General features: G+C 47.1%; 2 protein-coding genes across 8 annotated transcripts; one reads left to right on the top strand and one right to left on the bottom strand.

Annotated features, from left to right (window-relative positions):
- Positions 1-99,594: 99,594 nt before the first annotated feature.
- Positions 99,595-170,269, top strand: SYT13 (synaptotagmin 13). Of its 2 annotated transcripts, none has more exons than XM_049890948.1 (6): positions 99,595-99,881; positions 146,802-147,027; positions 149,333-149,467; positions 152,121-152,422; positions 161,981-162,110; positions 165,564-170,266. In XM_049890948.1, exons 1-6 carry the CDS (start codon positions 99,699-99,701, stop codon positions 165,866-165,868), a joined length of 1,281 nt encoding a protein of 426 aa, XP_049746905.1. In that variant the 5' UTR covers positions 99,595-99,698; the 3' UTR covers positions 165,869-170,266. The 2 variants fall into 2 exon arrangements, with proteins under 2 accessions (XP_049746905.1, XP_049746906.1); XM_049890949.1 differs by lacking the exon at positions 99,595-99,881 and adding an exon at positions 123,954-124,018 and having other exon boundaries at positions 165,564-170,269.
- Positions 170,270-182,508: 12,239 nt separating this feature from the next.
- On the bottom strand, positions 182,509-275,849 carry PRDM11 (PR/SET domain 11). 6 transcript variants are annotated; one of them, XM_049890940.1, is made up of 8 exons: positions 275,796-275,849; positions 236,251-236,375; positions 235,784-235,887; positions 234,990-235,252; positions 206,865-206,932; positions 191,355-191,542; positions 186,206-186,832; positions 182,509-185,042 (listed from the first exon to the last, which is right to left on the bottom strand). In XM_049890940.1, the coding sequence occupies exons 2-8, from the start codon at positions 236,367-236,369 to the stop codon at positions 182,878-182,880; spliced, it is 3,534 nt and encodes a 1,177-aa protein (XP_049746897.1). In that variant the 5' UTR covers positions 236,370-236,375; positions 275,796-275,849; the 3' UTR covers positions 182,509-182,877. The 6 variants fall into 6 exon arrangements, with proteins under 6 accessions (XP_049746897.1, XP_049746896.1, XP_049746898.1 ...); XM_049890939.1 differs by lacking the exon at positions 275,796-275,849 and adding an exon at positions 236,981-237,509; XM_049890941.1 differs by lacking the exon at positions 275,796-275,849 and adding an exon at positions 236,703-236,974.
- Positions 275,850-288,358: the final 12,509 nt, after the last annotated feature.

Genomic DNA, 288,358 nt, shown 5'->3' with positions numbered 1-288,358 from the left:
GTCCACAGAGCGTTGCTCATAAAAATAAAAACCTGGAAACAACCCAAATGTCTGGGAACCAGTGAACTGCAGTTGAGTCATGTGACGCAGTATTATACAACAGGCGAAAGGGTCCAACTGCAGCTTCACACATCGACAGGGATAGATCTCAAAGACGTAATGTGACACTAAAGAAGCAAGTCAGAAGGATATTTACAGTATAACCAGTTGCCATTGGGTTGATTCTGACTCATGAGGACCATATGTGTGTCTGAGTAGAACTTTGCTCCATAGAGTTTGTCATGGATTGATTTATGTCCCCCCCTCAAAAACGTGTGTATCAACTTGGTTAGGCCATGATTCCCAGTATGGTATGGTTGTCCTCCATTTTGTGATTGTAATTGTATGTTGAGAGGATTAGGGTGCGATTGTAACACCACCCTTACTCAGGTCACCTCCCGATCCAAGGTAAAGAGCGTTTCCCTGGGGTGTAGCCTGCACCACCTTTTATCTCTCAAGAGATAAAAGGAAAGGGAAGCAAGCAGAGAGTTGGGGACGTCATACCACCAAGAAAGCAGCACCGGGAGCAGACTGCGTCCTTTGGACACGGGGTCCCTGAGCCTGAGAAGCTCCTTGAGCAGGGGAAGATCGAGGGCAAGGATCTTCCTCCAGAGCCGATGGAGAGAGAAAGCCTTTACCTGGAGCTGACACCCTGAATTTGGACTTGTAACCTACCAGACTGTGAGAAAATAAATTTCCCTTTGTTAAAGCCATCGTCTTGTGGTATTTCTGTTATAGCAGCACTAGGTGACTAAGACAGGGTTTTCAATGACTGTGATCTTTTGGAAGTAGACTGCCAACCCTCTCTTCAGAGGTGCCTCTGGGTGAATTCAAACCATCAATCTTTTGGTTAGTAGTCAAGTCTTTACCATTTGTGGGACTCAAGGACTTCTGTTACAGTATAAAGCCCACTAAAAAGGTAAGAAAACTATAAAGGAAGCAAGAAAATAATCTATTTTTTAAAAATTAGGACAATAATTACCTCTGAGGGGATGAGGGAGATTCAAAGATATTGACAAGTGTTCTATTTCTCCATCTAGATGGTGGATACACAGGTATTTGTTTCATTATTCTTTACATTGTACCTATGCATTGTAATCTATATGTATGTTCATAGTGAAAGAAACCCATATGTATATGTATATACATATACCAACATGTATACATATACATATATGAATATACTTATACCAATATGTATATTTATCACGAAAGAAACCAATCTTGCTTCTTTCTCCAATTAAAAAAAAAAAAAAAAACCTGATAAAATCCATGGACCCTCTTCCAAGAACAATTAAAAAATGTGCAAGTATTCCAAATAAATGCAGGGGCTTTGTAAATCCCTTAAATATCTACATATGGTCCCCACTGCCAACCTCAGCACCCTTCCCCACCCCCCTTCCTGCCACATTTCCAGCCCCTCCTCCCCTCAGCTCCCAGGATCCCAGCACCCTCATATTCTGTTCCAGGGCAACAACTTCAGCCTGCACCCTGAATTTCTGGGCCCTTGGGAACAAAAAAAAAAAAAGTCCTTTGGGGAAGAGGGAAGTAAGAAAATACCAGAAGGTAGCTAATTGCTGTGTTACAAATAGTAATTTTGCTTTTTAAACCTTAGGAAGATAATGATCTGGTTTTTTTTTTTTTTTTTTTTTTGGTGTATTAAAGCCTAATTGTTTAAGTGGGGTAATAAAAATCAACTCCAAAAGAGAGGGAGAGAAACAGCAGAAATAAGCATCCTTGAGAAGCCATGTTGAGAGGAAGAATAAGAAAATTTGCCATGCAGCCTTGGGGAAGCCACTTCCTCTCTCTGGGCATCAGTTCCCCATCTGTTCAATGGAGGAGCCGGGCTTCTAAATGAGACCTAAGTCATCTTCAGCCCTGACACCCCAGGGTTCTGATCACCAGCTTCATTCCACTCTGTTCTAGAATTGTTGGCTTGTCTCCTGGGTTTTCTGTGTGAAGAGGGCAACAAGGATGGAGTCTCCCTCGTAATTTAGCCCAGTGCCTGGCACACAGTAGATGCCCAATAAATAAAGTTGTTGATGTGAACTATTCCCTATTGCTTACAGCACCTATCACGGATATGAGTTCTTAGCTGGTCCTCAATACTGTTTTCATCATCTACAAAATGGGGAGAATATGTACCATGTAAGGGCTGATGGGGGAGTCCCTGGATTGTGAAAATGGTTAACATACTTGGCTCCTAACCAAAAGGTTGGAGGTTCAAGTCCACCCAAAGTCGTTTCGGAAGAAAGACCTGGAGAACTACTTCTGAAAAATCAGTCATCAAAAAGCCCATAGAACACAGTCCTATCCTGACACATGTGAGGTCACCATGAGTTGGAGTCAGCTTGACAGCAACTGGTAGTCACAGGAAGGCCAATGTGAGAATTAGACAAAATACGTGAAAGCACCTTGCCCAGTGCCCAAAACACACGAGGTTCGACTTAGTTGGTCCCCATCTTTCTTTGTCCTTCTTCAGTGATCACCTGAAATACTGCTTCTGTTCTGGCTGAATTTTCTCCCCTCCGTTCTCCCTCTTTCTCCACACACACAGGGAGCGCTGCTTTGTCCTCGGGGTTGACCACCATCCCACAGGGCGGCCCAGACAGTCTGGGGCTGGCAGGCACTGATCCTGGCCTGTTACTCTGGATGGCCAAGAGTTCCAGGTGGAAATGGAAAGCTAAGCCCCTTCCCCTCCCGGGAGCTACAGCCACCAGGATTGAGGTTTCCCACACCTACACAACCACCCCACACTCCCTCCCTCCAGCCAAAGTCCACAAAGCCAAAAAGTCAAAAAGTGAGAGCAATTCTGGCTGGAAGGCAGCTCTTTTAGTCAGGGATACCAGTGTTAGCTGTTAAGGAAGGTCAGAAGTGGGGGACAGGGAGCGAAAAGAGGATGGGGGATGAGGGGGAAGGGAAGGGGGAAAAGGAAGTAAAGTTAAAGGGAAGAAAAGAAGGGGGTGGGAAGAGAGGGGGCATAGAAGGAGGAAAAGATTATTTAAGGCCCTGCTGGTGAGAGCTCTAGTCCCTGGGTGGCACAAATGATTAAGCGCTCAGCAACTAACTGAAAGGCTGGTGGTTCAAATCCACGAGAGGCACCTCGAAAGAAAGGCCTGGTGATCTACTTTGAAAGACTACAGCCATTAAAAACGCTATGGAGAGAAGTTCTACTCTGAAACATACGGGGTCGCCATAAGTTGAAACTGACTCGTTGGACTCGTTTGGCTTGTTGTTGTTTCTTTGACATTTGGTGACAGCTCTGGGTAAATCTGAATTCCGGGTCAGCAGCTTGCTAGGCCTCTCCCTTCCGATGTGGTCTGGGTTAAGGAAGGCTGGGGTCAAGGATGTAAAGTCCGTGCTGGCTCCACATTAGGCCCACTGTTATCAGGGCTGCCTGCTGCTGCTTTTCTCACCTCCTGGGGTGTTTTTTTTTTTTTTTTTTTTAGGGGTGTAGGCTGCCGAGGACCCAGGGGACCAGGCTCAGGACTTGAACCACAAGGGGTCACAGCTCTTGCCAGGTGGCCCTCCCCACACAGGCCTCAGGTGGTAATTCCACCCAGTGTCACCAGTCCTGGGGCACTGCACTGTCCCTTGAGATTTCCCTACATCCTACCTACATCCTTCTCAACAGTCCCTTTATTAAACTCTCCTCAAATTACCAATTCGAGTGAGCTATTTGTTTCCTGGGGGACTCAGCTGAAACAAACCCAGAGTTTGTGATCCTCAAGACAGCCCTGCCTCCAGATTACCTCATTTCCAGATGACGAAACTGAACTCTGAGCTAAGAGTAGGGAAGCGACTTATCTGAGGCTGCACAGTGGAGGAGCTGGGGTTAGAACCTGCAACTGCTTGACACTCATATCTGTGATCTCTACGTTACTCTGGTTTTCTAGTAAGAGAGACAGTGTGGTTCAGCAATGGTGGGCCAGGCCAGAGGTCAGGAAGCTCAAAGGTTAATATCGTCACTGTCTGAGTTCTCCCTAAGCTGGGAATCTGAGGCAGCTGGGAAACTCACCTTCCTCACTGCTCCCCACTCCCATCCACAGGACCAACAAGTCTTGTCAATTCCTTCCTTTGAAATGTCTCTATGAAACCTTCCCTCCATCGTCTGTCCCCACTGCCAGTGCCCTGGATCAGGTCCTCGCTTACTCCTTCCTGCCTGGGCCATTGCCTTCTGGCTGGCCTCCTGCCTCCATCCGCCTCACTCCAGTGGCAGAGATCTTTCTAGAACGCCCACCTCACTTTGACACTCCCCTTAGAATCTGCCTTGCCTCCCCACTGCCTCAGGGATAAAGTCCAAACTCCTTGGCATTAAAAAACCCTGCCCAGTCTGGTGTCCCCTGACATCCCCTAGCTGCCATTCTCACGGCCTGCCCCCTGTATGGTAGCCACAGCAAACGTTTGCAGTTAAGCCTGTACTATGCTCTTTCCCACCTCCGTGCATTGCGCAGCCTTTCTCCACCACCTGGGACACCCTCTGAGCCCTTGTCTCCAGGCAAGCTCCCACTCCTCTTTCAAGACCAAGCTGACTGAAGCATGAATCAGGGAAGGTCTTCTTAGTCTCGCCTCCACCCCTACCTCCCCTGCCCTTGGCCCACACAGACACCATCTCTCCCACTACTGCCCCCTCAAAATCTTTGTTCTTGCCTCTGGTACAGCATTATTTTCTGCTGCCTCAACTCTTTCAGGGAATAAACCCACAGCAATAAATCTAAACTACGCCATGGCTCTCCTTACCTGTGTCCTGATTGCTTTCGTGCCCTTCTCCCTTGCCCTCCCATGAGGATTCAGGGCAGGGGTGTATCTTGATCCTCTTCATTGCCAGCCCCCAGCTCAGGCCTGGTCCCCACCAGTGCTCAGCACACCCTCTGACTGAGCCACTGAGGATGAACGACCCCGGACTGCATGAACCAGGAGTCTCTGCCCCTGGTTGGCAATGAGCTGCTGTGTGGCCTTTGGCAAGTCCCTGAACCTCTCTGGGCTCATTTCTCATTCCTTAAGTCTGAGTAGTAAGATCTGCCACTTGCTGATAAACATTTAACTCTCCCTTTCCTCCCCTTCCTCATAGCCCGGCCCCTCTCCCAAGTGCTCGAGCACTTGATATTTTATGTTTACCCAAAGTCCTCTTTTTAATCCTCCTCCTTGGGTTTTCTGAAGTCCTTCCACAGCTGATTTACTTACATCTGGAGGAGTGCTGGTGGGATCACAGAGCCTGGAAGCCCCTAGCCCATGCCCCTGTGAGCTCCGCCATCCATAAAAGATTCTGGCTTCTAAGCAAGTGCAATGGGTCATGGGAGCCCACAACCTGCAGCACTGCCGCAGCCAAGCACTCAGCACCCTCCAGAGACCCAGCTGGGGGCCCCTGGACAGCACTCCACCTCTTCGTAGAAACACCAGCCAGGATTTGGGGCAACAAACGTCATTCTCCTCTCTCCATGAGCTTTTCCCTGGTGGGTTCCCCCCACCCCGCTCCCCCAGCCTCCTAATAAATAGGCTGCCCCTCTCTGAGGCAGAAGCCTTCCAGGAGCCAGGCTGAGATAGTGGGCTGGGAAGACCTAGCCTCCCCCGTGGCCTCATTATAGCAAGCTTTCCCACACACTGCCCCCGATTCATAGATCCCAGGAAGCCATCGCTTATAATAACGTGACTTATAATTTATGGTTATGATTACGATTTCTGTTTTTTGGGTTTATTTATTTTTTGTTTTTTGCAAAACATCTGATTTAACAGGGAAAATGCTATCCAGAGGCGCTGTGGGCCATAAAAATGCAAGAGCAGGAAAAAAATGCTGTTAACGGCCTCTTCTGGTAACATCCTCAGAGATGGGCTCTCAGAGCTGTAATGGAGGCTTCACAGAAGCTGGCCTGTGATCTTCTCCCCAGTACCCGAGAGAGGCCCAGGCCCAGGCCCAGGCCCAGCCTGGGGAGGTGGCCCCACTAGTCTCAGAAGTGTCTCTGCCTTCCAGAAAAGGGCTCTGAGAGCTGAGAGGTGGCTTTCACCCCCTTGTATGCCTTCCATTACCCCCAGGTTCCATCTAGCCTCATGTCAGGGATGGAGGGAGGTGGAGAGCCTAGACTTGGGGGCCAACAGCCTCCTGCCCAGCTCCTTGGCTGGAGGAGGTACCCAGCAGCTGCGTCCAGAGCTTTCAAATCGGCCTCTTTCTCCAAATTACAAAATTGACAATCCTGACACAGAGGCGCTTTTACCTCCTTTAACTTCTTTGAGCAGCCTTGGGTAACGGAAGACCTACAGGTAGGAGCCAGGATACCTGGGTTCAGGTCCTGACTTTGCTACTTACTTGCTATGTGACTGTGGGCAAGTCCTTTCTCCTTCTGGGTTTCCTTCTTTGGAAAATGGGGGGGGGGGGGCTAGATGAGATGGCCATCTCAGGGGCTTCCAGGTGAGCAGGGAAGAAAGTATTACACCTGGTAGCCCTTCTTTGGAATATAAGCTCCAAGACTGTGGGCCTGTGTTCCTGCTATGTTCCTGTGCCCAATACCCAGGATAGTGTCCGTCACCTAGAGGTCACTTAAAAAATATCTGATGTATGAGTTCAGCAGAGCAGCAAGCTGATACTCTGAAGGTTAAGAGGCAGAGGTTCCAGAAGGAACTCAGAGCAACTCTGAGACAGAAGAGCTATCCAGGGCTCCTCTGTGCACCAGCCTTCTGCCCCTGGTACCAAACACACATACAGTAAGCTCCTTCCTCCTCTTGCTGGCAGGAAATGCACTTTCCTGGGGCTGACTGCTCCCACCTTCAGGCCAGCCAGTGAGGCTAAGTGTCCCCAAGATCCTACATCATGTCAGGAGAAGCAGGTCTGGACCATGGGCCTGGGTCTCAGGCCCCAGGAGCTGCTGCCTCCTTTCCGAGAAGCTCAGTCCTCAGACTTCAGGGGCTAATTGCTCCAAGCCCACATCTGGATGGGCCACTCTAAGCTCTGGCTGCAGGAGAAGCAGAAAAACAAATGGGCAGTTCTCCAAAAACCAAATATTTTGCCTTTGATGGGTTGAAGGTCAGAACGGGTAAACATGCTAAAGAGGCTCTGGCCGAAACAGGTTACAAGGGACCTGGATGGGACAGTCATTAAGCATCCAGCTGGCCCACCTGAACCAGCCCCCAGGGAGCTGCCGTGACCAGATGGTCTAAAGGAGAGAACAGAGGGCCCAAAAGAGCTCTCCAGACCAACCCACTCTTCTCCTCCACCCCACACCCACCCCGCAACGGCCTCGCCACTCCCCAGGGTCCAGTCCATCACTTGGCAGAGGACGTTAAAGCCCTCTCTTCAGCCCAGGCCTCTCTCCTGAGCTCCAGGCTGGTTAATTAGACACCACCCTTCCCCCATTCCTGCAACGTCAGAAATCAAACTCATCATCTTCACTCAAACCTGGTTCTCCCAGGGCTCAAGGCCCAGCTTTGAGGGAGTATCATTGCCCCCATCCCCTGCCTCCAATATGCGTGAAGCCATCTGGATTTTGTCTCCTAAAAAACCGATTGCCATGGAGTCAATTCCACCTCATGGCCCCCCTGTGTGTGTCAGAGTAGATCTGTGCTCCATAGGATTTTCAGTGGCTGATTTTTTGGAGGTAGGTTGCCAGGCCTTTCTTTCAAAGTGCCTCTGGGTAGACTTGAGCCTCCAAACTTTCAGTTAGCAGCTGAGCATGTTAACCGTTTGCACCACCCAGGAACCTCCTGGAATCAGTCCCCTCCTCTCTCACACACAACTATCACCCCTCTCCTGGCCTCCAGTATTTCTCTCCCAGAGAGCTTCCTGTCAAGGCCTCCTGAGAGGTCTCCCTGCCTTCAGTCTTGCTCTCTCAGCAATGAAGGGCTGAGGGCAGAACTGAGAGCCTGTTTTGAGGAGGATAAGAACGTCGGGTGGAGAGGCTATTGAGGTAGGTGAACAGTACCCAGAGTATGGATGTGAGGCAGGAAGGTGGGCTTGTTCTTCACAGCTGTGCTGGATCTAGCCTGAAGCTAGGGAAGAGGAAGTAGAGGATGGCGGGGAGGGAGAGCCTCTCAGAGGCCAACTCTGACAGCCACCAGTGATCTGCTCACCAACTACAAGTTGCTCTTGAGTGACTCAGCCTGAGCTCCTTCCCACCCAGAACCCCAACAGCTCCTTCGTCTGAGCACTTGTTTTCTCACGGCATGCGAGAAAGGGTGAGTGATTAACATTTATGTGGGGGACAGGGGCTGTAAGGGCATGGAGGCTCAGAGAGGTGGCAAAAACTTGCCAAGGCAGACAGTAGCTGGTAGAGGCAGGATCTGAACCAGGTTTCTCTAACTCTCACATTTATCATACCCCATTTGAAGCAGCTATTTAACCTGTGCCTCAGTTTCTTCAACTTCAAAAACAGGAAAGATGAAAAAACACGACCCAATTATATGCTGTCTACAAGAGACATACCTTAGGCAGAAAGACACAAAGAGGTTGAAAGTGAAAGGATGGAAAATAATAATCCATGCAAATAGTAATCGAAAGAGAGCTGGCATGGTGATTTAAATATCAGACGAAATTAACTTCAAGTCAAAATCTATTATAAGAGATAAAGAAGGACATTACAAAATGGTGGCTGTTGTTGTTGTTAGGTGCCATCGAGTCGGTTCTGATTCATAGCGATCCCTGCACAACAGAACGAAACACTACCCACTCCTGCGCCATGCTCACAACTGTCATTAAGCTTGAGCCCACTGTTGCAGCCACTGTGTCAATCCACCTCGTTGAAGGCCTTCCTCTTTTCCACTGACCCTGTACTTTGCCAAGCATGGTGTCCTTCTCCAGGGACTGATCCCTCCTGACAACATGCCCAAAGTATGTGAAACACAGTCTCACCATCCTTGCTTCTAAGGAGCACTCTGGTTGTACTTCTTCCAAGACAGATTTGTTTGTTCTTTTGGCAGTTCATGGTATATTCAATATTCTTCACCAACACCACAAATTATAAAATGGTAGAAGGGTCAATTCATCAAGAATATATAACAATTATAAATATATATCCACTTAACTTTTTATAGCCCCCAAATATATAAAGCAAAAATAACGAAGATGATGATAATTCTACCATCTTAAGGCAGTTATGGGGACTAAACGAGATGACAAATGACTTGTGGAAGGAAGGTGGGCTTGTTCTCCACAGCTGTGCTAGAACTAGATTGAAGCTAGGGAAGAGGAAGTGGAGGATGGTAGAAGACCCTCAATGAGATGGATTGATACAATGGCTGCAACAATGGGCTCAAGCATAACAACGATTGTGAGGATGGTGCAGGACTGGGCCATGTTTCTTTCTGTTGTACACAGGGTTGCTATGAGTCGGAACCGACTCCACGGCACCTAACAGCAACAACGATACGTGCAAGTCAATATCAAGAGCACAAAGCAAGATGGTTGGTGAGGGACCTGGGATTCTAACCCCAGTCTGGGGCCTCAAAGTGCTTTGTTGTTGTTGTTAGTTGCTGTCAAGTTGACACTAACTCATGGCAACCCTAGGTATGCAGAGTAGAACTGCAATCCATACAGTTTCCAAGACTATAACGTTTCGAAAGCAGATAGGCAGGCCTGTCTTCCAAGGTGCCTTTGGGTGGATTCGAGCCAACAACATTTTGGCTAGTAGTCAAGCACTTAACTGCGCCACCCAGAGACGTCAAAGTGCTTTACCCGACACTTAACTTCCTCCTACAATCTTCACCATCACCACCATACCATCTTTTCTGCAAACCACACTGTGGGAGGAAAATGGGAAAGTCTGGGGAATTGAGATTCCTGCCCCTCAGGCCTACCTGGTCTAGAAGAGTGACAGCCCAGAAATAAAACCTGGAAGCAGCACCAACCTGAAAAATGGTGTGAAACAGGGCTGGGCATTGGGCCTTTCCTGAGACTGGGGCAGGCTGCACCCTCGCCCGTGGCTGGGACTCTCCTCACCGCTTAGCTCAGCCCGGTTTGACTGTACCAACCCCTGGTCTTGGACAGAGAGCTCCAGGGTACATCTGAGGCCTGGGAGCCAGTTTGCCGTTTTCACAAACCACAGAATGAGAAAGAGCACTGCCTCATCAGGAAGGTGCAGTCCAAGGAACAATCTGGTCTTTGTAATAATCATTGTTTTTTTCATACTTGTCTAAAATTCTTCTGGTGCGTACACCATAATTTAAAGTGCTGCCATAAAAAAATGCTTATGATAGGACTGTCCGGGCGCACAGCAGACAGCAAAATGGTGCACTCACTCTGGCTGCTCCTGCCTCATAGTCTGCCCACTGCTGGGGGAGGGCCCCGGCCAACATAAAAGGCATTTCACAGGGTGCCTCTTTCCCACAACGCTCTTCAACGTTGTTGCTGTACTGTGGTTTTGTCTTTCAAGTTGTGTTTTGGTCCATCCTGACCATAACAAGCTTCCAGCCTCCTTTGCAAACTCTGAAAGTAACTTTTATGAAGAAGTGAAAAGAGGGCAGGAGTTGGGTTTCAGCAGAGAAGCAACCAAGCAAACGAGTGAATAACTCGGGGAGAACTCCTCCACCTCCCCCTGGCACCTGGGGAACTGGTGGAGGGAGGTTAAGACCCTGAAGGAGAGAGGCAGGGAGAGGTTGGCTACAGCCCTAATCAGGCTCTGCCAGCGATGTGATATGGAGACCGCTGGGGCAGGAGTCTCTGGGGTCCCGGCCTTGTTACTGATGGCGTGCCAGGGTCACCATCAGTGCGACCGGAGGGCCCCGCCTAACTGCTTTTATTTTTTAAAAACCCCAATTTCACCAAATGCTTAAGGAATCTCCCACAACTCCCACACTATTCCAATGGCTCAGAGACAAGAAGGACCACCTCTCCCTCAGGAATAAAATCGTATCCCTACAGAGGTACCTCAGGACTCTGGAAGGCGAGCGTGTAGTCCCTCACTCAGGGATTCCAGAGCTCTGTCCAGCATCTCTGAGTCCCTGAGTGGAGTAAACAGTTAATGCGCTTGGCTGCTAACTGAAAGGTTGGAGGTTTCAGTCCACCCAGAGGTGCCTTGGAAGGAAGGCCTGGTGATCTACTTCTGGAAAATTAGCCATTGAAAACTCTATAAAGCATAGCTCTACTCTGACACAATCGGGGTTGCCATGAGTCCAAATTGACTCCAGGGCAACTGGTTAGTGCAGCATCCTGCAGGTGGGACCAGCCCCGGGACGGGGAGGGACTGAGTGGTCCAGGAAAGGAAGCAGGTGTCCTCTGCGTCCAGCCTACCTGGGCCACATCCTACTTCCTGCAAGTCAGGGCACCTCTCTGAGGCTCGGGGACCTCATCTGTAAGATGGGGCTGCTAGTCCCTGCCCTGCCCGCCTCCCAGGATCCTTGTGAGGCTATCAAATACCAGCCTGGATGTGAAAGTGCTTTGGGGGAGGTTAAAACTGGCATTTTGGCAGGAGGGCTCGTTCCTTTGCAACTGGCAGATTCTGCCTGCCAAATATCCCAAAGTTTGTGAAGGCTGCACCAGCCAAATGCACGTGGCTACCGATCTGAGCTTGTCTCTCTCTGCCGAAGAGGTGTCCTGGCAGAGGCTGCAGGCAATCTGGGCTGAGAGAGATAAACAGAGGGTTTTTTGGGAAAGATTGAACATCACCCACCACAAATCAACAATAACAACGAAAATGTCATTTACAGGACTTCTCCGCCAAGCACTTTACAGCCAATGTCTTTTCTAATCCTCACCACAGCCCTACGGCATGGAAACCGTGCCTTTTGCAGATGAGGACAGTGAAGCACAGAGCAGTTAAGTAACTAACTGTAGGTCATGCAGCTAGGATGAGATCACAGGACTGTCTGACTCTGGAGGTCACACCCTCCACCACTAGGCAACCTGCCTGTTAGAGCAACAGCTCTGGTGGCCCCTAGAGGAGAGGACACCAAGGGTTGCTCTGTCTTTCTATCAGATTACGAAGATCAAGAAGGCTATGGGGTGATGTGATGGTTGAGGTTGTGTGTCAGCCTGGCTGGGCCATGATTTTCAGTGGTTTGGCAGTTGTATGATGTGGTGATCACTTCCATGATGAGATGTGATATAATGTGGTCACCTCCATGATGAGATCTGCTGTGAGTAGCCAATCATACGAAAGGGAGTTTCCTTGGGTGTGTGGCCTGCATCGAATATAAGTGGACACTCTGGCAAGGCTCGTGGGCTTTTGTTCACTCTGGATCCTGCAGGTGGCTCCTGTTCACCTGACCTCCAGCTCTTCAGACATGAGCTAGCAGCTTATCTGTGGTTTTGCCTGCTGATCTTGGGATTTATCAATCTTTGAAGCCTGTGAGCAAGAGCCCTGCTCTCTGACCGGCTGATCTTGGGTTCACCAGCCCCTGTGGGTACGTGAATCAGAAGGAGCTTCCACATAACCCACGGACTTGGGACATTCCAGCCTCTACAATCCCGTGAGCCATTTCCTTGATATCAACGGCAATGGGTTTGATTTTTTGGTTATATATATATATATATATATATAAAAGACAGGTGGGTACCATCACTGTATCATTTAGCTACTGCTGCATAACAAAGCATCCCAAAACGTAGCGACTTAAAACAATAACATTTATTATTGATCACAATCTGCAGGCTGGTCAGGTGATCCTCCCAGTCTCAGTTGGGCTCAGTCATAGAGCTGTGGTAGAGATGGCTCAGCCGATCCTGGCTGGGGTTCCACCTGGCTGTGAGTTGGCTTGGGATGCCTTAGCTCTTCTCCACATGTCTCTTGTGTCCTTCCAGCAAGCTAGCCTGGGCACACTGTCATGACACAGACAGAGGAGCAAGAGGTATGTGGAAATGTACAGGTGCTTTTTCAACCTCTGCTTGCATCATTTGCTGCTGCTCCATTGGCCAAAGCAAGTCAAAGGTGAAGCCCAGAGCCAATATGAGACGGCAGTAGCCATGGGCCGGATACAGGAGACATGAGAGACTGTGTCCATTATTACTGTCCACCCACCACAACCACTTCTGATAGAACTCTGTCTTTTTAAGAGTGTCCAGGGGAGTATCCCGAGGGGACTTGCCCAGCCCCTTATAGGGAGGGAAGTCTTTCTGCTTCACAAAGAACCAGTGTCTTAATTCATCCCTAGTACAACCGTGAGAGATTGGAACCATGAGCCTTTGCTACAGGGGAAGAGACTGAAGCTGGCAGACATTAACCTAAGTCACAAAGCTAGAAAGTGGTCCAGTCTGGTCACTCATTCATTCAACAAGCATATGATCAATGCTCCCTTGGTGCCAAACTCAGGGCAAGGTGCTAGAGCTACAGAGCTGATCGATACCCCACCCCTGGTAGCTGAAGATCGCAACCAAGACTCTGCTTCCGGAGTAAAGCCCCTTCACAGACAACCTCGCCTACGGGCAGCGCTGAGTCCTTTACAAAGGCCTCCCCCCCATTTAATTCCTACCACATCCCTGGGAGTTTCTTCCCTGCTACCAGTGAGAACGCTAAGGCCCAGAGAGGCCAACTTGAGACCACACGACAAGTGCACAGCAGTCTCAACTAAAACCTGAGTCTTCTGAAACCCTTATAAGCTTTTTCCAGAACATCAGCCTCCTGATTAGTCTAATGCTACAGATTCTTTTTTTTAAGAGCTTCAAAAAAGTACCACCTCCCCCGGCACCCACTCCTAGGTTTTCCCCGTCCCTGCCCCATCCTCCTCCTCCTCACTGCAGGATTCTGCACACCTCTGTGCCACTCCCCTCACCCTTTGCTAGCTCTTGCTCCACTGGTGAAGAGGAGTCCTGCCAGGGAGGGGAGGCCCTGTCCTGAAAGGGTTAAAATTCCCAGAGTCTCTTATACATATTTCATGAAAAATATCTGCCGAGATAACCCCAGACTGTTGGAGTTGACATTATTGCACCTGCACGTTTTAATTGGTCCAAGAGAGCTGGCCCATAATTGGTGCCTGGAAATCGGCACAAACCTGACTGGGTTGTAAAATGGAAGATGGGGCTCTCCAGAGAATTTGGCATTTTAACTCTGACATGGCCGGGAGATGGGAAAGGTTGGGTGGGAGTCAGAGGGGGGAGAGGGACACACCCCACCCGAATGTACCAAGTCCCCAGAGGCTAGTCCAAGCTTCCATTAACTCAGAAGGGGGAATGTGGCAAACAGGCTGAACCATGGGAGCCTGGTGAGCACAGTAGTTAGGAGCACAGGCCTAAGAGCAGGGCATCTTAACCTTTTCTACGCCACGGACCCTTTACTGTCTGGTAAAGACCATATCTCTTTTCTCAGACCCATGTTTTTAAATGCGTTAAACATGCATAATTACAAAACAAGTCAATCACATTTTAAACAGTTACAAAAAAATTTTAAATTGGGGTACAGCAATATATGTGCTTCTTTATTAATGCATTAAATTACAAGAACTAACTTCAGGTCTAATGACTACTGTACTTGCAAAGTAGAGATGAGCATAAACAACATCTCAGGATATCTGCCACAACTGCGGTGTGACGTGAAAATATCTGTGATTTCTACTGGTGACAAAGTCACCGGCACTGCTCGTGTAACTGTGGTGTGTTGCCTACATTCACACTGGAAGGAAATGCTCAATTTCTGATAGAGGTGAGCGAACATAAAGTTGTACTTTTTCCCATCCAAGTTCAAAGACCCCAGGTTAAGGACCCCGGCCTCAGAGACTGACAGCTCTGATATTTACTAGTTGGGTAGCCTTGGCCTTCCCCAGCCTCAGTTTCTTCATCTGCAAAATGGGCTTTGGAGGCAGGCTGAGCTGGCTTTGAAAACTGCTCTACTGGTTGGCATGTCCTTGGAAAAGTGAGCTGACCTCACTAAGCCTCAGTTTATTGGCTGGAGAATGAGGACCCCAACCACCAAAACCAGTGGTCGTTGAGTTGATTCCAACTCATGCCCAATGCATTTCAGAGTAAACTGCTCCATAGGGTTTTCAGTGGCTGAATTTTCAGCAGTAGATCACCAGGCCTTTCTTCTGAGGTACCTCTGGGTGGACTCGAGCCACCAACCTTTCGGTTAGCAGCCGACTGCATTAAGCATTTGCACTACCAAAACCCATTGCTGTCATTTCATAACATGGAGGAATCTGGAAGGCATTATGCTGAGTGAAATTAGTCAGTTGCAAAAGGACAAATATTGTATAAGACCACTGTTATAAGAACTCGAGAAATAGTTTAAACAGAGAAGAAAATATTCTTTGATGGTTATGAGAGGAAGGAGGGCGGGCGGGAGGGAGGGAGCATTCACTAATTAGATAAAAAATAGTAGATAAGAACTACTTTAGGTGAAGAGAAAAACAACACACAATACAGGAGAGGTCAGCACAACTGGACTAAACCAAGAGCAAAGAAGTTTCCTGAATAAACTGAATGCTTCAAAGGCTAGCATAGCAAGGGCAGGGGTTTGGGGACCATGGTTTCAGGGGACTCTAAGTCAATTGGCATAATAAAATCTATTTAGAAAACATTCTGCATCTCACTTTGGAGAGTGGCATCCGAGGTCTTAAACACTAGCAAACAGCCATCTAAGATGCATCAATTGGTCTCAACCTACCTGGAGCAAAGGAGAATGAAGAACACCAGGTACACAAGGTAATTATGAGCCCAAGAGAAGAAAGGGCCATATAAACCAGAGATAACATCAGCCTGAGACCAGGAGAACTAGATGGTGCCCAGCTACAACCAATGACTGCCCTGACAGGGAGTACAACAGAGAACGCCTGAAGGAGCAGGAGAGCGGTGGGATGCAGACCCCAAATTCTCTTAAAAAGACCAGACTTAATGGTGTGACTGAGACTAGAAGGACCCCGATGGTCATGGCCCCCAGACCTTCTGTTGGTCCAGGACGGGAACCATTCCCAAAGCCAGCTCTTCAGGCAGAGATTGGACTGCACAATGGGATAGAAAAAGATGCTGGTGAAGAATGAGCTTCTTGGATCAAGTAGACACTTGAGACTATGTTGGCATCTCCTATCTGGATGGGAGATGAGATGGCAGAGGGGGTTAGAAGCTGGTGGAATGGACACGAATGAGGGGAAGGAGCGGGCTGTCTCATTAAGGGGAGAGCAACTAGGAGTATATAGTAAGGTGTATATAAATTTTTGTATGAGAGACTGACTTGATTTGTAAACTTTCACTTAAAGCACAATAATAATAATAATACAAAAAAAAAACCATTGCCGTTGAGTCAATTCTGACCTTCCTTTTACACTGCTCTGAGGCTTAGATAAGATCAAACCCTTTTGCAGTGCAGGCAAAATACCTAGCAGAATGTCTAGGAGACTCAGTCAATGAGTGCTAACCCACTGCTACCTCCAGGAGAAATCCAACCCAGTCTGTCCAGTGGGACAGGCAGATGTGATGCCCGCAGTCTCCCCCACCAGAACGCTCAGTGTGTCCCCGTCTTCTGCGCTGGCCTCAGGCTTCCTGCTGCCTCCCAGACAAAGAGTGCCCGACCTCTGCAACACGTTGACCTCCAGCCTGGGTCTGCCCCGGGACACTTCACGTCCACACCTGCCAAGCTGCTGCGATGGGGAAGCCAGACATAGGCCCATGTGGTAACTGGCATGTCTCTGCCTCGGGGGGAAGTGCCACCTTCGGGATTATAAATACATTTCTGACTCTCACAGGGTCTGCAGTGGCCCCACCTCCCCTCCCAGCCCCATGTCTGCTGAGGGTCTCGCGCACAGGCATCAGGTCTCTGGGTTCCAGCGGGCTCAGAGAGCCCGCCACACCCCAGTGCTGTGGTGGGGGAAGAAGGGCCAGGACAGTCCTCAAAGGCAACAGTCTCATCAGGCAAGAGAGGCCTGGTGCAGTGGATTGGGGGCCTTGGCCCATAACCCTCTGGGTGACCTTGGCCTTGTGGGCCCTCTCTGGGCCTTTTCTAGACTCAGAAGGCAGAGAAGCATCTCCCATTTTGGAATGGCAGGAAAAGTTGCCATGGCTACCTCCTTCCTCTGATTCCCACCCCCACCCAACCCCACCCTGTCCCTGACAGGCAGCCACAGTCACCAGAGCAGCCCTTCCTGGCCCCTCTCTGCCCATAGGTGCCCAAAGGTGCAAAGGCACCCATAGCTCTCACTGGAATCCTGAGGAGCCCTGCCTATCCAGTGCTTCCCAGGATGCTCTCTTCCCACCCCTACTTCCTGTAGTCCCTGGAGGGGAACCATTACCTCTTTTCAGCGGCCTGTAGGGCCCATTAGTGCCTAAGTGAGCAGAGAGATGGGGTCTTGGGGGAGCTGAGGCTGGGCGGGACGGACTTCAGGGGCTGGCAGGGAGGAAGGTAGGAACACCCTCAAGGAGCATTCCCTGCAGGCCCAGGCTGGGTGATGAGGAGAAAGAGGATAGATGGCCCTACCCACCCCACCTCAGGACCCTGGGGTTTGCAGGCTCCTGCTGCTCGGCTCCCCAAGCCCCTTGGGAAGGAGGGAAAGGAGGAACTACTAAGCCCTGGAGGCCTACTATACGCCAAGTACTGGGCCTTGCTTTATAGACACAACCCCACACTACGTCACGATGACTCTTTGAGGTGGTAGTGGGGGGGGGGGGGGGTCGGAGAGTTGGTCCCATTTTACAAACATGAAACTGAGGCTCAGAAAGATTAAGCAATTTACTTAAGGTCCCAGAGCTAGGAAGTGGCAGCACTGGAATCCAAACCCAGGCCTGCCCAACAGTTGAGGTCTCCTCCACTGACCCCATGTCACATCTGACCATCAGAAACCTTCCTACCAGTCATTTAGATGCCTCTTTGAGTTGGGCGCTGTTTTGGGGCTACATGGGCATCACCCTCATTAGATATCCATGGATTCTCACTTTACAGAAGTGGAAACTGAGGCTCAGAGATGTTAAGCCACAGGCCCAAAGTCACACAGCCAGTAAGGAGTAGAGATTTAACCAAGTTCTGTCTAATGAGCTTAGTCCAATTCATTTAACAAGTATTAACTGAGCATCTACTATGTTCCCAGCCTTGATCAAGGTAACGTAGCTACAGCAGTGAATGAAGCTAAGGCCCTTCCTTCATAGAGCTTACCTTCCACTTGGGAGGTGGGAGGGCTTACCTTCCAGTTGGGGGAAGAAAGACAAAAATAATAGACAAGTAATGAATCACCTAGTTTTTTAGAAGGTGATAAGTGCTATGGAAAAAGAACAAGTAGAACAGGGTAAGGGAGGCTGAGTGAGCCGGGGGGCAGGCAGGTATCAAACAGGGCGGACAGCGGAGACTCCAGTGAGAAGGTGACGTTTTTGCCAAGACTTGAAGGAGGTGAGGGAGTGAGCCAGGTGAACAGCAGTGCCTGGTATGCAATAGGTGCTCAATAGTGTTTGCTGAAAGAATGGCCTGATGATCTGACCCAGCTGGTGGGTGGTAGTGGGACGTTGTCCCTCAACAACAGCCACCACGTATGAGCACTAATCTACGCCAATGCTCCACTTGGCATTTCACATACTTTGTCCACATGGCTTTACTCTGCCTTTATGGTGTGTGGGGGGCTCGATACTAGGTGCTCAGTAGCCGTGCGTGGACTTAACGATGGAAGGAATGCAGGCCTGAAAGGGAATGCCTAGTTCAGTGCCTGGCAGGAGGGATACACAAGTGCCTGCCCCAGTGGCTCCGTTCTGCTCTCCAAGACGTCTCAAAACTGCCAGCCTCAGCTACCTGCGCTGGGCCAAGGCCTGTGGGCAGGCCAGACAGTCTGGGGGGTACTGTGGCTTTGTGGCTGGGAGCTAATCAAGGGCTGGGCCTCTGGCTCTGGAAGGAAAACCCGGGTACCAGGTTCCTACAGAGCCTGCCCGGGGCATTTCAGCATAGCCTGGATCACTGTTTACTGGAGATCAGCAGAGATAGCATTTTTGAGATTACTGCCCAGTGAGATCTGGGGGAGACTGGAACATTATCTTGGATTCAGCTTGCAGGGGAAATCCTGACAGTGCAACAAAAGTAAACTGTGCTTTCCTATAATTAAAGACATATTTATTTTAAACGGTTATAATTTCCTACTGATTTGCTGTTTGATAAATACAGAGTTGATATTCCCCGCATCCCACCTCCCCACCTTAACTACAGCTTGGGAACAACAAACCCAGGTTTGGGCATGAATAGGGATGTCATGACGATTCCAGGCAGCAGTTTTCCTCCAAATCCACCAAAATGAAGAGCAGGATGGGATGGAGCCAGAGTGAAGCTGGGGTGCACCAGATGTTGGGGGCAGCAAACAGATGGGCAAGAGCAGAGGGCTTTCGGAGCACTGTTTATAACTGGAGGGTGTGACTACTACCTCACGAATCCTTCCTCGGTGCTTCTACTAGAGTGTCACCCTCTGCCTAGAATGACCTTCTTTCTCCACAGCTGTATATCTAAATCCTAGCTAACACTGTGTGCCTGAAAGGCTACTTCCTCCGTGAAACCAGCCTGTGTTTCCCTGCCTGGCAAGAGCTCTCTTTACCCTGAACTCCCACTGCCTGTCCCCAGCTTCTCTGAGGCAATTGGCACCAGGCATTGTGGTTACTTGGGGACAAGCCTTTTCTCCCTCCTGAAGACAGTTCACTGCAGTAACACAGAGCCCAGCACAGTATAGCTGCTCGATAAATATTTATTGATGAGGCAAAGTTGGATGGATGGCCAGTCCCTGGAGAGGCGAATCCACTTCAAGTTGGTCTTTGTGTCCCCAGATTGCCTAGTAAGGACCGAGCCACCATCCTGGTTCATGTCCCTGTGGCCTCCAGTCTGGATCACCGCAGGAGACTCCCAACCTGCCTCCTGGCCGCTTCCTCAAGCTTGGCCAAACTCTTAGGACATTCCAAACTAACAGGGACCTCCCTCTCTCTGTGCCTTTGGCCTGGAGTGCCCCTCTTCCCTGCCCATCAGGCAAGCACCCACCCATCTTTCAAGGCTGGACTCCAACGTCTGCCTCTTGCTAGCTTCCTGAGCCGCTGCCCATCCCTCTTCCGGGCAGGGTCTTTCATTTCCCCAACCCTGGGCTTCCCCGGCATTTTTAATGCATGCTGGTGCTCTGACAGTTCCCATTCGCCCTGGATTATAGTTATGTGTTTGTCTCTCTGCCTGTTGGACAATTAGGATCTTGGGGTGAGAGACCGTTTGCTTCTCCTCTCTGTGTCCCGATGCCTGGACAACAAGGAGGGGCTGGGAGATGTCTGAGGAACAGGTGAGGAAATGAGTGGGTGCTTGAAAACCAGGGCTGAGCGGTAAGAAGGAGGAATGGCCTGCCCTCATCTTAGGTGTCTTAAGTGATTTTCACATCTGCCCGATGCCCTTCCAGGATCCAGCAGCCTAAGTGACTAGGAGGCTTATGAGGAGTCCTGGTAGGTAGAGCTGGAAGGGATGTTATCGTGACTCTCTGGTCTGTCCTTCCCAGTGGGAGACGAGGGACCCAAGGTCAGGTGAAAGGAAAAGGATTATCCTAGACAATCCTACACAATCTTTATGGTGTACACTCCCCTGCCCCAACCAGGCCCCAAGATTTGACTAGTGCCTCAAGTCTATTTATTAATAAGGGTCGCTATGAGTCGGAATCGACTCGATCGCACTGGGTTTTCTTCAACATTAGGTGCCAGAACTGGGAGATTTGGGGTAGGGGGAGATTTAATGGGGAGAGAAGGAGACAGAAGAGATTTAAGTTCCTCAAGAGAGAGATGAGAACTCACACTTAAGGTGCACCTACTTCATGCCAGGCTCTGGACTAGCTGCTCTGACACTTTATCTCGAATTCTCAGCACAGAACTAGGAGGTAAATTATATTTACGGATGAAGAAACGGAGGCTCAGTTGCCCAAAGTCCCACAGTTGGTAGAGCTGGAATTTGAACCCAGGCCTGGCTTGCCCAAAGGGTATGAGCTCTCTGCTACATTATGGTGCCTCTTCCTGTGGCAGAAACTAGAATCTTTGTCAGGGAGCCATTTGCTCTTTTTTTTTTTTATGGAATCAGAATGGTCTCCCTGTGAGCATATAGAATAACCGCTCAGAAAAAACCTTATGATTCAAAAAAAAGAGAATTCTGGTCAGGTCTTGGCTTCAGAATTGACCAGTCTAGAAGGGCAGCAAATCCTACATTTTCTCAGGCACCCAGACACCATCCTGTAGTTTTAAGTTTTTCAAAGTGGAGAGGAAAGCTCTGAGATTCCCAAGCCCTTGAAGAACCCTACTTCCTGGTAGAGCAGGTAAGGCAAGTGGAAGGAGGATTAGGCTCTAACTTGGGGGCTCAGACTCAGGGGATTCCATCCACAGCGTGATGGGGCTAACATAAGAGGCAAGGTGGCCTTAGACCACACTAATGGGGGTGGAGTGTCTAGAAGGAGGGAGGTGATCATGCTGCCAGGCCTGGCGGGGGTCAAACAACAGTGTGAGCAGGAGTCCACTCCTGAGACCTCACACTGAAAGAGACATTGCCTAGTGAGGGAGTAGGGGTAACACCGCGTGAAAGACTGGAGGAGGTGGAGATTTTTAGCCCACAGAAGACACAGCGAGAAATGACAACTGTCATCAATACCTCAAGGGCTCTCCAGTGGATGAGCAATTAGATCCCTCCGGTTCTAAGAGCTGGACAAGGGCCAGCAGCTGGAAGGTACAGCAAGGCATACTTCATGTCACTCCTCTTAAAGGACAAGAACCTGCCTTGGAACAAGTAAGGCCTCCATCACTGGAAGCATTCAAGAGAGATGGTTAAAAGGTGATTCAGCATGAAATCATGGGTTGGGCGAGGTGCCTCACCTCAGAGAGACGAGGAGAATGTCTGGCTTCAGTTGAGCTTCACAGCTCCACTCTATTTTGAAATGCTCTAAGGCAATACACTAATTTTTTCTTATTTTTGTTAGGTACTGTTGAGTCAAATCTGACTTACAGTGACGCCATGGGACAGAGTCGAACTGCCCCATAAGGTTTTCTAGGCTGTAATCTTTACGGGAGCAGACCACCAGGTCTTTCTCCCATGCTAATTTACCTGCTAAAAATTCAGATGCCCTGACCTTTGGAATCAGAAATTTCCCCTGAGAGTGGGGCCTGGGGATCTGCATTTTAAGATGACTGTGATTTGCAGTCAGGTTTGAGAGTCACTGTCTATGGGGTCGGGCACTGGGGAAGGTGTAGCAACATTCCTTCTCCCGCCCCCATCCCTAACCCGAACGCTACAGAGATGCTCGGGGCCTCCCACTCAGTCCCCCTGGCCCCAGTGCTGTAGGGTGAGATGCAATGACAGCCTGAGGCAGAGGTCATGCCTGGTGGCTTGTCCATTTTCATCATGATCCTCTGGGGACATGGGGACCAAGTCTTGATATTGTCTGGCCTGGAATACAGGGTGGGAGAGAAGCATCCCTCAGGTCTGGACTACTTCTCTGGTGTGTTTGCCAGTAACAGGGAGACAGACCAAGGCAATCAACAGAAGAATCGTGCAAAGCCACGCTCTCTGGGTACTATGAACCGCCAGGCACAGGAAGCACAAAGACTGTGAAAACTCATTCTGCCAAAGCCATTTCCCTCTGTTCTGAAGTTACTTCAGAAATGCAGGACGCTGGCAGGCGGGGAGATGTACACGAAGTTTCTCAAAATATTCTTGGGAAGGCAGGATGAAGCCAGGTCAGAAACCCAGTAATTGGGGAGCCAGTGGGGGGGGCTGTGAGGCTGATTGAGAGCATGCCTTAACCTGCTTGGACACAGGAGGGGATGTTAATAGTTGGGGCGGAGGGAGGGAGCCTCCAGAGAACTTGGAAAAATTAAATAGCAACAGAGACCCACAGAAGCCAACTCCCAAATTACCACAAGAACCAAGGTGAAGAGAGTTCAGGGAGAATGGTGCTGAGCCATCAAGATCCAAGACTCCTGAACCAAAGAGACCTAGAGGGCCACCCAGTCCAGCCCTCTGCCTACAGACAGGACAGCTGGTGCCCAGGCCAGGGTGGTCCTTGTAGTGACAGCATCTACAAATACTATCAGGGATGGAGGAAATAGGAGAGGGATGGAATGATGGTGACCATGATGACCAGTATATTAGCAGCTTTTAAGCCCTTGCTGGGTGCCAGGAACGGAGCTAAGAGCTTTCCATGCATCATCTCATTGAATATGGACAACAATAATGCGAAGTACTATTCTAAACCCAAACCAGGTCCTCCACCTTGGCCGATAGTGTCGCAATTGCAGGAGTCATCCTTGACTCGGCTCTCTCTCTCACCGAAGCCATCAACAACTATGCCCTGCCAATTCTACCCCGTAAACAGATCTTGAATCCTTCTACTTCTCATCTCTCCACTGCCACCTCCCTAATCCAAACCACCGCCTCTCACCTGGCCTGGTCTCCCTGCTTCACCTCTTTCCTCCCAACCGCCTATTCTTCACTCAGCTGTCCAAATCATCTTTTCATAACACAATCTGGTCAGGTCCCTTCCTTCCTAAAAAGCTTTCCATGGCTCCCCACTGCCTGCTGGATAAAGTCCAAACTGCTAAGCAGCATTTATTAGATTCTCCATGATCTAACAGTTACCTGCTTACTCGATCCCACCTCCTACCACTGTCCCCCAGAGCACCCCCGACACCTGCCATCTGAGCTCCTTGGGGCTCCCTCCCTGACAAATGCTCTCCCACACTTCCCTGGCTTTGTACATGCTGTTCCACCATCCTGAGTTCCCCCACCTCCCTGCCATTCTGTGGTGCTCATCCTTCAAGACAAGCCAGGCATCATCACTTCAGAGAAGTCTTCCTTGACTGCGCCCTCCCCACCTCCAGGCAGAAGCCCCAGCCTCTCAGCCTTCAAAGCAGTCTGCACATCCCTCCGCACTGTGTTTTAATTATATGTTGGTTTGTCTGTCTCAGCTAGACTGTGAGCATGTGAGCCCTTTAAGTAAGGGCTGGAATTTGATCTTTCCCCTCACCACTGCCACATAATTAGAGCTCGATGACTATCTCTGAGACGAAAGCATGTATACAAGCAGCCATAATCGTAGGTAGATGGTGGTGAGAGACAGGATTATAATGAGAGCTACAAGGAGGAAGAGGAGGAGTGTAAGTCTTGTTGAAAGAGGTGGCATTGGATCCTAAAGCATGGGCAGGGTTCTAGCAGGCAGGGATGGGGAGGACAGAGCTGGCTTGGGGGCTCTGCCAACTGTCTGTTGGGGATGCTGGCATGGCAGGGCTCAGAAGCAGGCCTGAGGCCCAGCTTTGGCATCAAGTTCACCAGCAACTCTGACCTTGGGGGATTCCAGCTCTAAGGTGCCTTCCAGCCATAGGAGTATGGGATCCAAATTCCCAGGGCAGACTGCCTTTCCTGTAGGCCACCAGAAGAATAAACAAATGTGGACATTTAAATACTTTGGCCAGGCTCCCCATTGTTCTGAGGAACTTCCCTTTAGTCACCCTGCAGCTTGGTCTTCCTCAAATAGTGACCCCTTTCTATTCCCTCATTTTATCTTCTCTAGGCCCAAGGCTTGCAAGTAGCTGGAAGGGAATCAGGTCTTGGGAGGAGTTAGGGGTCAGGAAGGCCTTTCCTGCTGTTCCCTGAGACCCTGCGTTTTTTGGAGCTATGGGGAGACTGGGGCGAAACAAGTTTCTGTGCTAATAAAAGTGATTAGATGTGTTGACAAGGTCTCACAGGCAGCAAGACTTGAATAAATGTCGCCAGAATCCCACATTCAAACAAGAAAGTACATTTTCTCCCAAAGTGGTCAGCTGTGCCCAGGAAGCTGGACCATGGGCTGGGAGTCTTACCATGCAAGTGTGCAATTAGAACCCAAGCAATTGTTGCCCTTCACTGGCATCGGGAGCTTAGCTGAGGCTGAGGCTCACCTGGTGCCTGCGAGCACCCCTGGGGCTCATGAGTACAGGGTTAAGAGATTTGCCTTGGTAGGCAACTCAGTGCAGTTTCAGTTAAAAAACAAAACCAACAAAAAAATCCAAGTTGAGTGGACTTTCAGTGTCTGAGAAACTATAGCACACTGTTTCTGGAACCCACTCCTGTGGGCCAGGGAAGAGGTAGAAGAAGGCGGGGAAGAGAGAGAGAGGAATGGATGGGCATTTTTGGAGCACCGACGTGGCAGGCGAAGCCCTGGTGGCACAGTGGTTAAGAACTACAGCATGTTACGGCAGCTAACCAAAAAGGTCAGCAGTTCAAATCTACCAGCTGCTCCCTGGAAACCCTATGGAGAAGTTCTACTCTGTCACGTAGAGTTGCTATGAGTCGGAATCGATTTGGTGGCAATCGGCTTGGTTTTGATGTGGCAGGCACTGAGTTTTGCCTAAACTGGGAGGCCAAAAGTCACAGTCATTAACAGTGGGACACCAGGGCCAGTCCACCAGCTTCAAATTCTAGCACTGCCGCTCTGATTTTGTGTCCTTAGGCTCTGCATAACCACTCAGAGCCTCTGTTTCCTCAGCAGTGAATACAAGGTGTCCTGAGCATTAAACGGGCAAATACATATAAAGAGTTTAGAACCCAGGCTGGCTACATAGTAAACGCTCATTCAGTGTTGGCTATTCTGTGAATTTACTTAATCTTCACAATAACCTACAAGGTACTGTAATAATAATTCTGACTATAAGAATCAGCACCAAGCTGGTTCTCACGAAGCAGAGGTCAAATATACCCCCCTGTTCTCCAACTTATCCACTATTTCTGACACTAGCTGTGCCCACTTCCCACCCACCCCCCCGCCCCCCCGCCATGGCACTCTTTCTCTACTGGGTTCAATAATTCACTGGAACAGGCATAGAGAACTCATGGAAACAACATAACTGCAATAACAACTTTAATAACAGAGAAGGATATAAACACAAAGATATGTAAAAGGCGAGGTTGGCGTGGGGTCCCAGCATGCGGACCCAATGTCTAAAAGGATACTCACTTATATACGAAAGGGGGCCCCGCCGTACCTTTCCTGAAAACAATTGTTCGTTCTCATCCATCAGGAAACTCCATGACGTCACTTGGTGAGCTCGGCCATTGGCCGCTCCTCTCAGTTCTCGGGCAGGGTTCAGCCCTTACATTCTGCTGCCACTGTCTGGGCCTGCTCATCGTCGCTGCTTCTTCTGGTACTGTTGCAGCTGCCTCTGTCACAGGTTATTTGGTCTGGGAGGGTCATAGCACTGGGTCCCAGGTCCAAATGACAAGCTCGTCTCCTGGCTCTCATTATCAGGAAGCCTCATCTAAGGCACCATGTTCTAGGGTTTTTATATGGCCTAGCCTATATAAAAACTTCTTGTTAATTATAAGGCAGTCTCCTGAACCAATCCAGGTAAAGGTCAGACTAGGGAAGAGGGCAGCCAATCCAGGTAAAGGTCAACTGTAGAGCAGGCTGTAAACCAATCAATTACTTTCAAGCCGATCATGCGGACAGCAAACCAACCAATCACTTGCAAGCTACTTATGGGGTGAAAGGCCACATAAAAAGCCCATCGAACCACAGGTAGAACTTGTATTTCCCTCAGTTTTCAGATAAGAAAACAGGCTCAGAGAGAGAAGATTCCCTGCCCAGGTCACATAGCTGGGAAGAGCAGGGCCAGGAGTCAACTCCAAGTTGCACTGATCTCATTGCGTCTCAATGCTGGTGTTAGGAGTCTGCCCTGCTTCTGGTACCTGGGATCTCAGTTCTATAGGGGAAGTCCCATCTGCCCTCAACAGAGACCACCACCTGATGGCATCCACAGAACAGAGAGGGCCTCCCTCGGTGGGCCCACACTCTATCCTTACAGATGGAGGAATCACAGGCCAGAAGATACCGAGACAAGAATCCTCACGGTTCTTCTTCCCCATACCCTCTGTGGCTCCTCCTCAGCTGGGAGGAGAGGGCCAGCAGCGGACTGAGAGTCGGCAGACGTGAGTTCCCACCCCAGCTCTGCCACTAACCGTATGAGTGACCTTGGGCAAGTCACTTTTCTCATTTGTAAAATGAGGGGGTTAGATTCAACCATTCTGAGTCCTCCGAGACTCTAAGTTTACAATTTTAAGGGTCAGAGTATCGCATCTCACATATTAAGATAAAAAATGGAGTGCTTTTTTTCAGCCAGTTGATCACAATGAGGAGTAGTAACTTATCCATTGAGGGCCCCTTGGAAGCCCATCCATTTAGCACACGTCATAAATTCAAAGGGCTTTGGAGAAAAGTTCTGGGGGAGTAGGGAGAGAACCACTATTTACTTTGCATGCCCCAGGCCCTGGCTTGAGGCTTCCACAAATAAGAGCTCATTTACCCTACAGTGGCCTGGTGACATAGGGACTATCTGCAATGTCATTTTACAGAGGAGGCAACTGAGGCTCAAGAAGTCAGGTCTTAAAGTAGGGATGACCTTTGAACCCAGGTGTTTTTGACTCCAAATCTATGCTCATTAGAAGATTCCAAGGAAAGAACATATTCCAAGCAAACTAGTAAATTCCTTTTTGTTGTTGTTTTGTTTTTAAAGCGTCTTGCCTTCTAGGAGCCACTCTCCCACAATCCTCCTTTTCCTAAAGAGTGGTGACCGGGTTTACACAGCTACATAGCTTACAGCCCCAAACTATGGCTCTGGGAGCAGACCAAGCCTAACCAAGACCTGGGAAGCTCGCGTCTGAATCTCTGGCAGACGCATGACTGGCTGATTTCTTCTGAAGTCAGTGAAGCTGGAGCGCCCGTTGCTGCAGTGCATCAAGCTGCTCTTGCTGAGCAATAATTTCACTGGTGGCACAGAACCCACCCCCGGTGTGTTTCCCGTCCTCCACAGTTCTCTTGTCCTATCTGGGTTCCTTCTTTGCAGGCAGTTTACCAGATATCCAAGCACTAAACTAGTCCAAGTGCATCGGGACTGGTCCTTGAGCAGCTGGCGTCACCCCAGAGCAAAGGCCCCCTCCCACCTGAGGCCAGTCTCTGGCTTGATAATCTGAGTGCCACTGCTTCTGGGCAGGTTGGGCTTTGGAGCCGGGCATGCCCTCCGTTAATCATGTGATCCTGGGCAAGCCACCTCACCCTTCTGGACTTCAGCTTTTAAATTTGAGAAACGAGGATGATATTTTCTCTAAGCAACATGTACAGATGAAACGAGCACAGTGCTCCTTGATCTAGGTTTCATGGAAGCACCAAAGAGGCTGCTGGGAGGGGAAGGAGATGTGGGCATGGTGAGGGGCAGGGCTGGGGGACCTGGGGCTCCCCTGCTGTCGGTGTTCGTGGCAGGGTTTGGCCTGCAATTTTGGATGGAGGAAAGCGTTCTGCAGCTTAAAAAAATCGCAGCTGTAGTTACTGTGGGAGTGCTTGGCACCTAAAAAAAAAAAAAAAGCACCTAGTGGGTACTTAATTGTTAGTGTTTTCCTCTTTCCTTCTTGCCTCCTCCATTACTCTCTCTCCCCCTGGATTCTTTATTAGATGGCTCCGCTAAAATCCAAATCCAGTGAATGGAGAGAAGGCAGCAGGAATATGAAGGGCTTTCACAGCACCAAGTAAATCACCGTAAGTGTGGCATCCACAGTGGGGGTGGGGGTCAAGGCAGCTGTGACCCAGATACAACATGTTACAGACACCTCAGCTCCAGCTCCAGGCTGAGGTCCCCCTGCCGGCAAAGAGCATCTAAGAACAAGGCTCTCAAGAAACACAGAGCAGGCCCCTGCTCCACCAACGTGCCATTCACAACAGGCTCTCTCCCCCTCTGCTCCTGAAGGGAAGGACCCAAAGGGAAATGGCAAGCTTTGGTAATATATGAAGGGCCACAAAAGGCAGGGCGGGGGTGGGGGAGGAGGCTGAGCGCACTGGCCTGGCTGCTTCCTACAAATGAATAGGAACTGCTGGACTGTGAGGCCCCAAGAAAGAATAAACCTGCCACCAACCCTGCCCACTTTTCACAGATAATCTGTGAAAACCGAGACCTTCTCCAGAAAGCAGTGTGGCAATTGGTGCCACAGCGCCACCTTCAGACTTATTTCCACCTTGCATTTTCTCTACAAAAGGCCACTTGTCTGCTCACAGGTAACGTGACCTGCGAGAGCTCAAATCAAATCCACTATACCTGCGAGGTGCTGGGTTGCTAATGTGCTCAGACAAGTGAGCTTGGGGTATAGAGAAAGGTAGGTGCTAACGCGTGTTCTGCAGCCAGGGAGTCAGGACCTTGCTTCTGGCAGGAAACGTGCAGAGCCGGGAGCCAATCTCCCATCTTAAAGATGGGGAAACTGAGGCTCAGAGACCTGTCCACAGTTACACAGTGAGTTGAAGGCAGAGCTAGGACCCGAACCCAGGCTCTCGAAGCTTCCTGTACCTCTCTTTGATGGCTGTTAGCTTGTTAATTCCACACTAACTTTACTGGCAAGTGGTTCCTTCTCAGTCAGAAATGGGAGGAGATGGAGCCAAGTTTAGAGGCTGCAGCTCCAGATGAGCATCCGAGCGTGGGCTCCATGGGCCCAGGGAGAGGCCTCTCTGCCCTTATTGTGGACACGAAGGGATTTATTTCACAGGACTCACCTACCTTCCTACATGCCTGCATGCTCACCCTCTCCATCTGGCAAACTCCTACTCATCTTTTATGACCCACCTGACAAACTGTCATCTTGTGAAGCCTTCTCTGACCCCTTCTCCATGCCAATAGAGTCAGTCATTTCCGCCTCGCACCACCAGCGATTATGGATGGATCCCTCCGTATTGTAACGATTTGTGTGTCTATGTCTAGATGGAAAGCCTGGTGGGTTGGCTGCTAATCAAAAGCTCGGCATTTCGAGGACTTTACTTCCCTGTGTCTCCAGGGCCCAGCTCAGACCCAGGCATGGAGCAGGTAGGTTCAGGACACTTAGGATGGATAAATGGATGGATGGACGGCAGGCCAACGAGGTAAGCATAGAGGATGGGCAATCACTCTTTATATCCTAGAACAGGGATGGCATCTGTTTCTAAGGAGGCCTACAGATAAAGGCATCTCTTTTAAGCCAAACTCAAAAAGCACAGCCGAGGGGGTACATGCAAAGGGGAGTTGTTTGTTGGCAGAACCCATCAGCCTCCTCCCTAACTACCCAGAAAGCCTGCTGGAAATCAGACAGTGGTTCTAGGTGTAGCTTCACAGACCTGCTGTAGAATCACCTGGAGAGTTTGTTAAATGCAGGTTCCTGGACCCTGACTGCAGAGATTCTGATTCTGGAGTGAGGCCTAGGAATCTGAATTTTTAATGAAAATCTGAATTTTTAATGAGGCTTCCCAAATGACTGATGCACAGGCAAGTTTGACAACCCCTCATTGAAGAGGACCAACCAAATATGCCAGAAATTGCCTTGCTGACTGGCCCATCCAGAGAGGTTGAGGAATTGACCCAAAATCCCACAGATATAAGTGGCAGAGAGTGCGCATACAGTCCTCAAACAGTTAGAAGCCCAGAGGGAGGGGAGAGCCTCCAACCCTCTCCCCCTGGCCTTTGGGAGCTGGCACACTCCCTGAAAAAAAGCCTCCCCACCCCACGAGCCACAGTGAGCAGGGCCTGTCTTGCATGTCCATCCCCTCCCAAAGCCCAAAGTGGCAGGGTTTACTCCATGTTTACCAAGACAGGGAAACCAGCAGCTGTTTTCAGTGTCTGTTTCTACCTAAACACAGCTCTCGCTCCCAAACACAGGGTCTGCCAGCAAACATTACAAGACCTGGAACACTAGCCACAGTTGTGTTTTAGCTGGAAAGGGCTCAAGGATGATGACAGGACCAGAAGATCATTCAGGACTGCAGAATGGCCAAACATCTTGGCAACCATGAGTGGGCAAGCAGCCCTCCCAGGCCAGCTGGTGAGCTCCTGGAAGGAGGAGAAGGGGCCCATTGGAAGGCAAAAGAAAACATACAGCATCACCCAAACCCTGGTTTGTCCCTGTGGTCCAACAGCACCAAAGCTCTAGCCATACTGGCCCTTTTGGTGAGCACCTACTATGTGCCAGGCCTTGTATTTGGGGCTTTATAGAGGCACCTTGCTGATTTCGCTAATCCTCACAGAAACTGGTAATATCATTATGCCCATTTCACAGATATGGTCCAGAAAGGTCAAGTGACTTGCCCAGACTCTGAGCTGATCAGACACAGAGTCAGAACTTGAATCCGGGTTTCTCTGCTTTTTCCAGGCTCCCGTGCTCCCAGCTGTGCTGTGCTCCATGTGTATCTCCTGCTCTGGCCTCCCTGCCTCTGTCCATGCTGCCCCGTCAGTCCAGACTGCTTTGCCCCAATGGCCACTGAGCACAATCCTTCTGGTTCTTCAGACCCAAGTCACAGCCACTTCTTCCCCTAAGCCCTTTCATCCCATCTCCCACAGGAACAGAGAAGGTCATTGCCGTCCTCCCATAGCACATGGCTTGAACTTACATTCAGCCCCATCTTCATCTGCCTTGAGGTTGCTGGTTTCTGTGGCAATGCCTCCAACCCCCTACCCCCTGGCTACCCCAGATCTGCCCCTCAGATCTTTTACCCTGGCAGCAGGTTTTCATGAGTTGGAATTGACTCATGAAGCTAATTTACTATGTGACCACGGCCAAGTCACTGAGCTTCTCTGAACCCCAGGTTCCATCTGCAGAATGGATGGGTGGGTGGGTAGAATAAATGAACTCTGTGTCCCACTGACTCTGTCAGTGCGCTTAATGTCAGGCATTTGCATCTCTATTAAGGGTTGAATATGTTGACCCCTCACGGTAGCTGTGAGGTGCTTGCCTGATGGAGACTGAGGCAGGCTCAGCGGGAGCAGGGATTTCTGACTATGAGTAGGGAGATATCAGTTTGGGTGGGACAGATGAGGGGCCTTGAATGCCAGGAAAGGAACATGGCACTGATATGACAGGCAGTGGGGAGTGGTTGCTGCTCCATAGTAGAGGACAGGACACCAGGGCTGGGGACCTCTCATCTAGCACTGCTGTGATGGATGGCGGAAAGAGAAGATAGCCTGCAGACACCACTCGGAAGTCTGCTCCATGTAGGAAGCCTGGTTGTCTTGAGACTAGGTTCTGAGCCAGCTTGACTGACAGAGGGAATGAAGAAGGGAGAAATTCTTGAGACAGTTCAAAAGAAGAATCTCCAGGACCTGGTGATGCCAGCATGGGACAGGGAGGAAGAGAAAGCAAAGAAGGTTCAGAGGCTTGATCCTGGGGTTGGTGAGATCTAGAGAGGGGTGGGTCCAATCATAGATGTGGGGAAAGAAGCTGAGTGCCTGTGAACAGGAACAAGGGAGAGAAGACCTGGGTTCAAGTCTCTGCTACTGCCCTTACCTGGAGCGGGTCACTGATCTACTCTGAGCCTGTTTTCTCATCAGTAAAATGGGTATGTACAGTCCTGCCAACCTGCTCCATGCAGTAAGATGCATATAATGCCTGCACATACTAAGCCTCGAGACATTTTGACCATTATAATGGCTACGGGTTAGCAATCAATTTTTATCCCCCAATGTAATAACAACACGTACCGTTTATTGATTACCTGCCAAGTGTCAGGCACTGTGATAAGTCATTTGTTTGTACTCACAGTCTGATTTCTTCCTCACAAGAATTCTACAAGATCCCCTGCATCGTATGGATGGCAACACTGATGATCAGAGAAATTAGGCAACTTTCCTAAGATTTCACAGCTAGAAAGTGGCCATCAATTCTCACAAGCATTTAATGAGCACCTCGAAGGAGCCCTGGTGGCGCTCAGCTGCTAACCCAAAGATCGGCAGTCCAAATCTACCCAGCAGCTCAGCAGAAGAAAGACTTGGCAATCTGCTTCCATAAAGATTACAGCCAAGAAAACCCTATGGGGCAGTTAGTTCTACTCTTCACATGGGATTGCTATGAGTCGAAATCGACTGGACAGCAACTCACGACAACAGCAGGTGGCAGGCATCGTCTGGGATACCAAGGAGGGTAAACCCTGGCTTGGGCCTGCCGGGCAGCTCATTGCAGCTACCCGGCCACAAGAGGAACAGGTTCCTTTGAGCTATTTGTTCTGGAATTCTATTCTCTGCCCTGTACGTTGATGGACAGGGGACAAATATCTCCTGGCTTGACGCAACTCGGTTTCTCTGCAAGCTGGACACTGGGAAAGGATGTCAATCCTTAAGACCATTGTTCATGATCACCGCTGCACCCGCCTGCCTGCCTTTTATCCAGCTTTGCTGGGTGCTGTTTTTCAGCTCTGAGCCATCACCAGGAGCTGCAAAGCAGGTAATTACAGAAGTATAATCCCCTTCTTCACGAGACGCTGATCTTCTAGGGTTGTGAGAAGATAAGATTTATGCCTCTTTCAATTCCTTTATTCTCTCATCAACATAGATTCATATTTCAGTTTCCTGCATCAGAAACAAAAAGGAAACCCGCTCAGCCCACTGCTGCCTGAGCGAGATAAATGAGGCTACACAAAGAACCAGTCCTATAAACTCAATCTCTTTCCCTTCCTTTCATGTTTGTGATTATAAACAGAGTCAAGGCCAGTCGAAATATATCCCTCTGCCTGCCTGCCTTGTCCTCCTCAAAGAGAGGAGACAGATGCCTTGCTAACAATCTGCATGGTCCTGGGGAAAGAGGAACACAGGCCCCCCACGATCCGACGCCAGCCTGGTGAGCAGATTAGATAGAAAGGCCTTTGTCTCCAGTCATTCTCTGGTCACAAAATTGTTTCAAAAGGCCACCGAGAGAAGCTGGACACCACGCCACTGTGAACGCTTTCATTTTCTTGATGGCAACGTGTGTGATGCTATTTGCTCAAAATAAAAGGGCCTTGGGTTTGGCGGGCTGTGTTGCGGGACTGTGCCAGGGCCCCCGGCCAGCTTCAGAAGTGTATGGACATGGGCGGCCAGCAGATCAGACCATAGAACAAGGCCAGTTTTCACAGCCCCGGGGAGCAGAGTCCAGGCTCTGCTGAAAGAAAAGGCCCACTTAGAGAGGGCAGTCCCCAGTGAAATGACATTATCCTTCTAAAGAAGAATCACAGCAGGTCTTTATTACTATTATTATTATCGTTGTTGTTGCCGCTGTTTAACTGTATTTGTTGCTTTTTAGGGCTTCCCTGGAGTTACTAATTGTGGAGAGTTCAATCGGCAGATGAGGAACAAGGGGACCATAGGAATGAGCTGATTGCCCAAGGAAATAGCAAGTTTGTGGCAGAGCTGGGAAGAACACAAAGTATGACAATAACAATGGATCAGGTGCTTACCATAAAGTACCAGGCACTGTGGCTAAGCATCATCCCACCATCTTCATAATAACTAAGGAGAACGTATTATTACCCCACTTTGTTGTTAGCTACCGTCAAGTCGGCCCCTGACTTCTGTATGGAGAGTCTATGCACAACTAAACAAAACCTCCATGGAAGGTGAGAATGCTACCACCGAACCACCACTGCCTCATTACCCCCACTTTACAGATAAGGAAACAGAGGCTCAGAGGAGGCAAGCTACTTGCTGGAGGTCACACAGCTAGTACCCACTCCAAAGCCCCTGTGTTGAGCCACCAAGCAATGCTGCCTCCCCCAGGTCTCCTCTCTGGCATCCCAACTTTCCTCAGAGGCTTTTTTTTGCAACTTCTGATTGAGAGAGGGAAAGAAAAAAGAGTCTAATTGTGGAAAGATAATGAAGAAAGGGAGGAATGGGAAAGGAGAAACTGAATGTAAGAGCCCAGTTGGCCCCTGTAATAAAATGTCATCCACAAGATGTAAGACACGGTCTTTAATAGACTCGGAGATTCAATTATTCCTTTATATTTCCAGCAGACTCGTCATCCTCTAAGTCATCCTTTCACTGTAAACCCACCCTAATTCACAAACAGAATATAAAGCAAATCATGTTTGAAAGTCGTATAGCTTCTGAGCCATCACTCTTCAGAGACACACACCTCAGAATTCACTCCCAAGGGGAGAGGTTAATAACAGCCTTGAGCGCTACCTCCAGTTCAAGGCCTGGGGCCTGCCACCTGGACTGTCTCACAGATGGCTAAGAAGTACACCCTGATTCTGAGGCTCAATCAATCATTTCCATTTCAGGGCTTTGAAAGTATTCCTCTTTCCCTTCCTGGCTACCCTTTGTCAAGGCCTCAGAGGAAGGATAGTAACTCCTGACTCTGTCTAGGTCACCCAAGATATTTTCCCAGAAGCCTTTCCAAGTGTGACATCTCAGGTAAGAGCAAACACACAGAATTTTCTAACAGCTGCCAGGGGAAGGACATGCCCAGCCCAGCCCTATTCTTCTAAATGGCTGGGCCTTCCCATGGAGCAGGCATCAACCTTAGCAAGAGAGAGAAGCCAACCCAGCACATCACCCTAGAGCCCATACACACTAGCTCCTAAACCTGGCTCCTCAGCCCATTCCTCTTAAGTACTTTTTTTTTAAACTTTCCTCAAAAGCAATACGTGTTTGTTGTAACATGTTACTCAGTAGTGTTGTATGAAGCAAACATTTCTCCATTCTCCTCTGTGGGCCTTCTCTACCCCAATTCCACACTCCTGAGTGACCTAGAGTTACCAACCATTTGATGTGTTTCCTTCCACACATTTCCTTTTGTTTATATAGATATTACAGTTTCCCCCAAGCCAATTTTTTTTACCATTTTTACAAATACAGGATTAAACCATACATGTTTCCCCGTAACTTCGTATTTAGGATTAATAAAATATCATGGACATCTTTTCAGGTCAATACAGAGATGTCTGACTTATTCTTCCTAAGGTTGCATGTATGAGACGACGTAGTTTGACTGTACCCTAAGTTTGCAACCCATCCTATATTATTTGTCCCTCCCAGATATTATGTCATACCCTAACCTGATCCCTTGTATCTATGAATGTCATGGTTTTCCTCCATTTATAAACTATTTTTGGCAAGGTCCCTCCCAGGCTGGACCAGCCCTGGGGAGGGGACTCCTTACCCATACGATGCTGCTTCCAAGGGCAGTCCCTCCCCAAGGTGGTCCCGGCCTTTCAGGTAGGACCCAGACAGGCTTGTAAAAGCAGGTTTCACTGCCAGGAAATCTGAACTTCCTTTTGGCAATGAAAAAAACATGGAGTATATAATTAAGATGCCATAAACAGGCATGTAAATATACTGTCCATAATTCTAGGCATAAACCCAATAGCCACCAGAAAGTCTTAAAAAAAAAAATCCTTAAAGACACAGAAAGACGTTGTTTACCAAAGGCAGATTTTTATAATGCCACTGCTGCATTTTATTAGAGAGGGAAGAGGCCTGAAGAGCCGAAGGGCTATGGAAGATTTCTGTACTCATTTAAACCGAATGCTAAAACACTCTGGGTCTGAGACGCTTCAAAACTGGAAGAAAATTCTTCGAGGCAATCTGCTTCTCTAGAGCTCCTTTATGGAAGGACTTCAGACTTGAGCAGCTTCAGAAATCAAAATGGAATCTCACAGAATGTATTAAGAGTTTGTACTCTTCAGAACTAGTTATTCCATTTCGGGGACTCTATCCTAAAGAAATCATCAGCAATGCCGACAAAGATGCAAGCTCTAAGGATGGTCACCCCAGTACTAATTATAATTTAAAAAAAGAAAACAAGCCAAATGGTCTTCAACAGGGAAATGTACGAGTACACAACAATTGAAAAATATATTTGCAAAGTACTGAATATCAAGAATAGATGCTCATGTTGTGATGTTAAGTTAAAAAAAGGGAGATATAAAGTTGTCAAACCAAACTATGTAATAAATACACATAGAAAACACTAGATGGAAATACAGCAAAATAATAACAGTGGTTATCTCTGGGTGGCAGGACCATGCATTATTTTTCTTCTTCTCTTTTACTTTTGGGTGATTTATAAGTTTTCTAAAATAAACTTACACTGTTTTGATAATGGAGGAATTTAAGTAGTCTTAAGCCACACACAAAAGATAGAACTCATTCTACCGACTTTTTTTTTTAAAAAAGGATCATGAGATGGTGTGTATGAGAAGGGGTGAGCATGGATAAAGTTAAGGGTCTTCTGGGTGCAGGGGGATGAAGGAGAAAAGCCCCTCACTCCTTGGAGTCTCTAAGAGTGTAGGCCATACCGTGCGATACTTTCTGCAGAACAGTTGGCACATAAAAAAAGCTTAATATCAACATCAAATAGAGGACGCTGTCAATTCACTCAACATTTACTATGCACCTACTATGTGCCAGGCATCAGGGGAAATGACTAGCTTGACGCTTTAGCCTATTAAAAAAGGGCTACGCTTTGTCCCCATCATCATGTATGACTTGTAGCACATTGCGTATCTCGATTTTCCTTCCATTGTTCTCAAAGAGGCAAACGAAAGGAAAAATGAACAAGTTGCGATTTGCAGTGCGTGTCAATGGACTCTGCTAAGACTGCCCTTCATTACAGCCAGCTCTGGAAAGATGCAGCCGGGCAGTTATCAGACTAAGGCCTGCCATTTCTGCTGTTTGTTCTGAAAGTACTTGGCTGATGGGTGCTCTAAGCAGGGCTGGCAAACAGTCATTAATCTGTTCATTCAATAATTACTAAATACCTACTATGAGCCAGAACTATTCTAGGAGCTGGGGGTAATGCAGCAAAACAAAGTCCTTATAGTCATGGCGCTTATATTCTAGTGCCGGAGACAGGAAGCAAGCAAACAAAAATATAAACTAATAGAGTCAGGTCATGATCACTGTTTTGGAGGAAATTAAAACATACCAAGAGTAGAGTGGCAGAAGTTTCTTTTCTAGATAGAAAAGTTCTCTCTAAGGAGGCAACATTTGAGCAGAGCCTTGAATAAAGCGACTGAGTGATACGGATATCTGAAGCAGTGTTCCACGTTGAAAGAGCAGGTGCAAAGGCCCTGAGGCAGGAGCACAGCATAAAACCAGTCTGGCTGGAGCACTGTGAGCAAGGAGGAGAGCAGACAGAAATGAAGTCGGAGATGTATCCAAGAGCCAGATCACGTAGGGTCTTAAGAGTGATGAGAGGTCACCGGACAGTTTTGAGCAGAGGAGTAAAGTGATCCGATTTCGGTTTAAAGGGATCACTCTGGCTACCATGTGAGGGGGTAAGAGTATAAACAAGAAGTACAGGAAGCTGTTAAAGAAATCAAGTGAAAGATGACAGTGGAGACGGCGAGAAGTACTAGGAGTCAAGACATATTTCAAAGATGGAGTTCACAGGATTTGGGGACGGACTGAATGTGAGGCAAGAGGAAAAAAAAAGTGTCAAGAGTCCCAGGTCTTTGGCATGAGAAGCCATGTGAAGGGTGGTGCTACTTAATGATACGGGGAACACTGAGGGAGGAACAGGAGTGTTCCTGAGGTGACAAAGCAGATGCTGTTGGTACCCAGCCCACATCCCTCAGATCTCACCACATCAGTTCACACTGGTTGACTTCCAACTGCCAGCATCTGCATCTCTCTGTTTGACAGCTTCCTCCCAAGTTGCCCATATGCCTGGCATACAGCCCTCCGTCAGTGACACCCAGAAGTTAGTGTATAAATACCCTAGCTCCCTCCTCTGGGTGGGTGCGGGGGAGCACTGGACAACTCCGCTATATGTGCCGTATACCACCATTTCCCAGGATTCCCCAGTGAGATTAAGCTCCAGGCCCCCTACCAGGGCAGCTGGCTGGTGAGACATCTTTTATTGGTCTTCTTCCCTTCCCTCCTCATTTCTCCTACCTCCCTACCTATGGCTCCTGCACCTCCCACAGAAGCTACTTATGCTTGAATCTTTCTCTCGGGTCTAGGGGAATCCCAACTAAGACAAAGACATCAAAAACATCTTCTAAATCTTATCTCTCATTGCAAATTTCTCCTTTTGTTTAGTCTTTCTCACTGCCTCTTTCAGAACAATAGGAGCAGGGTCAAGTTCATCGGTGAACCTCAGTCATAGATGGTACCGACAAAATGTTTTTTTGTTGTTGTTGTTGTGCTTTAAGTGAAAGTTTACAAATCAGGTCAGTCTCTCATACAAAAATTTATATACACCTTGCTATATACTCCTACTTGCTCTCCCCCTAATGAGACAGCACACTCCTTCTCTCCACCTTGTATTCCCCCATGTAAAATGGAGTGTTTTTAATAAACCAGATTGCCAACTGTTCTCCCCATCCTAACCCTTGGGTCTGCTAAACATCAGAGTTTTTATTTTCTTTTCTAACCATTGAGTGCAGCTATCCCACCTACATTCACATTTTCAAAACTAACAAGGAACGCACAAGATAATGAGCCAAGAGGATCCAGGGAGTGGCCAAAATGAAAGAGGCAGGAGACCAAAGGGCCTTTTTTGTCCCCTCCTTCACTGGACAGTTCAGCAAATGCCCTGAGACGTGAAGGCCACAGACGATTAGTAACAGCATCAAAAGATATTAAGCATTGATTTTATGAGGAAATAAACCCTCTCATCACAAGCCAGGGGGCAAAGAGGCCCAGCTTGCCATATGCCACGCATCTGAGGGAAGCATGGTTGTTTACACAGCAGCATCTTACATGTCACAAAGGATTCAGAATCATCACTTTCCATTTTCCTTCTTTTGACATGGATTGACTGTGAGGAGGATTTTTTTTTTAAAAAAAAAAAGCAAAAACTGCACAAAGATCCTCTGGCTTAAGGACAAAAATGTTTGGTACAAAAGAATGCTGTCAAAACCCATCAGGCACTATGTAAACATGATCCTTTACAAATGAGAGGACTCAGGAGATACCAGGTGCACAGCCCCATTGCTGGTAAGGGAGGAGCAGAGATGGGAGGTGCAGGAATCTGTGCTCTTGGCAAATCACGGGGTACAGAGGATGGGGTGCAGGCTTTGGGATCAAGCAAAATTCATTCCCTTACTAGCTGGTGATGTTGGGCCTGTTACTTAGCCTTGGTTTCCTGACAGGCACAATGACGATCATATGCCCACTTCCTAGGGTGGCTGAGGTGAAGGACTAAGCTACGGCCAGCGACAAGCACGGCAAGCATCCCGTCAACACTAGTTCGCTTCTCTGTTCAACTACTTGTAGCTGAAGGCAACCTGGCAAGTCCACCCTGACTCATTAAAAGCCTGAGGCAACACCAGCTCAGTGATTCTCAAGGCACAGGGAATTGCTGCTCAGAAAAATAAAGGATGACACCCATGGCTAAGGGTTCTTCTGGGGCCTTCTGTGTCTCTTCCAAAGTCCTTCTATACTGCAGCACAGAAGCTTCTTGAAAATGGGGCCTGCACCTTACACTTCTGTATCCTTAGCACATACTGCAGGACTTGGCAGACGGCAGGTAAGCAAGCTTGTGCCATGGGAATAGCACACCCTTTTGAATTAGTCTGGCCTGGGTTCAAATCCCAGTTCTGCTACTTGCCTTTGGACAACTTACTTCCCTGAGCTTCGTTCGTATCCTTATCCGTAAAATGACAAATAATATCTACTTTAAAGTGTTGCTGTGAGGATGAACTGAGATAATAGATGTTTGGAGTCTAGTATAGTGCCTGACAGTGTAGGCACTCCAAAAAGGTCACTCTCTTTTTAATAAACAGCTGCTGAATGGACTCAGGCATAAAAAGAACTCCATTCAATTATCAACACACACAATCACACGCTCCACAATAAAAACATGCGAATCACATTTTCTTTATGTGTATCAAGATGTAGCCATAGCTATTTCTCAGTGTGGCGAAGGTTTCCTCCAGCTCTGACTTTGTGCAGCGTAAACATAGCAAACTCTGATCTGTTCTTGGGCTGCACCCCATGAACAAATCACACTGCCTGCCTTTAGCCCCATCCCAAGGTGTTTTATAGGAAGGTCTGGTTACAAATAATGTCAAGTGAGTCTCACAGAATTTCCCCCAAGATCTGTATTAATTGCAAATGAGAAAAGTGTTAACTTTACAGTGGAAAAACCCGACAGACACCATCTTAACCGACTAATCAAGGTTAACATCGCCAGTCATAAGACGTACTGATATTATGTAGCCCCTGATATGATACACTGATATGGGCATATGACTTCTGTGGTCTTCTTGCAGTAACTGAAAAACCACAGTCTAATCAGGTGAAAACATCAGATGAACCCAAAGTGAGGGAGAGCCCACAAAATAACCGGCCAGTGCTCTTCAAAGGTACCAAGGTCATGAAAGACAAGGACAGACTGAGGAACTGTCACAGGCTGGAGGAGGCTGCAGAGATATGAAAAGTAAACGCAGTGTGGAAACATGGATTGGACTGAACGAAGTCTGAAGTTTAGTTTAAAAAAAAAAAAAAAGTGTTGAGGTCAGCCTCTCAGAGGAAAGAGTGATAAAAGGGCCAGCCAAGGGGGTGCATGGAAGGAGGGAAGGCTTATCTCAGGCATTTGACTGGACAACTGGGGGTTAGGAAGACTTATAAAAGGATTAAAGTCTAATCTCTGGATCTTTTTTTCTTTTTCAATTTTATTTTTTTTAAACCTGAGCACCAACAGTATAGTCACTTTCTCTCCCTTATCCCCATCCCCTCAAATCCAGCCTATAGCGAGAGGGTCAATCTGAGCCACTTCATTAGAGCTTCCTATCAGCTCTAATATTTTCTTCAGTTATCAACATAAATATTAGATGGCATAATATGGTAAAGTGCCTCTTGGACAAAATATGTCCTTTAAGTGGAATAGCCAAATTGAGACGTGTAGCCTTAGGTTCAGGACTTTCTAAAAAGTAGGCTCCTTGCTCCTTGGGGAAAAAAGGGACACTTACCCAACCACAGTAAGGTTTGAATTTTAAAATTGCACAGGAGTCCAAGTAAGGTTTTCCCTTTATATTTGAGGAAAACTAGGCCCCGGGAGCGAGGAGCCCTGGTGGCACAGTCATTAAGCGCTCAGCTGCTAACCAATAGGTCAGCGTTTGAACCCACCAGCTGCTGTATGGAAGACAGATGTGGCAGTCCACTTCCATAAAGATTACAGCCTTGGAAACCCTATGGGGCAGTTCTACGCTGTTCTATAGGGTTGCTATGAGTTGCAATCGACTCAGAAGCAACAGGCAACATGTTAGGTCCAGGAAGGTGCATTTCTCAGGTTCAGATCATGGGATCTGAGAGAACTACTGCCGGATGCCACACGGACTCCTCCAGGTGGTTGGTATTTACTGCAGCCATATATGTGCTGACCAAGAATGAGACCAGCTTACAGATATTACATAGCAGCAGACACTTGGCCACACCTGTATCAGATTCTTTTGAGATTGGATCCTGGGCATCTCTGCTAGGAAAAGTTTTCTGTAAGACTCAGGTACACAGCAAGCATTGAGAGCCACACTTCTGCAAGCTGGAATGTGTATGAATGTCTGTGTGCAAGCACACGCACCTGCAAGTTTTAAGGTCTAGAACGCATCTATACAGTTGTACTATATCATTTGCATTTTCCTTCACTGTCCCTCTGCCCCCAGCCTCAAATGTTTCCCTTGCCTCTCTCCACTGTGTCCTTGCCCACATCCAGTGCTCAGTGTCTACTCTCTACGTATGTGATCCCCTGACCTTTGTCAGCCTTCCTGTTTCAATGTACCTGAAATGAGATCATGGTTGCCTTGGTGACAACAGAATCCATTCCTTCCTGTATTCATTCATTCCTTCATGGAAAGTATTTGAAGACCTGGGGATACATTAACACACAAGGCAGAAAAGATCTTTACTCTCTCAGAGCTTACATATTTGCATAAGGAGATAGTCAACAAAGACTGAGACAAGAAAACAGCAGTAGTGATAGCGTTGTGATGAAACTGAACCAGGATGATGTGATAGGAGTTAAGAGGAGGGCTATTTTGTTTGGGTGGACAAGGAAGGTAATATTTAAGCCTAGACCTAAACAAGAGGGCCAGCCCTGAAAATACCTGGAGAAGAATATTCCAGGCAAAGGAAACAACTAGTCAAAGGCCCTAAGGCAGGGGACAACTAGTCAAAGGCCCTAAGGCAAGAACAAGCCCAGAATGGTGAAGACAGTGTCCTGGATTATAGCGAGTGGAGAGGCAAGGAGTGATGCCAGATTAAACCGAAAAACCAAACCCATTGCCTTCGAGTTGATTCTGACTCACAGTGACCCTATAGGACAAAGTAGAACTGCCCCACAGGACTTCCAAGGAGCAGCTGGTGGATTTCAACTACTGACCTTTTGGATAGCAGCCGAACGCTTAACCACTGTGCTACCAGGGCTTCAGTCCCCAATTAGGGCCCAGTAATTTTTAGTGTAGGGAGACAATGGATTGTTCAGGATAGGGGAGTGCCAGTATCTAACTTACGTTTTAAGCAAATGCTCTGGTGGTCATGTGGAGAATGAACTAGGGAGGGTGGGGGGAGTGGGTCACAAGAGTAGAGGCAGAAACCAGATTAAGAGGATATTACAGTTAACCAGGTAAAGGATGATGGTGGCCTGGGCTTAGGGTGTTAGAGATAAGGAGAGCAGATGGATTTAGGTTATCCTTTGGAAGAAAAGCTGAAGGACTTGTTGGTAAACCAGTCACAGGGAATGAAGGAAAAAGGGCATCAGGATCATCCTACGGTATTGTCGGGAGCACACCGAGGTGTGGGGGTGCCACTTGCTGAAAGAAGGAATCCTGGGAGAGGATGAAGTTGGGGGTGGGAAACGAAGAGTTGTATTTTAGACCTGTTCAGTTCAAGATATGTATTAACGAATACACCAAAACCCCACCTTACACTTTATCTATGTATTAAACAAAGGACTATGAGATCCCAGACTTTGCCTTCCTTTCCTATTCCCTGTTAAACAGGAAAAAACAGAAAGATAACTGAATAAAATAGTCTTTTGTAAAAACATTCTTATGTCCAGAGGACTGGTAGTAGGGCCACATCCTTCTTAAACAAGCCTAAGTAGCCAATCAATCACTGTGTCACACCAAACCAATTTGGGGGCAAACTAATTAAAAACTTAATCCCATGATTTTCATCTTAATCTCTTTTTCCCATTAGCTTTGATCAATGCCCAGAAACACACTTTAGCAGAACTTTTCATTTAGATAAATGACTGAGTGGGGTACCTAATTAGTCTGTTTGTTATGAACCAGTTGATAAAAATTTATATGCTAATTACGAAAAACCACACACTAATTTTTAAAGTATTTTATTAGCACGAAAGCTGTGTTGCTTTTATCAAATGAAATACTCTTTCTACATTACACTCACTAATGGTTCAAACATGTTTCTCTTTACTTTTGGAAGTCAAGCTGGACTGTGCTGTAGAGGGATGCAGTGCACTTGGACATGTCTGCTCATTTCCACCAGTACCCCGCACCATAACACAAGCAATAGTGAAAGGTGTACCAAATAGGAAGATTCCATGAATGCCTCAGCTACCTGGGGGCCTCTGCTGTACCCTGAAAAAAAGAAAAAAGAAATCATTCTAGAAACCACATTAAAAAAATGAAGCAAAATGAATGTGGGGATTGGTTTGAGCAAGGGCAAAGTTTCCGGCCTGTTCCAATGTCAAGGTGGTTAAGGAAGAAGATCATGGCTCTGCTCACTAGGTCTGCTCATCAGGAGATATTCATTTGGTGACCTTCTTTCCTATCATCAGTGGCAATATTTCTACTGCTTTCAAGTTCCACAGTACCCCTTTGGATGCCAAAATCCTTAAGTCCCTTCAAGTAAAAGGTTACAACGGAGATCTTCATTTTTAAAATAAAAGCCAATGGCTCTGGTCTCTCGTAACCTTTTAAGTCTCTTTAACAGGGCTTTCCCTGCTTGGATTTTCACTGCCATTTCAATAAAGGGGTGAGAAGAGTGAAGAATGGTGTCTCAGATCAATGAAAACCAATAAAGACACCTCCTCATAGGGACATGGTCTCAGAAACAGGAGGAGAGATTCCCAGACAGCAGGTGTGGCGGCTGGGCCCAGTTTAATAGACAAACATGAAAGGGGAAGAAATGGTATTCAGGCCACCAAACCCCTCTGTACACACAAGTTTTATGGCAATGAAGTCCTGGCTACTAGGAATCAATAAGGTGTCTTGCTACATATTGCATCTGCCACCTCCAGCAGCCTAATACTAACCACCGGCTTCTAGGGTGAGTATTCAACACAGACCTACTTAACATCCCTCCCAGCGCCCACCCCCTCCCCCAACTCCACTCCGGTCCCTCTCCCATCCCTCTCAGGTACCCACAAGAGGACACCCCTTCACCCTCAGGTATCCCCCACAGGCCCCTCCCCTGGGCCCCTCTCTCAGCGACACCTGTTAGCGCCAAAGCCTTGGAGCCACTCTGTCAGGCGACCCTGGAGCAGCGAGGCAAGGATACAAAAGATGAAAGGTACAAGAGGGGAGATTCTCCCTCAGGTTCTTAGCTTTCAAAGGGTTCCACGGCAACCGCGAGGAAGTGAGCCTCCATACCGGAAGCGGAAATCGGGCGCGGGTTGAGGTTGCCGCCATGACGTGTGTGGCAGTCGGTGACTGGGACCGGTTGACTCTACTTCAGCCGCCAGGCAGAGAGGGTGAAGGCTTGACTCCTTCTGTGTGATGATGGAAGGGTTTGAGATATTTGAGAAGTAGAGGTTAAAGAGGGGCGGGAATGGGAGGGAAATGGGTGTGGCTATAAAGGGCAACCGGAGGGATCCTTATGGTGATGGAAATGTTCTGTACATTAACAATGTCAGTATCACCGTTGTGATATTATACTTTAGTTTTGCAAGATGTTACCATTGGGAGAATTGGGTAAAGGATGCAGGGAATCTCTCTGTATTGTTTCTTACAACTGCATGTGAATCTACAATTATCTCAAAATAAAAATAAAAAGGTGATTTTTTAAAAAAATTTATCATTGTCACACGTATTTGGTCTGGTGGTGGTTGGGATGCATAGCTGGCATAGAATAGGAGAGACACCAACCTAGTAGTTCTGGTCTTAAGAAGGCTGAAGGAGTAGGCTTGGAGTCATTCAGCCTGGCTTAAAATCCCAGCTCTGTGCTCACCAGAGCAAGCCTTTCTGCCCTTGCCTCTAAAATGGGAATTTTAATAATACCTCTATTAATATCTCTAGGGTAATTGTTGTTGGGTGCCATGAAGTCTTTTTTTTCTGCGATGAAGTCAATTTTCGACTCATAGTGACTACATGTGACGAAGTAGACTTGCCGCATAAGGTTTTCTAGGTTGTAATCTTTTTAGGAGCAGTTTGCCAGGTCTTTCTCCCATGGAGCTGCTGGATGGGTTCAAACCACCAACCTTTCAGTTAGCAGCTGATTGCTTAACTCGGGATTGCATCACTAGGGATCCTTCTAAGATAACTTTGAGGGATAAATTAGTTAATACACTTAAAGCATTTAAAACAGTGTCTTCAGATTATAAATGTTAGCTAGTGTTATCATTTTGCCATTAATCGTTTAGGAACCTGGGACTGGGTACATGTGACAAAAAAAAAAAAAAAGAAAAAATCCCTACTCCTAAAAATAAGTGTGAATTGAAAAGCAACCTTGGTCTTCTTGGGCATATTACAGAGATATAGTAATCAAGACAGTATGATGTTTGCATAAATATATACAAATTGGTGAATGAAAGGAACAGGGAGTCTAGAAATAGCTACACATGTTTGGTGAGTTGTTAAAGATCACAAGGAAGTTAAATGCGGGAAGGTATAATGTTTAACAAAAAATATTAAAATAATTGGGTAACCATATTAAAAATTTTTATTTTTAAAAATTTAAAAATCCTCAAAAATGAAATGGAATGCATAAACATCGATATCCTAGGCATTAGTGAGCTGGAATGGACTGGTATTGGCCATTTTGAATCAGACAATCATATAGTCTACTATACTGGGAATGACAACTTGAAGAGGAATGGTGTTGCATTCATCAACAAAAAGAACGTTTTAGGATCTATCCTGAAGTACAACGCTGTCAGTAATAGGATAAAATCCATATGCCTACAAGGAAGACCAGTTAATACAACTATTATTGAAATTTACCCACCAACCACTAGGGCCAAAGATGAAGAAATAGAAGACTTTTATCAGCTGCTGCAGTCTGAAATTGAACAAACATGCAATCAAGATGCATCGATAATTACTGGCGATTGGAATGCAAAAGTTGGAAATAAAGAAGAATGATCAGTAGTTGGAAAATATGGCCTTGGTGATAGAAACAATGCTGGAGATCGAATGATAGAATTTTGCAAGACCAACGACTTCTTCATTGCAAATACCTTCTTTCACCAACATAAACAGTGACTATACACATGGACCTCGCCAGATGGAACACACAGAAATCAAATTGACTACATCTGTGGAAAGAGACGATGGAAAAGCTCCATATCATCAGTCAGAACAAGGCCAGGGGCCGACTGTGGAACAGACCATCAATTGCTCATATGCAAGTTCAAGCTGAAACTGAAGAAAATCAGAGTAAGTCCACGAGAGCCAAAATATGACCTTGAGTATATCCCACCTGAATTTAGAGACCATCTCAAGAATAGATTTGACGCATTGAACACTAGTGACTGAAGACCAGACGAGTTGTGGCATGACATCAAGGACATCATCCATGAAGAAAGCAAGAGGTCACTGAAAAGACAGGAAAGAAAGAAAAGACCAAGATGGATGTCAGAAGAGACTCTGAAACTTGCTCTCAAATGTCGAGCAGCTAAAGCAAAAGGGAGAATTGATGAAGTAAAAGAACTGAACAGAAGATTTCAAAGGGCATCTCGAGAAGACAAAGTAAAGTATTATAATGACACGTGCAAAGAGCTGGGGATGGAAAACCAAAACGGAAGAACACGCTCGGCGTTTCTCAAGCTGAAAGAACTGAAGAAAAAATTCAAGCCTCAAGTTGCAATAGTGAAGGATTCCATGGGGAAAATATTAAGCGACGCAGGAAGCATCAAAAGAAGATGGAAGGAATACAGAGAGTCATCATACCAAAAAGAATTAGTCGATATTCAACCACTTCAAGAGGTGGCATAAGATCAGGAACCAATGGTACTGAAGGAAGAAGTCCAAGCTGCTCTGAAGGCATTGGCAAAAAAAAAGGCTCCAGGAATTGATGGAATATCAATTGAGATGTTTCAACAAACAGATGCAGCGCTGGAGGTGCTTACTCATCTATGCCAAGAAATATGGAAGACAGCTTCTTGGCCAACTGATTGGAAGAGATCCATATTTATGCCTATTCCCAAGAAAGGTGATCCAACCGAATGTGGAAATTATAGAACAATATCATTAATATCACACACAAGCAAAATTTTGCTGAAGATCATTCAAAAACAGCTGCAGCAGTATGTTGTTGTTGTTAGGTGCCATCGAGTCAGTTCCAACTCATAGCAACCCTATGCACCACAGAATTAAACACTGCCCAGTCCTGCACCATCCTTACAATCCTCGTTATGCTTGAGCTCATCATTGCAGCCACCGTGTCAATCCACCTCATTGAGGGTCTTCCTCTTTTCTGCTGACCCTGTACTCTGCCAAGCATGATGTCCTTCTCCAGGGACTGATCCCTTCTGACAACATGTCCAAAGTATGTAAGACACAGTCTCGCCATCCTTGCCTCTAAGGAGCATTCTGGCCGCACTTCTTCCAAAACAGATTGGTTCGTTCTTTTGGCAGGCCATGGCATATCCAATATTCTTTGCCAACACCACAATTCAAAGGCATCAACTCTTCTTCAGTCTTCCTTATTCATTGTCCAGCTTTCACATGCATATGATGTGATTGAAAATACCATGGCTTGGGTCAGGCGCACCTTAGTCTTCAGGGTGACATCTTTGCTCTTCAACACTTTGAAGAGGTCCTTTGCAGCAGATTTGCCCAATGCAATGTGTCTTTTGATTTCTTGACTGCTGCTTCCATGGCTGTTGATTGTGGATCCAAGTAAAATGAAATCCTTGACAACTTCAGTCTTTTCTCTGTTTGTCATGATGTTGCTCATTGGTCCAGTTGTGAGGATTTTTGTTTTCTTTATGTTGAGGTATAACATCAACAGGGAACTGCCAGAAATTTAGGCCAGTTTCAGAAGAGGACGTGGAACCAGGGATATCATTGCTGATGTCAGATGGATCCTGGCTAAAAGCAGAGAATACCAGAAGGATGTTTACCTGTGTTTTATTGACTATGCAAAGGCATTCGACTGTGTGGATCATAACAAACTATGGATAACACTGCGAAGAGTGGGAATTCCAGAACACTTAATTATGCTCATGAGGAACCTTTACATAGATCAAGAGGCAGTTGTTCGGACAGAACAAGGGAATACTGATTGGTTCAAAGTCAGGAAAGGTGTGCATCAGGGTTGTATTCTTTCACCATACCTATTTAATCTGTATGCTAAACAAATAATACGAGAAGCTGGACTATATGAAGAAGAATTGGGCATCAGGATTGGAGGAAGACTCATTAACAACCTACATTATACAGATGACACAACCCTGCTTGCTGAAAGTGAAGAGGACTTGAAGCACTTACTAATGAAGATCAAAGACCACACCCTTCAGTATGGATTACACCTCAACATAAAACAAAAATCCTTACAACTGGACCAATGAGCAACATCATGATAAACAGAGAAAAGATTGAAGTTGTCAAGGATTTCATTTTACTTGGATCCACAATCAACAGCCATGGAAGCAGCAGTCAAGAAATCAAAAGACACATTGCATTGGGCAAATCTGCTGCAAAGGACCTCTTCAAAGTGTTGAAGAGCAAAGATGTCACCTTGAAGACTAAGGTGCGCCTGACCCAAGCCATGGTATTTTCAATCACATCATATGCATGTGAAAGCTGGACAATGAATAAGGAAGACTGAAGAAGAGTTGATGCCTTTGAATTGTGGTGTTGGCAAAGAATATTGGATATGCCATGGCCTGCCAAAAGGACAAACCAATCTGTTTTGGAAGAAGTGTGGCCAGAATGCTCCTTAGAGGCAAGGATGGCGAGACTGTGTCTTACATACTTTGGACATGTTGTCAGGAGGGACCAGTCCCTGGAGAAGGACATCATGCTTGGCAGAGTACAGGGTCAGCGGAAAAGAGGAACACCCTCAATGAGGTGGATTGACAAGGTGGCTGCAACGATGAGTTCAAGCATAACAAGGATTGTAAGGATGGCACAGGACCGGGCAGTGTTTAGTTCTGTTGTTCATAGGGTCGCTATGAGTCGGAACCGACTCGATGGCACCTAACAATAAGAACATATTAAGAAAAAAAAAACGACTTTGACCTTTACCTCAACCAAAATAGAAGAGCTAAAACTGTAAAACTTCTAGAAGAAAACATAGGCGAACATTTTAGTGACTTTGAGTTTGGTTGATATTTCTTAAGCACAACACAAAAAGGAAAAGATCAGTAAGTTGGCCTTAATTAAAATTATAATCTCTTGCTCTTCAGTAAACACTTTTAAAGGAATTAAAAGTAAAGCCACAGACTGGGAGAAAATAGTTGCAGAACATATATTTGACAAACTATTTCTAACTAGAATATATGAAGAACTCTTATGACTCAAAATTAAGAAGACAAATAACCCAATAAAAAATGAGCATAGTATTTGAACAGACACTTTGCCAAAGAAGATACGTGGAATGCAAACAAGTACATGAAAAGATAATAACGGTAACTTCATTGGGGAAATGGAGATGAAAACCACAATGAAATACCACCACATACCCATTAACCACCAAAACCAAACCCAGTGCCGTCGAGTCGATTCCAACTCCTAGCGACCCTACAGGACGGAGTAGAACTGCCCCATAGAGTTTCCAAGGAGCGCCTGGCGGATTTGAACTGCTGACCCTTTGGTTAGCAGTGATAGCACTTAACCACTACGCCACCAGGGTTTCCACACCCGTTAGAATGGCTAAAATTAAAATACTGACCACACCAAGTATTGAAAATGATGTGGAATAATTAGAAATCTTGTACATTGCTGGTTGCAATGTAAAATGGTCCAATCGCTTTGGAAAACATTTTGGTGGTTCCTTGAAAAGTTAAGCATACACCTATCATATAATCCAGCCATTCCACTTCTGATATTTACCCAAGAAAAATGAAATCCTATATCCACACCAACTTTTTACCCAATTGTTCACAGCATCTTTATTTGTAATAGCCCAAACTGGAAACTCTTGGAAGAAGTGCAGCCAGAATTCTCCTTAGAAGCAAGGATGGCAAGACTTCATCTCAAATACTTTGGACGTGTCATCAGGAGGGACCAGTCAGTCCCTGGAGAAGGACATCATGCTTGGTAAAGTATAGGGTCAGCAAAGAAGAGGAAGACCTTCAACAAGATGGATTGACACAGTGGCTACAACAATGGGCTCAAGCATAACGGTTGTTGGGATGGTGCAGGACCGGGCAGTGTTTCTTTTTGTTGTGCATGGAGTCGCTATGAGTTGGAAGCTACTCAACTGCACCTAACAACAACAACAAACTGGAAGCAATCCAAATGACTACAGGTGAGTGGATAGACCAATTGTGTTCTATTCATACAATGGAATACCATTCAGCCTTAAAAAGGGATGGACTATTGATATGCTCACCAATTTAAATGGATCTCAAAATAATTATCCTAGTGAAAGAATCCAAACCAAAGAGCGCATACTGTATGACTGGAGCCCGTGGATGGTACAAAGTCCCACCTCTTCTTAACAGGGGTTCCTAACTTCTTTCATGCCAGGGAGCCCTTTGGCTGTCTGGCGGTGCCTATGGACACTTGAGAATAATGCTTTTAAATGCTTAAGATACATAGAATTACAGTTATGTTGAAATACTGTCCTCGAAATATTTTTTTTTAATTGTGAGAGTAATACACATCCTCCTTTATTAAGCGGTGCACAAGGTTAGAATTACATAGCAAATTCTAACAGTGGGCCTAATAACCAATTTTGAAGTGCAGATGAACATGAACTTTTTCAACATATCTGTAACAACTTTAATAGGATATAAACTATCTGTGATTTCTATTGATTTCAACAGGGACTGTTAATATGACTATCATTCATTGTCTCCATTCCAAACTAAAGTGCTACATTTCAGGTAGAAGTTAGTGGGTATAAAGATATTTTTCCCTAGCCCAGTTTACAGGCTTGGATTGCATCCACAAACACATCAGGGTTGTATGGACCCAGCATAAGAGTCCACGGACTAGCAACATCCTGAGAGGAGAGCTATGGAGCGGAGGATCTTGGGAACAGCTGGCTTTGAGGGCAGACAGCCAGAACGCTGGCCCCAGGGCCCCGTGTTTTATGTGAACGACACTCCTCATTCCATGTCCCTGATCAGGAGCTGCAGCCAGAGTTTGACTACGGAAGGTTACAGTGCCTCGGTTACCTCTTGATGTAGCCAAGAACTTCAAAAACAGATGCCTGAGAAGAATACCTCTTAGATTTAGGGCACAGCATGCTATTAAAGGCCTGAGCAAAGCTCTGCAAAATTCCAATTTTCAGCCATCTAGTTTAATTCTGAGGGGTATTTGTTAGAGGCACGTTTTCCCAAAGAAAATTGTTTAATAGCTTAAAGCAGAAGGAACCCCTCCGCAGACGCCTGCCCTGCTTTCACCAAAGCCCCCGGCAGGGCCCAGCTGGTTCCTGACCTCAAAGAACCACTCTGCCATTTGCGAGGAGCCCACGGGGTCTGCTTTCAAAGGTCAGTCGCTGTATTTTGTCATTTGTGAAGCTCACCATGTTTGCAATCCTGCTCTCGGGCTCCCTATGGCTCAATTAACTGCTCATGATTCCTTACAGGGTGGCAAGCCCCAAGGTCCCTTCTCTCTGCCTCATTATTTTATATATTTTGAAATGCTGGCTTTTTAAGTTAAAGATAAATTTTACTGCATTTTTTTTCTTTAAAAGAAAAGCATGCTTCTTGTTGGTAGGAAAATTAGGAAATACGAATAAGAAAAAAAAATCACCACCACCCAGATTAAAAGAAAACCTCTTTGAAAATCCGTCTTTGATATTCCTCTCGATGTTTTCCCACGTACATATGAATGGAACAGGTAAGGAGTGCCTCCCCCTAATGCATTAGCTTTAATAGAGACCCCCCAACCAGTTTTCCAACATTCTTGTACCCATTTATACCCCCAAAACAATGTGTGGGAGTCCCCCAGCAGTGCAAACAGCTAAGCACTCAGCTACTAACTGAAAGGTTGGCGGTTCAAATCCACGCAGAGGCACCTCAGATCTACTTCTGAAAGATCACAGCCATTGAAGCCCCTATGGTGCACAGGTCTACTCTGAAACACACGGGACGCCATGAGTGGGAACCAACTCAACTGCAACTGGTTTTAGCAACATGTGAGAATTTCAGTTGTTCCATATCTTTGCCAGTGTTTGGTATTTTCTGTCTTTTTTCATTTTAGCCACGATGGTCTTAATTGGCATTTCGTGTGGTTATTGGCCATTCGGATATCCTCTTTTTCTAAAATGCCTGTTCAAATCTTTCACACATTTTTCTATTGAGTTGTATTCCTTTCCCTTATTGTAAAGAATTTATTATAGACCCTGGATGTAAGTCCTTTGTCAGGTATAGGAGTTGCAAGTGTCTTTTCCAACTCTGTCGTTTCGCTCTCTCAGTAGTGTCTTTTGATGAACGAAAGATCTTAGTTTTAATGAAGTTCAATTCATTATTTCTGTTCCTTTGTGGTTGGTGCTGCTGTTAGGATTTTTTTTTAATAATTTGGTCAGGCTCACTGAAGTTAAGGTGCATGGATGCGGTGCTTTTTCTGCTTAGCCCATCATGGGTAGGCTCTGTGTATACAGGACAGGCCTATGTGCTTCTGAAAGGCACAGTGTTTAGTGCAGCCACTTACGTAATTTTAAATTTTCTGGAAGCCACAAATAAGAAAACTCAAAAGAAACAGGTGAAATTAATTTTAATAGTATATTTTATTTAACACAACATATCCAAAATATTATTTCAATGTTTGTATTTTAAATTTTTCACCACTTCAGTGTTTTAAATATAAATTTCAGCTGCACTAGCCACATACTTTGGTCATGTTATCAGGAGGGACTAGTCCCTGGAGAAGGGCATCATGCTTGGTAAAGTAGAGGGTCAGTGAAAAAGAGGAAGACCCTCAATGAGATGACTTGACATAGTGGCTGCAACAATGGGCCCAAGCACAAAAACGATGGCACAGAACCAGGAAGTATTTCGTTCTGTTGTACACAGGGTGGCTATGAGTTGGAACTGACTCAATGGCACCCAACAACAAGCCACATTACAAGAGCCCTGGTAGAGCAATGGTTAAGTGCTGGGCTGCTAACCAAAGGGTGGGCAGTTGGAGCCCACCAGTGGCTCTGGGGAGAAAAGACCTGGCAAGGTGCTCCTGTAAAGATAACAGCCTAGGAAACCCTATGGAGCTGTTCTATTCTGTCCTATAGGCTCACTACGAGTTGAATTCGACTCGACGGCACACGACAATAACAACAACAGCCACATTACAAGCACTGAGTAGCCACATCTGCCTGGTGGCTACCTTACTGAACAGCACAGGTTTTGCAGGCAAATGATCTAGATTCCAATCTGACTCTCTCACTTACTGACAATAAAAATTAGTGGCCATTGAGTTGACTCCAACTCATGGCAACCCCACGTGTGTCAGAGTAGAGCTATGCTCCACAGGATTTTCAAGGGCTGATTTTTTGGAAGTAGATCACCGGGACTTTCTTCCCAAGTGCCTTTGGGTGGACTCAAACCAACATCTATTGACTGCTTCCTCAGTAGTAAGCTTTGTCCGTAGAACTGAAGATGCTGAGTACTTACCTCCAAAAAAACAAACCTGTTGCTGTCAAGTCAATTCCAACCCATAGCAACCCTACAGGACAGAGTAGAACTGCTTCATAGATTTCCAACTAGCAGCTGGTGGATTTAAACCGCCAACGTTTTGGTTAGTAGCCGTCCTCTTAAAGCTGTTGCCATCAAGTCAATTCTGACTCATAGCTAACCTCGTCAGCATACTAAATACTGTACATACATTATCTCATTTAGTCCTTCCAAACTGTATGAGCTAGGTACTGTTCTCACCGCCCACACCATTCCTTTCAGTGAGGGAAACTGAGATGCAAGCATGTTAAATACCTTGCCCAAGATCACATATCCAGCAAGACTGGAACCTAGGGAGCCCGGTGCCAGAGCCCACGCTCCTAATACCTCTGCTGCTTTCAGCAGTTTGGAAAACTTCTTAGATCTCAATTTCTCATCAGCCAAATAAGATTAATAACAGTACCTACACAATAGGATTGTCGTGAGGACTGTGAGATAATATGAATAATTTGCATGAGGTCGCTGCTCAATAGACATTATTGTTCTTGTTTATCGCTGCTTTCCATCTTAAAACTCTGCATTGTTTTTGTTAGGTGCTGTTGAGTCGATTCCAACTCATAGCGACCCTACGTACAACAGAAAAAACACTTCCCGGTTCTGCGCCATCCTCACAATTGTTATATTTGAGTGCATTGTTGCAATCCATCTTGTCTAGGGTCTTCCTCTTCTTTGCTGACCATTTATTTTACCAAGCATGATGTCATTCTCCAGGGACTGGTCCCTCCTGGTAGCATGTCCAAAGTACCTGTGACAAAGTCTTGCCATCCTTGCTTCTAAGAAGCATTCTGGCTATACTTCTTCCAAGACAGATTTGTTTGTTCTTCTGGAAGTCCATTCGATATTCTTCACCAACACCACAATTCAAAGGCTTCAATTCTTCTTCAGCCTTCTTATTCGTTGTCCAGCTTTCACATGCATATGAGGCGATTGAAAGTATCATGGCTTGGGTCAGGCACACCTTAGTCCTCAAAGTGACATCTTTGTTTTTTAACACTTTAAGGAGGCCTTTTGCAGCAGAACTCATTACTGGTTGTGCTGAAAGCATCAAAGAATTAAGGAAAGGAAGGACAAACTTTAGAAAAGTTTGATCAACTTGTCATCAAACTTATCGATAATCTTCATTTTAGGCATATTGAAAAGACATTTTTGCCAGACCCCACGTCAACAAAAATAGCTGTTCTTCAGTGATACTCTACCAATGCTCGGCACTTGGATTCCATCACCTCGTGAAATCCTCTCGTTAATCCTGCTGGGGAGATACTGGTTTTTTCCAGTTTACGGATGAGAAACTAAGGCTCAGAGTGGCTGAGAAACTCACCCCAAATCATGCAGCTTATAACACTCTTCTCTGGGAAGCAATTTCCTACTACCTTCCTATCATCATCAGGAAACCCTGATGGCATAATGGTTAAGTGCTGTGGCTGCTAACCAAGAGGTTGACAGCTGGAATTCACCAGGTGCTCCTTAGAGCTCTATGGGGCAGTTCTACTCTGCACTCTAGGGTTGCTATCATCAAACCATCAGGTTATTTGTTGTCTTTAGTAATCCTTTTCAAAGCAGCTTACAAATGAATTGAAATTAACATCAAGTCCTAGTGGGGAAATTGAAAACTTAATTATTCTCTTCTTTTCTCTCATTTTTACATGTTGTAAAATTACACGTTTGTAATCCAGCTTTGAAACTCTCATATAATCTTATAATGTTTTCTTTTTGCCCTTACAATTTCGTGCAGGTAATCCTAAAGCGGATTTTTCATACTATTCCATGTGATCAAAATTGAATGTAGCTTGTAAAAGAAAAAAACTGTTTATAACTGAGAGAGCCTTGTGTTCTTTGAAAATATTTGTTATTAATTGAAAAGAGACTTCAGAATGTCGATACATCTCATTTTGTTTGCCCCCTTTTAATTCTTGCATTCTTCCTGTCTGTTTCAAATTGCTGTAATCCATGGATTAATTTGAAGGCATTTCTTTGAGTTGTGTTCACAAACGTTAGGTTTTACAGAAAGGTTAGTTTTGCATGCTTTAATACAATTTTCTCCTTTGTTCCCCTTTCTTTGATGCCAGAGATGGATAAATCCAGTTTAATATGACTTGCATTTGGGAGGTTTAACTTAGAAACCATTGTAAGGCTAAACCAATCTCCTTCCAGCTTTCCAATGATTATCTTTCCCAGTCAAAATGAACCAAGCCGTCTAGTCTGAAAATATGTAAAAAAAAAAAAAAAAAAAAGTATATATAAGTCTGCAAAACAGTCAGCAATCAAAGCTTAGGGGGTGAGCTCAGATCGTGTTAGTGTAAGGGCTCCTTTATCTTCACACCCACACTTGAATGAAGTACTTCCTGTAAGCTGGTTACATTGGATATTGAAGATGGAGCATTTATTTCCAAGTGGCCATTCTACCATGTTTATTGGGAGGTTGGGCATTACAATAGTCCCTTTCTGTGTGATCTTTTGCCTCAGCCTTGGTACTTCTATGTACAAGACTTTTTCCTTTTTTTATTGTACTTTAGGTGAAGGTTTACAGAACAAATTAGTTTCTCATTAAACAATACACATATTGTTTTGCGACATTGGTTGCCAACCCACGCACGACATGTCAACACTCTCCCCTTCTCGACCTTGGGTTCCCCGTTCCCAGCTTTCCTGTCCCTTCGTGCCTTCTCGTCCCTGCCCCTGAGCTGGTGTGCCCATTTACTCTCACTTTGTTTTACTGGCCTGTCTAATCTTTGGTTGAAGGGTGAACCTCAGGAGTGACTTCAGTACTGAATTAAAAGGATGTCCAAGGGCCATACTCTTGGGGTTTCCCCAATCTCTGTCAGACCAGTAAGCCTGGTCTTTTTGTATGTGTGTGAGTGAGAATTTTGTTCTACATTTTCTCCAGCTCTGTCCAGGGCCCTCTACTGTGATCCCTATCAGATCAGTTGGTGGCGGTAGCCAGGCACCATTTAGTTGTGCTGGACTCAGTCTGGTGGAGGCTGTGGTAGTCCTTTGCACTAATCTTTCTCTTGTGTCCTTGATTTTCGTCATTCTCCCTTGCTCCAGATGTTGTGGGAACAGTGGAGTATCTTAGATGGCCACTCACCAGCTTTTAAGTATGTACCTGACTTTTGCTAGTGTAGTTACATTGGACAAGCTTAAATGATTTAGACTCTTAATTCATTTTGGAATAGATAGAAACATAACTGGATCATGAACGCCTGTACTTCAGTGAAAGTGCTCCTTAATGACCTGTGTAGCATTAAATGACACCCCCCCCCCGAGTTATTGTCCCACTTTCTTTTCATGGTCTCCTACCTTTCTCTCATTTTTATGAACAGCTCTTTGCTCTTCCTCTTTGAGAGCTAAGATAGCAGAACTGCAGAAAGCGTATTTGGAAGAGTGTGAGAAGTATCTGCATTTATTATGTTCAAGTTCCTGTTTCTGCTTATTTATTAAGCTCCTACTACATGCAAACTTCTTCTATGTTGTTGTTGTTAGGTGCCATTAGGTGTCAGTTCCTACTCACAGCGACCCTACGTACAACAGAACTAAACGCTGCCTGTTCCTGTGCCATCGATCCTTGTTATGCTTGAGCCCATCATTGCAGCCACTGTGTCAATCCATCTCATTGAGGGTCTTCCTCTCTTTCTCTGACCCTCTACTTTACCAACCATTATGTCCTTCTCCAGGGACCAGTCCCTCCTAATAACATGTCCAAAGTACATGAGACGAAGTCTCTCCATCTTCACTTCTAAGGAACGTTCTGGCTGTACTTCTTCCAAGACAACTTTATTCATTCTTCTGGCAGTCCATGGTATATTCAATATTCTTTGCCAACACCATAATTCAAAGGCATCAGTTTTTCTGTGATCTTCCTTATTCGTTGTCCAGCTTTCCCATACATATAAGGCGATTGAAATACCATGGCTTGGGTCAGGTGCACCTTGGTTCTCAAAGTGACATCTTTGCATTTTAACACTTTAACAGAGGCTTTTTGCAGCAGATTTGCCTAGTGCAAGACGTCATTTGATTTCTTGACTGTTGTTTCCATGGGCATTGATTGTCGATCTAAGTAGAATGATATCCTTAACAACTTCAGTTGTTATTGACATGGAAAGATATGATATATTGCCACATCAGAGGAAAGGGTTATAGTGGAAACGTAGTGTATGATTCAGTGTTTCTGGAATGTGCCAGATGGTTTCATGCCTCCCAGCCATTGCTCAAGCTCCACCCTCTTCCTGGATTGCCCCTCTCACCTCATCCACCTGCTCAACACCTTCCCTTCTTTTAAGGCTCAGCTCATGTGTTGTTTCTCTTATGAACTTTACCTGACCCCTGACTCACTTCCTTTCTTCCTCTTCACTCCCACCACTTTTTTGTGTTTTCCAAATCTGCTCCAGGATGTCTCTTACTTTTGGAATAAGTTGGGAAAAGTTTATACAAATTAATAAGAATCTATCATCTACCACAGATACAGGAGTGAAAATAAATCATTTGTCTGGATTCTTTCCCGTCTGTCAGTGGAAGGAAAGCAGGAAAATGTCCTCATAGGTTTATGCAGGGAGACACCCTCTGCCAATTTACTCAGAATCCTGTTACGGAAGTGGGTCAGATTTCTTCTTCGTGATGATGAAAGGTCTCTGAGGGCTGAAGCCCAGGTTCCTCCAGAAGGTTCCAAAGAAGAGCTGAGTGGGCATTCTGTCTTTTTTTACTCACTAGCATTGGAGTGTGAGGCACCTCACTCAAACTCTCAGAGTCTCAGTTCCTATGATGGATCTAACTGTTGGTCCCAATAATAGAAATATACACCCACTCTCCTTCCATGGCTGTGTGAAGGGGAGAGTGCCTTGCCCAACTTTGACTTCGGGCTTGGCCACGTGACTTGATTTGGGCAGTAGACATGCCGTGACATGACACTAATTAGTGGAGACGACATGATCAGACACTTGAAGTGTGCTTGTGCGGTTGAGCTTGCCCTCAAATGCTCCAGTGATTGCCCTGAGAAGAACATGTACCAAGTAGTCACTGCCCCTTCACCTGGGCACCAGGTGAGACACCTGGAGCAGGTCACCCTTGCCAAGTGGCCACTGGTCCAGAGGGTGAAAGATATATGGAGCAGATCTGAATTCAATTTGTAACCTGGACAAACTGGAGCCTGGAGCTTGGAGCCCAGCCCAGCCCAGCCAAGTTGCAGCTGTCCTGCTGACTATGAGTGTGGGAGTAAGTGATTCCGATTTTAAGCCACTGAACTCCGGGGTGGTTGTTAGGCAGCACTGTTGTGGAAATAGGTGACTTATGCTGCTTCCTCTCTACTTCCTTTCTTCTATAAGAAATACTTAAGCAGTGACTGTGCCAGGCCCTGGAGATACTACAACATGGTCCCCGCCATTTGGTGTGGGAGGCAGACTAAAACTAAATTAAGTAGCAAATATGTGAAATAAATGCAATTTGTGATAAGTGGTTCAAAGGAAACAAACAGACTGCTGAGACAGAAAATAAAGAAGGGACTGAGTTTAGATCGTATGGTCAGAGAAGTCCTCTGTCAGGAGGGAGCCAGAGGACCTAAATCATGAGAATGAGTGTGTGTGTGGTGTGTGTGTGCATGTTTTTTTGTGTGTGCATCTGTGTGCATGTGCATGTTGGTTGTGTGTGTTTTGTGTGCACGTGTTGTTTCTGTGTCGTGTGTGCGTGTGTGTGTGTTGTGTGTCGCGTGTGTGCGTGTGTGTGTGCATACATGTGTGCTGGGGGAGAGGGATTCCAGCCAGAGGAAAAGCAGAGGGAGATCTTGGCACATTTGAAGAACTGAGAGAGTGGAGTGAACCAAACTCGACAGAGCACAAGATGAGACTTACGGAGCAGGCATAGGGCCTTCGAGACCACGTAAGGAGTTTGTATTTTTGATTAAATGGAAAGTCTTCATGCTTTAGTGAGGTACTGGTGGCTCAGTGGTAGAATGCTTGTTTTCCTTGCTGGTGACCCAGGTTTGATTCCCAGCCAGTGCACCTCACACATGGCTACCACCCATCTGTCATGGGAGGCTTGCATGTTGCCATGATGCTGAACGGGTATCAGCAGAGCTTCCAAACTAAGATGGACTAGGAAGGAAGGCCTGGTGATCTACTTCTGAAAACCAGCCAGTGAAAACCCATTGATCACACTGATCTGATCTGCAACTGATCATGGGGATGGCACAGGACTGGGCAGCATTTCATTTTATTGTGCTTGGGGTCACCATGAATTGGGGGCCAAATTGACAGCAGCTAGCAGCAACATTTATACTTTAAAAATAACAGTAGCTTAACACTTTTTTTTTTTTTTTTAACACTGAGTAAACACTTGCTATGGGTCAGACACTGCACTAGGCAACTCTCCCACCTCTGTCTAGTTGATTCCAACTCCAGCGGCCCTACAGGACAGAATAGAACTGCTCCATAGAACTTCTGTAATCTTTATAGGAGCAGACTGCCACATCTTTCTGCTGTGGAGCAGCTGATGGATTTGAACTGATGACCTTTTAGTTAGCAGCTGAGCACTTTAATCACTGCACCACCAGGGCTCCTGTGCTAGGCAGCTAACAGGCATAGAATCATCTGGTTTTCGCAACAACCCTATGTGATAGACCTATCACTATCATCTGGGTTTTACGGATGTTGAAACGCCTCACAGAGAGGTTAAGTCACCTGCCCAAGGTCACAGAGCCAGCACGTGGCAGAGCTGGAACTGAAACCCAGGCAGCCTGATTCCAGAGCTCCTGCCCCCACCCATTCTACCCCACTGCCTCCTGTGGTCTCTCAGGGCCAACACCACCCTTGTGTGGCGGAACAGTCCCAGCCTGTCAGGGGACTGTGGCCATGGGAGGAATAGCACGCACAAAGTGCAGGGCACACAGTGAGCTTCAAGGAGTCAACGGTCCTCTTCCCTTCCCCCTGGCACCGGTTCCCTCCAGCCCTGCTCTGTCTTACGTCTAGCTTGAAGAGGAGATTTATTTCATCCATGTGATTATATAGGGTAAGGGGTTTGTAAACTACCACTCGTGAATCAAATCCACCTGCTCACTTGTTTGGCCCCTGAGCTAAGAATGGCTTTTATATTTTCAAAAGGTTGCAAAGCAATCAAAAGAAGGCTATTTTGTGACACGTAAAAATTAGATGAAATTCAAATTTTAGTGTCCATAAATAAACTTGTATTGGAATGCAGACATGTTCATTCGTTTACATGTTGTCTCTGGCTGATTTCGCACTACGTCAGCAGAGTTGAGTAGTAGAGACATAGCCCGACGTCCTGCGAAGCCTAAAATATTAACCAGCTGAGCTGTCCCTTTACAGAAAAAGTTTGTTTCCTGATTTAGGGCATCGTTTCCATTCCTTTCTTAAGGAACCGGTCATTGCCAGAGAAAAATTCTCATGAGTAACGATTGCTGATCAAACATTCCCTTCCGGGGTCACTGGGTGGAAGTGTGTCTAATTCTGGCCCCAACTGGTCACTTTCTTTTTCTTTTTCCAGTTACTTTTTCATGGCTTGGAGGCCCTGGGTGGTGCAAACAGTTAACTCGCTTGGCTGCTAATGGAAAGGTTGGAGTGTTTCCAGCCCACTCAGAGATGCCTCAGGAGAAAGGCCTGGTGATCTTCTTCTGAAAAATCAGTCATTGAAAACCCTACAGAGCGCAGTTGTACTCTGACGCACAGGAGGTTGCCATGAGTTGAAGTTGACTCAATGTTAACTGGTCGGTTCCTGGCTTAGTTTGACTCCAGCTGGCCTTGTTCAATTTCCTGCTGCTGACAAGAGCTCTGTGGGGGCAGCCTGGGAGGATGAGTTCCTGACTTTGGGGCTGCAGAGCTGTTCTCCCTCCTCCACAGGGATTCCACCAGTCCCTCTAACTTCCCCACGCTCAGCCCTATAGCCACATCTTCCACCGGCAAGGAGGCGATGGCCCCCTAGAGGTGGGTAATATTTCCTACAAATCCTCCTTAGTACAGGACAGCAGCCCCAATGGTATGACCACATGGACAGCCCCCCCACCCCGACCCCAGGTATTCCCACACCCCTACCTGCCTGCCCTCCCTGTAGGCCACTTTCATGTTTGGGATTGAATTTCCCTCCGAAGTCTTGATGAAGACGTTTGCAGATTTCTCCATGTTCTCCTCTCAACCACCCAAATAAAACCAAACCGGTTGCCATTGAGTGGCTTCCAACTCATAGCCACCCTGAAGGTTTCTAAGGAGTGACTGGTGGATTTGAACTGCCGGTCTTTTGGTCAACAGCCAAGACTTTAACCACTGAGCCACCAGGGCCCCCTCTTCTCAACACCAGTGATTCATCCCAGCCTGGAGGTGCCAGGTCATTGAAAAGACTCCACATCTTTAGCGTTTTTCACTTCCTACACGGCTGCTCTTCTTCCTGCTTCCCCACGTTTCTCTCTTTTTGATTTCTTTCGTGCCTTTAGCATTTGGTCCTGTTTTTTTCCTTTCCAATAAGTGAAAAGAATGCAAATCTAGAAAATGTGGGCAGGCGTATGCTCTTTTATTGCTAAGTTTTCACTCTGTAACTGTAGGAGTGTGACAACAAGCCAAGAGAAACAGAGCGGCCTGCACACTGTCTAGCCTCCTCTCCTGCCAGTTATGTTTGACAGGTTGGCATCTAATACAAATCCATTTTCTCCCAACTTGCATCTTCTGCCTCCTGCAGAGCACGGGCGTTCAGGAGGGCCACAGCCTGCCTGGCTCCTGGGCTTTCATTTAAAAAAACATTATTATTATAATAATTTATTATCATTATAATTTATTGAGCTCTTACTATGTGCCAGGCACTTTGCCAACTGCTTTTGCATGTGTGGTTGCTGTTAGCTGCCGCCGAGTTGGCCCTAAACTCGTGGTGACCCCGTGTGTGTCAGAGTAGAACTGCGCTCCATAGGGTTTCCAGTGACGGATTTATTGGAAGTAGATTGCCAGATCTTTCTTCTGAGGGGCCTCTGGGTGGACCGGAACCTCCAACATTTTGGTTTGCAGCTAAGCTCCTTAACCCTTTGCACCACCCAGGAACCCCGCCTTCTGGATGTTGTTAGGTGCCATCGATTTCAACTCATAGTGACCCCATGTGACGGAGTAGAACTTCTCCCCATAGGGTTTTCTAGATTGTAATCTTTACAGAAGCAGATTGCCAGGTCTTTCTCCCGTGGAACCACTGGGTGGGTCTGGACTGCCGACCTTCTGGTTAGCAGCCAAGTGCTCAACCGTTGCACTACTAGGCCTTCTTACCTCTAGATAGAGGATGTATATTAGGATTGTGCTTCTCTCTTGGTGCCTCTGACCCCATTTTTTATTTGCTGTGTGGGCTCTTTTGGCGACCATTCCTTCCATTGCCATGACACACTCCTTGGTGTCTGCGACTGTAACTCCCTCTATTTCTAACAACAAGAAGGCTATGATTTTGGATTGAAGTCCTTATGAAATTGCTTCTCGATCCACCTACAAAATTGTCTCCATTTGGTACTTGAAGCCAGGCTTCTACTTCCACCAACTCGAGCAAATGGTAGCTGCTTTGCAGGACGCATTTCCACGTTTCATCCAATTTCTTTCAGAGCAGTAGAGAACAGGAAAACAATTCAAGAGGTTGCTGCTTCTCTCAGAGGCCAAACAGGGCTTCCATCTAACCAGCATGCTGACCTCTGTTCTGTTTTATTCGGCCACAAGCAGGCGTGGCTGTGACCATCCGATGCGTAATTCTCCTGTGTCCTGGCTGCTTTTCAACCTTCTCATATATGGAAGCCGAGCTGGGGCCAGAATGAAGGAGTGCCGTTGAGAAACATCACTAATAGCAACCTCCCAAACCAAATAAACCTTAAAGAAGGAAGGGCAGAGCAAAAAATTCTAAAAGGGATAAACAAAGAAAATTGCCCACAAATACATCCTAGTTCCAGACCGTTGACTGAAGTCAACAGAATGTGTCAACAAAAAGCCTTCAAGTTTAAGTTCTAACATGGGCCATTCAACTGGAAACCACAGATGTTAGTAGTGCCAGGGGCCTTAGTGATTTTGGCTGAGGCTGTTTGTGGGCTGCCCCCTTTCTTGCCTGGTAACAGATCCCTGGGAGGGCCCTGGTGGTTCAGTGCGGAATTCTCACGTTCCATGCAGGAGACCCGGGTTTGATTCTCAGAAGTGCTCTGCCTCCATCCATCTCTCAGTGGAGGCTGGAGTGTTGCTATGATGCTGCACAGGTTTCAGTGGAATGTCCAGACTAAGTGTTATCTACTTCTAAAAAATCAGCCAGTGAAAACCCTATGGATCACAACAATCTGATCGGCAACTGATCACAGGAATGGCCCAGGACTGGGAGCATTTTGTTTCATTGAGCATGGGGTAGCCATGAGTCAGAGGCCAATTCAACAGAACTTTGATTCTACTTGTGTAAAAGGTCAATGCCCCTTTATCTCAGGAAAGTAGATAGGTAAGAAAGGCAGCCCCAGAGGACACCTCACCAGTAGGCTGTTGTTGTTAGGTGCCGTCAAGTTGGTTCCAACTCATAGTGACTCTGTGTACAACAGAACAAAACACTTCCTGGTCCTGCGCTATCCTCACAATCCTTGTTATGCTTGAGCCCATTGTTGTAGCCACTGTGTCAATCCATCTCATTGAGGGTCTTCCTCTTTTTCACCAACACTCTACCAAGCATGATGTCCTTCTCCAGGGCCTGATCCCTCCTGATAACATGTCCAAAGTGTGTGAGACGTAGTCCTTCCATCTTTGCTTCTAAGGAGCATTCTGGTTGTACTTCCTCCGAGACAGATTTGTTCATTCTTTTGGCAAAACCAACTCACAGCGACCCTGTAGAACAGAGTAGAACTGCCCCATAGAGTTTCCAAGGAGTGCCTGGCAGATTCAAACTGCCAACCTCTTGGTTAGCAGCCATAGCACTTAACCACTATGCCACCGGGGTTTATTCCTCACCAACACCACAATTCAAATGTGTCAGTTCTTCTGTCTTCTTTATTCATTGTCCAGCTTTCGCTTGCATATGAGGTGATTGAAAACGCAATGGCTTGGGTCAGGCGTACCTTAGTCTTCAAGGTGACATTTTTGCTTTTTAACACGTTAAAGGTCTTTTGCAGCAGATTTGCCCAATGCAATGTGTCATTTGATTTGGGCTAAGGCAGGGTAATCCCATCCCAGTGATTGGTCCAGGGTTGCCATGTGGCCTGGCTCTGGCCAATCAGATAGGGGAAGCCTCCTGCAGGGCTGCTGAGAAATACTTCCTTCCTTGCAGGAGAAAGTCTCGCCCCTGCTCCTTACTTCCAGTCTTGAATGAGAGTTGTGTGTCGAGATGAGTCAGGGAACTGAGGATGCCATCTTGTGACTGCAGGGGTACAGACCCAGACCCCTGTCATCTTGAACTTGTTTTGTGAGACAAATATCTTTATTGGTTAAGTCAGGGGTCAGCAACCTTTTCCTATAAGTGGCCAGATAGTAAATACTGTTGGCTTTGCAAGTCATGCAGTTTCTGTCACAATTACTCTACTCGGCCAGTGCAGCATAAAAGCAGCCATAGAAAATACATACAGGTAGTCCCTCACTTCCAACAGGGTTCTGTTTGACAAATCCATCATAAGTCAGTTCCCAAGGAAGTCAAATACCTCTTCTTTTTTTTTTTTTTTTAATTTTCATTATTATTTCCTTTTATTATCAGTGTCTTTATTAATCCAATCTTTGAACATCTGCAAGTGAAAATCTCCAAATGATAAAATCAGCAAATTACATGCTGCAACATTGGGTGTAGCACACATGACTAACCATAAGATGTACCAAAAAGAAGGCCGTCGTAAGTGCGGTTCGTCGTTAACTCCAATACGTCATAAGTCGGGGACTACTTGTAAATGAATGTGAGTAGCTGTGTTCCAATAAAAATTTTATTTGTATCTAATAAAACTGAAATTTGAATTTCATATCATTTTCACATGTGAAAAACTATTATTTCTCTTTTGATTTTTTTTTTTTAACTCTTTAAATTATAAAAGCCATTCTTAGCTTGTGGGTCATACAAAAACAGGTGGCAAACTGAATTTGGACCGTGGGTTGTAGTTTGCCAACCCCTGGGTTACATCAGTTAGGTTTTCAGTTAGGCACTCACAGAAAGCTAAGTGCCTTCTAGATGATTGTTCTCCAATCTTCGTTTCACAGATGACAAAGTTGAGGTCCAGAGAGGTGATATGACTTGTCCAGGGTCACACTGCTAGTCAGTGTCAGAGCTAAATCTAGATTCCAAAGGCTTGTGACTCGGAGTTCAGGACTTTTCTCTGGGAGTTTCGCTGCTCCATTCTCATTTTCACACAGTTTATGGCTCTCTCTCTTCCAGGCTGTGACATTTTTCTCGTGTCTGTAACAGCATTTCATTCCTACAAAGTGCATCAAAGACCAAGAAGGCTCTCATGTCGACTGAGGACCTACTACATGCCAGGCACTTGTTATCAGGTAGGTATTATTATGCCCACTTCACAGATGAGAAAATGGAGGCTCAGAGAGGGCTGTACTCTGCCTGAGTTCACCCAGGGTGGTATCTTCTGTCCCATCCAGCCCTTCCTCCTAACTCCCACAATACGTGACCCTTTTTCTTCGACCACTGAATACTTGCAAGTAATCCCTGAAGAGCAAAGACATTTCTTTTCCTTTCCGAAGTGTGATTCTGCTAAAATGGGTTGCTTTTCAGCAGTTCTTGGCAGAGCTAGAAACTGACCAAGGGAAATATGAGATGCCATTCATCATATTGGCCACTAGAGGACACTAAGAAGCCATGTTTCTGAAGCAGCTCGCTGCCTTAACGCCCTGGTTTCACTGAACTCATTTGCAAGATTGTGGAAAACTTGGGGGAAGAAGGTGTTTCAGTCTTTTATTTCAACATCCTCAGTTTTCTTACGGGAAAAAAATGAAATCCCTCAGGGCTCAGGTTGCTTCCCCAGGGTCACACACGAGTATCATCAAGTCAACAAATACTAATTGAATATTCACTCAGTCAACACATATGATTACAGTCATTGGAGGACAAGAGGGGACAGAAAGATGTGGCCCCCGCCACGTGGAGCTTGCAGTCTAGTGGAACATGGACAGTGAGAAGTAGCTGAATCAACTAAATGATTGGAGATGGTGGCATGGGAGTGTAGAGAGGGAGGGTCAGGGACAAGCACTCTGTGAAGTGACATTTCACCTGAAGCTGAAGATGAAAAGCACTCAGGATTGCAGATAGCTGGGAGACAAGAATTTCAGGAATGGGGAACCGGGAGAGGAAGAGAGAGCTTGCCCTCTGCTCAGGGGGCAGATTAACCAGTAAGCAAGATACCCATGGGCTTCATTGTGTTTTCTTACTAATCTGTAGTAAACAGTCTCACATGAATTCCACCATGTCACAGATGTGAAAACCTGGTGAAACTGTGCACTACAGATTAGTAAGCAAGCACAAGTAAGCCCTGCGTACCTTGTTTATTGGCTAATCCATCCCCGCCTGTGCTGGAACCTGAAGGCTGGCAGTGTGGTTGGGTGGAGTAGGTAAGGACGGCGGGTGAGAGAGTCCAGTGGTGGCAACAATGATATGATGACGGTCATGCGCTGAACGTCACTGCTTGCCAAGCACTGTGCTAGGTGCATCCTCTCCACCATCTCTGGCTCGAGTACTACTGCTGTCAAGTTGGCCCCCAACTCATCACCACCCCAGGCACAATGGGATGAAACGCTGTCCGGTCCTGCGTCATCCCCATGATGAGTTGCTGATCAGACCACTGGGGTCCATAGCGTTTTCAATGGTTGATTTTCAGAAGTAGATGGACAGGTTTTTCTTCCTAGTTCATCTTAGTCTGGAAGCCCCACAAAAACCTGTTCAGCATCATAGCAACACAAGCCTCCACTGACAGAGGAGCAGTGGTTGTGCCCGAGGTGCGTTGGCTAGGAATTGAACAGGAGCCTTCCTTGTCCGCCACTGGACAACCGCTGCCCCCTTGCATACTACTCCAAAAGCCAAACCAAACACATTGCTGTTGTTCCCTACTCATAGAGACCCTTTACGTAACGACCCTATAGGGCAGAGAAGAACTGTTCCATAGGGTTTCCAAGCTGTAATCTTTACAGAAGCAGACTGCCACATTTTTCTCTGCAGAGCAGCTGGTGGGTTCAAATCACCGAACTTTCAATTAGCAGACAAGAACTTTAACCACTGCACCACCACGGCTCCTTTGCCTACTCTTACTAGTCCCATTTTAAGGTGAGGAAACTGAGCCTCAGAGAGGTTAAGCCACTTGGCCAAGGCCACACCGTCAGGAAGGGGCATAGAGGGGAGACTTGAACCTAAGTCTCTCTGACTCCGATGTCCAAGCTCATCTTCATTATACCAAACAAAGGCCTAGAAACCCGAGATCCTGTCTCCTGGCCAGGAATCTCCCCCAAGACTTTCTCTTCCCCTGGCCGTTCAGGATAACATGCCTTCACTGTCAGCTCATGGCCATGAGGTGAAGGCAGAAATTAAACAAAAGAGGAAAAGATTTTTCTAGAAAAGACTATCAGAAGGAAAAGGATTCCCAACCCACGTCAGCAATTGTCTCCTTTCAAAAGCAGTGCTTACAAGAGCGCACAACTCTCACTGTAAAAACAGACTCGTGAGAACGAAAGGAAGGAGGCCTCATGATCCTGAGCACCACCTCGAAGCTTAGAGACATCAGATGGTTTTGAAGCTGAGCCAACATTCCAGGGCTCCTGAGAGCTTCAGAAAATTGCATGCACTGGCAGGAGCTGCCCTGAGAACAGATCTACCTTATAGCATTTCCTTCGGACTACTGATACATGAAGAGGGCCTTGGACCTGCCTTTGATGTTGCTGATGGCTCAGGCCTGCTGGTGTCAGTGGGAGTGGAGGGTGCACAAAGGGTGTCGGGGGGGAATGTGGTTGCAGAGCAGATCTGGGTCTCCTTGGAACCCAGTCCAGCTCGCAGTCTCTTTCCTGCCCCAGGCCCTTGCAACACCATGTTGCTGTGGTTGCTGTTAGGTGCCATCGAGTCAGTTTCGACTTATAGGGATCCCATGTGACAGAGTAGAACTGCCCCATAGGGTTTCTCAGGCTGTAATCTTAACAGAAATAGATCATCCTGTAGAGCCACTGAGTGGGTTCAAACTGCCAACGTTTCAGTTAACAGTCAAGCACTTAACCGTTGAACAACCAGGGCTCCTTGCAATGCCATAAAACCAAGGAAACGCATTGTTGCTGAGTGGATTCCAACTTATAGTGACCCTATAGGACAAAGTAAAACTGCCCCATAGGGTTTCCAAGGAGCAGCTGGTGGATTTGAACTGATGACCTTTTGGTTAACCACTGCGCCGCCAGGGCTCTTACAACACCATACTGAGCATCAATTCATCTCTTCTGCCTTGTCTCCCCCACCTCTCCAAACTCTTCTACCCTTCAAGGCCTGGCACAAGCCCCATCCTCTTAAAGCTGCCACCAACACCTTCTCCAGTGCTCGTAGTGTCTCCTTGTTCTCAGCAACTTCTCTCTGATGGTACATACCATCCAAACCAAAACCAAACCCATTGTCATTGAGTTGATTCCAACTCATAGTAACCCTGCAGGACAGAGTAGAATTACCCCATAGGGTTTCCAGTGATATTTTGATTAGCAGCCAAGCTCTCAACCATCGTGCTGCCCGGGCTCCGTATGTACCATAACCAAAACAGTTGTTGCCTTGGAGTCCATTCTGACTCATAGCAGAACTGTCCATAGGGTTTCCAAGGAGCACCTGGTGGATTCAAACTGCAGACCTTTTGGTTAGCAGTCATAGATAGCTCTTAACCATTATGCCACCAGGGCTCCCATGTACCATAGACCTTAGCATTTATTCAGCAGGAGAAAAATACAGGGTTTGGAGTTAGAAAGTCTAGGCTGGCATCCCTTGCTCCCCATGGCACGCTGCATCATCGCACCTCCCTCAGCTACCTTCATTCTGCAAAGATTTGTCAAGCCTGTGCCAGGCAGCTCTTGGCTAGCCTCAGGATAGCAGTGGTGGATAGTCCCTACTCTCACAGAGCTATCAATGTTTCCATGTTTCCACCTGGAAAATGGGCACAATAACAACTGGTTGTGAGCATGGAGAAAAATATACAGGAGCAGCTTGTGAATTTGAATATATCACCCAAGTTTTGTTTTGTTTTTTTAAATTTTGCTTTAGGTGAAAGTTTATAGCTCAAGTTAGTTTCTCATACAAAAATTTATACACGCATTGTTATGTGACCCTAGCTACTACAGCTATAATGTGACCCCACGTTCCCCCTTTCCATCCCGGATTTCCTGTGTCCATTCAACCAGCTCCTATCCCCTTCTGCCTTCTCATCTTGCCTCTGGACAAGAGCTGCCCATTTAGTCTCGTGTATCTACTTGAACTAAGAACCACACTCTTCACAGGTATCATTTTCTGTCTTATACTCAAGTCTTTGTCTGAAGAGTTGGCTTCAGGAATGGTTTTAGTTCTGGGTTAACAGAGAGCCTGGGGACCATGTCTTCTAGGGTTCCTCCAGCCTCAGTCAGACAATTAAGTCTGGTCTTTTCACAAGAATTTGAGTTCTGCACCCTACTTTTCTCCTACTCTGTCAGGGACTCTCTGTTTTGTTCCCTGTCAGGGTGGTCATTGGTGGTAGCCAGGCATCATCTAGTTTTTCTGGTCTCAGGCTGATGGAGTCTTCTGGTTTATGTGTCCCCTTTTGTCTCTTGAGTTAATTTTTTTCCTTGTGAACGTGTCACCAAAGTTTTGTTTTCCCCTTAACAATTCCTATATGGTTGCCTCGTTTTCCCCATTTGCAAAATGGGGGTAGAGATGCTGATTTTTTTTTTAGCCACATTCTAACAGTCCAGCAGAGCAGGGAACAGTAAAGACAAGAGCTAGGAGCATGGACTCAAGTCATTCGGTCTAGTTTTTCATCTTGGAGTTGTGTTTTCCTACCTTCAGGACCTTGGACAAGTCACCCAAGCTCCCTGTGCCTCAGTTTCCTCATATACATAATGGGAGATCATAATAGCGCCTACTTCCCTGGATTATTGGGGGACTATATTAATTTTCCAAGGCTGCTATAAAAAACTACCACCAATTGGATGGTTTACAACAACAGAAATTTATTCTCTACAGTTCTAGAGGCCAGGAGTTTGAAATCAAAATGTTTTCAACAGGGCAAGGCTGTCTTTGAGGGCTCTAGGGGAGAACTCTTTCTTGCCTCTTCCAACTTCTGATGGCTCCAGGCACTCCTTGGCTTGTGGCTGCATCACTCCAATCTCTGCCTTCATCTTCACATGGCCTTTTCTCTGTGTCCTCTCCTCTCTCTCTCTTATAGGGACACCAGTCATCGGATGTAGGATCTGCTTGGATAATCCAGGACAATCTCATCTTGAGATCTTTAATTTAATTACCTCTGCGAAGACTCTTTCTCCAAATAAGGTCATATTCACAGGTTCTGGGGAATTAGGAAGGGACATAAATTTTGGAAGCTACCATTCAACCCAATATCTAGACCAAGTGGGTTAATCCAAGTTACAAGCTGAGCACAGAACCAGGAACAAGATAAGAGCTCAGTTGATAAGAGTCAGTTGTTCAAAAAGAACAAAGGTGTGTGTTGGGATTGTATTATTTCACCATACTTATTCAATCTGTATGCTGAGCAAATAATCAGAGAAGCTGGACTATATGAAGAAGAACGGAGCATCAGGATTGGGGGAAAACTCATTAACAACCTATGTTATGCAGTTGACACAATCTTGCTTGTTGAAAAAGAACTTGAAGCACTTCCTGATGAAGATCAAAGACTACAGCCTTCAGTATGGATTGCGCCTCAACATAAAGAAAACAAAAACCCTCACAACTGGACCAATAAACATCATCATGATAAACAGAGAAAAGACTGGAGTTGTCAAAGATTTCATTTTACTTGGATTCACAATCAACACCCATGAAAGCAGCAGTCAAGAAATTAAATGACATATTGCATTGGGCAAATCTGCTTCAAAAGCCTCTTTAAAATGTTAAAAAGCAAAGATGTCACTTTGAAGACAAAGGTGCGCCTGGCCCAAGCCATGGTGTTTTCAATCACCTCATATGCATGTGAAAGCTGGACGATGAATGAGGAAGATGGAAGAATTGATGTCTTTGAATTGTGGTGTTGGCGAAGAATATTGAATATACCACGGGCTGCCAGAAGAACGAACAAATCTCTCTTGGAAGAAGTAAGCCAGAGTGCTCCTTAGAAGCGAGGATAGAGAGACTTTGGCTCATATACTTTGGACATGTTATCAGGAGGGTTCAGTCCCTGGAGGACATCATGCTTGGTAAAGTAGAGGGTCAGAGACTAAGAGGAAGACCCTCAATGAGATAGACTGATGCAAGGGCTGCAACAATGGGCTCAAACATAGCAATGATTATGATGATGGTGTAGGACTGGTCAGCATTTCTTTCTGTTATACATGGGGTCGTTATGAGTTAGAACGAGCTCAATGACACCTAACAACAACAATTATTATCATACATGTAGAGGTTGTGCCTGAAGTTAAACTATGCAAATTTGTCAGACATAGAAACTCCAAGAGTAGAAAGACCAGCTACCCTGTCCCTGCAAGGCTCCAAGGCTGGCAGCCAACTTGCCACACAGCATTTCTCAACTTGACCTGACTTGTTTCAGCTTTCAGATTCCCCAAATTCTCTTTCTGTTCCAAATAGGCTTTTTGTAGAAACTACCAATTATTGCAGAGTCTGTATTTTGCTTCACTAAAGCCAGGCTCCGGGTGACCTCAGTCAGAGGTCAAGGAGAGAAAGTTACACACAGCACACCTGGCCAGAGGTGGCAGAACGCAGCCATGCTGTGTCATCATCTTGTGTGAGCTCAGGCCAAAGTCAGCTTGGCCTCAGTGGTGGATGAGGGTGTAGAACCTCAAGTTTAAAGTTCAAGGTAGTTTTCACTGATAAGAAGAGACTGATTTCACCCTGTGTGAGCACCAGTTCATGGCAGAGCCAGGCAGGGCATGTACAAGTATCACAGGTGTGTGGATGGAGGAAGAACGGAAAAAAGAACTGCCTAGGTGGGACACCTGGTTAGTGAGTTAGTTAGTAATTAGTTAGGTAAGGCAGTCCTGAAGTCCCTCAGTGGTGCAAACCATTAACACACTTAGCTATTAACTGAAAGGCTGCAGGTTGAAGTCCACCCAGAGGCACCTTGGAAGAAAGACCTGGCAATCTACTTCCAAAAAATTAGTTGTTGAAAACTCTATGGAAAACCATTCCCGAAGCCCACTTTTCAGAGAAAAATTAGACAGGCCTATAAAACAAAAAATAACACATGTGAGAAGCATGCTTCTTTGATCAAATATACAAGACCAAATGGGCAACTCCTGCCCAAAAGTAAGAAAAGAAGGCAGGAAGGGGCAGGAACTGGATGGCTGGACGTAGAGAACCCTGGGATGGAAAGGGGGAGCATGCTGTCACATTGTGGGGATTGTAATCAATGTCACAAAACAATATGTGTATAAATTTTTTTGAATGAGAAAAAAAATCATTTAAGAGTTTTTCAATTGCAAAAGGACAAATAATGTATGATCTCACTTATATGAAATAAGCAAATACATAGAAACCAAAGATTATTAGTGGGTTGGGGGAGGGAGGGAAGCTTTTACTTATAGGGCAACGAGGTTACGTTAATGGTGGTGGAATAATTCGGAAAAGGACAGTGACAATGGTTGACCAACATGAAGGGCATAATCAATGTATCTGAATTATACACATAGAGATTGTGGAATTGGCAAGTGTTCTGTTGTGTGTATTTTCACCACAGTGACACACGTGGGGTCGCCATGACTTGGGATCAACTCAAGGGCAACTGGTTATTTTGAGCTTTTAGTTTTTATGGGATTGGGAGGAGGGGGTACAGCCTAGACTAAGTCCAAGCTATGATCACACCAAGATTCAGTCATTTGGGGTCCAGCTATAGAGCCCACCAGGGGTTCAGTTCTCATGATCCTTCCCTAAAGAACAGGGGGACAGACAGGCCATTGTGATTCCAGGCCACGCTCCAGTGCCAGAGGAGGTGGCTCTGAGATCAGGGGGCCTGTCTCTCTACCCCAGCCCCAGGGGACTCAGGCCTGAGGGTAGAGATAGGAAGCTGTCATCTTGAGGAGACACAGATGCAAGAGGAAGCTTTTTTCTGTGTCCCTGCCTGCCTCCTCTCTGCTCTGGAGTGTAGCCCAGTGGGGGCAGAAGACACTTTTGGGTGACAGCCCAGTGTGTTAAGGATCTCAGGGAGCAGAAAGATCTGAGCTGCAAGCTAGACCTGCCTGTGTCTGGAGTGGAAATAAAGCAGGAGAGGCACCCTCAAGGCAAGCAGGGAAAGTGGGAGGGCAGAGCTCTGTGCTGGCTGACAGGGTTGGTTCTTTTTTTTTTTTTTTTTTAATATTTTATTGTGTTTTTTTCCTTGAAAGTTTACACAGGCAATTAGGTTCTCGCTTAACGATGTCGATACATATTGTTCAGTTATGTTCTTCACGATATCTTAGCATTCTTGTTATTTCCATTTTGATTGTTCTTTTTCCATTAATCTAGCTTCCCTGTCCCCCCAGCCTTCTCATCTTTGGTCTAGGGTAAATGTTAACCATGTGGTTTCATCTAGATGATTATTTCGAGGACCACAGTACTCACGGGTGATATTATTTATTTTATGGGCCAGTCTGTCATTTGGCTGAAACATGACCTCTGGGAGTGGTTTGAGTTCCAACTCTAAAAAGTATCTCAGAGCGATAGTCTGGGGGGTTCGTCTGGTCTCCACTGGTCCCAGTAAGCCTGGCCCGTTTTTAGGAATTTGAGTTTAGTTCTACATTTTTCTCACATTCTATCTGGAACCATCTATTGGATCCCTGGTCAGAACAGTTGGTAGTGGTAGTTGGGCACCATCTAGTTCTTCTGGTCTCAAGGTAGGTAATGTCCTTGTTCGTGTAGACTATTGGTTCTGTGGACTAGTTTCTTCTGTGGGTCTTTTGTTTCCTCCAGATGAGTAGAGACCGATAGTTGTATCTTAGATGGCTGCTCACAAGCTTTTAAGACCCCAGAGGCTATTCATCAAATGAGAATGTAGAACATTGTCTTCACGGAGTATATTGTCCCAATCGACCAAGTTGCCCCACGAGACTATGGTCCTAAGCAAGAAGGTTGGTTCTTGAGACTCAAGAAGCACCATCTGTCCCAGAAACAAATGGGTGGAATCTGAGGATGGAAGTAATGTCAAAGAGTAGTATTTCATAATTATTTTGTGACCCTATTTTTACCCCCAGCCTGCTGTGACCTGGGGCAATCGGCGCCTTGCACTTAACAATGAACTGTTGTGTTATGATGGTAGTTACAGGCCCTGGAGTCAGAGGGCCTGAGTCTAAATTCCAGCTCAGCTCCCAACCCTCTGGACCTCAGTTTTCCTCATCTATAAAATGATGATCCAACTCAGACACATAGTAAACACTCACTGTTAGCTGTTACCCTTATGATTTTTGCCAGCATAGCTGTTATTACTCATATTACATGGTGAGGACCTACTTGGGCTGTTGTTGTTGTTAGCTACCATTGAGTCAATTCTGACCCCATATGTGCAGAGTAGAACTGTTTTCAAGGTTGTGACCTTTCAGAAGCAGATCACCACGTCTTTCATCCTAGGCACCTCTGGGTAAATCTGAACCGACAACCTTTCAGCTAGTAGTTGAGTGCTTAACTGTTCGCACCACCAAGGTACTCTACAGAGATGAATACAATCTCACCTCTGCCTTCCAAGAGTTCACTTCCATCTTTCCCATCACCAAAGTTTTGTTTTTCTTTACACAACTTTTGTCCTCAAGTCCATCGCTTTGAGATTCTTTCAGACTCTTGATCCATCAAGCAGCCCCTTTACTTTGCTTTTTTTTATATAATTTATTTTTGTTGCTGTTGTTGGAAATATACTCTGCAGACCACACACCAATTCAACTGCTTCTGCCTATAGGATTCAGTGACATTGATTACATTCTCCAAGTTGTGCAGCCATTCTTACCCTCCTTTTCCAAGTTATTCCTCCCCCATTAACACAAACTTACTGCCCCCTAAATTTCCTATCCAATCATTCGAGTTGCTGTTGTCAATTTGATCCCATGTAGATAGATCTTAAAAGACCACAATGCTCAAGGCAGACATTCTTTACTAGTTAGCCTTACCTATTGTTTTTTCTACTGTTTGGTTTTAAGATGACCCAGGGGATATTTTTGGTTTAAAGTTTAAGGCCCCCTCCCTTGCTTTTGCAATTTCTCTCTGTCTTCTAGAACCTTCCAGACCTGCTCAGGTCTCCCTGGTTTAAAAATAATACAGCCAGCCAACTCTGCCCACGGCCCTGGCATCTGCCATCCAGCCAAGGTCTCCTTATCTTTCTTTCACCAAAGTGTTTCAAAAGGGAGTCAGTCCTACCCTCTTTCCTCCTCACCGCTCCACTCCCTACCTGTCCCATGGCCTCTCAGCTTCTGTCATAAGGCGTGTCTCCCCAGGGTACAGGCCAGTTATGTGGGCTCAGCTCACACCTCCTTCCTTTCATTCATGCTGTTCCCTCCGCCAGGACTGCTGTTCCCCTCCTCTCCACCTGGCCTATTCTTCTACATTCTTCAAGGCTGACTCCTCCAGGCAGCCCCCCCCCCACCCAGAGCTCTGCTCACACCTCTGTGTGTACCACCGACCATCATGTGGCACTGCAGCAGGGGTGAGGGTAAGAGTCGGTATTTAATACCTGACGTGGTGTAGACGCTGCCTCTCAGAAGTGACATCAGCTGGTGTCACAGTCCAAGCAAACCTGCAAAATATCAGCCCGAGTGTCTGCCCTTTATGTTCAGGGCATTCATCTAGGTTTGTCTGTGCCTCCCCCAAAGGCAGGGCTGTGTCTTATTAAGTCTTACCACCCATTATGCCTAGCTCAGGATTGGCCAACACAGCAGGTGTGAGTGGTCCCCACCTGAGATCCCTGGGACAGTGAAGTCTACAAGTAGGGCTGTCCAAGCTGAGCTCTCTGGGACCCAAGTCAGCCTGTGTCAGAGTTCAAGTGAATTCTGGGGGCTGGAGCAATAGAGAGGGTTGGTGAGGAGTGATGACAGGCAAATGAATCCATCCAATCCATGGTGGTGGGGGTCACGTTGGGTGAAAGGTTGAGACCCTGTGAGCAGTGGTGTCAGGGAAGGAGAGTGAGTCCAGAGGCAGCCTATTTAATGGAAGAGCCCAGAGTCAGAGTCAGGATTCCAGAATTCCAGTTAATTGGGGGAGCTTTGAACAAGTCCATTTCCTGCTTTAAGATTTCAGATCTTTCATCTGTAAAATGAAAGGACTGGATTGAATCAGAGTTTCCAAAACTGGGTCCTATGGACCATTATATTCCAAGATGTTGAAACGGAAAAAAGAAAATTCTGGCTGTAGCCTCCTCTTTGCAATTCAAATGTACTTTAGGGTATTAAGAAAAAAAATAATAAACCTGTTGCTGTTGAGTTGATTCCAACTCACAGCAACCCTAAAGGACAGAGCAGAACTCCCCCATAGGATTTCCAAGGAACAGCTGGTACATTTGAACTGCTGACCTTTTGGTTAGCAGCTGAGCTCTTAACGAGTGTGCTACCAAGGCTCCGCATTAGGGTATGAAGATCCCTAAAAGACCCGTGCAGTAAAGAAGCCCCTTCAAATTTCTTTAATATGGTACTCCCAAACTTTCTTGACTATAGAGCTCTTCTCTCTGTTATTATTTTTTTATTTTGTTGGAATATCAACGTCTTGAGAAATACAATCTTTAATGAATTTGGGAAATAATGAATGAGATGATTGCTAAATCCCCTTCAACCTTTAAAATTATCACATTTTGGGAAAATAAGCCCTAAACTAGGAGACATTATCTCATTAGTTTGAAAGTAACTCATTATAAGATAAGATATCTATACTTGTGGACTGCCAAAAGATAGAACAAATCAGTCTTAGAAGGAATTCAACCAGAATGTTCCTTATAAGCGAGGATGGCAAGACTTTGACTTTACTTTGGACATTTCATTAGGAAAGACCAATCACTAGAAAAGGACATTGTGTTTGGTGAAGTAAAGGGCCAAAAAAAAAATGAGGGAAACCCTTAACGAGGTGGCTTGACACTGTAACTGCAGCAATAGGCTCAAACATACCAATGATCATGAAGATAGTGCAGGACCAGGCAACATATGGTTCTGTTATGCATAAGGTCATCATGAATCAAAGCCACCTCAATGTCAACTAACAACAACATAAGATAAGTGGACCAGCTAATAAACCAGAATAGACATCCAAACTGAGTGGCATCAACCCCAGCAGAGAAGTCAAATGGGTGGTATAAGAAACTCAGCCCAGCTTGGGTAGAGCAAGAACCAACCCACATGTCCCCAGCTCCTTTCTTGGGGCCATGCCCCAGAACAATCCTTCTTAGGCAGGAATATGGAAAAGCTAAATGACAGGGAGAACGAGTTGCCTTTGTTTCTGCCCAGTGCCCTAAGACGTCACTGCCACCACAGTTCATCTTCATAAGAACTTATAAAGGCCATCCTTCATTTCAAAGATGATTTTAGGGATCTGACCTCAGTTGGGTGTGTTCCTAATTGAGTTTCTTTGTTTCAGGGGAGGGAATTGTTTTACATTGACTTGCAAAATAGACTTCTTCTGTCTCTCTTGTCCCTTAGTCTCCTGTGTTGCTGTTTGCATTTATTCATTCATTCTACAGATAGATATTATACCTACCATGCACTGGACTTGAGGACTGAAACATAAGCACAAGAGATTAACTCATGGTTTGATGTTTTAGTCTTTCCCTTTCCATGTGTGTTCACAGCTCCTGAAATATATTGTAAGTTCTATGGGGCAAAGCCTGATTCTCCTTCTTTGATCCCTGACCACAGTGCCCACAACAATGACTTATGAAGATGACATTTGCGTACACTGAGCACTCTCACATATCAGTGGCTCAGTGAGTGAGAAAAGGAGTGAAGGAATGACTACACACCAGCAGACAGCTGGTGCAGGGTTTGAGATGAAATCCATGCCCCAAGGGGAGTCAAAGCAGATTTTTTTAATCCTATACAAAATAGGATTGACACAGTAGCTACAGCCATGGGCTCAAGCATAACTACAATTGTGAGCATGGTGCAGGACAGGGCAGCGTTTTGTTCTTTGCACATAGGGTCATTGTGAGTCAACGGCAGCTAACAACAACATACAAAATAGAATAGCAACAATTGTGAGGATGGCACAAGACTGGGCAACGTTTAGTTCTGTTACACAAAAGGTCACTTACAAATCAGAGCCAACTCAATGACACCTAAAACAATGACAACATACAAAATGGATATTTGACTATTCTCATTTAACAACCCAAGCACTCAAACAAGAAAATTGGGGGCTGATAATGGATTCAAAACCATTGGAAATGAATTCATTGGATCCCCAGATCACCTTGTAGGCATGGGCACATAGAAGGCCGGAGCTGAAATCCCTGCCCTTCTCTCTTAAGTACTGACCTTGGGCACATGAGTTATTTTCTCTGTACTTCTCTTTCTCACCCTAAAAAGGGGAGATCAATAATCCCTCATGTACAGAAGCATAATAATTCTGCAAGTTCAACTATATGTGCTTAGCAAAAAAAAAAAAAGAGGGGAATGGAAAGAAAAATGCTTCCCAAATTAATATAAAATATAATGCAATTCCAACAAATAAGAATCATAAAAATCCTTTTTGGAACATAAAAAATCTTTTAAAAATTCAGATGAATGAATATTCAAAAATTCCTAAGAAATTTTTGAAATATATTGGTAAAGAGGAAGTTACCCTAGAAAATATGAAAACCTAGGTCTCATGGTACTATAATAAAAATAAGTCTGATTTTGGCACCAAAATACACACACATCACTGGCCCAGAATAGGGAGTCTAAAAATAGACCTAAGTATACATGAGATCTTAATTCATAATAAAGATGACATTTCAGTTCAGTGGGTTGAGTAATTTATTTACTAAATGATTCCAGCCTAGTTGGCTCTGCACCTGGACTGAATAGAGTTAGGACCTTTTCTGTACACTCTACCCCGTAATAAATTCCAGATGGATGAAAAACTTAACAGAACTACTAAAGCTGTTGAAAACTAAAATACAAGAGTGGAAAATACCTTATTAGGTAAGGTATGACACCTAGAAGTCATAAAGGAAAAAAAAAAAAAAAAGATTCTGGCTCATAGTGACCCTATAGGACACAGTAGAACTGCTCCATAGCGTTTCCAAGGAGTAGCTGGTGGATTCAAACTACTAACCTTTTGGTTAGCAGCCGAGCTCCTAACCACTGTGCCACTAGGGCTCCCACAAAGAAAAAGATAGATGAATTTAACATCATAAATATTTAAATTTTCTCTATAAAAAATGGTTCCAGAAACAAAGACAAAGACTATGCTGAGAAAAGTATTTATAATGCATGTTGCTGTTGTTTTTAGGTGCTGTCAAGTCGGTTCTAACTCATAGCGACCCTATGTACCACAGAAGGAAACACTGCCCAGTCTTGCACCACGCTTGCAATCATTGTTATGCTTGAGCCCATTGTAGCAGTCATTGTGTCCATCCATCTCCTTGAGGGTCTTCCTCTTTTTCGCTGACCCTCTATTTTACCAAGCATGATGTCGTTCTCCAGGGACTGATCCTTCCTGACAACATGTCCAAAGAATGTAAGATGCAGTCTCGCTATCCTTGCTTCCAAGGAGCATTCTGGTTGTACTTTTTCCAAGACAGATTTGTTCATCCTTTTGGCAGTCCGTGGTATATTCAGTATATACTTAATATATACAGATGTCCTATAAATTGATAAGAAAGTGACAAATAGCCCAATTGGGGACTAGACAAAGAAGGCACTTCCATTTTCAGAAATATTTTGGAAGAAATTTTCAGAGAAAAACTTCTCGGTACAGAAATATCTAAAAACGCTTGAGAGTATATAAATAAATATTTTTTAAAACATGATCAAGCTGGCAGTGAAGTCAGGGAAACAATCAGATGGCAGATGCTACAAGAAAATGCTAATCAGAAGAATAAGCCCGTACTGGAGCCAGGGTTTGCTCTAAACACTCCTTTTAATCCTTGTGGCCAGAGCCTGGGCTTTAATGGGCAAAAATGTGCTGTGGACAGCCACAGAGCCTAGGACTCAAGCAGTCAGGAGGTCACACTAGGGACCCCCACGGGAAGTCAAAATTCCCAAAGGGAACATAGGAACTCCAAATAAACTCACCCCATTGGGGAAGATGGTTGGGATCTGGCTTATCTTAGTTTGATCTTGGTTCTGGGTGGATCTAGAAATAAAAAAACAAAATCTACCCTGAATCTCTAATCACACCACTCAACTAGGTTTTGGTCTGAATTCACACTACTGAGAGGTCCCTAGGTGTTGCAACTGGTTTGTGCTCGACTGCTGACCTGACGGTTGGCAGTTCAAACCCACCCAGCAGTACCACGGAAATTAGGCAGGCCTGGAGATCTGCTTCTGTTAAGACTACAGCTAAAGCAGTAATACTTAAAGGGAAATGTATAGCCTCAAATTCTAATTAAAAAAAAAAAAGATCAAAACATCCATTTCAAGAATCTTCAGGAAAAACAAACAAAATGAATTCACAGAAAGAAGAAAAAATAAGAATTAAGGGCAGAAATTATTAAAATAGGAAAATACCAACAAAACCAAGTGTAGTCTTTTAAAAGATAATAACTAACTATTAAATAAATAATTCTTGGCTTACACTGATCAAGAGCAAAACAGAGAAGGCAAAAATAAAAAATCTGGGGTTGAAATGGGAGGCATAATTGCACATTAAAAATTATGTCAATGCTATGAACAGTTTTAAGCCAATAAATTTTAAAATGTGAATGAAATGAACACATAAGCACATTAAGATGACAAAGAATATTGTGGAGGACACTGTGGATTGGTTATTGATGCAACCTTTCTAATCCCCTTCTAAAGCAGAGGATGGAAACCTAAAAACTACATCCCAGACTCCCTTGCAGCTAGGATTTTGGATTTGATGTTGGCTGCATTAATGAGGTGTACTCCATGATGCTTTGATTTGGGACTGAGTCATGAGGTAAGAGAAGTAACACCTGGGCCTTCATTTTGCAGGTCCCATCAGTGACAGTAGCAGCGTGGTTGCGGGCCAGTAACAGAGACATAGCTTCCAGGTTGAGGGCCAGCAGCAGAGATAGCTTCCAGACTCCGCAGGCATCTTCCTGGTTCGGTGGCTTCCTGATTATGGCTGAGGTCCCACAGTCCTGTATGTGGCAGCAGTGCTGTGGCTTCCAGATTCTATAGCTTTCTGACCCTTCAGCATTTTGCTTTTGGAAGTAATTCCTGGCAGTTGTTTCTTGGAGTCTATTTTCTCAGTCCTCCCAACAATTCTGTGAATTTTCTGTATTTGTTAATACATCTCTTTCTGCTTAAACGAGTGTGAGAGAATTCTGTTGCCTACAATTAAAAATGACCAATGCATTTTTGTAGTCACTGAAAACCTACGGCAAACATCATACTTAATAATTAATCCTTGTTGTTTTTGTTGTTAGCTGCTGTGAAGTTGGCCTCCAATTCACGGCAACCCCGTGATCTCAAAAACCCGAAAAGCCCTTGCCGTTGAGTCAATTTCAACTCATAGCGACCCTGTAGGACAGAGTAGAAGTGCCCCAAACGATTTCCAAGGAGCAGCTCGTGGATTCGAACTGCCAGCCTTTTTTGGTTAGCGGCTGAGCGCTTCACTGCTGCACCACTTGGGCTCCATATGATCTCACATATATGAAATATCTAGAATAAGCAAATGCATAGGGACAAAAGTTTATTTGTGGTTACCAGGGCCTGGGGGGTGAGAGGATTGGGGAATTGTTGCTTAAGGGGTACTGCGTTTCTCATTGGGGTGATGAAAACTTTGAATGTAATTAATGTCACTGAATTATATGCTTAAAGATGGTTAAAATGGCCAATTCTTTATTACATATATTTTACCACAATAACATTTTTTTTTTTTAACGCATGCGTATCTTGATCTTGAAGCTTACTTTCCACTTCCCGAACCCTGGAGGTACCAGCTCAAACCTGAACCCCTAGAGAGCTTGCTGTTGTTAGGTGCTGTCGAGTCGATTTCGACTCATAGCAACCCCATGTGACAAAGCAGAACTGCCCCATAGAGTTTTCTTGGCTGTCATCTTTACTAACCTAGCTTCAACCATTACACCACCAGGGCTCCTTAGAGATTCCACTAAAAAATAAAATAAAAACCATTGCCATCAAGTGGATTCCAACTCATAGCGACCCTATAGGACAGAATACAACTGCCCCCAAAAGGCTGTAAACTTATCAGCAGAGCAGCCGGTGGGTTCGAACCACTGACCTTTCAGCTAGTAGCCAAGTGCTTAACCATTTACCAGCATGAAAATCCCTCAGCCATTACTTGGCAAGAGGACGGTCTTGGCCCTACCTCCAAGGCCTCTCAATTAGCTGCTGTGATTTGGACTTGTGAGGAGGCCCCATGGGTCCCAAGGACAGCACCCCTAATGTTTGCCTTGCACTGTCCCCCTGTTCTGGGTTCCACTGCCCAGAGGGAGCAGAGGATGAGAAAGCCCCTCTGCCTGCAGGGTGCTACCAAAAGGCTGTTGGGCCAAAGCAGGGGCTGCGGGGATGTGCTGATACGATGGGAAGTGCTGGGTGGTTGCACTTTCCAAAGGCAGGAAGTGATCACTAAAAAAAGATGGAGGTGGACTGCTGGAGTCAGCAGACTGCCAGAGGATTTGCCCTAAGTGCTTTGCAAAGCAGCCCTAGGCCCGTCCCCAAGCCCACAAGAACAGCTCAGAACTGCTGAGGACAAAATAACCTGGCTGACGTTGCCAGGTACCTGCAGTCCAGAGGCTCCCATGGGCCCTCCTCCAGGAGACATTGGGAGGAATCTTTGCCCTTGGAAGGCTGCTGTCTTAGAGTTTTCCAATTGCTCTCATTTTTTATCAGTATGCCAAAGTGGCTGGGCAGAGAAAACGGCTAAGCACTCAACTACTAGCCAAAAGGTTGGCAGTTTGAACTCACCCAGCAGTGCCTCAGAAGACAAGACTGGCAATCCCCTTCTGAAAGGTCACAGCCTTGAAAACCCTATGGAGTGCAGTTCTACTCTGCACACATGGGGTCACCATGAGTCAGAATCAACGATATGACAACTAACAACATGCGGACTCTAAATGGACCTATGATCCACCATTCAGCCCCCAGAGGGACCCTGCATCTTGGGCCCTCCCCTTGGGACCACCCAACCTTGGGATCCTCTTTCCAGGGTTTGGTGACTCCACAGGGAACGGACCAGGTCTGCAGCCAAACCATGTGGTCACCCAGCTCCATAGACAGGATCAGCTTGGAAGTAACAGGAATAACTCAGGAGACAGGATACGGTTTATTGATCAGGACAGCTTCCAACCAAGACAGCTCTCAGATCCTTCCTGGCCATGTCTGCAGGCAGGCCATGCTCGGGAAATGCCGGCCCTGCTCAGGCAATTATTTATAGCTCTTTTGGCTCCACTGTCAAGTGCCCGGGGGGCACCCACCTCTGCCAGCAAGCCTCTTGCCCGAAGGCACTCAGCTCTCTCACTCCAAGGGCTGGTGAGCCCACTGCAGCCGCCTCAGTCCCTGGGCCAGGAAGCCCACTGCAGCTGTCTTGCATTAGTCTGCTGGTTCTCGCCACTCACACCGTCTATTGCTGTCTTGTGTTACAGCTCTCTCAAACTCCTGGGTCTAGAAGGGTCTTGGCACCAGCGACATCACTAAGAGGGTGCGAGGGTTGTGGACAGCACTGGGTCACACTATCAGAGGAGGTGACACCAAAGTGACTGTTCATAAAAATATCCCTGGAGTTAGTTATAACAGCAAAAACATTTTTCGGAAGCCCAGTTTACATGTATCAGTATACCTACACAGCTAAAGCTCTACGCTAATTTACTTTTAGAACCTTCTGATGCGCTCTGGTCAGCGCTGTCATTCTTACCCGGTCACAATGATGCTTTGAATCATGTGGTTTTTCTGCACATGATCCAAGTAGAAGCTGTCATTTTCATTGCTGCCAGCGTTTTCTCAGAAAGGAAGAAAAGCCATAAAATTCAGAACCACCTAATGTCAGCTCTGCAGGGGTTTCAAACACATGAATGATACACAGAAAGTAAGATTTATAAGTACCATTAGTGCTGAAAACATTACTAAGGCTTCTGTAGGGTCTGGTACAAGAGGAGGTTCATGGGGGGTGACACCGTGAGTTACTGCACTGGGTGACACTAACCCGAGTGACACCGCTGCTCAGCACAGGGACCCCAGTTTAAAGGAGTACTCCTCTCCCAGTTCTTCTTGATGGTAGTAAGATCCTCTTCCCCTGCCTGCTGTGGGATTGGTCCTTTTAAGCCTAGCAGGATGGCAAAACTGACCAATCCCCTAGGTAGGTCACAGTCACTTTATTTGCATAGTAAACTGTCCAATCCCTTTGCAAGACTGTGGCCTAGCAAATCATCTTGGCAGAACTACAAACCCAGGTCCAGAAAGGCCATTTATAAAGAGAAACCCATTGATTGCCCTGCAGCGTGCAATGGCAGAAGTCATGGTAAAAACCTGGGACCAGCTATTGTTTCTCCTCCTAGAGTCATTTAAAACACTTTATTTCAGGATCAATAAAAATCTATAGTGGAGGAGAACGAGAAATCTCATGAATTTTTTTATGGTCAAACTATAGGGTAGCTGTGAGTTGGAATTGACTCGATGGCAGTGGGTTATGTTGTTTCATTTTGTTTTTTGGTTTAAAACTATAGAGACGTACAAGAAAAGCAGTGTTTATTGCTGTCGATTCAGGCCCTGAAAAGTTACTAGCTATCGTGGGAAAGTTATAGAAACACTGATTAATAACAACAATAATAATGACGACGGTCACCACCTGTCTGACAGTGAAGACGTGTGTACTGCCACGGTGCCGAATAGGTTCCAGCAGAGCTTCCGGACTAAGCCAGACCAGGCTTGCTGATCTACTTTCAAAACTCAGCTAATAAAAACCCTATGAATCACAACAGGCCTACCCCTTACCCATCATGGGGCTGGCACAGAACCTGGGAACATTTCCGTTGTGCATGAGGTTGACAAGAGTTGGGGCTAACAATAAAATTCACAGGTCTTTTTAATGCGACAACTGTTGTTCTCGGTCCTTTACACATATGAACTCATTTAAGCCCTATGAAGTTGATTAAAGCAATGAGGGGCTGGGAGAAGGTAATCACTTGGCCCGAGGTCCCAGGGCGAGCCGTTTGCGGAGATGGGGCTCGCTCAGGTTCCTCCCGTCCACCATGCAGCCTGAGTTCGATGGGAGGAGTTCCCCCAGGGGTAGGTGGACATACGATGGAAAGGGGCAGTGAGGTGCCCAGAATTGACCCACAGAGCAGCAGCAGCAGGCAGTGGAGGGGGGAGAGAATTCGAGGCAGAGTGATAGGTGAGATCCTACAGAGCAGTGGAGCAGGGCTGGTCCTTCGTTCTCTCCCTACTCCAGGTGCGTTCCCTTCCGGGCAGGTAGCAAAAGGTCAGAAACAAAGACAGCTAGAGGGGTGGCGCTCCAGGAAATAAATCTAGCTGGAAAGTTGTGATGATGGTGAGGGGGAATAATAAAAAATAACCAAGGCCCCGCCCTGCCTGTGGGGCACAGCCAAGTTACTGATGCTTCTCAAACTCTAGTCCATGGACCACCCTTTCCATTCTCACTGGAGGAGTTTGCTAGAAAATGGTATTTAAATGACAGAAGACTCTTAATTTATTTGTTAAAATAAGAACTCTAACAGGCTTTTGTCTTTTTCCTTCAAGTATGAGAAAGAAGGAGAAAGTCCAACAGTCCTGTTCTGATTGGACAGAGCATCTTACAGCAACATCCATGTTACAGAGAACGTAGAGAAAAATGGCGGAGCAGAATTACAGGTTTCTCTCTGAAGGTTATTTTCACAGGACAATACAACAATCTCCAAAGTCTTAAGAGTTTTACAGGGCTCTTTTGTTCTAATTCTACTTTAATGGATAGATCTATATCAAGAGGAATCAGAATAAACCGGCAACAGGTACAAATATTGACATGTTCCACTTAGCTATTGCTGTGTAACAAACCCCTCCAAAACTTAGTGGCTCCAAGCAATAATTTATAATTATCTCTCACAATTCTGTGGGTTGACTAAGCTCAGCTGGGCAGGTCTCGATGGGGGTCTCTCAGATGGTAGTATCACCTAGTGGCCGGGGCTGGTGTCATCTGAAGGCTTAACTGGGCTGGATGTCCCAGATGGCTCATGGGGCCTCCCCACGTACTTGCCTTTCTCAGAACTTGGAAGCTGGGCTCTGAGAGGAAATATTCCAGCAGTGAGCATGCTAAGAGGCCCAGGAGGATGCTGGGAGGCTTTCTATGCCCTAGTCTTGGAAGTCTCAGAACATCAGTTCCACCACTTTCTGTTGGTCAAGCAAGTTACCAAGGCCCACCCTCATTGGAAGTGAGGGAAACTGGACTCGTCCCATGATATTGGAGCAGGATATGCATGCAGGGGTAAAGGAGCTGCTGGCCACTGTCATTAGAGACTGTCAACTACATTACACAGTCTCCACATTGCACAGAAAGCAAGACTGACAGTCTCCCAAAGGAGCTCAACTTTAAAACCAAAAAAACCAAACCCAGTGCCGTTGAGTTGATTCCAACATCCAACTCATAGCGACCCTATAGGACAGAGTAGAACTGCCCCACAGAGTTTCCAAGGAGCGCCTGGTGGATTCAATCTGCTGACCCTTTGATTAGTAGCCATAGCACTTAACCACCACGCCACCAGGGTTTCCAGCAAATTGGGTTGTTTGCAAAAGGCTACATTGCCACCGTAGCTGTCAAAGAGAGGGGACCTTGCCTTTATTCGCTGAGACTTTTTTTTATGTTGATAAGTATTTTTTTTAATTTTATTTATTTTGTTGTTGAGAATATACACACCAAACCATACACCAATTCAAGTTTCTACATGTTTAACTCAGTGACGCTGATTACATTCTTTGAGTTGTGCAATCATTCTCACCCTCCTTTTCTGAGATGTTCCTCCTCCATTAACATAAACTAACTACCCCCTAAGGTTCCTGTCTAATCTTTCCAGTTGCCGAGGTCAATTTAATTCCATATAGATAGATCTTGAAAGAGCACGATGCTCAAGGCAGACATTCTTCACTATTGTTTGGTTTTAAGAAGACTTCAGGGAAAAACTGAGACACTTTTGTTAATTATGAACACTTGGAATGTTAAAGTCTATCCCTGGTATTTAATTAGTTGGTGTTACAAGCAATAAATACTTAACTCAATTTTGTGATAGAACTCGGAGCAAAGGATGAGAGTGATTTTACTCATGAGCAGCAATACGAAGTGAAGGTCTTATTCGTCTTCCACACCAGGGTGACCACTGAATCAGACTTTCTGGGGTTGAGCTCCAGAAATCAGCATTGTGCAGCTGACAGCAGGGAATTTCTATTCATGGTGTTTCATTTACAGTATTGATTCTTCTAGCAATCAGTCCCAAGCCTATGGATTAATATAAAGTGTAACGATGATATTGGTAACAATAAACATGTTGTCATTCATTGAGCACTAAGCAATTTCCAAAGCACTTTACACTGATTATCTGACTCCATTTTCTTAATAATCCTGTGAGAAACTAGAACAGGATTTATTCAACCTATTTTTTGGATGAGAATGCTCAGGTTGACAGAGGTTCAATGAATCAACCAAGCTCACTCCATGAAATCCCACAAACTGGTGTCTTTGCTCTGTGACACCAGCTTGGCCTGGCTTTGTCTGCAGAGCTCCTCAAGTGTATGCCTCCGGAATTTCTTCTTTAATATGCTGTTAAGTCTCCTTCAAAAATACCCCCACTTCCTCCTCCTCCATCTGGAAGCCCACCCTGATTTGAGGGGAAAGGAGATCATCCCTCAAAGGGGCCCCTTGGGCCTTTCACTAACCAGCCAAGACATAAACCCAGGAAAGGTTTGGATGGTAGCAGAGAGCTTGGAGTGAATCCCAGGTGTGGAGTCAGAAGGTCTGGAAGGTCCCAGCTTGGCCACAACCTTGGTTTTTTGCTGGGCGAGGCCCATCTCCTCTCTGGGCTTTGGTGCCCTGTACAATGAGGGTGCTGAACATGATAGTGGCTTCACTGGTGCTTTGGGACAGCTGTGTAACTCCTTAGAGGTGCGTGGGGTATATGAGGGGGATTCCCCCCATTCTTCTTCCCACCAGCGCAGCTGGTTGTTTGTTTATGAGTCAAATTCCCACATAAAATCGTTGGGATGAGGGGGAAAGTTTTTCAATAACAAAAAAAAAAATGTTTCTCCTGGACCGTATGAACTCTAATGTTCCTTTCAGCCCTAACATTTCAAAACAGTATTAATAATTTCTGACAGTCCAGTGGTAACCCCGGCTCAGGGCATTGGGCCATGCATTTCATACCCATTATATAATTTAATTCTCTCCATTTTAGCGACGTCAAAACTGAACCTCACCAAGATAAAGTGCTTTGCCCGAGGCCACCCTCCTAGTCTGCAGTGGGACCGGATTCACTCTGGGTGGACTGGTGCCATAGCCCTCTGCCTTGACCACTCCGTGGTTCTATTTTCCAGCTTGCGTGACCACCGTGCAGGCTATGACCCTGACCAGTGTCCGGGGCTCCAGCCACAGCTACTCCTGCTATCCTCAGCCCTGGAGCAGCTAGAGCAGTGCCAGGAGGTTCCAGGCCCTCCCTTGTGATGGGGTAAGAGTGTAGGGGGGTGGAAGTGTGAGCCTTGAAAAGGAGCTATGCATTACGGTGCAGCACACCCTCAGGACTTGGGTTAAAGCCCACAAGGCAGGGCTGTGAGACAGGGACAAGGCTCCTGTCTGTCCACTCATTTGTTCATTTAGTCAGCATACTTACTGAGGGGCCAGTCACTGCTCTAGGGCTGGAGGTAAATCAATGACCAACACAGACCCACCTCCCTCTTTGTGGGGCCTGCACTCCAAAAGGGAGACTCAAACAATTAACAAGACAAACAAAACAGGTGAGGAAAATTGCATCACCAAAAAAGGAAACTCGTTGCCTTTGAGTCGATTCCGGCTCTTAGCAACCCTATAGGATAGAGTAGAGCTGCTCCATAGAGTTTCCAAGGAGCACCTGGTGGATTCGGACTGCCGGCCTTTTGGTTAGCAGCCATAGCTCTTAACTACTGCGCCACCAGGGTTTCCGGAAAATTGCATACAATATTAAATTATGATTTTCTTATAATAAAGTGCTGAGGGGGAAAATAAGGCAAGGAAGGGAGCTTGGCGTGATGAGGTCAAGGACCAAGAGATGTTAATTTTTACATAAGGCGGGGAGAGAAGAAGGGTTCATTTTCTCCCATATCCTCTAGGTGGCAGCATCTTCCCACCCGTGCAACAGCACAGGCGTTCTTTCCAGCCCTAGAGGAGTATCCCCAAGGAAGCTTGCTAAGAGTCAACTCTGGGGATCATTGGCTGGGCAATCAATCAAAACCATGTCGGTTAAAATGGTGAACCGTAGAAAACAATACATGAAGGACTTCTGGGGTGCGAGTATTGTTGTTTCTTGAACTGGGAGCTAGGTAGACACGTGTGTTCAGTTGGTAAAAATCCACTGAACTGAACTATACTCATAGCACCCCTGTGGACTCGGCAGCAACGGGTTTGGCTTTTTTGATTTTTATACTTCCGATAGGAGTCCTGGTGGTGCAGTGGTTAAGCGCTTGGCTGCTAACTGCAAGGTTGGCGATTCTAACCCACCAGCCCCTCCAAGGGAGAAAAAACCTGGTGATCTGCTTACAGCCAAGAGCACCCTGTGGAGCCGTTCTATTTTGTAACACATGGGTCGTCATGAATCAGGATCAATTCTACAGCAACAAGTTTGGGTTTTTGTGTTTGTTTTTGTTTATACTTATGACTGCATCTCTAGGTTGTGCAAAGGTTAACATGCAGCTGCAGATCTAAAGACTGGAGGTTTGAGGCCACCCAGAGGTGCCTCGGAAGAGAGGTCTGGGGATCTACTTACGAAAAATCAGCCAGTGAAAACCCTATGGAGCACAGTTCTACTCTGACACACGTGGGTCACCATGAGTCGGAGTCAACTCAACAGGCACTGGATTTTTACACTTACCATCTGTGCACTTTTCTTCTGTATGTTATATTTAAATAAAAAGGAAACAACGAGGCATACACCTTAAACATGTTATTTTAATCTGAAACCTCGTTCGCATTATTTTGCCCACCTCTTGCTATATTTTTAATGCTGCTTCTTGGAATGTGAGTCTGCTGATTAAGAGTCTGTGTCAAGTTTCTTTAAATTTGTTAAATGTATTAATACAGATAAAATGCTCAGAGCAGCGTCTGATGCGTAGGAAGCACTTAACGAAACGTTAACATCGTTACCTCTTGTGCACACCCACGATGCATCATCTGTGATTTCCAGTCTCAGAATGAAGGAATTAAAGTGGCGGAAGAACCTAAAGACCCTTGTCTAGCAATCTGATGGTAGAATCTTTCTAGATTTTCATGACAGTTCCCAATCTTTTGCAGATAATTTGCTCATACTCATTTTAATAGCAATTTTAAAAGCAACTTACTTTCATGAAATTTTCCAATGTTCTCACTTTAGTTTTCATAGAACTAACTCTTGCCTTTAATGGTGCAGGAGAGCCAGGCTTAATTCCTAGACAATGCACCGCCAACACTTCTCCAGCAGTGGAGGCTTGTGTGTTGCTATGATGTTAAACAGGTTTCAGAGAAGCTTCCAGACTAAGGTGGACCAGGAAGAAAGGCCTGGCAATCTACTTTCAAAAATCAGATCCCAACAATCCAATTCAAAACTGATCATGGGAAGGGTACAGGATCAGGCTGCGTTTTTGTCCCCTTGCGCATGGGGTTGTCATGAGTCAGGGGTTGGCTTGACAACAGCTAACGATAACAACTTTCTTCACTGGTTTATATACGATTTAATTAAATTATATAATTCAATAACAAGATCAACTGGCATATACAGATTTGGAGACAAATATAACTAACTTTAAGTGGGTCTACAACTCAGCTGGCAGGTGCTAAAGGGTGGGGACACATTACAGAGCAAAACTGCTCTTTATCGCTCTCTCTCCAGGCTCGTCTCACACCCAGCTCCCCACTCCAGCCTCAGGAGCCTTTTCCCAGTGGTGTGCCGGAGCCAGCTCCTACCAGGTCACCAGCGCCAACTGGTAAATATCCAGGAATTTGTAGGGAGCTTAAAATACGCCGCAATAGGTGTATTTATACCAGTTGTTGTTGTTAGGTGCTATCAAGGTGATTCTGACTCACAGCAACCCCAGGTGACAAAGTAGAACTGCCCCGTAGCGTTTACTCGGCTGTCATCTTTTCGGGAGTTGATCAGCAGGTCTTCCTTCTGCAGAGTTGCTGAGTGGGTTCAAACTGCCGACCTTTCGGTTAGCAGCTGAGCACTTAATTGTTGCACCACCAGCGCTCTTATTTACTCCAGAATAATCAACAAATCCACCCCCCATCTTGTGGTTTTGTCATGTATAGTGGCTTGCATATCGCTGTGAAGCTGGAAGATATGCCGCCAGTATTTCAAATACCAGCAGGGTCACCCATGGTGGACAGCTTTCCGCAGAGCTTCCAGACTAAGAGAGACTAGCAAGAAAGACCTGGTGATTGACTTCTGAAAATTAGTCAATGAAAACCCTATGGATCACAGTAGAATATTGCCCAATATAGTGCTGGAAGCTGAGTTCCATAGGTTGGAAGGCACTCAAAATACAGTGGCAGCAATAATGGACTCAAGCATACCAACAATCAGGAAGATGGCACGGGACCAGTCAACATTTTGTTCTGTTGTACACAGGGTTAGTGCTCAGCTGCTAACCAAAAAGTCAGCACTTCGAACCCACCAGCGGCTTCACGGGAGAAAGACCATTGCTCCCCTAAAGATGACAACCTAGGAAATCATGTGGGGCAGTTCTACTCTGTTACATGGGGTCACTATGAATCAGAATCGATTTGACAGCACACAACAACAACAATAGAGACCGAAACTTATTAGTGGTTACTGGGGTGGAAGGGAGGGGGAAGGGGAAATCATTGCTTAGGGGGCACTGAGTGTGTATTAACAGCGGCAAAATAATTTGGAAAAGGGTAGTGTTAATGGTGGCACGGAAACCCTGGTTCTGTAGTGAGTGGTTAAGTGCTACGGCTGCTAACTAAAAGGTCAACAAAGAAAAACTCAAAAGGTAGGCAGTTCTAATCCACCAGGCACTCCTTAGAAACTCCATGGAGCCGTTCTACTCTGTCCTATAGGGTCACTATGAGTCGGAATTAACTCGACGGCAATGAGAACGGTGGCATAAGATGAATGTAATCAGTGTCACAGAATTGTTGAATTGGCAGCTGTTTTGTTATATGTATGCTTACCACAATTAAAAAAAATAATAACAATGGTGAATTTCATCAAGACACTGGGGAACCTTCAGAGACCCACCCCTCGGGCTTCCAGATGCTCCCCCAAGCACCTTGCTCTGTCTGCCCTTGGTAGGCTGGCAACCCCCTCATTTCTGACTACTTGCTGGTCTCATCCTCAGATTGTCTCAACTGTTCCACTCAGCTGACTCTGCCAGCCGCCTTTGTCGACAGAGACGGTCTCATTTTTTAGGGGATCCCAGCAATGTCTTTTCTTAGAGTTGTCATTAAAGGCTACCGCCTGGATATCAGTAACAAAGAAGCAAAAGTCGCATCTTGGATGAGATGTTTGAGGGTGGCTGGTCAAACTGTGAAGGAAGCCCAGAGTCTGATGACCCATCCTGGCTTATAATCTCCTGGGGTCTATTCCTAGCTCAGCCAGACAAGCTCTTCTTGGCCTGGGGTCCCTCCACCTATTATAAACATGGATCACTGCAGCTGCTGCCATCCCAGTAGCCATAGCAACAATGGACCACATGACAGGTGTCTGATGCACATCAGACATTTCCTGCTAGGATGTGCTGTTCATCCTTCCCCAGCTAACCCTGATTCTATTAGGACTGGTGGCGTTGAAGTCTCCTAGGGGAACGGCTCGGGCATGGCAGGCCTGGTGCTGACAGCATTAATTAAGCCTCTTATTTCCCCAGAACATTTTGCATTGCCAGACTTGAGAGCCCAGAAAACCTCCGGGGGAAGCTCTAATGAGAGAGATTGCTAATCTAACAGCAGGGACTGAGGCGTGTCAGCTCCACAGCTGGCAGCAAATGAGTTCAGTAGGAAAATGTGCCTAGCATACAGCAGGCGCACAATAAATACTCACAGAACAGTCCTTTTAATACAATGGAGCTCGCATAGCTTATAGGATTCCTCCCAACCACTTGAAGTTCTGCATGAGATGATCACGTGAGACATTCATCCTTTCAACAGTTACTGAGTGCCTGCTGTATGCACTCAGCATGGAAGCTCTAGAGATGTTTGTTCGTTGAGTGACACCCATGTCCCTGGGAGTGACTGGGGCTCAGAGACATACTGGGAAGTATGTAGAGTTATCTGAAGGGTTTGGCAAGAACCACACCACAAAAGGGGTTTGGATCTAAGCTGAGGCACTTAGATTTTATCCCTGGAGAACTTTTGGAGGCCATTATGTCTGTGAGTGACAGAATCAGATTTGCATTTCAGAAACATACCTTTTGAAGTCCCATATGGGATGAATTAGAAGGAGAGCAAAGAAGAGATGTTCTAGAACTTCTGTACCCAGGCCTTAAAAGAACTATCAGCTTCTGCTTCCAGCCTCTTGGAAACTGGCCACCATGCTGCGAGAAGCCCAAGCCACATGGAGAGGCCATGTGGAGGAGAACCAAAGTGCACCAGTTGGTAACCCCAGTTGTGCTCCCAGCAGTAGCCAGCACCAGCGCCAGCCAGGTGAGTGAGCCACCTTAGACGTTCCAGCCCAGTTGGACTTTCAGAGAACTGCAGTCCCAGAAGACATCACATTGAGCAAGAAAACCACCCAGCTGAGTCCAGTCAAACCACAGAAACTTAAGTAGTAGTAAGAGGATTGTTTTAAGCCACTAAGTCATGAGTGGTTTATTGCGCAGGTATAGATAACCGAAGCACTGTGGGGTACCAGGTGGAGCTCAGATCTGAGGCTCAGCAGAAAGGCTAGCTGGAGAGATCATAGATTAAGAAGTCATGAATTTCATGGGAATTTGAAAACCCTGAGATGGATGAAGTCACCCATGGAGTACGTGTAGGACGAATTGAAGAGGCACTTTGAGCTCCCTCCAACATTTACTGGGGAGGGTGTAGTGGAAGTATGAAGAATCATCAAGGCACGTGGATAAGAATTCAAAGTGACTAGAGGAAAATAAAATGATGTATTGCCTTGGGCAAATCTGCTGCTCTTTAAAGTGTTAAAAAGCAAAGATATCTCTTTGAGGACTAAGGTGCACCGGACCCAAGCCATGGTATTTTCAATCACCTCATATACACACGAAAGCTGGACAATGAATAAAGAAGAGCAAAGTAATACATTTGAATTATGTTGGTGAAGAATATTGAATATACCGTGGACTCCCAGAAGAACAAATTTGTCTTGGAAGAAGCACAGCTAGAATGCTCCTTAGAAGTGCGGATGGCAAGACTTTGTCTCACATACTTTGGACATGTTATCAGGAGGGACCAGTCCCTGGAGTAGGACATCATCCTTGGTAAAGTATGGAATTTGGAGAAAAAGAAGACCCTCAAGGAGATGGATTGACACAGTGGTTGCAACAATGAGCTCAAACATAGCAACGATTGTGAGGATGGTGTAGGACCCAGCAGCATTGTACATAAGGTTAGTGTGAGTCAGAACCAACTAGACGGCATCTAGCAACGACAAAGAAAAATCAAGAAAGAACTGGGGTCATGGAGGCCAAAAAAGAAGTCCAAAATGGTGGGAGAAGTGAACAGTATCAAAAGTATAGATGGAAATGCACCCTTGGGAATTGTCAGCTAGGACATTACTGGTGACTTTGCGAAAGGTGGTATTGGTGGAAATAAGGAGGCAGAAGCCAGCCTACTATGAGTTGAGGAATGAATTCTCCTTCAGTATAACTTCCCAATGGGCAAGACATTTAGATCCTTCTTTGTGAACCCTGGGAAAAGCCCTTCTCAGAGTTTGCACATAGAGATGATCTAGAAATATTTGCTGAATCAGCTAGTGTGTATTAGTCAGTTTTCAGTAGGTTATGCTATGGAACAAACAATCCCCAAAATCTCAGTGGCTTACAAAAGCAAAGGTTTATTTATCTGTCATTCAGCTGCAGCTCTACGGCTCTGCTCCAGTTGACAGTGGACTTCGGGTCTACTCCATGTGTCTCCCTGCTCCAGGACCCAGGAAGGTGGTGCAGTCCCTATCCGGTATATGCTGTTCTCATGGTGGAGGGCAGAAAAACCACGATACCTCTTAAAGTCTCTCCTGGAAACTGGCACAATGACCTCCTGCCCTCGTTCCATGGGCCACAGCAAGTCACACGGTGAAGCCTAATGTCAACACACAGAGGATGTGCACCCTACCTACTGACGACAACAATGCAGTCGTATTATTAGGATACCAGACAGCTATGCATAAATGAAAAGATCATCAACTCTTCAGAGTGAGGCAGACCTGCTTTTGAATCTCAGCTTGGTCATTCAGGGGACCTTATACATGCCATTTGAACTCTTTGGCCTCACTTTCCTCATTTGTAAAATGGAAATAATAGTAGTACCTATCTATATGGAGCCCTGGTGGCACAGTGATTAAAGTGCTCAGCTGCTAACCAAAAGGTAGCCTTAGAAACCCTATGGGCAGTTCTACTCTGTCCTATAGGGTCGCTATGAGTCAGAATTGACTCAATGGGTTTGGTTTGGTTTTGGTTTATCTATATGGTAGATAGATGTGATCATGTATACATGTAAAAGCACCTAGCACTTCACCTGGCACATGGCAGGTCCTTGATAAATACTCACTTAAAACTGAGTGCATAACTAGAGTCTCCCGGGCTTGTAATGGAACTTGGCAATCACGTAATCCCAGGACCTTGCTCCTCTCTAGATCATGGCTTCTCAGAGCCAAAAGGACAGCCCCTTTGCTTTACAGATCATACAAATGAAGCCTAGCACAACTGTGAACACTGAAAACCAGTAGTAGGTGAGCTCCATCAATAGCCCCAGGTAAGAAAGTTTATATACAGTTTATATACCCAATATTGGTGTGATCATGGAACAGACCCACAAGGAGAATTGAATTCACCCTCTTTGGAACACTCTGACATTTGCGTTGACAGTAACATACAGCTAGCTCCAGGTGAACTCCTTACAATGAGAATGGGAGAGGCAAACCGACCTTGGAAGGGAGTTGTTTTAAAACACTCTCCAGGCTCTAGGTTTTGGCTGGGTCCTTGAGGGCAGGGACCACGCACACCCTGGGCATGCATCTCTGAAATGGTCTGCACCCCTTCTCACACGCACCCAGCATGTCTTGACAACAACCACTCACAGCACATGTTTGCTGAAGTAAACACTCCACACAACGAAAAACACTGAAGATCACTGCTTCCTCCATCTAAGACAGTCGTCCCCCTTGTGCCTGGAGTTCTAGCTTCCCCTCACTCTTAGCACTCTGCTTTTATTGTCCCCCTCTGTGAATCAAGTGTATGCTCCTAGCTGCTTGCATTTGATACACTTTTTTTCTTCTAAGAGTCCTTTCTTTGAGTATGATGTGCAGATGTGGAACGCTCAAACCTGAGTTTGGGCTCAGGATGGCTGGACTTTCCTAGCTGTCCCACATCCCCTCTGAGCCTCAGCTTGCTCATCTGTAAATGAGGAGCAGAATAACTGCCAGGCCGCTGTGAAGAACTAACTAGGTAATAAAGGGTCAGTGGAGTCCCTGGGCAGTGCAGTTAGTGCACTTGGCTGCTAACTGAAAGGTTGGAGGTTCAAGTCGAACCAGAGGCACCTTCCAGAAGAAAGGCCTGGTGATCTATTTCCAAAAGATCACAGCCACTGAAAACTCCATGGAACACAGTTCTACTCTGACACTCATGGAGTCACCACTAGTAGGAATCTACTAGTCAGCAACTGGCTTTGTTTTGTTTTAATCCTCCTTAGACGAGTCCTTTCTTTGAATGTAACCTGCAGACTTGGGTATGTAACCTGAGTTTGGGTTCAGGATGGCTGGATATTTCTAGCTGTCCCACATGCCCTGTGAGTCTCAGCTTGCTCATCTGTAAATGGATATAGAATATCTGCAAGGCGGCTGTGAAGATCCAAGTAGGAAATAAAGGTGAACTACTGGGTCAGCGCTAAAGGAGCTGCAGATGTAAACGGAATCATTGTAAGCTCTTCCCCAGGACACAGGCACAGTCCCAAGCCGAGACACCCACCGACCCTTCCTGCTACCTGCCCTCCTGCTTTGGTGCAAACACCTGAGAGTCCCGGAGGTGGCAGAGCCCCTGCATTGTGTGGTTGTGTGTTTCAAAGACTCTGGCAGGACCCAATTTTACAGCCTTCTTGGCCAGGGCCTAGGGGAAGAAAGAGAGCGGGCAAATGGTTATTAGTCTGGTAAAATGACCTCTACCCAGACTGAGCCTGCAGAGCTGGGTTCGAGCCCTGCTAACTAACACACAGTGTGACCTCCATCGCTGCTGCCCTTCTTGGGCCCCAATATCCTGCGCGCAAAGGTTGACGAATGGCCCGAGACAACCCCAAGAATCCCTTGCAGTTGCGAGGCTCTGGCTCCTTTGGGCGTGGGGTCGGGTCACGTGTTGGCAGGAGGGGACGGCTGGTTGACGCGGCTCAGGGTGCTGGCGCAGAGCCCGCCGGCCAGCCTCCTCCTCTGACGTCCCAGCCCCCTCCCGCCCTCCGGCGGCGGGAGCGCGGCTGCTCGCGGGATCCCAGGAGCAGCGGGCGGCAGGCGGCGGGCCGGCGGGCAGAGCGCGGCGGAGCGCTGCGGAGCGAGCCTGCGCCGGGGCCGGCACCATGGTGCTCTCGGTGCCGGTGATCGCGCTGGGCGCCACACTGGGCACGGCCACCAGCATCCTCGCGCTCTGCGGGGTCACCTGCCTGTGCCGGCATATGCACCCCAAGAAGGGGCTGCTGTCGCGCGACCGGGACCCCGACCCGGAGAAGGCGAAGCCTAGCGTCCTCCGACCTGCCCAACAGGTGAGCGGGAGCCGCGCTGTGGTCCGCCCGGGGCTGCGGGTCGCGGGGCTGCGGGGAAGAGCAGGGACCTAGTTCTAATATGCCGGCGGAGTATGGCGGGGAAGGGGACGGCGGACGTGCCCGAGGACCGCCCAAGGGGACAAGGAAGCCTGGGGGAGGGGTGGTCGTGGGGCTTAATCGGGGAGGAGGCTCGGGGCGAGGAGTGGGGGCGGCGAGGGCGAAGGAGAAGGAGGCAATGGGTGAGGCGACTTGGAAAAGAATGGGGGCTGGGAGGGGAGTGTTGGGGCGCTGGCAGGGGAAGGGGCTACGGAGAGAGGAGTAGGGGCTGGGAGGGGAGTGGGGGTCTGGAGGAGGAGTGGGGGAGGCGGAGTAAGGGGAAAGGAAGGCTGTGAGGGGACTGGAGGCCTTAGGGGAATGTGGGAGGGGAGCTGTGAGGAGACTGGGGAGGAGACTGTGAGCGCTGGCGGAGACTGGGAGAGGAATTGTGGAGCTAGAGAGCTTGCAAAATTGGGGGGAAGAGGAATAGGGACTATGAGAGAGAAGAGCAGGGGTGGAGGGTTGCGGGGCTGCTGTAGGGAAACCACTGACTTGGCTGAGAAGGAGACAAACCTTCAGAAAGCAGGAGGGGAGGGGTCTGCTGTCCGTGGGAGGTGGGAAGCTAGGGGGGCAGTGGAGAAGGGGTGCCTGGAATCTGGAGAGGCCCCTGAATCATGGAGGGGCCTGAAGGACCCCACCTCCTCCTAGCAGCCCCATGTGCCAGCCAGCCAGCCAGAGGGGTTGTTGTGGCCCCAAAATATATCCCTGAAGAGTCCCTGGGGACCAAAGGGCTTTTATGCCATGCATTTGCTTGTCCCCAGAGCCCCTTTGGGCAGGCAATGGGCACGTTCCCTATTGTACATGCAGGAGAAGGGAACTGACATCCCTACAGAGGCTCTGAACTCCAGGATGCATTTCTGGTTCGGAGAGTGCAGAACTCCTCTGGAGAACCGGGAGGAAAAAGTCTTGCTAGAGTGGTTTGAGAAAGGTTGGCCCTGGGCCAGGAGGATGACTGAAATGACCACCACCTACAGCCCTCTAGACTCCTGATATGTCTTATAGTTTCATACTGACACTAAAATGCTGCAATTCCACCTTCCTTTTCCCGATCAATTATTCAGAAGCTTGGAGGACCCAGTTGTGGGGGCCTGTACCAGCCACTGTATAGTGAGAGTGGAAAACAAATGGCTCCTGTCCTTGAGGCACTTAAAATCCAGGAGAAATGACATTGACACTGGCAGAAATAGGAGCTGGCTGGGCAGCAGGCTGTGGGAGCTGGAATGATCTGGAAATGGGAGTAATGGGCTCCCCACTGGCAGGGGCCGGGGTTGGGGCTGGGTGAGCCTCTCTTCAGAAGTTTCTCCAGGAGTGTGACCTGTGGCTTCTTGACCTTCTCTCTTAACTATGATCCTTGAGGGACAGTTTTCTCCCCTTTTACAATGGTGGCTAAGTGCTGTCCCTCCCCTTCCCAGAGAGAGCCTTGGGGAAGTAGTTGGTGTAAAGGACCTCTAAGATCCCTTCTAGCTCTTTGTCTTATTGACTACAGATTACGCACATAATGGCCAATGGCCAATGATCTGTTAAAGACAAACCAGATCATGCCTCTCCCCCACTTAGAATCCATCAAACTTCTCGCTGAGCTTGGAATAAATAATAGCCAACGATTACATAGCATGAACTCTGTGCTTTATACTTATTAGTGCATATCCTCATACCAATGCAACAAGCAAGATCTACTATTATTCCAATTTAAAGACGAGGAAAATAAGGCTCAGAGACGGTGAGTGACTTGCCCAAGGCCACACAGCTAGAGAAGTTTTAGAACCAGATTCTAGCCACCCTGGTCTGGTTCCAGAGCTTGTGCTATGAGCTGCTCCACTATACTGGCACACCTGCTTGATCTGGCAGGTGCCCAAACCAAAACCAAGCCCTTGCCATCAAGTCGATTCTGACTCATAGTGACCCTACAGGCCAGAGTAGAATGCCTCATAGAGTTTCCAAGGAGTGCGTGGTAGATTTGAAGTGCCACTCTTTTTTGGCTAGCAGACATAGCTCATAACCAGTATACCACCAGAGTTTCCAGCAGGTGCCTGTTTGTGCCAATTTCTCCTTTCATCACCAGGCTCAGCTCCCTGGAATTAGGGTATTTCTTGGAGGGCACCAAGTTCTTTCCTGTCTCCCCACCTCCAGTCCCATTTTCCTCTGGCTTTTCACACAGAAGGCTCCTTCTCATTTAGGTCTCTTTCTGTTTAAATGTCACCTGCTCAGGAAGGATTTTGCCACATGTCATAAGGAGCCCTGGTAGAACAATGGGTAAGTGTTCTGCCGCTAACCAAAAGGTCGGTGGTTTGAACCTACGAGTGCACTGCAGGAGAAAAGACCTGGTGATCTGCTTCCATAAAGATTTCAGCCTAGGAACACTATAAGGCAGTTCTACTCTGTCCTATGGGGTCACTATGAGTTGGAATTGACTTGCTGGCACCTCCTATTACCATCATCTGTGTCGTTCCGTCCAAATTCTTTTATAGCCCTTGTCACAATTGGATATGATCCTTCTTATTTGCTGACTCAGATAATATCTTCCCCACATTAAGCTATAAGGCTCACGACAGCAAGGACTGTGCAGTCCTGTGCACTGCTTTATTCTCTGCACCTACTCAGTGCCTGGAACCTAGTAGGTGCCCAATAACAAACTGTTGACAAATAAAGGCATCCTGGCTTCCACCCAGCCGGGATTGTTGTCTGAGTTATTTCTCCACATGTGGATGGTGCACGTGCACTGCCTTTGCAATCCAGTGCTAGCTCAGTAGGGGCATAATCAATGCTTGCTGGTACATCAGACCAGCCCTCACCTGGTTCCCTTGGTGACCAAGAATCTGGGCAACCTGAGGCTGAACCTATAGGTGTGAAAATGGTGAAGTGGAGAGCTCATGATGTTGGCTCGGCTGCTGTTGTGCTCAGATTCAGCCACTGACCCGGATAAAGTAAATAGAGAAAAGACAACACAATTGACATTTCAAAAAAAGTAGAGGAGATGGTGTTAGGGGCAGCAGATGACAGCAGGGTGATGTATGTAGCTCATGTTGACAAGGAAGAGAAGAGTTAGAAAAGGCTCTCTAAGGTGTCCCTTGAAGAGAAAAGACATAGGGGATGGGGAAGGGAGGACAAGATCCTAGATTTCTACAGCCTCAACAGAGGTGTCCCAGGCTTAAGATGCCGCAGTGAGAACTGGGATGTCTGTAGGATACAGACTTACTGCCCATGTCTCCGTCAGTTACTGGTTGTGTTGCTGGAAGAATTCCTTGGATGCGTAGACATGCCCGGGAATCTGATTTCTGTCTCTGAATGGTTGAATGAAGTTGAAGTTTAGGGTGATTTTGAAAAGAACTTGGAAGGTCTTCCCGGGGGTTCTTAGCCTGGGATCCAAAGACACCCCTGACCCCAAGGAGTTTGTAGATAGAATTTAAGCGACTCATGATTTTGGATTGGGGAAAAAAACTCACATCTTTGTTTTCAGTAATCTCTAACTGAAATTTAGCATTTCCTATTAGTGGGAATATAAACAATAAACTCCAGTAATGCTAACAATACCTGTGACTCTATTCCCAAGAGAAATCACAGATATTTTCATAGCACACAACGCCTGTTGCAGATACCTTGGAATATCTTCTATGCTCATCTCTGATTCTAAATTTGGGTACTTATTAAATCCCTTGCCAGAGCCTGTTATTTAATGAATTAATTGGTTTTATTAGATATTCCTTCGTAGCTGTATGTCTTTTATTTTCTGCCTTTTAAAATACTCTGAGAAGGTATCCAGAGGCTTCCCCGGACAGCTAAGGGAATTCATGGCACAAAACAAGGTCAAGAAGCCCTGCTGAATGCGAGATGGGGCAGGATGGAAGCGCTCTGTCATTTGTCACCTTCCGTGCCTCCAGCCGCCTTCAATATGTACTTTGTCTTTGCCTTTCCTGCATACACAATCTTGGCCCTTTATCCTGCCATCCTAGGCAGTCCCTGGCCTTTTGGGGGCCTCAGGGAATTCAGTTTTCCTCCACCCCGCTTCATGGTCTGGCAGGACCACCTGGGACCTCCCTGTTGTCAGCCCAGCTTCCCAAGCCTGATTACTCTGCAGTGCCCTGGCCACCTGAGCAAGGAGACAGAGCGGGACGATTATCTTCCCTTCACTGCTCCTTCTGAATACATTAGTGAGAGGCGGCAGGCCGGCTGGCTGCTGCTCCCTGAATTTTCCCTTAACGCTTGTCTGCATCGACTGCGGCTCGCCTCATTTCTGGGTCCTTTTGGAGGACACCCTCTTTTTGGCTAATCTAAATAACTAGATGGTGCCTTTGGGTGGTGCAAGCGATTAGCTCGCTCAGCTGCTAACTGAAAAGTTGGAGGCTCGAGTCCACCCAGAAGTGCCTTGGAAGAAAGGCCTGACAATCTACTTCTGACAAATCAGCCACTGAAAGCCCTATGGAGCAGAGCTCTATTCTGAAACACATGAGGTCACCATGAGTCAGAGTCAGTCAATGACAACTGGTAAAATAAGCAGTTAGCAAGCAGGGAGAAGTGTCCTTTTTCTCACTGCTCAGCACCCCTGTACACCTATCAGTCATAGGAGTTTGGGTCCTGTTTTCAGAAAATTCTAGTTTTAGTATCCTGTTTTTCTCCCCCCCCCCTTTTTTTTTTATGGTGCTTACCTTGTGCCCTTAAGTGATTCATCTCACATGCATTTCAAAGGTCTCCAGGGCGACTGTGATGCTCTCCGCCTGAAGCTAGCTTTAGCCAAGTTGCTTGGCCTCTGAGCGATGGTACCCAGACCTCTTGTATCCATATCCCCAGGCCTCCCACTGCTCCTACCACCAACTTATAAAGTCCTATCCTCCTCCCACCAGAGCTGGGAAGACTGCACTGGCTTTGGATGAAACACTAATAGATTAATTCCAGATTTTTATAAAATAATATAAATACATGCTAGGTTTGCATCTAACAGTATATGTATAGTGGGGGAGTCTTTTCTCCCCAAGGGCAGGGAATATGTCTTTTGTTTTCCTTGTTTCCCTGACAATACCTAGTGTGATACTGGGCCCTTCCAGTTACTATTCTGAATCAGAGTGTCATATTGTGATGTAATTTTGAATAAAGAGGACAGACATAAAGGAGTACATATTGTTAGGGTTTCATTGTACAAGGTTTGAAACCAGGCCAAGTTTATTTATGGTGTTACCCTTGAGGAGTGGTGATAACTGGAAAGGAAAAAAGGGCGTTCTGGGCTTTTGGTCATGCTCGCCTTTTGACAGGAGTGCTGGTTGCGCAGGTGTCCTCACTTTGAGAAAATTCATCCCGCTCTACATTTATGATTTGTGTACTTTTCTGTATGTAGCTATACCTTGAGGGCATTGGTGGTTGACAAGGGGTGGATTATCCAATAATCCAATAGTCAGGATAGGCCTGGTGCTTACCTTGCTCACCAATCTGTAGTGAACAATTTTTTCACCACATCAAAGATTCTGCTTCCAGATGTGGCTGGGATCTGTCTCTCTCTCAACTCTACAACACTTTCCTACAGAATCAAAGCCTGTTTTCAAATTTACAATCCTTGACCGGGACAGATGACACAGTAAGCAAGGTAAGCATGGGCTTACTTGTGCTTACCTACTAATCTGCAGTGAACAATTTCACATGGTTTTTTACCACATGTGAACAATTTCACACAAGTGTCATCATATCTTTGATGAAATTGTTCACTCCAGATGAGGAAGTACATACAAGTGAGCCTGTACTTATCTCTGGGTGGTTTGACTCCCAGCCAATGTACCTCGTGCATAGCCACCACCCGTCCGTCAGTAAAGGCTTGTGTGTTGCTATGATGCTGAACGGGTTTCAGTGGAACTTCCAGACTAAGACAGACTAGGAAGAAAGGTCTGGTGATCTTCCAAAAATCAGCCAATGAAAACCCTATGGATTGCAGTGGTCTGATCTGCAACCAACCACGAGGATGGCAGAGGACCAGGCAGCATTTTGTTCCCTTGTGCATGGGGTCGCCATGAGTTGGGGACTGACTCAACAGCAGCCAATAACTACAAGTTATACTTCAGTGAAATCTTTATTAATAATTGTCATACTGTGAGCATTAATCTAGAATCAGACCAGTTTTTTTTTTATTATTGTGCTTTAGATGAAAGTTTACAGAGCAAATTGGTTTCTCATTAAACAATTAATACACAAATTGTTTTGTGATATTGGTTACCAACCATTGTTTTGTGACATTGGTTACTAACCCCGTGATGTGTCAACACTCTCCCCTTCTCCAGCCTGGGTTACCTATTTCCATTTGTCCAGTTTTCCTGTTCATTCCTGCCTTATCGGCTTTGCTTTTGGGCTGGTGTGTCAAACCAATGTTTTTATTATGAGGAAAACTTTTGGGCTATATTAAGAGGTGTGGCTGTCTTTTTGTGATCTAGCTCCCTGGCTCTGTTTTCTGCCGTTACTCCTGTGACCACTTCCTATGGCATAAAAGACTTCTTCTTGGGACCGGGGCCTCGAGATCATCACTGTGAGCCTACTAACCCTTCCACCCTTTCTCCTCTTTATTAGACCTCTAGGGCAACATCCTCTCAGATCCCTTGTCTTCAATTCACATTTGTAAGTGTGAGGAGGGATCAGAGTGTAGATGCAGCGTTTCATTAGTTAATTAGTTCACTCGTTAGATGTTAATGAGCACATACTAGGCACTGGTACAACAATGAAAAGACAGGCACGTGCTCCTCCTGATAAACGAGGAGACAGACACTTAGCCAAGCTATCGCCATGAAGTGTTACAGGGCTGCTGTGCTGGAGGAGGTCCAAGGTGCTGTAGGAAACCCTCGGCAGGGGCATTCCCACCTTCAATCCAAGGTAGAATTTTCTCCAGTTCAGGTTGGATGGCCTTCTTAGCTGTTCTCTTGGGGTCTCCTCTATACCACCATGGTCCAAGGAGGTTCCATGAATTGCCAACGCCACTCCTGGAACTGATTTGACTCTGGCCTGCTGTAAGGGCTCATCTCCCTGAATTCTCAGCCTTTTAAGGTATTCATTTCTCAGCTTATTGCTAGATAATAACCTGGCTGATAAACTCACCTATTCCCATACACACAAACATAAATCTACGTCCATAGAACAATAAAGAAATGATAGAATAGCTACCATTTCCTGAACCCTTTGTATGTACCAGGCATTATTCTAAGCACTTTAAATGTATTAACTCGTTTAATCATCACAATAACCCCATGAGATATGCACGATTATTATCTCCATTTTACAGATGTGGAAAAATGAAACACAGAGAGCTTGAGTAATTTATTCAAAAAACAAAACAGGGATTAAATCTAGGGAGTCTGGCTCCAAAGCCCACATCCTTGACCACTAGGCTAGAGACCAACAGAAAAGGCTTGTCCCAATTTTGTTTGAGGCACTGTTTTTCCACCAATATGTTATTTTTTTTTTATGTTATAAATGTGTCTATGAATATGCATCTTTGCAGAGCAGCCTCAGAAACCTTTCCCACTGCTTTGAATTGCTTCTCAGCCTCTTACGTCCATCACGCTTTAGGCATTGGTTGTAGCCCGAGGACCCTCCAGAGAGGTCTGACACAGTAAACATGTTTGGGCTGGTTGCTTAGCAACGTGGAAGACAGTATGAATTTTTCATTAAGAAATTAGCATAGAATATCTCAGGGAGATGAGCTACAACCGCTGGAAACACTAGGCCCTTTCAAAACACTCTCTTTATGGACCCCGATGCTGGTATCTATCAATCCCTCCCCAAGAGCAGGTCCCAGGCCTGTGACAGTTCCTCCCTTTCCCCAGCTTCTTCTCTTGGTGCAGCAAGTAGATAATTAGGTATGTGGTTTTCTCTTCCTGGAACTGATGGTTCATCAGCACCTTTCATTAACTCCAGCAGAAAACAGTGCTGCATCCTTGGAAATTTTCAGATACTGGCCTGGATTAGGATCAAGTACCTGGGGTACAGGAAGAGGAATGGAGAAGCCATTGGACCACAATGGCGGAAACCTGAAAGAGAAATTAGAGGGGCATACGGCAAAGGCAGAGGAAGCGGTGAGACCAGTAGGATGAGGAAGCCTCAGACCCAGAAGGCAGAGAGGAGAAAAGATAAAGGCACTGAACATCCCAGAGCCAGAGACAGACTGGGGAAATCAAAATAAACATAGATGATCGTTTACTGTTCACACAATCAATAGCAGCTCACCTCCCACTTTTACCCTAATATTCTGTATTCAGTCTTTCCAGAGCACATTTATTAACAACAAGCATTGGGAAACCCTGCTTTGAGAATGGAAGAGAATAGCTTCATGGAGGCAGGGTTTAAGAACTAAGAGATTCTATAGGTAGGTATCAAAACTAACACATATGTGGCTACAAAGGGCCCCCTGTAACCAATTTGGTAAGAAACAATGTGTTAGGTTGGTTCAGTGGTAGAATTCTTGCCTTCCATGCATGCGGGAGACCCCGGTTTGATTCCCAGCCAACGCACCTCATTCGCGGCCACCACACATCTGTCAGCGGAGGCTTCATGTTGTTATGATGCTGAGTAGCTTTCAGCGGAGCTTCCAGACTAAGATGAAGTAGGAAGAAAGGCTTGGCAATATGATTCCGAAAATCAGCCCATGAAAACCCTGTAGATCACAACAGTCTGATTCACAACTGATCATGGGGATGGCACAGGACTGGACAGTGTTTTGTTTTGTTGTGCATGGGGTCGCTGTAAGTAAAGGATTGATACGATGGCAGCCAACAACTGATTTTCAAAGGGAAACACATGAGAGAGGTAGATTTGTTCCTCCCTTCCTTTCTCCCTTGATGATATTTACTGAACACGTACTATGTACCAGGTACTGGGCCAGAGGGTGAGAATACAGTAGTAAGTGCTCCACCCCCAAAACAAATGACACAGTGACCTAGTCTCAGCCCTCATAACAGAGGCGTAGAGAGGGAAGGGCAGAGGGAAGGCACTTGCCCCGGGCGCAAGTCCAATGGGGGGCACCAGACAAGGTGTGGAATGACATTCCAAGGCTCTGCAAATATGAAAGGCGCCTGACTGAGGCAGCTGGGCAAGAAGGGGAAGGCATTTCTGCTGACGCGTCGCCTCTATCAACGTCTATTCATCTTGAAGTTGCGGGGGAGGTGAAACTTAGAGACTGCCCCAAGCACTCATTACCCTCACTATGCAGCTGCCTTGTGTTCATTCTGGTGTAACGGAGATCAGAATTAACAGAAGGCAAGCACAAATAAAGGAAAGCATGTGTCTTGGTCATCTAGTGCTGCTATAACAGACATACCACAAGTGGATGGCTTTAAAAAAAAGAAGTTTATTCTCTCACAGTCCAGTAGGCTAGAAGTCTGAATTCAGGGTGCCAGCTCCAAGGGAAGGGCTTCTCTGTCTGTCGGCTCTGGAGGAAAGTCCTTGTCATCAGTCTTCCCTTGGCCTGTCTCCTGAGGCGCTCTGGGCAGATTCAAACTGCCAACCATTCGGTTTTTGGTTGAGTGCTTAATTCATCCATTCATGAAACATTTATTAATTCCCATGTGACAGACACTGAGCTATGCACTGACAATACAAAGGATACAGTTATGTTCTAAGCTTTTAATATTAAAAAATACAAGCTCTCATATTTTAAATATGCATTAGTAACTTCCAAGTTTGGAAGAAAAATGGTTGTCTGTATCAAACGCCCACTAAAATGGACCCACTTGGGCACGCGATGAAAATCATTTAATTGCTGGAAAGTCTCACGAGAGGAGTGGCGTGTGAGGCAGTCCTGACTTGACTGCTCTCCTGGCGGGTTTGCACTTGCTGCTCTGTCCTTTAAATGTGCCGCATGTTATCACTGTCACCTTCCCCACCCTTTGTCCCTATCTGTTTCATCCAGGTATCTGGGGACCCTAAAAACCCAAGCCCAATTAAGGTAGTATTTTTAGTACCTTTAAATGTCATTTCCTAATGTCTGGACATTACCAGGCTGTGTGACACTGGTAGGAGCATTGGTCCTCTACAGTGTCAGTGTATCCCACACCCATGCAAACCTTCTGCTGAGGAGCTCACTGGCTGCCAGCATATCAGGTAAAACAAAACACCAAGCCCACTACCGTCTAGTCGATTCTGACTCATAGCTAACCCATAACGTTTCCAAGGCTGTAAATCTACAGAAGCAAACTGCCACATCTTTCTTCCATGGAATGGCTGGTCATTTCGAACTGCCCACCTTTCAGTTAGCAGTTGGTCGCTTTAACCACTGGGCCACCAGGGCTCCTTAATTAGGTAAAGGGCTTGTAACTGCTATATAGTATGAAAAAGGCCTGGGGGTGTTTTAGAGAGTGTTTAGGGAGTTACAGTGAGATTTGGGGAAGCTGGTTGGGGTTTTGGGATGAACTTGGAATGCATTACAATTTTTCCCTTTTAAAATAATGCTTGATCTCTGTAATTCACTAGCATGTTTCCAGGAGCAGATTAAATTCAAATAATGAAGGGTAGTTGCATACATGAATTTGAATGAGAAAAAAAAGGGGAAGAGGATTCTATGAGAATTCTGTCAAAGTAAGTCTTACTTAGTCCATCTAGCATAGACTCTAGGGTATTTTGATATATTTAATTGACTCTCTTCTCACCTTTATAGATTGAATTGTGTCCCCTCCCCCATATATGCTGAAGTCCTAACCCCTATATGTGTGAATCAGATCCTGTTTGCAAAGAGGGCTTTTCTTGTGTTAAGAGGCCATACCCAGTAGCATGGCTCCTAGACCTAATCCCTTCTGAGAGGCATCTTATAAAGGGGTGTACAGACACAGAGGGACAGACACACAGAGGGGGACACAATGTGTCAGCAGAGGCCGATGTATCTATAAGCAGCAGAGGCATGCCAGGGATTGCTGGCAGCCACCAGAAACTAGGACGGAGGCTCACAGAAGGAATCAACACAGCCGAGATCCTGATTTGGACTTTGAGCCTCCAGAACTGTGAGAAAATAAATTTCTGTTCTTTAAAGCCACCCACTTTGTGGTATTTTTGTTACGGCAGTCTTAGGATACTAAGACACCCACCTCGACTCGTTAAGTCCAAGACATCGTTTTCCTTCGTGGAAGAAAGGAGTAGGGCTTAGCAGATAGTGAGAAATGAGGGGCGATGTTGAAAGAACGAGAAGGTGAGTGGATGGATAGTTGAATGGGGCCGAGGAGGTGATTGGGGCTGCCCGCCTGTACTTGCAGCCAAATAAAAATCATAAGCAGGGGAAGCAGGGCAGGGGGCACTGAGCTGGTTGAAGAATCTCTGTGCTTCCCTTTAGTGGCGTATCAAGGAATCAAGATAAATGTGGCAGCTTCAGCTTTTATTGGTTTCCTTTCCTTCAGGTATCCATTCACCTGGCTAACATTGGAGAGAGTTTAAAAAGTCTTCAGCTGCAAGGCCAATGAGATGATACCCAGGATGCCTCATTTTACTTGAAAAAGCATCATAAACCATGTGGTTTTGGTCTTGTTGCTAAGAGTGTTGTTGTTGTTGTTAGGTGCAATTGAGTGGGCTCCAACGCATGGTGACCTTGTGTGTAACAGAAGGAAATGTTGCCTAGTCCTGTGCCATCTTCATGATCACTGGTATGTTTGAGCCCGCTGTTGTGGCTATTGTGTGAATCTATCACAGTGAGGGTTTCCCTCAGTTTTCCTGACCCTCTATCAAACATGATGTCCTTTCCTAGTGATTGGTCTTTCCTGATGGTGTGTCCAAAGTAAGGAAGCCAGCGTTTCACCATCTTTGCTTCTAAGGAGCATTCTAGTTTTAGTTCTTCTAAGAATGGTATACCATTGTTGTTATGTGCCATTGAGTCGATATGTTCCATTGAGTTGATTCTGACTCATAGCGAACCTAAAAAACAGAGTAGAACTGCCCCATAGAGTTTCCTACGCTGTACTCTATACAGGAGCAGATTGCCAGGTCTTTTCTCCCTCAGATTGGTTGGTGGATTTGAACTGCAGACCTTTCGGTTATCAGGCGAGTGCTTAACCATTGTGTCCCCAGGGCTCCATAAGAATGGCATAAACCCATTGCTATCAAGTCGGTTCCAACTCATAGTGACCCTAAATGGCAAAGTAGAACTGCCCCATAGGGTTTCCAAGGCTGAAATTTTTACTAAAGGAGACTGCCACGTCTTTCTCTCATGGAGTAGCCGGGGGATTTGAACCCCGATATTTTAGTTAGCAGCTGAGTGCTTTAACAACTGTGCCACTAGGGCTTCTTGAGAATGGCATTACCCGTTAACCCATTGCCATCGAGTTGATCCTAACCCAAAACGACCCAATTTTCTTTTCGAATAGAATAAAAAAAAAAAAATAGTTTGGAGAGGACGGTATTTGAAGACTGGGCAACTGTAAATGTTGATCGAAGCATCTTGGGATGTAGACTATCTTTAGTTAGTGCTAGTCTCATCTGTGTTTCTGATTCCTTCCTCCTTTCTCATAGTGCGCCACTGAGCCTCCTAAAATACGTTTTTCATTTCCAGCACAGTCACTTTATGTAGAAGAAGGGCGCAAGGCTATCAGAGAGAAATACAGAGAAGGCTGTGATGGTGTGTCAAGGGACAAAACCCCACAGGGAAACATCAACGGTATTTGAAGAGCTTTTCACTGCAAATGTGTCACCTAATGAGCCCATCTTTCACTATGCAAGTAGAGTGGGTCCTTTAAGCAGCAGTCCCAATGTGACTGTCACCCTTAGCTCAACAGCTTCAATACAAAACCCCTAGAGACAACTGAAAGGAGGGAACAGGAGATTGGGTCCCTGTTCCTAATAGCTGCACAGTTAGCCTTGCATTTGATTTTGGATAGCCACAAAATTTCATTTTAGGTAACAACCTAGCTTTTTGAGACCATCGAGAAGAGGAAATTGCTTCTTAGAGTGAAAATGCTCATTTTATGATCAAGATGCTGAGACATAATGAAAAGGAACTTAGAACATGACCCAAAAAAACGAAATTTGAATTTGGTCTCCACCATTTTGTAGCTAAATGCTCCCAATTGTTCTGAATCCTACATTCCTCATCTATTTTGTTGTTGTTAGGCGTCTTCGAGTCTATTTTGACTCATAGTGTAATAGAGTAGAACTGCCCCCATAGGGTTTTCTAGGCTGTAATCTCTATGGGAACAGGTCACCAGGTCTTTCTCCTGCGAAGCCTCTGGGTGGGTTCCAACCGCCAACCTTTCAGTTAGCAGCAGAACACTTAACCACTGCGCCACTGGGGATTTTCTCAAGGTAATATTAAAACCTGAATGAGATAACACTTATGAAGGCGCCCTGCAGGCTCAGCACCTGGTCACTACTCGAAGTACATTTTAGGGATCTCTAGATCATTTTCTTATTTATCCTTTACCAGAACCATGACTTCCTTTCCATTACATCTCAGCATCTTGGTCATAAAGTGAACATTTGTTTGTCTGTATGTTCACTACGTAGGGAAGGAGAGCTCGTTAGGAGTATTCCCAGTGTGAAAGCTGAAAGGCTGTTAGTACAGAAAGGGGAGCATGGACACTCCACTCTAGGGCAGTCATTCATTCAATGAATATTTCTCCATCACCTGCTATGTGCAAGGCACTGAGTTAGCGCCGGTGACACAGCGGAGACAAGCCAGGCAACATCTCTGCCCCTGTGCAGCCATCCTAGGGGAAGAGACACTCATTGCATTGTGCAGTAATACAAATGAATATGAATTTACACCCGTGGTAAGAGTGGTGAGGGAGGTCAGGGGGCCTTCCAAGCAAGTCATCACGGATTAGCGCTCTGATCTTCCACATTTTTGGAAACCCCTTTCAGTAAAAAAAAATTTTTTAAAGTAAAAATTGAGCATGTATCCCTTATATATTTATATCTAATCATTTGTAAATTAGTTCTATTATATGTATACAGGGTTCCATTCTGACGATTCATCGTAAATCAGTTCTGATGTAAGTCAAATACCTCATTTTTTTTTTCATTATTATTGCCTCTTATTATCGGTAGCTTTACAAATTTCATCTTTCTTTGTTTTGGGGGGTTGGAAATATTACATATCAACATCTGCAAGTGAACATCTGAGAATGATAACATCAGCAGATTGCATGCTGCAACATTGTACGTAGTGCAAAAAAAAAGAAAAAAAGATGGTCGTAAGTACACTTCCGTGGTAACTCGAATACGCTGTAAAGTCCGGGACTACCTCTACACACACACGTATACATTACTTTTCTAATACATAGTGCACATAATAAAACGTGCACAAAAAATAGACCTTTAAAGCAATAAGATAAAAATAAATTACAAAATAAAATTGTTACTTTCTTCCCATACCCAAAATGAAAGGAGCCCTTGTGGAGCAAACGGTTGTGTTCGCGCTTTGATCCCACCCAGTGGCTCCGCGTGAGAAAGCCCTGGCGGTCTGCTTCTGTAAAGATTACAGTCTAAAAATCCGTATTAAGCCACTCTCCTCTGTCACATGGAGTCGCTAAGAGTTAAGAACAACTCGACGGCACCTAACAACAACAACGCCAAATGGACTGTCTTGTGCACCGTGGGGTAGAGTTAGTGACATTTCTAGGCAGAGGATGTTGGGTGTGAGGATTTGGAATATTCTAGGCATTTGGGGCATGTGCAGAAGCCCTGTGGCAAGAAGACATAGCACATGGGAGGAACTGAAAGAAGATCCAAGTGGGGAGAGCATAGAGAGCACGAGAGGTGAGGGAGGTGGGTCGCCATGATCTGCGCCATGTTAAGTATTTGGCTCTTTACTCCAAGAGTGATGGAAGCCAATGAAAGGTCTTAAAAGGTGATGTGATAGAATTTGGGTTGTGAAAAGATCCTGGCTGCTGTGTGGAGAACATATCAGATGGGGAAAGAGTTGAAGTGGGGAGACCAGGAGGGAAGCCGTGGAGAGACAGTAATAGCGAGGACTAGGGCGGAAGCAGTGGTTTGTCTATGATATTGGATGTGGACTTGGGGAAGGGATGACACCTGAGTTTTTCACTTGCCCAAGTGCATCGTGGTAGCATTTGGTGAAACAGGGAACATTAAAAAAGACAAGACCATGGACTCTAAGTCAGGAGTTCACTTCTGTACAGGTGGCGCGTGAGGAGTCTTTGACATATCTCCATGCAGGTGTCAAGTGTGCCCGTGGTTCTGCCAGTCTGGAGCTCACAGCAGAAGTCTGGGCTGGAGATGTATGTTGAGAATCACCTGTAGGAGGTAGCAATCGCAGTGGTAAGCATGACTGAGACCACCTAGGAAGAGAGTAGAATGAGAAGGAAGAGGGCTTAAGAGCAAGTTCAGGGATACCAACATTTTAATGACCAGGTGGTGGGAATGGGTCTACAAGGGAAACAATGAAGAAGTGACCAGAAAGGATCTAGAAAAACCTGGGAGAACGTAATGTCAAATAATAATGAGAAATAAGAGCTTTTTAAGAGGAAGGAAGTCATCAGCAGGGGAGACCCCCGCTGAAAAGTCAAGGAAGTTAAGAGTAAAAATATTCGCTAGAATTAGACCTTGAAGGTCGTCAGTGACTCTAGAGGCCAATAATGACATTGAGTGGGCTGATGGGGCCCTTTGGGAATGGGTTGTGGAGTGGATGGCAAACGAGGACATGAAGACAGCAACAGTACAGGCATTTCTTTTTTTAGGATGTGTGGCTGTGATGTGGTGGAGAGGCTAGGACGATAGGATAAGGGGATAAGAAGTCAAAGGAATTTTGAGCACTTGTACAAGCTGATGGGAAGGAGCTAGTTGAGAGAGAAAGAAAAACGTGCAAGAGAGGAGAGAGGGATTGAAAATCCCTAACGTAAGGCTCCTGCAAATGCAGGTGGAGATGGGGTCCAGGCTCAGAAGGAAGGGCTGCTCTTGCAGGGAGGGGCGTACCTCCTGCAGTGTGAGGGGAGGGGGACTTGCCCACGAAGGAGTTCGCTATGTAGCAGGACGCGTCCGGGCGTCCATTCTCTTGGCTTCCTTGTTCTCAGTGAAGAAAGTCTGTGGAGAGTAGAGAACTTCCAAAATAAACTGGCCAGAAAGCAGTAGGTTTGCCAGGCAGGACTGAGAGCCAGTTTGAGTTGGTTGTTGTCGTTAGCTGCCTTTGAGTCGGCTTCCGACTCATGGTGACCCCATGCACAACTGAACAAAACGCCACCCAGTCCTGTCCATTCCCAACATCAGCTGTAGATCAGACCCTTGTGATCCATAGGATTTTTATTTTTTTTATTTTTTTTTTTATAATAACTTTTATTAAGCTTCAAGTGAACGTTTACAAATCCAATCAGTCTGTCACATATAAGTTTACATACATCTCACTCCCTACTCCCACTTACTCTCCCCGTCTTGAGTCAGCCCTTTCAGTCTCTCCTTTCTTGACAATTTTGCCGGCTTCCCTCTCTCTCTATCCTCCCATCCCCCCTCCAGACAAGAGTTGCCAACACAATCTCAAGTGTACACCTGATATAATTAGCTCACTCTTCATCAGCGTCTCTCTCCCACCCGCTGACCAGTCCCTTTCATGTCTGATGAGTTGTCTTCAGGGATGGTTCCTGTCCTGTGTCAACAGAAGGTCTGGAGAGCATGACCGCCGGGATTCCTCCAGTCTCAGTCAGACCATTAAGTTTGGTCTTCTTATGAGAATTTGGGGTCTGCATCCCACTGCTCTCCTGCTCCCTCAGGGGTCCTCTGCTGAGCTCCCTGTCAGGGCAGTCATCGATTGTGGCCGGGCACCAACTAGTTCTTCTGGTCTCAGGATGATGTAGGTCTCTGGTTCATGTGGCCCTTTCTGTCTCTTGGGCTCTTAGTTGTCATGTGGGCTTGGTGTTCTTCATTTTCCTTTGCTCCAGGTGGGTTGAGACCAATTGCTGCATCTTAGATGGCTGCTTGTTAGCATTTAAGACCCCAGACGCCACATTTCAAAGTGGGATGCAGAATGATTTCATAATAGAATTATTTTGCCAATTGACTTAGAAGTCCCCGCAAACCATGTTCCCCAGACCCCCGCGCTTGCTCCGCTGACCTTTGAAGCATTCATTTTATCCCGGAAACTTCTTTGCTTTTGGTCCAGTCCAATTGAGCTGACCTTCCATGTATTGAGTGTTATCTTTCCCTTCACCTAAAGCAGTTCTTATCTACTGATTAATCAATAAAAAACCCTCTCCCACCCTCCCTCCCTCCCCCCCTCGTAACCACAAAAGTATGTGTTCTTCTCAGGTTTACTATTTCTCAAGATCTTATAATAGTGGTCTTATACAGTATTTGTCCTTTTGCCTCTGACTCATTTCGCTCAGCATAATGCCTTCCAGGTTCCTCCATGTTATGAAATGTTTCAGAGATTTGTCACTGTTCTTTATCGATGTGTAGTATTCCATTGTGTGAATATACCACAATTTATTTACCCATTCATCCGTTGATGGACACCTTGGTTGCTTCCAACTTTTTGCTATTGTAAACAGAGCTGCAATAAACATGGGTGTGCATATATCTGTTTGTATGAAGGCTCTTGTATCTCTAGGGTATATTCCGAGGAGTGGGATTTCTGGGTTGTATGGTAGTTCTATTTCTAACTGTTTAAGATAACGCCAGATAGATTTCCAAAGTGGTTGTACCATTTTACATTCCCACCAGCAGTGTATGAGAGTTCCAATCTCTCCACAGCCTCTCCAACATTTATTCTTTTGTGTTTTTTGGATTAATGCCAGCCTTGCTGGTGTGAGATGGAATCTCATCGTAATTTTAATTTGCATTTCTCTAATGGCTAATGATCGAGAGCATTTTCTCATGTATCTGTTGGCTGCCTGAATATCTTCTTTAGAGAAATGTGTGTTCATATCCTTTGCCCACTTCTTGATTGGGTTGTTTGTCTTTTTGTGGTTGAGTTTTGACAGAATCATGTTGATTTTAGAGATCAGGCGCTGGTCGGAGATGTCATAGCTGAAAATTCTTTCCCAATCTGTAGGTGGTCTTTTTACTCTTTTGGTGAAGTCTTTAGATGAGCATAGGTGTTTGATTTTTAGGAGCTCCCAGTTATCGGGTTTCTCTTCATCATTTTTGGTAATGTTTTGTATTCTGTTTATACCTTGTATTAGGGCTCCTAGGGTTGTCCCAATTTTTTCTTCCATGATCTTTATCGTTTTAGTCTTTATGTTTAGGTCTTTGATCCACTTGGAGTTAGTTTTTGTGCATGGTGTGAGGTATGGGTCCTGTTTCATTTTTTTGCAAATGGATATCCAGTTATGCCAGCACCATTTGTTAAAAAGGCTGTCTTTTCCCCAGTTAATTGACACTGGTCCTTTGTCAAATATCAGCTGCTCATACGTGGATGGATCTATGTCTGGGTTCTCAATTCTGTTCCATTGGTCTATGTGTCTGTTGTTGTACCAATACCAGGCTGTTTTGACTACTGTGGCTGTATAATAGGTTCTGAAGTCAGGTAAGGTGAGGCCTCCCACTTTCTTCTTCTTTTTCAGTAGTGCTTTGCTTATCCGGGGCTTCTTTCCCTTCCATATGAAATTGGTGATTTGTTTCTCTATCCCCTTAAAATATGACATTGGAATTTGGATCGGAAGTGCGTTAAATGTATAGATGGCTTTTGGTAGAATAGACATTTTTACTATGTTAAGTCTTCCTATCCATGAGCAAGGTATGTTTTTCCACTTAAGTATGTCCTTTTGAATTTCTTGTAGTAGAGCTTTGTAGTTTTCTTTGTATAGGTCTTTTACATCCTTGGTAAGATTTATTCCTAAGTATCTTATCTTCTTGGGGGCTACTGTGAATGGTATTGATTTGGTTATTTCCTCTTCGATGTTCTTTTTGTTGATGTAGAGGAATCCAAGTGATTTTTGTATGTTTATTTTATAACCTGAGACTCTGCCAAACTCTTCTATTAGTTTCAGTAGTTTTCTGGAGGATTCCTTAGGGTTTTCTGTGTATATAATCATGTCATCTGCAAATAGTGATAACTTTACTTCTTCCTTGCCAATCCGGATACCTTTTATTTCTTTATCTAGCCTGATTGCCCTGGCTAAGACTTCCAACACGATGTTGAATAAGAGCGGTGATAAAGGGCATCCTTGTCTGGTTCCCGTTCTCAAGGGAAATGCTTTCAGGTTCTCTCCATTTAGAGTGATATTGGCTGTTGGCTTTGCATAGATGCCCTTTATTATGTTGAGGAATTTTCCTTCAATTCCTATTTTGGTAAGAGTTTTTATCATGAATGGGTGTTGGACTTTGTCAAATGCCTTTTCTGCATCAATTGATAAGATCATGTGGTTTTTGTCTTTTGTTTTATTTATGTGATGGATTACATTAATGGTTTTTCTGATATTAAACCAGCCTTGCATACCTGGTATAAATCCCACTTGATCAGGGTGAATTATTTTTTTGATGTGTCGTTGGATTCTATTGGCTAGAATTTTGTTGAGGATTTTTGCATCAATGTTCATGAGGGATATAGGTCTATAATTTTCTTTTTTTGTAATGTCTTTACCTGGTTTTGGTATCAGGGAGATGGTGGCTTCATAGAATGAGTTGGGTAGTATTCCGTCATTTTCTATGCTTTGGAATACCTTTAGTAGTAGTGGTGTTAACTCTTCTCTGAAAATTTGGTAGAACTCTGCCGTGAAGCCGTCCGGGCCAGGACTTTTTTTTGTTGGGAGTTTTTTGATTACCGTTTCAATCTCTTTTTTTGTTATGGGTCTATTTAGTTGTTCTACTTCTGAATGTGTTAGTTTAGGTAGGTAGTGTTTTTCCAGGAATTCATCCATTTCTTCTAGGTTTTCAAATTTGTTAGAGTACAATTTTTCATAATAATCTGAAATGATTCTTTTAATTTCATTTGGTTCTGTTGTGATGTGGTCCTTCTCATTTCTTATTCGGGTTATTTGTTTCCTTTCCTGTATTTCTTTAGTCAGTCTAGCCAATGGTTTATCAATTTTGTTAATTTTTTCAAAGAACCAGCTTTTGGCTTTGTTAATTCTTTCAATTGTTTTTCTGTTCTCTAATTCATTTAGTTCAGCTCTAATTTTTATTATTTGTTTTCTTCTGGTGCCTGATGGATTCTTTTGTTGCTCACTTTCTATTTGTTCAAGTTGTAGGGACAGTTCTCTGATTTTGGCTCTTTCTTCTTTTTGTGTGTGTGCATTTATTGATATAAATTGACCTCTGAGCACTGCTTTTGCTGTGTCCCAGAGGTTTTGATAGGAAGTATTTTCATTCTCGTTGCTTTCTATGAATTTCCTTATTCCCTCCTTGATGTCTTCTATAACCCAGTCTTTTTTCAGGAGGGTATTGTTCATTTTCCAAGTATTTGATTTCTTTTCCCTCGTTTTTCTGTTATTGATCTCTAGTTTTATTGCCTTGTGGTCTGAGAAGATGCTTTGTAATATTTCGATGTTTTGGACTCTGCAAAGGTTTGTTTTATGACCTAATATGTGGTCTATTCTAGAGAATGTTCCATGTGCGCTAGAAAAAAAAGTATATTTTGCAGCAGTTGGGTGGAGAGTTCTGTATAAGTCAATGAGGTCAAGTTGGTTGATTGTTGTAATTAGATCTTCCGTGTCTCTGTTGAGCTTCTTACTGGATGTCCTGTCCTTCTCCGAAAGGGGTGTGTTGAAGTCTCCTACTATAATTGTGGAGGTATCTATCTCGCTTTTCAGTTCTGTTAAAATTTGATTTATGTATCTTGCAGCCCTGTCATTGGGTGCGTAAATATTTAATATGGTTATGTCTTCCTGATCAATTGTCCCTTTTATCATTATATAGTGTCCTTCTTTATCCTTTGTGGTGGATTTAAGTCTAAAGTCTATTTTGTCAGAAATTAATATTGCTACTCCTCTTCTTTTTTGCTTATTGTTTGCTTGATATACTTTTTTCCATCCTTTGAGTTTTAGTTTGTTTGTGTCTCTAAGTCTAAGGTGTGTCTCTTGTAGGCAGCATATAGATGGATCGTGTTTCTTTATCCAGTCTGTGACTCTCTGTCTCTTTATTGGTGCATTTAGTCCATTTACATTCAGGGTAATTATACATAAATAAGTTTTTAGTGCTGTCATTTTGATGCCTTTTTATGTGTGTTGTTGACAATTTCATTTTTCCACATACTTTTTTGTGCTGAGGCGTTTTTCTTAGTAAATTGTGAGATCCTCACTTTCATAGTGTTTGACTTTATGTTAGTTGAGTCGTTACGTTTTTCTTGGTTTTTGTCTTGAGTTATAGAGTTGTTATACCTTTTTGTGGTTACCTCATTATATACCCCTATTTTTCTAAGTAAAAACCTAACTTGTATTGTTCTATATCGCCTTGTATCACTCTCCATACGGCAGTTCAATGCCTCCTGTATTTAGTCCCTCTTTTTGATTATTGTGATCTTTTACCTATTGACTTCCATGATTCCCTGTTATGTGTATTTTTTTTTTTTAATTAATCTTAATTTGTTTGTTTTTGTGATTTCCCTATTTGAGTTGATATCAGGACGTTCTGTTTTGTGACCTTGTGTTGTGCTGATATCTGATATTATTGGTTCTCTGACCAAACAATATCCTTTAGTATTTCTTGTAGCTTTGGTTTGGTTTTTGCAAATTCTCTAATCTTGTGTTTGTCTGTAAATATCTTAATTTCGCCTTCATATTTCAGAGAGAGTTTTGCTGGATATATGATACTTGGTTGGCAGTTTTTCTCCTTCAGTGTTCTGTATATGTGGTCCCATTCCCTTCTTGCCTGCATGGTTTCTGCTGAGTAGTCAGAACATATTCTTACTGATTCTCCCTTGAAGGAAACCTTTCTTTTCTCCCTGGCTGCTTTTAAAATTTTCTGTTTATCTTTGGTTTTGGTGAGTTTGATGATAATATGTCTTGGTGTTTTTCTTTTTGTATCAATCTTAAATGGGGTTCGATGAGCATCTTGGATAGATATCCTTTCGTCTTTCATGATGTCAGGGAAGTTTTCTGTCAGAAGTTCTTCAACTATTTTCTCTGTGTTTTCTGTCCCCCCTCCCTGTTCTGGGACTCCAATCACCCGCAGGTTATCCTTCTTGATAGAGTCCCACATAATTCTTAGGGTTTCTTCATTTTTTTTAATTCTTTTATCTGATTTTTTTTCAGCTATGTTGGTGTTGATTCCCTGGTCCTCCAGATGTCCCAGTCTGCATTCTAATTGCTCGAGTCTGCTCCTCTGACTTCCTAGTGTGTTGTCTAATTCTGTTATTTTATTGTTAATCTTTTGGATTTCTACATGTTGTCTCTCTATGGATTCTTGCAACTTATTAATTTTTCCAGTATGTTCTTGAATAATCTTTTTGAGTTCTTCAACAGTTTTATCAGTGTGTTCCTTGGCTTTTTCTGCAGATATCCTAATTTCATTTGTGATATCATTAAGCATTCTGTAAATTAGTTTTTTATATTCTGTATCTGATAATTCCAAAATTGTATCTTCATTTGGGAAAGATTTTGATTCTTTTGTTTGGGGGGTTGGAGAAGCTGTCACGGTCTGCTTCTTTAAGTGGTTTGATATGGATTGTTGTCTCCGAGCCATCACTGGGAAACTAGTTTTTCCAGAAAATCCGCTGCGTGCAGTCCAAATCCCTGCGGGACGGTTCCCCGGCTCGGATGCTGCTCTTTCTGCTCCAAGATCAGTCACTGCCTCCCGGGGACTTCTCCTAACGGCTGCGTCCCACGCCGCCCGTGGAACCGGCTAGTCCCCCTCCCGGGGTTAGTTCAGGGGGGTGGAGCAGGTCTCTGTGCTTGTGCCGTACCTGACTGGTACGCTGGCTCCAGGCTCTGGAAACAATCGCTGCTTCCCCGTATTAGTTCGTTCTCCGTCTCTAAATCTGTGTTTGTTGTTCAGGGTTCGTAGATTGTTATGTATGTGATCGATTCACTTGTTTTTCCGTGTCTTTGTTGTAAGAGGGATCCGAGGTAGCGTCTGCCTAGTCCGCCATCTTGGCTCCGCCCCCCGTGATCCATAGGATTTTTACTGGCAGATTTTTAGAAGTGGATTAGTCTTTCTCAGTCTGGAAGGTCTGTTGGAACCCGTTCAGCATCATAGCTACACGCAAGCCTCTACTGGCAGATGAGTGGTGGCTTTGCATGTGCATTGACTGGGAATCGAACCTGGGTCTCCTGCATGGACGGAGAGATTTCTACCACTGAACCACCAATAGCTCAAGTATTTGAGGTCAGTGATGGTGAGTTTATCATGGGATTGGTCTGCCCTGTGGAGTGATTCTCCAGCAGTGCAAGGCTCAAGGTATAGCTGGGTTCATCCAATACTGGAGTTTTGCACATGAAGCCAGAGAAAGGACTGAGAGGTAAGGGCATCTTTAGAATAGTGACAATGTGTTATTAACATGACGGATGATGGGATCTAATTGGCATCACTTGGAAAGTGGAGAAAGGGAACAGAGTAGAGGGCTTGCTGGTCTCAAGGTTCCTTAAGCTAGCTGCCCTCAAGTTGACACTGGCTCATAGCGACCCCATGTGTGTCGGAGTAGAACTATACTCCAAAGGGTTTTCAATAGCTGATTTTTTGGAAGCAGATTGCCAGGCCTTTCTTCCAGGGTACTCCAGGCTTTCAGTTATCAGCCAAGCATGTTAACCATTTGCACCTTTCAGGAATCTGGGCAATATACTGCCCTCCATCAGAAGTGACAGAACCATCCTCCAGGTCCCTAACAAGGTAGGTAGGGGCTGGGGTGGTGGGGTGGGGAGTGGAGGCGGTGTCAGAGTGAACAGTTGATGTTAAAGAATTGATGTCCTTAAAGGTACTAATAAAAAGGACAGCTAGTAACAGCCAGATGAGTCAGCAGCCAATTAAGTCAACAGTCTCATGCCATGTGGTGTTTTGGGAATTTGTCTTTATTTTAGGAAAACACGAGACTCTAAAGAAGGAACACCTTGAATCTGCAACCAGTGAAGCAAAGCAGGAGCAGGGGCACTTGCCCTGGTGAACTGCGGGCCTGACTATATGTCCTGGTGGCTTAGAGCCTGGGAAAGGGATTGACACCACTGGTGTGTTCTCGGTTATCTTGGCCACTGCTTGAGATCCCAGCAACGTCCACACCTCCCCAGGTCTGTCCCTGGTGGAGGCCCAGAGGGGCTGGTGGCCTCCTCAGGAGCAGAGAAGGGGTAACTCTGCCTGCTGCTGCTGCTGGAAAGATCCTGAGCTTATGCCGCCCCTACTGGCAGCCTTTGGGAGGCTGCACTAATCACAGCAGTGCATGAAATTGTTATTGGATTAATCATGTGTATTAATAATTAAGTTGTCATTAAAACAATGATTGTAAAATGATTAGCCTTTATGCAGTACATTAGTGAAGGGGGTGAAACTTGATGCGCTAGATCAGTGGCTTTGGGTTCTAGCTTCAAGTCTGCCCCTTGCTTGCTGTGTGACCGTGCATTAGTGACTTAACCTTTCTGTGTCTCAGTGTAGCCATCTGCAAACTGTGTCATCATCATTGAATTGGTGTGGCTGTTAAATCAGGTAATACAAGTAGGACAGTGGCTAGAACATAGTAAGTGCCCCCAGAGCTCCTCTCCACCACCCACCAGCCCCTGGAGGCCCCCTCCTGTCAGCTGCAGCATGGAGAGGCTCCCCGGTCTCCTGGCGTCAGGTGGTGTTGGTCTAAAGGAGGCCCTGAAGGGGATCTGAGGGTGGAGGAGGGTGAGGGAGGCATTTATTCCCCTGCCTCCTGCCTGCCTGGTTGCTGGGGGTTGCTGTGTCCCTTAACTGAAGGCCTCAGTTCCTGCCAGTTGGCCCTCTCCATTTGGCCACCCTGTCCTGGTTCCCGTGACCTCTCCTGCCCCTTACCCTTTCAGGCCCAGGGGTATTATTTGTCACCAGTTGCCAGTTTTAACTCATGGTGACCCCATGTGCTTCAGAGTAGAACTCTGCTCCATAGGATTTTTAGTGGCTGATTTGTCAGAAGTAGATCACCAGGACTATCTTCCAAGGCACCTTACTCAAACCTCTAACCTTTTGGTAAGCAGGCAAGCGCATCATTTGTACCACCCAGGACTCCAGGGGTATTACTGGCCCCTTAACCCTTCCACATCTTTGTGAATAGCTCCTTTCTGAAACTCTCTTTAATTACCCAGTTTGAACGTGCCATTTGTTCCTGCCAAAACCTTGTTGATAGGGTACTCAATCAATGTTAACTGGTACTGTTGCTGTTAGGTGCTGTCAAGTCAATTCCGAGTCATAGTGACCATACGTACAACTGAACGAAATACTCCCTGGTCCTGCCCGGTCCTGTTATGCTTGAGCCCATTGTTGCAGCCACTGTGTCAATCCATTTTGTCCACAGTCCTCTTCTCTTTCACTGACCCTCCACTTTACCAAGCATGATGTACTTCTCCAGGGACTGGTCCCTCCTGACAACATGTCCAAAGTATGTGAGATCAAGTCTCGTCATCCTCGCTTCTAAGGAGCATTCTGGCTGTACTTCTTCCCAGACAGATTTATCCGTTCTTTTGGCAGTTCATGGTATAGTCGATATTCTTCACCAGCACCATAACTCAAAGGCATCAATTCTTCAGTCTTCCTTATTCATCGTCCAGCTTTTATGTGCATATGAGGCGATTGAAAACACCATGGCTTGGGTCAGATGCACCTTCGTCCTCAAAGTGACATCTTTGCTTTTTAACACTTTAAAGAGATCTTTTACAGCAGATTTGCCCAATACAATGTGTTGTTTTGATTTCTTGACTGCAGCTTCCATGGGCGTTGACTGTGGATTCAAGTAAAATGAAATCCTTGACAACTTCAATCTTTTCTCCGTTTATCATGTTGCTTATTGGTCCACTTTTGAGGATTTTTGTTTTCTTTATGTTGAGGTGTAATCCATTCTGAAGGCTGTGGTCTCTGATCTTCATCAGTAAATGCTTCAAGCCTTCTTCACTTTCAGAAAGCAAGGTGTGTCATCTGCATAATGCAGGTTGTTAATGAGTCCTAATAACTAATAACAATAAAGGGAGAGTCTGAGAGTCAGGGGGAGTGTGTACAAAGAAATTGGCAAAGGTCTGTTCCAACAATGATTAAGCCCTCTAGGTGCACAAGATTGTTGGAAACCGCCTTCATTTTCCCATTCGATCCAGCATTTAGCCTGGTGTTTGCCCATCTCGCAGCTTTTAATAAGTGTTTGCCAGACACACTCACCTGAAGGTAGGAATGGATGGGTTATTCCCATTACAAAAATCTTGAAATGGGCTAAGGAATAACATTTGACATTTATAGTAATTTGGAGCCAAGTACTCTGACTTCGCTGACCTTCTGTGGTCAAGTCATGTTTTTGAGACATTTGGTAGACTGTTCAAATGTTAGCCCACATGATGCAGAAGGGAAATCCAATAGGTTTGCATCCTGTTTTTTTTAAAAAAAAGAACAGCCACATAGATGGATGGTCTTCACCAGCTTTGAATCTGGCCACGTGGCATCTGTGAGATGGATGGTAGACACAGTCTTTTAGTGCCATCTCTCAAAATGTCCTTATTGACTAGTCTCAAAAGTCACACAATGAACTAATCTGTCGTCCAAACATTGCTGTGGCTGGAGACACCCAATAACACTCAGGAATTATGCTTCTTCAGAAAGGGAGATCTGAGAAGTAATAATAGAGGCACTTTCACCTTGATGCAGCCCTCTGGGATTTCTCCTTTTCTCTTACGTGTCGTTCCACCCCGAAGGGCTGTCAGTTCTTCCTTGGAGAAGTCTCACCACACACTGCTGCCTCCTTTTTATCTTTTTGTTGTTGATAATATACACAGCAAAACATACACCAATTCAACAGTTTCTACAGGTACCATTTAGTAACATTGATTATATTCTTCCATTTGTACAACCATTCTCACCCTCACTTTCTGAGTTGTTCCTTCCTCATTAACAGAAACTCACTGCCCCTGAAGGTTTCCATTCAGTCTTTGAGTTGCCGTTGTCAGTTTCATGCCATATAGATAGTTCTTAAAAGAGCATCATGCACAAGACAGACATTTTATTAGTTAAGCAAAACTATTGTTTGGTTTTAAGATGGCTTTTGGTTGATCAAAATGTTCAGTAATGGTAGTTGGGTACCATCCAGTTCTTCTGGTCTCATGGCAAAGGAGGCAGTTGTTCATGGGCTTCATAAGGTTTTCAAAGGCTGATTTTTTTAAAGTACCTTGCCAGGTCTTTCTTCCAAGCCACCTCCCACCTTTCAGTCAGCAAACAAGTGCGTTAACCATTGCACCACCCAGGAAATCCCATCGTTTTCCTAGAAAAGCCTCCCTATTGGTCACTCTGCTTTCATTTTCATCCCTCTGCAACCTGTAGTCCACTCTGGAGCCTGAGTCATCCTTTGAAAAGGAAGCAATTCATGGAAGCAGTTAGCCATTGTTTTCGTATCCTCCTTCTATTCCTGACTCTCCTTCTTCCTCTGTTGCTCCAGGTGAATAGTGACCAATTGTTGTGTCTTGGATGGCCGATTGCAAGCTTTTAAGACCCCAGGCACTGCACAATGAACTAAGAGGTAGAACAGAAGCACTAAACACATTATTAAGCTAATTAACTGGGATGCAATCTGCTGCAAAAGACCTCCTTAAAGTGTTAAAAAGCAAAGATGTCACCCTGAGGACTAAGGTGCGCCTGACCCAAGCCATGGTATTTTCAATCTCCTCATATGCATGTGAAAGCTGGACAATGAATAAGGCAGGCCAGACCAAAGAAGAATTGATGCCTTCGAATTATGGTGCTGACAAAGAGTATTGACTATCATGGATTGTCAGAAGAAAGAACAAATCTGTCTTGGAAGAAGTACAACCAGAATCCTCCTTGGAAGCAAGGATGGCGAGACTTTGTCTCACATACTTTGGACATGTTATCAGGAGGGATCAATCCCTGGAGAAGGACATCATGCTGGGTAAAGTAGAGGGCCAATGAAAGAGAGGAAGACCCTCAAGGAGATGGATTGACACAGTGGTTGCAACAGTGGGCTCAAGCATAGCCATGATTGTAAGCATGATGCAGGACCAGGCACTGTTTTGTTCTGTTGTATGTGGGGTCACTATGAGTCGGAACTGACTCAACAGCACCTAACAATAAAAACAACAACTGGGATGTCCTGTGAAACCATGACCCTAAACCTCCAAACCAAGGAACAAAATCCCGTGAGATGTTTGGTTGTACATAAGTAGCATCAGCAGCTACTCTTTTTTTTTTTTTTTTGTCATTGTTCTAAATATATCTATCACACAACTTTTGCCAACTCAACTTTTTACAGGTGTACAACTTATTGACAGCAATTACAATATTTGGCTATGCAACACTACCTTTATTCAGTGTGAATTTTCCATCACCGTTAATGCTTCTTTCCCCTCTCTCCCACCCCTGGTAAAAAACCCATTGCCTTTGAGTAGATTCTGACTCATAGTGACCCTATGGGACAGAGTAGAACCGTCCCACAGAGTTTTCAAGGAGTAGCTGGTAGATTCGAACTGTTGACCCCTGGTTAGCAGCCAAATGCTTAATCACTGTGCCACCAGGGTTCCCCCGCCCCTGGTAACCACTAATAAATTTTGGTTTCTATACATTTGCCTTTTCTTATCTTTTTGTGTAAGTGAGGTTATACAATAGTTGTCCTTTTGTGATTGGTTTATTTCACTCAGCATAATATCTTCAAGCTCCATCCATGCTATAGCATGTATCAAGACTTCATTTCTCCTACTGAGAGGTATTCCATTGTATGTAGGTACTACATTTTGTTTATCCATTCATCTGTTGATAGGCATTTTTGTCTGTTGTGAATAGTGCTGCAATGGACATTGGTGTACAAGTCTCTTTTTGGGTCTCTGCTTTTAAATCTTTTGGGTATATACCTAGGAGTGGAATTGCTGGGTCATACGATAGTTCTATTTTTAGTTTTTTGAGGAAATATCACACTGTTTTCCACAATGGCTGTACCATTTTGCACTCCTACCAGCAAAGGGATTGTTGTTGTTATTAGGTGCTGTGGGGTCAGTTTAGATTTCCACACATCTGTTTTTTAATACTTGAAAGAGGTTTTTTGCCACAGATTTGTCCAATGCAATGCGTCGTTTGATGTCTCGACTAGCCATCCTAGTGGAAGTGAAATAGTATCTCATTGTGGTTTTGATTTGCATGTCTCTGGTGGCTAATGACACTGAACATCTTTTCATGTTTGGTGGCCATTCGAATGACCTCTTTGGTGAAATATCTATTCAAGTCCTTTACCCATTTTATGATTGGGTATTTGTCTTTTTGTTGTTCAGTTGTCAAAGTTTTATATATATTTTGTTTATTAGATTCTTGTCGTCGAATATATCGTTTCCGAAGATATTCTCCCAGTCGGTAGCTTGTCTTTTCACTTTTTTGAGTAAAGTCTTTTGGTGAGCAAAAGTTTTCAATTTTTATGAGGTCCTCCTTTTTTATCTTGATAGTTATTCCCTGGCTTTGTCCCTCATTCCCTCCCACCTGGATTACTGTCTCCAGACACCACCTCTTCCATTTTGCTCCTCTTCAGTCCCTGTGTGTACCTGCTACTTTGATTTACTAGAAACACCACTTAGCTCATGTCAGTCTCCTACTCAGGAGCTGTGAAGTCTCTCCACTATTTATAAAATAGAATTCAGAATCTTTTGCTTGGCATTCGAGGCCTCATTCCTTTCCAATTGGATGTTTCTCTTCCCCCCACCTTCGTCTTTAGCTGGAGTTCTAGACTCACATGTCCTGAGTATGCTTACCTCTGTATTCACACTGCTGCTGTCCTCCCCATTTGAGATGCTTCTGCCTCCCCCATTCTTAGTCTTCCTTGAATGCTGGGCTGAAGCCCCTCCTCCAGGGAGCCTTCTCTGATCACATTGACCACAAAGAGTGCTTTCCTAGGACTCCAATAGCCCACAGTCTAGACACTTGTCCTTTTAAGACTGTCTTCAATAATTGTCTTTTTATAAGCATGCATCAGGAATACCAAATAGTTTCATTTTGCATATCAAGAGCTTATAATTCATAGTTGCTCCCTAGCTCTGGGCTCAACAGGCTGTGTCTGAGCTCAGCAGGGAAGAATGCTTTGATCGGTTAGCCATGACTGCCGTGGGCATAGAGTCTTGGGGTGATGCAAATAGTTAGTTCACTGGGCTGTTAATCTGAAGGGTTGAGTCCATCCAGAGGTGCCTGGGAAGAAAGGTGTACTTCTGAAAAATCAGCCATTGAAAACCCTGTGGAACACAGTTCTACTCATACACACATGGGGTCACCAAGAGTCAGAATAGACTCGACGGCAACTGTGCTTCTGTTGGTGGTGGTGGTTTTGCCTTGGGGATAGGGTTGAAGAGTGTAGTTAAGCACATCATACTTCCACTTGTAGAATATCTCATGTTTCCACCATTGGATGGTAAACTTCCTGAGGGCATGGGCTTCTTTGTGTATCTTCCATGGTGTATAGGGTGGCTGAGTACATAATTAGAGGGTATCATTTGAATTTAGAGACCATCTGAAGAATAGATTTGACACATTGAACACTAGTGACCCAAGTCCAGACGAGTTGTGGAAGGACATCATCCATGAAGAAAGCAAGAGGTCACTGAAAAGACAGGAAAGAAAGAAAAGACCAAGATGGATGTCAGAGGAGACTCTGAAACTTGCTCTCAAATGTTGAGCAGCTAAAGCAAAAGGAAGAATTGATGAAGTAAAAGAACTGAACAGAAGATTTCAAAGGACCTCTTGAGAAGACAAAGTAAAGTATTATAATGACATGTGCAAAGAGCTGGAGATGGAAAACCAAAAGGGAAGAACATGCTCGGCATTTCTCAAGCTGAAAGAACTGAAGAAAAAATTCAAGCCTCGATTTGCAATAGTGAAGGATTCCATGGGGAAAATATTAAACGACTCAGGAAGCATCAAAAAAAAAATGGAAGGAATACACAGAGTCATCATACCAAAAAAGAATTAGTCAATATTCAACCATTTCAAGAGGTGGCATATGATCAGGAACCGATGGTACTGAAGGAGGAAGTCCAAACTGCTCTGAAGGCATTGGCGAAAAACAAGGCTCCAGGAATTGATGGAATATCAATTGAGATGTTTCAACAAACAGATGCAGCGCTGGAGGTGCTCACTCATCTATGCCAAGAAATATGGAAGACAGCTTCCTGGCCAACTGACTGGAAGAGATCCATATTTATGCCTATTCCCAAAAAAGGTGATCCAACTGAATGTGGAAATTATAGAGCAATATCATTAATATCACATGCAAGCAAAATTTTGCTGAAGATCATTCAAAAATGGCTGCAGCAGTATATTGACAGGGAACTGCCAGAAATTCAGGCCGGTTTCAGAAGAGGACGTGGAACCAGGGACATCACTGCTGATGTCAGATGGATCCTGGCTGAAAGCAGAGAATACCAGAAGGATGTTTACCTGTGTTTTATTGACTATGGAAAGGCATTCAACTGTGTGGATCATAACAAACTACGGATAACACTGTGAAGGATGGGAATCCCAGAACACTTAATTGTGCACATGAGGAACCTTTATATAGATCAAGAGGCAGTTGTTCGGACAAAAAAAGGGGATACTGATTGGTTTAAAGTCAGGATAGGTGTGCGTCAGGGTTGTATTCTTTCACCATGCCTATTTAATCTGTATGCTGAACAAATAATACAAGAAGCTGGACTATATGAAGAAGAACGGGGCATCAGGATTGGAGGAAGACTCATTAATAACCTGCGTTATGCAGATGACCCAACCTTGCTTGCTGAAAGTGAAGAGGACTTGAAGGACTTGCTAATGAAGATGAAAGACTACAGCATTCAGTATGGATTACACCTCAACATAAAGAAAACAAAAATCCTCACAACTGGACCAATGAGCAACATCATGATAAACGGAGAAAAGATTGAAGTTGTCAAGGATTTCATTTTACTTGGATCCACAATCAACAGCCATGGAAGCAGCAGTCAAGAAATCAAGACTCATTGCACTGGGCAAATCTGCTGCAAAGGACCTCTTCAAAGTGTTGAAAAGCAAAGATGTCATCCTGAAGACTAAGGTACGCCTGACCCAAGCCATGGTATTTTCAGTCGCATCGTATGCATGAGAAAACTGGACAATGAATAAGAAAGACCGAAGAAGAGTTGATGCTTTTGAATTGTGGTGTTGATGAAGAATATTGAATATACCATGGACTGCCAAAAGAATGAACAAATCTGTCTTGGAAGAAGTACAGCCAGAATGCTCCTTAGAGGCAAGGATGGTGAAACTGCGTCTTACGTACTTTGGACATGTTGTCAGGAGGGATCAGTCCCTGGAGAAGGACATCATGCTTGGCAGAGTACAGGGTCAGCGGAAAAGAGGAAGGCCCTCAACGAGGTGGATTGACACAGTGGCTGCAACAACGAGCTCAAGCTTAACAACGATTGTAAGGGTGGCGCAGGACTGGGCAGTGTTTCGTTTTGTTGCGCATAGGGTCGCTATGAGTCAGAACCGACTCGGCGGCACCTAACAACAACAAGTGTGTGCTGTTTTCTGTTTGATTGGATAGCAATTCAATGTGGAGGGTTTTAGGCTTGAGCCCAACATATAAGGAGAAGCTGTTAAAACAGTCACTGTCCTGGTTTGAAGCTGTACTTTGCAACTCAGTTTGTTTTAAACTTCCAGGTTAGAAATTGATGTGTATATGAGATCAAGAGGGTAACATGTGCCCAAAACCAAAGACAAGAAGGCAGAAAGGGGTAGAAAATCAGGACGAAAGGAAACAGGGCATCCAGGACAGAAATGGGGAGAATGCTGACACATTATGGCAAATGAAACCTAGGTCATGGAGCACTTGATGTGCAAACTATCAAACGGGAAGCTAATTTGTTCTGTAAACTTTCACCTACCGTGCAATAAAAAAAATTTAAAAAGCAGGAGAGCAGTGGGATGCAGACCTCAAGTTCTTGTAAAAAAAAAAAAAAAAAAATTTTTTTTTTTTTTTTTTTGTAAAAAGACCAGACTTAATGGTCTGACTGAGACTGGAAGGACCCCGTAGGTCATGGTCCCCAGACCTTCTGTTAGCCCAAGACAGGAACCATTCCCAAAGCCAACTCTTCAGACAGGGATTGGACTGGACTATAAGACAGAAAATGATACTGGTGAGAAGTGAGCTTGTTGGCTCAAGTAGACACATGCGACTACGTGGACAGCTTCTGTCTGGAGGGGAGATGAGAAGGCAGAGGGGGACAGAGCTGGCTGAATGGACATGGGAATACAGGGTGGAGAGAAGGAGTGTGCTGTCTCGTGAGGGGGAGAGCAAGTAGGAATATATAGCAGGGTGTATATAAATTTTTGTATGAGACTGAAAAAAAAATTAAAAAAAAAAAGAAAGAAATTGATGTGTTTTCCAAGTGCCTGCACACAGGAGGACGGCTGCCTTAGATTAATGGTTCTCCTCACTTCTTTCCATTGCGTCACCTTTGATGGACGGTATGCACAGGCCCGAGGGTTCTGCAGAATGCTTCTCTCTCTCCCACTAAAAGAAGAAGAAGAAAAAAAAAAAGCCTATCAGAATTCAAATGTGCCAAAGAGGTATTGTTATAAGGATAACCTCAACTGCATTCTAATCAATTTTTAAAATAGGTAGAAAAGTATGAAATTGCAGGGCTTTAACTATTACTTATATTAGCACAGTAATAGGGTTTACTTTGCTGCCTTAGTCAATGGTTTCATCATTATCCAAACATCCTAAAATCAAAAAACTCTATAGCCGCCCTGGAAGAAGATCTTCAGTCCAACGTCAAGGAAACTAACATTTAATCAAACGTTTTCCAACCTTTCATGCCAACGTTACTTTCTTAGGAAAACAAACTTTAAAAACATGACCATCGCAAATGAGAAACTGAGACGAAATATCCAAAGGACTCCAACAGGCACTGTTGGGTAAGACCACCAAACAAAACCAAAACAAAACCTGAACTCATTGTGTGGAGTTGATTCGAACTTATGGCCCCGTGTGTTACAAAGTAGAACTGTGCTCCATGTGGGTTTTTTTTTTTTTTTTGGCTACAACCTTTAGGGAAGCAGATCACCACTCCTTTTTTCTGCAGAGCCGCTGAGTGGGTTTGAACCGCTAACTTTTAGGTTAGCAGGTGAGCGCAAACCATTTGACCAATATTAAACATGTGTGGTCCCATCTCAGAGGTTACTGAGCTCATTCCTCCTCCTATACACAGGGGAAGTTTAGCAGAGACGTTCCAGTCCCTAGTAAACCAACACAGCATGGGCACCCACGTGGAAAATCTGGAAGTTAAAGGCTGGCTGAACGTTGCTAGATGAGAGGAGCCAGTCTGAAAAAGCTGCATACTGCACGATTCCAACTACAGGACATTCTGGAAAAGACAAATCGATAGAGACAAGTAAAAAGATCAGTAGTTGTCAGTGGTCCAGAGGAAGGGGAGGCAGGACGGATAAGTGGAGCACAGGGCATTTTGGGGGCAGTGAAACCATTCTGTATGATATCGTAATGGTGGACACATGACATTATGCATTTGTCAAAACCCATAGACCTGTACAGCACAGAGAGTGAACCCTAGAGTCAACTCTGGACTTTAGTTAATAATAATGTATCACTACTGCGTCAACGGAAACCCTGGTGGCGTAGTGGTTAAGTGCTGCGGCTGCTAACCAAAGGGTGGGCAGTTTGAATCCACCAGGCGCTCCTTGGAAACTCTATGGGGCAGTTCTACTCTGTCCCATAGGGTCACTATGAGTCAGAATCGACTTGACGGCCCTGGGTTTGGTTTGGTTTGGTTTTTATTGATTCATCAGTTGTAACAAACGTACCACACAAATAAGCCAAAACCAAACCCAGTGTCCTCCAGTCAGTCCCGACTCATTGCACTCTATAGCACACAATAGAACTGCCCCATGGGGTTTCCAAGGCTGTAAACCTTTATGGAAGCAGACTGTCACATCTTTTTCCTGCAGGGTGGCTGATGAGTTCAAACCACCAACCTTTCTGTTAGCAGCCAAGCACTTAACTACTGCACCACCAGGGTCCCTGACCACACAAATGCAAGATGTTAATAATAGGAGGAAAAGTGTGGGCTGGGGGAGAGCGAGTACCTGGGAACTCTGTACTTTCTGCATGATTTTTTTTGTAAACCTAAAACGACTCTAAAAATAATGTTTATTGAAGGCTGGCTGAGAGACTTTACTCTGAGATGACGCACATTGCCAACAGCCCTGCTCTAGTGGCAGGAGACAGGACAATAAGCATGGGGCGGAGGCTGTGTTTGAGCCCCACATTACCAACCAGCTGAGCCTTCCCCCTGAAGTGTTAGGAGAGGTTGCTGTGACCTTTTAAAATATCCCAGCTTTGAAACAATGCTTGTGATGAGTGCTGATGAGGTTGCAACGTAGTCTTGACATTGTCTTTGCTCAAGTCACACGTGAAACACATTTTCTGCACCATGTCTAGCCCAGAATCAGAACCGAGAGCAGTGACCAAGCTGATGCCCAAACACCCAGGTGGTTCATTAAAACAACCAAACACCTGGGGACATGCTGGGGGAGGAGGGATCACCAATCTAACCATGTGGCACCTGCCAGCAAATCAAAAACATTGGCTAAGCGTTCACAGTTGATATTCAGAGACATACCCCCAGGACACTACGTAGTGTGGTGTAGTGGTTAGCAGCACTGGCTTTGGCGTGGACTTGGGTTCAAAGCCCAGCACTGTTCCCTATTAGCTATGTGACCCCTTGGACAAGTTTCAAACTTTCTGAGCCTCAACTTCCTCCTCTGTAGAATAGAGTTATTGTTGTGGTTAGCTGCTGTGGAATGAGCCCCCAGGTCATGGTGACCTGTGCACAATGCAATGACATGCTGCTCTGTCCTGTGCCATCCCCATGACTGGTTTCAGATCAGACCGTTGTCATCCATAGGGTTTGCGTTGGCTGATATTCTGAAGTGGATCACCAGACCTTTCTCCCTGGTTAGCCTTTGTCTGGAAGCTCTACTGAAATCTGTTTAACATCATAGCAACACCAGAAGCACCCCTGACAGATGGGTGGTGGCTGCACGTGAGGTGTATTGCTGAGAATCGAACCCCGGTCTCCTGCATGGAAGGTGAGAATGCCACCAATGAACCACAATATCTTCAGAGAAAGTTATTAGGTTATTATTTTTATTTATTAGTATTAACGTATAGAATAGAGATTATATTAGTTACTTATGTCTAAGGTTCTATGAGGATTGAATAGGATAAAGTTTGTGCAGCACTTAGCAGAATGTCTGGCACAGAGGGGTTAAAGAGATGGCAACCATATTGCCCATTGGGCATTATCATGGGACTGATGGAATCAGGGCAGGGACTTTCTGTTGTTAGGTGTCCTAGAGTCGTTTTCAGCTTATAGCAACCCCATGTGACAGAGCAGAACTGCTCTATAGGGCTTTCTTGGCTGTAATCCTCTTAAAAGCGAATTGCCAGGTCTTTCTCCCGAAAAAAAAAAAAAAATCTATTGCCCTCAAGTTGATTCTGATTCATAGGGACCCTATAGGACAGGGTAGAACTGCCCCACAGAGTTTGCAAGGAGTGCCTGGTGGATTTTGAACTGCCGACCTTTTGGTTAGCAGCCGTAGCACTTAACCACTACAACACCAAAAGCCACTGGTAAATTTGAACCACCAGCCTTCCGGTTAACAGCCAAACTCTTAACCATTGTGCCATCAGGACTCCTTAGGAACTACATACAAGAAGTAAGTGTCTTGGTGGGATCTTGTCATTTTGTGGTTTCCAGACCCCCGGAGCTTTCTAATTGTGTTTCTTCCAGAGCTGCCCATGGAGGAAATGTTGGGATTATGACAACGTTCCCCATCCCATCTCACCTTCCTGCACTTTAGCTTTAGTCGGACCAGCAAACTCTTTGTTCTCTGAGCATGTCAGAAACTTTCAGGCCATTCCTGTGGCCCGGAATGTCCTTCTCCCACTTCTCCACCTGTCAAACACTGCTCATCCTGCAGGGATGCCCAGCCAACAGCTGCTTCTCTGGATTTTCCCACACTTCTCCCTTCTCCCACCCTGCCCTGCACCACCCTGCCCCATTCCTGGGCAAAGCTTAGTTTACTGCTATACACCCTGCCCATTTTTTAGTGGTCTCCATCTTTTTTTTTTCCAGGTGTCCTAGGATTGATTCCAGCTGACAGGGACTCCTTGGGTGCCAGAGTAGAACCGTGCTCCATAGGATTTTCAATAGCTGATTTTTTCACAAGTAGATCACTGGGCATTTCTTCCGAGGCGCCTCTTGGCTAGTAGCCGAGCACATTAACCATTTGCACCATCCGGGGACTCCGGACTCGGTTCTGAATCTGGGCTGGACATTGTGCAAACCCTATGGATGACTACAGTCTGTCCAAAACCAATCGTGGGGATGGCACAGGACAGAGCACGTCATTCCATTGTGCACGGGTCACCATGACCTGGGGGCTCATTCCACAGCAGCTAACCACAACAATAACTCTATTCTACAGAGGAGGAAGTTGAGGCTCAGAAAGTTTGAAACTCGTCCAAGGGGTCACATAGCTAATAGGGAACAGTGCTGGGCTTTGAACCCAAGTCCACGCCAAAGCCAGTGCTGCTAACCACTCCACCACACTACGTAGTGTCCTGGGGCTACGTCTCTGAATATCAACCGTGAACGCTTAGCCAATGTTTTTGATTTGCTGGCAGGTGCCACATGATTAGATTGATGACCTGCTCCTCCCCCAGCACGTCCCCAGGTGTTTGGTTGTTTTAATGAACCACCTGGATGTTTGGGCATCAGCTTGGTCGGTGCTCTGGGTTCTGATTCTGGGCTAGACATTGTGCGGAAAATGTGTTTCACGTGTGACTTGAGCAAAGACAATGTCAAGACTACATTGCGACCTCATCAGCACTCATCATAAGCATTGTTTCAAAGCTGTGATATTTTAAAAGGTCACAGCAACCTCTCCTACCTTTTCACCGAAAAGGCTGCACTGTTTGTACTGCTTTTGTTATAATGAAGAATACATAGTAGTGGTAATTTCCCTGAGATTCAAATTCCTTTAGCGTTATTTATTTGGCCCGTGGGTACTACTTTTGCAGTAATGAAGAACGCATTGTAGTGGTGATTTTCCTGAGATTTAAAAAAAAAAAAATCCCTTGGCTTTATTTGTTTTGCTGTAAATACTGGTTTGGCAGTAAGGAAGGATGCGTTGCACCGTGTTTTAAAAAGTTTCATGAAAAAAAAAAAAGGCTAAGAAGAAGGAGATTAGAATAAAATGTATGCGCAGTCATTGCCAGGCGCCCTCATGTTTTGCCTCATGTTTTGCCAATTTTCAAGAAATAAAATTTTAAAAATAAACAGATTTTATCACTGACTCATATCAACAAGACTTACATCATACAGGATCTGCTGGGACAGGTCCTCCCGAGATAATGGGTATCAAAATCCATCACTCATAACAAAAATTCTCAATTGGTCCTTTAATCAGAATGCCTTCGTTAGTGAAAACACATAGTATCAACAAAAATTCAAAGGAGAACATAATTGGGTCTTGAAAGGGTTACCAGTATCTGGAGGTTTAACAAATGCCAAATGATTGAATGAATGGATGACTAACAGCCAGGGAAAAGGTTTCCTTCAGGGCTGGGTGTTATTCTCAGTCGTGTCTCATTCTTGCTGGGTTGAGATAGGTGCTTTTACCCAGCTGACAGCAAGGCTTACTCACCAGCAAATCTCCTGGTCTGTTGCATTAGATAAGCAGCTAAGGGCCAGGGAGTGTGGTGGGTTAACCACAAACTAGCCTTTTTAGATTCTAAAATAACCATAAAGGGGGAAGGAGCCCTGGTGGTGCAACGTTTAAGCACTGGGCTACTAATCGAAAGGTTGGCCAGGTTCAAACCCGCCAGTGGCTCTGTGGAAGAAAAGACCTGGTGATCTGCTCCGCTAAAGATTACAGCCTAGGAAACCCTATGGAGCAGTTCTACTCTGTCACAGGGGGTTGCTATGAGTTGGAATTGACTCGATGGTACCCGAAAACAACGTGGAGGGGAAAGAGACTAGGAATAAGTGAGTTCCAAGGGAAGGGGCTTTGAGAAGGGCTTAGGGCACAGACTTGCAATCAACAGAAGAGGAAGTGTCAGAAGAGATAACAAAGGATGGTGGGGGGGCAGAGTTGCCATGGAAACAGGGTATGGCACCTGGACCACAAGACAAGCTACTTCTTCAAAGTGAATTTCAACTTTGCAGCTTGAAATACATCACTTCTCAAGAACCTAACCCTGTGGATTCTCCTACAAGCAGCTAAGTCAAGGATCCTGGTACTAACAGCTCCCTGGGAGCTCAAGATCTACCAGACAGATAAATGTTGAGTGCTGGGGCGCTGAGAGGACTTGGCTGAGAAAAGGGGACTTTGTACCTGTCAGCAGCTCACCACACAAGAGGACATTTCTACATCAACCCTACTTGGATGTCGGGGGCCTCCCCCAAACCACAGCATCCCCAAGTGAGGCGCAGGGACCACACACATCAGTGGCACCTGGGAAACTCTTTGTTGTTATTAGGTGCCATTCAAGTTCATTCCCGCTCATAGCGACCCTGTGTGACAGAGTAAAACTGCCCCATAGTGTTTTCGAGGCTGAAATCTTTACGGGAGCTGATCACCGGGTCTTTCTCCTGCAGAGCTGATAGGTGAGTTCGCACCTCCAAACTTTGAGTTAGGAGCAGATTGCTTAACCACCTGGGGAGTTCCTTAGACATGAGAATTTCCCAGGCTCCACCTCAGACCAGCTGAGTCAAGCCTCTGGGGTGGGCCAAGAAATCTGCATTCTGCATATCCCCAGGTGACACAGATACACACCAAAGTGTGAAAACCAGTGCTTACAACCCTGTGTCCCCTGCCTAAGCGTGTGCAGGGCCAGAGTAAGGGGCAGTGAGCCAGGCAGCAGCCCGGGGTGCCTATCTATAGGTAGCACAGAAACATTGGTGAGGCAGGCGATGACGTATCACTAGAAATGATGGATACAATGGTTGGAAGGCATGTGGCAGAGTGGCTCCAGGTAAGACTCCGGAGTGAGTTAGCCTGGATTTGATTTGCAGCTCCACCACTCACTAGCCAGCCACTCACTTTGGGCAACGGACTGAACCTCTCTGTGGCCTCAGCATTTGCATCTGTAAAATGGGATTGATAATAATACTTATTAGGGTTATTAATAACTTGTAGGGTTATTATAAAGAGCCCTGGTGATGCAATGGTTAATCACTCTGCTGCTAACCAAAAGGTCAGTGGTTCGAATCCACCTGCAGCTCCCCTGAGGAAAAGACCTGGCCATCTGCTCCTGTAAAGATTACAGCCTAGAAAACCCTATGGGGAGGTTCTACTCTGTCCTGTAGGATCGCTGTGAGTTGGAATTGACTCGATGGTACACAACACCACCACAAGGGTTATTAATAGGAATTAAATGAGTTAATATTTGAACAGTGCAGAGCACAGTTACAGGCAACATTTATTAAATAAGGGTAGAGAAGGCACTATCTGGGTGTAATGACTATTAAAAAAAAATCTATTAGGCTAAATAAAAAGCCTGAAAATGATGGGAATCATAAACAGTAATATATATCCTGAACATTTTTATTTCGACTTCAACTGGAGCTTACTGTAAGACTCCAGTGCTGCCAAGCTATAGAGTTGGGGTCCCATCACTAGCGCCTCCATGTAGCTTTTCCTGCATTGTGTGGTGATTTCCCATTTTGAGTTATTTAAAGAGAACTTAAATACCCTTGAAATAATCTCAATGCAGAATCCTAGATATTTAAGATTCTTTTACCAGTCTCATGTAAGTTGACATAATTGTTTTATTAACCTACTTTATCTAGTCTTAGTTGCCATAGAAACTTTCATATGCATAATTCATTGATTTTCATATTTAATGAAGTACAATAGTAAGTCAAACTGTTGTAAACACTTCGGGTGAACAAAGCCGCTGACTCTGAAATGATACAATTCAAATGATGGGAGCCCAAGGATGGGGGTGTGGCTGAGTGGCTGGCCATCCACCAGAGGGTTCTGCTCTCCTCCCACGGTGCAGAGTGGCTGAGAAGCGGCCCCCTGGCCAGGACGTACCATTCCCAGCTCACCCGGCATCTGGGCAGGACCATGTGACCACTTTTGCCAAAGGAATGTGAATAGAAATCATTGTGTTGTTTCTGGGTCAGAGGGGTTAGGTATCTGGTGGGTCCATGTCACCTTCTCCTTTTCTACTAGTTAGCTGAATAAAGCCAGGGAGACCTTGAAGCCACAAGTGGGTGGAACCACAAGATGTAAGTGTCTGGAACTCTGAGTTTGGAAAAAAGCCAGCCAACCCTGTGAGAAATCAAGTCTTACAGTGTTCAGCACTAAGGTTTGGGGGTTGTTTGTTACATGGCAGTTGACCTTCCTTGACCAACGCAAGGCTGCTAATAGTGACTTGCTGGTCATGAGATTTCAACCAGTTGTGGAGGTCTGTGAGGATGATCTATAGAGGGAATGGGTGGAGGCGATTAATCCTTTGGGTTGGTTAAGAACTTCTACTGTTGTACCCCAAATGCCCTCCAGGAGAGTTCTCTGTAGAGTTGGAAGGACAACTTTGATAAATTCCAAGAACAATGGGCCTGGTCAACCCCGGGGCTGTTCCCACTCTCAGACTCAGCCTCTATGAGCTGGTCCTTCCCTGGAGGCAAAATGACTGTTTATCTCCATGAATGGACTTGACCTAAAGGACTTAATGCCTGTTGTCCAGACAAAAAGTGAGAGACAAATCGTGTGTGTGTAATTTAAAACATTTTAATGTAAAAACAATCACATGGAGTCAAATGCAAAAATTTACATGAATTTTTTAAGGTAGAGCTGGAGATTTCAAGACAGATTGCCAACGATTCCAGACTACTTCCAGTTCCCTGAGGTACATATTACGTTTCCGTGCTGGAGCTGCTTTGGAAGGAAGGTTTGGGAAACATTGGCCCAGAGACCCGTGGATGCTACATACAGGTCCATAAACAGGTTCTGGGCTAGCTGTATATGGGAATCAGAGCAGAAACTGGCTGAAATAGTTTCAGATTCTTACACCCAACCAAGGAAGTCTGAGCAGATTGGATGGATGTGTGTGTACGTGTGGATGCATACATACGTATGTGTGTTGCTGTTGTGAGATGGCCTGGAGTCAATTCCGACTCATAGCGATCCTGTGTCCAACACAACGAAACACTGCCTGGTCCTGTGCCATCCTCATCATCGTTGCTGTTCTTGAGCCCGTTGTTGCAGCCACTCTGTCAATCCATCTCTTTGAGGGTCTTCCTCTTTTCACTGACCCTCTGCTTTACCAAACGTGATGTCTTTCTCCAGGGAGTGATCCCTCCTGATAATATGTCCAAGGTATGTGAGCCAAAGTCTCACCATCCTTGCTTCTAAGGAGCATTCTGGTTGTACTCCTTCCAAGACAGATTTGTTTGCTCTTCTGGCCATCCATGGTATATTCAATATTCTTTGCCAACACCATAATTCAAAGGCATCAATTCTTCAATCTTCCTTATTCATTGTCCAGCTTCCACGTGCATATGAGGCAATTGAAAATACCAAGGCTTGGGTCAGGTGCACCTGAGTCCTCAAAGTGACATCCTTGCTTTTTAACACTTTAAAGATATATATAAAAAAAAAAATTTTTTTTCTTTTTATATGTGTATCTATTTTTATAATTTTTATTGAGATATAGTTTGTATACAGCGACACGCACACTCCTAAATTTATAGCTGGATCGGTTTTGACAAATATTATGCCCTAGACTGTAGCCCACACCCCCATTGTGAACATTTTCATTACCCACAGAGATCTCCCTCATGCCTCTTCCTCGTCAGTCCTCCCAGAAGCAACCACTGTTCTGGCCTCTATCACCAATGATTCGTTTTGCCTGTCCTAGAACTTCAGAGAGGTTAATTAATCTTAATCGGACTCAAGGTCACACAGCAAGCAATTGGCAGAGCCTGGACTTGAACCCAGCAGTCTGGTTTTAGAGCTTGATCACCTGCCCACCAGGCTATAATTCAGACGTTTATGTAAGGAGACCTGCTGGCGCAAGCAGCTAAGTGTCCAGCGGCTAACCAAAAGGTGGGCGGTTTGAACCCACCCAGCAGCTCCGTGGGAGAAAGACCAGGTGATTTGCTGCTGTGAAGATTGCAGCCAAGAAAACCCTATGGAGCACTTCAACTCTGTCACATGGTATCACTGTGAGTCAGAATCAGCTTGACTGCATACAGCAACGTGCACGTGTGATTACGCCTAATCACCAGTACTATAGCTCAGGGCGTCTTCAGAATCTTGAAGACCCTTTTCCCTTGGCTGCTCCCCCTCTGAGGGGGACTTAGCTGTGCTGCAGACCCCAGCAGTGGTGGTCCATATTTGGCATCATCCAAATACTTTATGGTTAACCCCTCCTCTCTTCCCTCTCTTTTTTTTTAAGTTGATGTGTAAGGGGCAGCCACCACCCATTTGTCAGTTTATTGTGCTGTGGTAGCTTACATGTTGCCATGATGCTGGAAACGATGCCACCAGTATTTCAAATCAAGCACAGTCACCCATGGTGGACAGGTTTCCACAGAACTTCCAGACTAAGACTAGGAAGAAAGGGCTGGCCATCTACTTCTGAAAATTAGCTGATGAAAACCTTATGGATTACAACAGAATGTTGTCTGATATAGTGCTGGAAGATGAGAGCTTATGTTGGAAGGCACTACACGATAGTCGCAACGGTGGACTCCAACAAACAGGGTAACATTTCCTTCTCTTCTACATGAGGCCACCATGAGTCGGAGCCGACTCGACAGCAACTAACGACAACACATGGGGCAAAGCCATCTGTTCCCTTCCCCACCTGGGTCTGCTCGCTGCACCCGTAACTTCCTGGGTGCTGTGATGCTGTTCCAAGAGGGATACCCCAGAGTGAGAACTCAAACTAAGAAACGGCCTTCAGGTGAAAAATTAATCCTGTCACCAAAGAGGTCGCCTAGCATCTCTGGTAAGGTTAAACATTTGTTTACAGATCACTAATTGCATAATTAATTTCTGTTTTTCCAACACCAGCCCCGGAAGGAGAGGACAACATCTGTCTTTCTCACATTCTGTATTCCTGACACTTAGCATGGGACCTGGCCTGCAGTAGGACTCAATCAATATTTGTTCATTACATGAAAGGCTAGCTCCACCCACCACCCCACCCCCAACACCGTCATGCCATCTGTCTTAGCCTGAGGTGCTGGAAAGCAGAGCCTGAGGCTTCTGAGCTGCTCTTTATCAGGAAGCCCATTCCAGGGACAAGGAGAGGAGAGCAGGGGTGAGGTAGGGAGGAGGGAGGGGAGCAAGCCCAGGGCCCAGTACTGAGCTGGGCATCACCTGGTGTCAAGCATGACTGAGGGTGGGATCTCAAAGTATCATCTTCCAAAAGGTGATCAAAGACACTGTTGAGAGGGGTGGTGAGAAGGGGGAAGAATTAATTCATCCTCTCATTTCCAGGCTCACCCCATGGAGTGTTAACTTCTTTGCACATCTGGGTTGCTCGTGGGGGGGACACAGAGTGTCCCTGGTGTCTCATACCTGAGGACTGCAGAGCAGCCCCAGGGCAGGAGGCAGGGCATGGGCAGGCTGTGCCCACGTGAGCAGGTCAGAGTCCACACGGAGGTGGTCACGGCAGTGGGGAGGAGCAAGTGGCCAAAGACCTGGGGACAGGAGAGGCTAGGAAAACCCAGGGAGGCACAGAAGAAGGGTTCGATACACCACCTGGGGATGCATTTCTCCCATCCAGCTAGACGTGTTGATGAGCTCAGGTTAGTTGTTAGCTGCCGTCGAGTTGGCTTGGACTCCTCGCAACCTTATGTACAACAGAATGAAACTTTGCCTGGTCCTGTCCAGTTATCCTCAAAATCACTGGCATGTTTGAGCCCACTGTGACAGCCATTGTGCCAGTCCCTCTCACCAGTGGTCTCCCTCACTCTCGCTGGCCCTCTACCTTCCCAGACATGGTGTCCTTCTCCAGGAGTTGATCCCTCCTGATGACGTGTCCAAAGCAAGTGAGTCAGACAATATTCTGTTATGATCCATAAAGTTTTCACTGGCTAATTTTCAGAAGTAAATCATCAGGCCTTTCTTCCTAGTCTGTCTTAGTCTGGGAGCTCAACTGAAACCTGTCCACTATGGGTGACCCTCCTGGTGTTTGAAATACCAATGGCATAGCTTTCAGCATCACAGCAACATGCAAGCCACCACAGAATGACAAACTGACAGACGGGTGGTAGGAGCACAGGTAGGCATTCCCTAATGTTGATAACCTGCCCCCAGTGGAAACTTTCCCTTATTCATCCTGCATCTTTGTTCCCCAGGTCCTTTTCCCGGGGCTCAATGGCCATTTAGTCAGAGAATCCCTGACTTTAAATCCTCCCTACCCCCACCCCATGCATGGCATGAGGCTTGAGCACAGGTCTTTCTGTAGGGTCTGTTCCCCTGGCTGCCCTGCTCCTCCCTGGCATTCTTGCACTTCACCTATAATCCTCTCCTGGACCCCCTCCCTCAGCTCCCAGACCTCTTTTCTGCTTCTTGGGCACTGAAGTTTAAGCAATTTCAGTGCAAACATAATGCATTTGAAAGATGTGGTGGAACCAGGGTTTTGAAATGCAGTAAATGAGCTTGTCCAAGAGAACGAGATAGGTAATCAGCTGCTGCTTTCACTACCTGAAGAGGCTCATGTTGCAGTTATCGGACTCCACTCTCCACCTGGTCAAAGACTATAAATCAGTGTCCACTATAGGCAGCCACCTGCCACACAGGACCTCAGTGAGGGAGAGTAAGAATAAAGAACAAATAAATACATGCGGATGCCCTTGGTTGGAGGCAGAGAGGTCCAGGAAGGGATGGTGCCCTACCCTAGGCAGAGTTTCTCTACATGAGGGTCGTCATCTCGTATGATGCTTGCTAAGAACGTAGTGCATCAGTCTGAGATGCTCTTGGCTGCAGGTAACAAAAACTCCAATTCAAACTGGCTTAACCAATAAGAACAATATTGCTCATGAACTTGAAGTGCAGGGGTAGGTCATATTCAGGGTTGTTCGATTCAGTGACTTAACAACATTATCACCAGGGACACAGAGTCCTGTCTCTCTACTCTCCTGTCCACTACATTGGCTTTCCCCTAAGACTGGTTCATCTTTCAGTCACAAGACAGGGCTACATGCTTCCTGTCTGGGAGAAGAGAAAACCTTTTTTCCTAGTATGGAATACAACTCTTCCATTCTAAGTTGGCTTCTCCAGGACAGGGACTAAGCCCTGTGGAGGAAGGGATGGGGGAGAGAAAGGGATGGGTGGAGCAAGAGATGGGTGCAGAAGGGATGGATGGAGGAAGGAATGGGGAGAGGAAGGGATGGGTGGAGGAAGGATGGGTGGAGGAAGGGATGGGGAGAGGAAGGGGTGGATGGAGAAGGGATGGGTGGATGGAGGAGGGATGGGTGGAGGAAGGGTACAAGTGGAGAAAGGAATGGGTGGAGGAATGGATGGATAGATGAAAGGATGGAAGGATGAAGGAACGAATGGAGGAAAGTATGGACAAAAGAAGGAATGGATGAATGGAGCCTACAACTTGGTGGGCCCTGGCGTGACTCTGATGGTAGAGATGCTGGTGGGCTTGGAGATAACATTTTACCTTCCCAGGTTGTGCTTGTCCCAGCAGAATGATACCACACCCCTCCACTTGCCTCCCATGAAAGGCCAGGCCATCACTTCTCCCTTCTGTGGGTGGAACACAGGCAGGAGGTCCTCTTGTGAACTAATTAGAATGATTTGTGTTTGCAGTTCAACATTAAAAAATCCACAGAGCCTGTCCAGCCTCGAGCCCTACTCAAGTTCCCAGACATCTATGGACCCAAGCCAGCTGTGACGGCCCCGGAGGTCATCAACTATGCAGACTACACGCTGAGGACCACGGAGGAGCCTCCTGCGCTGGCCAGCCCCCAGGCCCCAAATGACAGTCGCCTCAAGAGGCAGGTCACAGAGGAGCTGTTCATCCTCCCTCAGAATGGTACGGGTCTCCTGCAACCTCGTTCTTCCATGCAGGCTCCTTGGTCTCTTCCAGGGGTGGACAGTAGCAGAGCTGACTTGGCTGATGCTGACCTGAACTGACCAACCCTTCCCTGACACGAGATCATAGGTAGGCAGGGATTGGTTTTGATTTTGAAGGCTGAGACCATCTGAGAGCTGAGGGCTCTGGGTGCCAGTAAGCACCTTCTAATGCTGGCACTGTTTTGGTTGTCTAAGTGATGTTTTGGAAATCACAGGAGTCCCTGTCATGGACTGAGTTGTGTTCCCCAAAATCTCTGTCATCTTGGCTGGGCCATGATTCCCAGTATTGTGTGACTGTCTACTGTTTTTGTCATTTGATGTGATTTTTCTATATGTTGTAAATCCTGTCTCTATGATGTTAATGAGGTGGGATTAACAGCAGTTAGGTTAATGAGGCAGGACTCAATCTACAAGATTAGGTTGTGGCTTAAATCAATCTCTTTTGAGATATAGAAGAGAGAAGCGAGCAGAGAAACAGGGAGACCTCATGCCACCAAGAAACAAGAGCCAGGAGAATAACATGTCCTTTGGACACAGCGTCCCTGCGCTGAGAAACTCCTCGACCAGAGAAGATCAATGACAAGGATCTTACCACAGAGGCAGCAGAGAGAGAAAGCCTTCCCCTAGAGCTGATGCCATGAATTTGGACTTTTAGCCTACTAGACTGTGAGAGAATAAATCTGTTTGTTTAAGCCATCCACTTGTGGTATTTCTGTTATAGCAGCACTAGATAACTAAGACAGTCACTTTTGAACAAGCACTAAAGTCAATTCCACTACCCATGACCTTATATTATAAAAGATGATTACATTACATTACATCGGACGTAAGGTAATTATGTTACATTATATTATGGAAGGGAATCTGCCCTATATGAAAGAGAATGCAGCATCAGGATTGGAGGAAGACTCATTAACAACCTGTGTTATGCAGATGACACAACCTTGCTTGCTGAAAGTGAAGAGGACTTGAAGTACGTACTGATGAAATTCAAAGACCACAGCCTTCAGTCTGGATTACACCTCAACGTAAAGAAAACAAAAATCCTCACAGCTGGACCCGTAAGCAACATCATGGTAAATGGAGAAAAGATTGAAGTTGTCAAGGATTTCATTTTACTTGGATCCACAGTCAATGCCCATGGAAGCAGCAGTCAAGAAATCAACATATTTCATTGGGTAAATCTGCTGCAAAAGATCTCTTTAAAGTGTTAAGAAGCATAGATGTCACTTTGAGGACTAAGGTGTGCCTTACCCAAGCCATGGTATTTTCAATCACATCATATGCATGTGAAAGCTGGACAATAACTAAGGAAGAGCTAAGAAGGATTGAATGCCTTTGAATTATATGGTGTTGGTGAAGTTTTTTTGGTGAAGAATATGAATATACCATTGACTGCCAAAAGAATGAACAAATCTGTCTTGGACGAAGTGCAGTCAAAATTGTCCCTGAAAGTGAGGATGGCAAGATTTCATCTCCTGTTCTTTGGACATGTTATCAGGAAGAACCAGTCCCTGGAAAAGGATATCATGGTTGGTAAAGTAGAGGGTCAGACAAAAAGAGGAAGATCCTCAATGAGATGGATTGATGCCGTGGCTGCAACAATGGGCTCAAACACAGCAACAATTGTGAGGATGGTGCAGGACCAGACAGTGTCTCGTTGTGCTATACATAAGGTCGCTGTGAGTCAGAACCAACTCGACAGCACCTAACACTAACAACAACAGCATCTGCTCTACTCAAAACCAACTGATCTAATCACATGCAACTACTCCATGACAGCAACTAGACTAGTGTTTGGCCAAACTACTGGGAACCATGGTCTAGTCAAGTTGACACACACAGTTAACCATCACGGTTTCCCTTACTGAAAGCTCACCATGGCCCAGGCCCTGGGCTAAGTACTTTCCCCACTTTATTGCATTCAGTTCTCACAGTGACTCTAGGAAGGAGGAATCACTATTATCCTCATTGTATAGATGAGGTTCAAAGAAGTCAAGTAACTTGTCCAAGGTCACATAGCTGTGATGTGGCAGTTCACGTCTGACACCAAATACCATGTCTTAACCACTGGGCTATGATGGTTCCAAGATATGTAATGACCAGGACCACAGGGATTGCCCTGGTGTGTCCACCATGGCTTTACACCCAGATAGGAAGCTCTGGGTTTGGATTTGTGGCATAGGTGGCAGAGATTGGAAAGTTGTGATCAGGGAAAATAGGACCCCGTTGTAGGTGGTAATGACCACTTTGCCTCTTAACAGGTGTGGTGGAGGATGTCTGCGTCATGGAGACCTGGAACCCAGAGAAGGCTGCCAGTTGGAACCAGGCCCCCAAACTCCACTACTGCCTGGACTATGACCAGCAGAAGGCTGAATTGTTTGTGACTCACCTGGAAGGTATTGCTCTTACTTGACTTTCAGGGGCTTGTGTGTGTCCATCTCCCCAGGGAGTATGGGTGACAGTAGCACCTGTAGCTAGCTGGAGCTTATTGTTGTTGTTGTTAGTTGCTGTTGAGTTGGGTCTGACTAGTGACAACTCCATGTACAACAGAGCAAAAAGCTGCCTAGTCCCATGCCATCCTTTTGATCATCACCGTACTTGAACCATTGTTGCCTTTCAACGTCTGGGGCTCATTTTCTAGCACTATATTGGGCAATATTCTGTTGTGATCCACAGAGTTTTCGTTAGCTAATTTTCAGAAATAGATCACCAGACCTTTCTTCCTAGTCTGTCTGAGTCTGGAAACTCTGTTGAAACTTGTTCACCGTGGGCGATGCTGCTAGTGTTTAAAATACCAATGGCATAGCTTCCAGCGTCATGGCAACACGCAAGCCACCACAATACAACAAAATGACAGACGGGTGGACAGAGCACTGGGTTCTGTGTTAGCACTCTGTAATAAGCACACCCTTAAACATGTGATTTTTTTTTTCCTTTAAACATGTGATGTTCAGACACATAGATTTGTTTTCTCTCTTTGACGTAACAGTCCAAAGTGGGTATTCCTGCTTGGTGGCCATCTTTCCACCAAATGGTAATTCAGAGACCAGACTCCTTAGGTCTTTTGGCTCCTTCATCCCATCAGGCCTCCTTGCCATCTTCATCTAGCAGGTAGAAGGAGAAAGAGAACAAGGAGAGGGCATAACCGTTTCTTAACCTTAACATGGCAGTGGAATACATAACTTCTACTCACATCCCATTGGTTGTAACTCAGTCACGTGGCCACACCTACCTGCAAAGGAGGCTGGCAAATGTGGACTAGCTGTGTGCCCAGGGAACAGAGGAAATAGTTTTTTGGTGAACAGCTACCTGTGTCTGCCACAGGTATCTTCAACACTGGACAGGGCTTCGTGCTGGACGTGGAGAGTGTTTTGAGTAGTCAGGAAGGTTTCTACTCCTTGTGTCTCCCTGGATTCAAGAACCAGGTGGTCTCTCTGAGGGGCTCAGGCTGTTCCTGATCTCCCTGCCCTGAAAAATCTCCTTACCATCAGCAAACAAAGCTAAGGCTTTGCAAGGAATCAGGGATAACAATGAGTTACTCTATAGCTCCTGGAAGCTGTAAGCTGGGGCAGGATGAATTGGATTCTTGCTTTTAATTCTATTTTCTTGAGAGGTTAGTTTTCCATTTTATTTTCTCTTAAGATTATTAGTGCTTTCATACACTTTACCACATTTGGTCTTTATAATGGCCCCATTTTACAGGTTAGGAAACTGAGGTCTAGTAGCATCAGGTGGTTTGTCTGAGAACACTCCAATTTATGGGTGCAAGGGCCGGGACTAAAGCCAGTTCCTTTGCAGCTCAGCAGGGAGTCCTTTCTATTACGACACACGGCCTCAGTTCTTCATCTTCTTTTCCTGGGGAGCATCAGTTGCCACATCCCAAATTATCACTGAGGAGCCAGTCATGAAAGCCCCACAGGGGCAAATGTCTGGATAAATCCACATTGCAAACGGTTAAAAATGCCAAGGTTCAAAATCAGGGGTGGATTATCCAATAGGCAAGGTAAGCACAAGGCTTACTGTGCTTCCAAAATCATCCGTAGTGAACAATTTCACATGGGTTTCAACACATCAGAGATAAAAATCGTCAGCAGTTTGGGGCAATCTCAGAATCATGAGGTCCAAAGGGCTCCGAGAGGCATCAAAGATGTGGTGAAACCCATGCGAAATTGTTCACCACAGATTAGTAAGTAAGCACAAGTAAGCCTATGCTTACCTTGCTTACTGGGTCATCTGCCCCCTCTCAGGGATTATGAATTTGAGAAGAGGCTTTGATTCTTTAGGAAGATACAGTGGGGTTGGGAAAGAGACAGATGGCAGACATACATAGAGGCGGAATCTTTGATGTTGTGAAAAAATGTGGAAGTGTTTACTACCGAAGATGTGGTAAGCAAGATAAGCACCGTGCTTACCTTACCTATTGGATAATCCACCCCTGTTCAGAATACAAAATAACATTCATGAGGCAGCAGCCAAGTGGTTCCCTCACAAGTGGTTGTGTAGTAAATATTTCAAGTACCAGTAGCTGACGAGTCACTTCTGACTCACAGCGATCCTACGTGTTGCAGAGCTGAACTGCGCATCATAGGGTTTTCAAAGCTGTGAACTTTCGGCCTTTTTTTCTGAGGTCCCTCTAAGTGGGTTCAAACTGCCAACTCTTAACCATTTACACCACTGAGGGACTCCTGTGTAGAGCAAGCAAATTTCATTATCAGTGGTGACACTAATAGAAGTCATTAGCAGTTTGGGGGCAGTCTCAGAATCATGAGGTCAGAAGGGCTTCAGGAGGCACCAAGCCTCGTCCCTTTTCTCCAAGGGTGGCCAGCGTGTGCTGACGTTGGCCCCAGGGGTGAGCCCCTACCCTGTGTCTCATTGTCTTGCTGAAAGGAGTTTCCGCAGTGCACTAGGTGGTCAGCCCTGCGGCCTTTCAGACACCCAAGGTCATGACCGTGAAACTAGAATCCTACAGCCCAAAGCAGGGACACGCTTCTCCCCTCCACCCCGTCCTCACAAACTCCCATGTCTGTGTCGCTTCCTCCTGGCCTGCAGCTGTGACCAGTGACCAGGACGGAGGCTGTGACTGCTATGTCCAAGGCAGCGTGGCCATCAGGACAGGCTCTGTGGAGGCTCAGACGACCTTGAAGAAGCGGCAGCTGCGCACAACCTGGGAGGAAGGCCTGGTGCTCCCGCTAGCAGAGGAGGAGCTCCTCACAGCAACCCTGACGCTCACCCTGCGCACCTGTGACCGCTTCTCCCGCCACAGTGTGGCTGGGGAGCTCCGCCTGGGCCTGGATGGGGTGTCCGTGCCTCTGGGGGCTGCCCAGTGGGGCGAGCTGAAGACTTCAGCTAAGGTAGGTATTATGGGTTGAATTCTGTCCTCCAGAAATACGTGTTCTAAATCCTAACCCTTGTACCATTTGGAAGGAGCCTGGTGGTGCAATGGTTAAGCCCTCGGCTGCTAACCAAAAGGTCGGTAGTTTGAACTCACCAAGCAACTCTGTGGGAGAAAGACTTGGTGATCTATTCCAGTAAAGATGACAGCTTAGAAAATCCTATGCAGCAGTTGTACTCTGTCACATGGGGTCACTGTGAGTGAAAATCAACTCCACCGGAACCAAGCAGCTCACCATTTGGGAATAGGGTTTTCTTTGTTATGTTAATAAGGTCATAACAGTGTAGTGTAGGATATGTCTTAAGTCATTGACTTTTGAGATTTAAAAGAGCAGATTAAACACAGAAGAAGACAAGCGTGAATGGGGAAAGACAGATGCCACGTGGAGATCTCCAAAGAAGCTGAGAAGAAGCTGAGACGAGGAATTTCCCCCAGAGCGGACAGAGAGATGCCCTGAATTCAGACTTCTAGCCTCCTAAACTGTGAGAAAACAAATTTCTTCCATTATAGCCATCCACTTGTGAGATTTCTGTTATAGCAGCACTAAGAAACTGAGAGAGGGGTCACCTCTCACCAGGGAAGACAAAGCCTGTTGGTGGAGTGTGGGATGGCAGGAATGAGCTTCCTCCTGGCAACTGTGGGCCAATGCTGTGGAACACATTTCTGAGACCTTCCCAGCTGGGGGTGACAGGGCTGAGGTCTGTGGGAGCCCTGGTGTCTGCTCCTTGCTTTGCTTCTAGTTTGTCCTGCCATCCTGGAGCATGCCAGGTTACGTGTGTGTTAGGTCCAATGCTATGATGGTATTATCCCCATTTCAGTTCAGACTATACTCCTTGTGCACCTACTGTGTACCAGGTTCTGCAGGAGAGATGAGCACAAAGGTAGGAAGGCAGACCCCCTGCAGTCAGAACGTACATGCCAGAGTGATAAACTGGCACTGACAAAGAACAATGACCTTGACGATACCTAACATAAGTTGAATCCCAAGACTTCTATAAGATGGGCTTCAGCAAAGTGCCCTGACTGAGAGTTCTGGAAGGCCTGGTGTGCAGTGGTGTTTGTGCTGGGCTTTGAAGGTGCAACTGAGGCTGGGACAGACCCAGAGTCCAGTGTTCTACATGGTCGCTAGCCCTGGGATGATGCTCCCACCCCTGTGCTGCAGGGAGGCCGGGAATATCTGCACAGACGCTGCACTCCTCAGAGAGGGACCAGGGCGGCAAAGGGGCAGGGAAGGTCAGGGCTACCGAACACCATATGGTTACTTAGGCCCCTGGGCCAAGACCTCATCCAACGGCCTGCTACTTGGTGTTTAGAGGGAGCCTTCTGGGTGACCAGTCTCTCAACCAGCTGGTCATGCCTTATCTAGTGGGATGGAACCTAGCTACTATTCTAGACCCAACTCATCCATCCTACCTCATTGCCCTCTAATCCCTTCATGGAGCCTGCATGAAGGTCAATGATAATGTGCACATCCCAGTTACTGGCCCTGCTCCTCCCAAGCACTATGCCTTTCCCCAAGCTGACCCCTTATGCAGAATGTCCTCCCTCTCATCTGTATGGGCCTACACCCAATCTGTTACTTCTCCAACGCAACCTTCTCCATGAGGCTTTCTAGTTGGAAGCTGTTTCCCCTCCTCTGTATTCCACAGTCTTACATGCATGTTTTTATTACATTTTCCCCAGTGTCACGGTCATTGACGTGTTTGCTCTGCCTCGTTTAGTCTTCCAGCACATTCCAGGCCATTCTGGGCATGAGGTAAACAGCAGTGAAGCAAACTATAGTAGTTTCTCTCTTCTGGGTCTTATGGTTCCCACTGGATAGGACTCTTCTGGAAAAATAATAATACTCATATAATAGTAGTAATAATAGTAACACTATTATTAGTAATAGTAATAATAATAGTAATACTCAAAACAGCTGCCATGTATTTGGTGAATATTTGCTATGTGCCAGGCTCTGGGCAAAACACACAGTAAACATTTCCTCCCTCATTTAAACTTTAAAAAGTCTCTTTAGATCTTCTTGTTTTGCTGATGAGGGAACGTGCCTAAAGGGATGTAGCTAGCATGTGGCCGAGCTGGAATTGAACCCATGTCTCTTCATCTCCAAACTGCACGCTCCATGTAGTAACCCCCTTACTCTATCACAGTAGAGCAGGGGTAGCAAACTGCAGCCTGTGGGTCAAATCTAGCCCGCCACCTCTTTTTTGTACAGCCTGGAAGCTAAGAACAAGTTTTACCTTTTTAGATACCAAAAAATCAAACCCATTGCCATCAAGTCAATTCCAACTCTTAGCAACCCTATCACAACCCCATAGGACCGAGTAGAAGTGCCCCCATAGGGCTTCCAAGGCTATAAACCTTTACGAAAGCAAACTGCCACATCTTTCTCCTGTGGAGCAGCTGGTGGTTCGAACTGGCAACCTTTCAGTTAGCAGTTGAGCGCTTTAACCTCTGTGCCACCAGGGCTTCACATTTTTAGATGGTTGAAGAAAAGTAAAAGAAAAAGAATATTTTGTGACACATGAAAATTATACGAAATTCAAATTTCAATGGCCATCAATAAAGTTTTATTGGAACACAGCCACACCCACTTATTATTATCTGTAGCTGCTTTCACACTGCTTTGGCAGAGTTGAGTAGTTGGAACAGAGACTATATAGCCCCCAAAGCCTAAACTGTTAATATCTGGTTCTTTACAGAAAAGATTTGACGACCCCTGTACTGGAGTAATAAAAATACTAATAACAGCACAATTTTTTTAGCACTAACTGTATACTAGGCATTATGCTTAGAATGTTACCTAAGTTCTTTTACTTCTCAGATCAACCAAGTGAGAGAGACACAGTAACTATTTCCATTTACAGATGAGGAAACTGAGGCTCAGAGTAGTTCAGTAACCTTCCCAGGGCCACCCAGCTCATTCACTGCTGAGCTGGCGCTTGAGCCCAGGTTGGTCCAGCTCTCAATCCCATGCTCTCCTCTCACCATGCCACGTAAGTGCCAGCAAGTACCTGAAGTATGACCAGCAGGTACATTTCATGGTAGACACCTCAACTGTAAGAGGAAAGAGCACATTTTCACCCTCCACTTGCTCCTTCTTTCACTATGATTTCCTCCTTGCCCCACTTCTCTCTCTCTCCCAAGCTTAGAAAATGGATAGAAAAATCACAGCTGCTCTCAAAAGGAACTAAGCTAGCTGTTCCAAAGCGCACGCTAATTAGTGTGTGATTTGGGACTTCTGGGGAATCACAGATGGGGGCCTTGGGAGAAGGAATCAATACTTTGGTTTATTAAACTACTAAACTAGCTTCTCTGAAGATGGAGAGGCTCCCCTGCTGGGCTTTTGGGAGCTTTGGTACAGCCCCAAAAGGGCTGAAATACAGCCAATGTAGGCAGAAGTCCCAGGTGCCTCACCTGCTTCTATTCCTTCCCTAGAAGAGCGGACATCACTATCATTCAATCATTCATTCATTCCACAAATCCCTTGCCCTATTTCTGCTATGTGCCCATCACCATCATTCAATCATTCATTCATTCCACAAATCCCTTGCCCTATTTCTGCTATGTGCCAGGCACCGTGTACCCGCAGCTGGGGACACAGAAGTACATAAGACAAAGTCCTGCCCTCAAAGCTCCTCCATTCTAATAATCATCACACTTATTGTAGCCGTTAAAAACCAACTAAACCAGTTGCCATCAAGTCAGTTCCGACTCGTGGCAACCCCCTGTGTTTCAGAATAGAATTGTTCCATACAGCTTTCAATGGCTTTAATCTTTCAGAAGTAGATCGCCAGGACTCTCTTCCAAGGTACCTCTGGATGGATTTGAACTGCCAACTTTTTGGTTAGTAGCCGATTACTTAACTGTCTGCACTACCCAGGGATTCCTTGTAGTTGTTGGCTGTTTGCAAGTATATCCTCACATCCACTTTGAATAGTGTCTTGTGTACCACAAATATGAATAGCCTCAGTGATAGCATGGAGTCAGAAGGAGGAGGTGGCACTTTTGGAGCATGTTGCAGGAGAGAGAGCCCCGAGGCCAGGTTGCCTACCTCCTGGGGGGATCCCTTGCCCCAGCCAGAGGGTGATTTAAACAAAGTGGGGGAGCCATAAGTAGCTGCAGCCCAGATGTTTTTCTCCTCTAGGCTAGAGTGGGTTAACGGAGGTGGCAGCAGTGCCCCAGTTCTAGCTGGAAGACACTCAGCCAAAAGGAGCATGTGTGTCACCAGGAACTCACAGAGTGACCCACCCTGCGGGTGTTTGAATGATTCATTGAGAGCTGAAGAGAGAGAGAAAGGAGGAAAAACAAGGGAGAGAATGAGAAAGAATGAAAACAGAAAGAGGGTTATCTTTGTCTGCAGGTACTTTAAGCAGCAGAGCTGAGGGCGCGGGTGCTGTTAGAATTCTCTGGCTCCGGTAGCTGGCTAGGCTGGTCCAAGGGCCTCTTGGCACCCTACACAAAGGTAAAGAGCCGCTCACAGGTAGTTTCCTCTCACCTGGTCTGGGAGGAGCGAAGGGCTCAAGCCTGGTCATCCTGTGCCTACCAGTAAACCAGCGGCTGTCAAGTCAATTCTGACTCAGGGGGAGACCTCATGTGTGTCAGAGTAGAGCTGTGCTCCATAGGGCTTTCAATGACTGATTTTTCAGGAGATCACCAGCCCTTTCTTCCTAGGCACCTCTGGGTGCACTCGAACCTCCAACCTTTCTGCTAGCAGCCAAGTGTGTTAACCGTTTACACCACCCAGGGACTCCTCTGTGGCTATAGCCCAGGCCAACTGAAGACCTCTGATAAGTGACCCTGAGTCAGCAAGCTGGTGCTGGCACAAGCCCCCAGGCCTCAGTTTCTTCACTGAGTAACAATTGGGCCAGAACAGACTGTCCACCCAGGAAGCTAGAGAGCAACATGCTCAGGGCCTGTTCAGACCAGATCTCTGTTCAAAGCTCAGTCTAGCAACTTCCTGGCTATGTGACCTCAGGGACACACTTTTCTGAGCATCAGGCTCTTGTCTTCCAATGGGAATAAGACAAATATCACTCTTAGGGCTCCAGGATTAAATGGGATGGCTCAGTCTTCTTTTCCATAAATATTTTTTGTATGCCAGCTGTGTGCTAGGTGCTGGGGGTACATAAAACCCAAAACAAAACTCATTGCCATCGAGTCTATCCCAACTCATAGTGACCCTATAGGACAGAGTAGAACTGCCCCATTGGGTCTCCAAGGCTATAAATCTTTATAGAAGCAGGCTTCCACATCTTTCTTCTACAAAGCAACTGATGGATTCGAACCACCGACCTTTCTGTTAGCAGCCGAATGCTTACCCTACTGCACCACCAGATCTCCAGGGACGCACAGGAAGAGGGACATCTTTTCTTCCTTTTTTTTTTTAATTGCACTTTAGATGAAGGTTTACAGAACAAACTAGTTTCTCGTTAAACAGTATACGTATTGTTTTATGACACTGGTTAACAATCCCGTGACATGTCAACACTCTCCCTTTTCAACCTTGAGTTTCCTGTTACCAGCTTTCCTGTCCCCTTCTGCCATCTAGTCCTTGCCCCTGGGCTGCTGTGCCCCTTTATGAGCCTGTCTAATCTTTGGCTGTTTTGGGGGCCTGTCTAACCTTTGGCTGAAGGATGGACCTCAGAAGTGACTTCATTACTGAGCTAAAAGGGTGTCTGGGAGCCATACTCTCGGGGTTTCTCCAGGCTCTGTCAGGCCAGTAAATCTGGTGTTTTTTGTGAGTTAGAATTTTGTTGTACATTTTTCTCCAGTTCTGTCCAGGACCCTCTATTGTGATCTCTGTCAGAGCACTCAGTGGTGTAGCCAGGCATCATCTAGTTGTACTGGACTCAGTCTGGTGGAGGCCGTGGTAGATGTGGTCCATTTGTCCTCTGGACTAATCTTTCCCTTGTATCTTTAGTTTTGCTTCATTCTTCCTTGCTCCCAAAGGGGTGAGACCAGTGGAGTATCCTAGATGGCTGCTCACAGGCTTTTAAGACCCCAGACGCTCCTCACCAAAGTAGAATGTAGAACATTTTCTTTATAAACTCTGTTATGCCAGTTGAGCTAGATGTTCCCCCAAGATGATGGTCCCCACAGCCTTCAGCCCAGCAATTTGGTCCAGAAAAGGATATCTTTATGGAACGTACAGTCTAGTGAGAGCAAATGTAATTACAGCTAGCACATAGAAAGCCTTCGATAAATGTTAGCTGCTATCATTCATGTCACATCACCCATCTGTCAGTTTGCCATACTGTGGTGGCTTGCATGTTGCTGTGATGCTGGAAACTAGACACTGGTATTTCAAATACCAGAAGGGTCACCCAAGGTGGACAGCAAAGCTTCCAGACAAAGACAGAATAGGTAGAAAGGCCTGGAAATCTACTTCTGAAAATTAGCCAGTGAAAATCTTATTACCAATAATGGTTGTTTCTACAGTTGTCATTGAAATCATAGTTTCTGACCTTCACTGAGGACTTACTCTGTGCGTTTCTTCACTTAATCCCCTGGTATCTGTGTTTCTTCATAGCATTTAACACTGCCTGATGTCATGTTAAATACATAGTCACTTCCTACCTGTCTCCCCACCCTGTCGGCTCCACGGAGCCTGACTTCACGGTGTTTTCTTCACTGCGGTGATGGCAGCACCGAGCACGGAGCTTGGAGCAGGGTAGGTGTTTGATATGTGTCTGCCGAATGAACTTACCTGCCCTTTTCGGATAAGGGTGCCAGCACTTAAAAAGAGAAGTTAAATAACTGCTCGACATCACACAGTTAGTGAGCGATGGAGCATAGCCCCCACTGTCCACTTAGTCACTTAGCACCTGTGTACTGACACCCACTATCAGCCAGCCCCGGTGCTGGGGACGCCACAGCGAGCAAAGGAAAAAGGATCCCTGCCCTTCTGAGCTCACAGTCCAGGAAGGATGCAGAGAGACAAATCATGACATGTGTTCTGAGTCTCACAGGAGTGGAAGCATAGGACATTATGGTGGCCATTAGCCGGGAATCCTAGAGACAGGGGCAGGGGAGGTAGCCCTGAATTACCTTCATTACACAGTCAGGAAAGAAGAACAAAGCTGGAGGGGGAAGGCAACGAGCCCGAAAGTTGTGACATCTGTTGAATCGAGCTTCTGCACCCCTTTCTCCCTGTTCCCACCCCACACTCTCCATCTCTGCGTATGGGTCACAGCCTGACCTCCCCATTGGGGAGGTATCTGCTTTCTGCTCAAAACCAGAGGAACAAAACAACAGTCGCTGTCCAGTGGACTCCGACTAATGGCAGCTGTAGAACTGTGCCTCACAGGGTTTTCAATGACTGGTTTTTCAGAAGTAGATCACTAGGCCTTTCTTCCAAGGCACCACCAGGTGAACTCAAGCCTCCAACCTTGCAGTTAGCAGCAGAGTGCGTTAACCATTTCCACCACCCAGGGATTCCTTCTGCTCAGGAGGTGTGGCTTGTTGCCTCCAGCTGACCCCTGCCCATGAGCTCCTTCTCTTCCCTACCAGGTCACCCTGGAGCTTTGGGCTGTGACACACCCACCTCCTGAGATGAGTCTTCTGGACCTTTTTGCCCCTTGAAGGATACGTTGCAATTCCAAACAAACTCTTGTAGGGCGTTAAGTGGTGACATTCTGGAAAGCTGCAGATGGGGGACAGACATGTTTTGGCGCTTCACATGGGCTTCACCACCTCCTGCGAAATGCAGTCCTCCTCGGTTGTCTTTGGTGCATTATCTGCTTATGATGGTGCCTCATGGGACGGACATTTTGTTGACATTGTTGGCCACGTGGTTGGCCAAGCAAGCCCCCATTCGACATCATCATATCACTTTATTGACTCTGTCAGCTCTGCAGGAGCTGGAAGGAATTATCTTTTCAAACAAAGTAATGAATTACAACTCCCCACTGCCCCAGGAACCTGGTTGGTAAGGCAGTGGTTCTCAAACTGGGTTCGTTAGGGCCCTGGAGTTCTACAGAGGAGCCCTAGGACCTTGAGGTGGTGGTGAGGGGTGGGAGGGTATCTGAATAACCAGGACCCTTGGTCTTCTACCCCTGCCACGTCCTGAGTGGTGTCTCTTTCATCTGTTTTGTATGTTGATCTTCAATGTAAGATATTTGAAAAAGATCGCATTTTATGGCAAACTCTTATTGAAGCACATCCCAAAGACAATTAATTCCTCTGTGGTTACCTGTGCCCCTACTCCCTTCTGCAAGGGCCAAGAAACCGGCGTTGATGGGTAAACTGCTTCCTACTCTCTTCCACAAGGGCAGAGAAACCAGCCTTGATGAGTAAATTGTTTCTGTTGTTGTTGGGTGCTATTGAGTCAATTTTCTACTCACAACGACCCCATGTAACAGTAAAACTACCCCATAGGAGATTTCCTAGTCTGTAAATCTTTATGGAAGGAGCTCTGATGGCACAGTGTTTAAGCACTTAGCTGCCAACCAAAAGATTGGCAACTGGAACCCACCCAGCAGCTCCACAGGAGAAAGACCTGCCAATCTGCTTCCATAAAGATTATAGCCTCTGTGTCTGGGGTCTTAAATGCTAGCAAGCAGCCATCTAAGATGCATCAATTGGTCTCAACCCACCTGGATCAAAGGAGAATGAAGAACACCAAGGACACAAGGCGATTACGAGCCCAAGAGACAGAAAGGGCCACATGAACCAGAGACTACATCATCCTGAGACCAGAAGAACTAGATGGTGCCCGGCTACGACCGATGACTGCCCTGACACGGAACACAACAGAGAACCCCTGAGGGAGCAGGAGAGCAGTGGGATGCAGACCCCAAATTCTCATAAGACCAGACTTAATGGTCTGAGACTAGAAGGACCATTCCCGAAGCCAACTCTTCAGACATGGGTTGGACTGGACAATGGGTTAGAGAGGGATGCTAGTGAGGAGTGAGCTTCTTGGATCAGGTGGACACTTGAGACTATATTGGCATCTCCTGCCTGGAGGGGAGATGAGAGGGTGGAGGGGGTTAGAAGCTGGTGAAATGAACATGAAAAGAGAGAGTGGAGGGAGAGAGCGGGCTGTCTTATTAGGGGGAGAGTAATTGGGAGTGTGTAGCAAGGTGTATATGGGTTTTTGTGTGAGAGACTGACTTGATTTGTAAACTTCCACTTAAAGCACAATAAAAATTATTTTTTTAAAAATGCCAAAAAACAAACAAACAAAAGATTACAGCCCCGGAAACCCTACGGGGCAGTTCGCTCTGTCACATGGCTACTCTATGAGTTAGATTCAACTCCACAGCTCCTAACAACAACAACCTTTATGGAAGCAGATTGCCAGGTCTTTCTCTCGCAGAGCTGCTGGGTGGGTTCGAACACCAATCTTTCGGTTAGCAGCCGAGCATTTAGCCATTGTGCCACCAGAGCTCCTCAAATTGTCTCTAGGGTGCCTGTTTGATATGGGTGCAGTGCAACCCCAGCCTAGCATTAGTTGATGGGTTGGAAGGCACTCCCACATGAGACTCCTGCCCTGTCTCCTCTTCTGTTTCAGGAGCTGTCTGCAGGAGCTGGAGAGGTTCTCCTGTCCCTCAGCTACCTCCCGGCTGCCAGCCGCCTTCTAGTGGTGCTGATCAAGGCCAAGAACCTCCACTCGAACCAGTCGAAGGAGCTCCTGGGGAAGGGTGAGTGAGGTGTCAAAGGACAGAGCCAGGGCCCTCCGGCCGCTGGGAATGAGGTAGAGGGAGGCGGCAGTGGAGACAGGTGAGCAGGGAGTAGACCAGGAGCACATTTGTGTCCTCCACCCCATGTTCACTGTCTTAGTTTCTTGGTGTTGCTATAACAGAAAGACCACAAGGGGGTGGCTTTCATGAACAGACATGTGTTTTCTCAGAGTTTAGGTTAGAAGTCTGAATTCAGGGCACCAGCTCTAGGGGAAGGCTTTCTCTCTGTATTGGCCATGGGGGATGGTCCTTGTCTCTTTTCAGCTTCTGTTCCTTGGTTTCTTGGCAATCTTCACATGGCATGGCATCTGTCTTCCCCCCGTATGCTTGCCTCTGTACCTAGTCTGCACCTTTTGTATCTGAGAAATGAGTAGCTTAAAACACACCTAACGCTGATACGCCTCATTGACATAACAGGAAACCCCTATTCCCAAATGGGATTACATGTATAAGGATTAGGATGCCAACACATATTTGTGGGGGGCACAATTCAATCCATAACACTCACAAACCAAGCTGAAGACACACTCACTTCTCAAATTTACATCCATTCACTTCTGGGCCAATTCCATCCACCAGTGACCAGGTATGAGCTACCTTTACCTTTCAGGTCCACCAGAAGTAGAATCAGCCTTAACCATGCATCACAGGAAGCCAAAGGTCAGACTATACCCATGGGGTGGAATGGCTGGGTTGTAGGAGAAACTTGACCCACCCTTGTCACCCAGGCCTAACTGGACCCACCTCACAAACAGGTGTTGGGAAGCCCAGGCTGTTCTTTTGTCTCAGCCAGCCACCACTCCACTCCGCACACCCAGCCCAGACTCTTCTCAGCCTTTGCCAACCTGCCACTCCCACGCCAGCTGAAGGTGTGTGGGCATGCGGGCTAAGGCTTGAGGCTCAGGGCATCTGCCCAGCACATACCCAAATAAGCATCTCCTCAACATTCTGAAAGCCCCAGTTTTTCCTTCTGGTTACCCCAGCTCACATCCCAAATCTTGTCAGAGCAGGTAAGCAGCACCAGTTAGCCGTGCAGTACCTGGACCAGGAGCAACCAGCTTACAGCAGGAGAGTACAGTAAATAATTGCCACTATGTTCCGAATCTTTGAGCAAAAGATTCTGGGCAAATGAAGTCAGAAGAGTTGTTTTTGTTGATGGATTCCAGAGCCAAAGACTAGAGTTCAATGCTTCTTCCTTCTCCCCTCAGAGCCTCCTTTTCTCCTGCTCTTTTTTTTTTTTTTAATAGCTCCTTCCAGGACCATTACTGCACACCACTTTGTCTCTCAAATATCTCTGCTGAAATAACAAACTAACCACCCAGGGGTGATAATTATAGCAATAAATACAGAGTAGCAATTATTCTCACATTAGCTTCAGGGACCTTGACTAATGAATGTTTCCAGAACCGATTTTGAGCCTTGTAATGTTGTATGAGAAGCCCTGGTGGCACAGTGGTTAAGAGCTACAGCTGCTAACCAAAAGATGGGCAATTTGATTCAGCCACTCCTTGGAAACCCTACGGGGCGGTTCTACTCTGTCCTTTAGGGTCGCTATGATTCACAATCTACGCAACAGGTTTGGTTTGGTTTAATGTTACACAAAAGCTTGTCTGGTGGCCCAGTTATGGATTTTCTGGGGGGCTGTTCTGTGGGTGTAGTGACTGTGGGGGCCAAGGCAGTCCACTTTCATCCTCCACCTGAAGTTGGGGTTCTCAAGGCAAACTTACAAAAGAACAGGTAAGAAAAATTCAACAAACCAGCAGGAGACCTACTATCTTAATAATAGAAAATAAATAAGTAAAGCTTACATGGAGGAACAGGGGATGAAAACATGGGGGTGACTTGGTTTTCCAGTGTGAATTTAAAATCAATTGCAGGACACTTGTGCCATTGCCTGGGACTGGTTTGATGTGGGGAATACGAAGTCATGGTGAAGGGCTCCTGGCAAAGTTTGGTTTCCTGGTGACCCACAGTTATTGTTAGTTGCGGTCCAGTCAGCTCCAACTCATGGTAACCCTACACATAACAGAACAAAACATTGCCGAGTCCTGTACCATCTTCACAGTTGTTGGTATGCTCAAGTCCATTGGGTGTCTACCAGCCTAAGCCATGCATCTTCACCGAGTCATGTACCATCTTCACAGTTGTTGGTATGCTCAAGTCCATTGGGTGTCTACCAGCCTAAGCCATGCATCTTCGCCGAGTCATGTACCATCTTCACAGTTGTTGGTATGCTCAAGTCCATTGGGTGTCTTCCAACCAAAGTCATGCATCTTCGCCGAGTCTTGTACCATCTTCACGGTTGTTGGTATGCTCAAGTCCACTGGGTGTCTTCCAGCCTAATTCATGCATCTTCGCCGAGTCCTGTACCATCTTCACGGTTGTTGGTATGCTCAAGTCCATTGGGTGTCTTCCAGCCTAAGTCATGCATCTTCGCCGAGTCCTGTACCATCTTCACGGTTGTTGGTATGCTCAAGTCCATTGGGTGTCTTCCAGCCTAAGTCATGCATCTTCGCCGAGTCCTGTACCATCTTCACAGTTGTTGGTATGCTCAAGTCCATTGGGTGTCTTCCAGCCTAAGTCATGCATCTTCGCTGAGTCCTGTACCATCTTCACAGTTGTTGGTATGCTCAAGTCCATTGGGTGTCTTCCAGCCTAAGTCACGCATCTTCTAGCACTGTGTTGGACAATGTTCTGTTCTGATCCGTAGGCTCTTCACTGGCCAATTTTCAGAAGTAGATCACCAGGCCTTTCTTCCTAGTCTGGAAGCTCCACCATGGGTGACCCTGCTTGAATTTGCAATACTGATGGCATAGCTTCCAGCATCAAAGCAACATTCAAGCTACCACAGAACAACAAACTGACAGACAGGTGGTGGCTCCCTTGAAGGCCGTGATCTTGGGCCACCCTATGGCCAGCCTTAGATATTATGCTTATTGTCTGTTTCCCACACTTGAGTGTAAGTTCTGTGGAGGCAGGAATTTTCACTATATCCCCAGTGCCTGGCATATGTTGTTGTTAGGTGCCTTCTAGTCAATTCTGACTCATGCAACCCCATGTGACAGAGTAGAACTGTCCCAAAGGGTTTCCTAGGCTATAATCTTTACGGGAGCGTATTGCTAGGTCTTTTCTCCTGTGGGAGCAGCTGATGGGTTTGAACCACTGACCTTTTAGTTAGCAGCCAGGTGTATAACCACTGCGTCACCAGGGCCCTTTGGCCTATGATAAACACTTAAAATTGCTGACTGAATGCATGACCCATGGTGGGGGGCAGGTGGAGAGGGAGCCTCAGTGCAGGTCTTCAGCCGGAGACTGTCTCTCCAGCCACAGGAGGAAGTATTGTGAGCCCTGCCAGACCCCTGAAGCTCACTCTCGGCCCTTCTCTCTGTCTCTCTTTCCCCTGTCCCTCCTCAGATGTCTCTGTCAAGGTGACCTTGAAGCACCAGGCTCAGAAGCTGAAGAAGAAGCAGACGAAACGGGCCAAGCACAAGATCAACCCTGTGTGGAACGAGATGATCATGTTTGAGCTGCCCGACGACCTGCTGCGGGCTTCTAGCGTGGAGCTGGAGGTGCTGGGCCAGGACGAGGAGGGCCAGAGCCGCGCGCTTGGCCACTGCAGCCTGGGCCTGCATGCCTCGGGCACCGAGTGCAGCCACTGGGAGGAGATGCTCAAGAACCCGCGCCGGCAGATCGCCATGTGGCACCAGCTGCACCTGTAGATGGCTGCCCGCCCAGGTGCCTCCCACCTCCACTCCAGCCAGTCCCTCCGGCCCCAGCTGTCTTCTGCAACCTCCTCCTTGTGCCCCCTCCTCATTCCGACACCGAGGAGACGGCAAAGGCAGGACCCTAGTCCTTTCTCATCACACCCCCATTTTTTAAAAAAATGGATTCGGGCACCCGCCGTGAGCAGGGCAGTGCATTTTGCTCACTTCTGGGTTATCGAAAAAGACGCCTATCAAATACAACCTGTGTGCAGGTTTGCAGGTGGGGTCAGGCTTGATGCAGAGGCTGCTTAACTTGGGGAATAATGGACGCAAAGCAGAATTTGGCTTTTCAAAAATAAGCATTTCCCCCCCCCAAAAAAAAAAAAGATGAAGTAAGTAAACCGATCCTGGATCAACTCATAGCATTAAAGATTGTGACGATGTGATGAAATCTTAAAAAAATCTTAGCTAGTGTTAAATCAAGCTCCCCACTCCAAACAGTAACCCAGCAGTTCTCAAACCTTAACCAGTTGCTGTCAAGTCCATTTGGATTCACGGTGACCCACGAGTGTCAGAGTAGAGCTGTGCTCCATTGGGTTTTCAATGGCTGATTTTTTAGAAGTAGATTGCCAGGCCTTTCTTCCAAGTTCCCTCTGGGTAGGTTCAAACCTCTAGCCTTTCAGCCATCAGCTGAGTCCATTAACCGTTTGCACCACCCAGGGACTTTTCTCAAACCTTATTGTGTGAAGGATCACCTACAGATTCCCGGGCCCCCCAGAGATATTCCAAATCAGTATTCCTGGCCAAAGCCCAGGAACCTGCATTTTTAACAAGCACTGGGTGGTTCTGATACAGAGGTTGGGGCTCTACACTTGGAGGAATCCCTTCTACAACATTCCAAACAGTCCTTCATGGGGCCCCTAGAGCATAAGGTAGCTTTTTCCATTGCTGGATACTTCCTCTTGTCAGCATGAAACTGGGGTGTCTCTGTTTCTTCTTTACTTTCATTCTTACTTTTTTAGTTTGTGCTTCTCAGATTCTGTTCTCGGACTGAATTTTGTGCCTTTTTTTTTTTTTTTAATAACTTTATCGTTTTATCTCAAAGTCAGTTTATATTATACTTTGGGAGAAGACCTTCCCTGACAAATTCCAGGTGGGATCGTCTGTTAGAAAGTTGGGCTGGATTCTGAACACTAGTTCTCACGGCCACCAGCATCACCCACGTGATCTCCTGAAATCGACCCTTTCCTTTTCTACATTCCAGCCACTTCAGGAGGAATTTAGTTTGGGGCACATATTAATTTAGTCTATTACATCTGGCTACATGAAGGACGATAACTTTAAAAAGGAAATGAGGTCTTTTACAAATGGGTCTCCCTCCCTAATTTGCAGGACTTGCCACTTGAATTGGTAAATAACCAGCAGCTATGTATTGAATTCCTACCTTGCTGTTCTAAGCAGATGTTCACGTTGTTAATTATACCTAAATTATGAGCCTTGCTGAGTGGTTAGAATACTCACCCATGAACCAGGATTCCTGGGTTCTGTTGTTGTCACTGTCCTTTCAAAACCTCAGTTTGGCCATCTGTAAAATAGGCCTAATGACATGGGAGCCCTTTCTCTGTGGATGATACGATAAATGAAATAATGCTCAAAAACTACAGGTGCTCCTTGGCTGAAAACAAACTAGCAGACACAGCCTTCGAGACAGCCAGAGGATCATCTTTAAACTAGATTACTGTCTTTCACTTCAAGTTGGCAGCTGAGACTGTCCGGAAAGTTCCAGAACCATCCTAAGCATTTCCAGAACCAGGAGATTTCACATTTGGATTCCTTAGTACTGACATCCAAACTCTGGGCCTTCAGATGTCATTCCAGTCCTCTGATCTAAGAAAGAATTCCTAGACAAGATAGGTAAGGGTTATAATTATTCCTTCAATAAGTCACTCTTGCCTTCTCCCTGAGAATCTGAGCAGGGATCTTAGAACTTTAGTCACTATTTTCCCTTTCTATACAGAAAGAGGAAAGCATTAGAAATAAATTCTACCTATCATCTGAAGAGAGAGAAAAAATATCTAATCCCTCTTCCATGGGACACTCCTTCAGATAATTGAAAACCTTGACCATTACTGTTGAACGCCCCCTCCAAGTCTTTTTTTAGATGAAGCATTTGTTAGTCGTTTCCTCTGACATGTTTCTGAGACCTTTCTCACCACACTGGTCTCTCCTTTCTGGCTGGCATGGCTAAAACAGAACAAAAATATTCCCTACATTAGCTCACCAGCACCCTCTTCTTGGTAACCATCTGCTACCCAGTCCAGCAAAGTCTGGATTCTAGACTGAAAATCAGAAGAGTGGTTCTACTTCCCTGTAAATCTAGGTACCCACCTCACCAGGGGCGGGTTAACCAGTAAGCAGGGTAGGCACTGGCCCACAGTAAGCAGGGTACGCACAGGCTTAACTGTGTTGATTTACTAATCTGAGCAATTTCATCTGGGTTTCACGACATGAATAAACCCAGGTGAAATTGTTCAGTACAGATCAGTAAATCAGCACAACTAAGCCCATGCATACCTTGCTTATTGGGTAATCCATTCCTGCGCCTTACAGTCACAGCAAAGGACATTTGAGGTGGGCTAGGCAGGGCTCCTGATCCCAGAATATCAATGCCATTCATGGTAATTCCATCATCAAACATTCATTGCTTTGGATCTCAAAGATTTCGTCTTCCAGAATCCAAAGTAAAGGTTGCCCCCGATAGGAGTTCAACTCCACCACAGAACTTCTTAGGTGTCAGCCATCACCTCACTTGACAGGGATGTGTAGGGATGAAGTAGGTTTTTCAGGGATGCCTGTTGTGTTCACTGGTGTATTATAAGCACCTTAGATTGAGCTGGCTCATGGGTGCTCAATAATGAATGAATGAATGAATGAAGGATAGGTGAGGAAATAGCTAGAAAAAGACACTGCAAATGGCATAAAAATCAGAGTCCTATCTGGAAACTCTGGTGGCGTAGTAGTTAAGTGCTACGGTTGCTAACCAAAAGGGTGGCAGTTTGAATCCATGAGGCACTCCTTGGAAACTCTATGGGGCAGTTCTACCCTGTCCTATAGGGTCGCTATGAGTCGGAATCAACTCCATGGCTATGGGTTATCTGAATTCTCAGTGGTAAAGGCCTCAGGCTTCTCAGCAGTTGGCCTAGAAATTCATGCCATTGAGTATTACTGTCTTCCTAATGATAATTCATAGCTCTCTGTGTAAATGTAATTAACGAGAATATAATTGCTGTGCTTTTCCACCAAAAATCCATCTTGGTGAATTCTAAATTACCCAGAGATGTCAAAATGCCCAATCCAAAAACTCCAGTAATCGTTGAATCAGCTTATCTTGTACCAGACACAATTGCAATTACTACCGAATTAGAGTAATTGAGTCTGTGTGAACGGATCTGATCATTTCTGAAAGGAACACCTTGTACTCTGTCAAGGAGCATTTTCTAAAAAGGGTGTGCATGAAGCAGAGATGAAAATTAAGTGAGTGACCACCTTAGACTTTGCACAAAAGGTGACCTGGTTTTTTCATTGAAACAGCTATGGGGATAGAGAATTAGGAGTCCACCCTCATTCGTGACTCCATTTCTTGCATCAAATCAGTATGTATTTGTTGAATGCCTATTGATCAACACCTTGCACATATCTGTCCATTCCAACTTGAGATATGACTCTTGGTGTGGATTAAATGACACATCACTCCAAACAACACCATGGAGAAAGAGAGAAACAGCTCTTCTGGGGCAACTCCTTTGAGATGTAAAGGAGTCCTAGGTGGAAGGTGGCTGTTGCCTAAACCAAACTGGGGTGAGGACCACCAAAAGAGAGACATAGTCCTTGTGATTTGTTTCTGCCTCCTGTGTTTCCTGTTGTCAAATGCTCATTGTGTGTTTGTTTTACAGTCATAAACCGAAGCACAAAAAGACGCATGGGACATTGTAGTCATATGTCTGGTGTCACATTTTAGAGCAAAAACCTTGCAGTGGTAAATAAATACTTTCCAACAGGGTCAGCTGACTGGTGTTTTCTTCCTTTCTTTCTTTTCCTTTTACTTAATATTTTAGACAAGCAAACATGCAGGAAAATATAATTAGATAAATACCCATGAACCACCATGAAAACCTACCACTCATGAAACTCGACATAAACAGGTGAAGTCCCCCTCAGTGCCCTGGACTCAGGAAAGCGCCATCTGGTATTTGGGATTTCTCCTCCCCATGCATTTCTTTATGCTTTTACTGCAGGTATATGTAAACTCTCAGCACTAGAATATTTTTGTGTGTTTTTAAAACTTATTTAAACTGTATCACACTGTTTTTGCTCAACATTAAAATTTTGAGCTTCATCCATACAAATATAGGTTGGCCTAGTTCATTTATTTTCTGCTGCTGTATAATATTCCGGAAACCCTGGCAGCGTAGTGGTTAAGAGCTACGGCTGTGAACCAAAGGGTCAGCAGTTCAAATCCACCAGGTGCTCCTTGGAAACTCTATGGGGCAGTTCTACTCTGTCCTATAGGGTTGCTATGAGTCAGAATTGACTCAACGGCACTGGGTTTGTTGTTTTTTTTTTTTTTTTTTGGTATAATATTCCATTGTATTGATACACCACAATCCCATTCTCCTACTGATGTATATGTAGATGTTTCCCTTTTTTTTCTGCTGTAAGAAATGCTGCTGTGAACATGTCTCCTTGGGCACATGTGCAAATTTTTCAAGAATATATACCGAGGAGTAAGTGGAATTGATAGGTCCTAGAAATTTTTTTTTTTTTTGGAGTGTAGAGTGTGTTTTTCCACAGAGTGTGAGTGATGCCGCAGTGGTTAAGAGTTCAGGCTGCTAACCAAAATGTTGGTGGTTTAAATCTACCAGTCGCTCCTTGGAAACCCTATGGGGCTCTATCCTACAGGGTCACTATGAATCGGAATCGACTCAATGGCAACAGGTTTGGTTTTGGGTTTGGAGTGTGAGTGGAGTCCCTAGGTAGCAGGAACAGTTAAGTGCTTGAACAAACTCACCCACATGTGCCTCAGAAGACAGACCTGGCAATCTGCTTCTGAAAGGTCACAGCTTTAAAAAATCCCATGGAGCAGTTCCACTCGGCACACGAGGGGTTGCCATGAATCGGAATCAACTCAAGGGCACCTAACAACAAGAGTGTGTGTGTGTGTGTGTGTGTGTGTGTGTGTGTGTGTGTGTGTGTGTGTGTGTGTGTGTGTGTGTGTGTGTGTGTGTGTATGCCTTGATGGCCTTGCCTAAGCACTGAATCAAAGGGACTACCCACATTTAGGGATGCAAGGATTAGGTAAGGCCTCTTGGGACTCTGACTTCATTCCAGAGGAGAAAAATTGATGGAAACCAGACACTGTTCTTTTTTTAACATCCCAAAGAAACACTCCCACCAGTGGCAGAGTCAGTGCAGCTGCCAGTGGGACCTGTGTGCTCCAGATGGTGGGCAGGGACATGGTGACTCCCGGAGTCCTGCCACCGTAGGCCCTCATGGTGGCTACTGCAGCCCTGGCCTCTGGAGGAAGACGCTTTGGCATCAAGCAAGGCACAGGGCCTGAATTTTAAAGTCAGCAGGAAATCAACCAGGCCACAGGGAACTAAAATCAAAGGCTCTTAAAAAGGATAAATGATCCATAAAGAAAGCCATTAGATATCATTGCTTTCCAAGTCTATGTGTATAAGTTCTTACTTTATATTATAAAAATATATATATAATTTACTTTTTTTAGTTTTCATGATAAAATAGGAGAAGTGGGTCTTACCCAAAAAGCAGAAAATTACATAGACTATGTTTCAAAGATAACTCTGAATACAGCCCACCTGAGCCCAAAATGCGTATGTAAGTAAGAGTCTGGACTTATACAAAAGAGAAATGGGAAGAGGGGCTCATTAATGACTGATACAAGGACTTTCCATGGATGTACCTTAAATAACAAACACTACTCCTGCATAAAAAATCAAATCGGGTCTAGAGCACTGTATTAGGAGCTTAGAACCCGTGGCCCAGCTTGGCTTTGTCACTGGCCACCTTCATGGCCCTGGGCAAGTCCTTTGTCTCCACACGTGTAAAATGAATTTGGCCTCAGTTTCCACATATGTAAAATGCTTCCCAAGGTCCCTTCCAGCTTTCACATTTTGTGAAGCTGTGATCTCGACTGACAACAGTGGACTGTTCACACCCATCCTTAGCATCCTATCTTGTGTGTAAAGCAAACCGAACCCATGTACATGTGTATCTGCGATCCTTGCCCCACGCCACTAATGCCCTCTGGCATCTCCTGACAGTCCTCTGGCCACCCCCTCCCCTGGACAATATCCAGTGTCATCTGAGGCTCTGAGTCACTCTTATTAATTGCTGATGGGATCGGTGGTAATTTTCCACCAGAGTTTTTGTATTTTTAGAGTCAATTGGAAGCACCACCATTTCAGAAGCTCTGAACCCTATCATCTGTTCCATCTCCGTCCCGGGGCAGGCACCTGGCAAGGACAGCACCCCAGGATGTGGCTGTAGATGGATTTAGGGGGCTGGACATATTCTTGATGACAGGGTTGGAGAACTCCTCCCAAGCTCCCCTCCCTGGTTTCCTGCAGGGGAGCCAGCACAGATGGTCCCTGGCCAGGGCCCCAGGTGCTTCCCCAAGCCAGAGATAGCGACGCCTACCTGGGAGGAGGATGGGAGAAAGCTGATCTTGGCACTAGAAGCCAGACGTTGCCACGGAAACCAGTCTAATGTTGGCCACTGTGTGATCAGAGCTGTGTGGTGGCACGTCCTTACCTGGTGTGGTCTCTCCACACCTGCTGGGTTTGGTTCCTATCCCATTTCCCAGGGCAGCCTATTGGCAAGTGGTGAGGACAGAAATCCTGTCCCAGAAACCGAGGAATTCAAACCAGGGACAAGCAAGCTGTTTTTCCAAGGCAAGACCAACAAAGCCAGTGAAACCTCTGCAGTCCCTCTCCCCTCCAGGGCCAGGTGAGTTAAGCTCTTGGAAGCAGGAGAAGCTGCCCTGAGGGTGCTATGGGCCGTCAATGCTAGCCACAGGCAGTGGTGGCTCTGTGTTAAAAGTCACAGGCAACTCCTCACCCAGGGCTGTTGTTATGTGCCATTAAGTTGATTTGGACTGATAGTGACTCCATGTAACAGGGTAGAACTGCCCCATAGGGTTTTCTTGGCTGTAATCTTTATGGGAGCAGATTGCCAGGTCTTTCTTCCGTGGAGGCTCTGTGTGAGTTCGAAGCCCCAACCTTTCCGTTAGCAGCCAGGTGCTTAACCACTGCACCACCAGGGATCCTCTTCACTTAGGGTAGTCCCAGGAATTCTGGGTGAAAGAGGATGGCAGCAGGGAATCCCAACACTTCCTACCCCCTACTTCATCCCAACCAAAGAGGTAATAATAATGATAATGATGACCAGTAATCACCATGCAGCAAAACTGCTCTGTGCTAAGCCCTGAAGAAACAGACTCAGATAAGTGACTTGTCCAAGGTCTCACAGCTTGTAAGGGGCACAGGTGGGATTTGAATTTGGTTCTGCCTAACTCTAAAGTCCAGGCTCTGGCACATAGCCAGCGACCAAGGGTCTTTATTGGAAAGGCAACTTAGATGCATAAGCAGTAGCTTCTAAATGCTACCTGGATTGAGAGTCCCTAAACTGGAAGGGACTAGAAAAGTTCCCTTTCAAGGTGAATCAGGTGACACCTGGATTGGGTGGGACATTCCCCAAGGGCAAGAGCAATTTCGAGTGCAGGGAATCTTAAGTAAGCACCTCAGGGACAATCTCCAGCTTTGTACAGAAGGGCCTGGGCCAAGGCCAGATGTAGCCAGAGGTCAGGTACAGGGTCATTTTGATCAAGTGGAGAAACAGAGACAGAGACAGGTAAACTGGGAGAACTCAGGACTTCAGCCGTCACCAGGGCAGCATTGCTGAGGCTGCACTTTTATCAGGTACTGCTTAAATTTTTCCTTCTTTCCTTCCTCCCTCCCTCCCTCTCTTTCTTCCTTCCATATTTAGGGCCTATTATGTGATAGAAGCCCTGGTGGTGCAGTATTTAAGAGCTTCTTCAGCTGGCTAACCAGAAGGTTGGCAGTTCTAATCCACTAGCCTGTCTTTGGAAACTTTACGGGGCAGTTCTACTCTGTCCTATAGGGTTGCTATGAGTTGGAATCGACAGGACAGCAATGGTTATTTATTTATTTTTTATGTGATAGTTAGAGTCCTGGTGGCACAGTGGTTAAGAGCTCAGGCTGCTAGCCAAAAAGGTCAGCAGTTGGAATCCACCAGCCACTCCTTGGAAACCCTATGGGGGCAGTTCTACTCTGTCTTAGAGGGTCACTCTGAGTTGGAATTGACTTGAAGGCAACAGGTTTGGGTTTTTTTTTGGATGTGATAGGTACTGCACATACCCACCCACCCAGAGAGTTGTTAAAAAGTCTCCACATTCAATCTGGGCTGGAAAGGAGGAATGTGTGGTCACCTTATAGGGATGGCAACTAGGATCACATAACGACATGTGTATAAATGTTTGTATGAGAAACTGTGCTGTAAACCTTCACCTAAAGCACAATTAAAAAAAGTCTCCACCTTCGCTTTGCGGGTACTACAATCCAGAGGGGGGAAAGAGACAATGAACAATGACACACATACACAATAATTATCCAGTTGCAAACTGAAATAAGTGTTATGAAGAAAATATATCAGGAGGAATAAAGAACAGTGGCTTGAGCGTGGTCAGGAAAGACCTCTTTGAGAAGGTGGTACTTCTGAGACCTAACAGAAGAGAGGAGCTCAGCCAGGCAACCATCCCGAGGGAAAGGACTCCAGGCAGAGGGCACAGGGTACTGGAAGGTCTGGAGTCAGAAAAGAGCTTGGTGAGTGAGAGGAACAAGAGGAGACCAGCGTGGCTGGAGCACAACACAGGGGAGGACACAGACGAGGCAGGGACTGGGTCATGCAGGGCTGATGTGCCATGACTGGGGTTGAATTCTGAGAGGATGCCATGACTAGATTTGTGTTTTAAAAAGATCTCTGTAGAAATTCCACATGGCAGCCATAGAAATCTTCAGGCAGCTATCCAGTCCCCTGAATCTCTCTGAGGTGAACATCACTAGTCCCCTCAACTTGTCCTCTGTACTTTGGAGAGGGAAACTGAGGAGAAGAGAAAGGGATGGGAGTAGAACAGACCCCATTCCCTTGAACACCCCTCAAGCCTCACTGTGGGAAAGCTGGCCTCATGGCCAAGTGCAGATGGGGGGCTTTCTTGTCCTTGCTTTTCAGTGATGAAATAATTAATATGTATGTCCCAGATACTAATGCAAATATGGTTCAAATGTGGGTCAAATCTGAGTGAGATATGGGGGGGGGGTCATTGACCCCGGTTCTCCTGAGCTGGTTAGACATGATGGACATACACCTTTGTTTCTCCTCCCCTACTCCTCCTCCTCAGGAAATAAGAGAACTAGAACATTCCATGGGGGATGAGGGGTGGCCTTCACAATAGGAAGCCTCTGAGTGACCAAAGGAGGAGGGCCTCAGGGGCTGAGAGAGAAATGGTAGATAGGAAGAAGGCAAACATTAAGAGAAAGGGAGAGAGAAGGCGCTGACAGGAAGCTAGGTGATGAAGAGCAGAAGCTGAGAGTAGGAGAACTTAGCATTTCGTAAAGGAAAAAGGCATTATCTATGTCATTATTGAATGTATGCCCAACTTCTTTCTAGAACAATTTGGTGAAAACATCTCTCATCCTCACCCCCATACCAAGGTAACTATTGGGAAAATATCCTTTCCCAGCGGACAGGCAAGGCAGTTGAGGGAGAATTAGAAGAACAGTTTATTTCCAACAGCTCTGTGGGTTTCCTCAAAGAGATTCTTGTGGAAAAAATGCATGTAGGGGCAGATGTACTGATTTTAAACAGTCCGGCCTAACTGGTGGGTGAGGTATACTAGTTCCCTGCTGGGAGTAAACGCTAACAGGGGAGAAGTGAGAGCAACAGGAAGGAGCTGAAGTGGCAGCTTCCGGTTTCTTCCAAAATGGCAGCCCTTGCTGTGGGGCCAATTCTGAAGCATCCCCGAGCACAGAACTGGGAGAGAGGCGAGGAGGAAGGGATTTGACCTTGTGAGTAAATTTAAATGTTTTTTATTAACAATTTTCATACATTACAAGGATAATATGACAAAAGGAAAGTTTCTGCGTACATATTATGATAAACCAACATAGCTCTATTTGTATCCAGTGTTCTAGGCCCCCTCACACAGGTACTATAAAGCATAGTCTGCAAAATAATATCGAGTCTTTTTTTAAGAAAGAAAGTATTAACATATTAATATGTACGTGATAATAGACTCCTAGGTATTTCCCCCACCCCCACTTTATATTTCCTTTGTGATTGAAATGAAACGGTACAGCAGCGTAGGGATGGAGAGGAGAGAGAAAGGGGCTGGAAAAGACCAAATCAAACTGCTGGTTCTCTAGAGAGACAAAAGTGAAGGCTGCGGGGTGCCCAAGGGCAGCCTGACCTTCGTCTTTTGTGAGCAGTATTGTAACCGGCAGTCCTCCTCTGGGCGGAGGGCAGGATCCCCTCAGGCCCCATGACGTGATCTCTCTCTGAGGTACAGTGCATTGTGGGATTGCTACCCGGGGAAGCCCGTCCCCTGCCCGACGGTCTGACCCATCGCCATGGGAGGAAGGCTCGGCTGGACTGGTCTGTCTTGAGCCAGGCACTAGAGGGTGTTCCAAGACCCAGTTGGCAGCTAGCTGTGGCTCAAGGAGACCAGGGTGGACGTGGGGTGGGGGGGCGGGGGGAGGTGGGCATTGGCAGAACAGACCCTGGCCCCGAACTCCAGGTAGTAAGGGCGGGTCTGCTGGAGACTGAGGTACATTGGTAGATGTTGGGGAAAGGCGGGATGGGGTCAGAGGAGGCCTCAGGGATGGGAAATGCATGCCTTGTAGAGCCCTAAGGCGAAGGCTGGTCTGGAGAGCAGGGGTTGTAGGCACCCACTGTCCCTCATCATCCAGGGCTCCAACAAACCCTCCACCCCACCTCCAGGGGAAAGAAACGACAGAGGGAAAACTGCAAGTGAAACGGGCTTCTGATTCCCGTCAGGGCGCCGCGAGCCCTCCGTCATGCTGCCAGCTGCTACTGTGCCCTGCTGCCCACCTCCTGTCCCTGGACACCCCGCCCGGCTCACGCGGCTTGGGATGGGCGCGGGGACACGTCCTGCCCAGTAGAGGTGGGTGAGCGCGGGGCCTCGCAGCTTAGCCTCTGCTTCGAGTCACAGAATGAGAACAGTGTACGTGAACTAAACCTGCCTGGTACGTGGGGCTGGGTGGGGTCCCTGGGCCTCCCTGCAGGAGGACAGGGAAATGCGGTGTCCTGAGTACAGCCGGCGGCAGCGGCTGTGCAAAGCTGGCAGGGCCAGAGCCCTGCTTCTGACCTTGAGTTGCCACTGAACCTAGGAGTGTGCGGATATGTCTCTCCCACCCTTCTCTCGTAGCTGGTGCCCCCTGCCATGGCCAGCAAGCCTCTGGGTGGCGGGCAGGCTGCCTGGCGTCGCTCTCGCTGCCCACTTCACTGCCCCTACCCCAACCCCTGCCAGGAAGACAGACAGTGAGTGGTTGAGTGGGAAAGGGAGGCTAGGACGCTGTACTTCAGAGGTGTGGTCTCTAGGGGGCAGCGGACGCAGACAAGGGGGGAGGGGCGGCATATTCGAGGACCTCCCTAGGTACAATTTGCGCCTTTCCTATTGCCACTGACTCTGCTCCTACCTAGGGGGGCTTTGGGGAAGATTGTGCAGTGGTCCCGACCCCAAATGACAGAGACCACGCCCTACTGCCAAGCAGTAGGCTTTCGAGAGGATGTAGGGGCCACTTAAGCTGGGGCTCAGGGGTATCTCCTTCCAACATCAGACCATGCCTGGGGAAAGGAGAAAAAGTGCATGGAGAGGGCCGGGACCCAGGCCTCCTGGAGGCACAGGCGAGGTGGTGGGACGTCCTCTCTTCTCCAACACTCCATAGGAGGCCCGTTCCCAGCACACCCTGCCTGCTGAGCTTCCCGGCTCCCCAGCGAAGGCTCTCTTCCTGCCCCTTCGCATACACAGCGCCAGACTTTCCCTCTTGCGCTCCCAGCTCGCTATAGACTCTGTTTTTATATCTATTTAAAACATAGAAATGTATAAATATATAGGATATTATTTATAGATATATAGACGTGATTTCATCTCTTACTCTGTGTGTATACGTACTGTATATGTCCATATATACAATATATAGGCTGTAGCATCTCTTTTCTACAATGCACACACCCCTGCTTCCATGCACTAGCTCCTGGGGAGACTGGATTGCATAGGTACTTCCAGGGTCATACCACTTGGAGGGATAAGGGGAGTGCCAGATGGAAGGGGAGGGCCGTACCATTTTACTCCCCAAAGGGCACTTTTTTTCTCTCTGACAAGCAAAGGTCACCTCAAAGGCTCCTTAAAACACCGCAGCTCCATCCACTCAGCTAAAGCACCCTGACCGACAGAGAGAAACGAAGGCCTCCTTCCAAGCGTGTCTCTTGCCAAAACCTTCCCCCCTAAGGACTGGACACCTGTCTAGGACCCACCACCACCTCCCAAGGAGGTTGGTGCCTGGCACAGGATTGTTCCAAGCTCACATGTCCCTCAAACACTCCTTTCTTGCTAGGGAGGTCTGGCTTCCCTACTTCAGCTGCCACAGCCTGGCCTGGCTGGGCTGGCCACTTGAAGGGGCAAGGTGCAACCTGACTTCTTGTGCCCAAACTGATGTATGCACCAAGAGAGAATGTAAATGAAGCCTTCTATTGGGAAACCCACTCAGACTGTAGCCAAAACCAGATCTAGATATAGAATTCCTGTTTCCAGAGGGGGTGGAGAAAAACAGAGGGAAAGGAAACTAGGAGAGAGAGGCGATACTTCAACCCCTCAGGCCTCATCAGGCTTCAGGTGAGCAATCCAAGAGGATGCCAGCCCCAGAGCCCAGGCTGGGCCAATTCGTCGTCCACTGCAATCTCTCCACTATCATTTTCTGCCTTCCACGTGCTTTTCCTATTTTCTTCTTCTTGGCATCACCTCCAAACAAACAGAAAATATTTCAACATTGTCTTAAATAATTATGAGATCCTTCCTCCAAATTAAAGGATTGACAAAAACAAGTCAAGGGGAGAGGGCTCAGCAAAACAACTTGACATGGAAGCATGGAGCAGGGGCTGGGGTCAGAGACACCCAAATGCCACCAATTCAGGGCCCAGAGCTGCATCCAGTCATCCAGGGATCCTGCTCTCGTTCCCAAGTGAGGATGGGGAATGAGGATCTGCTTGGGACCACCATATGTCAGGCTGGCAAACACTGGGATTCTGGAATGGCAAGACTGCAGCAGGGCTGGGCTGTCCTCACATGTCACAGGTGGTGATGGGTCTTCCCCCACCTCCCCCATCAAGGAAGAGCAGCTCATTTCAATCACAGGAGCTCCTAGTTCTGCGGTGGATCAGGATCGCTTTGGCACATCTGGCCAGAAACCTGGGCCTCAAAGTTGATCTCACTTCCTACCTCTTCCATAAGCCAAAGAAAGTCATTCATTGGTTAGCCCAACTAGGACAGGTCTCAACCCCCGAGACACACATACTTGATTCCAAGCCTATGGTTGTCACTCCTAAGCCACTCCTAAGTTTGAGGTTCTGTTTCATCTGAGCTGACCACATTCGGGAGGCAAAAACTGCCTGCGCACAGTTTTGTATACCCATGAGGAAGGTGAGGCTAGCCAAGGATGTGATTCCCAGGGCTAGACCCTGAAGGTCAGATCAACCAAGAGTCCTTCTCAAGGAGGCAGAGGAGTAGAAAGGCCTGTGACAGAAATCAGGGAATCACATGCAGAATTCACAGGACAGAAGCACCGAGTCTCTGGAGCAGCAACCATGGTGAGAAAGGACACTGTAGAAATTGCAGTGGCATGTCACCCGAACTGTTCCCTGGTTACTCCCCATCCCAAGTCAAAGTGGCCTCTGCAAAGTGTGCTATGCCCCAGGCTTCCTGGCTGAATTCAGCAGAAGCCAAGAGCGTTCAGAGTTTTAAAGGCACCCCTGCCAAGCTTTAAGCCCTCCCCCGAGAGCTCAGCTTCCCCAAGGTCTGGAGGCTGGCTTGGGAGATATCTAGCCTGCAGCCACAAGCTGCTAGTGGCAACTCAGTCTTGTAGGCCCAGAGGCAGGTCACCTTCTCCTGGCCTTCCCAGGAGTTCTGGAATAGACACCGGCATTGGCCCAAAGGATTTTTTCCCTCTGGATGAAGAGCTGAGCTAACTCTAGCTAGAGTCTCTTGAGAGGAAACAGTCATGGGCCTAATAATCAGGCAGACACTAAGGAGCCTCTCTTCCTGGTTTTCAAATGAGTGGTCTAGGAAATGAGCCCCAGTTAGTTGAGGGTCCCAACGTAATAAGTGGGGAGGAGCAGAGGGAGGAAGAAGAAGGTGTAAGGCAACTGTTGGCTAGAAGAAAGGATTCCAACCTATTGCTTCTGCCCCCTGAGGCCCACCTTGCCATGTCTGCCCTCCACCCATCATAGTCTCTGTGATGCTCAGTGAAAGCTCCCACAGACTCGGTAGTCTGGGTGGGTGAGTGGTGAGGAAGTCCAGGAGGGAAAGGTGGGAACTTGTGCTTTGCAATGGAATCCCACTTGACCACAGTTATGGGTTAACCTGGATGGGAGGAATGGGTGGACAGGAGACATCACTTTCAAGTGGGAAAGGAGAACCAGGCTGGGGATTTCAAAGCATCAGGGAGGAGCTTTGGGTCTTTCGTTGCTAGTTCCTGCTGACTCTCTCCTTGTTCAGAGGACGTGGGGAAGTATGTGTGCGACTGAGGTGGGTGGGGGGTGTCACCAGGCAGGGGTGCATTGATTTGTTGAAGAAGGCAGCATATGATGCCTGGCAGTGGGACAATTGGAGGAAACCAGTTTTTTGTTTTTTAACATGCTACATCACTGTTGAAAACAAACCAAAAAAAAGTTTCAAAAATAATATATAATATATATAGATATTTATATAATGAAAAGCTATTGACTAGCAGCAATGATTCTAAAGTTATCTTAGCACCAAGACCATGGGGGTAGAGGGGAAGGATCTGTGGGAGATGAAGGTAGTGGCAGGACAAGGAAAGAAGAGTGACATGTTCAGTGTTGATGACATTTCCACTATGGTTCTCAACGGCGGCATGAGGCCTCTGAGACAAGATAACCCAAGAAGGAAGGAAGCCACCACAGTTTAATAATGTCTGAGCCAAACAGGTTGAAGACACTGGGGTCTTGTCTGTGGCCATGTGACGCCATCCTCTGCCAATGGAGAGGGGTGGCTCCCAGCAGAACCGACCATCTAGAATTCAGATCTTCCTCCCTCCCCCAAACATGACCTATATCCATGTTCTAGGATGTCTGCACATAAAATATGCATAGACCAGATGTAGAAACATGAACAGAAGTTTTTTAACAGCTCACGCACTTTTTTTTTTTTTTAAACTCCCTTGCGAGGTATACTGGTAGTTAAATGAACCAAAGAGCATTGATCAGACTCCACTAGCTTAAACCACTACTTGTCCCAGGGAGTAGGCAAGTAGCTACTTCTAAAGCTTATATCGGCGGGTGTGTGTGTGTGTGTGTGTGTGTATGTGTGTGTGTCTGAAGGCTCATGCCTTGAGAGTCCTGTTCGACTTCTCATTTTTTCCTTTCCTTTAGGACATCTCTACCCTGTTTAACAAAGGAAGAGTTCACAGGCATAGATGTATCACCCAGTTTCCTACAACCTTCCCGCCAGGCTGCAGACCATGTTTTCAGACTTGCTGCAAAAGAAGGACTAATTTCTAGAGACTCTCATTTGAGCTACGAATAACCCAGGGCACATCTTGCATTGAACCTCCTGCCACAGAGCTATAGCAGGTATTTCTTGATGATTAAAGGAAAAATTACCCCCATCACATTATATGATTATAAAGATAGAGCATAAATAATTCATGTAAATTGAATATATACTTTTCATCTTACTTTTTTTTTTTTTTAAAGCCAAAAATCACTGCCCTCCTGGGGTCTGGATTACTTGGCTCTTCATCGCCCTCAACAGGCCTGGGTCTGAATGGCATTATATTGTTTTATCCTCCCCCACATAAAAACCGGAATGCAAAAAGGTCACTCCTTTTTCCCTTCCCTAAGATTTCAAGTTTGGCTGTATGACAGTTTTGCCTTCAGTATAACAGGTAATATCTTTACTATCTGGGGAGCTGGAAGGAGGGAACCGACAACCTAGTGAGGGGAGAGACAACCAAGGTGGGGAGTGGTGGGTGTCACAGTTTGACCAAGACTTTCACTTCTAAGACAGAAAAAGAACCCTCACTAGGAAATGAATAAAAATTTCTCAAGCTGAAGTCTTGAGTGGGGGAGGTGGAAAGATCAAACACCCTAACCCAGACAAGCTACCATCCCGTCTGAAGTCAGAGATCTGATTAAACTTGACCAGAATGTCAATGAGGAGGTTAAGAAACCCCCCTCATGAAACCATACAACAAAAGAAAAGGCAAGAACGTAAACCCCAGCCCCAACCCAAAGCCCCTCACCCCCAGACGTCAACATAAATAAAGTGAGCTACCTAAAGTGATGACAGAGACCCGTTCATTTTTAGCTTATGCTGTTGGTTGACTGTCCGGTGGGAATACGTGTGGCCCCAGCACATGCTTCTGTGAGTGAAAATGAGTTGCCACCTATGTTGCAGCTGCCAAATTTTGTAGACAAGAGTCCGTTTCCAACATTATTCCTTTCTGAAAGCTCCCAGTAGCTTCTGGTGGACGCGTCACCTTGGTTTTTAAAAATTTTCAGTGTGGGTGTATATATATATATATATAATATATATTTATATATCAAAGCTTATGAGTATAGATTAAAAAAATATTCAACAGCTTAGTGAACTCTGCAGCGCAGGCTCCCTAAATGTCTGGGTAAAACTCTGTCCCATGGTCTATGGCCTGGAGCACTGGCTTCTGCTCCAGCGCAGACATCCTGCTGAGCACCTCAGCAGACAGTGTGTAACTGTGGCCAGACTTCTCCTCAAACCAGCTGTCCAGGGCTCGCTTGGCATCGAAGTTAGCAATGGGTGGCCCGTTTACCGCAATTGTCAAGAGGTCGCTGAGCTGCTCCAGGGTCAGTCGGGAACGATGGTTTTTGCGTACCCGTTGGAGGGCATTGCGGCCTTTCTCGCAACAAACGGTGGAAGTGGGGAGGACTTTAAGGATCTGAATGATCTTGTTCAAGAGTGGAAACCTCTGCTTGTACTTACCGACGTGGCTGATCAGGTCTTTGAAGCCATTTTTGGTATAGTAATCCGCCTTGAGTTCTCGCCACTCCATTAAAAGACTCCCCCGGGGGTCTAGCCCTTCCCTACAGACATCCCTAGAAAAGGTCGGGATAGCCTCCAGATGGTCAAATATCTGGACCATATCCTCCTTGCCATAGCTCACAAGCTCCTCACTGCTCCTGGGCCAGGCGGCCAGGTCAAACACCTGGCAGGCCTTCACAAAGATTCGGCTACGGGAATCAAACCTCTGAGCCAGAATCACTTGGGTCTTCTGGCAGATCTTCTCCCTGATGGACTGGAATTTGGCTTCGGCCACCCTGAGGTTCTTCATTGCAATCCCGTTGAAGCTCTCTCGGAAGTTCTCCTCAAACTCCTGCAGGTATTCTCCTGGGGAGTCGGCCAGCCGACTGATCTCCTGGATGGCCTCCTCGATCTTGTCATCCACCTGGGACACCAGGAGGTACTCACCCTGGAAGACGTAGGCCAGGCGTGAGAGCACGGCGATCACATCCAGCAGAAAGTAGATGAGCTTGATGGACTGGTAGTCCATGAGGAACTGCAGCAGGGCCAGGGCAATGGCCGAGGCATCCGCCCGCTGGGTCTGGCTGCTGATGTCCTTGAGGTGGGCCACGACCTCCAGGTAGTCCTTGATGAGTGCATTGAGGACATTCTGCTCGCCAATGATCCACTTCACAGCCCGGATATCCCCCAAGAACTCTGTCTCCTCACAGAGGGTCGAGGCCGTGGAGCGCAACTCACACATGAGGCGTGGTGAGTAGCGGTAGAAGCTCAGCAACTGCTTCAGGTTGTTCTCCAGCTCCTCTAAGCAGGGGAGCTCCTTCCCACTGATGGCATCCAGTATCTCCAGGTGGGGCCGGTGCACCATGAAGGGCAGGCACAGCAGCCAGGGCAGCGTCTTGCGGATTGTCATGAACATGCTGGCACGAAGGCTGGCTGTGATGTTGGCTCCATCCACGCCCAAGCCAACAGTTGGCTTCTCATCCTGTAACCGGATGCCCAATGTAGAGAAGGCTCGATCGAGGGCCTGAAGATAGCTTTCTGTGCCGGAGAATCCCAGTTCCTGCAGGGACAGGAACTCTGTGGCTGGGGGCCCGTCACTGCTAGTATACTGGACATAGACAGCTACAGTATCAGCCAGGAGGTCATCGCTCTGCCCATCCAAAATGATGCTGAGGCAAGGGGACTGGCGGATGCGCTCCACCAGGTCTTCCCGCAGAGCCCGGGCGATATGATGAATGAGGATCTGGCAGTCTCCCTCGTTCATGTACTGGTCCACCACCTTGAGCTCACACTTTCTTAGCAGCTCAGCCAGGGGCCGGAAGTCCAGGTAGGGCCGGCCCTCAAGGGCCAGGTGGTAGGCGGTGTTGAAGAGCAGGGTCATGTTGCGGCACATCTCCTCTGTCTTCTCAGGGTGCATGCGGAGCTTGTACAGCTGCAGGCACTTCTTGTGCAGGTTGCTCTGGCTGTGCAGCTTGATGGTATGGATCTTAAACTGCTTGGAGCCGATGATGAAGGCCGAGGTTCGCGAAGACTGCACTGTGTACTGGCGGCAGACGTGGCACCACATCTCGTTGAGGGTCGGGGAGTACCGCAGGAACCAGAACTTCTTCAGCCACTCCTGCTTAAAGCGCCGGATCCTGCGTCCTGTGGCTGATGACATCTTGGAGGGCTCATCCGTCGCAGTCATCATATCATTGGAGACGGATTCATCGGCCGAATCCACCTCCTGGTCATCATCCTCCATGATGGCGGGGCCAGAGACCATGCTCTCTGAGGCTGGAAAACAAATGGGAAAGGAACATTTACACCTGGTGGGAAAAACAGACTCTTCCAAAATCAACAGGAAACACTGCCCAAACAGTGGGTGACACACTGTATGAAACAGAAGTTAATTTCCATGGCAAACTGAATCCCAACCTGGAATTTCTTCATAAGCCCTGTTGTTATCCACATAGAACTCTTCTTTGTGGATTATCCATGGTGGCCTTTGTCACCACCCACCATGCTGCAGGCTGCCTGCCCTCACTCTCTACTAGTAGGTGCTCAAGGAATTTAAATTTTCCATTCAACCGGACAGCACAAATGAGAAGAGCAGATCCAATGGAGAGAGAAAAGCACATCAAACATTCAAAAGTCATACATCAGGGGCCTGAGACTTGTTTGCCTCACCATTCATGTGGTCGGGGGAGTGGGCTTCCCTTGAATGAAGGCAGGTTTGACATGCAATTTCAGGATCACAATGCAGTTTAGTTAAGATGAGCGCTTTGAATCTCTAGAAACACCTCGTTTTGAGCTCAGGGATGTGGTTAATAGAGGAAGTGCTTTATAAATCTCAAATTTAGCTGTGGATGTGTCCTGAAAACCTCTCTAGTTGTTGACCAACTCTAAAAGATTCAGGCAGCCAAAAGAAAGGGGAAAATGCATGCAGCTAAAGGCTCTATATCCCCCCCATCCTTCTAGAACTCCAGGGGAAATCGGACCATGTGGGCCAGCGCAGTGATTCAGGAGGAAAAGAGATAGGCTGTGTTCCTGGACTGAGTTTGAGAAGGCTGTGAGATTTCCTCAACAGGACGCCTTGCCCGCACACTGCTTGGGGCTGGGAGAGAGAAAGATTGGGTTTAGAAATTGGACTCTGGTGTAAACCACCACTAGGACCACCAACAAAGGCAGCGGGTCAAGAACACAGCACACACCCTTCCTGCAGCACAACTTCCTTTATTGACGAGGAGGATACATTGGCAACCCACGAAGCATCCCACCATAGCACAAGGGGCCTGCCAGAGGCACCTGGAGGCTGTGGGCTGCGACCAGTGTCCACCTCCACGTTATACAACTCAGGTCTCCCCTGAGGTGGCTCCAACAGAGAGTTTTAGGCCACCTTCCATTATGCCCTCTGTGTGCTCTTCCCTCTGACAATAATCTCATCCAGACCAACTTACCTGCAGGGTCTGAGAACTCTGGGAGCTCCAGTACCTGTGCTGGCAATACAGGGGGCTCAGGAAGCTTCCCAGACTTAAGCATGTCTAGTTCTGCTTGAAGTTCCCGGACCTTCTTCTTTAGGCGAATACAGTTAGGGCAAAAGGAGGTGGTGGGAAGCTCATGAGGGTCAGATGCAAGGGAGGCCTCAGCAGGACTGTCAGCCTTGAATGATGAAGGCTCCTCTTCTTCATCCTCTGTTGGGCCTGGTTCCTTGGAAGCTCCTTGGGGGATTTTCCAGTCCCCTTCCCCCTGGGTCCGGCTGACATTCTGCACACCATGGGACATGGTCGTTGCACACCGACTGTAGGTGTCATCCTGGTACTTGGGAACTTTCCGGATGACCAGTGAGGTGCTCAGTGCCAGCTGGTGGGCTTCCACCTTTGCAGATTCCAACGAGGCCTCCAGCACATCCTTGAAAATAAGGTCAATTTTCTTCTTCTTGGCCTGGGGGTGCAAATCCCCTTCATCAAAGCCACGCTTGTAGGGACTTTTGCCCTGTCTCAACACAGGGAGCTGTATGGAACCCCTCAGGTCTTCTGGGTTATCCAGAGCCTGCTCAGACTTCTCCCTCTGCAACCTCTTCTCTCCTAGGAAGGAAAACCAGGGTGTGAGGAAGTGGGGAAAACCCCCAAAGTGGAAAAACCAACAGAAAACAGAGCAGGCCTCCTGTTAAAAAGTCACTGGACACATCCCTTTGGGTCTGGCCTTGTGGGTCATGTGTTACAAAAAGGGAGAGAGGTGGATCACCCAGAGGACCATGGGAGCTAGAGTCATAGGACCCAAAGAAGTGGAAAGAACTATTTTTAAGGAGACGGTTTTGATGGAGCCTTAGGTATATATAAGCGCTACTCTCATAAGTTGACAGAATTTCTACTGGGGATGGTAATTGGAAGTCCTTTCAAAGGTGCTTGCCATCCTATGACCCTAGAAGATGATGACCGATCCAGTCAAACTGAGTAAGCTGGTAACATAACTCAGAGCCAATGAGTACTGATTCTCTGCCGACCATCGAGGCATCCCTTCTAGTCCTAGCAATTAGAAGATGGCTGCTTTGACTTGGTAAAAGGTACACATGAAACACCATGAGCCCCACTCCTTTTGCCTCCCTGACTGCTCCAGAGACAGCCCACTTAGGGCAAAGTCCACCCTATAGCAACTCTCCTTTATAATTCTCCCAGAAATTGGGAAAAAGTATGATCTGAACCTCTGTGGTTCTCACTGACAACTGAGGTGAAAAGAAAAGGGAAGACAGGGATACCTACAGCTGCCTAGGGGTCCAAGATGGCAGCCTCCGACAAGATAAAGAACCAAATAGCCACCCTGACCCAAAGCATTCCTAAAATATAGTTGAATCTCCTTACCTGGCAATAGGTGTTTCATTTTCTACTTCTATCATATGAGTGACTTCAAACCTCTAGACTTTGGCGAGATCCCCGAAAGAAATTATTTTAGTCTGATTTTTTAAAATGGCCAACATACCTTTATAAACTGCTACAGAAGTGCTGACACTCCTTAAGGAGTTAGAGGTATCTCTTAACCCTCAGAAGGTCCTGATGGCAGCCCATGGGGCTCAGAAATCTCAGAGGTTTCCCAGATCAAGGCCAGGGCGCTGGGTCATCTGACTCTGAGCAATGATTTGACCTGAATATATGTCATAATCAGGCGTCTGATAGCCAACTTGCTAAAAAGCCTCTGAGTGAAGGCCAGTCTCCCTGAGCGATCCAGATATTGGGTCCATGCTGTGACAAGCCTTGGCTTTCCACAGCTGGCATGGGGTGCTGTACCCTGTCCCATGTTTGACACCAGGTTTCCAATAGGTGACAGCACATATATGCTTAAGGAACTACCTCATCTCCAAAGAACCTAAAATTCAGGGGGATCCTCACAGGCTGCAATTGTACAACAGCTGAGGGACAAAAAGGGGAAAGATGAAGAGAACCTTTAAAAAAAATACAACTTATTTGTCTTACCAATAAGACACTTGCCCATTCAGAATCTCTAAAAATCATGGGCCGTGCTTTCCCCTTCTCTCTGACCAATGAGGCAGCAAACAGCTGAGGATGTTGAAAGGTCATGGCTACAAACCACCAGGGATTCCTCATGCCTCTCTGTTCGAAGACAAGGTCTTTCAAATTTCCCAGAAGGAGTGGGAGGCCTCTTTGGATTTAAGGCTTCCAGAAAAATCTGTGGGCCAAAGGAGACCTTTGAGCATTGTGAAATAGATCCCAAAGGCTCCAGGAAATATGGAGAGAAAAACAAACAAACAAACAAAAAAACAAACCTCAAAATAGATAAACTACTCAAAATAGATGAAATAACAAATTTTCTGAACACAGGCATTGGCTGCTTGGATTGGATGTATCCTATTCTTAAAAGACAGCCACAAAGGAATAATTTACATTCTTTCAGGACACAGTTCTGGACTCCAACTGATGCTCCTGTTTAATAAAGTCTAATAATTCATGCTCTGGACTTTATCAGGCTCCAGCCTACAATTATGAAGAAATCTTCTTCCATGTAAAACCTTGAGTGACTGGGCTTAGGAGATTCTCCTTCCAGAGCATGACTGGTACACCAGGCTAAGGCATCACTAAAGTATACAGAACCTGCCAAAGCTACACGCTACAGAGACATGTGTCTAAAGACCACTGAGCTCCATGACCACTCCCAAGGGCCCGGGGCCAAGCCCACCCATGGCTCTAGTCCTGCCCCACCAGCCGTGGCTTTGTTTCCTTCCTGGTTCCCTACTGCTTGCTCTGGCCAGGAACAGACATTCCTTCCTCCTGGATCTTCACATGACTTGGTGTAATCTCCTTTCGAGTCTGTCTGCTACGCCTCCTTTGAACCACTCCTGAAATCTCATCCCCTTCTCTGAGTATTCCCCTTGAGTTCAGGGCTCTCTGAGGATGATACAGCCTGAGGCACTTTGGAGAAGACACTGGGGGAAAAAAGGACAGTACAAATCCAGAAAAATTCAAGATGATTATGGCCAGGGGATGAAACCTGGGTCCTCAGATATGACTTCTCTTGGTTTTCTTTTCTTCTGGTGGTATGATTGTTTTGGAGACTTCTTGGCTATCTTCATTTATTCCTTCTTTTATTCATTCCACAAAGATGTACCGTGCAGCCACTATGTATCAGATGCTTTTTATGAGGCACCTCCAGAAGTCAAATGGAAACCACTGTAATCTCATTATGGAAACAAGCCATCCCAAATGAAATCAGCATGAGCCCAACCTCAGACCCAAAGAGGACAAGAGATGAGTGTGTCTACTAGGTCTCCTCTCACTGTCCATCCAATCACAAGATACCTTTTACCAAGTCAGGCGGCAGCTGTGCGCTCAGCGTCCACAGTTTGCTTTGTTCTGCTTTGTTTTTAAAGATAGTTTAATTTCAGTGGGTCACTCCCACCCCCTTTTCATCTTTTCCACTCATATTCCAAATGAAGATTTTTTTCCAGTGTGTAGGCTGATCAGGAACATGATATGGTGGGGCTTGGGCATAGTCTTGGTTCCTGGACCAGATGGGCTCTGAGTATTTGGATGTGTGGTTTTGGTACAAGCAAAGACCCAGTGAAAGAAGGACCTAGGCTCGCCGGTTTGTCCTGGCCAGGTGGAGGATGGAGTAAAGAGGCAAAGGGCTAGGTGCTGGGGAGTATTTTTAAATCCGTGACTCATTTAAATGAAGCCTGAATGGACACTCACTCAACAGACTCCCCAAGCGTCAGGTAACCTTCACATCTCCCTCCACCTTCTTCTAATAGGAATTGTTCTTTTGCATCATATCATTAGGACTGCCAGTAATGAGACCAGGAGGAAGCAGAGAAGACTGGTTTAGTGCTTTGTCTGGGAGGCCATATAACATAGTAGGTTAGCGCTTAGTCCCTAAAGTCAAACAAAGGTGGGTTAGAGACCTAGCTCTGCCCTTCCTACCCATATAACCATGGAAGAGTCACTGTATTTGTTTGATCCTCAATTTCTACATTTGTAATATGGACATCTTCCCTTTTGGTTTTCTTCAGTTCTTTCAGCTCAATGTACTGCATTGGGTAAATCTACTACAAAAGACTTCTTTAAAGTGTTAAAAAGCAAAGATGTCACCTTGAGGACTAAGGTGCACCGGACCCAAGCCATGGTATCTTCAATCTCCTCATATGCATGTGAAAGCTGGACAATGAATAAGGAATACCGAAGAAGAATTGATGCCTTTGAATTTTGATGTTGGCAAACAATATTGATTATACCATGCACTGCCAGAAGAACGAATAAATACGTATTAGAAATACAGCCAGAATGCTCCTTGGAAGCGAGGATTGCTAAACTTTGTCTCACGTACTTTGGGCATGTTATCAGGGGGGACCAGACCCTGGAGAAAGAAATCATGCTTGCTAAAGCAGAGGGTCAGTGAAAAAGAGGAAGACCCTCGATAAGATGGATTGACACAGTGGCTGCAACAACGGGCTGAAACATAGCAAAGACTGCGAGGATGGTGCAGGACCGGGCAGTGTTTCATTCTGTTGTACGAAGGGTCGCTATGAGATGGAACCAGCTTGACGGCACATAACAACAACAAAAACAATATGGAAGTAATAATTCACATGGGATCATTAGTATTTAGAGTTTACAGTTGAGCACTTACAATTGTCAAGGTAGTCTTTGTTTTAAATGTGTGATGTACATTACCCCACCAAATCCTCCCAGCACACTTATGGCATAGGTACTACTGTTGTGATGATCACAGAGGAAAATGTACAAAACTACCTATGATTGCCATTATTGAAGCAGCAGCAGTTTATAACATCTTTCTATCAACCTGAGTTGGGGAAACAGGATCAATTTCTGTTTAACGCCTTTGCTTGGCTTTGGGATGTGTCTTTCACACTGATATGTCCATGATACGGGTTTCCGAGACCGATTCTGAGGGAAGAGAACACGCTGAGGAGGCTGCTGCCAGGACCGGAGCTGCTGTTTCCTGAGTCCCTCTGGGTCGTCCCAATGTTAGTACCCTGCAGTTCCCATTGGTTTTCTTTAGGAAGCTCCTAAGGAAGCTTCCCTGGCCTCCCCCAGGGCTCGGCAGTGGGCGTGGCCTCACCTCCATCTGGGCACTCACCTCTGGCCAGATTGCGGTGGATGGTCTCCTGGGACATGCTGTGCAGGCGCTTCATGTAGTCCTGGCTGTACCAGACCCGCAGCCGCTCCCCTGGCCGGATGTCCCGGCACACCCGGAAGTAGATGCGCTCGCTGTGCTGGAATGCCAGCAGGTTCTGCTCCCTCTCCTCCCGGGAGATGACCACGTACCTGGGGGCGAGGGGGACAGGTGAGAACCCATGGGCCACCCCTTGTAGTGTCTGCTGGGTGCCAGGCACCATGCTGGGAAGTCACAAGCACGTGGGCACCTGTGGAAGTTGGCAAAGCAGCTGCCTTGTTAAGGGAAGGAGCACCAGCCAGAGCTGATCACTGTCCCAATGTTGTCATTTCATGTGACTTCAAGCACGTCTCTGAACCTCTCGGACTCAGTTTTTGAGAATGGAAATGACGCCTGCCCTGTCGATTTCATACCATAAGCAGTTGCTGTCAAGTCGATTCCGACTCATGGTGACTGCGTGTGTGTAGAGTAGAACCACGCTCCATAGCATTTTCAACAGCTGGTTTTTCAGAAGTAGATTGCCAGGCCTTTCTTCCAAGGCACCTCTGGATAGAATCCAATCTTTTGGTTAGCAGCCAAGTGCATTCACCGTTTGCACTACCCAAGGGCTCCTAGCTTATAGCAAATATATAATTCAATACCAGCTATAAAGGTGACTGGAAAAGCTAAAAATCATCTCATCCAGTCTTCACTAACTTTTAACTGCAGGGGTCCCCAGACACCACAGGCCTCCGATGACGGCAGGGGTTGGGTCCTTGAACTGCTTTCAGTATATCACAAAGCCTGGCAGAAATAACCCAGGTAAACAAGGCTGTCCAAGAGATCAATGAATAAATGCTTAAGATCAAAATCTTTCAAAATGAGGGATCCAGTGGGAACAGGGAGGAAAGTAACTAAGAGATGATGAAAGGCTGGCAGCCAGTGGTGAATCTAACTAAGCCACGTTTATAAGGAAATTGAGCTCAGAGAGGTTAAGTGACTAGCACAAGGGCACACAACTAATAAACAGGAGATGGCACTATAAGGCCTATGCTTTTCCTACTAGGTGGGCATGTAACGCACCAATCGGCAATGCCCAGACAACCTTTAAAGTTCTCACAACCCTCTGTACCTACGACCCTCACCTCTTCTCCCTGAAACAACATTTCCAACATTCACCAAGACGTGAGCTGATACAACATTTGCCAAGAAGTGGAGGTGAACAGATCAAAAGGGTGAGGAGAAAGTATTTGGAGTTTCAGGGTTCTGTGCTATAAAACATCTAAGATATTTGTAGTCAAAATAAACTCCTTTTCCTTATGCTACGATTTGTCTCAAAAGCCGGGGAAGAAATTAAAGTCTGTCTGTATTGGGAGCAGTTCAGGGGAGACAGTAATTCACAGAAAAAATCCCAATGGATAATGAACACGTGAAAAGTATTCAACATTACTAATAAGAAATGTCAAGTAGCATGTTGTCTCATTGGCAGATCTGTTAAAAAATTAGCACAACCCTTTGGGAAACAAACCAATGATATGGATTGAGAACAGTAAGTTGGCACCCAGTATGCAAATCCTCTATACCTGACTATCATTATTTCTGATAGTGCGAAGCCAGAAACATCTGAATGTCTACTACCAGAGAAACGATTACGTGATCGATAGTACATCCGTAGGATGGAACGCTACACATCCACGGAAAAAATGTTCTCGGAGAGTCTTTGGTGACACGGAAAGACGGTGTTGACACAATGAAGAATGAGAACAAAAGGGCTGAGGGCTATTTATACTAGGGTTCCAACCAGGCTTTAAAAACAAGGCTAGATAAACTACTTAAAGGAAATATACCAGTGTTTTAACAGGGACTATCTGTTATAAGCCGATCTTTTTCTTTGTAATTTTCTGTACTTTCCAAGATTTCCTCAATGAGTAATTAGTATTGTTAATTGATCAATAAAAGAGAGAAATACACAAACACCAATTCCAGTGCAAGGTGGCCGTGGTAGCAGTGGTGGCCAACAGCACCTGGAATCCACATTCGAGACACCCCAGGGATAGCACTAGCCACCACCCCGCATGGAGATTGCCTTGTGGAGTCTGCTCTACTCAGCCTTGGGGGACACTGCCTTAGAAAGGGGACCACTTGGGTCCAGGCATCAATCCATTCTGGCATGGGGAGTGAGGATAAATTGGGATGGAGAGTAAACACCTGCTTTGGCTGCTCTGCCCCTTTGAGAGAAGTGAGTTCCAAGTTCCACACTGGGGGAGTGGACCTCGCAAGATTTACAGTGCCTAGATCCTGTCCAGGTCTTAGCCTAGACACATCCGTGTCCATATCGGCATCCGATATAGTCGCTGGCCTCCCTGAGCTGTGAAGGCGATTCCATAGGGTCATTACCATGATGTTATCACCAAAGAAGTGACGGGAAAGGAATAGAGGACCCCTAGCCAGAGAAGTCCTTCCAAACTAACCCTCCCAATCTTAGCTCACCACTTGCAGGAGTCTGCCCTTCCTCTGTATCTGAGATTTCTTCTAGATGTGCCAAATATTTTCCAGCCCCTGATTTAACGAGAGCCTGGGATCTAACCCCCCAAAATAATCAACCTTGTGGTTAGCACAGAACTGAGGTAGGGCAAACTTTCCCACTCCCAGGTACAGAAGGCAAACCATTTGTTCATCTTGTTTCTCCCAAGAATCACTTGAGTCACAGAGCACAATAAAAGAATAGTCTTCTCCCCTTTTCTCAGATTGCAAACAGCCTTCAAGCTCTAAAAGCTAGAATTATGTCCCCTGGCATGCAACTTCAAGCGACAAAGATAGATGAGGAACAAATTACTATCGGGAGTTTATTCAAAAGACCAACTTCTAGAGTATGTCAGAAGGCTCAGAAAGATTCAAGTCAATTTCCCTTTCCATTTCCTTGTGCTTTCCTACACACCAAGAATCAATATTTACGATGAGAACTCTTGAGTCCCGCGTTAATCACTAAGCATCTTCAACGGCAGGCCAGAATTTCATCACTATCTGGTTGTATTTGATTATTTGGAAACTTGGCAATTGAAACCAAACCAATGGAAATATGATATACACAGATGGCAACTCTCGGTGAATCTTAATAACTCATTCCTCTGATGTTTATACTATATAATTTTTGAGATAAAGCTATATGGAGCCAGCTAAATCTCACCCCCAGAAAAACTCGTTGCCGAGTCTACTTTGACTCACAGGGACCCCATGTGTTACACAGCAGAACCGAGCTCCACAGGGTTTTCTTGGCTATAATCTTTACAGAAGTTGATCGCCGCCAGGTCCTTCTTCCACAGAGCAGCTGGGCAGGTTTGAACTGCCAACCGTTGAGTTAGCAGTTACCTCTAATTAGGTCCCCCTCTTTTAAATATTTTGCAGTAACACTGCTGACTTGATCCACTCCCGGAATCCTCCTGGATGACAGCACCTTTATGAAGAGCCATGCCTGCCCTATTACCTGGCTGCAGGTAAGCAAGAGCCTTCCCTGAGGAATGAAAGGCTTCCTGAGAATGAAAACCAATTGGCTGTGGCTGAACAACTCTTTGCAAGGAGGCCTGAGGTCAAATACCTCACTGGAGAGAATGTACAGGGTACGTCAGAGAGGCAGGGATGGGGTGCCTGGCACAGGCTGCTCTGCAAATGGATGCCATTGAGAAGGTGGCTGGTGGTGGTGGTGGGATTTTAGGCTAGACCTTTCATGATGATCATGAACTGTTTGTATTCCAGCCTTCTCACTGACTTTGGGTACCAAATGGATAAGCACCAAGACATTTCTCAAACCTCACCCACTGTGTCTCATCAGGTAGACTATACTTTCTAGCTGGATCAACTCTAACCCATTTTGTTGGAAGGAATAGATGAAGGCCAGGCTCAATTACTCTTGCTCCATGGGAATGTCTCTGATGGAAAGGAAGCTGCCTCAGTCAGGGAGGCAGAAATGGGAACAGATGGACTGAGACCAGGCTCTGGATTCTCACATGCATTTAGGTTTCTGGGTTGGGAGGAACTTTGGGTCATGAGGGGGTCACCCAGCCTCTCAGCAGCATGGTGATGAGGAACCCACTACCACCCAGGCAGCCCTGGCCATGGCTGCGGGCTCTGACACACAGAAGGGTCTTCCCTTGTAAGCTGGAAATTGGCTTCCCACTAACTCCCAACCACTGGCCTGAGTTTTGCCTTCCATTTTGACATACTAGCCCTACAGACCCCACTGAAGCCAAGAAAAACTCCAATCTTTCCCATCCAAAGTTGACAAGTCTCTTCACCCCACTGTCCTCTTTGCTCTTGACTTCCATTTCCCTGCTTTCAGCTAGGTCTCTTCCCTCCCAGGACCAAAGGGAGAGGCCAGCCAATCACTGCTTAGTACACTGACTTTGGTGGTGAAGACCCAGCTTCGGTGTCTTTGCATCTCCTGGTAAATGGACAATCTTGATTTCCGTGGCCATGCTTTTTGGCAGCACACCTGGCCCTGCCCAGAACTGCAGAGGATGGCCTAGATTCCAGGAGGCCAATGGCAGGTTGGAGCACCTGGGGATTCCTGCCTGGGAGAACATCTCCCTGTGACAGGCAGTCAGCCAGGGCTACACACAAGTTAGGAGGCTCCTCTCTGCTGGGGGGAACCCCAACAGAAGCCAGAAGAAGCTGCTCCAGTTACTTTGAGGGGCCTCAGATCTAGATGGGCAGGGCTTGCCTGTGATAGACAGACACCTGGGTGTAGGGAGTGTCCTCAAAAAGGTTCACAGCGGTCTCTAAGGTACACTGGCAACCGGATAACCCCTGACACTTCTGGGGTCTCCCACCAGAAACTGATTTCCCAGGACCCCTAACTTACCTTTAGGGAACAGAAACTAAAGTTCATTTAGCAACATCTCATTTCTGATGTGCGAGAAATTAAACATAATGGAACGATTTCCCATGTAGATGCTGTGCCTCCCGACCCTGTCAGCTCCTCTCCCTCCCTCCAAGGGCCTGGCCTGGAGCCGCAGGCAGGGCCAGTGCTGCCTTGGCATGCGTGGGCAAATGGAATCAGGGCTATGCCAATGTGCTGCTCCTTACTCATCTAACCTCTGCTTGGGGGCCTGAGGCTCTTGCAGGAAGTGAAGAAAGAGTGTACACACCAAAGAAAGATCCTGGAGACTGGGGGTATTCCAAGTGTGAGATCGGTTTCTTTTTATTGCCATCTTAACAAAAATACTCTGGAAGGCAATCTTTGATTCCAGCATAGGAGGGCAGGGCAAGACCAGGTGAGAACCAAACCATCAGGCTAGTGGGTTGGGGGGTGTTCAGTTTTGGGGTACAGGAACCCCCCAAGAACCCCGGAATGGGGAGATGGAGCCAAGAGCACAGGGGACATCACAGCTGCCCTCCTTTCTCCCCACGTGGGGCAGAGTTTGGTCTGGAAAGGCCAGGACACTCCAGGAAAGGCCATGGCAGCCCCCACCCTTGCTCTGGGGGCAGAGGGGTGGGGCGGGAGAGTCCTGCCAGGGGCAGCCTCAGGCTGGGGGAGCAAAGGGGACATAGCTGAGCTGCACCCAGGTCAGAGCTAAGCTTGCGCCTGCCCCTCCCACCTCCCTCCCTAGCTCAGGAAGAGCCCAGCTCTCGACCCACACTCCTCCACTCCACGATGAGGACTGAAGCTAGAGATGTGTGTAGCTTACGCGTGAGCAGCCCAAGCAAGCAGAGGCGAGACATGCTGCGACGGGACAGGAGCCCTGCTGGGCTCAGGGTCTTTCAGAAGCCAGAGGAAGCGTTGCCTCTGGCTCAGGGAACTTAGGTCCTGCCTCTCCCCAGTCGCTGGAGGTGAGTCCGCTCCCCCACCAGGCCCTGAGGCTCACCTCCTAAGTGCTACCCCCACCCCGAGAGCTAAGGCAGAGGCACAGGGTGGCAATGACCAGGTGAGGCGCGGCCTCCCCCCACCCAATTCCCACCACTATGTATCTGGCCTCTGGCAGGAGAGCTGGAAAAATCCACAGTCCTGGCTTCCAGGCCTGACCCAGCGCGAACAGGCTGTATGATTTGTTATCTGTAAATGCAGATGATGATAACAACAACAACAATAATAGTACCTGACTTGGCTGCCTCTCCGGCTGTCCTGAGAACCCACTGCGATTTCACATCTGCAAGGGCAGGGACAAGCATAAAGTGCTATCTCTAAGAGTGCAAGGCCGTCTTCTCCTTCCTCCAGCCGCAGCCCTTCCTTCTCCCCTGTCCACAACAGGCAAGCACAGCGGCTGAGCACACGCACGGGGGCAAGCAGAAGGCCAAGGCAGGGGCGCCGGGGAGAACAGGCCCCTCCTTAGAGGGCTGAGCGCAGCCTGCCCATCGTCAGGCCCCCACCCTTTGAAAGCAGCAGGACCAGGGCTGGGAGGGCAAGTCGGGGAGGCTGAGACTGCAGCACCGAGGCTGGAATGCAGGATTCCACTCAGAATGCTCCCCACGAGTGCTCCTCCCCCCTCCCTGGAGAAACACCAGGAGGAGCAGGATCCTCAGGCCCAAGCAAGCATCAAGCAGGGCACTATCCCTGCATCCTGGGCATCCATCACAAACGAGGGAGTGGGGCTGAATGCGTGTTCTCTTAGAGCACAGGGCTGCTGGCCAGCACTGCGGGGGCAGGTGACACTTCCCCAAATATCCTACGAGGCTTGTCGGTCCTGCTCTGGACACGAGAGACTGGCCCATCTCAAGGCTGGATATCCCGCCTCCATCCTCTTCCTCCCAGCACAGACTGGCCTGGTTAGAAATTGTGCTTTCTCTTCCGAGACCTGGTAGTCCGCGTGGGGGCTGGTTCTCGGGGAGCTTGGGGAGGCTCCGCTGGGGGGGCCTTGGTTTGGTGGACAGAGCCCATGGGGGCTGCCCCGTCTGGCCCCTGCTGAGATGCGTGAATGCCATCCCGGATCTCCGTCAGCGTCTGGCACATCTGACTGATGCGGCCAGTCAGCTCAGCCATGGTCTGGCTGATGACGTGCATGCTGCTTGCCATGTCCCGGTGCACGGCCACCAGCTCCTGGCACAGCTGCTGGAACACCTCAGTCTGCTGAGCATGGGCGTGGAAGAGCTGCCAGTCGAGGCCCGCGGTGGGCGGGCTGATGTGGGGTCGTGGGGTCCTGTAGCTGGCCTGGGCCTGGGGCGAGGACTGGGGCAGAGCCTCTGGCTTGGGGCCCACTGTCTCAGACTGGTCTGAGGAGGAGGACGAGCAGAGCAGGCCAGGCCTGGCCAGGTGGGCCTCTTCCTCCGGAGACCGCTGCACGGGCACCCGCAGAGGCTGCTGCGAGGGTCCAGGTGCCTCCTCATCTTCGTCATCTTGGAGGATAGAAACAAAGAAGGGCAAATGATTACAACAGGGAGGAAGAGGCAGCCCTGGGCTTGGACCCACCCCTGAAAAACACCCTAGCATCCCCCTGCTGTGCCCTCCCTCAGCCTAGGTCAGCACATGCCTTCTCCACAGCCCGCCTGGTTCTGCAAATCCCTGGGGGCACAGGCCAGGCACCCCTGAGGAGGAGGGTGAGTGTAAGCAGTGCCCAGTTCCCCTCTTTTCACAGGATACTTAGATTCTCACGGGAAAGGGCCTGGGCCAGAGGACTCGGAGACCCTGACATGTCAACCCAGTGGCCCATGGCCTGGGCCATGTCACTTCATCTCTTTGCAATTCAGTTTCTGCAAAATGAAGGTTACAACTGCTCTATCTACCTACCTACCCACCTACCAGGGTTATTAAGCAGACTTAACAAGATAGCAGACAGGAAGGCGTCTGCAAAGCTGCCAAAAGGCACTAGGATGCTGCTCTTGGCTGCTAAATTCCTGCCTCCACCAGGCAGTTTCCGAGTTGCTTGGGGCCACCTTGTGGCCTTGCTGGAACCTGCAGCTTTAAGTCCCTAGTGCCTACCACAAGGAGGCCTCCAAGAGGTGGAGAAGGGACGTGGGGGACGCACCAGGACTGACGACGGTACAGAGCCAGGGGAGCTACCTCATGCATCCCCCCCAAGGTGGCTGCCTAGGCAGGCACATCACACTCCCACGCACAAGCGCCAGGCCACAGGCAGGGAAGATGCTACTTGCAGCTAGACCCAGGGAGGGGCCCTGGCCCTTGCACTCCTGGGTCTGGGCTTTCTCACGACCAAGATTATGGGCCGATTCCCACAGCAGGTTGACCCTACTGATAGGCATCCCTCCCTGCCTGGACCTGTGGGGCTACGTTAGAGCCAGCCCCCTGGGGAGGGGATGGAAGGACAGGCAGGGTCATCTTGTCAGCTGCAGCATGTCTCCCCAGGTTCCTTCAGGGCCTAGTGCCTTGGTGGCCCTGCTGGGTGAGGCAGCAGCCATCCCTAGGATCTGGGAAAGCTGTTCTGGAGAACCTTGGGAAGGAGCAAGCTGGGCAAGGTGACTGCTGCTCCCTCCCTTCCAGGGCCTCATTCCATCAAAGGGCCTGGCCGGTGTGCAACAGCTGGGCCTACTGGCCGGGAAAGGGGGGCTGGCTGGGCCTGCGGGTAGAGCGGGGTACCCCAACAAACACCAGGCTCCCTGCCCAGCCCAGGTGACATTTGGTAACCTCATTACCCATGGTCTCCGGGAGCCCGAGGGGTGGGCAAGGCAGGGTTTAGGGAACGAGCTTGACCAGGTGCTGGGTCCCCTCCTTTTTCTCATAATTAGGTAGATTCATCCAGAGACTTGGGACAACACTGACGGACAGGGGCTGGTAGGCAGGCCTGGGCTGGAGTCCTGCTTCTGAATTCAGCTCTGGGGCCACCTCTGATCTGGACCTCAGTTTTGTCTGGGTAACAAGGAAGTGGTTCCACGTCCCTTTCCAGTCCTGGGAACCTGACTGATTCACCACCTGTCAGGAGCCCCAGACAAACGGGACAAAAGGACATGATCCCAATGGCCAGGGACCCTGGGAGGGAAGACAGTCTTTGAACCACCTTCCCAGGGGCCTCCCTGGGCCCTCCTGCCCATCCCCTGTCTCACATAGGCTGGCCAGCAGGCTGGCAGACTGCGTCCTGTGGTTGGTGCGCTGAGGGTGGCAGGGGTGTGCGCAGAGCGGAACTGAAGGGGGGCAGCCCTGGCATAGAAGGGCCTCGACTGCCCCCTCCTTGTGAGCCCCAACCAGGACTATAGCCCTGAGGACGCCGGTCTCAGGTCTGGGCCAGGAATTCAGCACCCCAGCCCCTGCAAGCCCTTCCTAAGACACAGGAAGCTGGAAGAGGGAGAAGAGGGGTGAGGAGAAAGGGCACAGGGAGGGGGAGCTGAGCCAGTGAAGCCAGAGTGAGGGGAGCTTAGAGAGAGACTTAGGGTGAGCAGGAAGGGGAAGCAGGAAGAGAGAAGTGGGAGAAGGCAGCATGGCACAGAAGGGAGAGCAAAAAAAAACAATATGGAAATAAAGAAACTAGGAATAGACGGACAGAGGGGAGCTGCTCTTTCCAGGCCTGGGCCCTGATGGCGTGGCCGGTCTCTCACCCCCTCCCCCTCACCGGCTGCACTCCGGCTTCCCTGCCTGGCTTCTCGATGTTCCTGGAACGTGCCAAGCGCCTTCCTGACGAGGGGCCTTCGTACATGCTGTTCTCTGCCTGCACAGCTCTCCTCTCCCCGCCCCTGCGCCCCACACCGCCTTGGGCCTGCTTAACTCTTACCCAGCCGCCACAGCTCAGCAAAACTGTCATTTCCTCAGGGAGCCCTCCCCGGCCCCAGCGGACGGCCCTGTCTCACCATTCCTTACTCTCAGGGAGGACGTGATTTGCAGCGCTAAATGCAGAATAAATGGGCGGGGCCCTGTGGTCAAATAGGAATTTCACGACATCGGCAGCACACCCCGTGAGGCCAGCCAGTGCCTTTCCTTCACAGCAAATGTACTTGTGCAATGATTTAATGAAAGCCTGTCTATTCCCATGCATCTAGGGACCTCTGCAGAGCACTGCACACAACTCTGTCCTCCCAGCTCCTAGCACAGCTCCTGGCACAGAGACGCTCAGTAAATATTCTAGAATGAATGGACACAAAGGGGTGGGGAAAAGACAAGAGGGAGAAGGCAGAGAGAATGCAACGAGTGGGACAGAAGAAAGAAAAGAGAAGGAAACTCAATGAGAAACCTCTGACTGAGTAGTCTGGGGAACGCAGGGTAGGTGTGGCCATGGGGTCAGGGATACTCACAGCTGGTTGAAGGGCTGTCGGTGCCGTCCAGTTCTGCCCTTGGGAAGCTGTGCCCGGAACGGGCAGTGAGCAGTGCAGACTTGATGGCTCTCTCATGGGCGGTGAGCACGATGGTGGGGGGCCGGCCCCCGGCCCCAGGGCCTGACAGGGACTGCTGCATGAAGGCCAGCTTGTCCTTGGTCCTCCGTTTCATGTCATCCCATCTGTGCTTAATGTCCTTGATGGAGCGGGGGACCTGGCTGACGGAGGTGATTTTCTGAGCTATGCCTTCCCAAATCTTGTCCCTGTCGGCATGGGACAGCCGCATGGTCTCCCTCCCAAAGAGAACTGCTTCGTGGTGGGTCACCTCGGTGACCAGAATGTCCAGCTCCTCCTTGGAGAACTTGGGCTTCCTCTTACGCTCGGTCAGGGGCGCCACGTTCCTTGGGTTGAATATCCCACAAAGCACAATTGGGTAAATGACCATCAACGTGGGTGGTCCTCCTCCTTCCTAATTGCTGGCCCCCAGCGGGGAAGCCAGGAGGCACCTGGGGTGCCCTCACCCTTGGCCTGCTCACCACCACCACACCCTCCTCCTATGGACAGCTCCCTTCCACCTACTCCTCAGAGGATGCGAAGAGAGACATGGTTTACACAGGAAGGAGTGCAGGACTCAGGGTTCACTGAACACCTGTGGTTTCAGGCCCTACTTTACCTCGGACTAACTGAGAGAGCTAGGGTAGCTCACTGAACTTTTCCCGTTTAACCTTTCCCAGCCTCATTCTCCCCACCTATATTGGGAACAACAACCACACCAACCTAGGCAGTTGTTGCTAAGGATGCGAAGGCACAGTGATATAAAAGAGCCCCCAACAAGAACACTAGAGCCCTGGTGGCTCAGTGCTTAAGAGCTACAGCTGCTAATCAAAAAGTCTGCAGTTCAAATCCATCAGCTGCTCCTTGGAAACCCCATGGGGCAGTTCTACTCTGCCCTATAGGGTCACTATGAGTCAGAACAGACTCGATGGTAATGGGTTTGTTTTTCGGGGGTTTAAACAGGAACAGGGAATCCCTGAGTGCTGCAAACAGTTAATGAGCTCTGCTGCTAACCAAAAGGTTGAAGGTTCCTGTCCACCCAGAGGTGCCTAAGAAGAAAGGCCTGGCAATCTACTTCTGAAAAATCAGCTACTGAAAACCCTATGGAGCGCAGTTGTATTCTGACACACATGGGGTTGCCATGAGTTGTAATGGACTCGAAGGCCACTGTTTTTTTAAACAGGAATAAGGGATTCTTACTGGGGTTAGGATTAGGCCACTGCTTCTATAAAGCGATTATTTGCATATAGCGGAAGGGCTGGGAGGAAGAATACTTGAACAGGGAGACTACTGACTGTTTACATGGGCTGTGGTGTGCAGGACTGGCAGGTATCAGTAGTAACTAGCATGTGGTCACAGAAAGCTCTTTGTCTCACCCTCCCACCCTCCCCCTGCCCCCCCCCATTTCTACCTCTTTAAGAGTGGTTAAGAAGCCGTGGTGGCACAGTGGTTAAGTGCTGGGCTGCTACCCAAAAGGTCAGCAGTTCGAACTCATCAGCCACTCCCTGGGAGAAGAGACCTGGCAATCTGCTTCTGTAAATATTACCGTCTTGGAAACCCTATGGGGCAGTTCTACTCTGTTCTATGGGATTGCTATGAGTCGGAATCAACTTGACAGCAATGGGGTTGGTTTGTTTGGATATGCCCTGAGTGTGCAGGAAGACAGACGAAGCGCTTCCAGTGGGGAGCCCCGGCAGCAGCTTCTTCTAGGGTAGGCTGCTGTAGCTTTTGGGCACCTCACGGGTAAAATGCGAGGAGCCCAAGAGCACCTATGGGGAGACAAGTTCCACCTGATGGAGACCGGAAATGATCTTGGTTTCCATCCGAACCATGGCACGGCCCTCTACCTGTCTGGCCTGGCACCTGCTCTGGCTTTGGAACTCAATTCCTCCACAGTGTGGTTCCATCCACCGTTTAACTAGTGTCAAAAAAAAAAAAAAAAAAAACCCATGGCCATGGAGTCGATTCCCACTTGTAATGACCCTGTAGCCAGAGGATCCAAAAGATCCCCAAGAGTGGTAACACAGGGCATGAAGGGAAACCTGGAACCAGGTCCATCCTAACTGCTTCCAAAACCTCCGTGAGACATCAGGGCACAAAGACCCTTCAGCTTTCATGCCCCACCCCACCCACCCCAACACTCTGGCTCTTAGGCCCAGAAGATGGGAGACAAGGCTGGGGCTCTGTTACCCAGCCTGAGAGCAGAAGGAGCAGACCTGGGACTCAAGACAGACCTGGGACTAGAAGCAGAGTCGCCCTGGTCAACCCATGCACCTTTGCAAGCCCTGTTTCCTCCTCTGTAAAGCGAGGACGATGATCCCAGTGCCACTTCCCAGGGCTGTCAGGATGATTTAAGGCAGGGTTTCTCAATCTTGGCACTACTGGCTTATGCAGCTGATAATTTTTTGTTGGGCAGGGGTTGTCCTGTGCAATGTAGGAGGCTTATCAGCATCCCTGGTGTCTACCTGCTAGAAGCCAGTAGCATCCATCCTCCGTCCCCAAGCTGTGACAATCAAAACTATCTCCAGATGTTTCCAAATGACCCCTGATGAGAACCAGTGATTTAAGGAATGTAGAGCACCTAGGAAAGGGCTACCTACCATCGAGTTGACACTCAAAATGTGATGCCCATCCCCTTCCCGGCCCACCGCAGAGTCATTTTCCTACTTTTTAAAGACATTGACTGCCTCCTTTCATCACCCGCAAGACCCCAGGCTGCAACAGTGCAAGTGAAAGTGACCACAAACTGTAAAGAGCTGTATGAAAGGGAAGCGACAACTGTCGCTAAGGGGGGAAGAGGATTCCCCAGATAAACTGGCTTTCCCCTCACTCCAGCCACGCCAGAGGGGCATGTCCAGATAAAATGGCTCACCTAACAGGTATCTCCATGGCAATAAACCACACAACCTACTCCCCTTTGAATCTTCAACGCGATGCAGGCCCCAGGTGTGATTACCCAGGCGCCATCTTAGACCAGGACTGGGCTGGGAGCCGGAACAGGACAGATCCCATGCTAGCAAGACAGCAGCAGCAGACCCCACCCTACCAGTCCCCACACACAGCCCAGGAAAGCCACACTGCACCTGCTCCCTTGTGCACAAAAAGAACGCCAGCCTAGAAGTCCAGAGCTGTGGGTTCCAGACCTTGGTCCACTACTGACCGCGTGATCTTGACCAAGACCTCTCTCTGGCCTCAGTTTTACCACTGTAGCATAAAGACCAGTCTAGAGCAGCGGTCCTCAACACTAGCGGCACATGAGAATCACTACGGAGAGCTTTAAAAGATACCAATGCCTGGGGACCAGCCCCAGCGCAATTAAGTCAGGCTCTCTGGGGTGTCAGATGATCACTAAATTAGTTCAGCTGGTAAATCTCCTTCTTTGGGGTATGGCAAAGCCTGGGCCCCAAGATGAGAAGTCAGATACTGCATGGAATGTGGGCCAGAGTCACCATCAAAGTTTCTGGGGCCTTGAATGTGACAGTGCAGAAAGGCCTGACCCCAGAATGGACGTGTCCACTCAGCTGAAGGACACGCACTCCTTTGCTTGCCTAGAGCCAGACAGGGGTGCAAGAGGAGCGCAGGCGGGAGGTCTGATCTGTGCTGCCCACCCAACTGCCTGTCTGAATGATGCCTCGTCCCCACTCCTGCGTCTTGGCTCACGGTGCCCCCAGCAAAATTCTGCCCCCTGAAGGCCCCATTCAAAGGTTCCCTCCAGCCTGTCCTCCATCTGGGGGCCAGCAGCACATGGTCTGTGCCTCGATTCAACCACCTTATTAGAGCGCTTCCTTGGTGGTAGGTGTGGGCAGGGCGGGGCTGGGCGACCCATCCTGGGTGCTCAGCACAGAGTCTGACTTGAGGCAGGCACTCAGTAAATGGGTGACAGCTGCATTTGCTGAACCGGCTGGGACCCAGCGGCCAGGAGAGGAGGAAGGCAGCTGGGAGTGAGGACCACATTCAGCGCACTGTCCGACCGGACTGGCTGAAATCGGAGCGGGGCTGGGGGTGGGGGGGAGGAACGTGTGCTTGCCCTGGGTCCTGGGACCAGCCACATCACAAGGTGGGGGCCCCTTATCTTTCTGTGCCTCCGCTTCTGCACCTGTTAAATGGCACTGCGAACAGCTGCCCCAACAAATGAGGGGCCAAATCCAAAAATGCTCTGCAAAGTGTACACTGCTGCTCAGCCCCATAGACGGCTCTCAGATGGGGGCATACAGGGGCCACAGGGGAAGGGGACGGGAGACTCGTCGTGTCCCCACCTCAAAATGTCTCTTCATTTGCTTGGCAAGTTTCAAAATTTAAATATAGCAAATGCCCTCTTGCCAGTCCCTACCTGCCCCCTCTCCAAGCACAATCACTGCTCTGCCCAGCAGGTCTCAGCATCCATGGGTCACAGAGCTGCACAGACGCTCACAGAGGGCCCAAGCCAAGGTGCAATTGTGCCCCTGAACCCAGCCATCCTAGGCCTCCTCTTCCCTCCCGACCCAGACCCACGGCCCCAACCACTGCTCCTGGGTCCCCAAGACAGGCCACCAAGGAGGCAAGCGTGCCCACCCCACCCGCCCGCCACCCTCATGGGCAGACTGCTGGCACACTGCACCTGCCGACAGCACATCACCATAGGGAGAGCACCATGCCGTGCCCTGGGTTCCAGGCTCAGCTCAGCCACCCCTGGGTAACCCCAAGCCAGTCCCCTGTTCTCTCTGAACACAAACTTCTGGCACAAACTTCTGTCCCAACCACTGCACCAGGGTAAAACCACTCTTGGAAGTACTCAGGCCTGGGCAGCCAGCACTGTCCAAAACTGACTAAGCTGGAGACGTGGCTGGAAGCTTCCCCTTCCATGGGGGTGCCATTTAAGTAACTGCTGCACTGGGCTGATCCCTTGACAACTCCAGCTAGAGTCCTGCCCTGTGAGAGAGCATCAAATTCCTGAGGGACAACCCCCCATCCCCACCTCCTGGAATGCTGCAGTAGCCTAGGGCCTGGGTACTCCAGACACACTGACAAGGGTACAGCCTCCAGGGGTCCCCCTAAACCTCTGCCTGGCTACAGGCCCTCCTCCAGAGCCCTCTGTTGGAAGCCTGGAGGAGTAGACGGGCCCCCAGAGCTGGACACAGCCCAAACCCTATAAATGGCAGTCCTGGAGCTTTCAGGGGCTCCACCACTGGAGACCCACAGCCCAATACACTCCCTTGACCCCTTTTCCAGAGGCCAGCCAAGGCTCCTGGGACATCAGTAGTGAGCAGCACTCACCTCATCCAGTTGGCTTTGGTTTCATCTGACCCGTCTACCGACTTGTAGCGGTTGTTCTTGTCCACGATCTGGAAGACAGAGAGAGAGTCTAGAATGGGCCATCCTAGAGGGGGCTTCATGTCAATGGGCTCCTACCCAACCCACAGCCCAGGGCCTGGCCCCCTCTGCCATCACCTGACAAGGTCCCCACCGCTGCAGAATCAAAACCCTGAGGCCAGGAACCCCTGCCACCTCCTCTCTACCCATTCCCTTTCTCCCAGAGATACTGGGGGGTGATGAAAACCCTTCTTGTGTTTTGAATTCCTGGGAGGTGGGCGGCCAATGGATGGAACCATCTCCCTCCTCTGTCTTGACAGAACACCAGCAACATGGCCAATAGACAGCACCTCCAATAGCATCATATTGCAACAAGAACTATATCCAGTCTTTCCTCCTTCTATAGTTTCTGTGGGAGACAGAGGCCAGCACTGGATGGTGGGCATAGAAGGGCATATAACTTAAATGTCTGAGAGCCTAAGCATTTGGGGATGGTCCCTTTCTCTTCTCTGAAAATGTCTTTATTTTACTCTCACACTTGAATAGAGTTCAGCTCAGTAGAGGATTCTAGGCTGTTTTATTTTCCATCAGTGCTTTAATAAAAAGGCTGCCATGAACTCATAAGAAATCTTCTGTTAATCTAATGCCATTCTTTAGTGAATAATCTGTCTACAGTAAATTTTAAGGCTTTCCCTTTATTCTGGATTTTCTGTAGTTTTACTACGTTGTTTCAAGGCGGGAATTGACTTTTTTTTTTTAATCTTCCTCATTATTTGATGAGTACTTTAAAACTGAGGACTTATGTCTCTTTTTCAATTCTAGAAAACTCTCAGCTGTTATGCTTTTGAATACTGTTTCTTAGTTATTTGCTTCAGTCTATCCTTGCAGAATTTCTACTAAACATATGTGGAAGCAGTTCAATCTATTCTCCACGTCTTTTAATTACCCTTTCATGCTTTTCTCTTTATCCTTCTGAGCAATGGTCTAGGAAAATTTCTCAGAACTCTTTTCAATTCACTAATTCTCTCTCTGACTGTGTCCGGTCTAGAGTTATCCCATCCTTTGAGGTTTTCCTTTCTGCTTTTTATTAAATAAGTATCTTTAATTCAATGAATATTTTTCATTCCCAGAATTTTAACTTGTTCTTTTTTCAGATCCATCTTTTTTTTTTTTCATTCTGCCTCTTTTTGTTTCATAATGTTGCATTCATTCTTTTTTCTTCTTCTCACAGCTTTTTTGAGGTGTAACTGACATCCAAGGTACCTCTTCATGGGTTAGAGCCACCAACCTTTTGGCTAGCAGTCAAGCGCTTAACCATTTGTATCACTCAGGGACTCCAGAACAAATGTTAACTAACACTAAGTTATATTTGTCCCAGACCTCTCTTTCCTCTTGTTTCCAAGAAAATACAGAGATGCAGTTGAAGACTCTTCCTATCTCCACCTCATTCTCCTCCCACCCCAAGAGAAATAACCATCCTGAAGCTGGCAGCATCCTCATTTTTACCACTCAAGGATTTTTCTTAAAACAATGTACAGAGCTGTACTGCATGTTTGTAAAGGTTATAGAAATGGTGCCCAAATGCACATATCCTTCTGCAATTTTCTTCCACTGAATTTTCCAAGGCTAGTCCCTTCTCATCTTTCAGGACTTGGTTTATGTCATCACTTCCCAAACCTGACATGAACCTAAAGTAGGTTCTCCCCTGCTATACCCAGACCTCCACCACCTCTTCTATTAGAACACTGTTCCCTATTACTTCATCCTGTTACTTCCATTCAGAGATCTACTTACAGGGTACATTTCTGTTGGTGGTGGTGGTGATCTATTTGTTGATTTGGTAACTGGAAATCTCTCTCACTAGACCGTAAGCTAATGAAGGGAAAGCACGTGGGCATCCTGTTCATGATGGTGTCGCTGTTCCTAACACAGGGCTTGGCGCATGATAGAATAATGGTTGACTGAAAGAATGGATACCTTTTTTAGGAATAAGCAAGTTAAGAAAGAATTTATATAGGGTTAATATTTATTTTTTATTATGCTTTTGGTGATAGTTTACAACTCAATTTCTCATACAAAAATTTATACACATTGTTTTGTGACATTAGTTGCAATCCCCACAATGTGACAGCACATTCCCCCTTTCTACCCCGGGTTCCCTGTGTCCATGCAACCAGTTACTGTTCCTTCCTGCCTTTCTCATCCTGCCTCCAAACAGGAGCTCCCCATTTGGTCTCCTGTATCTGATTGAACTAAGAAGCACACTCCTCATGAGTATTATTTTTTTGCTTTATAGTCCTGTCGATTCTTTGTCTGAAGAGTGGGCTTCAGGAATGGTTTTAGTTCTGGGTTAACAGAACGTCCGGGGGCCACAGTCTTGGGTGTTCCTCCAGTTTCTGTCAGACCATTAAGTCTTGTCTTTCTACATGAATTTGAGTTCTGCTCCTCACTTTTCTCCCACTCAGGCCGGGACCCTCTGTTGTGTTCTCCGTCAGGGTGGTCACTGGTGGTAGCCAGGCGCCATCTAGTTCTTCCTGGTCTCAGGCTAGTGGAGTTCTCTGGTTTATGTGGGTGGACCTTTTGTCTCTTAGGTTAATATTTTCCTTGTGTCTTTGGTATTCTTCATTCTCCTTTGCTCCAAGTGGGTTGGGACCAATTAATGCATCTTAGACGGCTGCTAGCAAGCTTTTAAGACTCCAGATGCCACTCACCAAAGTGAATGCAGAATGTTTTCTTAATAAACTCTGTTATGCCAATTGACCTAGATGTCTCCCGAAGCTATGGTCCCCAGGCCCCAGCCCCAGCTACTCTGTCCCTCCAAGTGTTTGGATGTGTCCGAGAAACTTCTTAGCTTTTGCTTTGGTCCAGTTGTGCTGACATCCCCTGTATTGTGTGTTGTCCTTCCCTTCAACAAAGATGATCCTTGTCTACTATCTAGTTAGTGAATTCTCCTCCCCTTCCCTCCCCACCCTCGTAACCATCAAAGAATGCTTTCTTCTGTGTTTAAACCTTTTAAGTTCTTAGAATAGTGGTCTCATAAAATATTTGTGCTTTCATGATTAATTTCACTCAGCATAATACCCTCCAGATTCATCCATGTTGTCAGATGTTTCTCGGATTCATCATTGTTCTTTAATTGTGGCGTAGTATTCCGTTGTGTGCATGTACCATAATTTATCCATTTGCTGAAAGGCACCTAGGTTGTTTCCATCTTTTTGCTATTATTGTGAACAATACTGCAGTGAACATGGGTGTGCACATATCTGTCTGTGTTTTGGCTCTTATTTCTCTAGGATATAGTCCAAGGACTGTAATTGCTAGATCGTATGGTGGTTCTATTTCTAGCTTTTTAAGGTTCTATTTCTAGCTTTTTAAGGAAGCCCCAAATCGTTTTCCAAAGTGGTTGCACCATTTTACAATCCCACTAGCAGTATGTAAGTGTTTCGGTCTCCCTACAACCTCTCCAACATTTATTGTGTTTTTTGGATTAGTGCCACCCTTGTTGGGGTGAGATGGCATCTCATTGTAGTTTTGATTTGCATTTCTCTAATGGCTAATGATCGTGAGCATTTCCACATGTATTTGTTAGCTGCCTGAATGTCTTCTTTTGTGAAGTGTCTGTTCACATCCTTTGCCCATTTTTCAATTGGGTTATTCGTCTTTTTTGTTGTTGAGGTGTTGCAGTATCTTGTAGATTTTAGAGACTAGACCCTTATTGGATATATTGTAGCCAAAAATTTTCTTCCCAGTCTATAGGGTCTCTTTTTAGTCTTTTGGTGAAGTCTTTTGATGAGCATAAGTGTTTGATTTTTAGGAGCTCCCAGTTATCTAGTTTCTCTTCTGGTGTTAGTGCATTGTTATGTCTTAGTTATCTAGTATTGCTATAACAGAAATATCACAAGTGGATGGTTTTAACAAAAAAAAAAAAAAAAACAAACCCAGTGCCGTTGAGTCAATTCCGACTCATAGCAAGAGAAATTTATTTTCTCACAGTCCAGTAGGCTAAAAGTCCAGATTCAGGGTGTCAGCTCCAGGGGAAGGCTTTCTCTTCTGTCGGCCTTCTCATCAATCTTTCCTGACGTGCTCTGCTCTGGGCACTGCTTTCTTGGTGGTATGAGGTCCCCCTGTCTCTGTGCTCACTTCTCTCTATCTCAAGAGATTACCTCAAGACACAATCCAATCTTCTAGATTGAGTCCTGCCTCACTAACACAAGGGCCACCCATTATCCCTCATTAACATCATAGAAGCAGGATTTACAACATATAGGAAAATCACACAATACAGGGAATCATGGGCCAGCCCAATTGATACACACATTTTGCGGGGGACATAATTCAATCCATGACAGTAAGTTATCGTTGGTATACTATTTATGCCATGTAGTAGGGCTCCTAGAATTGTCCCTATTTTTTCTTCCACGATCTTTATCATTTTAGATTTTATATTTAGGTCTTACAATATCAATATTTTAGTAAAAATAAAATGTGTGGTGTGTTGGGGCCAACTTGTACTAGCTCACTAGAGCTGACTGTTGAATTTTCAGGCAATTTAGAGAACTAGTTGTTAAACACAGCTGCTATTAAAAATTAAATTATATAAATTTACAATTATGTTAAAAAATAAAGGTAACACTGATTCAAAAGCATGATTTTTTCCTAATTATTTTACTACCTTTTACTGTCACCTATGCTCATTTATATCTACTGTATCAACTGGATCCACAATCAATACCCATGGATGCAGCAGTCAAGAAATTAGACGACGTATTGGGAAAATCTGCTGCAAAAGACCTCTTTCAAGTGTTAAAAAGAAAAGATGGCACTTTGAGGACTAAGGTGCGCCTGGCCAAGCCATGGTTATTTTCAATCACCTCATATGCATGGGAAAGCTGGACAATGAATAAGGAAGATCGAAGAAGAATTGGTACCTTTGAATTACTGTGTTGGAGAATATTGAATATACCGTGGACTACCAGAGAAGAACGGACAAAACTGTCTTGGAAGAAGTACGGCGAGAATGCTCCTTAGAAAGGAGGATGGCAAGACTTCATCTCACGTACTTTAGACATGTTATCAGGAGGGACCAGTCCCTGGAGAAGGACATTATGCTTGGTGAAGTAGAGGGTTGGCAAAAAACAGGAAGACCCTCAGTGAGATGAAACGACACAGTGGCTGCAACAATGGCCACATGCACAGCAACAATTGTGAGGATGGCACAGGACCGGGCAGGGTTTCCTTCCGTGGTACACAGGGTCTCTATGAGTCGGAACTGAATCAACAGCCCCTAACGACAGTAATAACAACTGTATCAATAGGGTGGAAATACAATTTATTGGCAGCTATGGCACATCTCGGAGACCCTGGTGGCATAGTGGTTAAGTGCTACAGCTGCTAAACAAGAGGTCGGCAGTTCAAATCTGCCAGGCGCTCCAAGGAAACTCTATGGGGCAGTTCTACTCTGTCCTGTACGGTCGCTGTGAGTCAGAATAGACTCAACGGCAGTGGGTTTGGTTTGGTTTTTGGTACTGCATATCTCTTCCCACCTTGGCATTCGGTGACTTCACATTGGTATCTTGAAATCAGCCCTGGTGGAAGTATTTACACCATGGAAATCGGCACATATCCACCCCTACTTTACCAGCACCAGCAGGGTGTTAAACATTTATCAGCACACCACCATGAATATGTTTACGTGAGCATAGGCAGTCTGGAAATACACATCTAACTCTCAACTCTGGTTACCTCCAGAGGAGAGGTAAGGGGGCAGGGGAGATGACGTTTTTGCTTTACGTTTCTATTTATGAGAATATCTTGCTTTTGTTTTAAAAATCTCTATTTATGAGAATATCTTGCTTTTGTTTTAAAAATCTCATAAAGCAGACATTTATTATCATCCACATCAGTCATTTCAGGGTTAGTTCTTACTCCAATTTACAGATGTTATAAAGACAAAAAGAGAAAACACACATTTCAGGCTTGCCCTCTTCTGGACAGCCTCCTCAGCTGCTGCCCAGTCGGTAGGGACCCTCCCCCAGTCTCACAGATTCTTGTGCTTTATCGTAATACTAACCATCTTACGTTACTGTTTTCTGATTGCTCCTCTCTGTCCCATTAGCCAGGGAGGCCCTGGGGGTGTGGGGGAGAGGAGTAGAGAAGCATCTCTTGGCCATGCACCGGCAGATGGGGCACCTAGTGGGTAGAAACAACCATGGGATCAGAGGAATCGGGCAGAATCTCAGCTTCGTCCCTTACAAGCTGAGTGGCCTGCTCAGTTTCCTCATCTGTGAAACGGAGTAAGAGCTAACCTTCCAGCACTGTTGTAAGGACTGATGTAGACAACAGTCAATAAATGGTTGCTGTTCGCATCAAAATAAAAAAAAATTTTTTTAATTTTTTATTCGCATCATGGTCATTGTTATAATTATTAATGATGGGATTGACTGTCAGTTATTATTACTTCTGGGTGGTGGAGGCCTATAGGCCAATGTTGGGTTGTTGTAATCAGCATTTCTGCAGCTTTGATTGGGCAGAGAGGCCCGGAAGGGAGCTGTGAGGGACACGGGAGCTGCCCAAGACCTCTGTTGCTGGGTTTAGATCTAAACGTTTCCTAAGAGATGTTTCTTGGCTTATCATTCCCACCAATCAGGATTTCCTTAAATCAAGTATTTATTTAACAAATACCACCAAGGAAGGGGCTACTGTGATAGGCTCTGGGGATAAAAAGGTGAGCCAGATAGACGATGTCCTTGCTCCACCAAGCTCTCAGTCCAAGAGGACATGGAAGAGAAACGACTGTGACACTGTCAGTACTGTGATGGGGAATTACACAGATTAGAAGAGCTCTGAGCTTGAACCCTGCACCTGGGAGCCAGTCGGGGCCTTCTTGGGGAATGGAAACTCTAGGCTAAGGTCCTGGAGAAGAGAGGGCAATGGTATTCTAGGCAGAGGGAGCAGAGGAAAGCAGGATCACACAGCCCTGCAAGCCGCAGTACATGTCACTGATGGGCCCAAGCCACCCCGAATGGACCTCCAGTCCCAGGACTAAGATGGGTCCAGGATTGGCCAGCCAGGACCAGATGCTTTGGGCTGAGCCCCAGAAGGCTGGTCTCCCAGCATCTGCCCTCTCCTGAACCCCTGCTTTATCCCTCAAGGTTGACTCTGTAGTCCTGTTACATACCTGGGGCTTCTCTGACCAGCCCAGGACTGAGTACTGTGATACAAGGACTCTGATAACCTGGACCTGATCAGAGGAGGGAAGCTAGCATGGTGTGGGGGTCACCATGCCATCTGAAGAACACTCAAGAGACTGGGTGCGGTTCCCTTTGTCTGGAGGAGAAGAGAGCAGAGAAAGGAGAGCCATCACCAAGTATGGGAAGGACCACCCTGTGGGGGAGATGGGACCAGGACCAGTACACACTTAGAGGGACACAGACCTGAACTCAGCTTAACCAATAACTGCCTAACAGGCAGAATAGTCTACAATAGGATGAGCTTTGTAAGGTGGTGAGATTCTTGTCACTGGGAGCATTTAAGCAGCAGCTGGATGACCCACTCTCAGGGAGGCTGAAGAAAGGATTTCCCCACTTAGTGAAAATCCATCCTAAATGGCCTCTAAAGTTTTGTCTAAAGCTAAGACTGTATGATTCGATGTGGGAAGATCCTTAGACAGTAATCTAAAAGCATGAGTTACGTATGGTGCCCTGGGTCAAGCATGATTCATGTGAACCAGAACGCTATTTCTGACCATGGTAATCGTTAATAAAGACAATAATAAAATATCATCAACAGCCGCCATTCATAATTTGGCTGTGCCAGTCCCTGTGCCAAGGATTCTAATATACGATCTTATTAATTCTCACAACAGTTCTATCCAGTAGCTACTATTAACATGCCCACTTTACAGATGAGGAAACTGAGGTTCAGGGTTGTCAGGCAATTTACCCAAGTCCACAAAGGAAGTTAAGTGGAGAAGCTGGAGGAAAGGAGTCTCTCTGTTGGCACAGCCCATGCTCTCAACCACTCTGCAAGTGACAGATGCTGCCCATGACCCCCAAGCTCCCCCTAATGACTCCATCAGAATCAATCACCCAAGAATGTTCTAGAGCCCTCCCTGAACTCCCAGCTTTGCCTCTGGTTTGAGCATGTTTGCTGTGTGGAAACTGGCATATCATAGGAAGGGATACTTTGCTTTGCAACTGAAAGTCTGCTGTAATCGAGGATTCACTGTTGGGGCTCCTCTAAATGGGGCCATAACTGAATGCTGCAAAGCCTAGGTTTTCACAAATCTGCTTTGCTTGCAACTTTCCAGGAACCCATCAGATCCATGAAGCATTCTGATTTCCAGCCCTGTGCCCCCTGTTAGAGCAAAGTGCTAAGAATGATCTGTGACGCCATTCCCAGGTGACAACGCTCTTTCCCACACTTCAGGCGCTCCTCTCAAGAACCCCAGGAGGAGGCCACCTCACCTTGGTTCTGCAGTCACTTCCCAGGGGAGCAATGGGAAACCCTGAGAGGTACAGAAGTGGGACTAAACTTGAACTCTGGCCTCTACTGCCTCCAGAAGCATTGAGTGAAGAACACTTAAATTGGAAGAGGGCTTCTGAGATTACCTAGGTCCCACGTTCCTAAACTGGTGTCCATGGGCGGGCTTCAAGAGGTTCCTTAAAATGTGCGCATCCTGTTGTGAACACTGGAGAATCAGTATAACTTCCAAAATCAAAAAAGCAAACTTGTTGCCGTTGATTCCGACTCACAGCAACCCTACAGGACAGAGCAGAACTGCCCCATAGGGTTCCTAAGACTGTTATCTTTACGGAAGCAGACTGCCACATCTTTCTCCCCCAGAGCAGCTGGTGGGTTCGAACTGCTGACCTTTCAGTTAGCAGCCATGTGCTTAACCACACCACCAGGGCTCCTTGTATAACTTTCGAGGTGACTTAAAAAAGGTCCGAACTACTAATCGAATCCATCCTCCTTAATTTAACTGATAAGGGTATTAGTACTTCCTTTTATTGTTCTAAAACTACCTTTTATCAAATTTCAAAAAGGCCCTGGAGACCTGGTAAATGAGGCATTTCCAAATTTCAGATCCGGTTTTACAAACTTTGATTTCACCCCCTACCCCCAGCCTTTCCTGAAACCCAGTGAAGCTAACTAGGGATAAAGCCAGCTGTGATCTGTTCATCACCTTCTACACAACAGACATACACCAACCATTTGTATTCACAGCAACTCATAGTGGTATATCTCATTATTATACAACCCCGTTTTACAGGTAAGAAAACTGGAGCTCAGAGAACAATTGACTTGCCCAAAGATACACTTCTGGCAAGTGGTAGAGCCAGGATTGGAACCTAGGAATGTCTGAGCCCAGAGCTGGGCTGTAACTAACCAGGACACCTCTTCTCATCACAAGTCCCTCTGCTCTGTCTGTGAAGGGCACCTGGCCTTTTGAACCAGGATCAGGACCAACCACCCCCTTCCCCAACCACCATGACCTTCCTCTTCTTAGCAATGAAGCTGGCTACAGGTGATGCAAAGAAAATTCTGAAGTCCATGGAATGGGCCCTTGGACAGGAACTTGAAGAGCAGCAGTCAGAAAGATTGGCCTGAATTCTCTCTTAGTTTTCCCTTACATAAAGGTCTTTTTTTTGGGGGGACAGGGATGGGAGAGGAATCTGGGTGCATCTGCCCAGCAGTGAGGGCAGTAAAATGCAAATTGGAATGGGCCTATGGCCAGAGAGAAATGAGATAGAAACAAAGTTCAAATATCATGCTGCAGTTTTGAAGGATCTTCCAGGTTCACACAGCAGAGGGAAGCAGTTAACAGGGCTGATGTGAAAATCACCCCATGGAGTTGTTCAGTACACGACCTGCACATCCATCCTGGGCGGCCCTGCCCCAGTAACCAGTGAAACCAACAAGAGACAATGAGAAAAAAATATAGAGAAAAAAAAACAAAAGCTGCCAAATACTCATCAAACATGGAAAAGGAAACAACCTTATACCATGTTCTTGAAAAGCAGTCCCTAAAGAAACAGGAGGTTTAAGTGTGAGTGGGAAGAAGACCACGGGATGTCAAGGGGCCTTTCAGCTATTCACACCTGAGGCTTGGTGATTACTAGCTTGAGCTTTGGTCTGAAATACTGGTCCCACAATTAGCAGTGTAGCTTTGGACAAGTAACTTGGCCTTTTAGTTCCGGTTTCCCAATGTGTAAAAATGGGGTAATAATAACTACCCAGCTGAATTCTCTTATGAGTATACAAAGAATTAACATATACAAATCGTTTAGTACCCAATACATGGCAATTATTATTATTGCCTATCAACCCTAACTAGGGGAGTCCCTGAGTGGTACAAATGGTTAACATGTTTGAGTCCACCCAGAGGCATCTCAGAAAAAAGGCCTGGCAATCTACTTTTGGAAAAAAAAAATGAGCCACTGAAAACTGAATGGCGCACAGTTCTACTCTGACACACAGGCGCACAGTTCTACTCTGACACACAAGGGATTTCCATGAGTCAGAAACAACTTCACAGTAACCCTAACTAGCATTTGCTGAGGACTTGCCAGGATTGGGGTGCTGAGCTAGGCTCAGAGGGCATAGATCAGATAAGACTTGTTTCCTCAGGGAATTTTCAAACACCAGGAAATTCAAAGTCCCCTATTGTCAAAGCTGGGGAGTTTACTAAAAATTAGTGTTTCTCATACTAGGGTCTTTGGACATAGTCTCAAGATCTGAAAACTCTACGAATTTTTAATTGAGTGTTTTCATTTTTTAAAAAATCAGCGGGAGGGGATCAGCATGAGATTTGCACACCCACAAGAGTACTGTGAGATTGACTGACTGAGTTGGTACCTGTGGTAGATCTGGGTTCTTGGCCCCGTTCTTCCCTATCACCCTTTGCCAAGTGTCTCTGCACTGGACTCTTCCTTTAGAGGTGGGTCGTACTTCCTCAAGGAGCCCTGGTGGTGCAGTGGTGAAAGCGTTTGGCTGCTAACCGGAAGATCGGCGGTTTGAACCCGGCAGCCACTCCACGGGAGAAAGATGTGGCAGTCTGCTTCTGTAAAGATTACAGCCTTGGGAACCCTGTGAGGCCATTCTACTCTGTCCCGTAGGGTCACTATAAGTCTGAACACATTCAGTGGCAGTGAGTTTGGTTTGGGTTTTGTACTTCCTTGCTCCTTAACTTTGGGCAGAGCCTTGTGACTTGTTGGTCAATGGATGTTCATAAACATGATGCAAGCAGAGGCTTGAAATGTGTTAGGGTGATGGGCTTGCCCTCTGGGGCCTCTGCCATCACCACAAGAAGAGCTTCACCAGGAAGCTGCTGCTCCTTCAACCTGGGACCCAGAACAGACATATGGAGCAGACCTGGGCACAACCAGCCTGAGCAGAGCAGCCAAGCCAAGCCCAGTCTAAGTAAGCCAAGTGGCAGACAACCGGCAGATACATAGAATAAATAATTGTATGATCACACTTATAAGAAATACCTAGAATAGGCAAGTGTACAGAGACCAAAGTTCATAAGGGGTTATCGGGGGTGGGCCGGAGTGGCGAAGAGAGTCATTGCTTAGAGAGCAGTGAACTTCTGCTAAGGGTGGTGAAAAAATTGGAAGTGGGTAGTGGTAATGGCTGAATAAGATGAACGTGATCAATGTTACTGAATTGGACGTGAAAAATGTTGAAATGGCAAATGTTGGGTTACATATGTATTTGTTGTTGCTGTAGTGCACCGTCAAGTCGATTCCAACTCATAGCGACCCCATAGAACAGAGTAGAAAAAAAAAAAAAACACGTATATTACCACAGTTAAAAAATAAATATTTGGTGAAGGGTAAGATAGTACACGCTACTGGGGAAGCCAGCACAACTGGTCCAAGGCAAGGTCATGGAAGCTCCACAGACACATCCAAACTCCCTGACGGACCAAATTACTCGGCTGAGGGCTGTGGGGACACTGGTCTCAGGGAACATCTGCTCAACTGGCATACAGAGTTTATAAAGAATACATTCTACATTCTACTTCGGTGAGGAGTGCCTGGGGTCTTAAAAGCCTGTGAGCAGCCACCTAGGACAGTCCACTGGTCTCACCCCTTCGGGAGCAAAGAAGAATGAAGAAAACCAAGGCCACGAAGAAAAGGTTAGTCCAAAGGACTAATGGACCACAACTACCATGGCCTCCACCAGACTGAGTCCAGCAAAACTAGACCAGTGCCTGGCTACCACCACCGAATGCTCTGACAGGGACCACAATAGAGGGTCCTGGACAGAGCTGGAGAAAAACGTAGAATGAAATTCTAACGCATGCACAAAAAAAGACCAGACGTACTGTTCTGACAGACTGGAGAAACTCAGAGTATGACCTCCTGACACCCTTTTAGTTCAGTAATGAAGTCACTCCTGAGGTTCACCCTTCAGCCAAAGATCAGACAGACCCACAAAACACAACAAAACTAAATGGGCGTTATCAGCCCAGGGGCAAGGACAAGAAGGCAGAAGGGGACAGCAAAGCTGGTAATGGGGAATTCAAGGTCAAGGAGAGTGTTGACACTTTGTGGGGTTGGCAACCAATGTCACAAAAGAGTATGAATATTGTTTAATGAGAAACTAGTTTGCTTTATGAACCTTCATCTAAAGTACAATAAAAAATTAAAATAAATGATGAACTGCAGTCAGCTAGTAGATACAAGAATGAGAATGTTGTTGTGTGTGGTAGAGTCAATTCTGACTGCATATGACAGAGTAGACCTGCCCCATAGGGTTTTCTAGGTTATAGTTAGGGAAGCAGATCACCAGGTCTTTCTCCCAGGGAGTGGCTGATGGGTTCAAACTGCCAACCTTTTGGTTAGCAGTGGAGAACCTAACTGTTGTACCAGCAGGGCTCCTATGAATGAGAATAGATGATTTGTTTCTCTAAGCCAGAGTTCAGTAAACTGTGGCCTGCAAGCTGAATGCAACCTACCACCTGTTTCTATAAGGCCACCAGCTAAAAATGGGTTTTTAACATTTTTAAATGGTTGAAAATAAATCAAAAGAAGAAGGATATCTTATGAAGTCAAAGTTACGTGAAATTCAAATTTTAATATCCATAAATAAAGCTTACTGGAACACGCCACACCTATGGCTGCTTCCTTACTACAATAGCAAAACTGAGTAGTTCCAACAAAGCTTGAAATATTTACCACGTGGCCCTTTAAGGAAAAAGTTTGCCAACCTCTGTTCTATGCCACTGAATTTTGAGCTTGCTTGTTGCACAGTAATAGTTGATTGAAACAACACCAATTACGGCTACTTGCCACGAGCTAATGAAAAAACAACAGAAGCACGCTTGTATGTAAATAACGCGTTCTGCAAAGGAAAGGCCAAGGGACATGACAGCAGTTGAACTAACAGAAGGAGTCCCAGTGTTTCAAAGAGAGACAAACAGCAGGAAAATAAAGATACCCCATGGCAGATAAAGGCCAACGAATCTGCCACATTTGTCTTACAAACAGCAATTTGTTGCTGTGGTAGTGGTGGTGGTCGTGGTCGTGGTGATGGTGGTGGTTAGCTGTCATCTAGTCGACCCAAGGAAACCCTGGTGACATAGTGGTTAAGAGCTATGGCTGCTAACCAAAAGGTTGGCAGTTCAAATCCACCAGGTGCTCCTATGGGGCAGTTCTACTCTGTCATATGGGGTCACTATGAGTCAGAATTGACTCGACGGTAACAGGTAGTCAACCCAATTCATAGTGCCCCCATGCATAATGAAACAAAATATTGCCCAGTCCTGCGCTATTCCCATGATTGGTTGCAGATCTAACAGGTGTGATCCATAGGCTTTTCACTGGCTGATTTTTGGAAGTAGATCACCAGGCCTTTATTCCTAATCTTAGTCTGGGAGCGCCACTGAAACCTGTTCAGCATCACAGCAACATGCAAGCCTCCACTGACAGATGGGTGGTGGCTGTGCATGGAGTGACTGGCAGAAGCTGAACTCAGGTCTCCATCACGGAAGGCGAGAATTCTACCACTGAGCCACCAGTGCCCGCAAACAGCAATCTAGTTTCAGTGAAATAACGTCATCCATCCCATTAAACTGATTGTATTAATTCCAATTACACTATTTTTTATAGTTCTGTTCATTATTTATTTGTAAATTTCTTTTGCTTTTATAGTTGTTTAGAAGCTGTGAGTATTAAGAAATTTGTGTTTATCTAGCTTTATGCTTATACCTTTTTAAGTAACACTACCATGAAACACTGGGACTCCGCGAACATTAAAAATCACCTGAACGTGGCCTGTGAAACACAACCTCAGCAGGATACACTGAGAAGACCAGGTGGGGAGCTGGTTTACAGTAAACACAAACTCCCAGAGAATGCTTATCGTTGGACCAAATGCGAAAAACAACCAAACCCATTGCTGTCGAGTTGATTCTGACTCACAGAGACCCTACATGACAGAGTGTAGCCACCCCATAGAATTTCCAAGCCTATAATCTTTATGGGAACAGACTGTCACATCTTTCTCACGCGGAGCAGCTGGTGGGTTCAAACCGTGATCTTCTGGTTAGCAGCTGAGTGCTTAAGCACAGTGCCACCAGGGGTCCCTGGATCCCAGTGCACAGAGGACAGAACTGAACTCAAATAAGAACTAAAAATTGATGAAATATTGGATCAGCTCAGAATACTTCTTTTTAAATTGTGGTCAAAATATACACAACATTTTGCCCTTTCAACATTTTTTACATATGCCATTCAGTGGCACTAATCATGTTCATTACCTTGTGTAACCATCTCCACTATCCATTTCCAATTTTTTCTATCACTCTTAACAAAAACAGTGTCCCCTAAGCAATGACTCTCCCTCCCCACTTCCCATCTGTCCGTGGTAGCCACTAATGGACTTTGGTGTCTGTATACTTGCCTATTCTAGATAGTTCATATAAGCGGGGTCATACATTTTTCCTTTTGTGACTGACTTATTTCACTCAGGATGTTTTTATAGTTCATGCATGTCATAGCACGTATCAAGACTTCATTTCTCTTCACGGCTGAGTTAATACTCCATTGTATGTAGGTACCACATTTTGTTTATCCATACATCTGCTGATGGACATTTTGGTTGTTCACACCTTTTGGCTATTGTGAATAGTGCTTCAGTGAACACCGGTGTATAAGCAGAACAGTTTTTTATGCTCCGCTTTTGTTCCTGTATAATAGATTCTGAGAATTATGTCCCGCCAGAATTGGCTTGCTAGCGTATTATATTCCTGGGAGAAATCTTTGATTTGGTTCACGATTCAATAACCAAGTCACCAGCACATACTAAAACCTACACAAGCTGAGCCTGGTTAACGCTTCTTGATGTTAAGAGGAATCTTATAATTAAGGTGCACATGTTTACTCCTGAAAAAAGTGATATTTAATCAATAGTGTTTTACGGTATGTAGCATCTTAGAATTCGAAAAAAAGCGTCTGTTTTTCTAGCATGGTCTTCTACTTTTCCCTGTAAGCACACTCCTCTGCATTCCTACTATACCCTGTTACCACCCACCTCAACATCACATGTGTGCCCCTGGGCCTTTGTACACGCTACGCGGGAGCCTGCGATGCTGCATTCATTCACTTCCTGACTCTAGGCCGTTCACTTCAACTCATCCCTCAAAACCCAGTTCAGGCCTAGAAGCAATGATGCCCCAGTAGCAATGCACACACCTAGTGCCGGAGATCTTGGTTTCTAAATACCATTTCTAATAAAGAGATTCCGAGCTCCCAGGAGAGATGGCTGGTTCGGAGCTAGGGCATGAAAAGTACAAGGTAAGCCTAGAGCATCTCTTTGGGCCAGAAAATAAGCAAGTGCTCAAATAACGATGGCAATACATCAACAGAACAAGCAACCAGTCTGAAGGGGCTCCCGCTGGCAAATCTAGGGTAATTTAAATATTAAAATAAATAATGACAGAAACAGACTTTAAAAAAAAATCATGAATTCATACTGATAATAAAATAATTTTTAAAATGGGGGACTGGATGAGAAAGGAGCCTGACCAATTTTTTTTTTTTAACAGAAGAATGTCAAGTAATAAATTAAAAGGAATGGAAGAAATAGAAAAGTCATTTGAAACCACAAATAATAAATGACGCATGCAAGAATCATTAATAGCTTGTAAAATTACTGAATCATAAGATGTGGAAAAATTTCTTAGACACTACCTTAACCAACCAAAAATTACCAATAACAAGGCAAACCAGTACCACGTGCCTCCTGATACCATACAAGCAGAAAGGCAGGACCTTGTGTCAAAAATGCATAATCTGAATCTACCATGACGAAACAAGCAGACAAATCTAAACGGCAGAACATTCTGCAAACAAACGGTCTGGAGTCTTCAAAAGTGTCAATATCATGAAAGAGAAAAAACAAGTGGCAGAATGTTCCAGAATAAAGGAGACTAAGGAGATAATGACAACTAAATGCAATGTGTGATGCATAAGTGTGTCCTGGAGGGGGAAAAAAAACTATTAATGACATTATTCAGGGCAGCTGGGGGAATCTGGACTACAGATTTGATAGCATTGTATCCATGCTAAATTTCCTGAGTGTGATAATTACACTGTGGTATAATTATTTAGAGGACAAAAGTCAGAAAACTGCAGCCTGCAAGTCAAATCCAGCCCTCACACCCTGATCTGATTTTATACAGCCCATGAGTTAAGAAAGGTTTTCAGCCTTTTTTAATGACTGAAAACAAAGAATATTTCGTGACATTTGAAAATCATATGAAATTCAAATTTCAGCATTCATAAATAAAGTTTTATTGGAACACAGCATGCTTATGCATCTGTATATTGTCTATGACTGCTCTCATGGTAAAATTGGAAGAGCTGAGTAATTGCAAGAAACTGTATGGCCGAAAATATTTACCAGGTGGCCTGTCTTAGGCTGGGTTCTTTAGAGAGCCAAAACCAGTGAAGCATGTATATGTATATATACAGAGAGAGAGAGATTTATACCAAGGTAATGGCTCATGAGGTTGGAGAGGCTGGAAAGTCCCAAGTCTGTGGGTCAGGCTTCTCCTGACTCATATAGCTGCAGGGGCTGGTGAACTCAAGATTGGCAGGTAAGCAGCTAGCTCAAGTACCAAGAACCGGAGATCAGATAAACAGGAGCCAATGCAGGATCCAGGGCCAGCAAAAGCCCTCAAGCCTTGTCAGAAAGTCCACCTATACTGGATGCCAGCCACAGCCCCACGGAAACTCCCTTTCAACTGATTGGCTACCCACGGCAGATGCCATCATGGAGGTGATCACATTATATCCGATCTCATCATGGAAGTGATTACATCATTAAACGACTGTCAAACTACATAACTGCCAAACCACTGAGAATCATGGCCCAGACAAGTTGACACACAACCTTAACAATCACATGGCCCTTTAAGAAAAGTTTGCTGACCTAGTAAGGTGTCATGATGTCTGCAACTATATTTCAAACAATTCAGCAAAAACACAAACAAAAGAGGATGTGACTATGTATGTATGTCAGTATGTATAAAGAGATAAAGTGAATGCTATAGAGTGTTACATGAATCTAGGTGCAGGATGTGTGGACGTTCATTATATCATTCTTACAACTTTGCTACAGGTTTTGGAATTTTCAAAATAGAGAGTTAATAGAAATTAACAAATAATCATGAAAGGCACACGCTTGTGCATACACACACACACACACACAGAGCCTGTCTCAAATGCCCCTTTCCTCTGAGATGTCCCTGGGTGGACTCGAAGCAACAATCTTTCTTGTTAGCAGCTGAAACCTTCCTGTACGGGTTGGTATTCCTCCCTTCTCTGTGTTCCCCCCAGACTTGGTTAAGACTTGCCTACTCTCACCCACATCTCATGCACTGGAACTGTTTGCCTGTACCTCCATCTATCCCAGATACTTGGGATTTCTTGGATTCTATTCCAGAGGGTGTGCACAAGCTTTTCCGTATCCAACTTCAGATTTTAAAATAATTCCCCATTTTATGATGGGAGGTGAACTGGAAAACACTGAAGCACCACTTCCTGTCTGCTTCTCCCCAGAAAAGTAGGAGTCTGGCCCGGCAGGCAGAGAGGCTGACTGATAGGGGCAAACACTTCCATCACACAAACCTGCTGCCGTCAAGTCGATTCCAACGCATAGCGACCCTATAGGACAGAGTAGAACTGCCCCATAGGGTTTCCAAGGAGCGGCTGGTGGATTCGAACTGCCAACCTTTTGGTTAGCAGCTGAGCTCTTAACCACTACGGCACCAAGGCACTTCCATCATGTAGTGTCTTCTTTGTAAGGATCCTCGAGAAACCTCCTGTCCAGTCTCAGGCACAGAGAGCTGACCTTCTCCAGAGCTACCTGGAACCTTTTTTTAAAAAATAATTCATTTTTGTTGTTGTTAAGAATATATACAACAGAATATACACCAATTCAGCAATTTCTACATGTACAAATCAGTGACAATGATTACATTCTTTGAGTTGTGCAACCATTCTCACCCTCCTTTTCTGAGTTGTTCTCCCCCATTAACATAAACTCACTGCCCCCTAATTTCCTGTCTACCCTTTGAGTTGCTCTTAGCAACTTGATTCCATATAGATAGACCTTAAAAGAGCACGATGCTCAAGGCAGACATTTTTACTAGTTAAGTTTAACTACTGTTTTAAGAAGGCTTCAGGGGTTATTTTTGGTTTAAAGTTTAAAGAGTATCTCAGGGAAGAAGTTTCAGGAGTTCATTCAGCCTTCATGGCTCCACAAAGTCTAGATTCCATGAAAACTTGGAATTCTGTTCTACATTTCCCCCTTTTGATCAGGATTCTCCTATACTACCTGGAACTTTTCATGTTATGGACAGGGTACACTAGCAGCTGGTCCCTGCTGCTGTCGAGCCTATTTCAATTCATGGCAATCTCATGTGTTACAGAGTAGAACCGCCCCATAGAATTGTCTTGGCTGTAATCCTTACAGAAGCAGATTGCCAGGCCTTTCTTCTGTGGTGCTGCTGGTTGAGATTTAACCGCCAGCCTTCCGGTAAGGAGTTGAGTACGAACTGTGCCGCCCAAGGACCTTAGTAGTTGGTCTGGCTCACCTCTCCCCAGATTTGGACCCTATACAGCATATATAAAGTACATGTATAGGCCATTATGGTTTGCATTTCTAGCCTCATTCCTGGCTCCAATTAGGGTCTCCGCCCTTGTTTTTCTTTCTTCCCTCTCTCCCAGTTTTAACAGGCTACCAAGTTATATTTTATGTATCCTGCTAGGCTGCCCTAAATCCTTTCTGGAACAAGACTGAGTGTATGTGAAAACCTGAAATAGGAACTCTGTGCTGGGCTCCTCCTCCTTCTACCTCTTTACCAAACCAGGCAGCTGGAGAGTACCCACAATATCATCGTGCCCGCAGCACTGTTCCTGGCCTACAGCACCTGAGGGCAGCCCAGGCAACCCTGGCCATGACTGATGGAGTTTCTAATTCCTAATGAGATGAGAAAACAGGAAGAAGCATTGCTTTTCTAAACAGCCAGCAGTGACTGTAAAACTTTTGCCAAAGAAGCCAGGCCACGACAGAGGGACACAAAATGGAAATGGCCATTTGGTCCACAGAAATCAAGGCCGTCTCCCTGCACCACACAGCACAAAGAAGGACCAGCTTCCCAGGCATAGGGCCGGGGATGAGGGGAAGGAGAGAGGGAACTTGTGCTGGGTGGTTGCAGAGAACAGAGTCAAGACAAGAAGGCGGGAACTGGCATGATAGGTAAGGGAGGCAGACCAAGGACCAAGAGGGAGATGCAAAAGGTGGTTTCTGGAGTCAGACAGCGTGGGTTTGAACCCCAGCTCAGCTACTTTCTAGCTGTTTTGCTTTGTGCAGAGCTGTTCAGCTTTGTGCAGGATGATTCAACCTCTCCAGGACTCAGTCTTCTCAGCTGTGCTGTGGATAGAATAATACCTGATCCACAGGGGTGCTGTTAGGGTTAAATGAGGTTATGCTATAAAGCACTGAGCACAGCCCCAGTTATGTAGCAAGTGCTCAATAAATACTAACAGCTATGCTTATCATGGAAACCCTGGTGGAGTAGTGGTTAAGAGCTATGTCTGCTAACCAAAAGTTCGGCGGTTCGAATCCACCAGGCGCTCCCTGGAAACTACGGAGCAGTTCTGCTCTGTCCTATAGGGTCGCTATGAGTCGGAATAATTCGACCGCAATGGGTTTTGTTTTTTTTTTTTTGATATGCTTATCATGGAGCCCTGGTGGCACAGTGGTTAAGAGGTCGGCAGTTCAAATCCAGCAGGTGCTCCTTGGAAACTCTATGGGGCAGTTCTACTCTGCCCTATAGTGTTGCTGTGAGTTAAAACTGACTCAACAGCAATGGGTTTTTGGTACACTTATCATGAGGGGCCTTGGTGCTACAGTAGTAAAAGCATTTGGCTGCTAACCAAAAAGTTGGCAGTTTGAACCCACCAGCTGCTCCACGGGAGAAAGATGTGGTAGTCTGCTTCCGTAAAGATTTATAGCCTTGGAAACCCTGTGGGACAGTTCCACTCTGTCCTGTAGGGTTGCTATGAGTCAGAACTGACTCAATGACAATGGGTTTGGGTTTATGCTTATCATAGGAGTACCTGGGTGGTACAAATGGTTAAGAGCTCAGCTGCTAACCAGAAGGTTGGAGGTTCGAGTCCACTAAGAGGTGCCTCAAAAGAAAGGCTTGCTAATCTATTTCCCAAAAAAAAATCAGCCATTGAAAACTCTATGGGGCATAGTTCTACTCTGACACACATAGGGTTGCCAGGAGTTGCAGTTGACTCAGAGAAACGTTTTTTTTCAAATGCTTATCACAGCCACCATCTTCATTTCTACGGGAGTACAGCACACATGTTTAGGAGCTGTAGAACAATGTCTTTTGCTGGAGGAAGGTCAGAACTTTTGAAGGCGGGCAGAGCATCAAGAAAAGACAATACTAAGTATGGCTTGGGGACAGGCTTTGACAAATGAATGCAGTTGTTTAGGATGTGGAGCTTCTGATCTTGGTCCAAAATCAGTGCTGTGGCCCAGCCCAGCTTTCCTCTCCTCTCCCACCATTCGGCTAACCAGTCACCTGAACAGGCAGATTTTCCCCAACTGAGCCCCAACACCCCCTCCCAACACACACACACACGCGCGCGCGCACACACACACAGCCCCTGCCTTCTTAAGCCATCTTGACCATGTTCTCGTCCAGGCCTTCCATGCCTCTCTCATCTCAGGATCATGAAGTTCAAAGCCCCTCTGTGGTCCTCTGAGCTCCAGTCACTCCCTCCCTGCACCCACCCTCTTGCCCCAGCTCCCTTGCCCTGTGCTCCAGCACCGATGCTGGGGAACACCTTCTTCTAGGCTCTGGATGCCCTGGGAAGGAACCTCCGAGGGAGTAACACCTCTGGTCTCCAGCCCCACCCCTGGAACTGCAGGCCACACCCACTCTTGACTGGGGGGTGCTAGTCTATGACCAGGCTGCAAACTCATGTACTTTAAATGCTTCCTTTCCCCCCTACCATAGATACAACCCAGGCAGCAAACCTGGGAAGTCCACCTGCTTTAGAGACCCCAGCCTTCCTTGCTGGTTTGTCCCAAGGTGTAGTCTCTGCCAGCGGGAATCCTAATAGCCCTCTTCTGGACGTGGCACAGGCTTTGGTCCCTGTGATTTTCATGCAGGCTGAGATGCTATCAATAGCTTCTCCTCTGTTGAACTTCTACCCATTCTTCAAAATCCCTCTCCACACCAAAGCCTCATGAAAACAATTACTCCAAAGGACTAAAAGACCACAAGAACCACAGCCTTCACCAGCCTGAGACCAGAAGAAATAGATGGTGCCCGGCTACCACTAACGACTGCTCTGACCAGGATCACAATAGAAGGTTCCAGTTAAGAGTGGGAAAAAAAAAAAAATATGTAGGACAAAATTTGAATTCACAAAAAAGAACAGATTTACTGGTCTGAGAGAGAATAGAGGAATCCCTGAGACTACAGCCCTTAGACATGCTTCTAAGTTGGAACCGAAGCCATTCTCTGAGATCACCTCTCATTCAAAGAAAATAACAGACTGGCCTATAAATAAACAGTAATACACATGATGGAAGTGCTCCTTAGAACAATCATTTACATGAGACCAAAAGGACGACGTACGCCCAAAAGCAAAGATGAGAAAGCAGGACAGGGCAGGAACCGGGCTAATGGAAATGGGAAGTTAGGGTGGTAACTGCAGGGATTGCAACCTGTGTCATGCAACAATCTGTGTACAAGCTATTAAATGGGAAACTAATTTGCTCTGTAAACCTTCACGTAAAGCACAATCGAAAAAATAAAAGACCCATCTCTACTCTGCCCAGTCAAAATCAACCCACTCCGCAGTACCCACAGCCCCCAACAGTGCTGCAGTCACCAGCAACACCTGCTCTGTATGGCTTACTTGGGGACATACCTCTTTCCCTCCCATACACCTCAGCCCCTGCTGCCTGTAGCTGGACTCCATGAGAAATGGGAGCAAGCCCCCTGCATTTCTGTGACCCCCACACCTCCCTGCCCAGGGCCTAGTCCTTGAGAGCTGCTCTGTGTCTGTGTGTTTGGATTGAATTTGGCTCAGGCTGGCTCTTTACTGCTCCACCCTCTTGGTCAACTTGAAGGAGTCCCCATCAAGGAACTCCTTTAAGCTCCTTGGCATCATGGAGGAGCTCTGTCTTTGAAGGAACCCAAGTTCTACCACGTACCAGCTATGGGAGTTGGAACCATTACTTCATCTCTTTGGCCCTCTGCTTTCTTATCTGAACAAGAGGGGCAGCAATGCCCACCTGTGGGACTGTCCTAAGGAGGAATGGAGATGGTATACAAGAGGTGCCTAGTATTCAGCTGGCATATAATACTTGCTCCAAAGCATCCAGATTTTTTAAACAAGCCATCACACTTGCTGGTTGTCTTCCTTACACCTCACTCACATCGTAACCCACAGCAATCTGGCTTCTGCCAGCAAAACTGCCCTAGCCAGAGGCCCAAGACCTCCATGTTGCCCAAGCTAATGGGGGTTTTCAGTCCTCAAGCTTCTTGTCCTGCTGCAGCATTGACCCCACGGCCATCCCTCCTCCTCCTCCCTTCTCACTCATCCTCGAGACACAGCCCTCCTGCTTTTCTTACTTTTCTACTCTTTCACAGGTTCTTTGCATGGACTCACCAGCTCTGATGATTCCTTAGACTCTCATTCCACAGGGAAAGGCTTCTTCTCTCCTCCTCAAACATATTTTCTACAGACTATCTCATCTCTTCCCAGAGCTACGACTGCATATCTGTATATGTCACCTTGAGGGCTGAGGTGTGCCTGACCCAAGCCATGGTGTTTTCAATCACCTCATATGCATGCGAAAGCTAGACAATGCATAAGGAAGACCGAAGAAGAATCAATGCCTTTGAATGGTGGTGTTGGCAAAGAACACTGAATAATATATACCATGGACTGCCAGAAAAATGAACAAGTCTGTCTTGGAAGAAGTGCAACCAGAATGCCCTTAGAAGCAAGGATGGTGAGACTTTATCTCATGTACTTTGGACATGTTATCAGGAAGGACCAGTCCCTGGAGAAGGACATCATGCTTGGTAAAGTAGAGGGTCAACAAAAAAGAGGACGACCCTCAACGAGATGGGCTGGCACAGTGGCAGCAACAATGGGCAGTGTTTTGTTTTGTTCTGTTGTATATGGGGTTGCTGTGAGCCGGAACCTACTGAATACCACCTAACAACAAGTTTTCCCTTATACCCAGACGTTTGCTTTGGGCTGCAAGGTCCCTAAAGGTCGGCAGCTGAAACCCACAGAGCGGCACCACAGGAGAAAGGCCTGGCAATCTCTCTCCATAAAGATTAGAGCCAAGCAAACCCTACGGAACAGAGCACTTCTACTCTGTAACACATCAGGTTATCGTCGGTTGGAATCAACTCGATGGCAATGGGTTTGGTTTTTTTTTTTTTTTGCCCTGGGCATCTCACAGGCACCTCAAACTTTACTCACCCCACCTGAACTCACCTTCTCTGCTCTCCTCAATCTCTGGTCACCTCCCTCCACCTCTCTGCACATTTTAGCAGATGTCACCCCAAATTCATTAACCTGTTTCCTACCACAGACTTAGTGCTTAAAACAACATGAATGTATTGTCTTACACCTCTGGAGATCAAGCCAAGCCCAAGCCCGTTGCCATCGAGTCAGATTCCAACTCATAGCGACACTACAGGACAGAGTAGAACTGCCCCACTGAGCTTCCAAGGAGCGCCTGGTGGATTCAAACTGCAGGCCTTTTGGTTAGCAGCTGTAGCACTTAACCCCTATGCCACCAGGGTTTCAGCTCTGGAGACCAAAAACCAAAACCAAGCCCAGTGCCGTCGAGTCGATTCCAACTCATAGCGACCCTATAGGACAGAGTAGAACTGCCCCATAGAGTTTCCAAGGAGCGCCTGGTGGATTCGAACTGCTGACCCTTGGGTTAGCAGCTGTAGCACTCAACCACTACGCCACTGAGATGAGAAGGCCTAAAATCAAGGGGTTGGCAAGGCTGCGTTCTTTCTGGAGGCTTTAGGGGAGAATTCGTTTCCCTGCCTTTTCTAGTCTCTAGAAGCTGTCTGCATTCCTAGGCTCGTGGCCCCACCCCGCATCTTCAGGCCAGCAGGGTAGCAATCTCCAATCCCTCTCTGACTCTGACTCTGACCCTCCTACCTCCCTGTTATAAGGACCCTGGTGATAACACTGGGCCCACTCAGATAATCTAGGATACGCTCCCTATCACAAGATCGTTAATCACATCTGCTATAGAAAGTAACGTACTCACAACTTCCAGACATCAGGGTACGGATATCTTTGGGCGCCATGATTCGGCCTGCCATACAGACCAGCTGTGGACCTACCAGGGGTGCACCGACCTACCTTCAACCTCTCCCATCCTCCAGATCATGGATCCAGGGAGAGAAGAGATATTAACCCACTTCCTCTCCATGTCCAATATCTCCATCTAAACTTTCTCAAGAAACATGGAAACTCACTGGTCATACCTATCTCTACTCTATATCCAACCATTTCTTCAACAGAATGCCTCCCGGTGTCTTTTTTACTTTTTGTATTATGGTAGAAGTATAGGTACCGAAACATTTACCAATTCAACAATTTTTACACGTACAATTTGGTAACACTGACTACACTCTCATATTGTGCCGTCATTACCATTATCCTTTTCCAAATTATTCCACCATCGTTATAACTCAGTGCCAATTTCTTTTTTAAGGATTACCAAATCTCACTTTAAGGATTAACAAACTCTCCTGTCCCCACATCTTCCTCCAACCAAACTTCTGAGAATTGACTATACTCATCCCCTTCATTCTAATAAGGTTTCCGCTCCATCACTCTTCTACAGGGCTTTGCAACCTCAGAGCTGTTGACATTTGGAGCCGGATAATTCTTTGGGGAGAGGAGGGCTGTCCTGAGCATTAAAGGATGTTGAACGGCATCCCTGGTCTCTACCCTCTAGCAGCCATTGGCATCCCCTCTTCAAGCTGTGACAACCAAAATGTCTTCTGGGGAGCAGGCTCACCCCCAGTTGAGAACCACCCACCACTTTCCAGCAACAGCTCTTGCTCTTGCTAAGGTCACCAATGACCTCCCAGGCACTAAATCCAATGGACATTTTTTAGAACTTCTCTTGCCTGGCTTCACAGCAAAACCTGACACTATTAGCCCTCTTGAACCTCTCTTCTCCCTTTGCTTCCACAACATCACACTCTCCTGGGTTTCCTCCTACCTCTCTGGCCTCTCTTTCTCTGTCTCTTTTGTAGGATTACCCTTTCATTCTAGACCACTAACTGTTGAAGTTCCTAAAAGCTCATGCCTAAACCCATTCTCCCTAGGTGCTCCTATGCATAGGTGGCCACTCACAAAGTGACATCTCTAAGCCTCCTCTCCCAGCTCCAAACCCACATGTTCAACGGCCTACCTGACTTCACCACTTGGATGTCTTGACGTCACTCCAAACTCAACAAGTCCAAAACCAACATCACAATCTTTCCCTCAATCTGGTCCCCTTCCGGCATCCCCATTAGAGAAAGACACCATTAGTGACCTGTTGGATGGCAGACACTGCAGGAGTCGTCTTGGACACCTCCCACTCCCTTACGTAGTCTATTTCCAAGTCAGACCTCTTTCATTTCTGAAACAGTTCACCATCTCCACGGCCCGCACCCTAGCCCAAACCACCACCATCGCAGACTTAGAGAACTACCATAAAAACCTCTTATGATTCACAGCGACCCTACAGCATAGAGCAGAATTGCTTCACAGGGTTCCCAAAGCTGTAATCTTTATGGAAACAGACCGCCACATCTTTCTCCCACGGAGCGGCTAGTGGGTTCAAACCACCAACCTTTCAGTTAGCAGCCAAGCACTTTAACCACTGCACCCTTAGGACCCCTACAGGGCTTACCACAGCCCTTTAAGTGGGCTGTGGGGTGTGGGCATCCATTCTTGACCAACACCTCCTATCACCAGTTCTCCAGGCGGCAGCCAAAGTGACCCTTTCGAAACATAAATGTGATCAGATCACCTACCTGATCTACCACCACCACCCTCTCCAGTTGACCCCTGGCCGCTCACCTCTGACTCACTGCTGCCACCACACAAGACTTCTCCAAGTTCCTCTGAATGGACCACTGTTCTGTGTGCACAGAGCTTTTCTCCATCCCCCTTCCAAGACTATACAGAAGTCTCCCGGCGGTCCAACAGTTAAGTGCTTGGCTACTAACTGAAAGGTTGATGGTTTGAATTTACCCAGAGGTGCCTTGGAAGAAGGGCCTGGCAATCTACTTCCAAATCTACAGCCCTTGAAAACCCTATGGAGCGCAGTGCTACTCTGACAGCACCTGGGGTGGCCATGCGTCAGAACTGACTCATGGCAACTACTTTGGTTTCGGCTTTCAAAGTTAACTGCTACTTATTTGTTGCGTCTTAGGGTGGCATAGTGGTTAAGTGCTATGGCCGCTAACCAAAAGGTCGGCAGTTCAAATCCACCAGGCGCTCCTTGAAATGCTAATGGGCAGTTCTACTCTGTCTTATAGGGTCACTATGAGTCGGAATCAACTTGATGGCACTGGGTTTTTGTTTTAGGCTAAAGCAAATCTTCCACGAATCCCTCATCTAGGCTAATAATAATAATCATGATAATAGTAATAATAACAGCTGATATTCACTGTGTACTTACTGAGTACAGGCATTATTTCAAGAACATGAAAGTCTCGATTCATTGAATCTTCACAGACAGGTACTACCCTCATTTTACAACACAAGCACAGAGAGGTTAAGTGACTTGTCCAAGGTCACATTAAGTAGTAAATAGCAAAGCCGGCTGAGATGATGTACTTGAGCTCCAGGACCCAAATTCCCAGGCACTGGGGACACTGCCGTTTCCCTCTGTAGTATGTTCGCAGAGCGTCCTGTAGCACACCCGTCCTGTAGCAATTTTCACATGCGTACATCCTCATCCAATGCCTGTCTTCCCCACCAGACCACGTGCCCTCTGAGGGCAGGGACCATGTCTGTCTTCTTAAGGCTTTACCTCCAGCATCTGATCCAGTACCTGGCATTGCTGCTTTTTCCATGGAATGTCGTGTTCTGCATCCTCTGCGGCTCCTAGCTCCAAGTTGCCCACTCTGGAGGAAGGGTTGACTAAACCCTGTGTGAATGCCACTGAGTGGCCCACCTGACACACCCATGAGAATTCGTGGGAGACTGCCCCGAGTTCTGCCTGTCTGGCTGGCTGTGCCCTCCTTGGGGCCCCACTACTGACTGATTTGACTGACTGCTGCTAGGTGGGCTCTTTAGCATGGCCCTCGGCCACCAAGAGTCACAGCTACTCAGCCTGGACAAGGGGACAAGAGCCACCATCCACCTGTCTGGGAGAGACAGCAGCAAAGCACTTGGGCCAGGCTGGGCCAGGGTATGGCTCCCTCTGCTGGTTCCGTTCCGGGTTCCCTGACACCCTCTCCCAGGGAACAGCCCAGAGATAGGGGCTCACCAGCCACGAGAAGAAGCCAGCTGACTTGTCCTGGGTGGAGATCTGCCCCTCGTATGGGCCAAAGATGTGGCCCTTAGGGATGACTTCGCTGATGCACCGCACGTCATTCTCACCGCTGGCTTCCTTGACCACCTCCATGCCCTGTGGGATGGTGAGGGCCGCCCGGTCTGGGATGCCCACAGGCACTGGCGTGTCGGACACAAACACTGGGGGGCCGTGGTTCGGGCACTCGTCCACAAAGTACTCCTGGCAGGACTCACAGACTGGAGAGATGGAAAGAGGGGGGAGGGCCTCAGTTGTTGTGGGGGGGGCAGGGGGTGGGACACCCATGGAGGGGTCTGAGGGGCAGAAGGGAAGCTCACTGCCTGCAACATGGGGGTCCTAGCTCTGGCCCCACCCCAGCCAGCTCCAGGCCCCTGGGTCATCAGTGCCAACAACACATTACCCTCTCTGGAGGCTCAAAAGGCACACCTGCAATTCCAAGTTTGAAAAAGCAGACGAGTGAGCATGGCTTTGGAGTCAGATGGGTCTGGGTTTGAAAGGCAACTGTGCGTCTATGGACTGTAGGACCTAAAGCAGGGTGCCTAACCCTGACCAAGTCTGTCTCCTCACCTGTAAAATGGGGGCAATACTGGCCACCTCAATGGCTGATGACTGAGGATTAACTGGGCCTGGACCCATGTCTGACACATAATAGGTGAGTGCCTATCATTAGTATTACTGCTGCGAATTCACTAACAGGGAGATGGGGTGGGGGAAGTGAGGAGCAGCCCAGAGCCACGAGCTCCACTTACACCAGAAGTCCACTTGCTGGAAGCTTTTGGGCATGATGAGGTCGCGCTTCCCCTTCAGTTTCTTGGGCTCAACGTCCATGGCTGACGGGTCTGGTCTCCTAGAGCTGGCCAGGACAGGGGCCAGTAAAGATAGCAAAGACGCCATCAGAGAGGGAGAGGCCAGTAGGGAAGAAGCTGGGGCCTGGCCAGGAGGCCATGGGGACATGGGGTGGGTGGAGGGGCCCCTGCCCGGCCACCTGCTCTCTTCAAGAGGTGGTAGAAAGGCAGGAGCCCTGACACCTAGGCCTGGGCCGACTTGGGCCACTGCTTGGGTTTTTCTAGAGCCTGTCCTCACCTCTGGCCCCAGGAGCTGCATGGAGCTGGGTTAAAGAAGGTGGGCTAGAAGTGGGAGCTCTCCCCAGGGTCCCCAACCAACCCAGCCCAGTGGTGCCCCTTCTCCCTTCCCTGTTCCCACATAGGGGCCTCACCAGGGCTGGCCATACTCCTGGTCGTGGAGTGGCGAGCAGACCTCTGTCTTCACCACCGGCACCATGTCCCCCACAGCAGCCTTGGTTTTCGCCAAGCACTCCTTCATGTTCTCAGTCATTCTGTCCTGGGGACGCAGGAGGCGGGACGAGCACAGGAAAAGGATCAAAGAGAGAGGGGAAGAGGGGTGAGTGGCTAAGAGGGCAAGCGGGGGTCCTGCGGAGTCTGGTTACCCTCCCTGCCATCGCCAGAGGAAGCTCTGAGAACACACACAACAAAAACAGCTGTAGCCCAGCCAAGAGGAAATGCCATTTCTATCCCAGCCTGGTCCTAGGGATGACTGGAGCCACCAGCCCTATGGGGTCAGGGGCTGGGGCAGCTCAGGCCAGGAGACAGGGTTGGGAAGCACAGCCTGGACCCCAAGACTAGGGGGCAAAGGGCATGAGGAACCTACATGAGCCTGGGCACGAAACTCTGCACGGAGCACTGGGAAGGGACCAACTCCAGTCCAACTGGGACCAAGGGGTCTGGGCAGCCGGAATGGGCCTTCAGTTTGTAGCAGCGCCACCCCTCACCCAGGGGTTGCCAGCGTGTGCAGCTAGGCCTGATTTGCCTGCTCGGAGCAGGTACAGGCGGGGCCTGGGGGTGCTAGTGTGGCCGGCTGGGGGCTGGAGCCCTGACTCCCAGCCCCACCTCCTCTCTCTAGGGGAGTCTCCCCAGCTCTCCGCTTACCGCCCTCCACCACTGCACTGGGCTTCAGCCCCTCCCTCGGTGCCCCAGGGTCCTCATGCCAAGCCCAGGGACACTCTTCGGGCCTGGCCAGAGCGCAGCTCGGGCTGGGAGCGCGCTCGGCCCCGGGACTGGGCGAGCAGCGAGTGTGAGTCACTACCCGGGGCCCCGCTGGCCACACCCCTGCTCCTCGGCTAATCAGCCCCCTGCTCCCCACCGGGGCCCCAAGGCCGGCGGCTGCGGCTGGGAGGGGTGTGGGGAAACAGGACGGCCTGCCCCCTCCTCCGAGCTGGCGGGGACAGGGGGCGCTGGGGCTGGGGTTGGGGGGTGCCCGGGCCGCCCCGCCCCCAGCCCCGGAGCTCGCGGGTCGTCCCGTCCGGGTATCCGGCGGGGTAAGTGTGAGATCCCCAGATCAGGCCAGCGGGGCGCGCGGGCCGGGCACAGGGGCGGCGCGGGGGCCCGGACGCGGGCCGGGGAGGGCGCGGGCTCGCTCTTCGCTCTCACCAACCTTCCCGGCGGGGAGCTCCCTGCCCTGCCCGGCCCTGCCCAGCGCCCGCCCCCCGCCCGCCAGGCCCGGCATTCCTTGCGGGGGCATGTGGCTTCTTGCCGGCCCCGGGGGCACGCAGTTGGCTGGCGTCCGGGAGGGGGGCGCGCAGGGAGCGAGAGGCAGCGGGCGCCCGGGAGGGGCGCGCGGGCGGGGGCCCGCGGCGGGAGGCCCCTCCCGGTCCGGGCTGCAGAGAAATTCCGGACCCTCCCGCGAGCTCGGGCCCACGCGGGGCGGGGGCGGCAGGCGGGCGTGTGGCGTGGGCGATAGCGCCCGGGAGGGCCGGGCCCAGCCACCCGGCGAGCGTCGGAGCCGGAAGGGCCGGCGACCGTAGGGAGCAGGTCTGGGAACGCTCGAGCTGCCCCACCGCGCGCCCTCCCGCCTTGGGATCCCAGCCGGGCGGCCTGCGACTGGACCAGGACTGACACCAGACTGGCCGAGCCGCCTGCATGGCCAAGGGTGTGGAGCGGGGGTGTGCCCCTGCCCTGCCTCTTGGCAGCATTATGTGGGGCCTCAGCGCTTGGTGCTTGGCCGACCCTAGAGGCCATGGAATGGATGGTCCCCAACCACCAGTCAGGGGGCACAGGTTGGGGATCACCAAGGCAGAACCCACAGCTAGGAGACGTTAAGTGACTCACTCAAGGTCAAGCAGCCCATTCCTGATAGAGTGCGGTCTGAAGCCTAGGGTGACCCTCCAAGTAATTTCGAGACACACTCTCACACAAAAAAAGAACCCCAAAATTCAAGCTTTATGTTTCAGGTCTGGTTCACCTCCATGCCACACCTTTCACCCAGACCTCTTCCAGAATGATCACCCAGGCACCCTGTGGTGGGATAAGGCTTCAGCCCACAAGTGCGGGTGCCACATGGGGGCAAGACTTACAGGTTTTTGAAGGATCCCTGAACACTTCCTGCCCTAAAGAGCAGTTCTTACTTGGATGGGCAGCATTCACAGTCAACACAACTCCTGGCAGTAAAGTCTAGTGGTTAGGAGCCTGGGCTCTGGAGCAGCACTGCCTGAGTTCAGATCCCTCTGACTGGCTGTGTGACAGTGGGCAGGTCATGTAACTTCTCTGTGCACCCACTTCTTCATCTTGAAATGTGGCTAATTGTAGATTCTACCCCAGACAATTGTATTAAATGGACAGCGATGGGTTTGCAGGAGGCTAGATACAGTCTCAGCTGATGAGGAATGTGGCTATGACTGATGTCATTCAGGGATGAATTTATTTTAAGTCAACCACTTGCAAACTCTGCCACTTTATTAGAAACAGGCTGCCTGGAACCATCTGCATCGGGCTCCCCTGCTCTGGCCCCTCTGCCCCTCCAGCAGTCCCACCTGTATACCATGTTCCATCCTCTACCTGCAGCACAACTGGGAAACGCCCTTCCCAGTGATCCCCTCTCCTCATCACATCTCCCTTTCCTTCAGGGCACTTGCCACATTTACAACTTGCTTTTCTTAGCACGATTATTTGATTATTTATTGTCTGTTTCCCATAATAGACTGCAAGCTCCTCAAAGGCAGAATGCAGGCTCTTTTGCTCACCACTGAATTTCCAGCATCTGTAATAGTGCCCAGCACCAGTGCTGAGACCAGGGCAAGGTAAGCAAGGTGCTAGGGCATAAACTTTAAGGAGGCACTACTCGCAGGGTCATGCATTTGCACCAGAAAGTAAGTGCCTCCTTAAATTTTGTGCCCTAGGCACCTTGCTTGCCTCCCCGGAGTCTCAGCCCTGCCTGGAACATAGAAGATTCTTTAAAAATATTTGGCAAATGAATTAATGACCAAATGAGCCATGTTACAATTTATTGCCCCCCTCTAACATGTCTGGCTGTCCACATTGAGGATCTCAGCACTAAAAGAGACTCTTAAAGAGGAGAGAGGGTGGGTTATTGTTTTGAACACTCTTCCGCATGAGGCTCTGTCCCAGTGAGCTCTGCAAAGCAAGGTGAGTGGCAGGAAATGGAGTGAGGTGGGCACCAAGGCAGTGAGGTACAGGAGAGGCTGTGATGGGACTAGATTCATGACATCTGATCCTAATAATATATTGTACATTAAAAGTGGTGTGAGCCTGGGCAAGTCACTCACATTCTTCAGGCTTTATTTAGTGTCTTCTTCAGTAAAGTGGAAATAATCATACCTTCTAGGTTATCTCCCAAAACCAAACCAAACCCATTGCCATCAAGTTGATTCCAACTCATAGTGACCCTACGGGACAGAGCAGACCTGCCCCATAGGGTTTCCTAGGCTGTAATCTTCACAGAAGCAGACTGCCACATCTTTCTCCCATGGAGTGGCTGGTGGGTTCAAACTACCTGACCTTTTCGTTAGCAGCCAAGCACTTAACCACTGTGCCACCAGGGCTCCTTAGGTTATCCCTATGAAGAACAAATTAGATAAAGGCTGGGACAAGGCCTTTGAAAGAACCAAGTGCTACTGGTTTGTAAGGGATTGTTAATACTGGATTAAACTGGCTGCCCAGAGGAAAGGGGGTGGGCAGGAAGGGACAAGAAAGATGAAGACGGAGGAGAGAGAAACAAAAAAGGAGAAAAACGGAAAGAGGGAAAAAGTAGGCAATAGTAAGAGAAAAAAGAATGGAGGGGAAGAGGGAGAGGAGAAAAAAGGGGGGAAAAAAAGAAGTTGGGGATGGAAAGAAACAGAGAGGGACAGAGGAAAAGAGGTATACATAAGTTTGTTAAGGCCTGATGGGGCCCTGGTGGTGCAGTGGTTAAGCATTTGGCTGCTAACCAAAAGGTCAGGAGCTCGAATCCACCAGCCGCTCCTTGGAAACCCTATGGGGCAGTACTCCTCTGTCCTATAGGGTCGCTGTGAGTCAGAATTGACTCCACAGCAAGGGGTTGGTTTTTGCAATGGTCCCTTGCAAACCACCTTCTTGTCAGAAATGCATTCATTTGTATCACAAAGTGGAGGTGTCTATGGGCCACCTGCTTTCATGTCTTATTTTTCATTAATATACTGCTTTCATCACATAAAGGATTTGTGATGGTTTATAACACAAATACATACTCCACAGGACAGTTAAGAAACAACTAGAGCATCAGAGGCCTCAGGAAGAAAGAGTGGCGCCAACTATACCAAGAATCTATTATAATATGGTAAGTGGCTGAGCTTTCCATACAGTTCTGAGCCTCCTGGCAGCCAAAGCAAAAAGGAAAACATGATAGGTTACAGGGTTATTGACTATATGCATAATTATGTTTTCTCTGTTCTTGGAGGAGCCCAGCTGCCAAGAGAACCAAGATCAAGCCTCACTTGCATGACTGACATGCAGAACAATTCTTTTCTGTGTCTGTAAGGAAGGTTGTGGGGGCAGGGAGGGAGAAGATGGGATGTGGCAAAACCAAACGAACTTCCATTTTGAGGGAGAGAGAGAACACGGCTGGTGTCCTCCATTGGGTCCATCTCAGGTAAAGCCCCGACAGCTTTTTCTGCAGGCTTCTGACTCTGCTTGCCCCTCACGGCTGGGGGGAAAGGGGTGGTCGGCAGCCTCGCGAAGGACTCCGAGCTCCTGGCAATGCTCCCTCTCAGCTGGCTCCTCTGAGTCTGCACACGCAGAGATTAGGCACGTTGCAAACCCAGCAATGAGATGCAAACCCAGGAGGAGGGGGCAGAATGCAGTCCAGAAGCCCGAGGCTCCATTTTCATCCCTGGCAGGGTGCCAGCGTCCTGGAATGCTCAACAGTCAGTATGGCCAGGGTACTGGGAGTCTGTGACCACTTGGTTTCCCTAGAGGCTGTCACCATAAGAATCTGGCAGCTCTGGTCGCCACCGCAGCATCCTCTGCTGTCCCTTCTGATAACAAAGGGATGTGAGGTTTGGGGGCCGACCCAGGGTCACACACTGACCTGGGCTGAGTATCCCGAGTCTCCGGCCTAGTCCTAGTGCCATAAACTTAGTGACCCTGAGCAAGTCCCTGCCTTGCCCTGAACCTCAGTTTCCCCTTCCTGAAAAAGAAAAAGTCCAATTAATGCTTCTAATGGCCTCTTGCTTTCTTCATGTATGATGTCCTTGATGTCGTTCCACAACTCGTCTGGTCTTCGGTCATTAGTGTTCAACACATCACATCTATTCTTGAGATGGTCCCTAAATTCAGATGGGATATGCTCAAGGTTGTTCTTTGGCTATACCTATCCAATCTGTATGCTGAGCAAATAATCCGAGAAGCTGGACTGTATGAAGAAGAACGGGGGGGGGCATCAGGATTGGAGGAAGACTCATTAACAACCTGCATTATGCAGAGGACACGACCTTGCTTGCTGAAAGTAAGAGGACTTGAAACACTGATGAAGATGAAAGACTATAGCCTTCAGTATGGATTGCACCTCCACATAAAGGAAACAAAAATCCTCACAACTGGACCAATAAGCTACCTCATGATAAACGGAGAAAAGATTGAAGTTGTCAAGGATTTCATTTTACTTAGATCCACAATCAACACTCCTGGAAGCAGCAGTCAAGAAATCAAAAGACACACTGCATTGGACAAATCTGCAACACTTTAAAGTGTTGCAAAGATGTTACCTGGAAGGTTAAGGTGCACCTGACCCAAGCCATGGTGTTTTCAGTTGCCTCATTTGCATGTGAAACCTGGACATTGAATAAGGAAGACCGAAGAATTGAAACCTTTGAATTATGATGCTGGAGAAGAATATTGAATATACCATGGACTACCAAAAGAACGAACAGATCTGTCTTGGAAGAAGTATGACCAAAACGTTCCTTAGAAGCAAGGATGGCGAGACTGTGCTCCTTAGAAGCAAGAATGGACATGTTATCAGGAGGGATCAGTCCCTGGAGAAGGACATCATGCTTGGTAAAGCAGAGGGTCAGCGAAAAAGGGGAAGACCTTCAAAGAGATGGATTGGCACAGTGGCTGCAACAATGGGCTGAAGCATAACAATTGTGAAGATGGCACAGAACCAGGCAGTGTTTCGTTCTGTTGTACAGGGTCACTGTGAGTTGGAATCGACTCGATGAGTCCTTACAACAACAACAAACATGCTTCTAACCAGTAACCCACTGGGGTCGCATTGGGGAGGGCTTGGAGTTATTACAGGGAGTTGGTGAATTAACATGCCTGGCAAGCACTGCCTATAGAGAATAAATTATATGCCTTGAACTTATACGTAAGACAGATGTGCAAATGTGTGCCTTCATGATAAGCAAAATAGAAATGTACTGAAAAGTGTTATTGAATTCATGAAAGCCCTTTCACACTGTCAAAGCCCTTTGATTGTTGCAGGGCTACTCACAAGCTGTGTAACCTTGAGAAAATTAACCAACCACTCCTGCCTCAGTTTCCCCATCTATTGAGTGGGACTAGTAGCAGAACCTACCTTACAAGACTGTTTTACCCAGCATAAAGCCTGGCATATAATAAGCACTCTATAAATATTGGTTCTTCTCATTCATTTTATTATTATTTTCAAAGTACATCAGACATCAGGCAGGCAGGTTGGCAAAATCATTTTGACATTAAAAGAGGCTCTTTACAAGCAGTAAATACCCTTAACATTGTTGTTAGTTGCCATCCAGTCGGCTCTGATTCGTGGCAACCTTATGTGTAACAGAATGAAATGTTGCTTGGTCCTGTGCCATCTTCATGATCTTTGATGTTTGAGTCCATTGCTTTGGCTATCGTGTCAATCCATCTCATTGAGGGTTTTCCTCGTTTTCACTGACCTTCTAATTTACCAAATATCATGTCCTTTTCTAGCAGTTGGTCTTCCCTGATGATGTGTACAAAGTAGGTATATGCTTCTTATAAACCTACACTATAATCACCACCATAGAAAAAAAAATGGAAAAGAACGTGAACAAGTAATTTGAGAAAGAAGAGGAAAGGCCGGTATGCTTTATGGAAAACCATGTTACCTTATCAATACTTGGATAAATGTAAAGTAAAGCAAATAAATACCGTTCTCCCTCTATTAAACTGGCAAAGAGTAAAGATCTCAATAATATTTGAAATTGATAAGAGTGTGGGGGAAATGGGTACTCCAATCCTACTGGCCCGAGTGTAAACTAGTGTAACCTTTCTGGAGGCCAATTTGGCAACCCACATCAAAAGCCTTGAAATGAGCTAAACCTTTGAAAAAGCAATCCCACATCCAGGAATTTAGCCTAAGGACATAAATTATGTGCAAAGATTTACCTATAAGACTGTCTTCTACATTATTTTTAATGGGGAAAAAATTAAATCTCCAAAAGAAGAGATAAGTTAATATATAACCATACAGTGAAATATTAGACAGCAATGAACAATGCTGTAGAAGAATATTAATTGACATGGAAATCTATTCTCAACGTATTGTTAAATAAAAATGAAAGTTATGTATATACTGCCCCCCGCAAGAACCCCATTGCCATTGAGTCAATTCCGACTCATAGCAACCCTAGAGGACAGAGTAGAACTGCTCCATAGGGTTTCCAAGAAGCAGCTGGTGGATTCAGACTGCCGACCTTTTGGTTAGCAGCTGAGCTCTTAACCATTGCGCCACCAGGGCTCCATACAATGTATATAAATACACAGATTTGCATTCTGAGGTGTCACTAGTGGTTTATTTCAGAAGGTGAGCTTATGCAGTTTCTGTCTTCTTCTTTTTGCTTAAGAGGAAAAAAAAAGCTACTTAAAAATTCTTTAAAGGAACACTTCATATTAATTTAGTGTAGAAATTGCTAGAGAAGATAAATTCTAAGGTCCTTCCATCTTTACCCCCTTGTCAGAGGATATTAAGATCCAACTAATTGGTTGAGAAGAATGAGGAATTCAAAATATAGACTGAGTACCAGGCATATAAACGGTAAAAACCAGTTGCCATCACGTCATTTCCAGCTCATGATGATCCACGTACGTCACTGAAAACCGAAGCGTTTTCAATCGCTGATTTTTCAGAAGTAGATCGCCAGGCCTTTCTTCTGAGGTGCCTCTGGGTGGACTCGAACCACCAACCTTTCAATTAGCAGCTGAGTATGCTGACCATTTTCACCACTCAGGGACACTTCATATTAAAAAAAAAAAATTTTTTTTTTTTTATGTACTTAATACATATTGAATGAACGGATGAGTCAATTGATCAGTAAGGGTCCCAATATTTCAACCACAAAGCACCCATTTTTCTTTTTCTCCTTGATCCTTCTGTTTTGAGAGACTTTGTCTACCAAACAGACCGCCTCCATCATGTAACAATTCATTTTCCTAGTTTTTCTATACACACAGCTTATGCGATAACTAGGGTTAACACACTGATTAGTCACTATTATTCTATGCAAAAGCAAAGATATTTGGCATTTCCATTCACTTGTCCTGCCTGATCTGATCAGGGAAATGTACAATCTTCATGAAACTTTTTTAATTAAAAAGAAAAATGCAAAAACAAGCAATTTGCAAGAGAAGAGAGACAAATGGCCAATATGTTTTATGAAAAATGTGCAACCTTATTAACACTGAAACACAAATTAAAACATTTGATAGCTCAGTGAATAGAATACTAGACAGGAATGAGAATGAACAAATTACAACTACATGCTGTATAGTATGGATGAGTCATGACGCTGAGCAAATGAAACCAGACCCTGAAGAGGACGTACTGTATGATTCCATTTATATAAAGTTTGAAAAAATAAATAGGCAAAACTGGGATGCTAGAGGTCAAGGCAGTGGTTATCCTTGGGAGTGACTGGCCGGGGGCATGAAAGGGGCTTCCAGGGTACTGGTCATGTTCTATTTCTTGATCTGGGTGCTGGTCCTCTGGGTGTGTTAAGTTTTCAAAAACACATTGAGCCATCCTTTTATAATATGTGCATTTTCCTATATTTATTTATACGGTAATAAAAACAGAAAAATATCTCCAGGGCCCTAGAATCAAAACCAAACCCATTGCCACTGAGTCGACTCCGACTCATAGCGACCCTATAGGACAGAGTAGAACTGCCCCATGGGGTTTCCAAGGCTGTAATCTTTGAGGCAGCAGGTTGACACATCTTTTTCCCGCTGAGCGGCTAGTGGGTTTGAACTGCTGATCTTTCAGTTTGCAGCCGAGTGATTAACCAGTGCCCACTAGAGCGAGCAAGGAACTCCCAGGTAGAGACCTCCAACCCTGCTCAGCCCCTAACTTCACAGCCGAGGGGGCTGGGGTCCAGCCAGCTAAGGCTCCTGCCCTGGTCAGAGCAGATCAGGTTTCACGCCTTCATCTGCAGGGCTGTTTTCACTAAAGCGCCAGCTGTGCAGCCGCAGGGCCAGGGAACACATTCTCCCAAGGTGGTCCCTCCTGCAGAACTTTTTAAAGGTAAGGTCTTGACTCCCTCGTTGGTAAGGCTTTGATAAGAAGAGATTGGAAGAAGTAATGTCAAGGCTCCTGAGTCATGGCAGAGGGTGGCCAAAGAGCAGTGCCATTTTTATGGGTTTGCTTCCCTAGCGGACCTGACTAGTGCATCCCCAGCTTCCATGCCTACTTTCCTCCCTCCCAGCAGAACCAGACTTTGTTCAGATGCCCCACCTCCCTCCCATCACCCACTGCGACTCAGGAAAAACTGAGCCCATGCCCCAGATGCAGTGATGGGCTCAGACTGTTGCTGTGGTTAGCTGCCCTTGAGTCGGCTCCAACTCACGGCACCTTATGTATAACAGAATGAAAAATCGCTGGTCCTGTGCCGTCTTTGTGATCATTGCTGTGTCTGAGGCCATTGTTGTGGCTATCATGTCTGTAGCTCAGATTAAACTATACGAATTATGGCAATACCATCCTCCTCCCCAGGGACTGGAGCCCTGGTGGCACAGTGGTTAAGGGCTGGGCTACTAACCTAAAGGTCAGTTGGAATCCACCAAGGAGAAAGATGTGGCAATCTGCTTCCATAAAGATTACAGCCTTGGTAACCCTATGAAGCAGTTCTACTCTGTCTCATAGGGTGGCTACAAGTTGGAATCGACTCAACAGATTTGGTTTGGTTTGGTTTTCCCCAACGTCTGGATCAGAAACCTGGCCCTTAACCAATCAACACATGGCATTCCCCTCCTGATAATTATTGGTCCAAGGTCAGACACCTGACCCACTTCGGCCCAATCAAAGGGAAGGGGAGGACTTTTGAAAGAGAAAGCATGCAGCCATTGTTGCAAATGGCGGCCACGTTCAGATGTCGGCAGGAAGCAGCCTTAGGATGAAGTCAGTACATCCCAGCAGAAGGACTGGGACTCTGATTGACATGGATGGGCTGCTGAATCAGCTGGTCCAGAAGTCAGCGCTACCTCTGTACTTCCTGTGACTTTATTGTCCAAGCCCTCTTAGGACAAGGATTCTGTCACACACAGCCAGAAGCCATCCTCAGTGGTACACTGCCCCACCAGAACCCTGGCTGTGCTTCTGTAATGCATCCCCCTCCACGGTGCCTTGGTGTACAAGGGAAAACCAGTGGGGCTGCAGCATTTCACTACTAGCCACCCCTCTCCCGGAAGCCCCAGAGCTGAACTGAAGCTATAACCCTGGTCATTCTGTCTCATGCCTTGTTGGTGGGAGTGTAAACTGGTGCCTTTATGACAAGCAATTTGGAACTGAGATCATTTAAGAAATGCACATAACCTTCAATCCTGCAATTTCACTTCCAGGAATTTCTCTGAGACATATGTGCAAAAGGATTCATTGCAGCCTTGTCTGGATAGCAAAAGGCTGGAAACAACCAACATATCCATCTGGGGGTTGGCTGAATAAATGACAGCCATCCACACAACACGCAGCTTTTTCAAAGGAAGCAATGAAACAAACTCAGTCCTCCTCTCCACGGCCACCCCCTGGTCCAAGCCACCACCCCTCTTGTGGCATGGCTGCAGTGGGTGCCTAACTCGTCTCATCTCCCTGCTTCCACTCTGTCCCTACAGTCCATTCCCCACCCACAGGGCGAGCCTGTTGGAACTCAGGCTGATCAGGCAGCACCCCTGCTCCAAGCTGTCCAGGGTACCCCATCTCCCATAGACCAAACACCAGAGCTCTTCATTGGTTTGCAAGCTGGACATAGTCAGTCCCCACTTGAAGACCTCATCTCCCCCCATTCTCCCAGTCCTGCCCACCACAGCCACAGGGCTGCCTTGATCTGCCTCAAATATGGCACGTTCCACCTTGAGTCTTTGCACTGGCTGTTCCCTCTGCCTGGGATGCTCTTCTCCCAGATACCCACATGGCTCCTTTGGGCCTTTCCTCAATGTCACATTCTCCGGCCACCCTATATAAAATTGCACTCCCCCCCCCCCATTCTTTCTACCCTCCTTCTTTGCTTTAGGAGTCCCTGGGTGGTACAAACAGTTAATGCGCTCGGCTGCTAACCAAAAGATTGGAGGTTTGAGTCCACCCAGAGGAAAGTTTGCCCTTGGCTATTGAGTGAAAGATCAGGGGTTTGAATCCACCCAGCATCACTGTGAAAGTCTGCTTCCATATGATTGTTGTTGTTGTTGCTGTGTGCTGTCGAGTCAATTCTGACTGATAGTGACCCCACAGGACAGAGTAGAAGTGCCCTATAAGGTTTCCTAGGCTGTATTCTTTATGGGAGCAGATTAGGTCTTTCTCCAGCAAGCAGCTGGTGGGTTGCAACTGCCAACCTTTCTGTTAGCAGCTGAGCGCTTAATCACGAGAAAATCCTGTGGAGCACATTTCTACTCTGAAGCACATGGGGTCACCATGAGTTGGACTCCACTTGCCAGCATGGGTTTTTTGTTTTTCTTTTACCTTCATTATGCTAATGAAGAAGACTGAGCATTTAAAGCAAACTGCCCAGAGTCTTACCTGGGGCTCCTAAGTGGTGGGGCCAGGATGTGAACCTGGATCTTCCAGACTCCAGAGGCTCTAAGTGTGATTTGCAGCCTTCCACAGGCTGAGCTAAGGATATGCCAGAACACCTGGCCCAAGCCCTTCCTTTGTAGAGGGGGAAACTGAGGCTCAGAGAGAAAGTGACTGGCTCCAGACCACACAGGAAGACAGCGGGAGATAGGACCCCACCGCTGCCCACTCTGTGCTCCACGGCCCCCTCATCCAGCCCTCCGTTCTCCCTGCCTCTCCAGGATGGCTGCCTGGTTCTCCTGCCTACTCCTCCCCGCTGCAGTGTCTCCATTTAGGGAGGTAAGACCCCAGCGTAACACCACATGGTTCTTTTTCAGCATTTTGACCACAGGGAAAGGAGTTCCACTCTCTGGCCTCTGAGACCAGACTGGAAGGCTTGTGGAAGAGGGGCTGCTGGGGCAAAAGAGGCCCAATGGGCCTGGCACCTGCCCTGTAGCCCTAGCACCAGCCTGTCCTCCTGTAGTCTCCTCCTTCTCCTCTTTTCTCCCACCCCCTCATTTCAGCCCCTCCCCTGCCATTCTCAATGGCTCTTTAATAGTTTGTGCAGTCTTTCCCAGAGTCTCAGAATCAAAAGGAACCTCAAAAGTCATCCAAACCCTTGCTCCTTAAGGTGTGGGCCACGGACCAGCAGCATGGGCATCACAGGAGCTGTCGGAAATGCAGACTCCTGGGCCTCACCCCAGACCTCCTGAATCAGAGTTTGCCTTTTAAGGAGATCCTCAAGTGATTTGTATGCACGTTCAAGTTTGAGAAGCACTAGCCTACTACATCACAAGAGGCTTGAATGCCCGTGTGTATCATCACCAAGCACGCGTCAATACCTCCAGTAATGCGGAACTCGCTGTCAGACAGATAACCCACCATTCCACCTCTGGACAAGTAAGGCGTGTGTGTGTGTGTGTGTGTGCGCGCGCGCGCACGCACGCACACACCTGTGTGCACACTCTCGCTAGTACTCACACACACGAGAGAGGCAGTCCACAATGGGCCCTGGTGTTCCTGCACATCCTTGCTGAGTAAGCCAAATTGTAAGGTATAACTATCCTCTCAAAGGAGCCCTGGTGGTGCAGTGGCTAAGTGCTTGGCTGCTAATCAAAGGGTCACCAGTTTGAACCCACCACCTGATCCACAGAAGAAAGAGGTGGCAGTCTGCTCCTGTAAATCTTATAGCCTTGGAAACCCTATGGGGCAGTTCTACTCTGCCCTATAGGGACGCTGGGAGTCGGAATCGACTCAACGGCAATGGGTTTGGTTTTGGTTAACCATCCTCTTACCCTGAGCCATTTCTGCATCTAGTCACACCAGTAATTAAGTAGGTCAAGGCGACCACAGCGTGACTACCGTGCAACTGTTCCCACTGGAGAACGGGAACTGCCTTGTTTACTGCTGGCTACAAAAGGTGCCAAGCCCTTAGCCCTGAAGCCTCAAGAAACCGAGCTTCACAACCCACTAAGTGCAGAGTCAACCATCTGAGCCCACTGCATCACCCTGTGCGGCTTTGGGGTGGGGTAACTGGTGCTACTACGCTGATGGTCCTTCAGTTTGCTGTAATATGCCATCTTGCTGGTCCATTAAGCCTTGGTCACTCTCAGCGTCTATGCTATGAAACTGGTTCTTCCCTGACTATTGATATAGATCCAAACCAAAAAGCAAACCGGTTGCTGTCAAGTCAATTCTGATACATAATGACCCTACAGGACAAAGTAGAACTGGCCCACAGGATTTCCAAGGGGCAAGCAGCTGGAAGATTTGAACTGCCAATCTTTTGCCTAGCAGCCGAGTTCTTAATCCCTGTGCCATCAGGGCTCCTAAATATAGATATAGGATGTAAACATAGAGATATATATAGTCATTGTTGCCATTGTTGTTTGCTGCCATCATGGGGGCGGCCTCCAACTCATGGTGACCCCACGCGCAATGGAACGAAATGCTAGCCCAGTCTTCTATCATACCCACAATCAGTTATAGATCAGAATGTTGTGATCTATATGGTTTTCCAAAGTAGATTGCCAGGCCTTTCTTCCTAGTGTATCTCGTCTGGAAGCTCTGCTGAAACCTGTTCAGCATCATAGCAACACACGAGCCTCCACTGACAGACGGGTGGTGGCTGCCAGAAATCAAACCCAGGCCTCCTGTACTGAAGGCGAGAATTCTACCACTGACCTAGCAATGCCTCTACATAGTCACTGTTGTTGTTGTTTGGTGCCATCGAGTCAATTCCGACTCATAGTGACCCTATATGACAGCAGAACTGCCCCGTAGGGTTTCCTAGGCTGTAATCTCTACGGGAGCAGATCTCCAGGTCTTTCTCCCACAGAGCAGCTGAAGGGTTCTAACCACAAACCTTTCGGTTAGCAGCCGGGTGCTTAACAACTGTGCCACCAGGGCTCCTTCTATATAGTCATCAGTGGTCACTTATTAAGAATTTATTAATTGCCTTTTCACATATTCATAGAAAGGCTCATACAGGAAGGCTCATATTAAGATCTTTCTTGAACACCTACTTTATGCCAGGCTTTGTGCCAGGTGAACTTCATTTTTGCTTTATCTACTTGATCCTCTCTGTGACCCTGTAGGGTGGATCATACCCCCCTTTTCACATTAGATGAAACTGAAGCTCAATTTCAAGAGTAACAAACAATATGAATTATCCGGACACAGGAGATAAAGAAGTCAAGAAAAAACAAGATCATTTCTGAAGTAAACAAAGAACAAAACAATTTGAAAACAATGATACTTGCAAATGCAAGGTGGTACGATCACTATTATTGTAATTATCGCTTGGCAAGCTTGCAGAAACAAACGGGCATTCTGGGATTTCTCTGGCCAAGCTGACAATCTCCACATTGAGAATCACCTGTGGGCAGGTGACACTGTACTAGGAAGGTGAACCTTGGAAGGGGAAGACCTCCATCCCAGTCCTCTGGGAAGGAGGCAGGAGGACACAGACGTGGCTGGTGCCAGGCTATGCCGGCCGTTTCACACACATTGGGGAACACCTCCACTCATTCACTGTCGTGTGTGTACATATGCTACCAAGTTCCAGGCACTGTCCTAGGTGCTGGGACCCTGCACTGAACAAGGTCCCCACCTTCACGGAGTTTGTAGCCAGGTAGAATGTCTTGGGCTTGCCTGCCAGTATCCATTCCCTCTTGGGAGTGCCCTGGTGTCTGTCCCTGAGAGCCCCTTTCCCCAGATGCTCCACCCTAGGGGTGGGAGTGTGACGAGGACCGACCAATCGGAGCTCATATCTGCCGGACATACTGATTGGTGCAGGGCAGGGCTCAGCCAATCAATGAGCTGCAGTGTGGGGGGCTTTGGCAGAAACTGCTGGGAACAGAGAGACCCTTCCTCTGCAGGCGTTGCTGAAAGAATAGGATGTAAATATGGATCTGCTGGCAGTCAGCCACTGTGCCACCATGAATAAGAGTCTGCCTATGAATGGAGACAACACAGAAGAAAGCAGAGTAAGATGGACAGACCAAGTCCTGATAACACTGTGCGAGCCCCTTGATCCAACTGTGCCTGAAGCTCTCATGATCCTCCTGGACTTCTTCCTTTGCTCACTCCATAAATTCCATTTTTGCCTAATCCTGCTTGACCTGAGTTTCTGGGGATTTAAGAGTTGCCAAGTGGAGAGAGGATGGGAGGTCAAGTTAGTCCTTTCAACAACCTAGTGAGTAGAGCTTTGCTTTACTTGTTTTTTCAGATAGGACATGGAGACTCAGAGAGGTTAAGTGACTAGCACAGGACTACACAGCTTCGCTCTGAAATCTGCCCAACTCATAGCCCATGCTCTTTCTACTACTCCAAGGTGGCAGTCTAGAATGGTAGGTGACAAGTTCACAGATAACTACAATCCCAGGGGTGGGAATCTTCCCTGGCAGGGAATTAGGGGCTTCCTGGGAGTGGTAGTCCCTAAGGGCTAATTAGGATGAGAAGATGCTCCAATCAGACACAGGTCTAGAGAGAGGTGACAGAAGAAAAGAAACACAGGTCTTGGTGGCTGTTCTGCTTTCAGTTTTTTATTTTTGCTTTAGTTACCTACTTTGCAGAAATAGATCTCATGTAAAAACGTGGATATTCAGCTTTTTTGGAAAATGGGAAGCACTGGCAACACTAGGTGGGTGGTCCCACAGAGCAACAATGTGCTGGAGCTGGGTGGTAGCGTCACTCAAACAGGACAAGGCACTCACTCTGCAGCTCTCCAGCAGGCCTGCATCATTCATGTATGTCCCTGCCTGGCCTGGGGCATCTGAGTTTGCCATCTGCATGGCAGAGACCAAAGTCTTGTGCCGACACTGTCCTCTGAGAACCCGGCCTGTGGCCTCCTGGAGAAGCTCAGATGAACCAGGGATGTTGGGTTGCGAGTTTGCCGTCCTCGCGCACTCTCCACTCTGGCTGTTCCCAAACCCTAAGTACTCAGAACAGTTCCTGGCACCCAGCAGGGCCTCAGCACATGCCCGGTGAACGGATGAACAAAATGAGACATGGAGCTGGAGGCTTCAGGGACTACCTTGTCCGGGACCCTGTAAGCTCACCCCCAAGGGGCATGGGAGAGGTAAGCACGACAGGAACAAGCAAGGCAGCTTGGTGTAAAAGTTGAAGGCATGGGCTCTGAACAAAACTGCTTGGATGCAAATCCTGGCTCTGTCATTGACTAACTGTGTGAACCAGGGAAATCATTTCACCTTCTGTGCTTCCGGAGTTCCTGGGTGGTACAGATGGTTTGGGCTGCTAACCGAAAGGTTGGAGGTTCAAGTCCACCTGGAGGCACCTCAGAAGATAGGCCTGGTAACCCACTTCTGAAAAATCAGCCATTAAAAATCCTTTGGAACTTAAAGCACAATAAAAATTATTTTAAAAAAAAAATCCTATGGAGCCTGGTTCTACTGACACACGTGGGGTCCCCATGAGCTGGGGTTGACTGGACAGCAACTGGTCTTTCTGTGCTTCCGGCTCCATAAAATGAGGATAATAAGAGTCAAACAGGGTTGCTGTGAGTAAAGAGGACAGAGCCAACGCACGTTAGCTGTTAGTCCTGCTTCTTCCACTGATGCACCCACCTGAGGCAAACCCCTTGCTCCCTCTGAACCTCAGTTGTACAAGGAGCTTGGGCTTGATTCTGTGTTAGGACACACCGGCTCTGGCATCCTGGGACTATGAAGAATCAGCCTTCAAACAAACTCCTGGAGCCGGGCCACAAAGAAGCACCCAGAAGGTCACAGGGGTCTCTGCAAACCATTTTGCCATTAAGGCCCAGCCAGATCCAAATGACCACTGTGATGAAACCATTTGGTTCCAGTCCCCTTAGATTTAAGCCAAGCTCCAGCCCCAGGATCTGCTGTGGGCTCATTTGCCCCAAATCATGATGACCCAAAGGCATAGGGACACTGCTGGCAGGAACCAGGCCTCTGGGCCCTCTCTGTGGTCCTGGGTAGGGGCCCTCCTGAGAGCACACAAGCAGGGCTCACAGCGGGTGTACCACTGCGGCTGGCACACGGGCATCCAGCTGGCAGAGCCGTTTCCATTTCTCTCACACGCCCCCGGATGGGAAATGATTCATGAAAACCAAGAAGGTAAAATTAGCCCAAAGGCTGCCGAGTAATTTATGCAGCCAACAACTCTGAGAGGGCTAGAAGGCCCACGCTGCCAGCTCAGTGGCTCCCTGGGGGCTGGCAGAGGGCAGCCTGGCCATCAGCAGCCTTTCTCTCTGGGGGTCTTCTATTTCTGGACTCAGCCTCCAGGGCTGTTGGCAAGGCTTCCGGAGCTTTCTGTGACCTTCTCCTTGCCCCACCAACGACACTGGAGATCTGCTGAGGGTCAGCAGGTCGCTGCGAAGTCCAACAAGTCAACTGATTTCATCCTTACCTTAACCTAGGGAGGGAAGTTTCACCTCCCTTATTTTATAGATGAAGAAACTGAGGCTCAGAGAGGTTAAGTGTGTAGCCAAAGTGGTAAAGCCAGGATTCGAACACAGATCTCATGAACTCCAAAAGCTGTGCTTTTCCCACCACGTGGTGTCCTGCCTCCTAGGCCCTGAGTTCTCAGGGTTGGGCGAGGGGAAAAGACCCAGTGCCGGCTCCTGGTAAGCACCACCACGCCCTGCCTGGTGCTTTTCACAGTCTGGGGACTACTGAACACTCAACTCCAAGCCCAGCTGTCCCAGCTTGCAGGATGGAGGGTCCTCAATACCCAGGTCTCTTAAAAAAGAGCTGAGAAAGTGTGAATCTAGGCCCTGAGGCATAAATCACACTCCTTAAAGTGGGGGCAGAATAGCAAGTATGAGCAAGCCCCATGGTCTCACTTCACAGGGAGGTACACCAAGGCTCAGAGAGGGGAAGGGACTTTTTCTAGGCCACACAGCACAACTGTGCCCAAGCCTATGCTTGAACTCGTATCTCCTGAGTCCCACTGCAGAGAGTCCACTGCCAGAGCTACTTACAAAGAGAACATGTAAGGTGTGGGGGGGGGGGGAGGGAGGGTTTCCTTTACACAGTGGCAGCTGAGGCAGGACCCACCCCCTGAGCAGCAGCCCCACCCAGGGACCAGCAGGTGCCCAATGGTCTAGTTCTGCCTCAGGCATCTGCCCCCATATTTGGAACCCACAGGGGACACAACTGGAGAGGCTTCTCAGAGGGCAGGAGGTGAGTCACACTGGGATCCTGCTCTACAGCTAGGGGACTTTGGGCAAGTTACCTCACCTGTAAAACTAACGAAAAAAAGGTGTGTATGAATCACCCAATAGGCTGTGAGTGCTTAGGAGGCATGCACGCGTCCAGCACTAACGCAGTCACGGTGCCCGCTCTCAGCCCTGCTGGCCCCTGGCTGTGCCCAGAGCAAGCTTGTCTCCAACCACGGGCAACACCCCAAGGCCAGCCATGCAGAGAGAATGTGCCTCTGTCCCTGGGGGCGGCCAGCTGGGCGCCAGTGCAGATAGCCCGGAGCAGCACCACCCACCATCCAGGACACAGGTCAGGGCAGCTTGGTGGCATTGTCTACCCAGAGTGATCACAGCCTGCATGAACCAGGCATGGCCAGCACCTCATTGGACCCTTTCCATCGATGCTGGAGGAAAGGCATGTTGACACTCACTTTATGGTGAGAAAAGTGACAATCAGAGAGGTGAACTCACTTGTCCAAAGCCTCACATGCACGCAACTATTCATTCAACAGCTTTATATGGAGCACCTGCCTTATGTTGGGCACCGTGCCAGGAATAATACACCTTTTGTATTGCTGTCCCGGTGGCCCTCCCAGCCCTAAGAGGCGTTACTGTGTAGTGGTTCACACACGGTCCCTGAAGCCACACTTAAAAACAAACCCAGTTGCCAATGAGTCAACCCCAACTCATGGCAACCCCATGTATACCAGAGTAGAACTGTGCTCCATAGGGTTTTCAATGGCTGATTTTTTGGGAAGTAGATCGCCAGGCCTTTCTTCCAAGGTACCTCTGTGTGAACTCAAACTTCCAACCGTTTGGTTAGCAGCTAAGCACATTAACCATTTGCCCCACTCAGGGACTCTAGGAGCCATGCTTCCAGGATTCAAATCCCTGCCTCATCCCTGTATGACGTTGGAAGTCTCTTAACTTCTCTGTGCCTCCATTTCCTCAACTGCAAAATGGAGAATAATAATAGCATCAACCCCATAAGGTTATTTTGAGGCTTAAAATAAAATATTACAGGTAAAGACTTGGAATAGTGCCTGGCACATAGTAAACAAACAAAAAAACCCAAACCTGTTGCTGTTGGCTCGATTCTGACTCATAGCAACCCTATAGGACAGAGTAGAACTGCCCCATAGGGTTTCCAAGGAGCAGTTGGTAGATTCAAACTGTCAACCTTTGGTTAGCAGCCAAAACTTAACCACTGGCGCCACCAGGATTCTGGCACATAGTATGTGCTCAACAAACGTGAGCGGTTATTACTGAGCCGGAAGCCGAGTCTACATCTGTCTGCACCAATGACCATGCTCTTAACTAAAAGTAAGGCCTGGTCAGTTCCTTTAGTGGAGCCCAGGGGAAGACCTACATCTACAATCAGGAGGTGGGTTCAAGTTTCCCCTCTGCCATCTGCCTGCTAGGACAAGCCCCCTAGCCTTCCTGAACCTCACTTTCTCCAGCCTTAAGTCCCTCCTGCACCCCGGGACAGCTCAGAGAGTGAGTCCTCTTCCCAGCAGGGTGGATGGGCCCAGCTGAACAGCCAGTCTCTGCTTTCCCATGCCTCCACCACCTCTGGCTACCAAGAGGGTTTGTGGCTGGTGCTGGGAAAGGGCTGGGCCTGGGGCCAGTCATGGCACTTCTCACCTCTCCAGAACTAATCTCAACCCTCTGTACTCACCAACCACACATGCCACTGCCCAGAGTGTGCAAGGCCAAGTGGCGCTGCCCAGCTGGTCACCTTCTGCCAAGACTATCACATTGGGTGGCCTCATGAAAAAGAACTGGACAAAGGGCCAGATGGCCAGGTACTATCCCAACCTTGCCAGCGGCTCACTGTATGGCTTTGGGAAAACCATTCAACCTCTTTGAGACTCAGTTTTCACATCTGTGAAATGGACTTGGTCAGGCTACCTGTTTCACAGGGAGGCTGTGAAGAACTGGTTAGACGATGGCATAAAGGTGGTTTGGAACCCAAAAGGAGGTATGAGGCAAGAGAAGAACAAAAGCCATCATTTCCAGAACTAAAAATACAATCAGCTTCAAAGATTTGCCCCAGGGGCTGAGAGGCAAACCCAGGCCCAGTGTGGCCCAGAGACGCCACGGGGCTCTCAGGGGAGAGACTGACCCCAAGCTGCTTTCTTCTTCTGCCCACCCTACAGGTCAAGAGAGATCAAATCGGCAGCCACAACGAGCCCCATTGACAGCTGGTAAATCTGCCTGAGGTGTGGGGTTACATTACGAGGCTCCTGGCCTCCTCCACGAGCGAGGGGTCAGGCTGACCTCCTTCCCTCCCTGTAGGCCCCGGTCCAGACTCCACAGGGCCAAACTGGGCAGAAATCCGATCAGAAGCTGCATTCTCAGGCAGCAGCCTCCTTCGGGACATCAGTGGGCAGTGAAGCCATCCCAGGCTGCCACCAGGAGCTCGGGCCCACTGCCTGGGGGCGTGGATCTCTAGTGCTAAGTCAGAGAAGAGACCCCAGGATAGTAACATTATGAGCGTTTTGCACTTGACACGTGTTAGCTCGCTTGATCCGCACAGTGGCTCCATGAAGTTGGTGCTGTTATCTCTGTTTTACAGAGGCTGAAACTGAGGCACAGAGAGGCTATGTAGCATTCCCAGAAATACCTGTTGGTACGGGGCCAAGCCAGGATTTGAACTAAAGCATTTTGACTCAAGTCCCCACTTTCGGCCACTTACTATAACAGCCACCCAGGAAAGGGGGGCACTCAAAATCTTGCCTTTTGAGCAAGGGCAGAGGAACCCGAGAAAAAAGGAGAGAAAGCTCCAGGGGCCATGGCCACTGTTTCCAGCTTCCCGAAGGGCTGCCATGGGGCAGGAAACCTGACTTTCTCTCTGGCTCTAAAAAAGGAGAACCAGGAATAATGGGGGAGCCACAGGGAGACATTTGGTCCTGTGCAAAATCTCAGTGGAAAGATTTTAAATATTGCGTAATAATTTTTTAAAATGCAACCAAACTAGCTGCCGTCAAGTTGATACTAACTTATGGCGACCCCATGAGTGTCAGAGTAGAACTGCACTCTATGGGATTTTCAATGGTTGATTTTTTTCAGAGGCAGATCACTGGGCCTTTCTTCTGAGCCAACTCTGAGTGGACTGGGACCTCCAAACTCTCAGTTAGCAGCCAAGCACGTAACCATTTGCACCACCCAACCCAGCAGGAGCTACTAGATGTGACCAAGGAGCCACAAGAAGGAAGGCAGAATTAACCTAAATGCCCATCAGTAGAGAAATGGCTAAATAAATGGTGATCTTCTTCAAAACCTACTATGTATCAGTATAAAAAAGAATGATTTGGTAAATCTCTGCGTTAAACCATGGCTAGATTTCCTAGATACAATGTTCAGAAAGAAAAGCAATTTGTAGGATGATCTGTACTACATGAAACCATTTGTATTAAAACAAAACAAAACAATGTACTATCATGGTACATTTTTCTATCGGTAAATGTACCTACCTACACTTAATGCCTATATATTATATATACTGCATGGAAATCCTGGTGGTGTAATGGTTAAGTGCTACAGCTGCTAACCAAAGGGTCGGCAGTTCAAATCTGCCAGGCGCTCCTTGGAAACGCTATGGGGCAGTTCTACTCGTCCTATAGGGTCACTATGAGTCGGAATCGACTCGACGGCACTGGGTTGTTTTTGTATATACTACGGAGCCCTGGTGGTGCAGTGGTTAAGAGCTCAGCTGCTAACCAAAAGGTCGGCAGTTCACATCCACCAGCTGCTTCCTGGAAACCCTATGGGGCAGTTCTACCCTGTCTTTTGGGGTCATGATGAGTCAGTATCAACCGGGTGGCAATGGGTTTATATATACTATAAGGAGCCGTGATGGTGCAAGGGTTAAGCACCTAGCTGCTAACTGAAAGGTTGGTAGTTCAAACCCACCCAGCGGCTCCATAGGAAAAAGACCTGACAATTCGCTTCTGTAAAGATTGTTGTTGTCATTGGGTGCCACCGAGCCAATCTGGACTCCTAGCGATCCCATGCGACACAAGTAGAATGTATCACTACGGTTTCCTAGACTATAATCTTTATGGGAGCAGATCGCCACGTCTTCTTCCCCCGAGGCTACTGGGTGGGTTTGAAACACCAACTGAGCGTTTAACGATTGCACCACCCAAGAAATCCCTTTGGGGCAGTTCTACTCTGTTACATGGACTCACTATGAGTTGAAACCAACAGCACCCAACAATATCTTACTATATACCTACACAGTACATTTGTTGTTGGGTGCCATTGAGTCAATGCCGACTCATAGCCACCCTATATGATAGAGTAGAACTGCCCCTTGGGGTTTCCTAGGCTGTAATCTTTATGAGAGCAGATTGTCAGGTCTTTTCTGATGCAGAGCCCTGGTGGGTGCCCACCTTTTGGTCAGCAGCTGAGTGCTTAACCATTGCGCCTCCTTATTTATATTACATAAAATCCATTGCAGTTGATTTGATTCCAACTCATAGTGAACCTATAGGCCACAGCAGAACTGCCCCATAGGGTTTCCAAGGAGCAGCTGGTGGACTCGAACTGCCAAACTTTTTTGCTTATAAAACAAAAAAAACCAAACCCAGTGCCATTGAATCGATTCCGACTCATAGCGACCCTATAGGACAGAGTAGAACTGCCCCAAAAAGTTTCCAAGGAGCGCCTGGCGGATTCGAACTGCCGACCCTTTGGTTAGCAGCCGTAGCACTTAACCGCTACGCCACCAGGGTTTCCTGTTTTTTTTTTTTTTTTGCTTATATACCTATGTAATATACAGCTGCTTTTTTTATGTAGGTATATGTGAATGTACAGAAAAAGATCTAGAAGGATATATATCAAAGTAATAATGGTGGTTAGCCCTGCAGAGGAATCTAGGATGGGGTGGTTGCTGAGGAAGATTTTAGCTTTTCCGGTAATATTCGATTTTTTTGCTGCAGAAATGTATTCATATATTCCTTGCAGATTAAAACTTAGTAACACAATATAAAAAAAAATACAAGGAAGACATTATCCTGAGTGAAATTAGTCAGTTGCAAAAGGACAAATATTGTATGACACCACCATTATAAAAACTCAAGAAATAATTTAAACACAGAAGAAAATATTCTTTGATGGTTACAAGAGTGGGGAAGGAGGGAGGAAGAGGGGTATTCACTAATTAGATAGTAGGCAAGAACTATTTTAGGTGAAGGGAAAGACAACACACAAAATAGGAGGGCTCAGCACAACTGGACTAAAGCAAAAGCAAAGAGCTTCCTGAATACAATCGAACACTTCAAAGGCCAGAGCAGCAGGGACGGGGGTCTTGGGACCACGATTTCAGGAGACATCTAGGTCAATTGGCATTACAAAAGGTATTAAGAAAACACCAAAGACATAGATAAAGATGAGCCCAAGAGACAGAAAGGGCCACATAAATCAGAGACTACATCAGACTGGGACTGGAAGAACTAGATGGTGCCCGGCTACCACCAATGACTGGCCTGAAAGGGAACACAACAGAGAATCATTGATGGAGCAGGAGAGCAGTGGGATGCAGACCTCAAATTCTTGTAAAAAGACCAGACTTACTGGTCTGACTGAGACTAGAGGGACCCCGGAGGTCATTGTCCCCAGACCCTTTGTTAGCCCAAGACTGGAACCATTCCTGAAACCAACTCTTCAGACAGGGATTGGACTGGACTATAAGACAGAAAATGACACTGGTGAGGAGGGAGCTTCTTGGCTCAAGTAGACACGTGAGACTACGTGGGCAACTCCTGTCTGGAGGTGAGATGAGAAGTCGGGAGGGAGAGACAGGAGCTGGTTGAACGGACACGGGAAATACATGGTGGAGAGGTGGAGTGTGCTGTCTCATTAGGGGGAGAGCAGCTAGGAGTACATAGCAGGGTGTGTGTAAGTTTGTGTACGAGAAACTGACTTGATTTGTAAACTTTCACTTAAAGGACAATAAAAAAATATTAAAAAAAGATACAAGGAGCTGTCTTGGGATCCAGTGAGGTTCTGTTCCCTGAAGAACGCAAGGATCCGCTTTGGGGCAGAAGGAACAGAGAGAATTTGAGTACCACAAGGAGAGGTGGGCTAGGTGGTCCTTCTGAACCTCAGGAGCCTCATCAGGGAAGTAGGAGCAAGAGCCCCACTGTGCCCTCATCAGGAGGCGGGAGCCCAGAGAATCAGACCCTGCAGAAGGGAGAAGCCAAAAGTTGTGGATCCTCAATGTGACTCAAAAAGAAATGGCTTGGTAGAGGCACACAGGCTGGCGACTGTACCTCCACCTCCTCACCCGTCCAGTCTCTTCCTCTTCCCTTCCTCCAGTGACTCTCAGCCTCTCTCTCCTGGCACACCCAGCCCCTGGCCAGCATGATCGGCCTCAGCCTCGGCCTCCCAGGTAAGGGCAGTGTCCCTGGAGGATCTCACATCTTGCCATCAAGTTGATTCCAACTCATAACGAACCTGTAGGACAGGGTAGAAGTGCCCCATTGGGTTTCCTAGGCTGTAATCTTTACAGGGAACCCTGGTGGCACAGTGGTTAAACCACTCAACTGCTGACCAAAAGGTCAGTGGTTCAAATCCACCAGTCACTTCGTGGGAGAAGGATGTGGCAGTCTGCTTTCGTAAAAATTTACAGGCTTGGAAACTTTATGGGGCAGTTCTACTCTGTCTTATAGGGTCACTATGAGTCAGAATCGACTCAACAGCAGTGGGGTATAATCTTTAGGGGAGGAGATCCCCAGGTCTTTTCTCCTGCAGAGCCACAAGGAGGAGGGGGCAAGCAGATGGGGACAGCTCCTAGGGCTGATTACCCTGACCATGACTCCGGCCTCCCAAACACAGGCTGCACCTCAGCCTTGACCTCAATCTGGCCCTAGTCAGGAAATGGGTCCTGACAGGAACAAGCAAAGGTCAATGAAGCCATTACCTTCAAGGCAGCTACAGTAGAGAGAGAAGAGCCAAGAGTCTCCACTCTTCCACTGACTTTTTTATAAGACCTTGACTAAGTCATGGCACCCCTTGAAGTCTCAAGTCCCTTGTCTGCAAAATGGGCTAATAGGATCCACCCCCCAAGCAGCTGCAACATCTGTGCAGCCTTTTTGTGAACCGTACATATTGACTCCTATAAAATGCGGGCACTGGGCACTGAGAAAAAAGGGGTGTCAACAGCTGAGCTCCCGAAGCAGCTGGACCTGTAAGACTAGAAGCCCGGGGACAGCCAGAAAGGAACCTGTTGCAGGCCCCATGCAGGGACAAAGAACAGCAGGTGAGAAGAATTCTCCAGGAAGACACAAGAGTGAGTCCAAAAGGCAGTGGTGGGAGGCGGGGGGGGGGGGGGGGGGGGGCAAGGAAGCCACTGGTAGGTGCCAGGGAGAAGTCTGGTTTCTACCCGAAACTGGGGGAGGGGCCCTTGGGAGCCTGGCTGGCTAGTCCTTGCCTCGCCAGTAGCCCAGGGAACTGGGGCAGGGGCAAGCAACAGACTAGGGATGTGAACCAAGAGGAGGAAGAGCAAAACTGAAGCACTGAGAGAAGCCAAGATAGGCCATGATGAGCAAAGGGGCTGGACTAGGCCCTGGGCTCTGTGCCCGGCCTTGGAGGATTCAGCATGGGCTGTGTAGAACAGGTGGCCTACTGGTGGTCCTTTGCGGAGTGGGGCCACTGAGAAGCAAAGAGGTCCCCCTGTGCTCACAGTGAAGGAGGCCAGCTTAGGAGAGGGTGGGGCAGCAGGACAAAGCCTGAGGTGGGCTCAGCTGCCCCAGGGCTTGCCCTACACCACTCAGGGGGGCCCTTAGTCTACAGCAAGTACTGAGTCTAGCTTAGCACCAGCCCCAGGGCAGAAAGGGCTAGAGAAGTGTGAGGACTTGAACCACAAATCTCCAAGGCCACTGTCAATACCAAGGCACCTCAATGCCTCCAGCCTTCCTGGCCTTGACACCAGGCCTGGGAGTGCCTGCCCCGCCCCACCTCACAGGCCCCAGGCAGCTGAACTCCCAGCTGAATAGCAGCCAGGCAGCCCTGACCAGCTGTGTGGGGCCCAGCCCTTCCAGCAGCAGCAGGAGGGAGCGGGAGGCTGGGCCACCCTGAACAGGGGCCCCAGAAGAGGAGAAGGTAGGTGGGGCTGGTGGGGAGAGAAGCTTCCCACAGCTTCCTCCCAGGCAGGCCTGCATTCTCTGTGGACTTGTGGCCACACGAAGACCCAGGCGCAACATGGTCTGCTCCCAGCAGCCCCAGGACAGGGCAGGTCGGCACCTCTCAGGACAGGAGGACTGCGACAGAGCCGAGAGCCAGGCAGCAGCTCCCCAATACTTCCCTGTCTGCTCACTTGGGGGGACGGGGCACAGGTGGGGCCATTAACCATCCCTTGCCACCTCAACTAGGTGCTCACTGTTCAGACCACAAACGCAGGTCTCAGCCCCAGCCCATCAGAGGGCTCATGCAGGAAACAACTTCAGGCCGCTGTCCAGTGTTCATTTCCTAAAAGTACCCCATGCCATCACAGGCCTGGGGCCTGGACCATCCCCCGACCTCAGCCTTAAGCCTCAACTCCCCTTCCTCCTGCTGCACTTCCCGAACAAGGCTCTCGGCTCCTAGGGGGTGACCCGCATACTCCCTATGACAGCTCCAATGCCCCAGTGACACCAGTAGCACCGGATGGTGAAGATATGATGGTAGGGCCACCATGGCCAGCCAGCCTCATCAATGCCAACCCACAGACCAAGACACCCTGGGAAGGCCACACCATTCACACCCAGAGTTCTGCTTGCCTCTCCAGACAGGAGGGACTCACAGGGTAGCCAGGCATCAGCAGAACCGTGGGACTGGCTGTCTCAAAAGGGGGCGAGAAGAGGCCTGCTCAATGCAGCTTACCCACTGGGCACCATGAAAGACCCTTCCTGAAGACTGAAGACCTCGATGGGACTTTCAGTCTTCGATGGTACCTTCAGCCCTTGATGGCACCTTCAGCCCTTTGAAGTACTTACTCGGCTGTGATCTCATCTCCCATCTCACATCCACCAACAGGGCTGTCTTCCCAAAACATAAATGTAACCATATCTCTTCCCTGCTTAAAAATCATCAATGGCTATCCAGTGCCTACAGGACAAAGTCTCAACTCCTTAGCATGGTCATGCCACCTCTTCTCCAACCCAACACCACTGGCCTTTCCCTGATCCACCAGATCCTCACATGGTCCAGCCTTGCACATACTATTCCCTGTGCCTAAAATGTCCTTCCTTTCTCCTCTACCTGGCAAACTTCTCCCCCTCCTTCCAGGTCCAGCTCAAAAGTCACTTCTTCTGGGAAGTCTCACCATGCTCTCCCTCCCCACGCACCCAAGGCAGAATGACTTGCTCCCCATCTGCCCCGTGTGGTTTATCCATAAGGAAGTAGGGCACTGCCTACCTTCAATCACAGTTAGGATCTGGGCCAGAATTGCTCAAACTATTTGTGGTGAAGAGGCTTATTTTTATTTTTAATTTTCCAATCTGTTGCCAACTGATGCTTTTGTAAAATACAATTAAAAATGGCCCGGCGACGTCAAATTGCAATACAAATTTCTCAAGGTTTAGTCTCCCTTTCTGTGTTTACCTTGCTGCGGAGCAGTAACACACAGCTCACGAATGGGCAGGAGTCCCTTCACCATGCTCTCTGTAGCACTAGCAAGGCCACTGTGCTCCTGGCGTTCTGAGAACAACACATCAAGTCATTTATGTTTGGACCTCCAGAGCTCATGCGGGCACTCCACGAACATCTACACACCTAAATATTGAATGCCATGTGTCTTAGTCATCTAGCGCTGCTATAACTGAAACACCACAAGTGGATGGCTTTAACTAACAGAAGTTTATTCTCTCACAGTCTAGGAGGCTAGAAGTCCAAATTCAGGATGCCAGCTCCAGGAGAAGGCTATCTCTTTCTGTCAGCTCTGGGGGAAGGTCCTTGTCATCAGTCTTCCCCTGGTCTAGGAGTTTCTCAGCACGGGGATCCTAGGTCCAAAGGACACTCCACTCCCAGCTCTTCTTTCTTGGTGGTAATGAGGTTCCTCTCATCTCTGCTGGATTCTCTCTTTTACATCTCAGAAGAGAGTGCCTTAACATACACCCTAATCCTATAGATTGAGTCTTGTTTTATTAACATAACTGCCTCCAATCCTGCCTCATTAACATCACAGAGGTTAGGATTTACAACACATAGGATAATCACATCAGATGATAAAATGGAGAACAACCACACAGAACTGGGAACCATGGCCTAGCCTAGTTGACACACATTTTGGGGGGACACAATTCAATCCGTCACACCACGTAACATGGGCAGGTACCTGCGTTAGGCATCCCCATTCCTCAAGTGGGCACATAGAGGCACCTGATGCCAGAGTTGGCCCACATCCTCTACTTTCTCTGTACCAACTTACATCACAGGGACAGAAACTTGGACCCTGCAAGTCATCTAGTCCAACCTCTCTCCCAGCACAGGCTGCTGACAGCATTTCCCAAGGCAAACCACTGCAGTAACCCTGAGGCAGTCCCATGCTGTGGGGAAGAGCCCAGACTCCAGAATCAGACACACCTGGGTTCAAATCCTGGCTCAGCATTTCACCAGCTGTGTGACCTTTGTTAGGAGTCCCTGGGTACTGCAGATCGCTAACGCACTTGGCTGCTAGCTGAACGGTTGGCACCTGGAGTCCACCCAAAGATGCCTCAGAAGAAAAGTCTTGGTGATCTACTTCCTAAATGTCAGACATTGAAAACCCCATGGAGCGCAGTTTTACTCTGACACACATGGGGTCACCATGAGCCAGAGTCAATTCGATGGCAGCTGGTGACCTTCACGATGTCACTTCGCTTCTCTAGGCTTTAACTTTTCTGTAAACTGAGGCTAATAACACTAGCTTCATGGAAGTGCTGAGAAGGTTAAATAGAGCACGCTGTTTCCGGCAGGGCCCACACACCTATAAGTTGCATTCAGGTTTGGCTGAAACTGATGTTTAGAAAAGGCCTGGCAGCTCCTGGCCCAAAACTCTGTCCTGGATACTACCCTCTTGCTCGTAATACCGCCAAGTCCCAACGTCTTCTCTTTGAGGTAAATTCTACCCTGGCTGCTAAGTTTGCTGATTTCCTTTGGAGGCCACCCTCTCCACCCATGCTCTCCCACCTCCAGGCTGAGGAGCTTCCTCCCTCTTCACCCTACTCGCCTCTCCAGGACACCTCAGCTTCTCTCCCTCTGCACCCCTTCTCCAAATGCCAGTCCCTTTTGGCTGGTGTGGCTTTCCTTCTGAAACACAGCTGGTCTGAGGAGGGGCCTTGCTCCCCCTGAGAAAAACGCCAGCCTGGAGCCCCTCCCCCTCCAGGGCCCGCCCTCTTGGTACCTTGGGCCAAGACAATGGCTGAGTCCACTGAGTCTGCCTGGCTGCGTCCCAGTCAGCTTCCCTCACGAGAGGCTCACTCTCTGCTGGGGCCAAGGGTCCGGTGGTGGGCTGCTCCCTATACCCCTCAGCCATCCCAGAGCTTCCCAAGCCCGCCAGCTCCATCCCCTGGGAATCAGGCAGCAGGATCCTTTCCTGGCCCTCAGTCCTCTCCCTTGGGGAAAGTGCGAGATAGCAAGAGAAGCCACTCTGGGAAAGCTGACATTGTGGGGGCGGTTCCATATTTACTTGCTCAGTGACGTCCATACCAGCCCAGCTCAGTGCCCGAGTCAAGAGTTGATCCTCCAGCCTGCTGGTCCCACCCTTCTCCCCAAACCTCCCACAAGCCTGGAGAAGGAGCCCACTGGTCGCTATCCCCTCCTCACCCCAGATTCCACCCATCCTCATTACCTGGGGTCAGCTACCTCTGTCCCCTCAAGAGGGGATGAGCTCCCCGCCTCTGTAGACACTCAAAGCCATGGCCGGGCAGCCTCTCCTTTTGGCGGGCAGGGCACAGAGACTGTGCCAAAGGCTCTCGGAGGTCCCCGCTCTGCCCTGATTCCAAGGAGAAGGACTGGAAAGCAGAGGAAGGGGTGCTAGGTTTGGGGGTTAGAATTTTAACTTGGCCACTCTCTAAGTTGTATGACCTCCGTCAGGTCACTTCCCTTCTCTGAGCCTCAGTTTTCTCAGGTGGAAAATGGGAGGTCATAAGGGCTAGCCTGCCTCATGGTATAGGCTTTGGGAGAAGGGAAAGTTCGGAGGAGAGTCCTGGGTCCCCTTGCGGTTCAGGTAGGGTGGGGGAGAGGGTGGAAGGGAAAGCTGAGGAAAGGCCTAAAGGCTCCAGAGACCCAGGTGTGCCTCACTCTGCAAGCAGAGACCCCACCCTGGGCCCCCACCTCTGATCTGATGGTGATGCTAGGGTGCAGGACAGCCAGCAGCTTTTGTCCCTCCCCACCCCTCCCCCTCATCCAGTGTCACTTCAGGCCCTGGAGGATCTTGGTCTGTCCAACTCTGCCTGCAAGTTCTGACCTGCGCAGTTCCCAGGGTGGGGAGAGGGTCCTGAAACCAGTTGTGTAAACCAAGAGTTTATAAATCAAATCCTATTTTTAAAGCACCCGAAGAACCTGCTGGGGATTGTTATGAAACACCATAAGCAACCTCTCAGACTTCCTTTATAAATGTAGATTTCCTGAGGTGATTGGAAAGATTAGATTAGGGCTGTGTGATGTTGAGCTGGTCACTTAACCTCTCTGAGCCTGATTTTTTTCATCTGAAAATGGATGTGGAAGCAACCTCGTGGGGCTGTTGTCAAGTACCCTGGTGCTCAATGAGTGTTCCTTCCAGCAGCTTACAACTCCATAGATAGCATTATCTTAAATGTGGGTCCTGAGAACTTGGGGGAAAGTCTCCCCTTACAGGACAGGAAACTGAGGTCCAGGTGGGTTAAATGTTTGGCTTTCAACCTCAGCTGGTGAGGAGAATGAGTGTCTGAGGTTGTGATCAGATCATCTTTAAGGACTTACTTTCTGACACCCAAGCACTGACGTCCCCAGCGAGGGGCACAAGATTATTTCTGTGTCCTGAGCATACCTCCCCAGTGCCCACTGCCCTCTCACCTGAGGAGATGGGCTCCAGGGGCAGCCCTGTGCCACTCACCGCTTCTCTCCCTGGAGCCTCCCCCATGCTCCCCATGAGGCTGACATTGCTGTCACCCCCACTTTGCAGATCAGGCAAGAGGCAACTCTGGGAGGCAGCCTCTGGTCCAGGTCTCCCAGCTCCTGAGTGGCAGGAGCAGGACAGCACCTGAGGCCTGCACCCTCTCCGAGGCACAGCCCTGACCCACTAACCTGCTCCCCTGGCCCCTTCTCAGTTCCCCTTTCTTTCCCTGCCGAGGCGCCAGGTCCAAGGCCACTTTGGCAGATCTTATCTGGGCATTCCCTGGCTACTCAGAAACCACTCTAGTAACCAAAGCCAGGCCCACTCTAGGCAACCTCTGCCCCCCAGAACTTCCCTGATCTGTGGGCTCTGAGCCTTAGTGTGGAGGGCTCAGTCACCCTACCTCTCCATGTGGGACCACCAGTGCCTCGTCCTCTCCCACCTGGATTACTACAACAGCCTCCTAATCAGCCTCTCTGCCTCCAGTCTCACACCCAAGCTACTGCAGATGACTGCCAGGATATAAATTTAATCACCACGTCAGCCTCCTCCTTATAAAACCCTCCAAGGCCCCCTGCTATCCAATGGACAAAGTGTAACCTCCTCAGCACTCAAGACTTTTTACGACCTGGCTGGGGTAAAGCATCAGGGTTAGGCAGAAGGGGTTAGGAGCCAGGCAGTCCTGGATTCAAGTCCCAGCAGTGCCACTTATCATCTGTGAAACCGTGGGCAAGTTACTCCATTCTCTGAACCTCAGTTTTCTAAACTGTGTAATGAGGAAATAATAGCTAATATCAGGTGGCTACAGTGAAGAGTAAATGAGATATGTGTGTAAAGTACTTTGCACATAGTAAGTGCTCATTTCATTCACTCATGCCACACATTTTTGAGGTCCTACTATGTGTTCATGTAGCAGTGAACAAAACTAACAAAAATCCCATCTCTCACAGAAAGGTCCACATAAACTGGAGACTACGTCAGACTGAGACCAGAAGAACTAGATGGTGCCCGGCTACCACCGATGACTGTCCTGACAGGGAACACAACAGAGAATCCCTGATGGAGCAGGAGAACAGTAGGATGCAGATCTTAATTTCTTGTAAAAAGACCAGACTTATTGGTCTGACTGAGACTGGAGGGACCCCGGAGGTCATGGCCTCTGGACCCTCTGTTAGCCCAAGACTGGAACCATTCCCAAAGCTAACTCTTCAGACAGGGATTGGGCTGGATTATAAGACAGAAAATGATACCGGTGAAGAGTGAGCTTCTTGGCTCAAGTAGACACGTGAGACTATGTGGGCAGCTCCTGTCTGGAGGCGAGATGAGAAGCCAGAAGGGGACAGAAGCTGGTTGAATGGACATGGGGAACACAGAGTGGAGGGGAGGAATGTGCTGTCTTATTAGGGGGAGAACAGCTAGGAGAATACAGCAAGGTGTGTTTAAGTTTTTGTATGAGAAACTGACTTGATTAGCAAACTTTCACTTAAAGCACAATAAAAAAAAAAAATCCCAGCTCTCCAGGAACTTCCATTATAATGAAGGGAGGTGGAAATAAATAAAATACAGGGTATATATGCTACATGGTGAAGAAAAAAATAAAGCAGGGAGTCAGAGAGGAAGTGTGGGAGGGTAGCGAAGGTGCTGCAATTTGAAAGAATGCCCTTGAGAAGGTGAAATTGAGCAATGTCCTGGTGGAGGTGAGAGAACCTGCCCTGCAGATAACTGAGGGAACAGTGTTCTAGGGAGAAGGAACAACCAATGCAAAGGCCCTGAGGCCAGGTCAGGACTGGTACATTAGTCATTATTATTGCTACTGGCATTATTCTCTTTCCAGCCTCATCTTCTTCCACCTCCTCCCTTGCAGGCATTCTCCAGCCAAATGAACTACTCAAACTTCTCCAAGCCCTTCTGTATACCCATGCCTTTGACAAGCCAACCCTGTGCCAGGAATGCCTCTCCCCTGCTTTTGCTGGTCAACTCCTACTCATCCTTTAAAAGCCAGCTTACAACCCTCCTCCTCAGGGCAGCTCTCCCTCAACTGGAGTCAACGGCTGTCTCTCCTGCATCCCTCTGCTATTACCTTTAACTGTCTGGTTCATTACCCACCTCCCACGCTAGTCTGCTAGTTCTGTAGGGTCTGCAGGTGCTAGGACTGGTTTCCACTGTGCACCCCCCAAGTCCAGCACTGTGCCTGGCATAGCGATAGGACGTGTGCACTAACCACCTGGTGAATGAAGGAAGGCCTGAATGACCCCAGACCCCGAGCCTCTCCTCTTACAGAGCCTTAGCCAGAGATCGACACCACAACTGCGGCTACACTGTGTGAACACTGGCCTTTCAACGCAGATACCAATCTGCAATAGGAAACAGGCTTTTTAAAAATAACAGCACATTTTTCTTCTTTCTTCATTGTTTTTTTTTTTTTTCTTCTGCACGGCTTGTCTTTCCGGAGCACCCCCTGGGCCAGCTGCAGGGAAGCCCCTCCCAGGCCCTGCTCTGAAAACCACAGGGCGCTGCAGCCTCGAAGGGCTCCCAGGCTCCTTCAGCAGTGGGTGGAGAAGCACCAGACGATTTTAGACCAGCCCTGGCACCAACCCCACCAGGCACCTCCGAGCCAGGAACCCCTGCGCTCAAATGCCAATGTTAGGCGTTACCCCATAGAAGCTTCTCCAGTGAAGGCTTGGTAAACCCCGTGTGATGTTTCAGGAGGGGCTTCTCCCCTGTTGGCCTGGGGTTCTCTGCCCTCACTCCAAGAGGGCATCCCTAAGGAGGTGGCATCAGACTACCAGGTTTCCAAAGCTGGCTGCACGATTGTATAACCCTGAACCCCTTTGCCTCACCTCTTAGAGCCTCAGTTTCCTCATCTGCGAAATGGAGATAAGGATACCTACCTTGTGAATACATACCTGGCACATGCTAGTGTTAGTTGCCGTCAAGTCAGCTCTGACTCGTGGTGACCTTATATGTACAACAGAATGAAATGTTGCCCAGTCCTACACCAGCTTCGTGATCACTGGTATGTTTGAGTCCATTGTTGTGGTCATTGTGTCCTATTTCGTGTGCTTCCAGCCTGGGGCACTCATCTTCCAGCACTATATTGGGCAATGTTCTGTTGTGATCCATAGAGTTTACACTGGCTAATTTTAAAGTAGATTGCTAGGCCTTTCTTCCTAGTCCCTTAGCCTGGAAGCTCTCTTGAAACCTGTCCACCATAGGTGGCCCTGTTGGTATATGAAATACTAGTGGCATAGCTTCCGGCATCACAACATACAAGCCACCACATCACAACGAACTGATAGAGGGGTGGGGGTGGCACACAGTAAGCCCACCATCAACATTAGCTGTCACCATCATCATCATCATTCTGGGATCTTCTCCTCTGCATCCCTCTCACTTTCTAGATCACATGCTCTGAGAGTCCTCTCAAACATCTCTGAAACATGGACCTCCTGTCCCTGCATGGACACCTGTAATGACAGGTGACTTATTACCCGTACTCTACGCATCGGTCATTTTGCCTGCTATGCTCAACACCTCCTTCCAGCTGGACCCACCTGCCCAAAGTGCCCACTGCTCAGGGAAGCCCCTAGCACGTAGTGAGCCCTCAGAGAATGCTCAGGGGCTCGTCATGAGCAGCTCTCATGTGCTGGGCACTGGAAATAGAACACACACCCAGCTCAACCCAGCCCCTGCCCTCGCAGAGCTTGTGGTCTAATGGAAGAGCAATGCAGCTATCAGGTAACTACACCAGTAAGTATAAAACCGCTGCTGAAATGAGTGCTATAAAGGAGAGGTACGTGGGGCTATGAAAGGCTGTAACGGAGCATCTGACCTATTCAGAGAAGGCAGGGAAGGCTTCCTTGAGGAGCTGAAGCTGATGCTGAAAGATGAAGGCTGAGGAGGTGAGTCAGGAGAGTACACCCAGAATGCTCCTTACAAAAGATGGCAAGACTTCGTCTCCAAGTAACCCAGACAAAGTCTGACCATCCTCTCTTCTAAGGATTATTCTGGCTGTACTCTCCTGACTCACCTACTCACAAACATGGATGCAGAATCAGGAGGGAGCAATTGCTGGAGAAGGACATCATGCTTGGTAAAGCAGAGGGTTAGCAAAAAAGAGGGAGACCCTCAGTGAGATGGACTGACACAGCGGCTCCAACAATGGGCTCACGCATAGCTACGATTGTGAGGATGGTGTAGGACTGGGCAATGCTTCATTCTGTTGTTCACAGGGTCACTTTTAGAGCTGACATGACAGCACCTCACAACAACAACTAGGAGAGGGAGCAGAACACATGGTCAGGGCAGAGGGAACAACATGAAGAATGCACCATGTTAGGTAAAACGTGGCAAATGAGAGGGATGAAAGATAGTGTCCCCACAGGGTCTGGAGGGCAGCTTAAGGATTTCTTTCTCCCTAGGTGGTACAAATGGTTAATATGCTCAGCTGCTAGCCAAAAGGTTGGATGTTCAAGTCTACCCAGAGGCACCTTGGAAGAAAGGCCTGGTGATCTATTTCCAAAAAATCACAGCCATTAAAAACCCTATAGAGCACAGTTCTACTCTGACTCACATGGGTCGCCATGAGTCAGAGTCCATTCAGTGGTAAGTGGTTTCCTAACAGCAATGAGAATTTCTGAAGGTTTTTTAGGCAGGAGGTGATGTTCATGTCAAAGAGGTCGCTCTGCTGCTGTGGGGGATGAACCTTTCCAAGTCATGTCCCTGTGCATGAACTCTCTGTGCGCTACCTCTCTTTTTGCCTGGAACACTCCTCTCACCCCTCTATCAGTCAGGACAGGTGAGGTTATGCTGCCATAACAAACAATCCCCAATTTTAAACAACAGATGTTTAGTTATCATTCATGCTGCTTTTCCACTGTGGGTCACAAGGGGGCTCCACACATGTAGAGACTCAGGGACCCAGGCTAGTAGAAAGAACCACCACCTTGTCTACTGCCAGTTGCCATACCAGAGCAAAAGAGCAGTCTGTACAGTCTCACATCAGCAATTAAATGCTGTAGCCCAGAAGTGACACACATCATTGTAGTTCAGGATTCACTGGGCAGTCACATGGGCCCATCTAAGGACAAGGGGGGCTAGATTCAATCCTACTTTGTGCCTGGAAGGGGGAAGAATTGGAAATATTTAGGAGAAAGCACTAAGGACCACCACACACTCTCTACTTCCCATCTTGCCCTTGGCTAACCTTGACTCATGGGCAGGAGAGAACTGCAGAGACAGCTAGAAAGTGGTAGAAGATGAGGTCAAGGAAAGGCAGGGGTCAGATCTCCCAGGGGCATTTGGGTCACAGTAACAACTTGGTTCTTTATCCCAGAAGCCCTGGGGAGGCCTTTTTGGTGTCTTAAGCATGAACTGGGAGGCCTGATGTGGTCGTATTTGGAAGCGATCACTCTGACTGCAATGCTGAGACTGGAGTGGAGAAGAGGTAGCAGGTGGCTGGTTAGGAGGCCCTTGCTATAGTCCTGGGGAGAGAGGGTAGTGGCTTAACTAAGATGTGGAGGAAGAAGAGACGGACAGAAGTGGATGGATTCAATTTAGAAGATGAAGCTCTCTGGATTTGAGGATGGAATGGATCGGGGTAAATGAAACAGAGACACCAAGGACTGGTGGGATGATGGTGCCCTCAGCCGAGATCAGACTCCTGGAGGAGGATGAGGTTTAGAGATGAAGACAGACTTCGATCCCAAGCATTTGTCATGACTAAGGAAGCCAAGAGGGCAGGCTGAGGAGGCAGCTAGATAAACAGGTCTGATTCCTGAGTCCTAGTCCAGTGTCCTTTGTTTCCTTCATACCTGCCAAAAACCTAGAACCAGGGAAACCCCATCTAAGCCCAAGAGAGGAAAGATTAAGATGACAGAAGTCTTACTTGACACCAAGGAGAAGAAATTTAGGAAATACATCGCTCCAAAGGGGACTAGAGGACAGAACCGTAAGGACAGATCAAAAACAGTTCGTAGGTGGAGGTGATGGCTATGATGGCTGATCAAGTGTTCCTGGGACTTACAGGGGGAGCCCCTCACCTTTGGGACTGTCACCAAGGGAGAGAATCAGACCCTGGCACCAGGTGTTCCTTGGAGGCCCTGTCAGTATGGGCTGTACAGGCCTGGGTAGGGCCCGCTGGCCAATTCTGATATGAGAATTAACACTTCTTAAACCTTGTGCCAAGCCCTGGACTAGGAGCTTTGTCTTGCTATCTCATTTAATCTCACAACTGCCTTGCCAGACAGGCTTTTTGTTAGCCTCATTTTAGGGATACAGAAACCAGGTTCAGAGAGGTCAAAAGCAAGTGTGCAAAGTCCAAAGTCGAAGAGATACTACGAGAAGAAGGATCCCGATAGAGACGCCCTTTCCCCTAAGCGAAAGCAATGGGCCTGGGCTCTACTCTGGTAGGCAAGGCTTTTAGACATCTGCTCAACAGAACTGCTTGCCAACCTCTCAGAGAGCTGGCGGGCAAAGGCCAGGCCCTGCTCCCCACCGAAGGGGACCCCAGCCTGTCACTTCTGGCCCATGGAGCCCAGACTCCTGTCTGGGCCCCTGCAACCGTCTCTGCCTTCCTCCCTCTCATGAGGAAATGTGGGCAAAGGAAAGCTTGGGTGCCCTAGGCATCGTGCTCCATGGAAAATTCTTTTGCCCCAGCACAGACAAAAAACCCAAAGTTTATAGGCTTTCCAGGCCTCAAGAGCAATCTCTCATTATTGCCTCATGTGCTCATGCACAAAGAACTGGGTGTTTCCTTCCAGCCAGTCTAAATTATATACCACAGGCTTTCTCCACAGGAAGCAAACATCTAAGAAAGGGACGTTTAACCTTTTTCTCCCCTATGTCCCAGCCCACCCTGCGGGTGTCAGCCGGTTCTCCCAGTCGGGCTCACGACACTATCAACTTTTCAACCCACATCGCCCACGGTCCGAGAAGACATCTATATTCTCCTTGCAGCAACTTGCCTAGGGCGTGCTGGCCTTGAAGGAGAAAGGTCACTGGGCCGCTAAGTTTCCGCAGAGGAGAGCACCTTGGGGACGGGTGCCAGGGGACGGCGCCTATACTCCGGGGAGATTTCGCGGAGTCAGCACCGCAACTAGGACGTCAAGTGTATTAGAGAAACGCCCTGCGGCTCCGCCACGTTCAGCGGAAAGCCGTCAGCAGCGTTGGAAGAGACCCAATTAGCATCCCGAAAGATCCCGCGCCCCGGCACCAGCCTCCGGCGCAGAGCCGAAACTGGCCCCAGAACTAGGCCAGCGGCCCGGGAAGCCCTCCGGCCTCGGGCGCCCCGCCCCACGCGTGTCACTGCGTCCCCACTCCGAAGGTTCCCATTGGCCGGCGGCGCCGTCCGTCAGCGCGCGGGACGTGCGCGGAGAGAAAAGGCTACATTGTAACAAGGCGAGGAGCGAGCGAGCGCGCGAGCGCGAGCGGGGAGGAAGGAGGCGGAGGGGCGGCCCCCGGATCCCGCAGCGGCGGCGGCGGCGGCGGCGGCAGCTACCTGCCGAGGGTTAACCCCCCTCGGGCCCGGGGCGAGCCGCTCCCCGCCCCGCACCCGCGCCCCGGGCCCCCGCGCCCTGCGCCGGCCCCCGCGCCTCCCGCACCACCCGCAGCCCCGCAGCGCGGCCCCCGCGCGCGCTGGCCAACTGCCGAGCGCTTTCCGAAGCCATTTTCAATGGCCACATTGGCTACCGGGCTGACTCACCTTCCCGGGAATGCGGCGGCGGCGCGGGGCCCGGGCGCGGCGGCCCGGCGGGCGGCTCGGCGGCGGCGGCGCGGCCCCGGCGGGCGGCCCCGCGGCGGGAGCGGCCGCGCTGCGGGCGCGCGGGTCCCCGGCGAGGCCAAGTTTCAGCGCCAGCCTCGGCGCGGCGGCGGCGGCGGCGGCGGCGGCGACTCGCTGCTGCTCTCCTCCCCTGCTTTGACCACCATCTTATTAGTACAGGAAATGACATGGAAAACGGAAGAAAGCGGCGTTTGGGGCAGACGCGGACCCCCCAATTCAGGGGCCGGAGCCGGGACTCAGCAGCCGTGTCCCAGTTCGGCCCCGGAGAGAACTCCCGGAGCCCCCTCGGCTCCCGCCCCGCGCCCTGCCCGGAGGGGGGAACCTAGCTCCTGGAACCTCAAGGCAGAGGGCAAGGTTTATATGCCAACCCGGGAAGAAAGCGAGAACAAATAAATGAAAAAAGAAAAGGTTAACAGAACTTTCCAACTGGGACACTTTTTGGGGGTAGAATTAAAAGTTCTAGAATTTTAAGAAGTCGTTCCTAGGGGTGCTCCCTGACTCGCCCGATCCCGTTGCTGCCCACTTGGAACTAAAAAGTCCGAGGAACGAATGCGCTTATATTTTTAACCCTTTCGGGGTGTAAAGCGTTTCAGCTCGGCTGTCCACAGCAGGCCCCCTCTCGGTCCCGTTTAACCCTTTGAATGCCCGGTAGTTTGGAGAAAAAACTGAAGTCATAACAAAAAACCAAAACCCTAAAGTCTTATCCGAAAGCTGAGGATAAGGGACTTGGGGTTCGTTAAAAATATTAACTATTTACATGGTCCTGCGGTTTTAAAGTCGCCAACTGCAACGTGTCCTTCCAACCCAATCTTGTTACAGAGATGGAGACTCTAGAAGAACTGAGACGGATTGGTCCCTAGCCGACTTGGAAAATGTATGTAAGCCGCGCTAACTTGCTCAGTTCCTCGGTTTCTCTATCTGTGAAATGGGATTCAACATCGCAGAAGGACGGAAGGCAGTGAGGGAAAGACGGCACAGAATTTCGTAAAGACGAAGTGCTTAAAAGCCTGGAAGGCATCCCTCGGTGACTACAAAATCGACAGTTTGTGGTGGGTCTTTGACTAGAGCAGGGCACCGCGGGATGGAGTCGTAACCAGGACAACCGTTTCCAAAACAACCCCCTTCTGGCGTTGCCTGCAAGCCGTGTGGCCCAACTGCGAGGTCGCTCCTGCTCGGGGAGGCTGTAATACGCTGACTCCAAAACGAGGGGCATAACCCCCTTGCAAGTTGCCTAGAGGGTTCGATTCCAGTAAGGTTCTGGGCGGGCGCTGCCCAGTGAGAGGCGGTCTTTTCCCCAAAGGTCCACCGAAAGCCGGCGGGAGCAGTCACAGGCAGTCCCAGTGGGTACCTCAGGAGGGAGGCCTCCTCCTAGAGGGTTGGCGTTTCCTGTCAACTCTGCTTCTGGCTGAGAGCCTGGCCCCCGGATGGGCGTCCATGGTTAGATCAGAGGGCAGCCTCATGCCTCTTGGGAGCTGTACCTAGGGCATCATCTCTTTCCCTTGACTTTGACATCACAAACACAGCTTCTCGAAATTCCACCTCTGTTACTTGCTGTGTGATCTAAAATAAGTCACTTCACCTCTCTGAGCCTCAGTTTCCCCATATGTAAAATGGGGACACAGTAATACCTATGTGGCTGTCTCTGTGTGAAGAGCCCTGAGAGTGTATTCGAAGGGTTTAGCGCTGGTCTGCTCCATACCATACCCACTGCTGTCCAGTCCATTCTGACTCATAGCGGCAGTATAGGACTGAATAGAACTGCCCCATAGGGTTTCCAAGGAGCACCTGGTGGATTGGAACTGCTGACCTTTTGGCTAGCAGCCGAACTGTTAACCACTAGGCCACCAGGATTTCCGGTCTGCTCACGAAACAGTAATTAATGCCACAGTTAAATGACATTTCATATGACTATAAAAGTTTGCCGAGTATCTTTCTGCTCTGAGCCAGGCAGAAGGCTGGGTTCTGGGGAGTACCAACTTAGATATGGTCCTTGTCTTGAAGACAAGACCTCTGTCTGGTCAGGAGATGAAGGCACTGATGGTTAGCTGGATGAATTCGGCAATTGATGGACATCAGCGTGCTAAGCTTTATGTTGGAGGCCAAGCACAGAAGGGGGGAAGGGGCTGTGAGGAAAGGGCCATTTGCTCCTTTGGAGGAGACAACTTCACCGAGGAAATGACATCAGAGGTGGGTCTTAGAGGGGGATTAGAATTTCCACCAAGGGCAGGATGGCATTCCAGGAAGGCAAACAGCATGAGCAAAGACCTATAGGTGTCAAAGTGACCGGAGTGTTTGCCATGGAGCCTGTTGCCACTGGAGTAGAGTAAGTGGGGGCAGAAAAATCTGAGATGAGTCCAGAAAGAGATGTGGATAAAGAGAGGGCAGGGTCACAACCCAAAATGCAAAAAAGCCTTTAAGTGAATGAGCTGGTGAGGGAGGCAAAGAGAACGCTCATAGTGCCAGGTTTCTAGTTAAATCTTCTCAGTAATTTGGACCGCCTGACTTCCCTTATGCGGGAGCAGTGGCCCTCAGCTGATTCCGTGGGGTGGGGCTGGGCAGTGAGTGTGGTAGGCATCACATTTGTGGGACCACGTTGTTGTTGTCTGGTGCCGTGGAATTCATAGCAACCCTATGTACAACAGAACTAAACATAGCCCAGTCCTGCTCCATCCTCACAATTGTTGCTATGTTTGAGCTCTTTGTTGCAGCCACTGTGTCAATCCATCTTGACGAGGGTCTTCCTCTTTTTCGCTGACCCTCTACATTACCAAGCACAACGTCCTTCCCTAGGGACTGGTCCCTCTTGATAGCATGTCCTAAGTACGTGAGATGAAGTCTCACCATCCTCCCTTCCAAGGAGCACTCTGGCTTATTTCTTCCAAGACGGGCTTGTTTGTTCTTCTGGCAGTCTATGGTATATTCAATATTCTTTGCCAACACACTGTCATTCAAGGCATAAATTCTTCGGTCTTCCTTATGCATTGTCCAGCTTTCACATGCATATGAGGTGTTAGAAATTACTATGGCTTGGGTCAGGTGCACCTTAGTCTGCAAAGTGACATCTTTGCTTTTGAACACTTTAAAGAGATCTTTTGCAGCAGATTTGCCCAATGAAATATGTCCTTTGATTTCTTGATTGCTGCTTCCATGGTCATTGATTGTGGATCCAAGTAAAATGAAATCCTTGACAACATCAATAATTTCTCTTTTTCATGATGGGATCATGAGAAGCACAGAGATGCTGAGCAGTCCAGAGGCCTGAGTCTGAGGCTGGACCTGCCACCTCCACACTGTGGGACACGGACACGTGACTTCTCCTGTCCCTGCATGGCATGAGAAGTTTAGATCCAGGGGTCCTACATCTGCCCTCAAGAAGCTGCCCCTGCAGCCACAGAGTCAAGACTAAGACACAAGAAGGAATCTGAAACAAGGTGGGGGAGCTTCTGTAACCATCTCAAAAGGGAACCCAGAGGCAGCCTGAGAGTGGCACAGGTGCCCTGGGTCAGTGTGGGCAGAAAGTAGCCCTGGGGTCTGAATGTGATCACCAAGGACAAGTGTCTAGACAAGGCAAGTCTTGTGAGGCTGTGCTTCGGCTTCCCTCTGTGGGCTGAGTTGGGCCTGAAACCCAGAAGTGGGGGTGGGAGCTTAGCTGGAACTCCCTGAGAACTGGGGCTGACCTGGGCCCTACCGCATGTCTGGCCCCAGGCTGCAGGGTAAAGGGAGGAAGAGAAGGGCGATGAGGTGAATGGAGCACATGGCACACATTCTGGGCATTGCCATTTGACTCAATAATCACTGTTTTTACAGACAGGAAAACCATACTCAGAGAGGTTGAGGAACTTGCCCAAACCCCCAAGACTATGGTCTCTGGACACCCTGCTAACTCAGAACTGAAGCCACTCCTGAAGTCTACCTTTCAGCCAAAGATTAGACAAGCGTATAAAACAAACAACAACACATATGATAAACATGCTTCTTAGTTCAATCAAGCATACCAGACCAAATGAGCAACACCTGCCCAAAAGCAAAGATGGAAAGGCAGGAAGGGACAGGGAAGCTGGACGAATGGACACGGAGAACCCGGGGTAGAAAGGGAAAGGGGGAGAGTACTGACACATTGTGGGAATTGCAACCAATGTCACAAAATAATTTGTGGATAAATTTTTGAATGAAAAGCTAATTTGTGCCATCAACTTTCACCTAAAACATAATAAAATTTTTAAAAAAGAAAAGAAACTTGCCTAAGGTCACACAGCTAGTTAGAAGTAGGGCAAGATTCAAACTCACGTCTGCCTAACTCAATTGCTTAATGTCTTCTGCTCTTGGACATTTCTGGCTCATTGTCCTCTTCCATAATACAGCTACTTTTTCAGCCTAATGGTTGGTGAAATATCTCCCTAATTTCTCTCTCAGGCATATTGCACTAAAGAGACTGACCAGAGCTTTGTGATTCGTGGCCAGGTGCTTCATGACTTACCCCAACAAAAAGTCACCTGAAATCCCAGCCACCTCCCGATCCCTGCAAAGTCACTGAGATGCTCTAAGCGAATGAAACCCAGCTCTTGGGAAAGAAAAATCAAGCTGAGGTCTTTCCCTCCACTAATAATTATAATACTCAACAAAACTTGCAAGTTAAATGCCCATTTGGAAGCTGGAAGGAACAGTCCTTAATGATTCACTTCCACATTTGTTGTAAAACAAAGATCTTGTTTATTGCATCAATTAATGTCCCCTCCTAAAGCCCCAAGGGAGAAATTTGATTCAGGATTCAAAACCTAGAGAAGATGAAAATGAAAACTGAAACAAACTGCCTCTCCCCTGAGGAACTGGCACACATCTTCCTTGCTAACAGGAAAAGCTCCGTAACTGATCAGCCTTCCCTTTTTGCACAGGCTGCCAGGAAGCTCAGAGCCAAATTCCTCCGTTATTCCCAATAACTTCAGCAATTGCTTCCTCCTCATTCCTGCTCCACGATGTCTAATCCTACTGACTCAATCTTCTTTTCTCTACCTTTTATTAAATACACCCCAGTTTTTAATAGCAAGAAATAAATGTTTTTTAAAAACCTCATATTTGGAGGAAGAGTTGAAGGGACCTGGATTCCATGGGCCTTGTGTTAAGCCAGGCACAGTTCTGCTCTGGTCTTGTCCACTTGCCCAACAGCTGAGGGATCCCTCTCTTGGAAGGAAGGAGGGACTGGCTTAGAACCAGGGGATTCCTCATTCAGCTGCTGACGATGACGACCGCTAAGATCAAAACGCCCTGGGGTTAAATCATCTTGCTATTTTTTGCTCTACTCACAGGCAACTTTTATCTCTCCTGCCAGCTTTTCAGGAGGCATGAACCACTGCCCCCTCCCCATTCAAAGTATCTCCAGTTGGTCCCTCCTGCCAGGGCATGGCGGGGGCCTCTTTTCTACAGAAACCACTGCCACCTATGGACTGCTTACCACATGCCAGGCAGGGCGAGGTGATTGGCAGTGATTGGGGTAGGGGTGAGGGAGCAACTTTAAATCACGAGGCCAGAGAAGGCCTCTCTGAGGAGGCGCCATTTCAGGGAAGTCTTGATAGATGAGAAGGAGACAATCACACCAAGAGTTGAGTAGAAGAGGTTTGCCTGGGACCATCCTGGTTTTAAAATATTTATTAAAAGTCCTGCATCCCAGGAACTCTTCCTAGGGTTGTACTTCTTTTATAAATTGCTTGATCATACCCTTTGTCCATTTTAAATTGAGGCTACATGTCTTTCTTATTGATTTATAACTGTTCTTTACATATTAAGGATAACAAAAGCCTTTGAAATATGTAATGCAATTTATTTTCTTGGTTCAGCTTTTTTTTTTTCTTTAATATAACTTTACTGACAATGTCTTTTGTTACATGGAAAGTTCAGTGTTTTTCTTTATGGTTTTGTGGTCATGCTTAGAAAAGCCCTCTCCTTCAGAAAATTTTAAAAACATTCTACTAGATTTTCTTCTAATTTACTTCCATTGTTCAATTTGTTGCACTTAAATATTTGATCTAATGACAAGGTGATACAAAGAAATAAAGGTTAGGTTTAAATTTAGAAAAATAGGTGTAAATAACCACAAAGGAGACAAACTATCCTACACATAGAAATAAAATACAAGGAAGAAAAAAAATAGAGACTCAGCAGAAATAAAATCAACAACAACGAATATGAGGAAAAGACAATATATAAAGGTACACTACTCAGCACAAAAAATTAAGTGGGAAAAAGAAATTGTCAACAGCACACAAAAAAAGACATCAAAATGACAGCACTAACTCATACCTATCCATAATTATGCTGAATGTAAACGGACTAAAAAACCCACAAAAAATGCACCAACAAAGAGAGAGCAGCCGAATGGATTAAGAAACACCATTCATCTATATGCTGGCTACAAGAGACACACCTTAGACTCAGAGACACAAACGAACTAAATATTCAGTCCATCTGGAATTTATCTGGGTGCAGGGTGTAAGGTACGAATCTGGCTTTATTTCCTTAATGGACAGCTAGTTGTCCCAGCATCTATTTCTCTTCGTTTGCAATGCCATCTGTATTATGTGCTAAATTTCCACACCATAGACATACCGGTCTATTTCTAGTCTATTATGTGTCATTGATCATTTTCTATTTGTACAACATCAAAGTGTTTAAACTACTGTAGCTTTATAGTATATTCTAATATTAAGCAGGGTGTATACCCCACTTTCCCTTATCTTTTTATTTTATTTAATTTGGTCTGCTCCTAGGGGCAGCAACTTTTAACCCTTAGCTGGTATTTACCTCCATGTTCCTAAATTCTATGCTTATATTGCTGGCTTTTGGTTAATCCATTTTAGACATTATCTGTTGCTTTCCCGACACGGTAAATGATAGTTTTTAGTTCATTTACACTCCCTCTTCCCTGCCTACTGCCCCCTCCCACTCATTCAATACGATGACGTCTCAATTTTGGGTCGTGTCATTTTTCAGTGTTTTCATTGTAATGACTATACCAGTATCGCGAACTGCGGAGCCAAAGACTTACTGTAATTAAATTTCCTTTATTTTACAGCTTTTTCTTTTTCCTAGCGTTCGTCATAGGCTCATCTTTTCCATTTGCTTAGTTGTTTTTGTTTTGTTTGAACATCTAATGCACTATAGACTACCAAAAGAACGAATAAATCCATCTTGGAGGAAGTACAGCCAGAATTCTCCTTAGAAGCAAGGATGGCAAGACCTCATCCGGCTTAATTTGGACATGTCATCAGGAGGGACCAGTCCCTAGAGAAGGACATCATGCTTATATAGTACAGGGTCATCGAAAAAGAGTAAGACCCTCAACGAGATGGATTGACACAGTGGCTGCAACAACAGACTTAAACATACCTTCTGTTGTGAGGATGGCGCAGGACTGGGCAACGTTTTGTTCTGTTATACCTAAGGTCCCTATGAGTCGGATCTCTCCTGAAGGTACCTAACAAGATTTTACACACTCTTCCAACACTCTTTAAAATGCCTTTCACAACAATTTTCAACATTCTTCAGCTGGCTAGGTAATATATAGGAACCATTTGTTTTTTCATGGAGACTTTTTTTTTTCCGAGACCAGGCATCAGCAATGTTTCTGAAAAGAGCCAGTTGTACATGTTATAGCGTTTGTGGGCCAGCGATGGTCTCTGTCATATATTCTTGTCTTCTTTTGTTTTTACAACATTTTTTTTTTTCCGCATGTTCTTGAGATTCATCTATGTTGTTGCTTGAATCCACAGTTTGTTCATTTGTTATTGCTGGGTAGCATTTCATTTTACGAATATACCTTCTGCCTTTTTATTATACTTTCGGGGAGATTTTCATGACCTAATCTTTCAATTGGAAACCCTGGTGGTGTAGTAGTTAAGAGCTATGGCTGTTAACCAAAAGGTCGGCAGCTCGAATCTACCAGTCGCTCCTTGGAAACCCTATGGGGTGGGTCTATTCTGTCCTATAGGGTTGCTCTGAGTTGGAATGGACTTGACGGCAGTGGGTTTGGGTTTTTTTTTTTTTTTTTTTGAATCTTTCAATATATATGTTTTTTTAATCATTTCAGCTCTCATATTTTAAATTTAATGGGTTCTTTCTTGTCATCTGATTGCTCATTTCTCTGACTTCATTTGTATTTAACAGATGCAATCCTTTCTCTAAGAATATAATCCTTTGTTCCCTCCTATTCTCTGTATAATCTGCTTCCTTCGAGTTCTTTTTTTACATTTATTGTGTTCTCTTTCATCTCGGGGCTGCCTTCAAATAGCTGCTGATCTTTGGCTGCCTTATATTTTGGAGACTAGGGCACTAAATAGCTGATTGGCAGCTCTGTGTGGCTGGGTGAGTGGAAAATGTAGACTGGGGGACTCCCTGGAGGGTGAAGGCACTGATTTTTGGCTGGGTAGCTCTGAGTGTCCACGTGCGTGGCATAGGTCTTCCTCTGAACTTCGTTTCCTCCAAAGAATGGGCCTCCACCCTCCAGCCAGTGGGTGTGTGTGTGTTGGAGGAGGGTGGGAAACAGTTGCTATGTAGGTAATTCTGACATATGGCGACCCCATGTATGTCAGAGTAGAACTGTACTCCATAGGGTTTTCAATGGCTGATTTCTCCAAAGTAGATCTCCAGACCTTTCTTCCAAGGTGCCTCTACATGAACTCCAACCTCCAACCTTACAGTTAACAACCGAGTGCATTAACCATTCGCACCACCCAGAAACTCTGTGGGGGTGGGGCGAGGATTGATGGAGTAATAAGTCTAGTCAAAGCCTGACTTCAAAGTGGTGCCAGGTGGGAAGGGATTTCTAAGTTTGGACCTGAACGTGGAGGTGAGCTGGAGGTCTCAGTCTTCTCCTTAAGCCATCTGTTTTCAGTTCAGCACTTTCCCACCTTCCTTCGTCCTGGTGAATCCAAGTTAGAAGACTGTGTTCATTTCTCCAAAAAGTGAATCTCTGGTTGCCTATAGTGACAAGAGACGGATAGTTTGACTGCCATGGAGGGGGTTGGGATGGGTAATCTGTGAGTCTCACTGCTTCTTATATAGTTTTTTAGGGGGGGATCCCCCTATTTTTAGCCACAGACCTCACTGCAACCTTCTAAGGTGCCTGTTTTTGTTGTTGGGTGCCATGATACCAACTCACAGCAACCCCATGTGACAGAGTAGAACTGCCCCACAGGGTTTTCTTGGCTGTAATCTTTATGGAAGCAGATTGCCAGGTCTTTCTCCCAAGGTGCTGCTGGGTGGGTTTGAACCGCCAAACTTTTGGTTAGCAGTTGAGTTCTTAACTGCACCGCTAGCTGCTCTTTTCTAAGGTGCCTGCTCCTTCCTATTCCTAAATGTTTTTCTAGGGTTCTTGGGGGCAAACTGGCTTTCTCCTTTCCAGTGGCACCCATCAGAAACTCCGATTTGAGCTCCTACTTCTCTGCTAAGGTGCTGCCTTCCTCCAGCTGCTTTCCATCTGCTTACATGGAATCTGAACTTCCAGATCCCGCTCCTTGTACCCAAGGCAGAGTTTGTGTTGTTTTCCTTCTTGTCGGAGGGTGGTTTTCAAGAGAAGGGAATGGGACCTTCTTCACTTCACCTTCTCTAACATGGTCATTGTTAGCTGCCGTCGAGTGGACTCTGACTCATGGCGACCCCATGTGAGCAGAGTAGAACTGCTCCATATGGTTCTCAAGGCTGTGACCTTTTGGAAGCGGACTGCCAGGCATTACTTCCCAGGCACCGCTGGGTGGGTATGAACAGCCAACTTTTCAGTGTAGTCCAGAGCTTAACCGTTTTTGCCACCCAGGGAGGTGGTGGTGGTGTGTGCCATCGAGTTAATTCAGACTCATAAGGACCCTATAGGACAGAGTAGGACTGCTCCATAGGGTTTTTCTTGGCTCTAATCTTTATGGAGGGACCCGTAAAGAAGAGGGTCAGTGAAAAATAGGAAGACTCTCAATGAGATGGATTGACACAGTGGCTGCAACAATGGGCTCAAACGTAGCAACGATTGTGACGATAGTGCAGAACTGGGCAGTGCTTCTGTTGCACATAGGGTCGCTATGAGTCGGAACTGACTCAAAGACACCTAACAACTTAACAGCAACAATCTTTATGGAAGTAGATTGCCACATCTTTCTCCTGAGGAGTGGCTGGTGGGTTTGAACTGATGACCTTTTGGTTAGCAGCCAAGCGCTTAACCACTGCACTGCCAGGGCCCCACCAGTGTGTCACAGGCACCCATTAATCTTAAAATGAATTATGTCCTGCTGTGGTTAGCTGCCGTTGAGTTGGCTCTGACTCATGGCAACCTTATGTATAACAGAATGAAATGTTGCCGGGTCCAGCACCATCCTCATGATCATTCATATGTTTGAGTCCATTGTCCTGTTACTACTCAATCATTATTCCAGATAAAATTTAGAATAAAGTCCACACGTTTCTCCCTCTCCTCCCTGCAAACATATTCCACTGGGATTTTAAAAATAACTTAATTTTTTTAGAACAGTTTGAGTTACAGAAAAATTGAGAAAATAGTACAGAGAATTCCCATACACCCCCCACCCGGTTTCCCTATTATTAACATCTTGGACATTTGTTACAATTATTAAACCAAGAGTGATACATTATCATTAACTAAAGTCCAGAGTTTATTCAGATTTCCTTGGTTTCTTACCTAATGTCCTTTTTCGGTTCCAGGATCCCACATTACATTTAGTCATGTCTCTTCAGGCATTTCTTGGCTATGGCAATTCCTCAGGCTTTCCTCACTTTTGATGACTGTTACGGATTGAATTGTGTTCCCCCAAAATAGGTGTTATAAATCCTAACCCTATACTTGCAGTTATAATCCCATTTGGGAGTGAGTTTTCTTTGTTACGTTAATGAGAAAGTATTATTATAGGGTTTGTTTTAAGTCAATCTCTTGCAATATAAAAGAGCAGATTGAGCAATCCAGTAAGCAAGCACAAATGAGGGAAGATAGATGCCACACCACATGAGATCACCAGGGAACCAAGAAACAGAAGCTGAAAAGAGATAAGGACCTTCCCCCAGAGCCAACAGAGAAAGAAAGCCTTCCCCTGGAGCCATCACCCTGAATTCAGACTTCTAGCCTCCTGAACTGTGAGAAAATAAATTTGTTTGTTAAAGCCACCCCCTTGTGGCATTTCTGCTATAGCAGCACTAGATAACTAAGACCATGACCTTGACAGTTTTGACAGCATTGCTGAGGTATTTTGCAGGATGCCTCTCTATTGGAATTTGTGTGATGTTTTTCTCACAGTTAGACAGGGTTATGGGTTTATGGAAGAAAGCCACTGGGATTTTGATGGGAATGCCATTAAATATAATTTAAAGAGAAACGACATTTCCACAATATTGAGTTTTCCCTCAGCGGAATTGTGTTACATTTTTCCACTGTAGTCAAGTCTTCTTTTACGATCTTCAGTGAAGTTTTATAGTTTGCTTCTTATGGGCCTAACACACTTCTTGTTAGGTTTATCTCTAGGCATTTTATAGCTTTTGCTGTTATTGTGAGTGGGATCTTTTGCAATTACATTTATTTTCTAAATTGTCCTTGCTGTTATATTGAAAAGCTATTGATTTTTATAAATTTATATTCCCGGCCAGCTAGCTTACTAAATTCACATGCTGTTTTTAATAGCTCTCAGTTGGTTTGCTTGAACTTTTTTTTTAGGAAAGAATGTCTCATGCAGACCATTTTGCCTCTTCTTTGGTAGTGTTTACAAATCTTGGTTGATTTTCTTATATTATTGCATTAGTTAAAGCTCCAGAATGATGTTGATTAGGAGTGAGGACAACAAACACCCTTGTTTTATTACTCCAGCTTTTCACCTGTTTTTATGAGTTTTGCCTCAGGTTTCTGCTAATCGCTTTATTATGTTTTAGAAATGTCCTCCTCTTATTTATAGTAAGAGTTTGTATTAGGAATAGAAATTGAATTTTATCAATGCTTTTTTTTTTTTTAACAGCTATCAGAATCATCACCTATCTTTCTACACTAACCCCTAAAGGTAATAAGTATATTGGCTTTGATAATTGTTAAATCATTGTTGAATTTCTAGAATGCCAAAAATTCATGGTGACTTCTTTCTTTAATACACTGCTGCATTCGAATTGCTAATATTATAGATTTTTGTGTAAGTGGGTTTTTTCAGTTTTGGAATCAGTTTTATGTTAGTCTCAATGCTTCTTTTTTTTTTTTTCAATTGCTCCTTTTTGATAACAGCTTCAGATTATTTTATCAATGCCATATGTTCATGAATGAGTAAGACTATTTAACGTTTGCTTTTATTTCCTGTATTAACTCTGATGCAGTACGGGCCATTTGGTCTGATGATTCCGTTCAGGCTGTTGATTCCCCTCACCCATCCAGAGAATGCTCACTGTCTGGCCCTATGTCTAAACAAAGGACTGGATAGATCACCGTCAGTAGCCGATGTGAGCTCTCTCAGCAATTGTGTAGG

Source organism: Elephas maximus, chromosome 7 (genome assembly GCF_024166365.1).
Source record: "Elephas maximus indicus isolate mEleMax1 chromosome 7, mEleMax1 primary haplotype, whole genome shotgun sequence".
NCBI lineage: Eukaryota > Metazoa > Chordata > Mammalia > Proboscidea > Elephantidae > Elephas > Elephas maximus.
The sequence above is the reverse complement of the archived record's forward strand: the minus strand, read 5'-3'. Positions and strand labels throughout refer to the sequence as shown.

Excerpts from the sequence above, each read along its gene's own strand:
- SYT13 (XM_049890948.1), top strand. The coding sequence starts at position 99,699 with ATGGTGCTCTCGGTGCCGGTGATCGCGCTGGGCGCCACACTGGGCACG. Across the intron at positions 149,468-152,120 it reads GTTTGTGACTCACCTGGAAG|CTGTGACCAGTGACCAGGAC; the intron begins GTATTGCTCTTA and ends CCTGGCCTGCAG. Across the intron at positions 162,111-165,563 it reads GAAGGAGCTCCTGGGGAAGG|ATGTCTCTGTCAAGGTGACC; the intron begins GTGAGTGAGGTG and ends GTCCCTCCTCAG.
- PRDM11 (XM_049890940.1), bottom strand. The coding sequence starts at position 236,369 with ATGACTGAGAACATGAAGGAGTGCTTGGCGAAAACCAAGGCTGCTGTG. Across the intron at positions 235,888-236,250 it reads CAGGAGTATGGCCAGCCCTG|CTCTAGGAGACCAGACCCGT; the intron begins GTGAGGCCCCTA and ends TGTCCTGGCCAG. Across the intron at positions 235,253-235,783 it reads CCAGCAAGTGGACTTCTGGT|TCTGTGAGTCCTGCCAGGAG; the intron begins GTAAGTGGAGCT and ends CCATCTCTCCAG.